The 243,793-nt window shown below is 52.8% G+C and overlaps 10 protein-coding genes across 19 annotated transcripts in view; 4 read left to right on the top strand and 6 right to left on the bottom strand.

Annotated features, from left to right (window-relative positions):
• Positions 1 to 3,253: 3,253 nt before the first annotated feature.
• On the top strand, positions 3,254 to 31,168 carry LOC122378573 (probable chitinase 2). Its single transcript, XM_043359798.1, has 7 exons — positions 3,254 to 3,535; positions 24,491 to 24,700; positions 26,408 to 26,567; positions 27,799 to 27,895; positions 28,201 to 28,404; positions 29,301 to 29,615; positions 30,443 to 31,168. Exons 1-7 carry the CDS (start codon positions 3,475 to 3,477, stop codon positions 30,722 to 30,724), a joined length of 1,329 nt encoding a protein of 442 aa, XP_043215733.1. The 5' UTR covers positions 3,254 to 3,474; the 3' UTR covers positions 30,725 to 31,168.
• Positions 31,169 to 31,209: 41 nt separating this feature from the next.
• LOC122378575 (thioredoxin domain-containing protein 17-like) lies at positions 31,210 to 62,831 on the bottom strand. The gene is made up of 4 exons (XM_043359808.1): positions 62,809 to 62,831; positions 52,332 to 52,522; positions 32,101 to 32,182; positions 31,210 to 31,785 (listed from the first exon to the last, which is right to left on the bottom strand). Exons 2-4 carry the CDS (start codon positions 52,477 to 52,479, stop codon positions 31,638 to 31,640), a joined length of 378 nt encoding a protein of 125 aa, XP_043215743.1. The 5' UTR covers positions 52,480 to 52,522; positions 62,809 to 62,831; the 3' UTR covers positions 31,210 to 31,637.
• LOC122378571 (heterogeneous nuclear ribonucleoprotein L-like) lies at positions 56,016 to 62,116 on the bottom strand. Its single transcript, XM_043359797.1, has 2 exons — positions 61,957 to 62,116; positions 56,016 to 58,613 (listed from the first exon to the last, which is right to left on the bottom strand). The coding sequence occupies exon 2, from the start codon at positions 58,597 to 58,599 to the stop codon at positions 57,001 to 57,003; it is 1,599 nt and encodes a 532-aa protein (XP_043215732.1). The 5' UTR covers positions 58,600 to 58,613; positions 61,957 to 62,116; the 3' UTR covers positions 56,016 to 57,000.
• On the top strand, positions 62,070 to 71,307 carry LOC122378574 (beta-ureidopropionase-like). Of its 7 annotated transcripts, none has more exons than XM_043359800.1 (7): positions 62,070 to 62,115; positions 66,719 to 66,836; positions 67,134 to 67,238; positions 67,589 to 67,743; positions 68,119 to 68,213; positions 68,742 to 68,948; positions 69,342 to 71,307. In XM_043359800.1, exons 2-7 carry the CDS (start codon positions 66,736 to 66,738, stop codon positions 69,837 to 69,839), a joined length of 1,161 nt encoding a protein of 386 aa, XP_043215735.1. In that variant the 5' UTR covers positions 62,070 to 62,115; positions 66,719 to 66,735; the 3' UTR covers positions 69,840 to 71,307. The 7 variants fall into 7 exon arrangements, with proteins under 7 accessions (XP_043215735.1, XP_043215742.1, XP_043215736.1 ...); XM_043359807.1 differs by lacking the exon at positions 62,070 to 62,115 and adding an exon at positions 65,767 to 65,804; XM_043359801.1 differs by lacking the exon at positions 62,070 to 62,115 and adding an exon at positions 65,805 to 65,931.
• A 7,725-nt stretch (positions 71,308 to 79,032) lies between these two features.
• On the top strand, positions 79,033 to 137,572 carry LOC122378570 (lysine-specific demethylase 3B-like). 2 transcript variants are annotated; one of them, XM_043359795.1, is made up of 8 exons: positions 79,033 to 79,168; positions 96,645 to 97,138; positions 119,678 to 119,846; positions 128,781 to 129,141; positions 129,593 to 131,757; positions 132,318 to 132,440; positions 132,947 to 133,882; positions 136,539 to 137,572. In XM_043359795.1, exons 2-8 carry the CDS (start codon positions 96,738 to 96,740, stop codon positions 136,980 to 136,982), a joined length of 4,599 nt encoding a protein of 1,532 aa, XP_043215730.1. In that variant the 5' UTR covers positions 79,033 to 79,168; positions 96,645 to 96,737; the 3' UTR covers positions 136,983 to 137,572. The 2 variants fall into 2 exon arrangements, with proteins under 2 accessions (XP_043215730.1, XP_043215731.1); XM_043359796.1 differs by lacking the exon at positions 79,033 to 79,168 and adding an exon at positions 91,551 to 91,683.
• A 16,088-nt stretch (positions 137,573 to 153,660) lies between these two features.
• LOC122378543 lies at positions 153,661 to 173,791 on the bottom strand. Its single transcript, XM_043359734.1, has 4 exons — positions 173,691 to 173,791; positions 158,893 to 159,000; positions 156,309 to 156,439; positions 153,661 to 154,430 (listed from the first exon to the last, which is right to left on the bottom strand). Exons 2-4 carry the CDS (start codon positions 158,993 to 158,995, stop codon positions 154,356 to 154,358), a joined length of 309 nt encoding a protein of 102 aa, XP_043215669.1. The 5' UTR covers positions 158,996 to 159,000; positions 173,691 to 173,791; the 3' UTR covers positions 153,661 to 154,355.
• A 2,645-nt stretch (positions 173,792 to 176,436) lies between these two features.
• On the bottom strand, positions 176,437 to 213,813 carry LOC122378525. Its single transcript, XM_043359671.1, has 10 exons — positions 213,720 to 213,813; positions 208,836 to 209,021; positions 188,248 to 188,461; positions 187,289 to 187,478; positions 185,262 to 186,653; positions 184,913 to 184,999; positions 184,413 to 184,577; positions 184,084 to 184,189; positions 179,206 to 180,291; positions 176,437 to 177,495 (listed from the first exon to the last, which is right to left on the bottom strand). Exons 2-10 carry the CDS (start codon positions 209,015 to 209,017, stop codon positions 177,330 to 177,332), a joined length of 3,588 nt encoding a protein of 1,195 aa, XP_043215606.1. The 5' UTR covers positions 209,018 to 209,021; positions 213,720 to 213,813; the 3' UTR covers positions 176,437 to 177,329.
• Positions 213,814 to 219,049: 5,236 nt separating this feature from the next.
• Positions 219,050 to 232,721, top strand: LOC122378518 (flocculation protein FLO11-like). Of its 2 annotated transcripts, none has more exons than XM_043359644.1 (8): positions 219,050 to 219,202; positions 220,122 to 220,188; positions 222,423 to 222,630; positions 225,367 to 225,494; positions 226,462 to 226,570; positions 226,911 to 226,986; positions 229,063 to 229,899; positions 231,604 to 232,721. In XM_043359644.1, exons 1-8 carry the CDS (start codon positions 219,193 to 219,195, stop codon positions 232,443 to 232,445), a joined length of 2,277 nt encoding a protein of 758 aa, XP_043215579.1. In that variant the 5' UTR covers positions 219,050 to 219,192; the 3' UTR covers positions 232,446 to 232,721. The 2 variants fall into 2 exon arrangements, with proteins under 2 accessions (XP_043215579.1, XP_043215578.1); XM_043359643.1 differs by lacking the exon at positions 219,050 to 219,202 and adding an exon at positions 219,383 to 219,499.
• Positions 232,722 to 232,804: 83 nt separating this feature from the next.
• Positions 232,805 to 235,639, bottom strand: LOC122378519 (dynein light chain 2, cytoplasmic). Of its 2 annotated transcripts, none has more exons than XM_043359646.1 (3): positions 235,400 to 235,639; positions 234,015 to 234,132; positions 232,805 to 233,219 (listed from the first exon to the last, which is right to left on the bottom strand). In XM_043359646.1, exons 2-3 carry the CDS (start codon positions 234,120 to 234,122, stop codon positions 233,058 to 233,060), a joined length of 270 nt encoding a protein of 89 aa, XP_043215581.1. In that variant the 5' UTR covers positions 234,123 to 234,132; positions 235,400 to 235,639; the 3' UTR covers positions 232,805 to 233,057. The 2 variants fall into 2 exon arrangements, with proteins under 2 accessions (XP_043215581.1, XP_043215580.1); XM_043359645.1 differs by having other exon boundaries at positions 234,015 to 234,135; positions 235,400 to 235,594.
• Positions 235,640 to 237,102: 1,463 nt separating this feature from the next.
• LOC122378549 (mucin-19-like) overlaps positions 237,103 to 243,793 on the bottom strand; it is a 19,401-nt gene continuing 12,710 nt past the window's right edge. Inside the window, exons 7-9 of the mRNA XM_043359749.1 lie at positions 241,961 to 242,041; positions 239,641 to 241,186; positions 237,103 to 238,118 (exon numbers count right to left, since the gene is read on the bottom strand). Of these exons, the coding sequence (XP_043215684.1) occupies positions 238,051 to 238,118; positions 239,641 to 241,186; positions 241,961 to 242,041 (1,695 nt within the window). The 3' untranslated portion in view covers positions 237,103 to 238,050. The remainder of the gene's footprint in view (positions 238,119 to 239,640; positions 241,187 to 241,960; positions 242,042 to 243,793) is intronic.

The following is a 243,793-nucleotide window of genomic DNA, read 5'->3' as shown; positions in this document are numbered from 1 at the left end:
GGTCCACCTCCACATTTTGTTTCTTGCAAGGATTTTAGAACGACTTGTCTACGAAACAGGTGCAATGGTGTTTCCTCTCACTGAATTACCTTACCTTTTTGGGAGGCGATAAACTAGCCTGACTCAAGGTCACCGGTATCTAAACGCACGTAGGGCGTCCGAAGTATACACGCACGAAGTATGGACGTCCTACGTCCGAACACTCCGGAATAAACACGTTTCAAGCATCTTGTCACCATCAATCAATTATCAAAAGTGGTTACTGAAGCAACCGCGTTCATTCGATGTAGCTGGCGAAAAGCAATGCTCGTCGTGCGCACCGTTCGCGTTGCCACGTATAGTGTTAGCCTTCTGTGACAGAATGCAGTCTCTTTTCTTCCAGTGCTACTCTCTAATGTGAAGTTGCAGTCACTTTATTAGCTGGACAGAAACAGTCTACAATCTACATAGTTCTCTCGGATAGTATAGCAATTAGCACACAGATATCATGTCAGCATTTTGTGATGTGCATAGGGCTGCTTCAACAAAAGCATAGCGTACCTACCAGCATTTATTTCATGTTATTATAGTTATATTGCAGAATGCATCCATGATCCTTGCGTGGGCCTAGGTTGCAACAGCCTATGTTCCGCACAGTGCACATACGAGTGTCGTTCCAAGTCATTTGAATTGGCTTCGCTTTGATTATAACCCGCGCCCTGGTAGGGTCTGATTATAACGCGATCCGGTGGGAGGGGGCCATTTTTCTGCCCCTCCCCCTCGTATCTTCGGAACTATGTACTGGACGGATTTGCAAAACTAAAACGGCGTTCCTGTGAAAAATATCCAAGGAAAGTAATGTCATTGACCTCGGGGTCATCGATGACGTCACAGGTGACAGGTCAGGTCAAAGCTCGCATTTTTCACCGTTTAGGCGGGCCTTCTAGGGAACGCGTTATAACATCGAGCAAAAGGCATGTTATCAAAAATCATCGATAGAGCGTCGGTTGCCTAATACATATGTTGCTTAAAGAGGTCACTGATAACAAGTTAGGTCACAGAGGTCAGCCGTCAGGTCACTGAGGGTCAAAATATTAACCCAACTATACTAGGGCCGTGTAATACATGTCTTACGGCCAATGTTACATTTGCAGTTCAATGGTGTTGATTAGACGACCATTGGGGCCAGTTTACATTACGTTCTGTTGGAGTTCAGGCCAAGGTCAGGTAAAAAAGGTCAAATTTCACAGTATATATTTTGCATAAAAAGGGTGTCTTTTCATTGTAGCTTATCACGGGTAATCCAATGGTGGTTTTAGTTTTACTCTACGTGGTCTATAACGGCTAAAAATTGAGTTTGAAAATTTGACGTCATCAATTTTGAGCAGTTTCTTCGCCATAACTTCGCCAAAAATGGAGCTATTGAGCTCAAATTTCGCATGTCGATAGCAGGCGAATAGTTCTGTGTAACATATCTTCCGTTTTTCAAAATTTCGAAGAAAACATGGCTTTTCGGGGTATTGTATCTCTGGTATTGTAAATTTCACTTTTCTGAAATTGGGGGTCAAAATAAGATTAAAATAAAAATCCGAGATAGAAGTTCCTGTTCATTTGACATTTCATACTTTTATTTTAAAAATGTTTTCTCTAATTTCAAAACTGCAGGCGTGACAGCTCTTCTCGCAAACCCTTTTTGTCGAAAGTAGCAGAGCATGACGTCACTCTGACTTCATCTATGACCAACCTATCACGGGCTTTGGAAAAACTTTTGGTCACAAGGCGTCAAATTCATGTACCTACAAAAGGGTAGGGGAGAGTGGGGAAAGATGCCCAGGGTTTGACTATGTCATATATTATTTGAAAATGACGATCGGAAAGCCAAAACTTGGAGTTTCAACGGAAGCCGACATCATTTTTCTCCAAAAATATCACACTTTCGTGCCTGAAATATGATAACTTTTTTTGCTATTAAGCATTTTCCTGAAGAAGTGAAAGGGGGCATCTTACCCCACAGGGTGGAAAAGACGCCCCCTGGCGTTGGGTAAGATGCCCCCTGCACTATAATTGACATAAATAGGCACGTGAATCGCCTGAACGAATCAGCAGTCCCGTCGAGCCTGCAGTAGACACCAAACGTCATCGTAAGGGCCCTCAAAAGTAGTCGTAAGGGGCTTCAGAGGTCATCATTAGGGCCATCATAGTCCAGCGTGGCCAAACAAGCCTCCGTGGTGGCGTTCGGAGACCACTGTGGGGCCCTTATAGGTCTTCATGATGCTTGAGGGCCCTCGAGCCCATCGTGGGGACCACAGATGCCAGCGCGGCCCGTGGAGCCAACGTGGGAGCCCTCAAAGGATGTCGTGAGGGGCCCTGGAACCAATAATGGGGCCCACAGAGGCCGTCGTGAGGGCTCTCAGAGTCAGATGCCGCCCAAAAAGTCGCTGTGTGGGCCGAGAGACCGGCATGGGGAGCACCCGACCGTACCGGACTCAATAGTCCCAGATAGGCTTTTGTCTCTCATCACAAGTATGTAATAAATGATTTGACGAGCTGCTTGAAGGACAGCCTGCGGATTTAGGGGGGCGTCTTTCCCCATCAGGACAGGGGGCATCTTACCCCAAGGTACCGAAGTAACATTAAATCAGCACAATTTGTTAGCCATAAAACTACACCCTGAAACAAACTGTTTGGGACACAGTACACGCATGTTAATGTATCACGACTATAGCAAGGGACGCAAAAATTATCTACCTTCTTTGATATTTACAATGTTTTGACGCCAAAATATTTTTTGAAAGCAGCAAATAAAAAACATGCAATCACCAGCCAGCCGTTGCCCAACTAAGCTTCGCAAATTTTTGTGCAGTTAACAAAGCAGGCTTCCGCTTTACGCTAAGAACATTAATTTCCAGGTTTGATTCTTTGTTTCCCCGCTAGAGGGGGTGGGGCGTCTTTCCCACCCTGGGCATCTTACCCCACTCTCCCCTACTAAAAGTTTCGCGACGATCGGCGCATTAGTTTTAGACATAGGTTTACGATCAATTAGGTCTGTCTTATCAATTCCCTTTTAGTGTATTTTGACAAAGCCTTGCATTTAGCACATGCATCTGGATGCATCTTGGTTGTACTTCATCGATGTTTCTCGGGTGTCACCCCCTGGACAGTGTGTCTGTGTCTGTGTGTCACTGAGAAGCAGCGGCGGCAGCGGGCCGGCCGGGCCGCCCCAGTCGTCATCGCCGAGCCGGCAGCGGGCCGCCGTGCGGCGCGGCGCGCGACTGGCACGGCCGCCGCCGCTGCGGGCCGTCCGGCCGGCCCCAGGCGCCGGCCTCCGCGGGCCGAGCGCTGACGCAGCCGGCCGCCGCGGCAGTCCCGGCGCCGCCGCCGTCGCAGCAGCAGCAGCCGCAGCAGTGTGCTGATCGCAGACGGTCGCCGAGGAACAGCAGCGAGTCGGGCCGGGCGCGGAGGGCGCTGTCGCCAGTGACGGTGCAGCCGGTGGAGATGACGCCTCTGGGCGTGCTGCTCGGGCTGCTGCTGACGCTCGCCGCCAGACACACGACAGGTGAGTACCTACATATCACTGCTATCTCACAGCAGTGAGTGAGACGGCCGCGGACGGAACATGGCGCCGCCCAGTCGCCCCGCGCCGCGCTCCCCGGACGCCGCGCCGGTGCCCGCGGGCTGCAGCTCGCATTCCGGCGGGACGCCGAGATATAGCGACTCTGTGTCCAGTCCGGTGGAGATGGTGACTCGGTGCCGGACCGGACAGCGCTGGCGATTCTAATATCCACCCGTCCGCGGGTCAAAGCCATGAATCATCGGCATCACTGGTCTCTAAGACTCTGAGTAGTCACCGATCCCCCACTCTTCGGGATCCGCCGCACCGCGCTGGCGGCGCTCTGCTGCCGGCGGCGCCCCGTGCCAGCGTGCGACGTCCGTTGCGCAAGTGGCGCAGTGGTTTCTCGCCTGCAGGCCGGCGAGCGGTGATTCACACCGGCAGCGCCTTTGTTTCTGGAGCTGCGCCGCCGGCTACGACGGCTCGGATCGGGCGAGCCCCGCTCTCCCTCGCGGTCAGCCTTGCGTCGACCGCTGACCCCCGACCAGGTCACCGACCTCGGACCGCCCCGCCCCGCCCCGCCCCCAACCGGCCATTACAGCACTTACGTGCTGCGCTGTTGTAATCTTCCGAAGCTCGTGAGATCACATTCGCTGTAGAGTGAACAGCAATGTTGTGGGCTACACCAAGAAGTTGGTAAACAGTGCCGTATCACCATGACTGTGGACGCGCGCTGACCTCTCAGCCGCTCACCGGGGCGGGTCACCGGGCGCGTTTCACCTGTCGATCTCTCCGCGCAAGGGCACGGCATGACACCCAACCCTGACCTGACGGCCTCCCACGCCCAAAGCTGTGGGCCAGGAGGCCTGCCTCGCGTACCTCCGGTGCCTCTCACACCCTCCCTATCGGTGTATCGCGACCGCCCGCGGCAGGCGGTGGCATCTCCGCCACTGAGGACGCCGAGACGCTCCGTCCCGCAGCCGCCGGAGATAGTCCGCGCGTTTCCCGAGCCGCCGGCGCGCAGAGCTTTCACCCGCGGCGGCCCGGCCGCACCGGCGCGGCGGCGCCGCGAGCCCGGTGCCAGCGCAGCACGAGGGAGGGACGGGACGGGACGGAAGTGGGTACGCAATGCCTGCAGAAAGAGCAGTGCGTGACCTCTCGACTGACATTGTTTGCAAAGCAGGGTAGCGTGCGTCAGTTGCAGACGCAACAGAGGAATATGGGAATTGCGAATATTTCTGCTTCGCAAACCACGCCAGCGATTTCATTTCACGTGCTATTCAATAGCTACTCTCAGTAAATGTTGATAAGAAAAGGGCTGGGTTCCTTTGCCTTTGCAATATCTATATAACCGCGGGATATCTGACCTCTTGCGGCGGTCTATTGCGTCCGATCAACGTGACACTGACCTCCACCCATTGTGTGCACATGGGAAAGGGTGAGAGGCGGGCACGGGCGATTGTGCCGGTGATAGTTTCACTGCGCGCCGATCGGCACCGCTGGCCACGCGCCGGGTGGGGCCGCCTGGGCGTGGCGAGGGCCGGCCCTGGCCACGCTGTCACGCGGGGAGGCGGGCCGCCGTTCGAGGACGGAGACGACAGGGACGGAGACGGAGACGGAGACATGAGGAGACTGAGGTTAAAAAAGGCGTTGGATACGGAGATAAATGAGGGAAAAGAGATGAGAGACGGATGAACTGAGACGATGGAACGGAAGCAAAGATACAGAAAAGAGATAAGAGAGACGGAAATGGGAGACAGCGCAACAGGAAAGGTGGAATGGAGACGCAGGAGACGTTGGTAGCCGCTTGACAGACTATTATAGAGGAGGCTGTCGTGCGGACACGGTGGTAGCCGAGAAAATCAGATAGGAAGAATATCGAAATGGAGAGAGATGATGTATCGAAACGGAGATGAAAGCGAAGTGAAAACAAAGGTATGACACAGATGCGTGTAAACAGAGAGAGAAAGGACGAAAATGAGACTTGGGCGTTGACAAGTTGAAAAATGGGTGAAGAATAAAGAGCTAAAGGGGTTAGGAAATGCTTATACATCCACTTTCATGCCCAACGTTGACTGAAAACCAGTATTTGTATTTGTATTTGTATTTGTATATTTAAAATCGCCAACAGACAATAAGTCCACTTAAAAGGCGAAGTCAAAGAGACAGTAAAACAGCACACACCCACACACACAACACACACACACCTACATACACACACACACACACTGAAGATAAAAACACGTAGGGTTATAAACACAGGAGATGTAAATAAATAAATAATAGCCTAAAAAGCCTAGTAAACAAGAAACACTAAAAGCACAGCGGATGCGATCACGCTGCTTCCAGCCCTTTCACATAGTTTAAAACGTGTCCTCTAAAAGTGTAGAAACTATCGCTAAAGACATCAGCGGGACTTCTAGTTAAAAACACGTTCATGGCCCTCGGTAGTGAACGTGTGAACGGGCGAATATCGAAAATGGAGGGTTATAAACGACTAGTTTCACCAGTGAGTTATAAGCGAATTATGCATACCTACGTTAAGTATTGACATTGAGGCGACATCACCCCTTGCCACTGCGTTAAACATGTCTTTAATGAGCCACGACTTCGTCCAGTTCTATCTATAGAGGAGCTGTGAGAGAGAGACAGAGTTGGAGCGAATCTAGCTCGTCATGTGGACAAACCATCTTGTCATCTGACGCCGCCGGCTAGTGCTTAGACATGACGTCCGGAAAGGGGTATTCACCCGTGCCCGTCGAGGAAAAGCGACGCCATCTGGCCCTGCCTGTTATGCAGAACACTCCCGACTAGTGACGGTCCGATGCAAAGCAAAACGGTCTGCATATTAGGCGTTGAAGCGTGAATTGTTCCAATTTAGTTACATAGCTTATATGTATAGCGAAGCATGTTTGATTGGGCTTAGGCCAAAAAAACGGCCGTATGCATCGTTTGAAGGGTCGTTTGTGCAAAAAAGAACATCTGCACAAATTCACAGGGCCTCCCAAAACCACGTGCTAACGTTGCTTATTTTGCCTCATGTGAATGCCTTGATGCCCCAAGCTGTGGTGAGTTCCAAGTTCCCCGCCAGTCGCCAACTTTCAAGTAATTTGGCGGAGAACAACAAGCCACATAGTAACAAGCCGTTGCGAGTATCCACACCAAAGGTGATGGAAGTCGATTTGTTTTGCGGCGTCAGATAGGCATAGTCAACGGGTAATGACGCTAACTTTGTATGCAAAGTTCCAATTTATTCATCTTTGTGGCGCAGATTGCCTGCCATGGCGGTGATTCCATAAGGTAGGTACTGCGAATCCGCTGTGTGGAAAACTTAGACGCATGCTGCGCCGCAATACACCTGCGTATTCCGGCACAGTAGTAACAGCTCTATCAACTCAGGAGCCTTGCTTACAAAATAAGTTGAATTAAGGTGTCGTTGGAGACATATCAAACCTGCTTCTGTTACGCGGCGTTTCCGATTGATATTTTTATTGATATTTCGATGTGATGTCGATGCTGATTTTTGTCGTGGTACCGTGATTTTCTTTCTGTTTTCTTTGTTCGACATCATCGCCGCCGCGTAACGCCTCTCACGCTCGCCCGTCAGTTTGTCGGCAGATCATTAAGCAGTTTAGATTCCCAAAGCCCAAAATGCATAAAAGCAACAAGCTGTCGTGACTGACTAATTTTGTTAAAGTCTGAATTGTGCCAATTTCCACTCTCATATCTCGGTAAACGTTCAGTGCCTACGCATCATAGGTAAATTAAACCAAACAAAGTGCCAATAATGCCAGGAAAACTCAATAGCCTCATGTACTGTTCCGCTACAAGCACGTTACGGAACTATGAAGACAGAGGGAGGGAGAGGAAGAGTGAAAGAGAAAGAATAAGAGTGAGTGAGTGAGTGAGTGAGAGAGAGAGAGAGAGAGAGAGAGAGAGAGAGAGAGAGAGAGAGAGAGAGAGAGAGAGAGAGAGAGAGAGAGAGAGAGAGTGGGAGAGAGGGAGAGAGAGAGAGGGAGAGAGAGAGAGGAGGCTGTTTAGTTTCGACAACTATCGATTCGGCGTTCATGCCATAAAACGGCTAGCGGACACGCCGAATGATCCCGGCCGCACCTGCTCAGTACTACTGTCTTACTTGTAAAACTTGTCGGCCCGGGTGACCTGACGAGACTTTGTTAGACGCGCGGAGAGAACAGGCTAAAAGCAAGTTACTAATTCGTTTCGTTACGAGCCAAAGTTGTATCAGTCAAGTACGTGGTGGTGACACTTGTCAATTCTGTACTGGGTGGAACGAGACAATAGTCACAATAAAATGACGCCTCGCCGGTCCTGCCGGCGCGCGCGGCTCGGCGCGGTTGTAAAACGATTACCGATTTGGATTGTTACCAAGCGATGAGTGCAGTGGCACCTGCGCATTGTCGGTCGGCCGTACTGAGAGCCGTGCTATTCTCTCTGGGGTTGAGTATCGATTTCACTGTTCAGCGTCATAAACGAGCAGCTGGTGATGCTGTGCGACTGGTGGACACGCCCGGGCAATACAGGCCCACTCAGAGCGGTCACAAACAATATCGATCAAGAGTAGTTCATCTGACTTTTTGGCAAGTGTTAAATGGTCGGGGTGGGCAGCTAGCATCATTATCTCTGGGCTTCCGCAACTGACATTATTACATGCATTCACCTCTCGTTCATTATCCAGGTCATCCTGGAAGCAACCTATAGCCGAAATTGACCACAGAGTCGGCCTACTCTGAGGGCAATTAGGAGCTTCCGGAACGAGCTAGTAATAATCACATTCGCACGACAACCATACTTCGGAAGTGGATCCCAGAAATTAGTAGCCCCCTCCAAGCGGCTAATCATGGCACCACCATGTAGCCCCGTTACATGAGATACCCTTTTGTCGTGATTCCTTAGACTCACGGAACTCTAACCACCTCGGGGTACGTCCGGAAAACCACAGCGGACTACTCCCGGAATCCGTAACGGGGTACGTCTGGAATACCACAGCAGACTACACCCGGAAAACCACATCGGGACTGTCCGGAATACCACAGCGGACTTAACCCAGCAACATAACGGGGAACGTCTGGAATACCACAGCAGACTACACCCAGAAAACCACATCGGGACTGTCCGGAATACCACAGCGGACTTGACCCGGCAACATAACGGGGTACGTCTGGAATACCACAGCAGACTACACCCGGAAAACCACATCGGGACTGTCCGGAATACCACAGCGGACTTAACCCGGCAACATAACGGGGTACGTCTGGAATACCACAGCAGACTACACCCGGAAAACCACATCGGGACTGTCCGGAATACCACAGCGGACTTAACCCGGCAACATAACGGGGTACGTCTGGAATACCACAGCAGACTACTCCCGGAAAACCACATCGGGACTGTCCGGAATACCACAGCGGACTTAACCCGGCAACATAACGGGGTACGTCTGGAATACCACAGCAGACTACACCCGGAAAACAACATCGGGACCGTCCGGAATACCACAGCGGACTTCACCCGGATATCTATCAACGGCGTCAGCGTGATGCATCACCCTACATCCGGGTTAGCTAATCAGGCACGCACCCTGCACCGCCGCTTCTCACCAGCGGCAGCACAGGCAATCGAACAACGACGCCTGCCCGTTTCACTGCCGGCTCACGACAGTACGGGCCCCCAAACTGGATCTGACCTTCAGCCAGCCAATGGCACGTCTCCAACCATTCGAAAATGTGTGGAGGCATGCAGGTGGTATCTCCATGCAACGACCAACACTGCCTTAAGTACAATCGCACTACCTTGACCGGGACAGGGAGGACAGCACTTATTTCTCATTCCCCGACAATTGAAAAAGTGTAATCCAGTCGATTGTGTATACTGTACCAACACGCTTCAGCTCGCTTCCATGGAGAGGTAATTACGGCCACGCATGGCCAGCCGTCGCTGTCTCATTTATGGGGGCAGTAAACCCAGCGCTCACAGAGCAGTCGGGAGATCTGGGCTGGTGCTGTAGAAACTTTACAGTAAATAGGCGTCATACACTATTGCATGTGTCCTAGAAGTGGACTCGTCGCAGCTCTCACTGGTGCGGGGCATGATGCCAATAATGACAATTAGTAGTAATAATCTACCCCATTCGATATAATGGTAACGACTGGACTATTTTCCTGGTAAGGGCGGCTGGTGTAACGCCAGGCCGTATATGTATCTCTTAACCACTACAATTGTTGTCCCGTAAATTAGTCGCTGAATAGAGGAATGGAGCCAACTGACAATGATTGTTTATCTTATTGACTTGGTCCCAAAATCGTTCGGTTATCTGCTGCACTAACAATTTACATAAATGATAACGATGCGGCGTCCCCTACTAAATGGCTGACGCTAAATAGGCGAACCGGCGCGCCTGGAATTCAGTTGAGTTTGGCGGAGTGATATTGACGTAGTTTACCAAATATGCCAGACGCACTGAATGTCAATTAGGTGAGTGGTCCTTCAGCAAGTATAGGACATTACTAAATGATAATGATACGGCGTCCCCGAAACTAAGCGGCTGCCACTAATAGGGTGAACGGCGCGTCTGGAATTTTCTGAATTAGGCAAAGTTATATTGACGTAATTAACCAAATCTACCAGTCACACTGAATGACGATTATAAGAGCGTTCTTCAACAAAGACAACAGAACAGGTTGACAATAGAATAAATTGACTTCTACGTAATGCCCCTTTGGCATCAATTTCACTGCTGAGAGCCACTGTACCGAAATGTAGCATTCATCACAAAATTAAAGCGGGCGTCGCTTTACGTTTTAAGGGGAAGTTAACTAGTAATAAAACTAGACACTATATCTGTTCCTGATCATGCGTTTTCCATGCCTGGGTTTCATCTAGAAAACGTGCCTTTACCGAGAATTATAGTAAGGTTGGAACCCAACGTACTCCGCACTTAACCATGCCGCATTATATGAAATAGAATGCAAAACGTTCAGCCGCAAAACATTGAATGCGTGAAAGGTGTTTCATTTTGGACCTCCTTGAGCTGTAATTGATGAATAAGCGAACTGAGACCTACTAGCAAGTAACAACTATCCGGATAATTGCGACTGCATACAGGAGAACTACCGTCAAATGGCATGCTGAGCACTGAAGATTTTTTTTTTTAAACAAGATATTGATTACTGAAATTATCTGGTATTGTCAGTTGACGTCATCCAAGCGTTAATATGAGCTAATGACGGCAGGTTAATAGCAAAGTAATAAAAGGACAACCCCCAGATCCTCAACGCTCAAATCGACCCACTCCCCTTGATATTTGACCGAGATATATCATTTGTTAGCCTTGCTACCCAATTATAGACCACAATTTCCGAACCCCGTTCTACTCTATCATCTACCCGACCTCGTCAACCCATTGCTTCGATCATCTCCCTTTCGTTATAGCCCCTCATTCGCCATCATAGTCTAGTTTCGTCAGTGGGTTATATTGTATGTTACGTGCTAATTTCAGGAGGAGGGAGTAGGGAGGGCAGTGGGAGCACGACATATTTGACATGCACAATCCGCATCATACACACGTGAATGCACACAGACATAAACTAACTTCAGAGCAAGCGAAGGCGTTATAGTGGGTACGAGATTTGCACAACTCTTTATGACGACGTTAACAGTACGCACACAAAAATGATGCAGAAGTCTGAACTCCACGAGTAAGTGACCATTTACCGAGATATTTGAATCAATTGACAGACTCAGATTTTATGTTAGTGGGCCAAAAATAAAGCATTCGATAGGCTGGAGAATCTAATGCCGCCGAATGACCGGCGACGCGCTGCCGGACTTACATGATAGTTGTCGGTCGCAGGGGGGGTCAAGAAGCCGACCAGTCAGCCCGGTATCGACGGCGATTCTCACACCGAACGATCACACACCGCGAATGACTGACAGTCCTCCAGCGTGAGTGAACGAATGCGTAGTGTCTTGACGTCCGGGACGAATGTCCCGGACCGAATGGTCCGGCGACCCACGCGGTGTACCGCCACCAGTAGAGTCCAGTGACGAGTGTCCGACTGAGAGACAGAGTGTGTGCGCGCTCGTGTCGCCGCTGCTTTTATAGGGAGCAGCGGAGCGTATCGATCGGCATCGATCGGCAATCGGCCAACACGGCTCGGAGATAGGACAGTGTGTTACATGAAATTCGGTTCGAAAGAAAGTACGGCGTGTCACATCAGAAACAATCTTGGAAAAATTCCGTCCTCGGAATTTCGAAAAAAAAGGTGGTAACATCGATATCGGAAGAAAGTACGGCGTGTCACATCAGAAACAACCTTGGAAAAATTCCGTCCTCGGAATTTCGAAAAAAAGGTGGTAACATCGACATCGAAAGAAAGTACGGCGTGTCACATCAGAGACAACCTTGGAAAAATTCCGTCCTCGGAATTTTGGAGAAAGGTGATACCATCGATTCTGAGCGTCACATACAAATACCTCCTGACCTAAATCCCGCCCCCTGGATTTCGACATTGCGGTACAACAGGCGTATAGTACATCGAGGTGAACATGGTTCGCTGAAGTACATTGGAAATCAGGCGTATTTGACATCATTGATCCAAATATCTCGGTATTCCTATAAGCTAGCGCGACGTCAGCGACCTTGCTGCTGCAGGAACGCTTGCTACATCTAAATACTATGGTCCTAGCGACGGTGACCCACACACCACTGGTGCAGGTGCACTACAGTATGCACACACTGCTACATTTCTACTGTATGCCTATGTGCTAGTCCTTGTCTCCATCTTCCTCCGGTCATCACTCGTCTTCTCCCTTTTCACTTCTCCCTCCTTCCTTGGCGTATTCCTTGTCCTTCTATGCCTCCTTTTTCTCCTCTTCCTCCTCGCTTTCCGCCCTCGTCCTGCTCCTTATCCTCCTACTCCTCTTCTGTCTTTTTCTTGTCCCACTTGCTTCTCTTCTTTCTTCTCTTCCTTCGTTATGAACTGGCAGTAGTCTGGTTCGATGTGTCGAGGTCAGGAAGAATTAACTGTTTCCGTCGGTAGACTGTTGGGCGGGTGGTGAACTTCCAGTTCAGATGTAACCGGTACTGGGCTTCCGGCTGATTTGGTGGCTGACTTCCGGCTCCAGTTGGAAGCGGCTGAGAAGTGACAGCCGTTCGGCCGAGAGGTGACGGCCGGACCAGACACGGTTAGCGGTCATGACTGGACAGACCACCGGACGGCGTGCGAGTGTAGCCGTCCCCTCAGCTGTCCGCTCCCGTTGCCGCCAGTCCGGGTATGGCGCCACCGACCGACAGAATCTGTGAAAATATTTGCTGGCAGTATCATGTTGCAAAATAATAAGGAATGGGTAGGACATGCCACGGTTAAGGAAAGCGGGTCAAGGACTTGGTCAAGGTTACGTTTATGTTTGGTTTGCCTCCATATAGCTGATAATTTTTTTCATTCTGTTTAATTCCCTCCAAAGCTTTAATAGTTCCGTGTCTCCAGCATCGACGCGTTGTTGGAGTGAAACTATGCCTTTCTGTTCCGGACCGCCTCTCGTGGTGTTGTTGACGGTCACGACGCTGGGGACTGGATCCTGTGCCACTTCAAACTTCTTGATCCACTTCTAGTTTCGGCCAGGGCTGTCGGTCGGCTGACCAATACAGTATCGAAACTGATGTCGTTGTTTCCCGTGCTGAAACCTCATACGGCCAGCATTCTGTACTCCGCATACTCGTTACGCTTCAAACTGGTGGCATGATGGTGCACATATTCTCCGTACGCGCCTGGGTCGGCAGTGCTTATTGGTTGTCTCGTTGTCCCAGTTATGATATTGACGATGCTGGTTGACAAAATGCCTATGATGATCTCGTAGATGGCGTTGCTGCTGATGAATTGGTGGATATTTGTCTCCAGTCGTCACCCACTGCTATTCAACATCTCTGATCAATTTCTGACAGAATCAACGTCAGAATTCGGTCAACTTAGATCTGGCGTTGGTTTCATTGTCGTGCAGCTACTCGTTCAATCCAGGGTTGGCGCTGCCGATGGGTTAATAAAGCGGCTCTATGTTTTGTTCTCTGTGAGCCTGGATGTACGGTCGCCTAACCCAGCAGGCGGTGGCGAGAACACGAGTAGAAGTGGCGGGGGTTATCCGAGCATAAGTGAAGGTTTGTAGTTTAAAGCACTCTGGTTCCACAATAACTGACTCCGGCTGGCTGTAGCACTGTTTCATGGCTGAACTGTAGCCTGGCAGGCTGATCACCGTCAATTGTAACCGCATGCTGACACGTTCCTGAAGACCTTGACTGCTAGCCTTTGAAGAGTTCATTTTGACATCAAAAGGATCGTCGATTGTTCGTGACTTCCATATCTGATCGTGTCCGGGGAGGCAGAGTCGTCTATACTGCAACCACAACAGTTCAAAGAAGTAGCCATAAAGTATTTGTCTGGCACCTAGGGGACAGCTGAGCTTTCCGAAATCGTAGTGTCGAAGTGACCTGCATGGCATTGTAGACGCATTTAAATTCACCTCGTAGCGAGTCTCAGGTAACCGCTTGCACCTCGATCTGATACGTCTTCTTCTCTTCATCATCATTCATCATCTTCTTCATATTGGTCCTCCTCTCATCACCAACAATCGTCTTCTTCATCTTGATCCTCTGCATCATCATCTTTCATCTTCACATTGGTCCTAATCATCGTTCATCTCCTTCAAATTGTCCTCTTCATCGTCATTCATCTTCTTCATATCGGTGCTCTTCATCACCATTCGCTTTCTTCCAAATGGGGTTCGGCACGACGCTTGGAGCGGCGGTGGGAATCTTCAACTTGCTGGATCATGCCGCTCTTCTTTTCTTCAACCCCCCATACTGGCCACCATTATGTTACGCGGCGTTTCCGATTGATATTTTTATTGATATTTCGATGTGATGTCGATGCTGATTTTTGTCGTGGTACCGTGATTTTCTTTCTGTTTTCTTTGTTCGACATCATCGCCGCCGCGTAACGCCTCTCACGCTCGCCCGTCAGTTTGTCGGCAGATCATTAAGCAGTTTAGATTCCCAAAGCCCAAAATGCATAAAAGCAACAAGCTGTCGTGACTGACTAATTTTGTTAAAGTCTGAATTGTGCCAATTTCCACTCTCATATCTCGGTAAACGTTCAGTGCCTACGCATCATAGGTAAATTAAACCAAACAAAGTGCCAATAATGCCAGGAAAACTCAATAGCCTCATGTACTGTTCCGCTACAAGCACGTTACGGAACTATGAAGACAGAGGGAGGGAGAGGAAGAGTGAAAGAGAAAGAATAAGAGTGAGTGAGTGAGTGAGTGAGAGAGAGAGAGAGAGAGAGAGAGAGAGAGAGAGAGAGAGAGAGAGAGAGAGAGAGAGAGAGAGAGAGAGAGAGAGAGAGTGGGAGAGAGGGAGAGAGAGAGAGGGAGAGAGAGAGAGGAGGCTGTTTAGTTTCGACAACTATCGATTCGGCGTTCATGCCATAAAACGGCTAGCGGACACGCCGAATGATCCCGGCCGCACCTGCTCAGTACTACTGTCTTACTTGTAAAACTTGTCGGCCCGGGTGACCTGACGAGACTTTGTTAGACGCGCGGAGAGAACAGGCTAAAAGCAAGTTACTAATTCGTTTCGTTACGAGCCAAAGTTGTATCAGTCAAGTACGTGGTGGTGACACTTGTCAATTCTGTACTGGGTGGAACGAGACAATAGTCACAATAAAATGACGCCTCGCCGGTCCTGCCGGCGCGCGCGGCTCGGCGCGGTTGTAAAACGATTACCGATTTGGATTGTTACCAAGCGATGAGTGCAGTGGCACCTGCGCATTGTCGGTCGGCCGTACTGAGAGCCGTGCTATTCTCTCTGGGGTTGAGTATCGATTTCACTGTTCAGCGTCATAAACGAGCAGCTGGTGATGCTGTGCGACTGGTGGACACGCCCGGGCAATACAGGCCCACTCAGAGCGGTCACAAACAATATCGATCAAGAGTAGTTCATCTGACTTTTTGGCAAGTGTTAAATGGTCGGGGTGGGCAGCTAGCATCATTATCTCTGGGCTTCCGCAACTGACATTATTACATGCATTCACCTCTCGTTCATTATCCAGGTCATCCTGGAAGCAACCTATAGCCGAAATTGACCACAGAGTCGGCCTACTCTGAGGGCAATTAGGAGCTTCCGGAACGAGCTAGTAATAATCACATTCGCACGACAACCATACTTCGGAAGTGGATCCCAGAAATTAGTAGCCCCCTCCAAGCGGCTAATCATGGCACCACCATGTAGCCCCGTTACATGAGATACCCTTTTGTCGTGATTCCTTAGACTCACGGAACTCTAACCACCTCGGGGTACGTCCGGAAAACCACAGCGGACTACTCCCGGAATCCGTAACGGGGTACGTCTGGAATACCACAGCAGACTACACCCGGAAAACCACATCGGGACTGTCCGGAATACCACAGCGGACTTAACCCAGCAACATAACGGGGAACGTCTGGAATACCACAGCAGACTACACCCAGAAAACCACATCGGGACTGTCCGGAATACCACAGCGGACTTGACCCGGCAACATAACGGGGTACGTCTGGAATACCACAGCAGACTACACCCGGAAAACCACATCGGGACTGTCCGGAATACCACAGCGGACTTAACCCGGCAACATAACGGGGTACGTCTGGAATACCACAGCAGACTACACCCGGAAAACCACATCGGGACTGTCCGGAATACCACAGCGGACTTAACCCGGCAACATAACGGGGTACGTCTGGAATACCACAGCAGACTACTCCCGGAAAACCACATCGGGACTGTCCGGAATACCACAGCGGACTTAACCCGGCAACATAACGGGGTACGTCTGGAATACCACAGCAGACTACACCCGGAAAACAACATCGGGACCGTCCGGAATACCACAGCGGACTTCACCCGGATATCTATCAACGGCGTCAGCGTGATGCATCACCCTACATCCGGGTTAGCTAATCAGGCACGCACCCTGCACCGCCGCTTCTCACCAGCGGCAGCACAGGCAATCGAACAACGACGCCTGCCCGTTTCACTGCCGGCTCACGACAGTACGGGCCCCCAAACTGGATCTGACCTTCAGCCAGCCAATGGCACGTCTCCAACCATTCGAAAATGTGTGGAGGCATGCAGGTGGTATCTCCATGCAACGACCAACACTGCCTTAAGTACAATCGCACTACCTTGACCGGGACAGGGAGGACAGCACTTATTTCTCATTCCCCGACAATTGAAAAAGTGTAATCCAGTCGATTGTGTATACTGTACCAACACGCTTCAGCTCGCTTCCATGGAGAGGTAATTACGGCCACGCATGGCCAGCCGTCGCTGTCTCATTTATGGGGGCAGTAAACCCAGCGCTCACAGAGCAGTCGGGAGATCTGGGCTGGTGCTGTAGAAACTTTACAGTAAATAGGCGTCATACACTATTGCATGTGTCCTAGAAGTGGACTCGTCGCAGCTCTCACTGGTGCGGGGCATGATGCCAATAATGACAATTAGTAGTAATAATCTACCCCATTCGATATAATGGTAACGACTGGACTATTTTCCTGGTAAGGGCGGCTGGTGTAACGCCAGGCCGTATATGTATCTCTTAACCACTACAATTGTTGTCCCGTAAATTAGTCGCTGAATAGAGGAATGGAGCCAACTGACAATGATTGTTTATCTTATTGACTTGGTCCCAAAATCGTTCGGTTATCTGCTGCACTAACAATTTACATAAATGATAACGATGCGGCGTCCCCTACTAAATGGCTGACGCTAAATAGGCGAACCGGCGCGCCTGGAATTCAGTTGAGTTTGGCGGAGTGATATTGACGTAGTTTACCAAATATGCCAGACGCACTGAATGTCAATTAGGTGAGTGGTCCTTCAGCAAGTATAGGACATTACTAAATGATAATGATACGGCGTCCCCGAAACTAAGCGGCTGCCACTAATAGGGTGAACGGCGCGTCTGGAATTTTCTGAATTAGGCAAAGTTATATTGACGTAATTAACCAAATCTACCAGTCACACTGAATGACGATTATAAGAGCGTTCTTCAACAAAGACAACAGAACAGGTTGACAATAGAATAAATTGACTTCTACGTAATGCCCCTTTGGCATCAATTTCACTGCTGAGAGCCACTGTACCGAAATGTAGCATTCATCACAAAATTAAAGCGGGCGTCGCTTTACGTTTTAAGGGGAAGTTAACTAGTAATAAAACTAGACACTATATCTGTTCCTGATCATGCGTTTTCCATGCCTGGGTTTCATCTAGAAAACGTGCCTTTACCGAGAATTATAGTAAGGTTGGAACCCAACGTACTCCGCACTTAACCATGCCGCATTATATGAAATAGAATGCAAAACGTTCAGCCGCAAAACATTGAATGCGTGAAAGGTGTTTCATTTTGGACCTCCTTGAGCTGTAATTGATGAATAAGCGAACTGAGACCTACTAGCAAGTAACAACTATCCGGATAATTGCGACTGCATACAGGAGAACTACCGTCAAATGGCATGCTGAGCACTGAAGATTTTTTTTTTTTAAACAAGATATTGATTACTGAAATTATCTGGTATTGTCAGTTGACGTCATCCAAGCGTTAATATGAGCTAATGACGGCAGGTTAATAGCAAAGTAATAAAAGGACAACCCCCAGATCCTCAACGCTCAAATCGACCCACTCCCCTTGATATTTGACCGAGATATATCATTTGTTAGCCTTGCTACCCAATTATAGACCACAATTTCCGAACCCCGTTCTACTCTATCATCTACCCGACCTCGTCAACCCATTGCTTCGATCATCTCCCTTTCGTTATAGCCCCTCATTCGCCATCATAGTCTAGTTTCGTCAGTGGGTTATATTGTATGTTACGTGCTAATTTCAGGAGGAGGGAGTAGGGAGGGCAGTGGGAGCACGACATATTTGACATGCACAATCCGCATCATACACACGTGAATGCACACAGACATAAACTAACTTCAGAGCAAGCGAAGGCGTTATAGTGGGTACGAGATTTGCACAACTCTTTATGACGACGTTAACAGTACGCACACAAAAATGATGCAGAAGTCTGAACTCCACGAGTAAGTGACCATTTACCGAGATATTTGAATCAATTGACAGACTCAGATTTTATGTTAGTGGGCCAAAAATAAAGCATTCGATAGGCTGGAGAATCTAATGCCGCCGAATGACCGGCGACGCGCTGCCGGACTTACATGATAGTTGTCGGTCGCAGGGGGGGTCAAGAAGCCGACCAGTCAGCCCGGTATCGACGGCGATTCTCACACCGAACGATCACACACCGCGAATGACTGACAGTCCTCCAGCGTGAGTGAACGAATGCGTAGTGTCTTGACGTCCGGGACGAATGTCCCGGACCGAATGGTCCGGCGACCCACGCGGTGTACCGCCACCAGTAGAGTCCAGTGACGAGTGTCCGACTGAGAGACAGAGTGTGTGCGCGCTCGTGTCGCCGCTGCTTTTATAGGGAGCAGCGGAGCGTATCGATCGGCATCGATCGGCAATCGGCCAACACGGCTCGGAGATAGGACAGTGTGTTACATGAAATTCGGTTCGAAAGAAAGTACGGCGTGTCACATCAGAAACAATCTTGGAAAAATTCCGTCCTCGGAATTTCGAAAAAAAGGTGGTAACATCGATATCGGAAGAAAGTACGGCGTGTCACACTTCCAAGTTAAAAAATTATACGCGACTGATAGCGAATGAGAAAGCCAGGGACAAGCCACCAGGGACCGGACCACCCATCCAGCCAGATTGACTCGGTGACTTGTCCCGTACCGTCCGGTTCGCTGTCGGGACTGCAGAGTCGTGTGTCGACGCGCCTCGCCGACACGGCCACGGGGTGGCCGGTTTTCCGTGACGGTTCACCGAGCTGACACCGTTAAGACACTGCGCCAGACGCCACTCGGTGAGAATCGACACCACTAAATTATTACTCCGTTTTGAGGATGGCGTTTTGATATTGTTTATGGGTTTTATTTATTTGGTACGTTTATGGCGTGTGAGTCTCTTTCCCGTCAACATATGAGTGTGTCGTTGGACAAGTCTACAATGAGCTTTCGCTCTACGATGTTTTGATAGATTTGGCACGGTAAGTACCTAACTATGTAACAACCATGACCAAGCAAATGGAGTTATAGGTAATGAACGTATCTTATAAGTACCTTCCTATAGCTATTTGCCTACGTAATTTTCCATCCATCAATTGTTTCTGTGGAAAATGATTCTACCATTGTTAGTGATAAGTTACCCTGTGCTAAAGAACATCATAACAAGTCCGTAATTAATTACTGAATAATAATCGGTGTTTTCTACTGGTTCATTAGGTCATAAATTTAAAAGACGTGACTCAGATGCAGTTCAATTGGACATTTGAAAGCATTTAATCCGTTTCACAGAATAACAAGCAAGTCAGGCGGGATTTTATCTGTAATTCCACGTAGGGGAAAGTGGGGTAAGACGGTCAAGGTAGGTAAGACGGGCACCCCCTCTGCAGACCAAACCAATAGCGCTACGAGCGAGAAAAATTAGGACCAGAATAGCCTTTCCCACTACACACCGCCATTGAAGTCTGGTGAATTTGTGTTCGGTCAATAATCTTTTATTTTGATTTCTTTAAAACACTCATTTCATTGAAAACATTCATAATGTATTGTGCAAGCTTTTGTGTGCAGCACTATAGAGTTAAAAACTGGCAATCACTTGTGGCACACTCATATGCCTCCAGTGTTCATTCACCGCGGATTTGCTTTGTCTGCATCAAATTGTCCACAGAGAAAAATCGTGCTGAACTTCTGACATTGAGTTTGGGGTAAGACGGGCAACTATGAATCCGATGGGTCTGTAATGGTAAAAATATTTTTGTTGCTGTAGGAAAAAAGAAGCATTTCTGATAAGAATATGTTCGATTCCGATACTCACAGACATGTTAGCAATATTCCTTCGGCACAGTTTATTCTCGAATAATGAATGTGAAAAACGGCTCTACATGGCTTCTGAACTAGGGCCTATATACGAGTATACGCCTTCTGCACGAATCTCGTATACTGCCATTTCCGAAGCACTTGAGACCAACGAGCGACTGTATCAATGCGGCTAATCTCGGGCATTTGCTGCGAGCTGTGCTGGTCGGTGAAAGAAGCTGGCCGTCTTGCCCTACCCATGTGACCGTCTTACCCCATGGAGTGGGGTAAGATGGGTTTTTGCAAGGTTTTGCAAAAATAGCTGCAGTTTATTTGTTGAGTCAGGTCTAAGTCTCATCTTCTGGCAAATGGAAGTAAAATGTCTGTAAAAGGTTTTCACTCAGTTTCCCGTTTCTATGATGTTTCTAACCGGCCGAAAAATGGCTCCAAAGTTAAGGTGCCCGTCTTACCCCACTTTCCCCTACTGCAACACGCTCCTGCAACGGAACTAAGGAAACGTTATCACCAAGTGATTTCACAGCGTCATTTCCGCTGAGCCGGCGTGTCCTTTTCCAACTACGCTCGCATCAGCGCCGTTCCTCCGAAGTGTCGGCCGTTCCCGGCGGCGGCGGCTGCAGGGCGTCCCTCCGCCTCCGTCCGCCGGCCGGTATGTGCCGCCCCGCAGCCAAGGTCACAGACTGGGCCACTTTCATGTGCGGCGCGGCTCGGCCGGCCGGCCGGCACCTGACGGCAGCGGCAGCACAGTGGCTGGCCTTCGTCCGCCCCGCCGGTCCCGCCACAGCCGACTGTGACGTCATCACAGACACGGTGTGACGTCACTGGTACCGTGCTGCAGACAGGGAATGACGTCAGGGAATAGAGATAGCGTCACTGGTCTCTCTGGCGTCCAGCCGACGCATTCAGTTGCTGGCCTGCCTCTCGCAAATCCCCATCTTCTAGTTTCTACTTCGACCTCCTCGATCTCAAGCAATTCCCTCGCGACCAACAAAGATCTCAGTCCGAACTTAGTCTGGGCCCCAGTGCCAGTCAACTCAGTCCGATCAGTCTGTCTGACCCCAGTGACAGTCCCAGCTCCTCCGTCCAAGTGACGTTCCCAGCCGGGATTCCACCGATCGCCGCTCTCAGGGTGAGGCTCTGACTCACTGCAGTCAACAGTCGGCGGATAACCAGACAGATCAGCTGATTCATCTGTACTTGGACTGGTCTTCCCTCAGCACTCACTGCAGTCAACAGTCAGCGGATAACCAGACAGATCAGCTGATTCATCTGTACTTGGACTGGTCTTCCCTCAGCACTCACTGCAGTCAACAGTCAGCGGATAACCAGACAGATCAGCTGATTCATCTGTACTTGGACTGGTCTTCCCTCAGCTAGCCGTACAGAGGAGGTTGAGCGAACTCCAGCAATATGTGGTGACTGGTGGATGACAGAGGGCAAGATCTAAAGCTACCCAGCAGCTACTCTACGCTAGCGGAGCAATGAGTGAGAGATACAGGCAGCAGCTAGAGCAACCATCAGACAGCCGCCTATTTCATCTTCGCTCAAAAACCCAGACCTCTTCACCTCTTCATACCACACACCACACATGCACACCATCCGCCATCCGGACCGGACATCGCTATGGACCACGATCCGGACCGTGTAGGGACCGGACGGGACCGTGTAGGGACCGGACCGTGTTCGGACCGGACCGGACCGCGGACCACCACACCGGTCAGCTCGCGTCGGACCGTACCAGGCGGCGGACGGCACCGCGCGCCGTGCCACTAATTTGGACCGGCCGCCGGGGCGGTGGACGGCACCGCGCCGGTCAGCCGAAACGGTCGGCGGTGCGGCAGCTGGCGCAGCCGTGGGACCGTGTTGAACGGACCGGACCAAACCGGACCGATTGGACCAGACCGGTGTCACCAGCGCCGAGCCAGAAATAATGGCACAGATTTCACACGGATGACGATTGAACGGTAACGTAACGTGTCATGTGTATAACTTGATTAACGATAACGAGTGAGGCGGCCGCACAGAAGGTGCCCGTGGTCTCAATCGGCAGGAAATGGCGATCAAATGTGATCAGTGACGCAGTGTTGACATTATTTGACACTCTGTGCAAATGGAAACATACATATAGCTATGTGACAGCATCCATCAGCTAGGGCATGTCGACAGCATATTATCAGTGATACTATAAAGGCTTTCCCAAATGAAATGTTCATTGAAAATTCGGAGAACAATAAATGGAAATACTGACAACGCCGCTTTGTACAATAAAATCCATTTAGTTCCGGGACGACCTTCCGGGCAGAGATTCACACCATCCATGTGCGTCTCAAGGTTTCGGTGAGTTACAAAAAAGAATCAAAATCGCACAAAAACGTTCATTTCCTTTATCTTCTCCGCACTAGACATCACAAAAACAACCTCGAATCCCCGACCATTCCGTCGTCATAATTAGACGTAATATCGAAATGATTCGACATAACACCGAACCCTAAGTAAAGTCACTGAGTCGACCGTGCCCAGACTGAGGCGGGGATGCGCATAAACCAGGAAAACTGCCGGTCCCGCCGACCTTGGCTAGAATGAGGAAATAAGCGGGGTCGACTCGGACGACCGGCGGTGACTGCGATTGGGCACAGAACAGCAGCACCGGAGGTGAATCAGGGCCGCGCTCAGTCGCCGATATAACGAACTGATACAGCGTCGTGACAAATTGAGTTTTCCTTGTTCAGCAGACAGGTGCATATATGTGTGCGGTGTGCGCCATCCCTCCTCCCCCATACACACACGTGGAGCGGTGCGTGCCGCTGACATGATCACAGACACATGGTAGGGTTTACTGAGCGGCTGAAAATGCGTTCGGGGTTCACTGGGCGGTTGAAAATATGCCCGACACTTATCTCCTGACAGATCGTAAGGCCTACGACATCGTCAGACCGCCTCATTTTGTTAAATTAAATAAAAGGTCGTCATTTTAGCTTGTCAATGCAATTAAATTTGCATTTTAACTGCTCGTGAAATGTAAAGCACTGATAGCGATTAAAAGTGCGGACAACATTTTCGTGATGAGCTTATTTACATGCCATTAGCCAGCATTCGGTGTCCTAATTGTCCAAGGCTCAAAACCACAGCTCCTTGCAGCGCCGACTGGCTGTGGCGAGGCTAGCATGTGGTGGCACCAGGAATCGTCCTTGAGCAAAAACATCGATACATGAAGCCCTTCAGTTTTGTGCGGCCTCGACTTTGGCCTCAAATCACGCACGAGCTGCAGCAGGCCACGGATGATCGGCCGACCGCCACCAGAGGCCTGCCCAGGACGAGCGGTGCGACAGAGTCAAACTGCGCTGACGGTGTCACGGTGCCAGCCTCACGCTGTCCCACACATCGGCCGCCGAGCCAAACCTAGTCGGGCCTGATGACACCGGGAAAAGATAGCCACCCGATTCGGCGGCGGCGCATGCAAAGGCGCGGGCTTTTCCCCATGTCGATCGGCGACGATGGGCCACGTCGGTGCAAGGGGGAAGGGGGCGGGGTGTGCCCAGCACGAGGACAACCACCTAACGGTGTGGCCGGACCGGCTCTGAACGGCCGGCAGGCGCCGCCGTGCGGGCCGTTCGCACGGCTCTCGACGGACGAGGACAGGTCTCCGGAGCCCGTAGCGCCTATGAAAACATGTGTGTGCAAGTGTTGCATCGTAATGGCATTAGCACATTGAGCACACGTCGCTAGTTTGGTGTCTCCAGTGACTAACGCTGATAAAAGCTCATTTTTATATACGGCTCGTACAAAATTGGCGGTTTGTAATGAATGTGGCCAGTGGTGAATTGGTGATGCCACTATGCTGGTACTGATGTAGCACGTAAACAACCCAGGATCAGCCTGTGAAAGTCGCACCTCGCCAGTGATACCTAACTACCCACACTTCACCTCAGCTCTGACCCGTCCCTGTCGCCGTGTTTCAGGCCAGGATGTGACGACCCACGACCGGGTGGTGGTGTGCTACTTCGGCTCGTGGGCCTTCTACCGGCCCGAGGAGGGTAAATTCACCGTGGACAACATCGACCCGCAGCTGTGCACACACGTCGTGTACGCGTTCGCCGGTCTGGACGAGACCAGCCACAAGATCCGATCGCTCGACCCCAACCTCGACTTGGACGCCGGAGGAGGCCACGGTCAGTCAAAGCTGCAACATGATACCGGTGCTTATCTCTGACTTGAACGGAAGGGGGTGGGGTAAGGACTAAGGAGCGACCGTTCTGTATTATTTCCAAAATGTATCATCAGCAGGGACAGGTCAACAGTGTCGAACTTAGACATGGACTGTAAACATAGAAGTCCACAGTTTATTGCCAAACACCAGGCTGTAGGGTATCTTGTTTAATAGTTAGTTTGGCAGTGCACCAGAGCCAGGCGCATGGGTTGTACAAACATTTGTTCCTAACGGGGTATTATGAGCTGATTCACGAACTCAACAGGAATATACGTTCAGGCTAGCGATGTAGTAGGTACCTAAATTATCCGTCAGTTTTAATAACTGCACGAAAACGCGTGAAATGGGTCGAAAGGTATGCAGTTATGCCAAACTAAATCAGAAAAAATAGAAAGCAGTCCCCTAAGAAATGGATACGTCTAAGGGTGGCCTATAACTATTGCCAAAAAATATAGGATATAACTAATCAGCCAGCCTCCTACCGCCGCCCAGGTCATCATGTGACCGTTATAATACAGCCGGAATAAGTGCGTTTTCACGGCCCCACTGTCCCGCTATTCAGACGGCTATTGAGACGGCTGCGGCGGCGGTACGTAGCGGCGGAAGTAACAGTCGAGCGGCGGCGGGCGGCCTTCACCGCGGCCCGCTCCGCCGGCCGACTCAGTCAAGTGGGGGGGGGAGGGGGACGGTACCAACCGGCACAGGCGGCCGACTGGCAGGGACGGTGTGAAACACGGACACCAGAGCTGGTAACAGGAACCAGACATTGCAAATTGTCAGGTAACTCTAGGTGAGGGGACAATCTTGCTAAGAACAAACTCAAGGTGGAGTCTGGAGATAAATAACATAAGCACTGAGAACAGCGAAAATGTAGCTAACAGGAGGACACCTACATAGATATCACCAATAAAGGTGAAGCCAGAATGGGATAAAGTGCACCGAAATTCGCCCTATAAAAATGCTATCAAAAAATTAACTCGCTGTTAGTGGGAAATATAAATGTCCATGATGCAAAGTGCAAACGAATGAATTCAAACCACATTAGCTGAAATTGTATTCATTTTCTAAAGCTATGAAGCTATTTCGCTAAATATCACGAACCAAACATTTTTCATATTTTTTTATAGGCGAACAGTTAGACGGTTTTCTCCCGAGTGTCGTATAGCGCAATAAACCAAATACCTACGTGTGCTAATGCATGTGCATTTGCAAGTCAATATATCACATAGGCACAACACGTGACAATTTGGGCTAGCCTGTTATTACGTCACTCACATAGCTAGCACGCTTGGCATGCTGGTAGTTCCGATAAGTAGTTACATGGATTATCCCAAATTGGAGCGCCCAATTTGGCAGCACAAGCCCATTTTTACGCTTGGTTCGCGTTTATGACAGACTTTTTGTACGGTTTATTCCTTGCCAGCAGCATTTTTGCAACAAAATCATTGCGCTACTTCAACTGCCTACTTTTGATTGTTACTCAAGGACATCTGATACCGAAAGTTCACCATTGCATGAAGACTGGTGGATGGCGTGATGTGTGTAACTATCATTGTATATGCAGGCAATGCCGGTGTTTGATTTGGTTAGTGTCGTAATGTCGTCTCCCAGTGTTCCACCATCAGCCAGTGTTTATTCTATTCACCCCTCTCCCCGTCCTCATTCGCAGGTTACTACCGTAAGTTTGTCGAGCTGAAGCGTCTCAACCCGCGACTCAAGGTCACCATTGCTGTCGGCGGCTGGAACGAAGGCTCCAAGAAGTACTCAGACATGGCCAAGGACCCCGTCAAGCGGGCAAAGTTCATCAACAGCACCATCGACTTCCTCACGTAAGCAGCCGCTGCACCCGTGATTGCTTTGTAGTTTGTACGACCTATTGTGTTTGCAGCTGCCGGGAGTAAATACCGCGGAATAGGGAGGTGCGAATTACGCCTCAGCAGTGTAGCGCCGCCACTGTATTGGACATCTGCTTGAGAAAGGTTTGGCCTCAAACTCCATACTCATTATCATAGGACGAGGTCGCTAAGTTTGGCGTGGAAAATACCCAGCAGCCAGTCATTGCTTACGGTGTCCGTTTCGGGTCATACGCTCGGACCTGACTCATCCTGCCGTCGTTCCCGCGGCTGCAGCCGACCTGGGACGGTGTACCGGCACTCAGTAGCGGCCGCGGCCACCTGCAGTCGCTGTCCTCCGCTCGGCGGCACGTGTGGACACTCCCCGGCCGGCCGGCGGTCAGTGCTCCCGGCGCAATCCTGTCCGTCCGCACACCCAGACGGCGCCAACCGGTTCCGATTTCCGCGCCAACAGGTCAGCCGTCTCGGCGCTGACCTAAAGAAGCACCGGCGCGTGCGAGATGTCAGAGGCTCGTTGTGCAACTGTGGCAGAAACAAGGCCGCAATAGATGAGCTATCTATCGGACGGCGAGCAAACTGCTGAGGCTGCAAGGGTGGCCCGCTCAGAACGGCTACCGGAGCGCCCACTGGAGTGACGTCATTCCACGCCACTTTTGACGTCATTGCACGCCACTTATGACGTCATTTCACGCGGTGCGCCGCATCCGTTATCACCATCGCGTGCTGCGCTCAACCGGACTAAATCGCGTCACCGTTTTCCGTTCTGGTTACTATTACCGGATCTTCACGTCCGTCAAAACTCAAACGACTTTTATGAGCTCCGCCATCCGCATCCACATCCGTATGGTGGCGTCTTTTAGCATGCCTCTCGTCGGTCTCCGTACTTTCCGTATTCCCAGCTGACTGCCCGCCCCGGATTCGGTGCTCAAACTCTTCACAATGCCGAATGCGGTGTGGTTCTAACTGGCTGGCTGGTTGGCTGTTGATCACCTTTAACTGTTCACCGTCCGCCTCTCGCGCCATCCCGGCCGACCTTCCTGTTCACCCGACCAGTCCTCTGTCCTGTCTTGCATCCTGTTCATCGACATCCTTCGAACAGCCAGTGAACGGACTAGCGCTATCCGTCGGTTATCGAACCAAACCTAGCCCGACTAATCAAACATTGCATAGTGACTAAAGGTCTTGAAAGGTGACTTTTCCGCCGCAGGACGCACGGCTTCGACGGCCTGGATCTGGACTGGGAGTACCCGGCCCGGCGGATGGGCATCCCCGAGGACAAGCAGAACTTCGTCAAACTCGTCGAGGTAGGTTACTGGCAGTGAACGGGCAACGTTGACCAGCGTCCGATATAGAAGGACCAGGAACAAGCAGGCTCAGAACAGATCACCCGGACGCCCGGAAATGTGAGGTCATTTTGCTCGCTTCTAACTTAAAATAAGGTCAGAATAGCTTTGGGAGGCTGGATCTCCCATTCTACAATTAGCGCATGCAAGTCATACGATCCGTCTTTCCTCGCTGTAAGGGGCCTCTAAGTTATCTCATAGCAACTTAGTCTGACTTCTGTCGAATCTCTGTCCGATCCCGTCTGACCTTTGACTTCTGACCTCAGGAGCTGCGTGAGGCGTACGAGCCGCGCGGCTGGCTTCTGACGGCTGCCGTGGCAGCGCCTCAGTCCATCATCAGCGTGTCATACGACGTGCCGAAGCTGTCCAAGCTGCTCAACTACATCCACATCATGTCGTACGACTACCACGGCAAGTGGGACCAGGAGACCGGCCACAACGCGCCGCTGACCGGCGAGGAACTCAGCGTGGTGAGTGGCAGCGAGACGGCCGGATAGTATGGGTGTTACCGTGTGTCCGCGAAATCCTTGAGTTCGCGGAGTCATTGGTTACGAAGTCACGGGTGCTGGGACTGCTGCAGGGAGGAGGGTGGAGGGTAGCTGTGGACAGCGAATAGCTTGCTGACGGCGGGATGGAGATGGGCTTTAGAGGAGCGTGGAGTGGTGGGATCGAATGGCAGAGGTATGGCGTAGAATAGAGTCAGGCCGCCCCACACTGGACCTCGCATGCGGGTTGCGAGTTTGCGGGTTTTGAGTTTGCGGGCATAATACTAATTCATAGAGTAATTAGACCGTATCCTAATGTTAACTTCATGAATGCAGTGAAGCCGGTACACCTTCAGAAAATTACATATAGTCGCAGTACCACCGCAACGAACCAAAATTCGACTCCAACGAAAAACCCGCAAGCCTCGCAGAACTCGGAGACCTCGCAGCGAGGAAAATCGAAGGTTGGCTCAAAATCAACTTTTGGAATGCGATGTAAGGTGGCTCGCAAGCCAAAAACATGCAGACTTGCTTGTTAGATGGTAGTGTGGGTCACTCAGCTTGTATTATTTGATTGTGAAGAAACTCGAAAACCCAAAAACTCGCAACCCGCATGCGAGGTCGCCTTAGCTGCAGCAGTGTAGAGCGTCACTGGTGTTTCAGTGGAATGCATCACCTTTGAGTGGAAGAGACAAGATTGGGTGGTATTGCGAGCTTAGAGCGAATGGTCCGAGACCAACCAATTACCAAGCTGTCCGTTGCTTACCACGAACGATATGTGGATCGTGACAGAGAGCATAGCAACGTTGGCAGATCGGGCCCAGCTTCACAAAGGACGAGCCATCTTCGCCATCTGTCTGACATCTCACATGTCTTCCCAGAACGCCACGCTGAACACCTACCTGGAGCTTGGCGCCGACCCTGCCAAGCTGGTCCTTGGCGTACCTCTTTACGGGCGCACCTTCAAACTGGTCGACGTCGACCGGCACGAAGTGGGCGACCCGACCGCCGAGAAGGCCTTCAAGGGCCCCTACACGCGCGAGGACGGCTTCCTCGGCTATAACGAGATGTGTGAGATGCGCGCGGCGGAGCCGATCGCCTGGACCACGCGATGGGATGACGAGGCCAAGGTGCCCTACGTGTTCCACAAGAACATGTGGGTCAGCCTCGACGACGAACAGTCCATCACAAACAAGGTGAGGGAGATGAGGGGACGGATTGGAGGGGAGACAGTGCAGGGGAGAGGGGGGGGGGGCGGTCGCGGGATACGAACTATTTACTGGCGTGGACAGTGTGATGAGAAAGCGTACGAACGACGAGTATGACGCGGAGGAGAGCAGGATTTCAGATGTTCTGAGGTTCTGAGTGCTCTCGCTAATCAGAGAAGGAAAATGCTAAGCAGAGACTGTACTTTCATCGGTTGCCGTACGTTAATAGCTATATCTCTCGGGATATCGAGCATGTCCAACAAACCAACACAATCATGGGGGAAATTGGACTGCCCTCTGGTTTGATACCCGTGTTTGATCACCTAGCATGCCATGTGAAGCCCTTGAAATTTACATGTACGGTGCATGCCAGACGCACTATCACTGAAAACATCCTGAAAAGTATTCCGTCACTGCTGATGGCACGGCAAAGTGTTAAATATTTACCAACTGCCCATCACCGGCTCAGGCTCCGTCATAAACAGATCCTGCTGAGAGACTGTTGCCAACCGAGGCCCCATTCCCGACCCAATCACAGTCGCCCCACCTATCGGTGACAGTGGCTCATTGACATCCTAAACAACATCGTCATCCCATCCATCGAAGACAGAGCTCAACCTCTAACCAAATTCGACCAGCCCGTCCCCCGACTATTTAGTTTTCATGGTTTTCTGAAGTCGGGTTTGACTTCAGAAAAAGCGTGTGCAGTCGATGTTCTTCTCTACCTACAGTCCCCACAGTAAGTACTTTGGCCTTCCCGTCCCCCAGTCCGTGCCCTGCGGCCACATTCCACTGACGCCCGCTATGACCACCAGGTGGAGCTGGCGATGCGGTACGAGCTGGCAGGAGCCATGGTGTGGACACTCGACACTGACGACTTCCGTGGCAACTGCGGCACCAAGTACAAGCTGATGCGCGCCATCAACCACGCACTGAGCACGGCACAGCGCGGCACAGAGCCACCGCCCACCGAGCCGCCCACCACGCCCGAGCCGGAGCCGGAGCCGGAGGAGCCCAAGAGCACAGCCGCCGCCGCCGCCTGCCATCTACCGGCGCTGCTGGCACTCACAGTTCTCAGCCTGGCCGCCAGGGGGTGAGCAGCAGATCGGGAGACGAACTGAGGAGAACTGAGAGGTGCCCGTCCGCGGAGACTGAGAGGAGAGCAGAGGAGCGGCAGGTCACACAGCGGGCTCCGGGACGATAGCGACCCGCGCCGCCAGAGCGGCTGTGGCTGAGCAGCGAGGGTGGCGGCTGAGCGCCGGCGCGGCGGTCGTGCCGGGGCCGCCGGCGGGGCGGCGCGTCCGCCCCTGCTGTGATATCGTGATGGTGTGACATGACGTAGTGCCTGCGGAGTGCCGGTGCCGAGCGGTCCCGGCGAGCCCACTCGACTGCCACGGGCTGACAGGGACAGTCACAGTGTAACGCTAGAGGTTAACTCGCCTGCCGAGGCTCGTTCGATCGACGGTGTGACAGTCGAATGACCGAGTGGAGCATGTCGTGTGCGTGTGTCGGAGTTGAAAATATACTTATCTTTCGCTTCATTTTCCACCAGTGTCATATTCATAGAAGTGAAAAAACGAAATATGATTTCAGTGGCATGTATTTGGAATATAACTATCACATATTGTTGTAACAGTTCAATAGCGAAGCATATCCACGCCTATTCGTCTTAAAATTCACTTGAAGTGCACACTTACAGCACTCAATTGTTGATCTTTGTCAGAGCCAATATGGCATGATGGGTTCCAGCATAGCTGGGGATCAAGTGTCCAACTTTGGAACAAATCACCATCGCGTATCGTAGCGATCTTTGGGACGAGCAGGGTGACGATTGGAAGGGAACCAGGCGAGGCCGATCAGCTTATTAGGCAGCAGCCACCTAGCTGAACACAGCACGCACACAGCTCCGACCCTGCGAGCTGTCCCGTCCTCGCTCTGGCCTTGGGTCACCATCCACCTGTCCCTGAGGACACTGACCGTACAGTCGGCCCCAGATCTTCCCCAGCCCGCTCACTCAGAGAGCAGCATCTCAACGAGATCAGCCTTCATCAGCTGGTCCTCTGCCAGCCGTTCCGCGGTACCCAGCTTCATCAGCGTCGGCACCGACTTGAGCCGGGTGCGCTCGTCGGTACGGAAAACGCAGTTGGGGTCCTTCCAGCTGGACGACGGAGGGGAGGAGGGAACTCGTCAGAGGGGGTGGAGTGGGCTGTGGGCGACTTGAATGATTGGCACTAGTGAAATGCAAGTGTTTTGTCAGTGAGCCGGCGTAATTTAAATATCGGTGAACCATAAAGGGCATGAAACTTTACAGCTCGTTCTTCGCTCATATACCGAAATGCCGATCTCGAGCGCGATGGAACTCGATTTCCAATACAAGACGTAATGATTAGCAGCTGTCCCGTATTTACAACCCATCATGTCTCCATCAAACAACACACTTCAACAAGGCCGCCCTTCCCTCCCCGCTACTCACAAGTCTCGCGGCCCGACGGACACATGCACGAAGACGGCATCTTCCGGCGCAGAGGCGAGTGCCTTCTCAATCACCGGCTCGGCTACAAAGGGAAATCAGAAAGGACGTGTCAGAACTCAGGTTCTTGAAACACCGATCAGTGGACAAAACCTAATAGGGAGTAGTCACTAACATTACAGTTGGATAGAGCATAACAGGAAGACATCATATCTGTAGAGTTTCCGCTCCTAACTACATGGACGCTGCTGCATAACTGCTGTCCCCTGACACTGCAAAACGACGAAGACAGTGCGGACACCATGGCTCACTGGCAAAACGTACATCGAGCTACACATATGTTTGCTGTAAAGACATAAGACATAGACGTGTTATGGGCTGATCATTGTTCGCCATTGCAGTGGGCAACAGCGTCACCACTCACCGTCGTCCGTCACCACTAACGCAGTCGGCATGCACAGGCTTATTGCTGAACTGTGACGAAGTAAATCATATGTTTAACATTAAAATGACCTTCCTTTGTACCCAGTCATTAATAAGAAGCATTGCGCTGGAAACTGAGGAAAACACAATTAAAGAAGTATCTTATCCGATCATGCCTTACCAAATCGCTATTTTAGGTACAGAAACTATCATTTCACGTCTTGCTTACACCGAATTTATCAATGCTTTGAACAAAAGATCATCCGATAATTCAGGTGAGACTCCAATAGAACGTAAATGGCGAAGGGATGTAGGTTGCATGGATAAGGGTACCTTATGGGATATTCGTAGTTCGACCTTAAACACATAGGGGAGAGTGGGGTAATTTGGCCGGTGGTGTAAATTGGCCGCCCCCACCTGTACGAAAGCTGATAAAAGTGAATGAAATAACTTTAGTCTCTATTCATTTGTCATCGTCAGAACATACTCCAGAACAAATGTCAAAACTTTCCCCCTCTTAGTTTTATTCAAATTTAATAAAACGTGAATTTCGTCAAAAAATGATAACTTTTACTTCCGTTTAAAAATTTGTATAACATGTAGTATTTGGGCTGTAAACGAATTCCAACATTATAGCGCCATTCTTGAGGGTGTTCAGCGGTTCCCAGAGCAATTTCATCTAGTTCTGTACAGCCATGACGACTTTATAGACAAAAATTTTCAGAATGGCAATGTGGGGTTATTTGGCCGGGACTAGCGGGGCAACTTGGTCGGTGCGCTCAGAGTCACTATGCTGGGACGGCCAAGTTGTCATGGTCAATTATACCATAAAGGACATAATTCATAACCAACTTTGACTACCTTGATGCCATATTTCCTACTGGACAGCTGTAAGGGCATGTGACGTCATCAAAGGTTACCTAACGCTTTTTTTGCTAATAAATACTTACAGAAAAAATACAGCCGCGCAAATGGTCTCATTGTGTTCAGCTCGTCAAGGCGCATCGAATGATATACATGATGACCTTGAACTCACGTAACCTTCAGGTCAAGCGACCTGAGGTAACGTGACCTGAAGCCAACCTTTGACCTTGACCTCTCGAGGTCAACACATACATGTTTCGATGCGGAATAACGAGAGAATTACGATGGTACTTTTAGTTTTGGCCTTGCTTGATTACTTCAAAAGCTATTCGTAAAAAAACTGTCATCGCATCTAAAGCCGCTATTTTGACTATTTTCGATCCCTGTGACCGCTGAGTCAGCCTCCAAAATGCTTCAAATGCGTCGTAGGACATGCGTCATTGCTGAATGTGAAGCTGACTCGCCTATAACAAAAATCATGGCCTGAAACTAACACCGGCCAAATTGCCCCACACCCCCGGCCAAATAACCCTGCTAGTGGGGCAATTTGGCCGCTTTGCAGACCTTTGTAATACGTCACAATTTCAATATAAGTAGTTACTCTATCATTTCAAGTTTACTGTCCAGGAAAGTAAAATGTATGCCACACCTGGCAGCGTTGAGAAAATGCAGAAATGTGTTGTCGATTTTTAGTTACATCGTTTTCTAAAAAAGCGGCCAGATTACCCCACTCTCCCCTGCATACATACAAGCCTTCCATTATCGCATAGTTACTCGTACAATAGCAACCAATACATTTTTGTTTCGAATAGGAAGATCAGAAACTCCTTCATGTACGGCTCTCCAGTAAAAGTCTTGTTGGTTTTGCTTTTTCGGACATATCTGGTCCTATATAATGTTCAAATGCATAAGTATCAACCCGAATTATGTGTATGCACATTTACCACGAGAATGTGAAATTGCATCGTTGTATGCCAAATACTTTCCGAGATATTCACCAAAAACCTCATTTTCTGCCGTTTGGGGTATTCTGGCCGCAATCTTCCTGGGATCGCCTATGACATCAGTAGAGCCATCTAACGAGAGGAACGCAGAAACACAGAATCATGAATGAATCGAGCGCGTAGTAAACGGTGTATGAAAGGGAGACTCGGCAGAGGCTATCCAGGTGGCCGGCGCGCGGCGCGCCCTTAGGCATCGGCCGACCCTTCGGACCGCGTGGGGTCAGAGGTCGCGCTCGGGAAGTCTCGGCTCTGGGTTTAAGCGCTGTGCAGTCAGGAAGGGAGGATAGGATAGCGCTAGCCCGACTGACTAGTGTCTCGGCTGATTCGTGTGGGGTGAAGGGAGCACAGAACGGGATGGTGGCTAGTGATGGATGATGGGATGGTGGTTAGGCTAGTGCGTACTGCGTAGAACGTAGCTGAACAATTGAACATGCATTGTTTTTTCATGGCAAACAACATGCAGCATAATGTGCGGGATTATGCCAGAACTCATACAAAAGGGTAATAATATTTCGGCCGAGGGAGTGGATCAGTGCCATGACAAAGCATGACGATGCTGCCAAAATCGGGATGCTTTTTTTGCCCCCATTTTTTACCCCTAACATGCAGCGCTTGATCCGAACTTAGAGGTCCCCGACTGACCTTAGACCTTAAAATCGCACCCGTCCGGTGCGCCACCTTTTCTTCAGGGGCGCTCTTCTTGGTTGTATCTGTTCTTACCAATAACTAAAGCAAATCGAATGTATAATAAAAAAGGCATACCTCGAACACAGTTTTATTCACACCCGCTCGTGTGCATACTTGTTTTGACCTATACCTTCTCGCATCATAATATCACTTCAGTGCTTAACCCTCAACGGAATTTTGGGTTTTCTGCATATACCCCGGCCGAGGGGGGGGGGGGCGATTACGACCCCTCTCAGTCTTTTTGCCCCTAATTGAGCTAGCGCCTTGCGGATAAAACTGAGCGCGTGCGTCATATGAAATGCAGCAACTGGTACCCGAGTTGAATGTCTCGGGTCAACCGATAAACTCTGAGGTCAGCTCAAAGTCGCGGGATCGGTTTTTGGTAAACAACTTCACCACTTAAGTGCAGTTACAGAGCCAACATTATGGCACCATCGAGTTTTGCATGCTCAACTTCAAGCGCGTCGAATAGTATACGCTTTGTTTTCGTTGAGGTCAATTTAAGGCATGTTCACATCAGGTCATGGTCAGGGCAGAGCCACTCAGGCCACGAAGCTGGCCCAAGGAAGTCATATATGTAGCTTCTTCGATTCGGTAGGTCCTCACAAGTCCACTGGTGGCTTCCCGACTCGCTAGCTCAATTTGATCGGGACTTTTTGGTGAAAACTCCTGTGACCTTAGTGACGTTATAATGATAAATGAAGTCGCCTAACTTTAAGAATGGAAAAGTGAATGCTGGGGCTTGCAAAGATTGTATAAAATCGCGAATTAATGCGCTTGAGACAGCTTTAGATGGCTCCTGGCGCCAAAATAACAGCTTTCATATTTCCCAACTGATTGATAATCGTGAGGTTGCGTGTCCGACCTGACTTCAGGTCACTCTTAAGAAAAATACGAGATAGCTACATACAAGTTGTGAGGCCTCTGTGAGATAGTACTAGATCATATACTCGTAAGCTTCATTCCCCGTTGAAAAGTCCCCTGGCACGAAGGGCGCTGCGACGTCGCGACATTTTGGGACCTTACAGAGGTTCACTTTTGACGTCATTGGTCAACGGCCTGACCTTAACCTTCGCACCTGTAGGAGGGTGTCGAACAGCCCTCCTACCCTCAGTTTTTCGCAAATAACTCGCGCAAAAAGCGGCTGATTGCGACGACACTTTCAGTATCCTCGAGTTAATCAATATTACGCCTACCCTGGCTGTAATTTATATGACCCTGACTCAAAAGACCTTTGACTTGTGATTTGTTTTCCGAAACCATGTTTGGCCGGAATCGCGTTTTGGCGTATTTCGCGTAGAGCGCGTTTTATTGTCTTTTTGTGGCTTTAAGCGATCAAACATGTGAAAGGATGTTGATCCCATGGATTCTAGTGGGTATATCAAGGTCACGTGAAGGTCAGTCAGGTCACTGATCTTTGATGACCTTTGTTCACTCTTTCGAGTTCTACATGTTTCTCGGGGTAGATTTTGGAGTTGATTTCGCATTTAGAAACCGTTTGAACATTTAAGAAGTAGTTTTGGTTCCCTCGTAACATGTGACCTGATGCACGAAAACATCATCTGTGATCAAAACTAACTTGAAATTCGTGATCAGCACCCCGCAAAACCCTATAACAGCTTCACTTTACGAAGCTCTAACAGGTCCCGATTCCCCGACTTTTGAGTTATATTGACCTGTCAACCAATGACCTAGGACCTTGAAAGTGGGTATCATCGGCCTCCTCTCGTCACGGGCAACACGCTCTTTTTCCGCGAAGCGTTAGCTCGATCAAGGGCTGAACGGCAAAGGGGTCCAATGGATCCTCCTCCCCCCCCCCCCCTTACGATAGACGCTGGCAAAACACCAATATGGGCGAGGGTGAAAATACAGCTGCTGTCATAAAAATTCAGCTTGAATCAAAGGTCAGGCTTGCCAAATTTCAGCTTTCGCAGCTATCAACAAAAATAAACATGTGGAGGCGGCACCCGCCTCCCCGCCCCCCCCCCCCCCCCCCCCTCCTCTCGGCCACTGCCAGCGAGGTTTTAAGCGTATCATACACGTTACAAGGCATCATATATCAAGATGACACACCCCAGCAGCCATATGCACTGAACAAAAACTTATTACCCACGCTAGTCTATCGGCACCATAGCACATGGTCGAGACTGTCGTCAGCCACGGACGCGCACTCGACCAACCCTCTGAGCCCGTTGACTGCGGGTGACCTTGACATGTCAAGCCTGATCGGCGGCCGGCCGCTGTCGTGCGTCGTTACACGCGGAGGGGAGGGAGACACAAAGCTCTGCGTTATAGTTGACCTCTGACCTTTCCCTGCGCCCTGGTCACTGACCCCGCTCCATGTCGCTGGGCGGTGGAAACCGGTTCTAGCCTCTACACATGCCACCATTCTAACCCTCCCCTCCCCACGCTACTACGCGGCGTGGAGTACGCTCGTGCGTAACTGGGCGGAGCAAGGGGTCACGCGATACAGGGGCGGAACTGGTTGCCCTCCCGCTCGCCGAGCGACCTACGACTAATACCCTGGAGAACCGTACAGCCCTCTGCTCACTGCGTGGTAGGTATACGTTACACACAGCAATATCGACCTACGTTCTTACTTAAAGCGACGGAGATGCATAATGATACTCTGGAAATGTCCACAACAACTTTTTGCACCCGTCCTAAAAGTGGCACGTTTGAAAGCTCCGCATATTTCCAGATATCAGGGAAAATGTTAATTTTCAGCTATTTGCTCTGCCCCGAATCAGATTGAGCCTGACTGCGCCACTTCCAATGGGAAAGTCCAAATTGAGCCTGGCGAGGGGAGGTCGGAGTTTTACGCACGCTGCCCAGATACGCACGTTTGTTGTGATAGCTCGCACTGCCTGGGTAGAGGCTATTCACTACGGCTGATAGGGGAGGGGAGCCCTCGGGTATCCAGCGGTAGGTCAAAGTTCACAGAAACTGGCCGCCGGGGCACAATGATGGTCACCTGGGCTGCGGACCACAGCTAGACTTCGGACCTCTCCCCATCCCCTACCCCAGTCGACCCGAGACGGGTCACGGCGTGCCCTCGGGGTCGACAGGGTGTGTGTGGGGCGCCAGCGGTACGGCCAGCGGTTGGTGTTTTTGAGGTGGTGTCTGCGGATTATGAGCTAACGGGCGAAGCAAAGTATTTTCACTAAAACGGAAAAAAATCTTAGTATGAGGGGCCCGACCTGTAACGATTTTGAGAGGTTTATATAAAAGTGGCTGATTGACCTGCGGTCTGTTTTTTTTCTTTTTTTGCTGGGCAGCCTAATATCCCTTCTAGGCCGTAATTAACTTCTATTGACAGGGCTGCGGAGTCGATGAATTTTTTAGGACTGACTCTGACTCTGGCTCCGCAGACCTGGCAGGGCCGAGGAGGCGGCAGATTTTCGGTGACTCCGACTCCGCGGTCTCGGTTTCCAAAATCGACTCCGACTCCGACTGCGACTCCGGTCACAGCTGTCGACTCCAACCGATTCCGACTTCGGTTTCGACTCCCACTCCGACTCCGCAGCCCTGTATATTTATAAATCTAAAGGCGTCTGTCGTGGCACGTGCCATGTGAAAAGTTAAGGGTGCTCAAATTCTTTTCCTTAAGTATAGCGCTTTCGAAAGACCTATAGTAAAGGTCTTTCAAAAGGATATAGATTATAAGATATCTTACCAGCGCTGGGGAAAGGGGGTTGGGGGGTTGGACGTATCCTGCGTTTTTCGCAGATATTAAGTAAAAAAAAAACGGCAGCGCAGAGCAAAACTGTTTTCGGCACACCTCTTAATGCAGGTTTCCCGCACATGCTGTGAAAGTTTCAAGCCCATGCCTCTCAAGGTCAGGTCACCAGGTAGGTCACGTTAAGTGACCTCGCCTCAGAAAAAAATTAAAATGCTCGTCATAGCCACATTGACTGAACGATCGCCTTGAAACTATGAGCGATTGATAAGAGCGATGTGCATTAAATGTTAATTTCGTAATTTTGATACCGCTGAGCTAAGTTCAGGACAATCTGCGACCTCTCTATTTTTGGTCAGTTGGAGAAAATTGAAATACGTATTACAAGACAAACGGTATTCTAAACACTCTCAAATATCATGACACCAGTAAACTTGACACACTGAATAAGTCAATAGCACATGGGAACCTTACTTATGTCCCCGAGGTCATCGCACGTCATGAAAAGTCCCCGGCGGTTTTTGCCTTTGATTAGAGCGATGAAAACATCTTCGATGTGCTTAGGTCGACGATGCGCATTGCCTGATGCGCAACATGACCTTTCCGGACAGGTCATGACCTTGAACTTGTTCGTTCTTTGCTTGAGTCAAAAGTGTTTAAAGGTAGTGTGCCACCTTTGAAAGATTTCCCGTTTTATTTTTCCTAGGATAAGAAGCTTCTGTTTTTACCTAATATCGCAAAAAAATCAAAAATGGGCCTGGAATAGTGCCTTTTTCGCCTAAAAGTTTATCGGTTTTTAGATATGTATAACAACTGTAGTGGGCTCACCTGCAAACAGGCGTCGGGCAACAATCGCGAATGCGGCGCACTTGTGACAATAAGCAAAGGTCATTATAGTTTTACGACCATACGACGTACGGGAATGAGTTATCAGCTGTCTAATCGTAGACAACACAATGTCGAGCCTTAAACTGTAAGCCTGTATTGGTATTGTTTCTTAAATTTGGCTGTCGAACATTAATTTGTGGTTTGAAATATGATTTTATGTAAAATAATTGATATGAAACAGCCGTCTCTTAAGTTATGACCCCATTACACCACACGCAAGTGGCAGAAATGACAATGATCAGCTGACGCATTTTTCTTGGCCGAAGTCAGAGCGCGCGGCCCGACGCACCACGCGTATTTGGAAATTCCGACCTCGACGAGCATCAGAAGCCACCTAACAGGCGTGTTCGAAACCGCAGGAGATGATGATGAACGGGTTTATCGAAACTTGATTGGATGAGCCTATCGGTAATAGCGATTTTAGTGTGTGCATTTATTGTTCATAGTGGTGTGAAATGTGGTTGGGGTACGACCGACAACCCGTCGGGGCGAATTTCGCACTGGGGTACTCAAAATTTGAAGAATTTAAGACGTTTCCATAAGTTTTGAAGGTATGGATAAGTTCTAAAAATACGGTTCTCCTTATCCGGGTCATTAACTCCATATGGTCCAAGAAAGCTGGCACACTACCTTTAAAGGTCTATCGAACGCGCTTTTCTACGGCACTGCATCAATATTGGTTCATTTGAGTTATGCGCCGGTGTTTCAGAAAATGTTTAAATATGCACCACTTCACCTTTGTTGACATCTGGTGACCTAACCGTTAACCTGACCTATAAACTGATCGAATTATTTTCGTCTTGATTTTGAACGTTGTTTCAAATGTCGCTTACCGTGTGTTGCTACGTGGCCCATAGACTGAGTTAACCCTCGCCCGTATTGTTGTTTAGCCAGCCACGAACGTATAGGGGAGGAGGGGGGGGGGGGTTCGTTGGATACCCCTTGCCGTTTGGCCTCTGATGGACTTAGAGCTTCGCGGACAAAACGAGCGTGTTGTTGGTGACGAGAGGAAACAAAAAATGTCTATTTTTAAGGTCCTAGATCATAAGTTGACCTTCCAGGTCAGGTCAATGACCCAAAAATCGGAACAATGGAAACTGTTAGAACGTCGTAAAGTGTGGCTGCTAGGTTTTTTTCGGGGTGCTAATCACAAATATCATTTAAGGTTTGATCAAACATGATGTCTTCACGCATTTAGGCCAGGTCGGGTCAGGTCAGGTCAGGTCAACCAGTAGGTTCTTGCCGGGTATCTATAGTTGGTGTCAACTGCCACTCACAGCTCCGCAACATGTTACAAAGGCACCAAAACTGCTTCTTAAATGTTCAAATGGATGCTAAATTCTAAATGAGCTCCAAAAACTGTCCTAGACACGTGTAAAACTCGAAAAGTGAATCAAGGTCACCGAAGTTCAATGACCTAACCTGAGTTTCACGTGACCTTGACACCAACCTTGACACCAACCTGTAATGGCCCTTTCACACGTAGCAACTTTTCAGTCGCCGGCGACAGCAGCAGTCGCCGGCGACCGCCAGCGACCGCCAGCCAACGATCGTGTGTGACGTAGGTATGACGTAAGCAAGTCGGTGGCGATCGCCGGGCCACGGCCGGGCAATCGCCAGCAACTGGTGACGTCAGATCCGCGTCACAGGCCAGTCGCCGGCGACTCTTCTCGAGCAGCGGACGCCGCCATGACAGTTTTGTCCTTGGTGAGTGGTTTAGGTGATTTGTGATGCATTTTTGGTTGGTGTGGCTACCTTAAATTTGTTGCACAGTAGCATAGGGATTATTATCTTGTAGTTTGCCTGTCGTGAAGCTGTTGTGACTTGAATTTAAGCTTGATTCGACAATATTGGAGGGTTTATGTCATTTGTGGCGCACTTGCCCATGATCACCCATGATTTTTATTTGTGATAAATATGTATTTTTTCATCAAAATTGAATATTTTAATGACATTGAAATTGACACTAGTTTCATAAGGTAATGAAAACTTGCTTGTTGTGTCACAAGAACATGGTTTACATTCAGTATCAGTGCCCGGCTTGAGGACAAAGTGCCTACCCATCAGTCAGCTATTTGCCTACGTATTCGTGCGCCACAAGGAAATATTTGATAGCAACAAAATATTATATTGCTGCTCATTAATTAGCATGATCAAAATCAAACAGGTAGCTTTGCAATTTTGTTATTGTTTCTGCTGGGGTTTTCCTTGGTACCATGGATAAACAACCCAGGCCAAACTTAATCCGCATTGGGTTCACATGTGTGTGCGTGCTCTGATAATCCATGGCCATATTAGTTATTAGTACATAAATAATTGCATTATGCAACAGTAGGTGGTAGGTATGTCATGTATTTTGGCAAGGTATTAGGTGGTATGTATTTTGGCCCTGGAGCTGTTTCCTATTCATTGCAGCAATGCTGCCGTCATGGCTTATGTGTACCATGCGCACACAAGCTCCACCAATGTAAAAATGCCGTTTTCACACAAAACTCAGAATTGGAGGAAGGTAGAGCAGACCAAGAATAAGCGGGCATTTGCTGCAGTGTGGAAAAAGTCACTAGAGGCTTGATACTTTTTTACATGCAGCAGCCTGGAGATGTCCACAGAGGCATGCCTGAGGATGTCCACAGAGGTGGATCCAGGCAATAGTTTTTACAATCTTCTCCCCTTGTGCCCGCTGTGTGTTGTGCTGACTGCTTGTCCCCCTTCTGGTGGTGCCTAGACTTGCCTCTGCATATCTCCCCAGGCTGCTGCATAATGTCTAAAAAAAACCCTCAAGCCTCTAGTGACTTAAATCACTCCAGTCTCTACAGCATATGCCCACTCATGCTACAGCTGCCTTAATAATACCAAAATTAGTAACAATGGTCTCATAACCATATTCAGTAGGAAATGAATTACCTAGAAAATTATATTAAAAAATACACTTGCTTTCAAAAAGAATGAGCACTGCTAAAATGCTATTATTTCAAATAATGCTAGGTTTCTGAACCACAAATTCCAATTCTGTGTCACTGAATACTGATTGCCAATTGTACAAGACAAAAAGCATCAAAAATGCTACATCAAGGATAATGATGCTAAGATAGTTCTCATTTTAGCCTGAAGTGTAAAAACCAAACCTAACCTGATTTGGGTATTTGGGTAGTTTTTATGATGCTAAGCAATAGCCTATCCCAGGCTTCCTAATTTGCAGAGCTTTTGGTTAAAAAAATGATTTTTAAAAATGTATTTGAAGTATGTTCTGACATGTCCGCCCTCTGTGCCTGGCAGACAAGTCACAGCGTTACCTGATGAGTCAAGAGGTTCTGTACCTGATGTACCTGATCAAGAGTACCTGATGATTCTGCAACACCACCTGATGGCCAACTCGACGGCATTGCTGACCCGAAAAGGAGTCTAGCAGCTGAATGTTCAACTTCTGCCACTGCACTGTTGACTCTGCCTAGAGACAGCATCTGCACCACGGCCCACAGACGATCTTCCGTGGGACGGTGTGCTGCGCACCAGTCACCACACTGACGGCGTTCACCTGTGTGCTGCACAACTTTCTGTGAGGTCAGGAGATCGACACTGACGGCCCCGGACGGTGTGCTCTGATTGCGCCGAGTGTGCTCCCTCGTGTCCGGGCCTTGATGCCAATACCGCACGCGAGGCGGCGCGCGTCCGCCAAGCCCTCACATACTGCGTCCAAGGTGCAGGTGGTGTTCGGTGACAGTGTGCAGCTTCTGCCGGCCCCGTGGACGGCACCGCATGTGACCATGGCATGTGCATTCGATTTTCTGACATAAGTGCAGTGAATTCATTTGTCACTTTGCTTCTGAATGCTGTCGCCGCTCGGTAGGGTCGATTCTGCCAGAGTAAAGAGGTCGCCACGATCGGCGGCGGTGGGCGGTGCGGCAAGCCGGAGCAAGGCACTCAGCAATCAGCTGCCGGGAGGTGGCGGCGGCGGCGGCGGCTGACGACTCGGGCCTCGAAAATCCTGTCGTGTGCGTTGCTGGCTATTATGCGTTGTTGGTGTGCGCTGTTTTGCAAGGCCTTTGGAGCGGCATGTCGAGTTTTGGACGAAGGAGCCTTGGTGTTTTGTTGGTCTATTTTCGATAAAAACGGTCATGAAGAGTGAGCTGTGTCCAGGCTGATTTTAAGATTTCTGTCACAGTATTGTCACCTTTGACCTAGGCTTGTGTCTTCTTGGGTATCGGCATATTGTGCCACCGTCCTTGCCCCGTGTCCGCGCGTGCTGCATTTTTATGTATGGTGTCATATACTGTCACCTCGCCATGTTTAGTGATATCCACTGTGTGGAAAAATGCATTTTGTTATAAGGGGGGGGGGTACACTTGTGTTCCCCAATCCAGCGCTTTAGATAATACAGCATCTGTTTTTGACATAACGAAAGCCTGTGTTTTACCTATGTGGGTGGTAGGCTTCGCCGTTCCTCAGGTCCGTTTCTGGCATTTGAATTTCTGCTACATTTCTAGAATGCCTTTTTTTCTGTTTTTCACATACAAAGCACGGTTCAAATGTGTGACCACAAATCACTGTGATTGTCCCATGCTTACCACCAACCATTCCTTCAATGCTAATGTCGTTACAGCGAAGTTATTCATTTATTGAGAACAGGGTTGTAGTTGAATAAACAAGACAGGTGAGCAAAATCTGCAGCACTCGTAGTCTTGGCTGATGCGTTAGGAAAAATGGAGGAACTGCAAGTACAGGGTTGGGCAGATAAATTGGGACAAAATACATATTTGCATTTAGAACGCCGTAGCTTAGAAATTTGTAAACATAAGCATTTCAAATTTGGATCACATATTGTCACACCAATTTTACACATTTTCACCAAATATGGTCACCGTGGTCCACCTGCATCAGTCCTTATCGGTGCCTGGAATGGCCGCACGCGCGGCGAGATCTCCCGTCTGAAATGGCTCGTAATTGTAGCCAACTGGCACTTCTGAGGCTCACCACAGTCATATGGGGACGTTCGTTAGGCTCACCCGCAAAAACGCCCCAGCAACCAGAACTTGTGTGGGCTGAGGTTTAATGAGGAAGGGGGCATTTTCCCTTGGGTACAGTTTGCGGGATCCTCCGTTTCAGGAGATTTTGTATTTAATTTACTGTATGCCGGGGAGCTGACTCCTCGAAGAGCATCACTCCATGCAGGGTGTTGCTTTCTTTCATCTTGTTGATTCGAACTGCCGGAATAATGGTTAGGTACCCTGTAATGGCGAACCCCCTCCCGGTTCCGTAAAATAAGGGGGCCCCACGTGACCGTTATGGAAGTCACCGAGTGGAATACCATCACCGATGTCTGCTGCATTCTTTTTGGAACTAAGATCACGTCTTCTGGGCTGGTTGCGATGTTACATGGTGTTTGCGGTTGTTCATATGTTCGGTTATGGGGATACCGTCGTCGAAAAAGACCTGCACGTGCTTGCTCGCTTCTCCAAGCCCTTCAAGAGGAAACAATTTTTTTTTTAACGTCACTGCTGCTTCAACATCTATGTTGACAGGTTGATATGCATCAATGCATAAGAGTACATGTTTGAGGTTCTGGTATATCGCTTTCTCATGGTGCGGCTACCTTCGTTGTAAGCTCGCGCCACTGTTTTCGCGAGGATCCTCTGATTTAACTGAATTTTGCCTTTTAGCCCCCCTGGAGAACCGGGGGAGCGGCCGGTGTCAATGCAATTGGTATGTAAGGATGAGTCAATATCATCTCTTCCTCCAACGTTTACGTCTGTTCGATACACACTACTTTTAGCCATTTGATGGAGCATAATTAGAGTATTGGCACGCATGTGCGCGCGGACTAAGTTGATAGTGGCTTGCTTAAGCCCACGTTCTGTGACCAGCCGACTCAAAATTGCAACGCAACCTGCATAACATGGAAACGTATTCATTAGCCTATATTTATGTTCAAAAATTATCTTTATCACTCAAAAAATAGTCGTTTTAGAGGAAGTTAAAATTTGTCCCAATTTATATGCCCAACCCTGTACACATCACTTTTCAGTTTTATGCTTGAGTGCATTGAATTCCAATGTAGAAGAATCGCAGTTTGATTGTATTTTCATTGATATTATGTATTGTTTCAATAATACTCGTAGATCTAATAAATATTATTCCAATATTACCTAGACGGTAGTTATCATCCTGCAAAACATGTCCAAATATTTAGTACCTTGAATAATGCAGTAAAATAAGCTGCGCCGCTGCATGTATCAGCAGCGCAATATCTGGTGCCAACTCAAGGTCAAGCGGGTCACGTGACAGCTGAGCGGCGGCTGGCTAGAACAGTCGCCGGCGACTTCAAAATGTTGGAAAAATTGAACTTTCTCGGCAACGCCGACAACTCTTCAATGATTGGCTGACACGACTGCTACGTCACACCCCGGCGACTGGTCAGCTGATATCGACAACTGCGGAGTTGCCGGCGACTGACCCCGGTCGCTGGCGATCGCCGGCGACTGACCCCGGTCGCTGGCGATCGCCGGCGACAGTTGCCGTCGCCGGCGACCGGAAAAGTTGCTACGTGTGAAAGGGCCATAACAATCCTGAAAATGGCTTAATTCATTCCCAGTCCCTGTGCTTTAGAACGGCCTGGCCGGGTCGCGCCAGACTGTCTGGGTCGGCTTCTGGCCGAGACATAGCTTCGGGCTATTGACCCGAGTGACCCCGGCCCGCGTCCACCTCCCTGCCCCACCGTGCCGGCCGACTGGCCCGCCGACCGGTTTATGGCCCTTTCACACGTAGCAACTTTTCCGGTCGCCGGCGACGGCAACTGTCGCCGGCGATCGCCAGCGACCGGGGTCAGTCGCCGGCGATCGCCAGCGACCGGGGTCAGTCGCCGGCAACTCCGCAGTTGTCGATATCAGCTGACCAGTCGCCGGGGTGTGACGTAGCAGTCGTGTCAGCCAATCATTGAAGAGTTGTCGGCGTTGCCGAGAAAGTTCAATTTTTCCAACATTTTGAAGTCGCCGGCGACTGTTCTAGCCAGCCGCCGCTCAACTGTCACGTGACCCGCTTGACCTTGAGTTGGCATCAGATATTGCGCTGCTGATACATGCAGCGGCGCAGCTTATTTTACTGCATTATTCAAGGTACTAAATATTTGGACATGTTTTGCAGGATGATAACTACCGTCTAGGTAATATTGGAATAATATTTATTAGATCTATTATTGAAACAATACATAATATCAATGAAAATACAATCAAACTGCAATTCTTCTACATTGGAATTCAATGCACTCAAGCATAAAACTGAAAAGTGATGTGTACTTGCAGTTCCTCCATTTTTCCTAACGCATCAGCCAAGACTACGAGTGCTGCTGATTTTGCTCACCTGTCTTGTTTATTCAACTACAACCCTGTTCTCAATAAATGAATAACTTCGCTGTAACGACATTAGCATTGAAGGAATGGTTGGTGGTAAGCATGGGACAATCACAGTGATTTGTGGTCACACATTTGAACCGTCAACCGTGCTTTGTATGTGAAAAACAAAAAAGGCATTCTAGAAATGTAGCAGAAATTCAAATGCCAGAGACGGACCTGAGGAACGGCGAAGTCTACCACCCACATAAAACACAGGCTTTCATTATGTCAAAAACAGATGCTGTATTATCTAAAGCGCTGGATTGGGGAACACAAGTGTACCCCCCCCCCCCCCCTTATAACAAAATGCATTTTTCCACACAGTGGATATCACTAAACATGGCGAGGTGACAGTATATGACACCATACTACGCGCGACCACATAAAAATGCAGCACGCGCGGACACGGGGCAAGGACGGCGGCACAATATGCCGATACCCAAGAAGACACAAGCCTAGGTCAAAGGTGACAATACTGTGACAGAAATCTTAACATCAGCCTGGACGCAGCTCACTCTTCATGACCGTTTTTATCGAAAATAGACCAACAAAACACCAAGGCTCCTTCGTCCAAAACTCAAAACTCGACATGCCGCTCCAAAGGCATTGCAAAACAGCGCATACCAACAACGCATAATAGCCAGCAACGCACACGACAGGATTTTCGAGGCCCGAGTCGTCAGCCGCCGCCGCCACCTCCCGGCAGCTGATTGCCGATCGTGGCGACCTCTTTACTCTGGCAGAATCGACCCTACCGAGCGGCGACAGCATTTAGAAGCAAAGTGACAAATGAATTCACTGCACTTATGTCAGAAAATCGAATGCACATGCCATGGTCACACGCGGTGCCGTCCACGGGGCCGGCAGAAGCTGCACACTGTCACCGAACACCACCTGCACCTTGGACGCAGTATGTGAGGGCTTGGCGGACGCGCGCCGCCTCGCGTGCGGTATTGGCATCAAGGCCCGGACACGAGGGAGCACACTCGGCGCAATCAGAGCACACCGTCCGGGGCCGTCAGTGTCGATCTCCTGACCTCACAGAAAGTTGTGCAGCACACAGGTGAACGCCGTCAGTGTGGTGACTGGTGCGCAGCACACCGTCCCACGGAAGATCGTCTGTGGGCCGTGGTGCAGATGCTGTCTCTAGGCAGAGTCAACAGTGCAGTGGCAGAAGTTGAACATTCAGCTGCTAGACTCCTTTTCGGGTCAGCAATGCCGTCAAGTTGGCCATCAGGTGGTGTTGATCAGGTACATCAGGTACAGAACCTCTTGACTCATCAGGTAACGCTGTGACTTGTCTGCCAGGCACAGAGGGTGGACATGTCAGAACATACTTCAAATACATTTTTAAAAATCATTTTTTAACCAAAAACTCTGCAAATTAGGAAGCCTGGAATAGGCTATTGCTTAGCATCATAAAAAATACCCAAATACCCAAATCAGGTTAGGCTTGGTTTACCCAAATACCCAAATCAGGTTAGGTTTGGTTTTTTGAACTTCAGGCTAAAATGAGAACTATCTTAGCATCATTATCCTTGATGTAGCATTGTTGACGCTTTTTGTCTTGTACAATTGGCAATCAGTATTCAGTGACACAGAATTGGAATTTGTGGTTCAGAAACCTAGCATTATTTGAAATAATAGCATTTTAGCAGTGCTCATTCTTTTTGAAAGCAAGTGTATTTTTTAATATAATTTTCTAGGTAATTCATTTCCTACTGAATATGGTTATGAGACCATTGTTACTAATTTTGGTATTATTAAGGCAGCTGTAGCATGAGTGGGCATATGCTGTAGAGACTGGAGTGATTAAAGTCACTAGAGACTTGAGGTTTTTTTTTAGACATTATGCAGCAGCCTGGGGAGATATGCAGAGGCAAGTCTAGGCACCACCAGAAGGGGGACAAGCAGTCAGCACAACACACAGCGGGCACAAGGGGAGAAGATTGTAAAAACTATTGCCTGGATCCACCTCTGTGGACATCCTCAGGCATGCCTCTGTGGACATCTCCAGGCTGCTGCATGTAAAAAAGTATCAAGCCTCTAGTGACTTTTTCCACACTGCAGCAAATGCCCGCTTATTCTTGGTCTGCTCTACCTTCCTCCAATTATGAGTTTTGTGTGAAAATGACATTTTTACATTGGTGGAGCTTGTGTGCGCATGGTACACATAAGCCATGCCGGCAGCATTGCTGCAATGAATAGGAAACAGCTTCAGGGCCAAAATACATACCACCTTGCCTACATACCTTGCCAAAATACATGACATACCTACCACCTACTGTGCATAATGCAATTATTTATGTACTAATAAGCCATGGATTATCATTTGCCATGTGAGCACGCACACACATGCGAACCCAATGCGGATCAAGTTTGGCCTGGGTTGTTTATCCATGGTACCAAGGAAAACCAGCAGAAACAATAACAAAATTGCAAAGCTACCTGTTTGATTTTGATCATGCTAATTAATGAGCAGCAATATAATATTTTGTTGCTATCAAATATTTCCTTGTGTCGCACGAATAGGTAGGCAAATAGCTGACTGATGGGTAGGCACTTTGTCCTCAAGGGCACTGATACTGAATGTAAACAATGTTCTTGTGACACAACAAGCAAGTTTTCATTACCTTATGAAACTAGTGTCAATTTCAATGTTATTAAAATATTCAATTTTGATGAAAAAATACATATTTATCACAAATAAAAATCATGGGTGATCATGGGCAAGTGCGCCGCATATGACATAAACCCTCCAATATTGTCGAATCAAGCTTAAATTCAAGTCACAACAGCTTCACGACAGGCAAACTACAAGATAATAATCCCTATGCTACTGTGCAACAAATTTAAGGTAGCCACACCAACCAATTTAAGAAAAAAATGCATCACAAATCACCTAAACCACTCACCAAGGACAAAACTGTCATGGCGCTCGAGAAGAGTCGCCGGCGACTGGCCTGTGACGCGGATCTGACGTCACCAGTTGCTGGCGATTGCCCGGCCGTGGCCCGGCGATCGCCACCGACTTGCTTACGTCATACCTACGTCACACACGATCGTTGGCTGGCGGTCGCTGGCGGTCGCCGGCGACTGCTGCTGTCGCCGGCGACTGAAAAGTTGCTACGTGTGAAAGGGCCATTAGCCTCTGCGCTGGTCACCGACTCATGCCTGTTTACGCACCCTACCCGCGCTACAATTCCGTAGTAAGCGGCTGTCAGCTGAGCTCATTGAAGGCATGGCAGGGACGGTTCTAGGAGGGGGGCAAAAAAACTTAGTCTCAGGACGGAAAATACAGACTTCTGTGTATTGTAGCCACACGGAGAGGTGGGTCTAGTCAACAAGGGGTTTAAACAAAGTCGTGTGATATTGCGCGTCCCTCCGTTAGGACTTCCGCGCACTCGGTAGCAGAGCCTTTGAGATATTGGCCGGTTTCGCTGAAGCAAGTATAACCTACCACGCAGTGAGCAGAGGGCTGTACTTTCTGCAAGTTATCCAATGAAACCTTACTTCATATTTTGTGGGAATGCAATATAGTACAAACCTTTATAAGGCAAGTAATGACATATTTCAAGGATTCATATAATACAACAATTCATTTTAAAGGTAGTGTGCCAGCTTTCTTGGACCGTATGGAGTTAATGGCCCAGATAAGGAGAACCGGATTTTTAGAACTTATCCATACCTTCAAAACTCATGGAAACGTCTTAAATTCTTCAAATTTTGAGTACCCCAGTGCGAAATTCGCCCCGACGGGTTGTCGGTCGTACCCCAACCACATTTCACACCACTATGAACAATAAATGCACACACTGAAATCGCTATTACCGATATGCTCATCCAATCAAGTATCGATAAACACGTTCATCATCATCTCCTGCGGTTTCGAACACGCCTGTTAGGTGGCTTCTGATGCTCGTCGAGGTCGGAATTTCCAAATACGCGTGGTGCGTCGGGCCGCGCGCTCTGACTTCGGCCAAGAAAAATGCGTCAGCTCAGCTGATCATTGTCATTTCTGCCACTTGCGTGTGGTGAAATGGGGTCATAACTTATAAGACGGCTTTTTCATATCAATTATTTTACATAAAATCATATTTCAAACCATAAATAATGTTCGACAGCCAAATAAAAGAAACAATACCAATACGGGCTTACAGTTTAAGGCTCGACATTGTGTTGTCTACGATTAGACAGCTGATAACTCATTCCCGTACGTCGTATGGTCGTAACACTATAATGACCTTTGCTTATTGTCACAAGTGCGCCGCATTCGCGATTGTTGCCCGACGCCTGTTTGCAGGTGAGCCCACTACAGTTGTTATACATATCTAAAAACCGAAAAACTTTTAGGCGAAAAAGGCACTATTCCAGGCCCATTTTTGATTTTTTTTTGCGATATTATGTAAAAACAGAAGCTTCTTATCCTAGGAAAAATAAAATGGGAAATCTTTCAAAGGTGGCACACTACCTTTAACATTAGGAGTTGGGTTTTTCCCCGTATGTACAGCAGATTTAAGTGATATCAACATATTAGTGATAACCTTCATGAAACTAGTAATTTTCAAGTCCAAATATAAGGGTAGAAGACCTTGCTTGCGATATTTTCACTCCCTACTGAAAATAGAAGCCGAAAAAGAAGAGAGAAGCGCAGCGAGAAAAAAATGTTAGTAACATCTTTTCACAAAAATGGAAAAACATTTCAAAAATATTAATGAGCAGCACCAATTTGGCCTTTTCGTGACACATGGTAACGATGCCCGGGTCATCACATCTCATTCCTTCACCATCTGCTACCTGTCCTATTATCCCACGCTTGCCGGGTGTTCGCTGTCGGTGGGGATTTCTGGTTGGGCCCCGGCGGCGGCCCGGCGCCGCGCCGCCGCTGGTGTTTCCGTCGGCTCGACCTCTCCCGCTGCGGTGCGCCCGTGCGCGCCGCTGCCCTCACGTCTCCGCCGCTCTGTCCCGCCCGCGGCTGCTTAGGCCCGGGCCGGGATGTGTCGGCGGAACTACCGGATTGCTAACTAGCCGATACCTTGGGATTGTGGGAGGATGGTATAGGCATTGATGGAAGTACGCGATGTGCAATTTTCGCTACCAATGTGTCACCTACCGTCCACGATCGTTTCGTGTCCGGTGAGATAAAATGTAGTGTCAAGTGTCACCATGATTATGCCATGTTATAATATGCTGATGAATAAAGTTATGTAAAAAAAAACACTAACGCAGTCGGGGCCAGTATCACCACTGATACCACTGTCACCACTACACTGATGGACAGAGCACCAGATTGTCACCACTCACCACTGACGCAGTCGGGGCACCAGCTGTGCCCGGTGGCCGGGTCCACGGAGCCGCTGAACAGTATGAACACATCCTTATCGGAGCCGTTCAGCTCGGCGTACACCTGCTCGAATGCGGCGAACCCCTCGACCTGACGCCGCTGCACCATCGCTGCCGCTGCTGGAGACCACGCTGGAGACTATGACACTCGCCTGGAACATTGGCAGGTGTCACACAGGGGACCGGGCCGAGAGGTGGCACACGGGGAGCCGCCAGGTGAAATGAGGTCGATTAGCCATAAAGATTCGCAAAGATAGAGGGGTCTATGGCTTGGCCGGACATGTGTGTTGCCGTGTGCGATTAATGACGAGCTGATATTTCGGATATTTCAACTGGAAAGGTTCCATCACAAAATATGTCGTATTGTGCACGGGCCTCTTAAGTTTAAACCCCATAGGCACTTTTCTTTATCTTTGGTTTCAAACAAAGAGCATACAGATAACAGGCGTTCAGTTCGGGGAGGTTGGAAGAAACACTAGTGACTTTCAGTCACTAAACGCACAACAGCACACACATGTCTCGACCTTCAACACAACCATTAATCGCAAAAGCGAACAACTTTTGCCGATGATCAGATGGAAAAGGAATGATGAGGAATACAGATAAACATTAATCACTTCCGTGGCCAGCAAGAAATGGCGGCCAGAAGGCTGAGAACAATCGGTGCTTTGAAGTAATTTTGTGTGGTGATTGGATAACGGCGAGCACTGAGCACCGAAATGCAAGTAGATAAGATGGAAGTGTGAAGCGCCACTGTCCCTGGTCATCTGCTCATTGTGACTGAGTGAAAAATGGTTGCGGTAGTGAACGTAGGCCTGGATGATTGAAGACAGGACAGCACCGGACATCAGCATTATACAGAAATGAGAGGACGTGACAACATTGCCTTTGCCTACCCCTGACTGTACCCATCGAGCTTCGGCGAGCTTTCTAGCCCATCGCCGAGGGAAGCTGAAGCATGCATTTGAGGATAAGTGTTCCAGTAATCGCATATAGCCCGCAAGTTAAGAATTTATCTGCGAATTGCGATGTCTCAAAGATGCATTAGTCATAGCTTGTCGCGCTGGGGTCTGCCAATGCATGTCAGAAGCTGGAGCGGCACCCTAGCTTACTGTACTAAGACGCTGCGGTGGCAGGGAGGTGCGTGCTCCGCTGCAGGGTCAGTTCGCGGGCGGCACTGGCCGGCGACACCGTACCTGGATGGTTGTGCTCGTGGCCGTGGCTGTGGCGCCGCAGACTGTGACTCTAGTGCTGGTACACCCTGTAGCTGTCACGACGGACCCCGTGTGCCGGGGTGTGGAAGATCGGCTGGTGAGGCTTCGTGCGCCCTCGTGGCAGGTGCAGACTGATACTGGGTGCAGGTAAGGAGCTGGGTACATAGTGAATTGGATGGAAACCAGGGCAGGGTTTACATGATACGCATTGGACTGAGTACAGACGGAGACTGGACAAAGACTGAGACTGGACTGGGACTGGGCATAGACTGGGCCTGAATCAAGACTAAAAATGGGCATAGATCGGTACTGGGCATTGGCATTAGGTGAACGGGTAAAGGATGAAAATGGCCATACACTGGAATTAGACAAAACTGGGGAATAGGTACAGTTTAATTACTGCGTTGAATAGGAGTTTGACACTTTACAGTGGACAAGGCACCACACGCTGAGACTAGGTGCAGACTAGACTGGGTGAAAACACGATTTAGTACGGTTTGTGACTGGGTAACTGGGTACGGATGCAGACTGGAAGTGACTGGGTGCAGACTGAACTGGGGGCAGACTGAGGACTGGCGCAGACTGAACTGGAGGCAGTTTGAGCAGCCGGTGTCCTGGCAATAGGGGTGTGGTTGACACGGGTGCAGGTCTTCATCAGTGTTCACTGTTCACTGCACGGCCGCCCACTGTTTATGAGCCGGTCGAGGCGACTGGAGCCGGGTCTCTCGCTTGGCCCGCTGTTCTGTGAGCCTGTCCACAGTGGAGTGCCGCACTCTGGTGACTGTCGGGACCCAGTGCCTCGCGCCCTGAGTTCCCTGGGCGTCTGGTGTTGCCGGCTGATGAGTGCTCCTGTGATCTGGATCTGTCAAAGCTCGTCTGGTGGCAGACGCGCATGTGACCTGGCAACTGGGAATCAGCATGGTAATGTTATGCATGGTGAGATGATAATGCAGCACAGTTCAATGCACACGATGTAAATGTCAGATGCGGTGAGAATTATCAGTAATGAGACATGCTGTAACAATGCGTTGATAATGCGATGACAGCGTAACATGTTGCAATAGAAGCATCAGCTAATGCAATGACAATGTATCAGAATGTCCAATAGTATGATTGTGAAGCGTAATATAGGTATCTACGGTACGAGTAGAATATGTTACCGTGTACTGTAGTGCGGCTGGTGCTGCGGCGAACGGTGCTGGAACTGGCACTGGACTGGTCTAGCTGACGAACTGGAGTGGTCACTGGTCAGTCAGCTGCTGCTGCTGCTGTTCTGTGTGCCAGCCGGGAGCTGGTGGGACTGTAGTGGCCGACTCAGGTGCCGACTGACAGCTCAGTGGTCTGCAGTGAGTGGTCACAGAGCTGCTGCTGCTGTCCTGAACTGGTCGCCCCATAGCCATACCCTTGCGTCTTCACTATGCATGGCGTAGTAACCCTGAACTAAAACTCAATAACCTAAATCGCTGTAACGCTGCTAATTTAGCGTAGATCCCGCCTTTGCATTTTCGAGCTAAAGGCCTGTCGCTGAACGCACGATAAGACACGCCTACCCACTACACTCAGGTCGCGTACTTATCATGTAGTAAGTAGTTACAAAAACACAAATCTCAGTACCGAAGATAAGCGATTGTGATCATCGACCGCAGGCCGGGTCTCAGACAACGTCCGTATCAGTCAAGACTCAAGACGCTCCACTGAAACTATCGCGCTTACAAGCCACCTATTCGAATAACTGTTTTCCCAGGAAGTATCCGTTTGGATAGGGCCCAAAGAAGCGTGCCGAAACTGTTCTGCAGCGGTGAGAAGTCTCTATGCAAAGGTCCTTATGTGGTTTACCATTATCTACAAAATGCAGCAAAAGGAATAAATACAGCGTAATAAGATGGGTTGAAATGGATAATATCTTAGTGAGAAAATTGAAAGTAAGAAGGTGCGCGTCACCAATATATGTAAGACGATGACTAAACTATGTAATTTATTGAATATTGAATGGTTGTCGCCTGAAATTCATCACTGTCCTATCCGCCAATTACAGTGAATCAGCCTCACGCACTTTCGACGAACACTTCATATCACGCATCTGCGTCTCTGCCTCGGCCCATCAAACGTTTGAATTTATCCCCTCCCCCTCTCTTCCAAGTCTTCGGGCCACGCCCACCTGTATACGTCATAGCACGTCTGAACCAGACAGAGCTACACTACCCACTAAACATGGCGGTATCCGTGATACCTCCCCCCCCCCCCCCCCACGTCCAAATCTTTGACTTTGCTCCGCATACTAGGCATGCCTAAATACATGCAACTGCTCCGCCCAATAAACGAGCCGGAATCCGTGTCACTGTCCCACCTAGAAACATGTCAGTCGTGATCCTGCCCCACAACTAGACATAGCGTCAGAATCCGTGCCCCTGTCCCACCCAGAAAACATGTGTAAGCCGGCAGAGAGTGTAATGATCTGGCGCCACATGACAGTGTTACAAATTGACATGACAGGGAGGTGTTCTATGCATCGTCAGCTCGTAAGTGATTCTGTATCCTGACGGCGCACCAGTCAGTGTGAACAAAACCGCCAACGCGGATCGTCCGCCAGTGTGGTCTGTGAAACCGGTACGGGACGTTCGCCACAGGTGGGAGCACATGCGCGGCTGGATGGTCAGAATGGCGCGTCTCACGCAGTACGATACAGTGGATGGTTTGTCCGAGTCAGGTGACAGTATGGGGCTGCAGCGTGTAACTACTTGCGCTCGTTCTCGCGTACATTGTCAAGCTGTCCGTGACCAGAGCAGTGTTTTATGAATGCAACTTCTGTCCTGAACGGGAGAGTGTAGGATGTTGAATAGATATGCTGAACCCTATACAAAAAGCAATTAATAGGAAGTTAACGATTAAAAGCGGCAAGAACAGGAAAGCTAATCAGGGGTGAATTTTTATCACTATACAACGAAATGGATGGTTGAAATGGATGACTTCAAATGGAAGGGTATCCGAATTCCGAACACGGGAGACATACAACACAAATGACGAACATCTATGGAGACCGCTCCTCTCCGCACACTATCCTAGGTTCCGCCGAGACCTCCCGCAGACAGCTGGAGCCTCTGCGGGGGCTCCGGCAGGTGGCCGACCCGCCCCAAAATGAGTCCAATGTCGGCGAGTAAAACTACCCAATACGCACTTTCGACGAACCGTTCGGACGTCCCCGGTCGGTGGTTCGCAAATGACCATCCCAAATGATACTGTGGCACCTAGTTTTTCGTGCGCGACCCAGAGATGAATGATGACCCGCGATTGGGATAAGCTGGAGCCGGCGCGGCTCGGCAGGACAGAACTTTGTCCGCCGAGCGACTACATCTACCCCGCCCGAGTGGGGCGCCCCGAGCGGGCGCTCTAGGGCGCAGCGCGACCACACCTGGCGTCTAGTAGTACTGGTCGCCGTCGTCGCCGCCGCGGCCGCGGTCATCCCGGTCGTCGCCGCGGCCGCCGCGGCCCTCGCGCGGTCCGCCGCCGCCGCCACGCGTGCTCGAGAAGCACAGCTTCAGCGTGTAGGGGAACTTGCTGTTGGAGTGCGGCACCGGCAGGTGGTTGATGACGGCTAGTCCTTCGACGGCCTCGGCCACTGAGGAGAACTCCATCAGGCCGCTGCAGCTACGCTCCGAGCGCGCCGGGAACATTTTGATGCTCTCGGGCGGCGCTAGCTCGTGGCTGGTGAACAGCTCGTTAATCTCGTCGTTGGACATGCCCGGCGGCATGTTGTAGAAGTGCAGGATGCGCGACGGCCCCTGGATGCGGTTCTTGCTGGCCTTAGCAGGGTCCAGGAAGCGGTTATTGCGGTTGCGCGAGTAGTCGCCGTAGCTGGAGGTGCCGTCGGGCAGAGTGTGCGGCTGCTGTACCTCGTTCAGGTACGGCTGCTTGCTGTAGCTCAGCTGCATCCGGCAGCCGAAGAACTCGACGCTGTTCAGGTTAGCCAGCGCGCGCTCCACAGCGATGGCGTCCTCCAGCTGGATCATAGCGCAGCCCTCCTTCGTCTTGAGGAACTTGATGCGCACCACGTTGCCGTACTGGCAGAAGATGTTGAACAACCGATCGGGGTTCATGCGGTCCTTATCCATATCGTACACCATGAGGACGGCGCCCTGCTGCGGCCCGCCGCCGCCGCCGCCGCCACCCATTCCCATGCCGCCGGCCACACGGTCGTCTCGGCCCCCGCGCCGGTCTCCCATGCGGCCGCCGTAGTCCTGGACGGGTCCACCGTACCCGCCGCCGCCGCCACGGCCGCCGTAGTCTGAGCCGCCGCCACGGCCGCCGTAGTCTGAGCCGCCGCCGCGGCCGCCGTAGTCGGATCCGCCGCCGCCGCCGCCGCCCATGTAGCGGTCCGAGACGCCGCCGTAGCCGCGGTCGGCGCCGCCGCCGTATCCGCCGCGATCCGAGAGCGGCGCGGCCATCCGGGAGCCGCGCATCGGCTCGGCTGGCGGCAGGCCGCGCGGCTCGGGCACGTACCCTCCGCCGCCGCCGCCACCACCGAACGCCGCCGGCGGCTCGGGCAGCAGCGGCGCCTTCTTGACGGGCGGCACGTCCATCTCCTGGCCGGGCCCGGGCACTGTGTAGTCCCAGCTGCGCTGGTCGTTACGGCTCACGTTCAGCCGCTCCGGCTTGGCGAACTCGATTTTGAGCGTGCAGCAGCCCGAGTAGATGTCGGCGCCGTTGAGCGCCTCGCGGACGGCGCACGCCGCCTCCACCGACTCGAACTCGATCATCGCCTGGACGCCGTTCTTCTGGAAGATGACGATGCGGATGACGCGCGCGTGCGGCGAGCAGATGGTGTGCAGAATGTCCACCGTGATCGGGTACACCGGGTTCATCACGGTGAACAGCAGGATGTGGTTAGGCGGCATCGGTTCGAAGTCCTTGCGCTTGCGCGGCGGGCCGTGTCCGCCGTGCATGCTGTCGCCGTGGCTTCCCATCTCGTCGGAGCGATGCCTCTTGCCGCCGTAGCCTTCCATCTGCATGCCGTTCATGCCAGGCCGGAGATCTGCAAGGACGGACGGCCGGTCGACACACGCTCGCTCTCGGGACGGCTCGGGTCGGCGCGCAGTCCGGCCAGAGTCGGGCGGGTCACCTTTCCCGCACCGGCGGCAGATGTTGCTGCTCCCGTCCGAGAGTCCACACAAACACACACAATAACATAGAGAGCAACCATTGCAAAACTGTTACCAACTCACTACAAGCCAATTTTATTCTACCCCTTAAATATTTGAATGATGTTTGATCCCTTCCCAGCCAGCAATTCGCTTGGGCTAAACTATGGCAAACGTCGGGCAGCTTGGGCTTAGCTTGGGTTTTCCCACTTAGATAAAAACCAATGCATTTTTTACTTGGGCTGAGCTTGGGCATGCCGCAGCTATGCCCCAGTGTGGCCAGCTGCAGCTCAGCCCGTCATCCGCCCGCGCATCCAAAGCAGGCTCAACTTGGGCGGAGCGCGGGCTGATCAAGCTGGCTGTCTCCTTTGGCTAACTGCAGTAAAGCCAGAGTTTAGCCATGCTTGATCGGCTGTTCACGCATGCGCATTTCTACGCCAGTCACGTTTTGGTCGGGCTTACATCGGGCTACCGCCAATCGTCGCTCAACTAGGGTTTAACTACGGTTGTCCGGAGCTCGCAGAGCGGGCATACCTCCGGCAGAGCATGGGCTTTAGTCGGCGTTTTTGTGTCATACGCCGACTTTAGCCCAAGCCCTAGCCGACTTTAGACCGACTAAAATCTCGGGCAAGCCGCACTTTAGCCTGCTTGGGCCCGGAGTGAAATTGCTGGCTGGGTTGACATCGCTATGATCCTAATTGTCCTATGACATCATAAATAGTATTGTAAGTTAATCCTATGTTTATCCTATAAAAATCTGGCCCAATTTTATTCTTTCAGGCATATGATAAGTACCTGAGAACATTCTATGATGCAATGTAAGTAATGAGAACATTCTTTGGAATTGGCGCGTCTCTGAACGACTTGGGTTTCCCTCCTTCTCACTCCTCTCCTAAGAGCAAGGCTGAGGAAACCCAACAGGTGAGTTAAACAGGTGAGTTAAACCTATGGTGGAAAACAAGCCTCATAATGATGGGCATAATTTTTGCACCCTAGGTTACTTGTGGTCAGGTGAAGCTTATCTATGTTTTGTATAAAAAGTATTATAAGTATCAATGTGTGATCTCACTTGTTAAGCTTAGGATGTGTGCTTCCTACCATGTTCTAATTTTGCCAACTTGTCCAGTTTAAGAGGGTGAAAAAAGGGAAAATGACCTTCAAATTCAGTAGGCGGAACTATGGTCAAGCGTACCCATTTTCGGGAACGCATTTTCGTTCCCATGTTTGGGAACGATAAACCCAAATATGGGAACGCCATGTAGGCATTATTTAAAACAAGAAAAAGAACCGTTAAATGACGTCCAAAAAATATAAAACGATCGTGAACCGCCTGATATTTGCCTCAATATTGTTGGGAAAGAGTTTGATATTGTAAGGCCCATCGTAGTTTCAAATCGTTCCCCTATTTCTAAAGCAGTCCATCATCCGGGCCGCGAGCCCAAATTTGGGAACGCTCTCGTACACTGGCGCTGCAAGCGTTCCTTATTATGGGAACGGCGTACCCAAAATTGGGAACGATTTCACCGACGCCTTTCAGGGGCTCTTTTCATTAACAAGCATCACGTCCAACGCCGCAAATTATTGTTAACGCAACAATCATCAGATGACCTTTCCGGCAAGACCGTCGCATGTTTCGCCCGGTCTTCTGCGCTTTTATTCCCGTCGATCTCGCAGCGGACACGCCCCCCTCTGCAGGATTACGTAATTCACAACGCTCAGCGATGTTCAACAAGGTCTTCCATACCTATATCCACCGTCCGCGCTGAGGGTGGAGACATGTCAAGCACCTGTCTGTTTATCACCGATAGTTGACGAGTACAAGGAAGTATCCAAAAATGGGAACGCTGAATATGTTACACCCTCAAAACACCTAGTCCCAATGAAAATCTAGTTTTTTCCTTTCTTGATGAGTGTAAGTGGCAAAAGGCCTGGTAGGATGGGCACGAGGAATTATCGAAATCAGCATAAAAATTATAAATAAGCCACACAGAGCCAGCTATATAAGAGAAATTCCCCCAAAACGATCACGCTTAGAAACACGGAAGACAAAAACCACGCTCATGACGCTCCTTATAAAACAACTCTAAACAGCTAGCATCCAAATAAAATATGTCTTTCCGGGATGATAAAATACAGCTGGATAATTTTCAACCGCTTAAACTGAGTTTACAACAGTAGCTCGGTAAATTCACTCACGTTCCACGCGGTCGTCCGCCCCGACACAAAAGTCAACAATATTACCTCGGGACCGTCCGCGTCTTCGCTTGCATTTGTCAGCATCTGGTGTCGATAGTATGAAAGTTCATAACCAGGCGAAAATTATTATACTTTACCTCAAACTAAAAAATGCTTCATTTTCTTTAAAATTGCATGCTAAATGTCGTATAACCCATATTTCCACCATTCTGTCATTTTCAAAAAATCATTAAAAATATCATTCCACGGTCAATTTCCTTGTTCCACGGTCAGATTAAAGATAACTTTATGGAGATTTAGTAGATACTTTAATCAGCGTGCACTTTTTTGAGACGTGATGCACTTTTGAGTTTTAGTGGGAGAACGGCCGAAAAATTGCCTTCCGTTCTCATAAATGGGAACGCCCGTTCCTATATTTGGGAACTCCGTTCCCAAAAATGGGAACGTTCCTATATTTGGGTACTCATGACCATAGTTCCGCCTACTGAATTGATTCATGGACTTGTTTGAACTTCTTTCAGGACTTGTTTGAATTTGTTTCATAGAGTAAATAACAAATCAGTCAGTGTGTCTAGATGTGATCAACTGATATGAGAATGATAATTGCATATTTCAACAGTGGCAAGTAGCTTTCCTGTCATGCATTCTCGCATTGCTGCACCCTGTTAATTACATAAATTTAATTATTTACTAAGATTTTTAACAAGATTCCCATTAGCATCCATGTATCAACTACACAGAACGCCAAATTAAGATCACTTTCCGCACAGTCTGAGCATTCAGTGTTAACAATAACTGACAGTCCATTAATTTAACCAATTGTGCAAAATCAATCTTTAAATACATTTGAATGCTTAATGTTTTGAAATCATTAGAACCAAACCTACAAAAAAAAAATGGAGAGGGCAGACAAGCTCGAGAAACACAGGACCGCTCGCTTGAGCGGCTTGAGCCTTGGGAACCGCTGCAGCTGAGGCCGTGGGTCCGTGGGTCCCAAAGTTCAAGCTTTCAAAAATAACATCAACATTGATTGATACATACCGATGCGTTTAGGTCGTTTGCTTGTTTTGTGCCTTCGAAGATAATAATTTCCTTTAAAAAACGTACAAATCCGGCTATAATGACACCCAATCACACCACAACCGAAACGTCAACAAGAAAAGACTGTCGGGACGCCGGACACATTTTCAGTAACTTCCGGTAAGGGATGGTCGACAACCTAAAGTCACATGACCTATTGGAAATATATAAGATATTCTTTTTCTAAAGTTTGATAACATTTCTAAAAAACGATTTATTTGCTGTTATCTTAAATATGGAAAACGGTATACGATCTTAATTGAAACAAATAATGATAAATTACTCTAGAAAATATCTCATTTTTTAAACCCACGTGATCAACCACCAGGGATAGATATAAAAATGTTGTCTATACGAATGTAGCGCATTGGAACTATTGTAATATAAATAAAGGTGTTTTGGCCTATATCACCAATAATTCCACTTTTTTGAAAAATTACATTTGCGTGGGTTTCCCTATTCTGCCTTAAAAAGTGGCCACCGATCTCGCTTCACGAGCCGGAAAGCCTCCTCGCGAGGCCGAGGATATTGATATATAAGGCCACTAAAAAAAGGCCCTATATCAGTCCCACGCACAAGGGGGAAAAGCTCAAATTATTGAGCGCTCAAAATATTGAGCGTGTGACGTCAGAGGCTCCCATAGGCGTAATGCTGGGGGCTCAAAAAATTGAGCCGTTTCAGGAACACGTTTTGCAAAAGCAACTCGCAACACCTAGGGAGAAATGGCAACACCCTAGGAGAATCACTAATGATGCAAAACAGATTAGGCTTTCATATTTTTCACTGCTCAAGCTTCAATGATTGGGGGAACACCAATTTCTAGGTCGAAATCTTACGGCATACCAGGATGCCTTAAAAACAGGCCAATATTTATGTCGAAATAAAAGTTATTTTTTGTCCATTCACGTTTTTTACTAGGGTTCTGTTGGAAAGAGCATTTTTCATACTACCCAAAATGATTGCGACTCAATTTCACATTACCCATATCGGAGAATATTTTTCATTTGGCGGCGCCGTTTGTTTATTTCGTCGCGACGTCTCCGGTCGCGTGGTTGTCGTCGTCCTTGTGTTGAAGGTAAGTTTTTATCGTTTTAGTTATACTTAGATGTTAAAAGGTACACTGAAAAGTTTAAATATGCTGTGATTTTAAATTTGGAAACACGTAAACGTCAATCAATTCACGTTTTCCTCGATTTGCGTGCAGATAAGTAACTGTCGACGAAAGTGGCGCCATCCGATATGATGTTTTGAGGGAAAGAGACACAACATATTTACGTGAAAATTTATGTTTTTTAGTGGTCTAAGTGCTTCAAATAGGCTGTGAATGTTTTCTTTACACAATTTTTCATTAGGTATGATGAGGTAAAAGGTAGTTTCAGTCTTAACTTTCATATAATTGACCTTAAAACATATGATAGTCCACTGCTATCAGTGATTGAGTACCTTGATATTTGGCATTTCTTATTAATTTGAATGTATTCTCTATCCATATGTCCTGATAGTAAGTGACAATACTCTGCCAATATGTTTCCATAGTTTTCACATTCATTTTCCAGTCCTTTACATAACATCACAATTTATAATCAACAAAACTCAACTCCTTCGTTACTTCACAACACTGACAGCATGACAGACTGACAGTCACCTATTGTGTGTGTGAATGCTGAAACAGGATAGCCACTTTGCTGACTGGCTCATTTGAAATAAGATAAAAATGATCCTTTATATCATTTCCATCTGGAGGATCGGAGTCAATGGAAAAGGAAGGCCACTTTCAAGCCTCAAGGTCTAGGCTGCCAGACACCAGTCAGCAGTCACCACCAAATTTATAATAGATTAATTCATTATTATACTTTGAGACCCTTAGGTCACTGGATCGGCATCACATTTTCAGTTTCAATATAGTAAAGGTTTTTATTTGTATGATGTGAAATATTTTCCTGAATCAGAATTTAATTATCCCTAGGTACCTGGTAGAGGTTTCGGATTTAATACTCATTGTTGGTGTGCAGCCAGGATTTTTTGACAGGTCCAGATAGGGAATCCTGAGCAATTTTATAGTAAAGTGGTCTCCTTATAATCACCACACATTTTATCAAAAGCATTTGCAGAATTCATTCAAGGAAAGGAAGAATTTTATCAATGTTGCACCCATTTCTTAGACGACCTGGCTGCATCTTTTTTAGCTCCTGTTGTATGACATATTTTCCATTTTGTTCCACTGCATAAAGAAAAAAAATCGTTTGAGATCACCAAACAGCTTTTCTTTTTCTGGCAGGTCTGCACAACCAAGCGGTCGCTGGCGAGGACGTCGGCCGTCCCTGTGGGTAAGGTCATCTGCTCAGCCTTTGTGGAGATCAGCAAGACGTCACCAAGATGAAGACTTCGCTGGAGCAGAAGCCGCTGACCCGTGTCCGATCGGGCAGGTCATGCTCGATGGCACGAGCCACAACTTGAACGACTCGGTGACATCAACAAGATGGTGGAGCAGGTGAATGAGTTTGGCGACGTGTTGTGCGACTGCAAGAAGGGTTGTCTGCGTGTTCTGGCCGGCGGAGCGGCGACGCTGCGCAGTCTGTGCTGGTGGTGAGCAGCTGGCCGTGGTGACCGCGGGCGCCCACATGCGCCGACAACCTGTGCGGCTTCGACGGCCCCGGGACAGCCCGATGCCGCCCACTATGCGACGCCGACCGCGCACTGTCCGCACGGCCACATGGAGGTGTGCCCGCGCCTTTTGCCCGCACGCCGCTACCTCGCAGCTGGTCTGCAACCACGCCGTCGCCGCCTGTAGCCCGATAACAAAACGGCTGTCTGATAATGCCGCGTGTTCTTTGTGATGTTGCTACTGTGATGGTTGCTACTGCTGGTCTGAGACTCGATGTTTCCATTCGTCTTTTACATTTAAGGATTTGATAATGATAAGCTTAGTCCGAGCTTAGGTCGTTTATATCATTTGTTATATGGCATATTTTGGATCAAAGCAGTACGACACTGCCTCCTGCTCTTGTGATGTATGCTGGCAAGACGCAGGTTCCGGTCGCAGGTCACCCGGTTCCAATGTGGTCGGGCTGGCATGCGATAATGTGATGTTGTTTTGCTCGTCTCTGTGTTCCACACTTGATGATGTTTGTGAATCTAACCCACATTGTATAGTATTTTTGTTTGTTTGCGGCCGATGGCCTTGTAAGTTGTAACCGTGGCAATACAGTTTTTCCTGTATAATTCTCCAATATTCAAGCGTGGATGGATATCTTTCTGTAATCACGTATTCCCTTCTCCCAGTACAGTCAGAAAATATCAATGCAGTATTCATACGGATTATTCAAGCCCTGTATAATTATTTGAGGTGTGCCGAATCCGAAAGGCGACCGATAAAACTACTAGCGGAAAATGTGACATGATGCCATGGGTTTGTGAAAAGTTTAGGTACCACGTAGCATTCAACTTCCTGCATTTCTGTTTCAACTCAGTTTAACGTATTTCAACGAACATAACATCAAAAATGGCAGCCAGTACCGGCTTCACCCGTCACGGAGAAGGCTCAATAAATTGAGTGTAGATGCTGGCCGGCACTCAATTTTTTGAGCGCCAGCTGACTGTCGTCTGTCGTGGCGCTCAATTTATTGAGTAACGCGGTCCCGAACGACAAGTGGCGCTCAAAAAGTTGAGCGTCTTTAGGGCATTTTCTTTCCAAAAACACCGATATAAATTATCACGGCGAGTGTTCGAGAAGAAACCTTGTTGCTCTCTCTTGCCATTGATACCTTATTTGGATACGATATTTGCCGTAGTGTGACGCTAGAGGCGTTGTAAAATACCATCGTTTCGCCTATTCCTTCATAATGGGGCCCGCTCAATTTTTTGAGCGCTCAATAATTTGAGCTTTTCCCCCTTGTGCGTGGGACTGATATCATATATCAAGGCTATATAAACTCTGTATTGATATACCGTGCACTTGCATTATAAAAGAAATACTTCGTGACTTGTGGAGGCTCGTAAGCAGCAAAAAACGAATAAACCATCTGAGAAAGTGTCAGTGCGGTTTTATTTTGTTCCACGGGCATTTCAATTTTGATGGAAACAGTCAACGCGTGAACGTTAAATTTTATATTTTTTCCTATCATGCATCTGTTTTAAAGACCCTTCAAAGATTGTCTCTCTGAAATTTGCAATGCAAATAGAAATCAAAGCATTTTATAATTTATTTTGTTTGGTTGCCACAAATGATGATCACTTGCCTTTATTTTTTCTATGAGAAATAATTGAATAATAAACCTATGGAACCACTGGCATGTTTTCCACTTTATTGTTTAATAAGTGCAGATTGTATTTTGCATGGTTGGTTAAGTTGATATGCACAGCATGAAAAGTAGGTAGGTACCTACCTGCTGAAGGCATATCAATATTAAATGGAGAAACAATCACAAATCTTTTGTAGGCCAGACCCAGTCCATGGCATAATAGTGTTCTTACTCTTTTTCAAATTTTGATCTGCATGGTAAATGTAGCATTACCTATCAGTTGAGTTTTGGCTGACCATTCCAACTTTCATCTTGATTCTGGAAAGCTGTTTGTTGTGTGCTCTTTTTTCAGTTTCCAGACTGGGAAAAATCCAGGTTTTTGTTGGCATGTCCTGATATACTGAATATATCCACCATTATTTTGTTCAATGTTTTGTTTTGTTTTTTTGCAGAAATGTATGCATAATGCTCACATTTTTCAGATCATACATTTGTCAACATGGGTGATGTCATCAAGAGTGTTGAAGATGTTTTGAACAACAGATTGGAGGGAAATGAGCTCTCAGAGGTGAAAAGGATCTTGTATGGAAAAGACCTTGAGTGAGTAAATACATACTAGTTAGTATCATTCACATTTGCCATTTTCCAATCCATGACAGTTGACTAGGATATGTTTAAAAAAAATCTCACAATTTCATTCAAATTTGTTTGTCATATATGGCTGTTAAAATTGGAATGTGTGATTCAATTAGATGGTCCAACAGTAATGTAGGCTGACAATGGTGTGTTCACAGTTGCTCATTGATGATTGATATCATAACAGTGATATGCACATGTGACATGATATGATATGCACCACATTTTCATCTGCACAAATGGCGCCATTTCTCCTGACAGGAAGCTGGATCTGCCAACTGAAGCCAGGGCGGAGGCGGAGAAGGGCTCGTTCGAGCTGGCCGGCTACCGGTTCACCGCCCTGACGGAGTCGACCCGGCCGCCCCGGTAAGTTCACGCTCATGTCACGGATGTATGAACGACCGCTGCATGTCAAACCCCTGTGATAAATGGCAACTAACGGTCTAACGGAGGTCGAGGCAGGCGCAAGATGCTCAGGCGAAATCGATCGCGTTTATCGTGACACAGCTCTGCATGTACATGTTGTGTACGCACATTCCTTTTTACAATCAGCTGTTCCAGCATCCACCATTGGTGTTCACTCCTTGGCTTAGGGATCGACGTCTCGATTAGCTGCCGCTGCATTATCGTACGTACGTCTTCCTCACCCTAGTCTTATATACGTCCTAGGGAAGTGTGTCTCTTCTCTCTCACCCATCCCCTCTGCGCCCGTCCAGCGTGGTGCGAGCTGCCGTGATCCAGAATCAGATCGTGCTGCCGACCACGGCGCCGGTGGCCGACCAGCGGCAGGCCATCTGGAACCGGGTGGCCGAGATGATAGCCACGGCTGCCCGCTGCCGGGTCAACGTCATCTGTCTACAGGAGGCCTGGAGTGAGTGGACTGCGGGCGGCCAGTGGCAGGGATGAAAGTGTCAACTTAAAGGGTGGGCAGAGGAGCCTGAGTGGGAGTGGAGTCCTCGCTTTTGTGGTCGTGACTGAGGGAGTTTTTCTCTGAAATAGGGTTAAATTAGTCTGACTTGGTTTGATTTTGTAGGCTGCTTTGTCAGTTTGTAACTAGTCATAATCGCCTTACGGGACACTGGTGGTCTTTGGACACATATGTGGTCATCGTTGTTGCGTCGATCACGCATTGTGTCACCACGCTGTCAAACATGTTGTCTGGGTGCCGTTAAAGCTGCCCTGCTCAGTCCGGAAGCGTCCACTTGACGCTGTTTGCGATGTGACCTGGCCTCGTCCCGTCCCGCAGCCATGCCGTTCGCGTTCTGCACCCGCGAGAAGCAGCCTTGGTGCGAGTTCGCCGAGAGTGCCGAAGATGGACCGACCACGCACTTTTTGCAAGATGTGAGCACGCTTTTGTTCATAAGGGGAGCTATTTATACGATTAAAATAAAATGCACTGCACAGATAACTTGCAGTATTAAATTTGAAAGTTCAGGACTCTATGAGTCGAAGAGTCTAGATTAAGCATCCAGCACAATATTCCTCCTATTGTTTTAGCTTATATAAAACCTGGCTCGTCGATTTTCAGGGGTCATAGATTGCAATTTGTAAGCGCCTTCGCATTGATAAGCTATCGTTGTTGCTACCCGTGCGCCCGACAATCATAGCGTTTTTTTCGGTACTTGCGTGTATAGCGAGCTGCTTAGACATGGGTAACTTGTTACATTAATGTTTTTTTACCTGGTACCTAGCTAGCTCTGTAATAGATGTGTAGAGGTCATGTGTGGCTTATGCATGCTAGTGTGTAGAATCCTGTTGTTGATCATTTATAATTATCGGTAGCCATCCGTAGCGTTCTCTGCTTCGCTTTAAACCCCGTTCAGAACCATCTGTCCCAACTGACGCCGTCCGTCCCTCTCCCGTCCGCAGCTGGCCTCCAAGCACAACATGGTGATCATCTCGCCGATCCTTGAACGTGACGAAGCGCACGGCGACGTTCTGTGGAATACGGCCGTCATCATCTCCAACCACGGCCACGTCATCGGCAAGTCGCGCAAGAACCACATCCCGCGCGTGGGCGACTTCAACGAGTCTACCTACTACATGGAGAGCAACCTGGGACACCCCGTGTTTCAGGTGGGTGAGGAGACGCCGGCTGGCAGGACACACATTTGGGAGCCATAGGGCGTGTTCGCTGTCTCCCGGGCGACGGAGATTCTACGTCGTTCGGCCATTCCCGTTCGATAGCCGCAGCCCAGCCCCGCCGACCTTGAACGCCATTGGCCGGACGACGTAGAATCTTCATGGTCCGGGAGACATCGGGTCCGGCCATAACCTTCGCAGTGCTCACCACCAAATCGCACCCCTGTCGGCGTACTATGTAGTTACTTCACGACTCGCCAGGTTTTATTGTAGGCGGCGCTTTTCGCCAAGCGGTGAGCCAGTGTCGTGCCTTCGGTAACCATCGTCCGCAGTCGCTGTGTTCGATCAATCTGTCCCAGAACTAGCGAACACTCTGTCTTCCCTCAGACGGAGTTTGGTAAGATCGGCGTCAACATCTGCTATGGCCGTCACATGCCGCAAAACTGGATGGCCTACGGTCTGAACGGCGCCGAGCTGGTGTTTAACCCTTCCGCCACCGTCGGAACGCTCAGCGAGCCCATGTGGGGCATCGAGGCGCGCAACGCCGCCATCGCAAACTCCTACTTCACCTTCGCCATCAACCGGGTCGGCACCGAGACATTCCCCAACGAGTTCACCTCGGCCGACGGACGGCCGGCGCACCGCGACTTTGGCCACTTTTACGGCTCGAGCTACGTGGCGGCTCCGGACGCGAGCCGTACGCCGGGTCTGTCGCGCCTCTCGGACGGTCTGCTGGTGGCCGAGCTCGACCTGAACCTGTGCCGCCAGGTGCGCGACAGGTGGGGTCTGCGCATGAACCAGCGGCTGGAGCTGTACGCTGACACGCTGGCTCGCGCCGCCAACCCCGACTTCCAGCCTCAGGTGGTGTATGACTACTCCGGTTAGGTGGGGCTGTCCACTCCACCGACCCGACCGACTGACGAGGGACTCCGGACCAGCACTTCGAACTCGGACTCTGAACTGGATACGCGGATAGGTGTATGACGCCACGGCGCACGGCTGTTTGCTGCCTCTGAGACTGCCATTCAACTCGCAGAGATTGCTTCCAGGCCTGCCACTCATGTCACAGCTAGACCGGTGCGCGTTCAGTGGGCTCATAGACGGCAGTTATTTTACGCTCATTCAGCCTAGATTCAAGATGGGTATGTATGGGGAAGATATGAGGTAAGGGGTTGGATAAGGAAACAGAGGCCCTACAAAAATACCCCAGCTTTGTGGCCGGCCATGCGACGCGTGCAGTGTAGTGAAAACGAAAGATCTGATGTTATTTCCAGTTGTCAAGGAGCGGAATGTATGCATTTTATGACAGTGTCAACTTTTGACTTTCCAGCATGGCATTAGCATAACAATACGCCATTGTTAAAATGTTATGAGGAGATTCTCCATCTAGATGAGTCTCTAGCAGTTTAGCTCAATAACCACTCGAGGGATATTTGTCCTTAGCTTGTATTTTGTACACTGAATGAGCCCATTCCGAGGGTCAAGGGCATTCAGAACAACTATCTCGCTCGAGAGCGTCAGCGAACTGATAACGAGGACGTACGATATTGGGACCAAAACTGTAAATGGCCATGACAGTGGTTTTCTCAGTTGACTAGATGTGATGTGCCATGAAATATGACCCGCTATCTGATGTGAGATGTTACCTGGATCATATCCCGTAACTGCGAGGCAGGATAGGGCTTACAGCTCGTTCGTTTTGTCGGTTTAGTGTGGGTAGATCAGGTGGGAGCTTCCTGGTATAACCAATAACCATGCATGCGGTGTACTTTTCTATACTGTGCATGCCTCGGGGATTGCTGCGACTAATAATGGGACCTGTTTGAATTGAAATGTGATGCGAAATTGGGTAGTCTACAAGCTCAAGTTGAAGCGTCCTTGCTGGAATTACGTGCCATCTTTGCTAAAGAGATCTTGATGCGTGAAATCAAATGTCAACTTAGGACAAATCGTGCTAGCCACGCTTACCGAGATATTCCGATGTGATATTTCGAGGCTCAACGATCTGAAGTTTTCCTACATTCATGTTGATTGGTCGTGGGTAGGACATGAGGTGATAGGTCGCGATCTTTCAGCAACTTTTGTATCAACTGTAGTGCTGAATTATCCAGAAAGGTCCTGGATGCTCTATGCAAGTGGGTATATATTCGTATATTAAAGGCATTTATTATACTTTATTATATTTGCTATTATCCGAGAATGTTTACTGATGCAGCGGTATTATAACGTGCAATGATGTGCGCAATGATGCATGTGTGCAAGCGATTCATGAGTTTCATAATAGTGTACCATATGGCTGTTACACTTCATTCTGCTCATGAACTTGTAGAAATAAATAGAACAATGCAAGCAATACGCTCTGTTTTCCTGTTTCCACATTTTACAGTAATCAGCAGGCCGAAGTCTGAAAGAGTAGGTACCGCGGGGAGGGATGATCAGGCAGGGCACTCGAACATGCTGTTCGAGTGCCCACCTAAAAGCTACATTAGCATCTTTGTTACGGGCATAATAGTTGTTGATTCAGGATGTGGCATTCGGATTGAAGTAGGTATTCAGGATGTGTCAAAGCATAGTCAGATAACAATTCATATATGGTATCTATGGTCATAGCAATCGCAAATTGATGGAGCGGGTGATCATACACGATTGTTTTGAGCCATTTCGGTCCCGCTCTTTATGACTGTCGTCTCCAGGAAGAATTTCGGAATGCATGCCCGTCCGTCTTTCGCTGAATGAATGCGTTATGGTGTAAGAAGTTAAGTGTAGTTTATTCGCTAATACTCGTATGCCTACCTACTTTTTCCGACTCGCTTACATATTATCGCTTATTTCGTGAATTGTATTACATCAGAGGTCTCAGCGGAAGCCGCCTCCTCAATCGATATCTGGCTGGGCACCTTTCATTTGAGTCTTGGAGAGGCCACTGAACGGAGCACAAACTGCAGCAGACAGGTTTTACAGGGGTGGCTCGGGACCTCATCACGCCATACCATCCACGTGTGGCTATGCATTCAATATGATCTCAAACGGTTGTCCCCTTCTCAGGTCCTTGCAACTTATGTCGAGGTAGGATTGTATGTAGAAATGGACAGCGAGCAGCAGGATAAAGAATCGGGATATATATCCCGATTCTTTAAAATGACGTTTACGATCTAAAATTTCAATCGAATATTAAAATTTGACTTCAAATGTGTAATGATATATTGCCTAAGCGACAACCAGAGCTACGTTGACCCCACATATGTCGGCTGTCGCTGCTGCTCTAAAAAAAGGTAAACTTTGATTTTTAAAAACTCGTTGCCTCAAATAAACGTGTCGATCCGAATTCCGAATGTTACCAGCTGCTCCTAACCATTTCGCCAGCAAGACCGTGCCACCTTTTCCAGATTGGGCACTGGGCAATGAATGTTTCAGGACGATCATTTCTTATTTCCAGTTAACTTACATCTGAAGACGGAATTCGCTTCGGGGCACCGCTTCATCTGACTTGTTATTCGAATCGCATAATCAAAGAACGCCTATGTCGTTTTCAGCGCATCCCGAGGCTGTCTAAGACTCCGCTATTCCTGATGCTGTGACGATTCATAAGCGCATTGGAGTCATATAACGCCCCACTAATCTAATATTTCCGTTTCCGGGCCCGCCTGCTCCAGACCCGCCCAGTATCCCATGTCCCCGCCGCTGACTGACGCATGTAAGTCGGCACACTCGCCGGCCCGGGAGACGGACGGACGGACCCCGGACGGTCGGTCACGACTCGCTCCGTTTTGGCCTTATGATGCAATCACGGCCGCCGACCGTCCGTCGACAAAGGAAGAGAAGCAGGCCAGTCTCCGATGGCTTATCACGGCCGTCATCGCGCTCCGGGCCGGACCTGCCGAATGCCTCCCCGGACCGGTTATGGCGGCCGCGGGCCGGTCTCGCTCGCCCGGCGCCGCTTATGGTGAACAGCCAGCGAAACGCTCCTGCAACGATTTCCAAGTGCTTGTTTTTCACACAGAACGAATGTTTTTACACGAGTCGCATGCTTTACGAAATCAATACCTACTTATGAAAGTTTACAAGACTGGAAAGTTGACTGCGCCAATAGGCATTAGGTATGTGTCATGCTTTTACATTGAACTCGATAGCAAGTCCATAGTTTTAGAGTAATATCGCTTTATAAAGTCTTGCCCTGAGTTCAGGTGCGATGCTAGAGGACAGGACCGAATCCCCTTTGTGGTTCACCTGTGACCTGACAGCACCACTCGGCCCAGATTCTCGTTCGGGCTGGTCGCCAGTCCAAGGCTGTTTCACATAACTCGTCCGGCCAAATGGCGTCGGTCTATCGGGTATTCCGTCGGCGCGCCGCCGGCTCGGTAATGCATTCCAATGGCGGCCTCTAGGGCCGACCGGGCCGACCTCGGAGTCAGGGCTCCTCCGCTTCCGGAGCCTCCGACACCGACTCCAACATTCGGTGCATCAGAGTCGCATATGAACCCGCGTATACCATCAGGGCCTTCAGCAAATCTGGCGCAAAATGACCGAACGTTTTATGCGCTGAGGCATTTGTAATCTGCTTTTCACATAAAGGACGACCTACGGACAGTCCGTTAAAGTATGTACATTGTACGTTGTTACTTTATTATACAATACATGGTCTTATTAGGCCACTTGAAATATTGACGGGCATTAGGTGATTTAGGCATTTATGCCCAGGTTTGACAGAGCTAAATACTTGTCTAAATAGGCAGCACTCGTTTAAGGTTTTGGCAATGTGGTGTGTTTGCATTTTGCAATGCAACTACGTCTGTCGAACGTTTAAACGCTGATACGAACGTTACGAACTTTAACGTAAACGTTTAACGTTTAACGATACGAACGTTTGAAGTTCACTCGGATCTAATACGTACGACTAACTTCAGGATCAGGCTTAGCGATCAATATGCGGTTACTGACGAAAAATGCAGTTGCGTGTATAAAACAAACTTCTAAAAATAGTAATTTTGCGAGTTCTTGTGAAAACCTTGAAACACATATTGGTAATGTTTGCGTGACTTCTTAGATCGGTTGCTTGCAACCATGTTATTTGTAAAGCGGATGATTCCAAATAGCAGTTGTCAGTTATCAGTCCAGCCCTCAACGGTGTGAATACCTATGACTCACTTTTGGGCCGCCATAGACCCAAATTCCTTCAAACACGTAAACGAACCGTCTTCTGTGTAAAACCATTTGATAGGAATTAGGTAAAGGCGCCTCAATATTATCAGTTTACTGCTAAGGACGCCTAACAAGGCCACCCAACAAAGGCTGGACCCATTTTATGGACCTGTCCCTTCGGCGAGTGAATGTGGAGAAACTGGGTCATGATATCCATATCATGTCGCGCCTGTCGAAGACACCGCAGCCGGCGCCGGATCGATTCCAGCCGGCGGCGAAACTTTCACTTCCCGTCTCTGCTCCACGTGGGGCGGCCCCGGAGCCAGTGGTTAGACACAGGCTCTCGACGATATGTCGTCAGACACGGACGGTGCTAATACGGCTCGCGCCAGCCGCCGGTTCGCCGGCGAGGGATTTTATGCATTATCCACCGCCCAGCGGCCCACCCAAGCCGTTTGTTGTCCATGTAAATAATTTATGCTATTGCGTTGCGACTCACTGCCATCGGACGACGGACATCGAAGCTACGGAGCGAGTGCGAGTAAAATGACTAGGCGCAAGATGACTAATAAAAAGTCATCCCGCTTTTTATGATCCCTCGGTTGTCATTCCAAGAGAGCTCGGCCAATCGATTACATTGACGTACCCGTTTGGGAGCTCAGCATGGGACGCATTTGACCGCGGGAGTGCGCCAGGCCTGAGGGGTGTTCACGGGCACCGCACACTGCTGCGTGCGGTGTGTGCGGTGCGTCCAGCAGGCGTGGGGGTAGGGGATGGGTAGGCGGCTCTGACGTCACGGCTGCGTGCGGTGGACGGTCCGCTGTGGCCAGTCCCGACCGGCCACAGCGGTCGCTGTGTGCGGTGACGGAATGCTGACGTAGGGACGCAGTGGGCGGAGCTTGGAGGCTGTGTGCGGTCCAACCACACACAGGGCCCGTGAACAGCCCTCAGGTAGATAGGCCCGGAATCTGCGGATGGTAACACCCGGTCATTACCATCGGGTCATAAACACAGTCGGTCCCGTCCCCCACAGATCACCGCCGGACCGGCCGGGACCAGCCGGCCGTCCGCCGACCGCCTGCTACAAATAAGGCACTGATCGCCACGGTACCTAATACTTTACCTATAGAGCCTTGGACCGATCGTGCTGGGGAAGGAGAGACAGGTGAGAGGTACCTGTAATGTTCTGGATTTCGGTAACGTGCAGGAAAGCTATACGGTCTCGTGTCTTTGAAATGAATCAATCAAGCTATCTTGGATTTATAAGCAATCTCATAAATTTTTTTGCATTCCTTTATGTTATGAGGGTCCCTAGGCCAGAAGCTCGGCTTTGTATGTGTGCTTAGACAAATGAAAAAAGGAGCACACTCTAGTCTCCCGAGCCAAATTTATTCCATCACGTCAAAATATCATGCTTTGATTCCTTTTTTTGTAGAATAGGCTTTCGCACCGGACCGGAAGCCGAGCTTACCTGCATAAATAGGTACATACCTGCCCTGCCTACTATGTATACATTCCATTCGAACTGGAATCGTAAATAGGCACTCGCGACTCACGACATTTGTTCAGAAATCACATCTGCCTATCCAGTTACGTGCGAATCAGTAACTTGCAAGTATCTTTCATTGCAAGTTATCAATCCCTTTATAATTTAAACGTTTCGAACGTTTCTCTGCCGTTAGTCGAATTATTAATTTAAACGGTATGTTAGTCGGTACCCGAGCATATTCGGCGGTATGCTGTGCGCATGTGTAATGTGAGCCTTTCGACTGGTTTGTGTGAATGTGATATAGCGGCGCACCATACACGCTCAAATCCAAACCATGTTCCTCAATCACAGGGAAGTCTCACATTAGCCGTGAGATTCTCCCGCGCTCATCCGTTGGGCCCGCCCGGGCGGTCTCACGGCAGTTGGCAACCATCCGGCCGATCACTGAGTCACCGGATCTCACGGCCGCTCGCGCAGCCGGTCGGTTCGTGAGCGATTATACCGGTGAGATCCTGACGCGATGGTCTCGGCTCACCACTCGGTCACGGCGTTTGGGCATTGCAGAGGATGTTTGGAATCGTGAGCCGCACGTATGCCGCTCTGCAGATCAACGCCAAACAATCTCCGCCGCGGTGTGCGATGCAGGTTGCCTGGAACATTATTTAGCGGGCTGTTTTCTATTCTTTTGCGTCACATGTCGTGCGAATTTGGATGTGGAGGAATACACTTTTCATTGGATAACAAAATATTGTGTTGATTAGGAGCGAGTCCCATTTAAGCATACAAAAGATCTCAACTTTGTCTGCGCTAAAATAAGAGACAGTTAAGTTTGTCGCACACCGTGCCAGTTGCATATTTACGTCTGGACAACGAGTTGCGGGGAAAAGTGCTGATTCTGTTGCAGTTTTAGGAGCCGGTGATTAGGCTGGACTTTGGGGTTACTTTTTCGTTCCGATTCACGTATTTCATAGTGTTTGGCTTTTGAATATTTTAGTTCTTTCAGATAAATATTAATCACCTTACAACTTTTGTAAAAACGTTTCATTTTTTATAAGCCGACATTCAGAGTCCTAAAAATACATCAGCACTACAATCATTGTAAACAAACAAATGGAGCACCACTTGGCTCTGTTCCAAGGCGCTTTTTAAGTTTATCTGGTTGTTTCCGTACTCTTGTACGTCGTTTTGTTGGATGTTTTGAATCCTTTAAGATTGACTTACATCATATTTAAGAAGCATGTGACTGAAAACAATCCGAAGTATCCAGGAAGCTGACAGAGGTCCTGACTCCTGAACAATATCAATATCAAGTTGAACTTGAAGTTATGAAATTTTGGTTGATAAACACAAGTTGATCGGGCTCATATGTCAGCAAGAAAAAGTAAAATTAAAAGAGCTTATTGGCCAAAAACAAGCTATAATATTGCAGACCTTGGAGCAATACTGAAGAGCACGCTGAGCAGGATCATGCCAGAAAATGTTGACTGATGAGCGCATATTGATGTATTGGTATGAATATTGAATAATAACTTACAACAGCAAGATAAATTAGTGCAAACTATCAAGTTAAAAATCTACAGTGAATGGACTTGGGCAGTTTTACTATGCTTAGATGCTATGCAGATTGTAATGTGCATCAGGTACCTACTCAGTGTCTGGCAAATGAAACATGCGATCATTCCATTGCTACTGGAGGAGAAAGCTTGGATCACTAAATCCACTTTATGTTGATTTTGATGTTAATCATCACTGTATTTCTTGAAAAAAGGATTGTAGTAAAATTGTCAATGTGACAATCCATGCAACGATATGATCATATAATGTGTTCATAGTCATTCGTGATAGTGATTATTGGTCCAATATACAATGGCAAAGCTCTCAGTCTCAGTGTTTCTTCCTGTGGATGGCCAGCAGTGACTCAGAGCTTAGAGGTATTAGTTTTCTTCACAGGGCTGGGATAAAAAGTACTGAGGGTAATCTTCCACCAAGGAACTCTACTTTGACATGGTATGAGATGTAGGCACAAGTAGGTAGGTGCTTAGTTCCCATAGTCAGTAGTTGTGTATGCTTAGTCGGGTTAGCTTAGATTAGATTGTTAGTTTTTTAATTCGCCAAGTGTCCATAAAAATGTGACCTGAGCAATGAGCATACCTGACTAACCTGACAGCTGACCTAACCTCAATCATCACACATATTTGCAGCCTACCCAAGACCTGCATAGCAGTAGCACCCAGTTATAGGTAGGTACTCACCCTAACTCAATCTTACCTGCTAACCTTCAACTTGCCAAAAGTTAGCTCACATTGCCAAGCTGCATCCAGGGAAACAGTCAACTGAGGAACTGGCTCATTGGGTGGCTGGTGTTAGTCTGTGCATTTAAAGTGTTTCTTCTCTGAAGCTGCTCTGCACTGCTGTATGTCATGTTACTGCTCAGAAAATGTGGGAAATGATTACTAAGCTACTTTGGCGCTTTGTTAATGCTCGAGACAAGTACAGATCCTGCAGGGTACAGCTATGAGTTAGATGCTAGGTGAGTATGTTATGTGCATGTGCTGTTCCCTGTTTGACCATAGTAAGTATAAAAACAAGCACAGGGTCACAGTTATATTCATTTGCAGGCACAAAAATGTTTTGATTAACAGGACAGGTATACAATATATCCTCTGTCCTTGGGGGATCTTGCTGCCAAGTTGAGGTACAATGACTGGACTTCAGGATTGATCAACCTTTTCTTAGCCACTGCTTATACACAAGAAAGACCAAATGCTTGTTTGTTTTGATTTACAGGACATGTATCAGTATAGGTACAATACATCCTCTGTCCTTGGGGATCTTGCTGCCAGGTTGAGGTACGATGACTGAACTTCAGGATTGATCAACCTTTTCTTAGCCACTGCTTATGTATATACGAGAAAGACCAAATTGAAATGCTTGTTTGTAAACTGCGTTGAAAATTTAATGATCCACCTTCAATTCTGACATGAAGGCACAAATGAAATAGTTCCGTCACCTTTTGGAATACACAAAGCAAAATATTTAATAAATTTTAGTGGATGGACAAGAGCAATTAGCATAGCCCCCCCCCCCTCAAGTTAACTTCTGGCACTGATGAACTGAACTGATGAATAATTACACTGACGCTTATTCGCTTAATATTTTGTAACAAACGCGCTAAAACTGCAATATAACAGCACTATATGCTTCTTGATAAAATGCATTAGTAGTAAAAATTTAGTCCTGATGGCATTCATTCTTGGTGGAAACGTAATTAAAAAATATTTTGTAGTAACTATTAAATTCCGGCCGAAAACAGTGCACGGTTTAAAAAAGAATCATTCCAATGACGGTCCATTTTTGCGGTCCTGAAATCGCCACTATTTCCGGCCTCTCCAACGCAACTCGTTGTCCAGACGTAAATATGCGTACCAGTTTTGGTCAGACGGATTTCGTCGTTCGCTCGCGCTCGCCAGGGTCGCTGCCCCGCTTCGCCTGTGAATGTGTTGAGCCGACAGCTGCTGCATTTCTCCCAGATTCCGTTAATTTGGGCCTGTTTGCAAGATTTCTGCCGCTGATATCTACAGTTCCTGTAAGTACCCTATTGGTGATCCTGAAGGTTTCGTTGCGCTGAGCCTGAGCTCAAAGCCCAGGCTGGGTCAGGGATTCTGATCCAAGCAAGGGCGCCAACTGCCTATCAGGCCGATTTTAGTTTCCCCTTGCTGTTATGAGTATATTTGTCATTTCATGAATGGTATGATAGAATGTACATTATAAAGACTCTAGCGTTGTGGTGGCACTGCAGTTAATGGTGCTGTCAGGGCTGAGTGTTTCTCTGGTCATACCGTTTACCTACCTAAAGGCTAAATGCTTGCTTTCCTACACTTTTCTGTAACTAAATCATGATGAAGCTGGCCTGGGATTGAATGCATTTGTCTGAGCCGTGTTCTATAGCCAACTTTTTTGACAAAGGGGGAAATTTCATTGGAAAGTCAAACGGCCTTTGGTTTTTGGCTTTCGCCAATCGGTTCCGCTGAGGTCCCTCCCGACGTGACCCCTGCCCCGGGCCGAAACCCAAGCCATACATCGGTTTCCATGGCAACACCTTGGTGTAAGTGGCTGTAGCAATATTTGTGTGATTTCGTGATGATTGACGGATCCATTTCACTGGTGCGACTATCCAGTGCGTTACATGGGGACTAGGCGACCGATGTCGTTTGAGACTGTTGTCCTCTGAAAGTAGGTTGCCTGCGGATCGCACGACCAATAACGAGCATATCGGATGGACGATCGAAACCTCTATCGTCCGATCTGTTGTCAATTAAGATTCGTATTTTTTTGTTAACAAGGAACACTAACCGAATGATTCACATAATTCAAGGCATACCTGCAACCCATTTCTTTTCGGTAATTGTCAGAGCAAGGCTGTCGATCAGCGATCGTTGCATACCAAACATGTTACATGTATTGATATGACATATAAGTGCATGTATGGCCTAAACTTAGGTATATGTCTCCGGCTCCGAAGGCCCTTTGACTTATATGTCACATCTGCTATTTGATAATCCTCAACATGTATTGATATGTTTAGCGTGGTGTCTGGTGAGTCCTTGACAGTTCACTTACCTGAATTATCCGTATACTTAATCGTTTGACATACCGCAGAGTGCAGTGTTAGCGAAACGTTGAGACTCGTGATGATTCGCGAACGGGCGAAACGGGTGAACACGAACGGTCTTGCTGACCTCAGCACCCGTCTATTTGTTGGCATGTTTCAGCGGCGGTTCTTCGTATTTCTCCCCTATCACCGGCCGTGTCCGGCATCTCCAAATGTTTGACTCCCCGTTCGACCCCGCGGTGCCGTTGGTGGAGGCGCCGGTGATGCCTCCTTTCAGCCGCTGTTTGGATGGCGCCTGGGCCTGGCTCGTTTGTTAGTGTTGGACGGCCGGGGCCATGCCGAACCGCACGTGCTGGCAGCCGCCGGTGCCGGCCGGCCGCTCAGCCCGGCCGCTGTGCGATCTGCATTGATCCCGTGACTCAGAGGCCCGCCAGAACGGCCGCCGACTGGTTTCATGCCCTAATCGCGGCCATATTTTCAGCGGCGTCGTCGTGTAGGGAAAACCGTGCCGTGTCCAGGCTGCATGCCCGCTCCACAACACGTTTTGACCAATTTTCCCCGTGAGCGCCTAACACCGCGCCAAGGCCGCGTCAGGCTAAAGAGGATGTGTCTGTCTTTTGTAGAGCCGGCCAAGCTAGCGACCATCTTTAGTGAGGATGAGTTTTGCTTATGCAGATTTATGTAAAATGGTTAAAAGTATGTTGCTGAGCCCTAGACTCGTGTTTATCCGTATTCACTATTTTACTTTTGAGTTGGAAATCTACCTCTTCACTTTCTTGGCGGATATCTTTTGCTATGTGCCTTTCACACTAAATCATAAGAATCCATTACGCAATCTGTGCGTGTTTTGGACTCGTGGATGGCATCAGCTTCTAACGATAGCAATCAGGACAGGCCTACACTCGAGCCTCGAGCTCTCAATCATGATTCCTCTCTCCCGCCGTGGACATAAGATAGCGCCCCACTCTCTCTGATATCCAGTAGGTATCGTGACGGCGCGCGATTACGTCGACTTGCGCTGAGATGACCGGCACTCCATCTCTCCATCTCGAGTAGCTCGGAGTATCTGCCGTGACCTGACGGCACGCCCGCGGCGACCACGGCCGGCGGGCCGGCGGCCTCCCGCTCCCGGGCCGTGTTTGTTGACCTACCGGGGTCTGGCCGACCTGTCGGCGTCGCATCGTTGCCGTGACGTCAGTCCCTGGCCACAGCCTCTCCATAAACACTGGCACTGCGCGAGGCTGGCGCCGGGAGGGCGGGGGAGGGGGACAAATCGGATAAATCCTACTGTCGAGTGTCGACCTGCGACCACTTGTCAGCGTGTTTGTCTCAGATGAAGATAAGCGATATGTTTCTTTATCCCGTTGGTAAAGGATTCCCATTTGCTAGGCGAACCTCGTTTTTGGTCACCTGAAGATTCACTTGCCAGGACAACTGTCGGAGTTGGCCCCTGGTCTGGATGAGCGGAAACCATCCACTATGTCTTTGGCTGCCACCCTCGAGGCAGGACGTACCTCGTCACTTCATGACGTCATTATCACGTCACGGTGGCGATCGAGGCCCGATATGCGTCTGTGAACATCGCGTGGCGCTTCAGCAATCTAGATGAGGGTCAGGAGGATGTCATCGGGTCATTGCATAGTCTAAAGTGACGCACCAATCGCGAAGCCAAGACGAGTGCGCTGGTGTGGTGCTGGTGCAGAGAGTCGCTGCGTGATGCCGGTGACCTTCGTGCCTGCGTGCTCCCCTCCCAGCCTGAGGCGGGGGCACGCGCTGTGCAGTGGTTGTCGAGCCTGAGAGGAGCTCGCTGGGGCTGTCGGGCCGGCCGGACTGGCTCCGAGAGGCCTGGTGGCGGTGTGACCTTGGTCGGTGGCCGGCTGGGATGGCCGTGGAGCTGGCTGCGGCGCTGGCTGCTACCCGACGGTGCCCCTCCGCCCGCGCCGTGCAGCGCAGCCACAGCACAACTCCAGCACCCTGTCTCCAGGTGGACGGCCGCGATGGCGATATTGATTCTGGAACGATGGTCCTGATCGATGAATGTATGTCATGCGGCTGTCAGTCCTCTTCTTCCCTGTTTGGATCTGTTTTACTCTCTTGTATCATGTATGAATCTGGTCTGGGCCTGGTCTGGTATGATCGTCTGGTCTGAATTTTGAACGTCATGAACTGACATGGCCTACTTTAGGCTACGTGTGATCTGAGCTGATCTCAGCAGCTTTGATGTGGCCTGGTGCTTTGTGATGTGGCCTGTGCGCCTGTGCCTTTGAAGGACAACGGAGGACTGTTGAACTTCAGACGTGCCAAACTTGTGTGTTGAGCTTGGGGCGTGTGCACTTTGCAGTTTGACAAGCCCTCCGATTATCGTGTGAGATCATCAGTCCACCCATCAGCTCGACTGCTGCTACTGTACCCGTCGGCTCGAACTGTGGAGCGCGCCTGCACTGAGGACAGCCCGTAGCCACTGCACCGCCGCTCGCGTGCGCGCTAATCTCACGGACCCCACAGGTCCGCCACTGCTCCGGCCGTGGTCCGACCACGGCAGCCCGGCTCACTCCGGCCGCTCGCTCGGGCGCCGCTCAATTTAGCGGGAATGTGCGCCGGCCAGCCCGGTTCGCTGGAAGCCTGTGATTAGGTGCGTCGTCCCGCCGGCGGCCGGCTGCTACACGGCCGGTTAGTTGTTCGCGGGCGGGCGCTGCATTGCCTGAGGCGACTGGGGTCCGCCTGCACACCCGACCGACCGACCGACCGGCCGGCCGGCGTCAGTCCGCCCCCTCAGACCAGGTGCAGTGCCGCTAACTGCCCCGCTGCTACCCCTGCTGCTGCTCGATGCACGATTTTCGATACTCGATGCTGCTCGATTCTCGATGCTCGATGCTCGATGCTGCTTGATTCTCGAATCTCGATGCTCGATGCTCCATCCTGTCCAGTGTCCACCCAGCCGAGCATGTTTCGTCCTCAGCGGCTGGTCTGATGTGTGCAGATAATCCCTGCTTATGCATTCAAATGCAAATGGATGAACTTTGCCTGATTGAAGTTCACTGTCTCGAAGTTTGTTTTCATTGTTTCATTTCGGGAACTGAGTCAGCCGGTGGACTGGAACGGCTGGTCGATGGCACCTGGTGGGCAGGACCGGCGCGGCGTCGGCGCGACCGGTACGACCCGTTGACCTTTCGTGGGAGCAGGCTGCGAGGAATGGCAGCGCTCGCGGAGCGCCGTCATCTGAATCCCGCCACCGGCTCTGAGGGCGACTGGGCGGGAACGGTGGATTTTAGATGGAGAGAATTGTCAGTTGGTGGGTTAGTAACATACTCGCACGCATGACGGGGTGTCGTAGCTAGAGTCGTATTAGTGCAACTGAAACCAATTACAGCTACATCACCACGGTCCGTCGGCCGTGACAAATTGAATTCCAAGTGCGGTGGAAATCTTGGAATGGCTGCAGCAATATCGTACTGATTGACTCACGCCCTACCGGGAACTGTGGACTGCACTACGATTGGCCTGTTCGAACTTGGCCACACGGCCTCAACAGTTGGCCGTGGCTGCGTCCTTCAGACTGTTGGCTGGTCTTTCAGTCGGGTGCCAATCACAGATCCAATCTGGACCGTTCGATTGACCTTCCTGGACGAGTTATGGCATCGATGCGTCACGGGGCTCAGTTCGACCCTGGATTCCAAGCATCGCCAGCATGGCGTCACTGCGGGAAGCTATGAATAGGACGCGGAAATTACTGCCATCCGAAGCGGCCCGGAGTTGGGCGACGGCGCGTCATCGTCGCGCCCGAGTCGCTGCTGTCTGGATGAGTCCGCTGAGCCGATGTAAGCCAGCGCCTCGGGCGGCCGCGCGATTCCGGTCAGGCGTCGCCGGCTGGCCGGCAACATTACGTCAGCCCCAGGCGCCGGCTGATTCGGCCCGGCCGATCGGCACCACTCACGCGCGACCCCGCTGACCCCCGTGACCCCGGCGGCGCCGAAGGTCACGCCACCGACCCGCTCCCACGGCCGGGTCACGACCCGGCACCGAGCCGGAGCATCGCGCCAACTTCGGTCATCTCAGGCAGCAGGGACGCAGCGCTCGCGGTGTCAGCGGCAGGCCGGGGACGCGGAGGGGAGGGGGAGGCCGCGGTGCCTGATTTGGATTCGGAGGCTGCAGCGCCGCCGGCCGACCGGTCCGGACAGATGGACAGATTGCGGCCGCCCCACGACAGATGACAGATGGCAGATGCCAGATGACAGGCGGCGGAGAGCCAGCCGACCGAAGCGCCGCCGGCGGAGCTCGGCACAGAGATGCCTACTGACCCGGCGGCCGGCCGGCCCTGGGATCCACTCTTGTCCTAACCCGAGTGGCCCTAGTTTCTGTGCTAGTCCTGTCGACCATAGTTTCTGTCCAGGTCTGGGCGCGGCCTTGGTTTTCACGCCGGTTTGAACCCACCCAGCCTGGTCTTTGTGATTGTCCCGGCGAGGACGGCCGCTGGACGCCGAGGTGACCTTGGTGTCAGCTGAACTGGTTTAGATATCGCCCAGCTGGTCAGCTGCTAGAGTCGTGAGCGGCAAGGGGAAGTCGTGAGTCGTGAGTCTTGAGCCGTGATCCAGGAGTGGCGTGGTTTATGTCTTGAGCTGACTTCCTGACGCCGGAGCGTGCGGACAAACATAACGCTCGATCATATCATTGGTTGGCTGCTGCTCGCCGGTGGCGCCTCGCCGGTCGCTATGGCCGCCGGATCGGTCCACTTTCTGCCCTCGATCTGCGCTGAATGATGCGGCCCTCCGGCTGACATCCGCTGGATTCCGATCGACACGAACTGCTGCTGTCTCGTGGCTCAGTAGACCATCGATCGGCTACTGTTGGCAGACGGAGAAACTGCCCCCAGATGACGCGGCGCCGAGCTTCCTACACGGCCAACATGTGAGTCTGCCACGGCTGGAAACTACTGTAGTTCCGTGGTGATACGTTTACCGGGATCGGACAGCTTTTAAATGAAAATGATTAATCGTTACGTGGCTTCAAACATGTGTCACACGTTTTTGAAGACATGGAAATCCGTGTTGTGAAAGCATGACTGGTATTCATGACATTGTGGCTTATCGATTTTTGTGCTGGTAGAATGGCAACGTCCGTTTATGGTGCCAGGACACTACCGACTCTCGGAAGCTTTTAGTGTGATTCCCGCTTTTATTGGAAGAACCAGTATGCAGTTTCCTTATAGGACTATTGGAGCGTTTTCCTCACCTGAGCGGCATCGTTAAGTTACCACACGATACTCGGTGCTATAGCACACGAGAGCCGCGGTGCGTTTGACAAGATAGATACTGTGAGCATCGTGGAATGCAGGTGCCTTTGAGGCTGCTGTAACCGGTTTAAAATCCCTGCAGCAGCATACGCATTACCCTTGTGCTTGTCCAATGTCCAATGCCCTTGTTATCTTCCGTGGCCTCCGCGACAAGGCATATTCACCTACGGTACGGCATCATGAAATCTCCCTTGCCCATCCATGTCCATTGTCTATTGTCCACTGTGTCTGTAATCGTTTCTTCAAATGGTATCTCAGCGTCCTAGACAGTGGATGTCCTCTACACGGCATCATGTAACTGTGGGGCGTGGAACCCACGTCAGCGGCCGTCAGTGGGCGGGGCGATGTGAATGTGACGCTGACTGACGCTGACTGACGCTCCCATTCACCGCTGGTGGACGCCGTCACACTCCATCTGATGTGCCGAGGCCGACCGGCCGGCCGCAGGCACCGCCGCGCCCACAGACTGACTGACTGACTGGGGCCGGCTGTCTGGAGGGCTGGGCACTGTCTGTCTGTCTGGGAGCCTGGCGGGCAGGCCGGCTGTCTGGAGGGCTGGACAGCTGTCTGTCTGTCTGGGAGCCCGGCGGGCCGGCCGGCTGTCCGTCTGGCTTTTCCGTAACGTCGGTCTGGCCCATCTGCGAGGCTCATTCCGGCTCGTTAGGCTGTCCAACTCTGCTCCACGGGACGCGACTGACCCTTGCTGCTGTGTGTTGCCCTTTACTCGGTCTGCAATCTCTCTCTCCTCTCTCTCTCTCCCTCTCTCTCTCTCTCGCTCTCTCTCTCTCTCTCTCTCTCCTCTCTCTCTCTCCTCTCTCTCTCTCTCTCTCTCTCTCTCTCTCTCTCTCTCTCTCTCTCTCTCTCTCGCTCGCTCTTTCAATACCGCAAGTTTTGTGCTCGCTCTCTTACTCCGCTCAGCCCACACATTCTTCCTCTCCCTCTTCCCTGTCGACCCGTTCTCTCCCGTTCCCTCAGCGCTGCTCACCACCTGCCTTAACCTGTCTAGCGTCTCCCACTGCGTCCCTTCATGCCCGCTTCCCTGGCGGAGCCTGGCGACAGCCGGCCTGCCCCACCGGTCCAGCCTGTCCGGTCCCCGCAGGGTCTGTCTGTCTGTGTCTGTCTGTCCGGTCGGTCGCTGCCCGCTGTCTCAGACAGTCTGGCCGGCGGAGGTGCTGGATTGGAGCAGAGCCGCGGGGCTGGACCCGCTAACGGGACCAGCCGACTGGCTGGCCCAGCGCGGCGCCGTCTGTGGGACGCGCCGTCAGCTGGGGCTGTTCACTGCGGGACTGGGTCAGCTGGTTTACAGGGCTGGGCGGTCAGGTCAGCTGGGGCTGCTGCCCGGACTGGGTCAGCTGGGCTTAAAGGGCTGGGCAGTCAGGTTAGCTGAAGCTGTTCACTGCGGGACTGGGTCAGCTGGTTTACAGGGTAGGGCTTAGTGGTTCATAGAGACCGCGCAGCCTGGTGTAGGCTAACTGACTATGGATGGCGGGGTCAACTTATATCAACTGCGGCTGCACAGGACCTGGCAGGGTTGCGCGGTCCAAATCACCATGAGATGGATGGGATCCGTGCTGGCACTATTCCACTACCAACGGGGCGCGGCCGAGGGATGGGACCATTTGGCATCACAACAGGAGGCCGGCTGGCCGGGGGAGAGGGCTGCTCCCGGGCTGGTGCGACTGGCGACGGGCCAGGCGGCCGGGTCGACCCCACGCGACTCGCTATCACAACGCAACGGTGCCGTGGCGCCGGGCCAGGACGCGAGCAGTGTGTGAAGGCTGCTGACTGGACGGAACTCTGCACGGAAGGGATTTGTGGCGTCTGGAGGAAATGACAAACTGATATGAGAGTGGGAGTGACGGTCGACGGATTGGGACGGATTTCCTCGAAATCTACTCAGGATATTTGCCCACTCGCTGCAGCGCATCCATGATCGCAGCGCATCGATATCGCAGGTAGTGCATCGGTTTAGCCGCACACATGTGCAATTCCATGAAACAAAGCTGCGGCAATATTCATCACATGGATGTAAAACTGTGTGCATGTGCAGCTTCTGACGCTCGGGCGGCAGTTTTCGACAATGGACGCTGCTGATCGTAGCGTGAGGCGTAAGCCCGGGATTAGGAGACACGACATAAGACGCTTTACACGTGCCAGTCTCCCTCACGACAGTGGTGTGATCCCGCCGAGCCGTGTCTGCTCTCTGCGGTCGGACTGCAGGATTTGATGTGTGCTTTGGTAACGCTCTGCAGCGACTAACAACACTAGTTGCATCGCAACTATTTTGCGCAACTATGGGCGCAAAATGACCTCTGCAGTCGACGCGCCCTAAAGCCCCAATAAACAACAAGTTGCATCGCAGCGATGTGTGATAACTGATGTCGCTTATTCTATGCTATCTGGATGGAGGAGGTGGAGTCGGCTACCTCTAGTCTCTACCTCGTATAGCGAGTTACATATAGCGACCCAGTGTGACGTGGAAATGCACCGGAGTTCCACCATTGCGTGGGAGCTACTCAATTATTACAGCATGAGTCTGGTCTCTGGAAGATTTCTCACTACCCTTTTCGGTCGCGCTGAAGTGCTCCTCGCGGTGCCCATCCCGCGATCTACAACGTGCACTGTGCAGTGTGCAGAATGCACTTTGCAGCGCTGCATGCCCGTCTCCGGCCGCCCAGCCCAGCCGGCCGGCCGTTTTTAGCTGGGGTCCGACAGTGCTGTCTGCTGCAGGCGAGCTCTGGCGTTGTGCTGGAGTAAATACGTGCTACATCACCCGGCTCTGTGACATCTCGTGTGTCGTCCGCACTGTCCCCAGTCCCCGGCAGTTTATCTCTGTGGTTGTACCGTTCCTAGCACTGCTCACACCGTAACACCAAGGTCGGTAGTTACCGTCACAGTCTGCTGTTTGTTCTTCCACAGTGCAGTCTTATAATTACGGCTACGTTCCCATTTGAGCCTGAACGTTTCCATCTCAACCCTACTGTCCGTTTCCAGCATTGCTCCGCCAGCCCCAGCTCAGCCTACCGCTCCCGTCCGTGAGTTGAGCTTTGTTGCGCCTGTCCTAAGTCTGTGGCTCCCGACCGGTTCCCGCCGCTATGCTGGTCGATGACGTGACGTGAGGGCTAACCAGGGCAAAGCTTGTTTGTTTGTGTTTTACCTCTGTTCAATGCCAGACATGTTTCTGGTACTCTTGCTATGTTGGCTTAGCTCCGCCTGTAGTTCGCGGAAGATTAATCGGTCTGCAGCGTGCCTTCGGGTCGGTCGGGTCTAATCTCTGTGAGTGCCACTGGGAAGTTTCTTCATTTAGGTATGCTCTGTGAGGCCAGGTGGTTACAGTGGAGCGGAATTGCCAGCATGTGGTTCACCTTTACTGTATTGAATATCATCTGAAATTATCTGCCTCGCTGCCAAGTGGCAGCATCCTTTGAGACCAGATAGCTGTCCCAAGCCATTTCGTTCTGCGAGTCCCTGAAACAGCTACTCGAGAATCCTCAGAGCTGGTGTGCTCGAGATTCATAACAATTCAGTCTCACGTTGTGTGTGTATCATAACCTTACCAAACAGACTTCTGTATATTGTTCTGGAGGAATTTCCACTGAAGTTTCTCACCCAGAATGGCAACACTGTTTTTCTGCAACTGCTCCTAGTTTCCAAGTTTACTAAGTTATGAGGTGGGGCTGCGGCCCATAGTTGTATTTTCCCCGGGTGCGTGCTCTGCCGACTGGCCTGTTGTCCTGTTGACTCGCAGCTGCCGCCACCGCCGGCGGACATCGCCCTAGGCCGGAAACGTTAGGCCGTCGCCGCGCGAGGTGTCTCGCTCGGGGAAAGCCGCGCGCCATTGTCATGACGCGTTTTTCCCGCGCTCTCCGCGGCGCCGCGTTTTTGGCGCGCCGTTTTCCTGCGGCGGTCGTCCAGCGCGGCTCGCTCTGTAGGGACGGGGAGGGGAGGGGAGGTGCACGCCGCACAATGTGGCCGCTGCTGCGGCGCCCGGCGAGCTGCGGCCCGGCCCGACCGGCCCGACCGGTACTGCCGGTTTGACGACCGCTCGGCGGCGCGGGCGGGGCGGAACCGGTCGGCCCGGCTCGTCCGCCGCGGCCGACCAGCCAGCCGCCCAGATGGCCGCGCTGCCGCCAGCTCCGCGGCCGGCTTTCGCCCCCTGTGGTCGGACCGGTCGCCGCGCCAGGCGGCGGCTCATGCTGCGCCTACTTTCCACGACGGTGGCGTCGCGTGGAACTGAGGAGCTCGTCTGTTTCCGAGCGGCCGTCGCCGCCAGGATTGATGAGCGTCGGCAGATGGTGGCTCCTCCGACTCCGAGTCGGTCCGGAGCTCTGACTCGCCGTCGCACCACCGCGTCATGCGGGCACGATGACTGGTGCCGGCGCCGCGTGACGTGACGCCGGGTTTCCTGAGCACGTCATCAGGTGCCATCACGACGAGCCGACCGTCCTGAGCCGTCAGCCGAGTCAGCGCGGTGCTAAATATCCGACACGGGCGGGGGTGGCTGTCACCCGCGGCATACCCCAGCCACCAGGTGCTGCCCATCCCGCTCCGACCCCTTCCTCAGTGCTCTGTCCCCCCGCCCCCGCCCGCGGCGCCTCCCCAGCCATTAGCTCTCTGCGGCAGACCCGGACGCCACGTTCCTGGAGTCCCGACGGACGCTCCGAGCCGGTAAACACGGGCCGACCGGCGGTATTTGGCGGCCGGCGCTGCCTGCCGACTGCTCCCGGGAACAGCCGCCTCCAGACAGACAGAGAGAGGAGGGGGGGGGGGGCTGCAGCCCGGAGACGCCCTGGGAGGTCGCTCCGGCCGCCGCTGCGGGAGACGGCAGGTCGCACCGGCGTGGGTGGGGCTCGGGCGCCCGCCACGGGCTGCCGTCGGCTCCGACAGGCAATCCACTCAGTGTGACGCAGTGCGCTGACACTCCGATGCCTAGTGGTACTCCGCCGCTGATATATCCGCTCCCAGCGGCCCGCGCGAACGGTCTCTCAGTAGGCCGAGATCGTTCGGCAGGCAGCCGCCAATACCATCCGCCGCGGCCGCACGGTAACTGGGGCAGATGATAGCGCATTTTGCCAAATATATCCTAGTGCAGTTAACTTTGTAAGATTATCGCGCAACTCGTCACGCTTCGACTGCGGGCTGGAACGAACCCAAACGGCCAGCTCAGAACTTCCGGGTGAGTCATTATGTTGACACTGTCAGTAAATTGAGCGAAACTCTAACGCCGACGGTCGGTATGTTGAGTGAATTTGAGCGGCCGAAACTCGAGACGGTTGTGCGGCAGTGAGGGAAAACGGATCGTGGTGTCTTCTTTGTGTGAATCTCGGCTTTGTGAAGCCTCGAGTGCAGCTGATTTTCGTCGTTCGCTGTGGATTTATAAATCCAAGAGGCCGGCATATTTTCCTGATCTCTGCGTATTTGATACGTGCGCGACCGTGTTCAATATAGACAGATGCTGAGGTTTCCTGTGAGCGAACTTGTGGGTCATGTAAAATGTAAATCCGTAGAGGCAGCGATTAACCTATCCCGGCCCAGGGACGTGCCACGGACCTTATTTGGCCCTGATCTCTACCTGTGTCCCCAGGACACCTAGCGTTCCGCCGCCGCCCTCCCCGGCTCGGTGGTGAACAGCGGGAAGCCGGCGGTTCTGGGACGACCACCGGGCGCCATCCCATCCCGCCGCCGCCGCCGCCAGTGCCCTGTTTACGGCGCTCAGTTCCCGCGAACCGTTGTCCGACGCCGTCCGTCCCGCTGACGTCAGCCACCGGCCAGCAGAGCGGCCGGATTTGCGCCCGCACGCCCGACGGACGCGCCGCTCGACTCTGTCGATCGCGCTTTTCCACGGTGTTCTTTGAACGCTTGGCACTGGTACTTTTATGAGACATCACTAAAATGAGTATTGAATATAATGGGAGTAGTTTTTGCTAAAATCGCTCTTATTTCCACTTGTCGGTTTGGCTCGTCGGGTCTGGTGTTCGTCGGCGGGCAATACCGCCGGTCTGGGGCGCCGGCGGCCGCCGCCGACTGCGCTCCCGGCCGGCGCGGCGCGGCGCGGCGCCAGTGGTGCTGACGCGGTGTTGGGGAGACCACGACACCCGTCAACGCTCGGCTGAGACCGAACTGGTGCCGCTGAGACGCGCGCTCTGTGCTGTCGACTCCTGTGACGTCTACTCTCAGTCCTCTGAGCTTGCTCTCTCGGGTGAGTATGGTGCGCTGATGGCCTTTGGTAGAGGAGTGAGGTTGAGGGTACAGAGGGAGTGGGGGGAGGGTGGGAGGGGTAGCCCACCTCCTTCAGTGGTGGGCTATGGATGACGGGATGTAGATTGTCTTCCATGGTCAGATGACAGTGTTCGCTAGTGTTACTTTCGGTCTTATTCCGCGCGGCGGGTTGGTAGGTCTGTGTATCGATAGGGGGATGTCGCGTCTCAGCGGTCTAGGGACGCCGGGCGGTGGGCGCCCAGCCGATAAGGCCTGCCGCGCCGCCGTGACGTGACGGACGAATCAATCTCGACCCGTCACACCTGCCGCGCCCGTCAGTCGTCACAGCCGTGACGCGTCACGCCGCGGGACGCTGTCGGCAGTGACGGCACCGGTTCTCGGTAGGCGACCTCGGTCTCTGTGCCGCTATCGCGCTCTCTTCCACGGACCCGGGGGAGCGGCGGGAGAGGGAAGGGGAGGGAGGTAGCCTCTCCACTTGACAGACTCCTCGTTATATATCGCATAACCATAGGTATATCGTTCGACCAGCTTTCATTATTCCCACCGATCGCGATCGGGACTACCGCCGTCCGGAGCGCCGTGTGATGACCAATGACCATCCATGCGGCTGCCGTTCAGTTTTCCCTGTTGGCGTCTTGCACGCGGCGGCGTGCACCGGGCTGACACGGTTGACAGAGTTCGCTAACCGCAGCCCACCAGGCAGCACCGACCGACCACAACTGCGCAGCGGAGCTCGACCTTGGTGCAACGACAGCCGGCAGCCTGTCCGTGTGCCAGCCCAGCGCCTCGGCTGAGCTTATTTGATATACAAGCCGAACAAAGCTGGCGGTTCCTCTGGCTTCAACTATCCGAGCTGCGTCGCGATGACGGGCGGATGATAGCTGCGTTTTGAGCCACCGCTGTCATAAGGTATGGCTTTAAAACGACTGGAAAGATCAGACAGCAGACTCGTCGGCAGACTCACTATTCGGCAACGGCGGCCATTTTGACCATTGTCTGCTGGGCTAGTTGACGTCGAACCCACCGAGTGGGACGGACTGGCACCGGGACCTCACCAGTGGCCATTCTTATAAAGAAAAGAACGGAGGGACGCTCAGTCATTTCTGAGATTAGACGGAATTTGGTTATCATAAAAGGACGAAGACGAAAGACGGAACCTGTTAAAAGAACGAAGCCAGATTGACGCTACCCCCACCCAAAAGGACGCGTTTCCGTATCATAAAGAGACAAAGACGCCTCTGGTGACGTAAGACTTTGCGTTATTCGTGAAAAATAACGCATCAGAAATAGCGCTGCTCTTCAGCAGCGCTTTTTTACGGCATTGATACGATATTTAGCTGGTTGCGAGAGCAACTTGTGCGAAATGTGTTTCAGGCTGCATGCTAATCGATATGTGAACTGTATGACATTGGTCGGGAGTTATTTCGCACGAAAATTAGTCAATTTGACATGCAGACCAAATACCTATAGACCGCCACCTTATCGTTCTGCAGCTATCGTTGTTTATGCGGGCATACACATTAACAGGCAGGATTGGACACCTTGAGATGCAATATCCAGTAAGTGGTAGGTGTTTACTGTTTGCAACTGCCTCCCAGTAGCTCCACCCTCACCTGGCCTGTGTCCTGTGTCCTCTGGCGCCTCGACTGGTATCACGGTTGGAGGTCCGAGTCACGTGGCACTACAACTTCTCGTTAGCACTTAAAGTTCTTGTTTGCACGCAGATAAATTCGTATACACTCCGCCAGGCTCAAGCGCTCTCGCTGGACTGTCCTCGCTGTCCCCACACAGAGAAGATCCACAGGCCATTTCTTCCCCCGCTCCCCCTCCCCCCTCTTTAGCGTCAGTTCGTCAAAACAACACCTGCGCCCCCCGTCTCTCTCTCTCTCTCTCTACCTACTCCTTCCCTCTCTCTCTCCCTTTCATCCCGAACCGCCGCGCGCGTTCGCCGCGCGCCGCGTCGTCCCCTAGAGCGATAAGATGCCTTATCAGTATCCCCTCTTCTTTTATCTCTACCGCCTGTCCCGAGCCGCCACGCTAACTCAGGGTGTCTGCGTTGTTCCCTTACCGCTTATTAGACACCTATCACTGAGTAAGACATAGGCATTACCACATTTATACGCAAAAACAATCTTTGGTGGGTTTCAGCCTAGCAGGAAAGACTACAACATATTACATACTTCGCCTATCTATATTATCCTTGATCGTAGCCAAGGCTATGTATCGTAGCAGACAACAGCCCCCGGTCCCATAAAAATTCAAATATGATCCCAAATAATTGCAGGTTCTCATTTTATTATACCTATATAGCAATCACACAGTATTTTCTTAGTCTTATTGCATTCTTTGTGACGAAATTTATAAGAAAATATTGCAGGAAATAATTCCTGTTTCATTTACTAAAGCTCTTGATCATTTAGACGAAAAACGCATCCTAGCAAAACAACGAAGGGGGAGGGGTAGAGGGACGGAACCTTTATGATAACCAATAAGGACGGAATCGTTTAATTCATTGAGTTCTTTTTTTCCTTCCGTCCCTCCGTCCTTTTTCTTTATAAGAATGGCCTCAGGCCTCTCGTCCGCTGTCAGCGTCTTATGTCGCTTGGTGGAGGGTCTCTAGTGTCGGCGTCGGCATCTGGACCGCTGTACTGTAACCCTTCAGAGCCGGGGCAGCTGGCCAGCCGCCGCTGCCTCACGCGGCTCCGACATGTGACACGGCCCGCGGCGTAGCGTCCGACGGACTTCCCATGCCGACGGCTGAGCGCACAGCTGGATTATTCAGCTTACGACGAACCACCGGCCACTTCAGGGCCCGCTCTGAGACCTGAGTCACGTCATGGCCGCCATCACGATCTCGGGCAGGATTAACGGGGAATCTATTATCACTCCGACTATTTTTGTACATCAGCGAAAGTATCGTGCAGGTTCGGTTCTCTTGAGATTCCCACTTCATCCGTAACTGGTGACGCCGCTCGATTTCTGTCCGCATGCATTTTCAATGATTGTGCACAGTGGACAATGTACTGTAGTTTTCCTGATTCCGGTGTGTGAGCAGAGAATGTCGCCACACTTTCCGCCGGATCCGCCGCAGTGAGTCAGTCCAGTCGGTAGTCGGTGTCGTCATAGTGTGTGTATGAGACCTAAACCAGTGCCCCGGCTCCCCAGCAGGGCTCGGTACCGGCAGGAGGGGAGAGGGGGCCCGTCACGGTCGGCCGGGCGGCGCGGTCCCTATCGGCGGAGACCATCACCGGTCTGGTCCGGTCCGGTGACTGGTCCCTGCCGGCGGGCGGTCCGAGACGGTCCCCACACCTGCCCGGGCGGCATACCGGCGCTCCCCGTCCGCTCGCCCTCTCCCCCTCCCCGCCGACCGTTCTTGTAAACTGACAAAACACGAGGGAGAAAAGAACACGGCTTCTATAAACATCCTGAAACGGTGGCATGTGCGATACATAAAACACTCCCAAGAAGCCTGTGGGCATCTTTCTGTTCCTAAGCTGGAAAGGAAAAAAACCTGAATAAACAAAGGCATGTGGTCAGTATCGCCGCCGCGGCGGCAGCCGAGTTCCATCCGTTTCGGTGAGCTGGCTGGCGGTTTTTGTGGCCGCGGCTCGAGGCCGTGTACCGGCCTGTGGCGGCCGATAGACCGGGGCAGAGTCCGAGGGACCCGCCGGCTGGTAGGATCCCGCTGGGTCGGAGAGAGTCCCGGTCTATCAATCGATGACCGGTCGTGCTGATTGCCTGGAGAGTGGGTCCGGTATCTCGCCGGAACACGGTCCTGGTGACGTCACCCCACTGCAGACCAGTGACGTCATCACAAAGGTCAGCGGCGGTGACGGGTGGCAGGAGGCCAACAGGATTATTCCGTCCCATTCCCAGAGGCGGAAGTCCAATCCGTCTTCTGGGACGAATCACTGCAGAATTTACCGACCGTGAACTCTAGAAGTCTCAGTCTTGATTATTTCCAAAGTTCAATATTTGCCAGTTAATTACGTCGCGCTCAGCGCTATCGAATGAGGCGGTGTTGGCTCGGCTCGGAGTGGGCCCATCCGTTGTCGGTCCGGTCGTCATTGGTCCCACGCCGGAGCGTCTCGGCCGCCTGTCGCGCGGCGGACCAACGCTGATGGACTCGGGTCGTTAGGTCGCCGTGTAAAATACGGCACCGTTTTTACGGCCGCTCACGGGCCGCTATCGCCGGCGCCGTGTGGCGGCCGCGCGCTGACGTCGACCCGCTATCGGCACCGGCGGCAGGTGCGGTGTCCCTCGGCCGGAGACCGGTCCGCCCGCCCGCCCGCCGCTCCTGTCGCCGGGGCGCCGTCGAGTGGCTGGGTTCGCCACGGCGGTCGTGACCGCGCGGAGTTTGTGGACTGGGTGAGTGTTTACGACTGGACCAGGTGTCTGCGGCCGGTCTCATAAACCACTGGCCGTGGCCGGGCCTCTCCTGGGAAAGTCAGCCGCTGCGCTCCCGGCGTTCAGGCGGTGAGATAGCGTCTGGCTGCCCCACTTCTCAGTCACGCCATATGGGTCAGCGGCTGCCGGTTACGGAGCGGTGGTCCTGAACGGCCCCTCCTCCCAAGGCGGAGAGCCCGCCCCGCGGCACGGCCGCCGCCCGTTCAGCGTTTATGTGTGTGTTTGTGCCCGCGGTGTGTCGTGTTGTCGGTCCGTCTGGCGCTGTTATTTCGTGTCGTGTTCGTGCCTTTGTTCGAGCCGGCTGCTGGCTGAACCGGTTGGAGCGGCCACCGCCGACTCACCGGCGCGCAGCCACGTGCAACTGGTGCGCCGCGCGGCCTCAGAGAGCCTCGATCAATATTGGCCGCATGGCGCGCAGTGGGGCGCGGCGGCTGTGGCTCGGCGCCGCCGGAGCCGGAGCCAGAGCCGGGGACGGGCGGGTCGGTGGAGACTGGAGAGACGGGAGTGTGACCCGCGCTGTTTGTCTGTTTGCAGGACGCCGGAGCTGCAGCCACCCGCGTGGCGCGGCTGTGACAGTGGACGTGCGCCGGCGTATGGCGCTCGGCCGCCGCGCCTCAGTGCAGTGACATGGCCGAGGACTTTTCCAAGTCGCGCGCGGCGCCGCCGGCCGGGCCGCGCGCCTATGAGCCGCCGCCGGCCGGCTGGCGGCCCGGCAAGCCCAACTCGCCGCTGACTGGCGAGCGGCCGGACAGCCGCGGCCAGGCGCCGCCGCCGCCGCGGCCGTACCCGGCGGGCGCCGGCGGCCTGCCGTTGCCGCACCCGTTCCCCGGGTTGCCGCTGACGCACCTGATGCAGCACTGGGTGCCGACTCCGGTGTCGCGCGCCGGACTCTACCAGCTGCCCGGAGCGCCCGGCGGGATTCCAGTGGCCGAGGAGCTGCTGCAGCAGCAGCTGGAGCGGGATCAGCGTCTGCTGGCGCAGCACCGGCAGCAGCAGGCGCAGCAGCAGCAGCCGCCGCCCATCTCCAGGTAAGTCCCACTCGCTGTCGGAGAGAGTTGTCGGGTGTCCCAGCTGCAGTATATCGGACACAGTCGCGGGCTGTGTCTCCGCCGCGGTCTGCTGGTCGGACGGGCCTCGCGGTCGGCTTGCCGAGCGGCCTGGTGTATAAATAAACACAGCAGCGTCCGTCGGTCCGTCCGTCAGCCAGTCTGTCGTGTCTGCCAGGGCGGGTCCGGGAGTGGCTGGCCGCATCGCCACAATCCGTCCCTGGCCGGGAGCACGGGCCAAATACCCGCCCCTCACCCACCCCGCCCGCTGGCGAGCTGAGGTCAGCCGTGGCGGCGGGCCGCGCTCCGGCGAGCAAAGCCTACCGGCTCTGCGGCGACCTGCAGCGCCATGAGTCTGGCGTCACGGCCTGGCAGCTGGCCGTAAACTGTGGCCCTGTCGGGTGCTGAGTGGCCGGGGTCGGCGGCCGACTAACGACGGCCGCTCGTCACTCCACCGGCGGACAAAGTTCGCCGTCGCGTCGTGTCAGGGGACAACTGGTGTCCTCGTTGCGACGGGGTATCGGCCGCGGCCGGAGAGAGACGGGGCGGATACACCGTCCCCGTCTGGCGAGCGTCACCCCGGCCGCCAAACCGGTCTCACAGAGGCCCTACTGAGTCACGGCGATGGGAGAGAGAGGGCAGTCGGCTGAGGAGAGAGGGCGGCCTGCTGGAGAGCAGCGGCCGCGGGTGAGGCGCTGCTCCAGTGCAGCAGGCGACTCCGGTGCACCGCCGCGGCTGCTTTCATGGCCCGAGGGCGTGCCGCTGGGGATGACCTCTGACCGGCTGTCGAACCGCCCAATGAGTGGGTCTGTGCCGACGGCCGACCGTTACTTCCATCGCCGGCCCGGCCGCACCGGTCAGCCCATCAGGCGGCGTTTGCGGCGGCCGCAGTGGCGGAGCGGGGCCCACCAAACGGCCGGCACCTGCTGAAGACCGGCCTGGAATTAGTCGCCGCCACGGAACTTTTTCGCTTCACGTTTGAAGTTTGCCTGTCGTTTGCTCTGATAGCTGGAGCGCAGAACTTTGCCAAAAGTTAGGTGATAACAGTTCATAACTCATGTGTCCCTTGTGAAATGCCGAAATTAGTTTCCCTGCTATGCTGTAGTGGAAATTTATTTCTGAAAATATCGTGTTGAGGCGTATTTCAGGTTAAACTCATCGTGGCTTGCATCATAGGATAGTTGCCAAGGAAGCGGCAAAAGCCCTTGAAAGAAGTGCTCCAGTAAGCGGATTTGGAGCAGCATCAAAACCAGCAATAGAAAGCTCTTTAAAGCCGTTTGAATGCATCAACCCACTCCAGCATGCAATGCGTTGTATCGAAGCTATTATCGTCTGCATTAGATTCAAGTTCCACCGTTTTCCCAATTTATGGCCTCTGGCACCAGAACTGAGAGGTCTACGCATCAGTCCAATGGAGCTCCGTCGTAGTCTGTGTGCTGTATGTCGAGTGGTGCTACATCGGTTTCGTGTCACTCCGATGCTGTATATTTACATCAGCGCTGGGCTGGAATCCGGCGGGCCCCTGGCAGCCGGCGGCCGAGCGGGCCCGCTGACACTGACCGGCCGCCGCTCGATAGCCGCCGGCCGGCCGGCCGGTCATGCCGTGCTTCTCGCTCCGTCTGAATAATGCATGCGGCCGTCCCACCTGGCCGAGCCGTGTTTGACGCCACGCTGTGCCCGAGCACGCCCCGCGGCGGGCCGAGGCCGTGCTCGGTAACTCGTGGGAATCACTCAGTTGGTCGGCCGCGCCGTATCGCCGCCCCGCCCGCCCTCGCGCGGCGAGGAGCGTGCCGTGGCCGGCGGACCGCGGCCGGCGTGCCGGGCGTGCCGCCGATAGCCCGGACGTGTTATCGGCGGCGCGGCTATCGCTCCGCGGCGCGGCCTCGCCCGTCGACTGTGTCGCCGTATCAAGACACTGACCTGCCTGTCCGACCCCCTCTGAGGGGGGACCGGTCGTGGCCGCTCGATGACAGCACATTGATTGCTGGCCTGGCCGGCTTGGCCAAGTAATGCACAGCACGTGGCCGCCGGCGTGATACCAGGAAAGCGGATCGGATCAGGGGGGACGTCGCGATAGATGCTGCAATATGAACGGCGCATGTCCGCGAACGTGGCCCTTATTATGTGTCTCCGTTATTGGGCAGAGAGTAATCGCGTCAGATATGATGGGATCTAGGCCGGCGTTTCGTCCGATCAGTTGTTATATCTCATATCAGTTGTATGTCTACTAGCACGCCGCTCAAAGATCGTCTTACAAATCGGAGCAGCGTGGACAACGCCAGCATTCTTCTGAACTCACTTATTGTGAAATCCGATTGCTGCAAGAAATGATAAACAATGCAGAGCATTTCTCGATGCGCCCGCCTTTTCTATTAGGCGTCCCATTTCTGTCGCGATATTGCTCGCTTCTCCCTATCGCTGCGCGATTGGGCTGTCTCGGCTCGCTGGTTACATTAGACGACTCTGCGTGTCGCCGCTCTCTGTGTAGATGTGCGCCGATGGACGCGGCACCGCCTTTGTGCGGGGGCCGAGCGATGTACGCCGCGGCGCAGTCTCATCTCCCGGCGGTACGCCGAGTGGCGTATCGACCCGACCCGCCTGCCGGCCGGCCGTCCATCTATTTCTGTCGACAGCTGTGCAGGTGCGTGACGGCCCCAGCGCCTGCCTGGCCGCCTGCCTGCCCGCCTGCATCTCTTGCCTTTCCATCGTGGCGTGCCCTACCAGCACGCTGAGAGCGATGGCTGTCCGACTCTCCCCAGTTGTCACCAGCTGGAGACGGCCTGGTCCGTCGCCTTGGGCTTCACCTTAGTGGAGAGCGACGCGACCAGAGATACCACAGAGATGCGTGAGGCAGGCAGACAGCATTCCTCTTAACGTCGGGAAATTCCTTGTGGTCATTCTACCGCAGGCTCTGAAATTCTCGGGAGAGTTGACGTAGCGAGACAGTAGTGTGGACTTCATGGAAAACTCTGAGCATTTGACGCTGATTTTCTCTCGTCCTGACTGCTGGTCTGGGAAGCTGACCATATGGTCCTGTCCCAGACCGGCTGGGCGTCCACAAACCGGGCTGTCTGGAGTGGAGGCACGCTGCACCTGGCTGCGGGTGCTGAGTCGGCTCTGCGGCGCGTGACGCAGCTACGACCGGCCTCCCTCCAACTGGTCCGTGTCCGAAACTGTCCCTCGGTCGCCAGCTTCTTTGTGCGAGTTTCTCGGCGAGTTTTCGTAATCGTGATGTTGGCTTTCGTCACTTGTTCGCCATAATATCTCCTCGGGCAGGAAAGTCGCCCGAGCGGTTCCATCAAGGAAAAGAGCGTCGGTAAATGGACGTAGGATTACCTCTGGAGACCGCTTGTCATTCTGTGCCGTGTCCCAGACTGAGCTCCGGGGAAGTCGCCGCCTGATTGGCATTCGCCGCAGCCGCTCGGCAGCCGGCGGCGAAAGGCCGAACACTCCTCTGAAAACAAGCCGCGTCGTCTCGGACGGCCGACGTGGCGACGAGCGGCGAATCGATAGACCCACCGACCACCGCACCGCGTGGTGCCGTGACGAGCTGTGTTGTGCTGTGCTGTGCTGTGCGATGTTTTGTTGCTGTGTCGAACGGTGCCTTGTTTTACCGTGCCGAGTGCGCCGTGTCGTGCTGCGTCATCCGTCTGTTCGTCACTCGTCACGCCCGACTGCCGCGGCCGCAGGCGTTGACTGTAAGTGTACAGGTGGTGACACGGCGGTGGATCGAGGGACGGGAGGGGAGGGGAGGGTTACGACAGGCCCGTCCCGGGCCAGCCACACGTCTCTCCGCACCAAGGTCGGCTGCATGACATCAGCGACCATCTGTGCAGACGCGCGGTGCGGTAAACAGAGGGGCGACACCTGCCGCCGACGGCGCCGGGTGCCGCAGACGGCAGGGGGGGGGGGGGGGGAGGCTGCTGGGTGAGGAGACCGAGTGGTGTTGTGTGGCGGAGACGGGGCTAGTTGCTGGGCGAACAAAGACAGCGATGTTTGGGCGTATTTGAGGCTTCCACAATCCACACATCTATAGTGGCTTCCGAAGCGTTCGTCATTACCGCTGAAGCCTGATGAAAACATTACATGAATTAATACTGGCCGGCCAAAAGCCCCTACTCAGAGTTGGCCGGTCAGCAGCCGCCGCAGTGAGCCGGTACGATCAGCCCGTTGCTGAACGATAGGGGACGATATATATCTGTAGAGTTGGGGACGAGGGGGAGCGGTCGGCGGGCGTTTGGTCGAGATGTATGGGCGCAGCGGTCGGTGACTGACCGGGCGCGGCCCGTGTTTACGGCCGGCAGACGTCAGCCGCACCCACCCCGTTCGTGGCCGGCGCAGCACGCCCCGGCGGCCGTAAACGCTTCCGGCTGCCTGGGCGACGGGCTCAGCGTCACGGGCACGGCGTCACGGGCTCAGCCCATTGTTGGCGCGGCTGTGTGACGCACCGGGAGCCATGACGGACCGGTGTCAGCGAGCCGGGACCGTGGCGGAGATACCGTGCTCTGGAACTGGGGCGTGCCGAGACCGCCGAGCGCGGCCGCCCCGTCACGGCCGGCGCTCTGTCTCCAAACAGAGGTCGCGGGCCGCCGGCAGAGCAAACGGTACCGCTGGGTGTTTGTGACAGGCTGTCAGAGGGAAACATGGGTCACGCCGCTTCGGTGTTACTTCATTATTTCTTTACTGGGTTGATTTAAGATCGAAGTTAGATAAACTAATGATTCAACAGCAGGCTCATAAAATATTTCACCATGGTTGAGACTGTGTATTATGTGCAACAAATAATTCAATCGCATTGCGTCATTGCTGTAGTACTGATACATCCTTCCAACGAATCTCCCCACATACCACATCCTGTCATCCATTCCTTGTCGTCCACCGTGGTCATCCCTCCCCATCCCCTCCCCTCCCGCCTCTATCCTGTGCGCCCGTCTCCAACTGTCTCCTGTCTCCGTTATCGGTCTCTGTGAGGAGCTCGGCGAACCGAAGAGACGACCGAGCGGCGGACGGCGCGGGCCGGGCAGGCGCTCTGCCGCAGCATACATTATGTGGGCTGGCTGGCGCCGGCAGCTGAGGTCGACGACCGTGGACTGCACGGTGCCGGGGCCGAAACTGTGCCGGAGATGAGTCGAGAGCTGGGCCGAGAGAGGGGTGAAGACATGGTCTCAGACAAGAGAGTGGGACCGAGGTTAGGCTGAGCGGTCCCATAGTCGGGCTGATAACTAGACCGGGAGGAAGTCGATGCTGGCCGAGGGAAAGAGAGGGGGAAGGAAGAGATAGAGAGGAAAGAGAGAGAGCAGTGGAGTGAGAGAGTGGCGAAATGTGCAGACCAGAAGCGATTGTTGTATATTACCCGTCCAAGGCCGCCTTTCAGCTGGCACAGAGCTTTGGCACAGCTTTCAGAGTGCATAATGCAGATCGGGCATGGTGGCATTCAGCAGTTGACACAAGTGTATTCGTAAAACTCCACATATGTGTACGGACTGGGACGGGCAGCTGCTACTCGTGTCTGGTTATATTCAGTCTCCAACAAACATGCGGAAGCTGTGAACAAACCTCACCACCAAGGGCCGTGCATTTCTTTCCAACCTTATTAGCCCTGCTGCCTCGACCCGGGCCCAGGCGGCCGCCCTGGTACACCAACCGATATCGGTCCAACTACTTGGACTAATTGGTCTAACCACCGAGATCTTGGTCTAGCCCATCAGTTCATATTCAACCGCTCCGTACCCCGGTCATACCACTGGCGGTTGGTTGATCAAACGCCAACAGTTCTCAGTCCTGTCCTGCACTGCTGTCCGGCTGCCATCCGATATGTTTAGTTGAACTGGTCGACTCCAGCCTGCCGTCGGTGATATCTCTTCATGTTACGGGCGGCTGTGGCCGCCCGTTGTGGCATGCCTGGCGCCGCCCGTGGCGCCTCCCCGGCTGGCCGCGCCCGGCGCCGCCCCTGCCGCGTGGCCCTCGGGCGGGGTCGAGGGCTGGCGCTGGCTGGGCGGTCGGCGGCCCGAGAGAGGCAGGGAGACCGTGGTTACGAGCGGTTGGCTCTGTGGTTCTTGTTTGGGCCTCTGCCGATAATACAGTAAAGCATCGAGTCTGAGTGTGTTCAGCTCCCGCAACATTTGGCGCGGTCGGTAGGACCGGCGACGGCAACGGTGAGTCTGTTGTGTTATTATCGTTTGGCATGATTGTGTTTAGACTGTAGCCGATTAACTAATGGCCGGAGCCGAGCGGTCTGCTCGGATCAGTGGTGGATGAGGGGACGGTAGGGTTACCGCAGGCATTTTTCGGGGCGGTTAGCCTTGATTATTTATTATTATTATTTAGAGACTGAGTAGTATCGCAGGCGGTTAGCCTGTGAGACAGCGTCGTGCTTTTTTGATAGGGTAAACGGCTATTGCCTCTGTTGGATGGTGTCGCACTCGACTATGCGCGGCCCCTGTATGAGACAGGTAAAAGTTATTGAAACATAAAGGAGGAAACACTGATACGGAACGAACATCGAGTGGGTCGGTAGCATTAGCCTAGCGTGACGCCGAAACTGAGCGCGCGATGCTCCAGGACACAGTAAGTCAGCTTCAACAGGAGGTTGGGCAGCTGCAGTCGTCCTTGGAGGCACTCACTGTTGCTCGTTTCAGCCCTGATACGTCCAAAACTAGCGGGTGTTACGGGTGTGGTGCTCCTGACCATTTTCGGCGGGACTGCCCAGTGGGGCGTCTTGGTCAGCTGAGGTCCGGGACACCGGGGTCACAAAGTTGAGGTGTCCCTCGTGAGGAGGGGAGGCCGCAGTCGAGGTGGGTGCCCGTTAGTCGCTTCCAGCGCTGACCCACCTCGACCGATGTGTCTTCTCGATCCGGTTTTGCGGCAGAACAGGAGCGTGACCGGTCTATTATGTGACTAGGTCAGGATGTGTGTCAAAGGTTTCAGGCGGGAAATCAAATTTGGTCCCTCCTGATCGAAACCGAAAGTAGTGGAAGACCCTGTTACATCAAGTAGGGTGGGTGGGCAGATATTGACTTGTGCTGCTAAGAAGTGCTCGTGAACCAAAAGGTGATTGTATTTTTAAGTTTCAGATGGACCCTGCGCGGCTGGAGCTAGACAGCCTCTGGACGGCTGTTGCCGAGGAAAGGGCCGAGCGCGAGCGACTGGAGGAACAGCTTCAGGGTCTCCTCAGAGGGCTCTCGGGAGGTGGTATGCCTTCCGCGGACGCCGGGCTGCCGCTGATCGTGCAGCAGGACGCGGAGCTGACTGAGGTGGTGACGGAGATGCCGTCCTCCGCACTGTGGTCGTCGCCGGCGCCGTCGGACTCGGACCTGGTGGAGGTGGTGGTGGAGGTCCCACCCGCGGATGGTGGTGCCGCGGGTGAAGCCATGTGGGGGACGCAGCCAGATGGAGAATCGTTCCCGTCTCCTGACAGGAGACGCCCGGGAGACGGCGAGGAGGGCGGCGGACGACCACCCGTATCTCCGACCGCCGCCATCCTGGCGGAGGTTTCAGTCGCGGTCGACGGTGCCGACATATTGGGCGAAATTCTGGGCGAGCCGGTATCTCCGGCCGCCGCCATCCTGGCGGGGGCTTCAGTCGGGGTCGACGGTGCCGACATATTGGGCGAGATTCTGGGCGACCCGATCGACACGGACTTTGGCTTGGGGGACATCGCTGAGGGGTCCGGCGGTTCGCCGGAGGCTGGTCCGCCGGGGTCCGCCGTGCTCTTAATAGGAGATTCTATGCTGAGCAGGGCGGACTTCCGGTGTGACCCCCCTCGGCGCCTGTCCGTGTGCGCGGTCCCCGGGCTGACTCTGAGCCGCTGGCTGCGGTCAAGCGCGACCGAAGTAAGGGCGTGGGTCTGTGGGAAAGGGGAGCTGACGGACCTCCAAGTCATCTTATGGCTGGGCGGTAATGACGTTTACCCAAGGGGGGCCGCCTTCGACCCGGTCACGGTGGTGGCGACGCTGGGGCGGCTGAAGGAGACCATCATCGACACCCGTAGCCTTGGTTGCGCCGTGACCATCCTCGGCGTGACGCCGCGGCCGGCCCGCGACGGTGGCAGAGTGTGGGAGTCCACCCCGGCCTTCTGGCTCGAACGGGCGCTGTGCGAACTGTGCCGCGAGACCGACTCCACTTTCGTCGCGCTCGGCCGACGCCTCTGCCGGCGGGAGGGGAGGAAACGGCGCTTTAAGATGGACGGCAGGTTCTTCTCGGCTGACGGGGTCCACCTCAGCGCCGCCGGCTACCGGCGACTGATGGACTACCTGCCGGGGTGGCTCAGGCGCGGCCGACGCTAGGCGGCATGTGTGAGGGCGCTCGGGACGGTGTGTATGAATGTATGATTCGAAGTTGTCGTTTTTGTTGTTGTTGTGTTTTGTTGAGGCTGTTTTTGGTGTGGTTGTCATGCGGGGGGTCACTCGTGCTCGTGGGATGACTCGTGCTCATGTGGGGGAGGGGTGTTACGGGCGGCTGTGGCCGCCCGTTGTGGCATGCCTGGCGCCGCCCGTGGCGCCTCCCCGGCTGGCCGCGCCCGGCGCCGCCCCTGCCGCGTGGCCCTCGGGCGGGGTCGAGGGCTGGCGCTGGCTGGGCGGTCGGCGGCCCGAGAGAGGCAGGGAGACCGTGGTTACGAGCGGTTGGCTCTGTGGTTCTTGTTTGGGCCTCTGCCGATAATACAGTAAAGCATCGAGTCTGAGTGTGTTCAGCTCCCGCAACATTCATAAAGACCGTGTCGCTGGGTCCGCGAAGCCCACGTGTCTCCCGGACGCCGGTCTTTGGTCGCCGTCGATGATCTATGGTGAGGGTATGTTGCAGCTGAGTCGGTAGCCGCCCGTGCCGCCTCACTGAACCCCGCCGCCGGCCACCACGCCACCCAGAAATGGTGAGAGTCTGCGGCGCTCGGTTTTTGCGGTACGTTCGCTTTCAGCGGGAGTTCGGCCGCCTTCAAAACAGGCGGCGTCTATCTAGTCGGCACGATTCGCGAGCCAGCCCCGCAGTCTAGTGGCTCAGTATTTCACGGATGTCATGTTCCGGTTGTAACGGTGTTCGCAAATCGTGTCTAATTTGCAAGTGTGGGAAAGCCGTTGTCGTTAGCGTTTCCTGGTCGGAGGCGCTCGATGCGGTGGTTTCACACGTGGCGGCGTTGTTGCGTCACTGCATGGGCGGCCGGTGTGGAACTAAGGCCCCAAATTACGGGCCGCCACAGACGCGGCGGCTCGCTCAGCTTTTGTTGGAGGTAATAGCCGGCATGGTTATCCTATCCTTGGCTACGGTAGGCTTGGCTGATCGAGAAAATTGCTCCACGAGGACTGACAGCACCGCCCGAGCCGGCTGTCTTCGCGACGCTGATCTAATACTCCGTCAGCAGACATCGGACGCTTCAATTCGACTGTTTATTTCTGGGCAGCAGTCCTTCTGGGAAGCCAGTGTTGTTGATTCGGTCGACATCTTGTGAGTGATAGCGTATGTGTTTGCCGGCCCCGACTCCCGCGGGACTGGTGCGCTGTGGCGGGCATACGGGTAGCTGCCCATCCCCTCTCCGTGCTTTCCGAGGTAATTCCCTCCCACTCGCCACAATGCACGCTCACCAGAGCCAGGGATAAGTTACATAACTCAGCACTGCAATGGACTGGACATCTGGCGATTGGGAGGCTGTTTGCCCGGATTTTAATAGCTGCCGGCGGGCGGGTCGGTTTGAATGGTGGGACCGTTGTGATTGTGTAGCGGCGGCTGGGCGGGCCGCGGTGGAGGGAGCCACAGGTGCTGGGCTCGGCGGCAGTGGCGCGCACCGCCGCCCGCGGCCGCTTTATGGCCCAGCGGCAGCTGGCGGCACCATTTCCCCGTCCGGCTGCGCCGTTTCCGCCGCGCGCTCCAGCCGGGGACGGACGGACCGCGGGCACGCGACTGGCCGCCAGCTGCCCCTCCCCTGCCCCGGACCGAGTGCCGGCCGCAGCCGCCGCGAGCTGCCCTTCCCCTGGACCGGGTGCCGGCCGCAGCCGCCGCGCCCATCTCCCCGGCGATCGATCGGCGCCGCCCACATCGCTCCTCGGCAGAGCCGGGCCGCCCACGCGGCGGCCCGCCGCGCCTCCGCTGAATGACATTTCGTGTCAAGGACGGCCCATTCGGCGCCAGCGAATGAAGTATGTCGGCGCGGGCTGGAGAAAGGCGGCGAGCGTTATCCGCGATGGAAAAGGACGGGCTCAGAGCTAGCTGAAACGTAGCAACTACGTTGCTTGTTGAGCCAGACCATGCATTATGCAAGTGCTGGCTAACGCGGCGTGCTGTTCACGGCCGTTTGGTGTATTTACTGTGATGACAAGCCAATCGTCACTGATTAGCGCTAGCATTGAAAGTTCCTGGTAGGTGGCTGTGATGATCTGTTCAGTGTCTCTCAGGGCAGATAATTCTGGCTCTGACGTTATTGTGGTCTTCTTAAGCCACATCGCTGCGCAGAGGCGCGGTGGGGCGGAATGTGCAGCTTGCGCGTGCAGTATGCATTATGTAATGTGCATTGTGCACCACTGTGCACCGTCGTTTAACTCATTCCTCGTGCGATGTCTGGAGCGCACCTGGCGGCACGGTACCCGGTGCCAAGCCGGTCCGGTCACGTACCCAACCCCAAACAAGGCGCGCCGGATCTCTAAGGGCCTCCGAGCAGCAGGTCCGGCCTCTCGGTCAGGCTGGGAGGCCTGACGCGATCCCCTCCATTGCTGAGGCTGCGGCCGACACTCTGTTATATGTTGGCAGCGCTCTCTGCCCCGGACGTGTCTCCCCTCCCCCTCGGGAGAGATCTGTGGCCATTCTTATAAAGAAAAGAACGGAGGGACGCTCCGTCATTTCTGAGATTAGACGGAATTTGGTTATCATAAAAGGACGAAGACGAAAGACGGAACCCGTTAAAAGAACGAAGCCAGATTGACGCTACCCCCACCCAAAAGGACGCGTTTCCGTATCATAAAGAGACAAAGACGCCTCTGGTGACGCAAGACTTTGCGTTGTTCGTGAAAAATAACGCATCAGAAATAGCGCTGCTCTTCAGCAGCGCTTTTTTACGGCATTGATACGATATTTAGCTGGTTACGAGAGCAGCTTGTGCGAAATGTGTTTCAGGCTGCATGCTAATCGATATGTGAACTGTATGACATTGGTCGGGAGTTATTTCACACGAAAATTAGTCAATTTGACATGCAGACCAAGTACCTATAGACCGCCACCTTATCGTTCTGCAGCTATCGTTGTTTATCGGGCATACACATTAACAGGCACGATTGGACACCTTGAGATGCAATATCCAGTAAGTGGTAGGTGTTTACTATTTGCAACTGCCTCCCAGTAGCTCCACCCTCACCTGGCCTGTGTCCTGTGTCCTCTGGCGCCTCGACTGGTATCACGGTTGGAGGTCTGAATCACGTGGCACTACAACTTCTCGTTAGCACTTAACCCGCGCGGGGCTGGGGGGGGGGTAAATTTTACCCCCCCTCGCGAATTTTTGCGATATCTCAAAAACGGCGGCGCGCAGCGCCGCCAAACTTTCAGTACCTTTTCTTACATCAATTTGACACGTTCCCTGAAAATTTGAGCGAAATCCGTCGGAAAATTTTTGAGAAATTGACGTTTTAGTGACGTCATGTTCGTCATTTTCGCCTAAAAAACGGCAAAAGTTCAAACGCCGCTAACATCTTCATTTTTTAAGGAATCAAGACGTAACAAAAAAGGTTATACGTAATTTTACTTTGTCTATCAAATGGCTATCTCGGTTTTTTGAAAATTTTGGATTTTGGCCTAAATTTTTTCAAAAAACTGACTTTTTTGGGAAAATCATTATAAAATCCAAAATTTTGAGTCTATCGAAAAAACCGGAATATATGTCAGAGAAGTGGGCTATGTGCACCTACATACCAAATTTTAGAAGAATCGGTTCAAAAATGTGGGAGTTATTCAAAATTTTATGACGTCACGACACACAAATTTTTTGAAAAATGACTTTTTTGGACGTTCTAGACCTCGTACGGAAACAAAAATAGCACAATTCGATTCGCCGTGAGAAACTGCATCAGATAGACACCTTTTTAGGCCTTAACAACCAACTTCAAAATTTGACCTCACTTGACCTGACCTTGACCTGACCTCGACCTGAAATTCATCCAGAGGTGGTCCATATCACTTATTGAGTGTGTCTATTGAATTCTATGAGTAAAATGACCCATAAAACATGTGTCGCACATGCCCTTTTCTATATTTTGTTTTTTGGTGACCTGACCTGACCTGACCTGACCTTGACCTTGACCTCTGAATGATATTGTATGCAACGAATATTGTCTTGGTAGCCTAAGAACACGTTTTGGGCGATCAGTCTCAGTCCATGACTCCATTCTTCGGCAACTACGGTGCAAGGCCGATACTGTAGAAACTTGCAATTTGTACCCTTGACCTGACCTTGACCTTGACCTCAAACCTTAAATTAAGTACATGTTTTTAGTAGTTCGTGATGAGAGCTTTCGATTGGCGTTTGAATTTTCCAAATCGGACCGTTAGTTCGGGAGATAACAGGGGGGGTAAAATTTACCCCCCCCAGCCCCGCGCGTTCGGCTGGAGACCCCAGCCCCGCGCGGGTTAAAGTTCTTGTTTGCACGCAGAGAAATTCGTATACACTCCGCCAGGCTCAAGCGCTCTCGCTGGACTGTCATCGCTGTCCCGACTCACAGAGAAGATCCACAGGCCATTTCTTCCCCCGCTCCCCCTCCCCCCTCTTTAGCGTCAGTCGAAACCGTCAAAACAACACCTGCGCCCCCCGTCTCTCTCTCTACCTACTCCTTCCCTCTCTCCCTCCCTTTCATCCCGAGCCGCCGCGCGCGTTCGCCGCGCGCCGCGTCGTCCCCTAGAGCGATAAGATGCCTTATCAGTATCCCCTCCTCTTTTATCTCTACCGCCTGTCCCGAGCCGCCACGCTAACTCAGGGTATCTGCGTTGTTCCCTTACCGCTTATTAGACACCCTACCACTGAGTAAGACATAGGCATTACCACATTTATACGCAAAAACAATCTTTGGTGGGGCTCAGCCTAGCAGGAAAGACTACAACATATTACATACTTCGCCTATCTATATTACCTATCCTTGATCGTAGCCAAGGCCTCTGGCCAAGGCTATGTATCGTAGCAGACAACAGTCCCCGGTCCCATAAAAATTCAAATATGATCCCAAATAATTGCAGGTTCTCATTTTATTATACCCATATAGCGATCACACAGTATTTTCTTAGTCTTATTGCATTCTTTGTGACAAAATTTATAAGAAAATATTGCAGGAAATAATTCCTGTTTAATTTACTAAAGCTCTTGATCATTTAGACGAAAAACGCATCCTAGCAAAACAACGAAGGGGGAGGGGTAGAGGGACGGAACCTTTATGATAACCAAAAAGGACGGAATCGTTTAATTCATTGAGTTCTTTTTTTCCTTCCGTCCCTCCGTCCTTTTTCTTTATAAGAATGGCCTCTGGCGCCGTGACAGCGCCCTCCCCTCCCTCGCCGAGCTGATTCACAGGTGACAGCGACAGCCAAGGTCAGAGAGACTGCCGCCGGTCACGGGCCGCGCTGCCGGTCACGTACCAAGGCCGTGTGCGTGAACAGCCCAGCCAATGGGATTCCTCCGCCGTCGGAGGTCAGCTCGCTCGGAAATGCCGTCTGTGTGGGACGATTAGTGAGAGCCTACGTGGTCGTGCTGCGCAATGGATGGGGAGATTTATTTGAGCAGATGTGGGCTTGATTGATGTTACTCGGACTTGCTCAATGATTTCAGCGGTGTTGCTGGCTAAGCTTTTTGGACGGATGGGCCTTGCTGTGACCCTCAGTGGGTGTTCCTTTCTGAAATCCCGGCGGGTGTTTCTCGTTGTGACCCTGCTGGGTGCCCGTCGCTGTGAGCAGCTCAACCATCGCCTGGTGCTCCTCGTTGTTGTGCTGGTAGACCGCGGTGGTTAACGCTCCGTTTGGTTTGCCGTCGCTCTGTGTTTCACTGTTTGGGTTAGCAGAGCTCGACAGGCAGTGGAACCGTAACATTTCCGCTGCGTCACGCAGCCGGTGTGACGCGACGCGACGATGCGTGACGCTCCGCGGTCACGTGACTCTGCACTGTCACGTGCTTTGGGAGTGGCGGCTCACAGCGTTTACCGGGCCTGGCCACGTGATCACGACTACCGAAGTTGCAGCTGTCCCGACCCTGGCAGTTCGCCAGAAGCTAATAGTGAGACATTCATCGACTCAAAGTTGGACCACTGACACTAACGTCTCCAGGATTTATGGACAATATCAACCGAATTGTGCCGAGTGGATAAGAATTTGTGTTGGCAAAGTTCCTGAACTTGAGCGCTGTAGTTGGACGCTTACGACCGGTAGGAAAATGTACGAGTTATGTTTGGACATGGTATTGTTGCACGACCGTACGATACGCCACGCGGTTTGAATTGCTACGGTGGCTTGGTGATTGTTTTATGCTCATGAACTCAAAAGGCATGTGCTCGGTTCTCCACGTTCCGTCGTTGCGACTGACGGGATTTACCGGCTCAGCTTCACCCAAAGCCGCCGTCTGAACGCGGCGTGAGTACCATCTTTTGTCGGTGACGTGAAGGCGGACAGGATTTACGACTCTCAACCACCGGCCACATGACAGAGGAACGGCACGCTTCCGCGAACGGTCGGCTGGCAGCGCGCCGGCTCTCAGAAGGCCGCTATCAGTTACACGGCCGAGCGTGCTCCGCCGCTCCACGGACTGAGCCGAGCTCCTCTGTGGCCGAGCGGGTGTTGAGCGCCGGGACGGACCGGCTGTTTGGCGGCTGTTCCGTGTGGACGGCACCGCGTCCCGAGCACCGCCCGCTGGGTAATCCGGCCTCGGGTACAGGGATCAGCCCAGCGCTCTCTGACCAGTTTGTTTGTGTGATTCTCGTGACCCTGGACTGGACCAGCCCGGCGGACGGACCGGCTCGTTGGCCGGCCGCCTACGCCGCCAGTTTCGGCTCTGTTGATTGCCTTCGTGCTGCAGCAGCAGCCGCGGCCGGCGGGGGCGTCACCCCACGACCCGTCCCCTGCTGACCCGGGACCATTCAGAGGGCTGGACGGGCGGCCCGGGCGGACGCACCGTCAGCTGTCCGGCCGCGGCCGCTCTCACGCCCCCTCCCCTCCTCCCCATGCCGTGGGAGCGGCCGCCGCCGCGCTCTCACGCAACAAGGCCGGCGCGGCGCGAGTCCGCCGGGCGGCAGATCGCGCCGCGTGAGCCTGTGTGCCGTCACAGACCGGTTCGGTGGGTTACTCAGACGCGGACGTGCCGTGTCATTTCGAGAGGAGTGGAGATGGGATCTGAGTGAGCCTGCTTATCGGGAAGGCAAGGCTCGCCTGTGTGTTTGGCAGCTATATGTAGCAGCACGCGGGGAGGGACGAGGACGCTTTAGATCGTGCTGCTGTGTGGCGTGTGCGTGGTTATGAAGTGGATGAGAAACGTGCGCCGTGCACTCCTGATCCCATAATGCTCACAAGTGAGCCGCGCTCAGTCGTGGGTACTTTCCGTCGCACCCTCGTTCAGACTTGGATCTGGAGACATCGATCGACTGCTGACTAAACACTCACGATCCCGCTTTAGTAACGTTTACCTCCGTCCGCAGTCGTGGGTCTGGTTCAGCATAGATGACACAATAAAATAAACACATCGAATTTAGATAATCATACAGGACAGCACGCCGGTACAGTTGTCGGCAACCAGCCCTCGACGTAGCGATGAGTCGCGTTTTTTTCGAGTGCCTCTACGTGTGGGTGCACTAGTGCAGTGCAGTGCCACGTACCGTACTTTACCGTACAGTCTGGAACTCTACTGAAGGGAGTGCCTACCAAGTGGAGTGCGAGGGCGTACCCTGACGCTGTGGCGCTGTGGCGTCATCCATGCGTCACCGTTGACCTCCGACCTGCCATCCGGCGTGTCGGGCCCATCTGTCTCTCCCTCCCCCTCCCTCCTCCAGTGGGGTGGGTAGCGTGCAGTGGCGGAATGCACCTCCGCTGGCGGCGCTCCTCCGGCCTCCGCCCAGTCACGCTGCTGTAGACAGGTTTGCAGGGCAGAGCGGCTGAGGTGAGGAGAGAACAAGACATAAGACTCCACCCGGGTTAATGAGTCATGCGTTGTCGCAAATGTAACGCAAACACTGACTACCGCGGTGCGGTGCTTGGAACAACACCGCTGCCCCTGTAGCAACACTGCGCGGCGTACCTACCCGGCGGCTGGCAGCCGGCGCGGCGGCCACCGCGCTCCGTTGCGCCACCGGGCCTGTCGGCTGGCGGAGGAGCGGTTGTTTACCTGCCCTGCTCGGCTGGCAGTGGGGCGGAGGGAGGGGCTGAGCCCATTCCGCGGACTCGGTCGGCCCGTGAACAGCGCCGGGTGGTTGGCGGAGGCTGTAGGCGATGCAGAGTCTGAGGCTGTAGCGCTGCACTGAGTATTTACTGCGGAGGTTAGCTGCGGGCTGGGGCCAACTGTGGTTATCTGCTGAGCAGAGCAGCTGTGTCTGTGGGGCTTCAGTAGCGCTGCTGAGTGTGCTGCTGACGGCGCTGACGGCGCGGCTGGCTGTGCTGACGGTGGAGCTGCGTCAGCGATCTCAGAGAGACCGTCCGAACCCAGCCCAGACAGCCCCGGTGTCCGACCGTCTGAGACGGTCGTCTGAGACGGGTGGTCTGTCGGGAGGCCGGCGATCCCGTCTCGAGGGGCTTCTTGAGTATGAATACGCTAGCTGATATGTGATGAAATTTGGTACCGCGTGGTGCCGTACATACGATGCCGTGTGGTGTCGTGCGGTGCCGCCTGTTGCCGTCTGATAAAACTGTCCGGCTTCTCTTGGTGCCATGTGATGCCGTCTGGTGCCCCTTCCAAGTCCAATCACCTCACGATGCAGCCAGGTGCGGCCGGGTAGTCCCGCCGCGGCCGGCCGTCACCATAACTCGGCGTGATGGAGAGCGGGGTGTGCACTTCCAGTGTCGCCGTGTCCCGCCAGCCCGGCTGAGTGGCCAGCTAATGAAGGGGAAGTCTGAGCTGACGGCGACGACGTCATCTCAGAGCCGACTGGGACGGGCTGGGGTGACATCACGGATGGCAGCAGCCAGAGCCGTAGGTGTGGGAATGGTTCAAGAGAAACTGATCAATGGCGGGGGCGCTGCAGCCTCCGGGTTGCAATAGAGCATGTGGTACGTCACATCCTTCAATGTTGTTGCTTCTGTGTTTTGATTGGCGTCTAAACTCACAACCAGTTGCGTCACCTGCCGCTCGCAAGACCAGTTCCTGTTTGTTATAAATCATATGACGTGGTTGGCTTTGTTTTGAGCTCAGTGACGCAGTAATCTCTCAAATCCTGCAGCGGCCGTATGTATCGGTCGGCCGCTGCGGCCTCGGACACGGCCTATCCGCTATCACCGGCGCCGATCGATCATGGCAGCGGATGCTCCGGAAGCTGCCGCGCCCCGCCGCCGGCCCGATTGGCCCGCCCGGCCGGCCGGCGATTGGGAGCCGAGCCAATGTCTCGGCACCGCTCGTCGACGCTGATTAATCGGCCGAGTTGGACGGTCCGCCGGCGGTCACGGACGCTCTCTGGGGCCGCGGGTGGCGCCGGCCGACCCAGCCGACTCCAATCCCAAGTTCGGAACGCCACTGCGAGCATGCCGCTGGGGATGTATTCTGTTCGGGGCGGCGCGACGAAATGCCATCTGGAAACGTGCCATCTGTCTGGCTTAGGGAACGGCGGTGGCTCTGAGCTCATTGTCCTTGGAACTGTGATACACAGCCGACGGGTCCGGTCGAGGTTGATTTGGGCCAGTAGGTATGTAATCACCGACCATGCTGGGGGAGCGCCGTGCTTCGACGGCCCCGGCCGACTTTCGTGACTAGGGTAACATGCATACTGGAGTCGCATGCCGACAGGGCGGTATTACGATCGAACTTTGCAGCGCCTGCTCCGAGTTGCTGGCAGTAGCGCCACTGGCGTAGGAAACTGGCGGCGGTTCTCTGCTGTATCGACATTTCCCGTGCGCTGAACGGGAAACGGTGTGGCGGTTGGGTCGTGAGAACCGTCCGCCACACGATAACGGGAACTGCTCGACGATTCACCAATGGCAGGCGGTGCCCCACCTCAGTGGTCATAATCGAGCTGTTATCGAGCCTCGAAACGGTCACCGATAAGCGGCAGAATAGCTCACTGTGTGTTTTGCGATCTCGAGTTCTACGACTGTCTCAGAATGAGGTCGATAGCATTACCACAGATGAAGAAACCTTACAGGATGCCGGGGGTAAAATGTTCCGTGTAGCGCTATCAAATGTTTCGTCATAAGACGGCCGTAGAACTCCAAATAGCATAAACACGGTGAGCTATTATGGTTCGTTGTGATATACGGGGCTGAAAAAGTGGAGCATGTTCCACGTCGGATTATGTCAGCTTGTTGACAGGATAGAGGGTTTTGCCTCCGGTTCTGTCAGCGGTCGGTACATCAGCCCCGTGACGGGTGCATTAGTTGCCGACGTCGGCTGTCTTCCTAGCTGGACATGCTCCAACACTGTTCGGCCTACGATCAATGCCGAATGGCTTTAGTCCGTGTGCGTGGTAGCCAATTATAGCCGGCGGCATAGCTGTCGTGTGACAGGCTGTACGGTGGACCATATTGGCACGATTGTTTTGTTGTGCCCGTGCACATAGTGTGCATACACACGGTGTGTGACACGGGACCATTTGTCAGCGGAATCGCGTCCGACCGCAACGGCGTCTTGGCAACGGCACACAGCGGCCGCCAACACCTGACCCCCCCCCCCCCCCGCTCACCTGACACGCTGGCGCCGCGCCGGGCCCCTCTGGTCCAAGGTCGCTAGCTGAGTCACGGCCGACCGCCGCCGCTGTGACTTGTGACAACGCACTGCGGGCCGCTGCGCGCCGCCTGTCGCGCCCCCGGGTAAATTGTGGCCCATTTCGCAGAAGGCTGGCGCGTCTGATTGCGCACCTGGCTCATCCTCTGGCTCTCCGGGGTCGGTGACGCCCGATGCCGATGTTGCCGCTGCTGGCTGGCGCTGGCACAAGCGCTGGTTCAAGGCCAGGGGGCCTTCCCGGGGTGCGGCGGGGGCGGTGTGGCCCTCGCTCAAGGCCCTATATACCCCCTCGCTGACGACAAAGGCGCGTGTGAGTCGGCCAGCCGGTGTGCCAGCTCTCCCGAGGGCCGCGTTCGACTCAGTCAGTCCCCCGCGGTGATCGGCTGAGGTCGGACTCGAGCAGACTCTCAGCGTCGCAGACTAAGACTTCGCTCAACGAACGCTTATGCGGTGAGAACGACTATATGGAACTCCAGTTTGGTAACGTATTCAAACCTTCGTGGTCGGATTAGTCAGAAGTTTGAATGGGAGCAGTCGTGTCCCAGTGAAAGGTGTGGGCTCCTCCGTGCATGACGCCTTTTGAGTGGCGTTTTTCAGTGCTGAGGTTCACTGGCCCGTCTTTCATCTACGGCGTGACTGGGTCCGGCGCCACGTCATTTCCATTTCTTTGCGGTCGGTCGTGGCGATGCTAATCGGGACGAGTGGATGGCGTGCCGTATCGCGGCTCTCACGCCACGCTCCGGTTTCGTTGTCTGCAGGTGGCCTTCACTGTTAGCTCACATTCTCCCGTTATTGAGCTGAAACTTATCATTCCGTGGATGACTTGTTTGTGAGCCGTGTGAGAGTTTTTGAGTGATAGAGTGGGTGAGGCTCCGAGTGTCATCGCTGCGGCGCTGTGTGTTGCGGCTGTGGATAAAGTCGCTACACACTACGCATACCGTGCTGTTCTTTATGTATGCCGGTAGCGCAGGGTTCTGTGCTCGGTGTCTGCTCGCCTCAGCCGGCTCAGGACTTAGCTAGTCAGTCGGGACAGGCCGGGCGCCGCTGCACGCTGTCCACGTGTGCCGTGCACGCTGGCCAGTTACAACCCGCAGCACAGAGCCGTCCGGTTGTCCTTGAGCGTGCGATCGAGTGCCCCCCCCCCCCCCTCCCGGCCAGCCGGCGCTCGACAGTCACGGTCAGGGCAGTGCAGTGCCGATTGCAGCGGCTCACTCCCTGTGCATTTGGCGTGACCGACGGCAGGGGCGGGCTGACATTGCTGACAGTCATATCACGCACGGGCACCGACCACCGAGTGGCCAGCAGATCAGACCACCTGATGAGCGTGGAATGTTGCTGCTGGGTGGCCGAGCTATCTCACATGTCATCCGCGTGGAGCGTCCAGCAGCGGCCGGGCTCTGGGATGTGTGAGGGAGGGAGCGCCATGACCCGGTGCGCCGCCATCCCGGGGCGCCTCGCTTCCACGTGGCCGGCCGTCCAGGTGTGCTGACGTCGCTCTGCTGTGTCATGACGTCACGCTGCTGTGTCACGGTCGCGCAAAAGGGCCAGTCACGGCTGCCTCTCTCCACGGGCATCTTCGGACGGAGCTGAGGTCTCAGAACACATTCTACCACACTCCACAGTCTGCGTGCCGAGCGGCGAGCGTGTCGGCAGACGCGGCTTAGAGCAGGGCTCCTGCTTGATCTGTTGTGTCTGCTACGGCGTGTAGACGGGCTCGCGTGAGTGCCGTCTGAGCTCTAAGCCGCTCTTCGAGTCGACCTCGCTCACGTCTTTTTGCCAGCCGACAAAACAACATATTTTTTTACACCAGTGGCTCTGACAGTCTGTGTTTCTATGCCGGTGTGGGGACACAGGTGCTTTGTTCCACTCTGACTAATTGAGCTCTTTTCTTGTTTATGAATTGTTTTATGGTCCGTAACCCGCCCGAACGTGTCGTGCAGTGATGACTGCGGGCTGTGGCGTTTCCTACTCAACCCTTACCCGACGACCCGTTGAACCAGGGCGCAGGTGGCACCCGGCCGCTGCCAGAGGTCGGGGGAGGTTCCCTGTCACAGTGTTGATGGATGTCCCCGAGCTGCGGCACAGGTCGTGCGCTCAGTCACTGTCGAGCGACGACCTCAGCTCGGTAATACATCCGTCAGCGGCGAGCGCGGTCTGCACGCCGCGCGGACGACAGACCCGGCTACCTGCAGCGTAGACAATATCCCCCTCTCTCGGATTCTGTAACCCTGACCACACCGCGGCAGACATGCCCACTGCGTTCGTAATAATTCATGACGGATGTTCGCGGTGAACCCCCGAGTTCCACTCTCGCCGGGCGCTGTGGGTGACATCGGCGTGACATCCGCCCGCTCGTTCCGGGCGTCTCTCTGCAGTTTGGCGGACGGGATGGGGGCGATACGTCTCCGGCTGCAGCCGGAGAGACAGGCGCCAGCCGGGACGGTCCGAGGACCACCAGCGGAGGCCGGCCTCCCGTCCGTGTGAGCTCAGCCGTCCGTGCCCGGCGGCGGTGTCGGCGTGTGCAGCCGGCGCCGTGTGATACAGCACGGCCCCGCGGGCCACGGTCGGCTCCACACTGCAGCGAGCGGGTGGTTACCGAGCACTGAGCGGGATGTCAGGCGGCGCCGACCGGTGCAGAGAGCTCTCACGGCGTGGAGCCGCGGCGCCCACCAGCTGTTCGCTGCACCGACCGGCGGATGGAGAGCGGGCGGCGGCCTCCGCGCTCGTCACTCTCTGTCGGCGGGAGGCTGTTTTTGCGGCAGGTGTCCGCCGCTCCGCGCCGCCTGCCGATGGCACTGCGATGGAGAGCGTGATTGTCGGGCCAGATTGCTGGGTTAGATTGTCGGGTCTGAGTCGTAGAGATTGCTGTGTCAGTGACACGCAGTCAAGCCGCGTGGCCCAGATCGGCCCCATGACTTTGCATAGGCTTTAACGAACCATAATCGAAGTCTGCTCAGACTGAGGTAGCACTGGAGCATCCTTGACTCGCCATTTTGCCTACCCCATCTCACTGCTGCCGTCTCGTGCAGCTCCACGACACACACCAGTCCTGCTAACACCGGCGTGCCGCGGCGCTGGTTCGATGCCTCTGAGTATTTTCTGAGCGCGGCCGCCGTCCGTGCCTCCGCGTGTGCCGTAGCCGAGACGGCGCACCCATTGTCCGCGCCAAGGTCGCTCGGGTGGCGATAGCGCGCTATCCTGCACTGCCGACGGCCCGGCCGTGGCGACAGTGCCGGTGCACGGGGTTCGGAGCCCGGCCCGCGATGGCCGCCGATACCGCGGTGATGTCGGGTCACGCCTCCGATAACGGGTGATGGTATTACAAACCTGTGGGCGTGGCGTGTCAGCTGCAGGCGTGAAGACTGCCGAGTGGCTCTCGATGGCGTGCTGCGTGACATGACGCCCGCTGGAGGTGGGTTCTGCTCCCACGGTGATTCCGGGACCGTGTGGAAATCGTGACGTCATAGGGGCGCTGTCGGCTCCGCTGGATAATCGCATTATACTGTCATGCATGTTAATCCCATGTCATGCTAATGTCTCTGTTTGGCTTTGTTTATATCCAGCTTTAACGGCCACTTCCATGTTGATTGCATGGCCAGTGTGATTTCAAAGTTCGCCAGTCGGTTTCACCCTCCTGACCCTGACGTTTCTCTCGTTCACAGTCGGGAAGCGGCCGAGAAGCAGCAGCGAGAGGCGGAGAAGCAGCAGCGCGAAGCGGAGAAGCAGCAGCGCGAAGCGGCCGAGCGGCTGCGTCAGGAGGAGGAGCGCAAGAAGCAACAGCAGGCTGTCTCACAGCACTTCGCTGAGAGCATGCGGCTCATGCAGCAGAAGGTAGGTGACCTTTTGAGAGCTGGAGCGCCGAGCGGCGCCTTTTTCAGCCGGCAGACACGGGCAGGGGAGGAGGGGTCCGCCCGCAGCGCTCCCAGCCCGCCGTCCGTCCGTCGGAGCCCGTGTATGGTCTGCGGCCGGCCGGCGAGGCCGCGGCGGCTGCGGTCAGCCCTGTTGACATGACCGCAGAGTGGACCGATTTGGACCGACCGCCGGCTCTGTGTATGTCGTTCCGAGCCAGACAGCTGCACCGAGTGTGTTTGTGACTGTCGTATACCGAACCCGTCCGAGGAGAGACGGTCCAGACCCAGAGTGGGTCGGTCGGCCGGCGCTAGCCGCGGTTTGGAAACGACCCACCATGCGCCAGACTTCTACTTTGATACTTTGATTATGCTGATGCAGACTGATATCCTTGAGGCTCTGTTGGTCCGGTTTTGCAATTTTGCTGGCGAGCAGCTGGTGCTGGTGGCGTGTTAAAACGTGGAGTCATTCGTGCGGACGACTAGGGTGGACTCAGTTGGATCACAGGACACAGTAGTCACTGTGCTGCGTCATAACTGTGCTGTCGTTACAGCTATGCTGCCACAGCGCAGTGCTGTCGTTACCGCTGTGCTGCTGCGGCCTTTGTCCCATCTGCAACGTACCCTGTGACACCGAGCGACCCGGCCAGCGAGCTGGCCTGTCCCCCGGGAACGAATGGCTCCACTCCAACTGGCCCCGAGCGGGCGCGCCCATCAATCGGTGCCGAGACACGTGGCGGCCGAGGGGCGACCATGGGGAGAGCTGACGACCATGGACTGGTCGTGGGTGGCATGTGTCAGCCTTGAGAACCGCAGACGTCTTTCCGTTTAGAGATCAATTTGTGATTTCTAAATCGGGCTTTGTATATGACATCTGTGAATGTGTTGCGCAGTTCGCCAGGCTGCGTTGGTGGAGACAGACCACAGTCGTGGGAGGCGCGTCGTCTCACGTCACCCATCGCGTCACGCGCGGCTGCCACGGCCACCGGCGCCGAGCTGCCACTTTCTCGGACCAGCTGGCGCACCGCCAGCGCTCCACGAGCCCGTGCGGAACGGACCGCTCGCGAGCGCCCGCTCGACGCCCGGCGGCGGCCGGCTTCCGCTCGTCATCGGCCGATTGCCGGCGCGGTGGGACGCGTTGGCCAGCGCAGCTGGGACGCTCTAAGTGGCCGCCGCCGCGGTAGTTACGCCCAGCTGCCCGACGGACCGCCGACAAGTTTGGCGACTCTGGGAACTAACTCTGTCCGGCTGCGGGAAGTTGGACCAAATGCCACCGGACTCGGCAATCTGCGAGTGTGGTGCTGAGGAGGGGTTTGTAGACTGGGAGAGTCCTTGTCAGACAGTCCGATGGCCAAAAGTCTGTTGAGTACGCGCGATGAGAGCGTCTGTTCGTCCGTCCGCTCTGATTCGTTCTCCGTGCCCCGGAGGCCTATGCTCACTGCGGCGCACAGCATCCCCGCCCACAGCGTGTCGGTCGTTACCATGACAACGGAGAGCAGCGAGAGACGCCGCCGGGGAAAGGTCATCGGCTGCGAGCTCCATCGCAATGGCCTGGGTCGGTCGGCCGCACCGGCACTCAGCGCGAGCGGTCCGGTGCGTCGCAGATCCTGTCTGCAGCGGGAGCGGATTCATCGGAGAGATGGGTCGCCCCACGCGCCGGACTCCCCCGTCATATTGATCTGGCGATAGGCTCCGGCGGTGAGATTGACTGAGATGAGATTGAGAAACCTGAGAAATCTCCTTCTATGGTGATCGCCTATGATGCCGCTGAGCTGGCGGCCTTCCGTTCGGCCCGCTGTGAGCTTTTATCGGAGCACAGCTGTGTGCTAGCGGTAGGCGGATGCGAACCAGGCCCCCATGTAGGACACGATACGCCGGACCCACCGGATGTTCAGCTCGCGGCTGAATCCCGGAACGGAAGGCGACGTTCGGACGGACCGGCGGCCCCGCGGGCAGGTGCACGTAGCGACGTGTGTCGATAAAGGCCGGCGGGCCGTGGATGGGTGACGGTCCCACCGGCCCGGGCCCACCTGTTGCCGAACCGTGCTGCGGTGAGCTCGTCATCACTGGTGATCCCCGGCTTTTATCGTGATGCGGAATTAGAGGTCGACTCGGGCACTCGGTCATTGTTTGGTCAGGAAGTCCGGTCGCGTCATCGCAGCTCACTACCGTGCGTGCGGCGGTTCGTGACGCGTCGTGCTACTCCGCTCGTGACTCTGTCACGCCGTTCGGTGATATTTGGGCGGCGAGCCGCGCTCGGCGTGGTCATGACATGCCGTGCCGCCGTGCCGCGGCACGTCGCGTCGTTTCGTGTCGGGCGGGGTCGCACCGGGATGGTCGACCCGGCGGCACGGTAGCGCGGCAGCGGTGGCCGGCCGCCGGTCAATACGGCTCTGTGAGTCAGGCCGGCCCGGAAGTCGGCCCGTGGCTCGCCGGTCGACGCGCCGTGCTTCCGGGACCGTGAGTCACGCTGTTGGACAGCGTGGGGTGGCGTCAGCCAGTGGACGCCACCGCTTGGGCGGACATGGGGTGAATATGATCGCCATATGATCGGCAGTTATCCTCGGCAGGTGGAGCTCAGCTGCCTGTCACTTCAACAATCTTGGAACTCTGCTTTGCAAAATCAATATCCAGTGGAAGCTATTTACGACTGTGAGAGATATGTTGCTTACAATGCTTGTGTATCGTGCCCGTGCGGCTCGCCGCCTGTTCTGTACTAATCCGCCGCGCACCTGGCCCACGCGACCTACGACTGTCGAATTAGTCGACTGATTTTATCCCGAGACCGGCCTGGGCAGAACGGGTTTGGCCGCCGATTGTGGGCTGATATACCCGAGCGCAGACCCTGTATTTGTCCGGCTCGGTGCAGCTGAAGCTGGTGGATTTCCAGTCGCTCCCCTCCCCGTTCCCAGTCTCTCGCAGGCTGTGTTCCATCTGCGTGGAAGGGTGCGAGCAGCAGCGTGCGTCTCCTGGCGCCCAGCTGTGCTCGGCTGGGGTTACGGATCGGTATGAGGAGGGGCTGTTGACCGCGGCCGGCCGACATACCGGCGCACTCCGCCCCTCAGCCTCTACCCTCTCTCCCCGCGCGGCTGTGGTGATGTTCGAACCTCCCGTCCCTTTCTCTCCGGCTCGCTCGGTCCGGTGGCGGGGATGAGGCTCCACCGAGCACCACTGATGACTCCACTGCCGGGGGCGTGTCGCAGTGACTCAGCGCGGTGCGGGCCGACTCCGATCGCCGCTGACCGCGCCACTGCTGCCCCGGACAGGGCGCGGCGCCGACAGCCGGCGGCCGGCCGCTGCATACGAATGGCGTGTCCGGTCGCCGCCGGGCTCGAACAAAGGAGCGCGCCGCGCCGGAGGAGGACCGGCCGCCGCGTCCTGTCCCGATCTGCAGACCGCCGCTGCACGTGGCCGCTCCGCTGGGAGCGGGCGAACCGCTCGGCGCAGCGCGGGCCCGTGTTGTGTTGTCGGTCGAACCGCTCTCCTTTTGTGGCCGGCCCAGCGACCGACTCCCCCGCACCGCACAGCGCCGCGCCGCGCCAGCCGGCAACAAAGACGGTCGGCCGGGGCCAAAAGTCAACGGCCTACTCCCGTGGGAGCCAGCGCCGGCGGCGCTGGAGGCGGACCGAACGAGACTGGGGCGGGACGACGGCCGGCAACTGATGAGCTGGTGAGCTGGTGAGCCGGTACTCAGCGCGCTCAGTGAGTCGTGTCAGTGGCGAGTGCCAACGCGGCGCGAGCGGCTGTGGTCGCCCAAATCACACCATGCTGGACGATATCAGACCGTCATGGTCATGACAGCAGTCCGCCGCGCCGCCTCGCCGAATCGCTGTCGGCGCGGCCCATATTGAGCGGCTGACTCGCGCGGCGCGCTGGCCCCTCAGCAGCGACGACCTCGGGCGGCGCGCGGGACCGAATCGATGCGGGACGCGCCCGCGCCGCACGCCAATGGCATCGATTGTCGCACCTCGCAGTCGGGCCGTGCCGCCGACAACCCCTCCGCGCGATCCGTGGTGGAGAGGAGGGGAGCGGGAGAGGGAGGGAGGCGCTCAGAAGAGATGGGGAGATCGGGAGAGGCGGGCACTTTCGCTGCCGACTCGGCGCGGGTCGTGTGCCGTTTCTCCGGCCGCCGGCAGTGCTGACAGAGCAGTTCGAACGACGGACGCTGACGTGGCTGGCGGCGCCCCGCCGGAGCCTGAGAGGTGCACGGCCCAGAGCACATCACAGTGCAGCGCAGTATTGGGGCCGCTCGGCCGTGGACGCATTGAGGTCAATTCCGATAATTTGAAATAAACTGAAACTGTCCGAGCGAAAAGGTCTGTAATTGGTTTCCAGCCAGAGACCGAGATGGATGACCGATGTCTGCCTATGTGGCAGATTAATGTCCGATGCTCGGGTCGGACCGCAGCAGGGCACCTCCTGCAGTGAAGCCACTGCACGGCGCTGCACTGGCGGCGGTTACCAAAGTTGAGCAGGAACCCAGTGGGCGGTGCCGGGAGGTGGACCACCTCTCAGCGCCCCCGGCGCTCCTGGCAACTTGCCAACGCCGCACCACGGCCGCGCGCCGTTCCGCCGCGCGCGGCCGTCTCTGGTGACCTGTGGCCCCAGCGCGACCTGCGGCCCTAACATTACCTGTGTGACTGCCCTCACCTGTGGCCGGTCCGCAGGGATTGACTCTGCCATGAACGGGTGGCCGTGTTGGCGCGGTGAGAATTTTCCACCGCGTCACGCGGCCAGCTGCGCCGTTCGGAGAAGGCGCTGTTCCGCTGACTAACGCCTCCGCTGGCTGCTGCAGTGGGTATCGGTCAGCCGTTCCGTGCACCCTGCAGAACCCGCCCCTGCCAGCGGACCCCTGCCGAGCCCGACCGGTCGGCTGACTCAGGAGGCGCTCCTCGCCGCGCGCGGTGACGGCCGCGGTGACGGTGGTTGTGTCTTAGGTCACCGATCGATGGGGAATCCCTTCCGCATGTGGCGCAGGCTGGTGTCTGTGCGCCACCTGTGCTCGCTGCGGTATGGGTGTTCATAATGCACCGCCCCGGCCCGTTTGTTCAGGTGCCGTGTGACATTTAACGCCATAGGTCGCGGTCAAGTGACGGCGCCATTGATTCGGTAACCTTTGTTTTACGATGACGTGGGATGCCTCCATATGGCCATGGCTATGAGCTCTTCTGATGGCGCTGGTGTGCGCTGTGATTTGGAGCCGATCGATGGCCCCGTTTGGCAGCGACTCTCGCCGCCGGCACGCTGCCTTATCAGCGCCGCGAGGAAGCCCGCTCCCGCCGCCTGGCTGGGACACTTGAGTGTGGGTTTGAAATGTCAGCGATGTGCCACACTGGGTTCAATTTGCAGGCGTTGACGTGAGGTCGGCACGCCCGCACGACGGAGGCGGTGGCTCGTCGAGGGGTCTCACGCCGTGGCACGAGCGGACCACGGACGGCGTGCGGCCGTGCATAATGGCACCTGGCAGGAAGGGCAGCGCGCCGCCCCCTGTTGCCGGCCCCATTCACCCCACTCGGCTATCGATAAAGCACCACTCAGGCGTGAGTGGGACGGGGTCGGAGGGCGATATGCACCAGACACGGTATACGTAGACGGGCGTCTGAGGACGCGGCGGCTGAGCGACGGGAATGGGGACGCGTCACTTTGTGGCGGCTGTCAGTCCAGCAGTAAAGATCGGCCTCCGTCCCGTCCCCCCCCCCTCCGCCCTCCCGGGCGCGGCTGATACCACATTCAGACGCCATGACGTCGGTAAACATCGGCCCCAGTGAAGACCGGCCAGAATGCATTCCTCGTTTATACACAATGAGGCCGTCGCGAGCGGCGCTCGCTGGAACGAAGAGCGACCGCGGCGCGACGCCGACTCGCCATTATTCATAATGAAATGGCACGTGCGACGCCTTCGAATACAAAGCGGGCCGAGTGCGTTCGATGGAGCCAAATGTGGACTGGTTCCAAATGGATGTCGCGCATACATAATGCATGTCGGTCCTAGGAAGTGTCGCGGGACTACGCCACGATGGGTTGGTGGAACGCGGTGTAAGAAATTAGAGCACCCAAGCACCTGTCATTGGCAGACATTATGCGAGCTGCTACCTGCTGACAGGCGTGCTTCTATCGTTAAAAATCGCGTGCAAGATAGCAATCTTCGCTCCGTATTCGTGCGACGACGGTCTGCGTGCGTGACCAAATATGGTCGCAGGCATCCAACAGCCGGCGGGTCCCAATTTCACTCGGCAAACGACACAGAGAACGCCGGGCTCTCACCGTCTGACGAGCTCTCGGCGGGCCGCCGGCGGCCACCGAGCGCGCGGTTTGTCCTTGAGCCGCTATCGGCGCCCCATGGCCGCTGTCGGTTTCGGGACGCCCGTCCATTGCCGGCGTGTGTTGCGACATGGCGCTACCGGCAGTGGTGAGGAGTCACTGCCTGTGGGGTAGAATGAGGAATCTGACAGGTCGCCTGGGAACGATGCGGTATCTGGTGTGCCGGGCACAGTAGCCGTGGTTGGGGGACTGTGAAGAACATGATTACAGAATCCGGAATCGTGCTGCTGTGTTTGATTATATTTCGTGTTTATAAAACGGGCGATTGGCGTGCCAGTAGAACAGCAATCTCAGCGAATTACTGCGGTTTACATATTGGTGGACATGGTGGTGTCTCCGTCAGCCGCGTAACGTTATTTCAGTCCTCTGAAGGACAAAGGTGGCTCATTGATAGCCTTCAAACGATCATCGGGCGGTATCAAGACCTCCAGCTACCTGAGCTGTCCCGGTCGGCTCCGACTGCCGTCCAAGGGGCGATGGGCAGGGCCGCGCGGCAGGGCTTGGTTCCAATCTCAACGCCCGGGTGGGGTCCACTGCGGGCACTCACGAGCACCAGGCGGCACGGACCCAGCGCGACTGTATGTTTACTCTGGAGTGTACCAGAGCCTGTCAGCCAGTCACTCGCCCAACTCTCTCCAGGCGATCCGACGGACTTTCGAGCTGACAGACGGACGGAATGTTTGATTGCCTTGGTTAGCTTTCAAGTCGATAGATCGACTGGCGGCGGCGAATCTTCATGCGCAGACTGTTGTGTTGAGTTACGAGCGCCATATAACTTTATCGCTGCGGCAGCCCTGACACACAAATCATCAGGTTGCAGCGAGTTTCGTTTGGGGTCGTCCAGGAACTGATAATGATGCTCGGGTTTAAAAGTCTACTATGGGACATTTCCTCGATATCAACACGGTCTGCTCCGTAGTGTGACCATTGACTGCAGTTTGACGGAACCGATGCTATAACACTGATCGGTCGGCATGCAACAAGTGCCCTGGAACGTCGTTGTTTTGCAGGCGGCGCCGCCACAAAAGAGAGGCCTGTTTTTCCGCGGCCGACCGATTTCCTCGCTGGTGTTTTCCTATGACGATAACCTAGCAACTGGCCGACCGAAACTTCGCCGGCTAAACTGACTGTCTTCACAAGGAACTGACTGTGAAAGCAGAGCTGCAGCGGTGAAGCCACATGCTGGCCTGCTGAATATGAATGTGACACGCTTATTTAGCGCGCAATAGCATCGCATTTTATGCTGTATTCGAGGGATGAATGCTGCGTAGTGTGTAGCCACCTTGTTCGCCCGATTCTTGGTGCAAGGCTACTCGCACTGTCCTTTGTTTCACTACCACGTGCCAGAGAGGGCGGGGTGCAGGTCTGCGCACTGCCGTGTATCTGGGATGGCGCTGACTCCTGCAGCCCGTCCGTCCCGACCCGTCCGACCGACCACTGCACGACCTTGGCTGCGATCGTCCGGTGTTTGTTTACCTGGTGCTCGTCGTATGGTGTCGGCGGCGCTGCCAGGCCAGTAAAAGCAGGACGAGGCGCTTTGCCCCCCCCCCCCTCGCCGCTGCTAAGGGCTCTTGACGACTGTTGTGGCGCCGACCAGCAGTGACTGCCAAGGTCGCGCTGTATGCGTGAGGCGCACCAGGGGCACACGTCTGGCCGGCGTGCTGTCCGTCTCTGCCCGACTTTGTGACCCTGCCCTGGCTCTGTTGTCGGGTCCGCGGCGCCGGCGGGCCCAGCTGGCCTCGCTCTAAGTGCCCTGTTTACAAACGGGCTCGACCCCACGACCGAGTGAGCGCGATGCGGGCTCTCGGTGAAGGGCGTCTGCTCCGGTAAACCCTGGACGCTCGGAGATGATGTCAAGATACGGACAGGATCGGTGGATTGGGGACTGCGGACGGCGGGCGAGGTAGACTGGTGGAAGCGTGGTAATGAGTAGACGATGCCTGGTTGTTAGTGGTTTTGCGCTTCTGAATTTGTCGATAGAGGGTCAACGGGTGCGGTTGAATTTGGCCCATCAAAGTGTAGCAGAACTGACAGGTTCGGGGTCGCGTGAAATGTTGAGGAAATATCGGCATGCTTGGTTGCACCGAATAAGGCAATTGCATGTCTGAAACAATGCATTCAGCATCAGAAATTTACCTGCCGATGTAATGAGTTACTGTTGCGTCAGTTACGAGACAGTGAGAAGGAAGATCGCCGAGCTATGTTGATTGGTGGCGGCTTTTGACAGACGGGCGCTGGGCATGGAGTAATATCCCTGTGTAGGTCAGTGGTCGGCCAGCCAGCCCCTGAGGACGGAATGAGCTCTCGGGTGTTCGTGCGTGCGTGCTTCTGTGTGAGTTGGCCTGTATTCAGCGGGCTCGATCTGACCTCTATGCACCTCTAGAGCAGGGTGGGTCGCGCGGACCGCGGAACCAGGCTGCCACAGCCGGGGGCGCGTCTGTGTGTTTACGTTGTGTTGTTTGTATTGATCACCTCTGTTTGGACTGCGAGTTGTGGGAACCGGGCCAGCTGAGTCATGTGATCGCTGACTGGTGATGATATTAGTGTGCAGTTGTGTGGTGTTCTTCACTGACCTGTCTGCCCGTCTGTTCCTCAGGGTCGACTGGGCTCGGCTCCCCCGGGTTCGTCCGCCGGCGGCCTGCCGGGCCTGCCTCCCGCTCCCCCCAGCGGCCGGTACAGCGACCTCCGGCCGGGCGACGTCTCCTCCGAGCCGGAACGGATGATCCACGACCGCATCCACCGGCTCTACCAGAGCACCGAGCCGGCCGGGCAGCACAAGCCGGAGCCGGCCGGGCCGGCGGCGGCCGCTGTCCGCCCCGGCTACCCGGGGCCCGACTACCTGGCCTCCTACTACGATCAACTCAAGGGTGTGCAGATGCACGCCGCCAAGCCGCCGCCGCCGCAGCCGCAGCCGGTGGCCGATCGTCACAGCCCGTACCTGCCAGCAGCCCCTCCCGGTACGTGCCAGGGCGCGCTCAGAGGCTGGGGACCTGCCGTGTGGTGAGAGGGAGCGGTGCCAGGTGGCGCCCTGGGTCGGGCGCCGCTGGGAAGGCATTGTGCAGGTGGCGTGCTCGTCTCGGGATTTGCCAGGGTTGGATAGCGAGGCAGATGGTGTCGTAACACGGATGTCGCATAGCATACCAAAAGGTTTATGCTTTGTTTAGTTTCTTTTGCCGTTGGTATGCATTGGAAGTCTGTATATGGCTCAGAGCGCTCATGTTTATCGATCATGTGACTAAGGGATACGAATACCGTTGATCTGATTCATTGATATCATATCTGCAGGAAGTGTCATCAGAATGCAGATAGTAGATCGGCTTTGCGTATGACGTGTAACTCGTGACGCGTGGTTTGACGTGGTTATCTATGCTGTATTTCTGATTGTCGCCCCTCCCCCTCCATCTGCAGGTCAGCCGAGCTACAAGCCGCCGATGTCGCACCCTCCGCACGGCCGCTCGCCGGCGCCACCGGAGGCCCGTCTGCCGCCGCCGCCGCGGCCCGTGCCGGCGCACGGCGGCGAGCGCAGCTGCTCGCCGTACCTGCCGCCGGCGCCGGCGGTACCGCCGCCCCCGCACCGCTCCGTGTACTCACCGCCGGCGGGTCTGACGGGCGCCGGCAGCCGGCCGCCGCCCCCGGCTCACGGCGGCCGCCGGCCGGCCACGCCGCCCACTCAGCACCAGACGCTCGACCTGAGCGTGGGCTCGCGCGCCGCCGCCGCCGGCCGCGAGTCGCCCAAGAGGCCGGCCTCCACCCCGGTGCTGAACCTGGGCGTGTCGCCCGCCAAACGGCCGCGTCCCGAGGAGCAGCAGTCACAGCAGCAGCAGCAGCCGCCGGCGAGCCGGCCCGACGAGCCTCTGGCTCTGGTGGCCAACCCAGTCCGCTCCTCGGCCAGCCCGGCGCCTGTGGTTCGCGAGCGCGACTCATGGTCGGCGCCGCCCGCTCCGCCGGCACCGGCGGTCATCTCATCGGCCTCCGCGCCGCCGTCAGGCACCTCTTCGCCGGCGCCGGCCGACGTGGCTGTCAAGGTGGAACCGGTCGATACTCGGCCATCCACCTACACACACAAACTGAAGAAGAAATGGCTGCAGCGACACGCCGGCGGCGACACCGAGTCGACACCGTCCAGTGTGAACGGCTCGTCAAACCCACCGGCCGAACTGCCCAACGGTAGCGCTGAGGGCGTCAAACCAGTCATCAAGGTGTCGCCACCGAGCAGTGTAAAGTCGGAGCCGGCCGAGTCGGAGGCTGCCGCGTCTCCGGCGCCTACTCCGACCGTCAGGTCGACCCCGCCGTCACCGCCGTCGGCGCCCGAGCCGAAACCGGCGGCGGCAGTGAACGGTGACGGTGACTCGGATAGTTCTGACAGCACACCGCCGGCCAAGCGGAAACCGGCGCCGCGCCGCAAGCCGCCCAAAAAGGCCGCCCTGGAGATCGCTGCCGCTGTGACCCCGCCGCGTGAGGCCAAGCGCCAGAAGGTGTCGGACGCCAGCGACTCAGATAGTGATAAGGGTAGTGAGGAGGACGACACGCCCACCCGTGATGTCAGGAGACAGGACACCAAGTCGGCCAAGAAGCGCGGCCGACGCACCAAAGAGAAGCCGGCCAAGACACCAAAGCGTCCCGCGAAGCCAGAAAAGAAGGAACCGTCGCCACCCAAGAAGGTAGAATCCTTCAAGAGGCCGTCTATATCCAAGCTGAAGAAGTCAGGCGCGAGTTTTGTGCAGAACCAGTCATGCTGCGACCTCTCGTCGAAATTACCCAAGTGTCGCGAGTGTCGTATCACCCAGGGTCAGCGAAATAAGAAGCTGAGCAACTGCTGTCGGTTCACGTCGTTCCGCCGGCTGCGGTACACCAAGTCTGGCGTTCTGACGGTGGCAGGCTTCTGCGACCCGGAAAAGGATGCCGAGGAGGAGGACAAGCGTCTGTGGCTGCCAGCCGAGCGCGGCCAGTCGCCGCCGGCTCCGCAGATGCAGACTGAGGTGGCACGCCTCCTGCTGAACCACGCCAGCAACCAGTTCTGCGAGCTGGTCGGCGTCGAGCAGGAGGCGGCGCGGAGGCACATGAACACCGACAAAACAGTCGCCTGGAAACGGGTCGTGCACGGCTACGGCGAGATGTGTGACGTGTGCGAGACGAGTCTGTTCAACGTGCACTGGGTGTGCTCCAAGTGCGGGTTCGCCGTGTGCATGGACTGCTACCGCACCCGGCAGGAGGGCACGGTGCGGGCGGGCGTCGAGCCGGGCCGCGACCGCGACCGGTTCCAGTGGATGCTCTGCAGCAGCCGGCAGCCGCACGACCAGCAGCGGCTGATGCTGACTCAGATTGTCACCGGTGACGCGCTCTCGTACCTGGGCAGCCGGGTGCACGACGCCCGCCGCCGGGCCGGCATGGCGCTGGTGTGCCAGTGTGAGTCGGCCCGTCGCCCGGAGCCCTCCGAGACGGCCGAACTGTCGAACGGAGCGCGCCACAAGCTGGACGAGTACGACGGCGGCGACCAGGACGACGACAAAAAGGGATCGCCGCTCACCCTGCTCGCCAACGTGGCGCTCTACGACTCCAAGAAAAACTCGGACGTGAGTGGTTTTACATATCATTTTTTGTCAATTTAACTTCACTGTTGCCTTTTTTTCTTTTTCCTCTTCTGGAGTTCATCTTCCTGTGTCGTTTTTTTTTGCTCATGCCTATAATTCGCTTGCCACCGTGTTTTGACATTTTCCGGTTCAAGTAATGTCTAAACTCTGTTTGGTCTTTGGCTTTCGTATCAGTTCAGGTCTATCACGTTTTTCCAAACTAGTTAATAACTTATCAAGCTGCGGCCATAGGAAGCACCCGCTGTGGCCAAAGTGGGCCAATTTCTGGGCTTAGCCGATGACAGGGCGGCGCCGATGTTGGCGAAATTGGATGCTTTATGGGTGTTGACGTGGCCCTCTGTCGGGTGGCGCTACTCATTTGTTTGGCGGCGCCGGCGGCGCCCGTGACACGGTACCATAACAGGTCTGTCGGCCGCTGATGGTCCGCGCCGGGCCGGGCACCGCGCGGCCGCCGCGCTGACAAATAGCGCCCGCCCGGCTGTGTGAGTGCCTGTCTCTGTGTCTATCTGTCTGTGTCTGACTGTCCGCACCACGCCCGACAGGTCTCCAACAGTGAGAGCGAGACGGAGGGAGGAGACAAGGAGGTGGATCTGTCCACGCTGCGAAACCTGCTGCTGCGAACCACAGAGGGAGGCCAGCTACAGGAGAAACCCAACTCCAAAAATGTGAGAGAGCGTCCGGCTGTCGAAGGAGGGTGTGTGTGCGAACACGGTAGCTTTTCAATGACTTGTTTGAGTGGCTAGAAACCTGATAGGTTAACGTTATCTTTGCCTGACTAGGTCAGCAAATTTCATGTGTATCACTCGCCCCTTCAATGTAGGTGCATGAGTAATGGTAGCGGCGATTTACTCCGGGTCTGAATAGCTCAGGCCTCGGCTATAGGTGTCGCCTTTACCCGCCGTGTGCCGGTTTGCGGTATTGCGTTCATTTGTCGCCGGCCTGGCACGCCCTAGCTGAGTCGTAACCGGGCCGAGGGTCGCTCGGGAGTCATTACTGCGTGCGGGCTAAGCCCCTCTAGGCCGCCCTAACTTTGCCACCGATGCCCCGGCCTCCTAACCGCCCACGGGGCTGCTCGCGTCACTAACTTTGCGGGCGGTGGGGTGATTTACAGCGTGTTTACTGTTCCTTGTTGTGCTGACCGTGCCCTGACCAACACCTTTGCCTCTCGCAGGATCGCGCCAAGACACCGGGCGACGCCGCGCTCGCAGCGCTGGAGGAAACCTTCGATAAGTCTCCGAGCGGCCAGCCGGGCTCGCCGGAGCAGCTCGAACTCAAGTACTTTGTGCGTCGGGAGGCGCCGCGGCCGCGCGCGGCCCGCCTGCCGCCGCGTGTGATGACGCCCAGTGAGTCTCAGCGCCAGTACCCGGACGTGCGTCACGGCTGGCTCTGTGACGGCCGGCTGCTGCGGCTCACCGAACCGGACGCGGCCGGCGCGCTGCGCCTGTTCCGCGACCAGTGGCGGCGCGGCCAGCCAGTCCTCTGCTCGGGCGTCAGCAGTCGGCTGGACGCCACCATCTGGACGCCCGACTCGTTCTCCCGCGAGTTCGGCGAGGAGCAGTCGGAAACGGTGGACTGCACGAGCGGCGCGCCTCAGGCAGCCCAGCCGCAGCGCCGCTTCTGGGACGGCTTCACGGACCGGTCGCAGCGTCCGCGCGACGACGCCGGCCAGCCGCGCCTGCTGCGGCTCCGCGACTGGCCGGCCGGCGAGGAGTTTGCCGATGTGATGCCGGCGCGCTACAATGACCTGATGACCGCGCTGCCGGTCACCGAGTACACGCGGCGGGACGGCCGCCACAATCTGGTCGGCTGTGTGCCCGAGTGTTTCGTGCGGCCTGACTTGGGTCCGCGGCTGCACGCGGCGTACGGCAGCGCGGCCTCGGCGGCGGCCACCTGCCTGCGTCAGGACGTGTCCGACTCGGTCAATGTGCTGGCGTACGTGGTCGGTGCTGAGGCGAGCGGGGAGGACGAGGCAGAGGTTCAGCGCGCTGTCGAGGAGGCCGGCTGTGACCCGCTCACCAAGCGCCGTGTCAAGGAGGAGCGCGCCGGCGTCATCTGGCACATCTACCACGCGGCCGACGCTGACAAAATACGGGACCTGCTTAACAAGGTGAGGAACGCTGAACGATGCACTGGTCTTTGTAGTGACGTTCGCGATAGTTGAGAGCGGGCCAGACTAGGAATGGCGAGATTTATTGTCACGGCTGGGTTAGTCTTTGCAGTTCCTCAAAAGTGTGATGGCTGTGAACAGGGTTGTATTATTATGTAAGGCAGTCTCGCTTGCTTTAGAATTCGCTCGAATATTCTAACATCTTTTTGCGGTTTCGGTGGGTCAATTCCGTAAGGCGAGGAACCTTAAAATGGTGCATTGTGTCCGAGCGAAACGTGCAGTAAGCCGGACGTTATCCGAAGACGTGATGGGCGTTGTCCCATATGGTTATCACCTTAGCCGGAAATCTTTTCATTGATTTTGCAGTGAATAGCTGCAAATTGGCTGCTCACTTATTCATAGCTATGGGCGATGAGTGCCATGTTTTCCACAAACGCGACGCCATTGCGTGCAACCAATTTCCATATTGTGTGGTAACCTTCACGAAAAAATGCGCATACCCGTTAAACCGACGCCGCGAAACAGCAAACTCCCCTGGCTCTCCCCTGAGCCGGCGGCGCGGGTCTATTTCAGTTTACATGCCTATCCTCGCCGCCGTGTCCCTGCGAGCATGTAACGGCATATAGATTGGACATTGAGCCGCGGCAGCGGCCGATCTCAGCGGCCCATTTCGGCAAACAGCCCACTTGGCCGCCGCGCCGGCCTGGGGCGGTCCCCGACGGCGCTCCCCGGCGAACGGGGTCCCGGCAAGGCAGACAGATAATTTCCATGTAGTTGCGAATTCAGACCGGTGGGGTCCGCGGGCAGCGGCGCACCTGTAGACTCCGGTGGTCGCGGGGCAACGGCCGACCGCGGCCCCCGGTTCCGGAGAGTGTCACTGGCGGCCAGCGGTTCCGCGTGTGGCCGCCGGCCGTTCGTCTTGTGAGGACGTGCGCCGTCCGACTGAGCCAGCTGCTCCCGGCTGCTACTGAACTCGACACGCACCGGCCGCCCCCGCCGCATGCCAAGTCACATGGACATGCCAAGTCACACGGTGGGCGACGGTACATTTCTGGCGGCTGGTGAACACGGGTATTGAGTGGGTATTTTCATTGCGCTCTGCTGCAGAACGCAGAGGATCAGGCATATATAATGAGCATTGTTTGCATATTTTATTGTCCTCAAATTTCAAAAGACTCATCAAAAATGTTTAGGACGATATTTCTTACGTGGGCGAATTCCGGCGAAATTGGTAATAATAGCCGGATCTCCTTTTTAGAAGCCAAAATCAGCTGAACTATTGCGTACGCCCGAAACAAAGCCCGACATTTTGGGTTTGCTGACTCGGGCTCAGTGTTCTGAATGTGGCCGTCCGTTCCGTCCGTCCCGTCTCTAGGCTGATGAGCCGGCGCCGGCGGTGGGCGTTTGGCAGCTGCAGCGGTGATAGACCGGCCATCTCCTTCTGTCCGCGAGAGTCGGAGTGACTATAATGGGGGCCGGATCACCGGCAAGACGGCCCCGACGTCAGCGAAAACCGCCGGCTCCAAATGAACGGGCCCTGTATGGGCTGTCCGGTGCGGGCGGATCGTAGAATTTGTGTGCCTCGCGCAGGACGGTGCTGTTGAACTTCACGCTGACCGAAAGCGACGCACCGGTCAGCGGCCGCTGCTTTCGGCCATCCAACCGTCCGCTGAAACTCGCGGTGACTCCGGTCCGGCGACATTCTCATGCAGGTCGCGGTCTCCGCGATACCTCCAAGTCGGTCAGACGGTGACGCCGCGCGCGCTGTCACTGAATTATAGGTGCGCGGTCGCGGCGGCCGGTGGCTGCATTATGTAGCCGTGTTAGCACCAGTTGTCCCCGGCGGGGCGCGGCGGGGTGGCCCGCTCAGGTGACCTCCGACCTGTGACGAGCGGTGACCGCTGGGACGGCGGCGCGTTCCCCAGTGACGGGGAAGTGGAGAGAGAAGCTGGGCTGAATGCCAAGTGGGAAGGTGTCATGGGCTGCTTTATGAGGCGTTTGCTGGGCACTTTAAACGTGACATATACTTGCCTCCTATGCTTGCCCCGAGGTGGGGAGAAGGTCTAGCCGTATGCCCTTGGTGAATCACGAGTTTCGAGCCGAGCTACTAAAGCATTCATCGTAGATATATCACCAGAGGGAAGCATTTACCTTGGGCTAATGGCCTGAGGATGCTTTATAAGCTTCTCTTTCATTGCTTTGGCGACTTGCCCACAGGCGACACGCTGCTTATACGCAAGATGGTAATCTTTGTGTAAACATCGTAAGCCTTGAACGCTGAATGCCATTACTGTAGAACGCTGCTTGCGCTTCTGTCATATTGCCGTATGCATTTAACGTATGACTGGTGAAGCCCCGTGACAACGAGCGTCCTTGGGACGTGCTGTGGTAGTTCCCTGTAGCTCATTGACGCTGCCGCTCGTTGCGAACCCGTGTCAACTGCCTCGTCGTTCTCAGCAGTCATCACGAATGCCGTGAACTTCGCTAAATGGACTCATTTGATGGACTGCTGAGTGTGCCTGGCTTTAGGTCGATCGAGCGCGGTCGTCAAGCTCAAGACTTCAAGAGTGGTTCCGTGATCCGGTCGACGGGTTGTCTGGCCGCCGCCGTGGGTAAATACCGTCGACTGACCTCCCCTCCCCTCTCCTCCCGTCAGGTGTCTGTGGAGCGCGGCGAGGAGGCCGACCGGGAGCACGACCCGCTGCTGGAGCCCACCTGGTACCTGGACGGACCGCTGCGGCGCCGGCTGCACGCAGAGTACGGCGTCTCCGGGTACGCGGTACTCCAGTGCCAGGGCGACGCGGTGTTCGTGCCGGCCGGCGCGCCGTACCAGCTGCGGCACCTGCGCTCCTGCATCAGCGCCTCGGTCGAGTTTGTCTCACCGGAGAATGTTGGCGTGAGCTTCGAGCTGACGCAGCAGCTGCGCGCGGCGGCTGTGGCCGCGGCCGCTGCCGAAGGAGCCGGCGCGCAAACCGCCGGCCACGATGACAAGCGGCAGATCAAGAACATCATCTACCACGCCATGAAGGAGGCGGTGTCCTGCCTGCTGCGGGGCGGGGGCGGAGGCGGGGGCGGCTCGCCGCCGGCCGGCGCCAGCTAGGGGTGATCTCTGGGCAGTGGAGGCCGCCGGCCGGCGCCCGGTCCGCCCCATCGGTGATCTCTCGCGCGCGGCCCGCGCACTGGCCGCACCGCGCGGCGGCGTACAAAACGGGGCCGGGCCGGGCGCGCGGCCGGCGGCCACAGGCAGTCTTTCAGCGCCCGCTGGCCGCGCTGGCGGTTGGACCGGCAGATTCCGTGTGTCCGTCGGCGCTACCATTGTACCATGCTGTGTGTATGTGTATGTGTGGGTGTGTGCGAGTGTTCTGTGTGTTCGCGCGCGTCGCTGTGGGTTGTTTTCGCCCGGCCGCCGCCGGGGCCGGGCCGGGGAGTTGTTTCGATGTTGGGCCGCTGTCGTTTCCAGAGCCGGCGCTCGGCCGGCGGGCATTGTCGTTACGTTCTGCAGCAGATGTACTGCTGACGCGTGCTGTCGTCACGCCGGCCTGTACAATGTACAATGTACAGAACTCCGTGTATGTACCGGGCAGGGCCGCGTGCGCCGCGACGCGCCGGTCACCGCCACCGTTCTGTCGTCTGTGTTCACTGTATAGTGTGGCTCGTGTAGTTTTCCAAAATATATGCTGTTCAATTGGACGTGCGCCTGTGGTGAATGGGCGTCGTTGGATGGAGGAAACGAGGCGGCCTAGCCTCATGACGCATTTCAGCGGAGTCGCTATTGAGGCTTGGCTTTTTTTCATTGGTATTGGTTCGTTTCTATGATCATTCGCAGCCATATTTCGGCCTATTACAGTCTCAATTCGCTTCGATACGTTTGGGGAGCCAGTGACCACAGTTACTGTATGGCGTAATAACCATTCGATCTTCACACTTGAATGTAAACAGCGGCACAAATGCATACACTGTCAGCCATGTGATGCATTAGACGACGAAGTTTGGTGTTCTTCTTTTGCTGACACATTTTTACATTGCTCTGGCCCGGCCTTTGCATATATGAATGAAGAAATGAACGATGGAATGAAGGTGACGCGACCTCTTTCAAGTAAGCACGTCCTTGCTAGACAAGGTGCTACGAAAACGGGCCTGCGATGTTTCCTTAGAATTGTTACCGTTTGTGGTTGCAAGTGCAACAGCATCAACTCATGCTGCTTGTCACCGGAACATAAACATTGAACATAGCGCAAGAAGTGTTTTATTTCACTCACTACCAACATTCTCGACTAACTTCCATGGCATATGAGCTAACTGTGGTATGTCCTGAAGCAGCAACAGGTCTTGCTGGTATGATGGCCACTCCCCATCACCCGCTGACCTGATATAGACCGAACGATCGCTCACATATGCCAACCTTTACCCGCTGCATCCATTACCAATATGCCTACTCGCTGCACGGGACTGAATATTATCATCGTTTTCCTTCATCCTACCGGCACGTTCAGCGAGAGAAGATGATGCATGATGCCATGACGGTGTACCGTCCGATCGGCCGGCAGACTCCCAGACCAGAACCAACCACTTTGTTTGTTGGCTCTGTGTCTGATGTTTGTGTCTGTGTGTATAGTTGACGTTTGTCTGTGCGCGTCGTTCCCCAATCCCTCTGCCGGTCGACGGGCCGGGACAGTGTAACAAACTGCGGTGGCGACATCCTCGCGCCCGGTCACGTATTGCACAAACAACTCGGGACTCGGGAGGGCGTGACTAGGACGTGCGCTCAATTCGGCCGACAGCTCACTTGCGCACAGGCAAATTGATGTCACGTCGGAAAGGATGGAAGTAATCAAGCTGAAAAAATCGCCGTCCAAAAAAAAATTATATTCACTATTTTTGTCGAGTACCTAGTCCTGAATGCTTGTTACCGTAGACTGTAGAGCGATACGCAGTATAGGTGGGATTGTCACCGCACGCTGTAATGCCTCATGAATCTATGCTGCTCGCACATCCAAATAGCGAGGCTGCACTCATATTATTATCGAGTTAGTGAGTGAATCGTAACGTAAGTAGTAAGTACTTATTCTATCAAAAACGCTGCAGCTGTTTAGCAGGCAGTCTGGGTGAGGGGAGGGGAGGGGTTGAGGAAGGGGAGGGGAGAGGCGGAGGTGGGGGAAGGGGAGGGGAAGGGAGGGGCACCGAGCGGTCCCTTGCGCATGCGTAGTAAGCGCAAGTGTGTAGTTACGGGTGAAAATTGCGTGTCACAGCGCGCTACGACTCGAGTGAGTTTGTGTTGTGCGTCTGCTGCCAGTGTCACCCGATTTTCATCTGTTTTGCGACGTGTTATTTGAGTCAATCGTTTTCGAATGACTCGCATCTGATCCCGGACAAATGGTGAGTGTGAGCTGTGCCCTGTTAGAAGCTGTAAGCAAGGCTGCGCTGCAGCCGACCTGAACCCGATGAGACGCCAAGTCGGAGACTCGAATGGACTTCCGGATGGATGGACTTCCAAAGGTAAGTGAGTCAGCCTTCTGCACTGATATGAAACTGAAACAACTTGATTGAACTTGAATTGTTAGATTTTTTCGTTCCTTCAGACTTGTTTAGACACATGTATGCCGTATCATTATGCCAGTACCTACCTAATCCGGCCCTGTATTGCTCGCAAACGAAAATGCTATAACAATAGACGCTTCGATAAGAAAGTATAATACGAGTAAATGAAGAGGTCAGGTCAAAAAGGGAGAGGTACGGGGCTGGAACGCATACCGGACCCGAATTGTCTAGCTGCGGCCTCTCCCGGCCCGCCTGGCTCCATTCCGGTTGACCAGCCCATCGCTCGGCCCGCCTGACCCATCGCTCGGCCCGGCTGACCCATCGCCCCTCTCTCAGCGCTCTTACAGCGTCTACACTGTGTGCAATCTGCGCTAAGGGCGGATGGCCGTGATCGAGGCGCGCCGTTTGGGAGATTATGACGCGATTCGGTGAGAGCATGGCCACATGGTGCGCGAAGGACCCGATCAGCCCATACGAGGGAAGAAACTGACGGTAAAACGATATAATCCCGACCCGGTGTGCTCCATTAACCAAACTGCGACAATATTTGGAGCGAAACGGGCCGTATAGCTGACTGACCCAAGATGCTGTTATGCAGAAATGATGTAGGACGGCATGTCAGCCTCAGGCAATGGCTCAGGCTAATCCGCCCATCCGTCTTTTTATTCTGAGGACCAAACAGGGGCGGATCCAGGAAAACTCCAAGGGGAGGGTCATGAATCGAAGTGGTGCCCCTACCTATACCCAAAATTAAAAACTCAACGGATTTCGTCCACTTCATTTTGGTGGTGCCCCCATTTTCAGTTTTTATTTTTATTTTTTATTTTTAGTCAGTATCTTAACTCTTAGCCACAACCACATTTACCAATTGTAAGCAAGTATATATGAATGTGCTATGTGTATATGTTGCAGGCACTTTAGAAAATCAGTCATTTTGTAAAATGCCTAGGCATTTTACAAAAAAGACGGCTGTTTGAAAAATGACTGAACGCAACCAGGCTTTTTTCAAAATGGCTAGCCATTTTACAAAATGACTAGGCATTTTGCAAAATGCCTGACCAGCATGGAACGTAGATCCCACTACAGATACTATGGCCAACAGTTTTTGGACGTCTTTCTATATCCTATACCTATAGGTACGTGTTCAGCCTGTAGCTGATCGATTTGAAGCTCTGTGATAACGACAATGCTGAGTAACGACCAGGTTGAGTTGCAGACTCGGCGTTGGCCTGAAACGGCCCGGCACCCGGTCTGTCGGCCGCTGTGGCCCTGTGTCGGCGCTGTCGGCCTGAAACGGCCCGGCACCCGGTCTGTCGGCCGCTGTGGCCCTGTGTCGGCGCTGTCGGCCTGAAACGGCCCGGCACCCGGTCTGTCGGCCGCCCTGGCCCTGTGTCGGCGCTGTCGGCCTGAAACGGCCCGGCACCCGGTCTGTCGTCCGCGGTGGCCCTGTGTCGGCGCTGTCGGCCTGCACGGCCCGGCGCCCGGTCTGTCGGCCGCCATGGCCCTGTGTCGGCGCTGTCGGCCTGCACGGCCCGGCGCCCGGCGTCGGCCGTTACCGGCCCAATCTCGACGTCGTCGGCCTGAAACAGGCCCGGCACCCGGTCTGCCGGCCACTGTGGCCCAGTGTCGGCGCTGTCGGCCTGAAACGGCCCGGCACCCGGTCTGTCGGCCGCCATGGCCCTGTGTCGGCGCTGTCGGCCTGAAAACGGCCCGGCACCCGGTCGGTCGGCCGCAATGGGCCCTGTGTCGGCGCTGTCGGCCTGAAACGGCCCGGCACCCGGTCTGTCGGCCGCCATGGCCCTGTGTCGGCGCTGTCGGCCTGAAACGGCCCGGCACCCGGTCTGTCGGCCGCCATGGCCCTGTGTCGGCGCTGTCGGCCTGAAACGGCCCGGCACCCGGTCTGTCGGCCGCCTTGGCCCTGTGTCGGCGCTGTCGGCCTGAAACGGCCCGGCACCCTGTCTGTCGGCCGCCATGGCCCTGTGTCGGCGCTGTCGGCCTGAAACGGCCCGGCACCCGGTCTGTCGGCCGCCATGGCCCTGTGTCGGCGCTGTCGGCCTGCACGCCCCTCGCCCGGCGTCGGCCGTGTACCGGGCCCAATCTCGACGTTGTCAGCCTGGAACGGCCCGGCACCCTCCGCTGCCGGTGTAACAAACACACGCACAACACGACTCATAACAGGTACCCGGTAACTCGTCAACACAGCCAGCCATATCACACATGACCCATGTGGAGGACGCTGGTGCCGGCGTACCGGACCCACCTGCCATGCCGTGACTGTCGCGGTCGTAGTGATAAGCGGTGTCCATGCCCCGTTTCTCTATGAGTCGTCCTCGATGATGCTCACTAGGCGCCGTACCCACACTTCTCACGAGCCCGACTCACAGGACGTAAAGCACACGCTCTATCACACAAGGACGCGCTGTCCGCGGTCCATCTCCGCTCCCCGCCGGCCTCTGCCGCAGACTGACGGCTGTCCCCTCCGTCCCGTTTCCCCCTCCCTCCCCGTCCTCGCCCCCTCCCCACAGAGTGTTCTCCCGACCCTGCCTCGGACCAGGCGGCTCGCGGAGTCTTCAATTCGCGCCTCGTCGAGCCACTAAACTTCATTAGGGGGCCCTAATGTCGATTAGTTAACGCTGTAAAAACTCCCAAGTACATCAACGCCGTTCATGTTCTGCCTGAAACTAGACCTAACAAAACCAGCCGGAGACCGGCCCTAGTCAATAGGCAGGCCCGGTTGATGTGCAATTACATGTAAACGAATGAGTGTAGTCTTTGTTTGATTGTGCCATTACGGACAAAACTGCATTATGTATTTGGACATTAAAAACACGTTCGAATTTAATTATAATTTCCCTCATCCTCACATTTTAACACGCGCAGTGGAAGGGGGGGGGGCGGATTCCGCCCACCCCTCCTGTTTTTCGCCAATAACTCGCGCCGCAAGGTTTTCTTTAGGTTTTCTTCCTAACTTTTCTTTGGAATAAAAAAGCTCTCTGATCACAATGAATATTAAAGCAATAATTAACAAAACACGATTAATTTTGCTCTGTGGCAACAGCTTTGAGTACCTACTTGCATGGTCCCAGTTAAAATATCAAGCTCCACATCGGGAGAACCATCAGGTCGCTTGGCGTAGGACGAGAGCGTTGGTTTCAGAAGACACTAACGCCTAAGTGTGTGGGATCGAATCCTCGCGACCTCTAATAGTTTTACAGATACAGGCCGGCATAGGGCCAGTCGTTTGTTGACGCTCCAGATCGATCATTTTAAATCCAGCAGCGTCGCTGACGTGGGGGCTGGAAATGTCGCGGGCCGGCACTTCTCAAAATAGAGGTAGGTATGGACTTCCCACTGCTGGACTCCTCTGGTCATAATGCTGGACTCCTCGGTCCACCTACACGCTACCAAAACGTATATAATTAAGTATACTCGTATCTACAACACACTGCTCAGTCATTTTGTAAAATGGCTAGGTATTTTGTAAAATGCCTAGGCATTTTGCAAAATGACTGGAGAGTCAGTCATTTTGTAAAATGCCTAGGCTTTTTGCAAAAAGCCTGGAAAATCAGGCATTTTGCAAAATGCCTAGGCATTTTACAAAATGACTGATTTTCTAAAGTGCCTGCAACATATATATGTTGTGGACGCTGAGTAGTGAGTACTTAACAGGAACGTTATCAGGTAAGCAAATCGTTGTCAGTCCGACGAACTTGACCCTGGCGTCTAAAGGGTCTGTCCTTGACACTTCAGGCTTGTCAGGGGCACCAAAGTCCTTCCAGGGACACCACAAACCTGTCAGGGGCACCTACGGCCTTGTAGGGGCGCCACAGGCCCGCCAGGAAGCAGGGGCACCACAGGTCTATCAAGTATACACGACAGGCCTGTCAGGGGCACAACGGGCCTGTTGGGCCCATGAGCACCCCTAGGGGCAGGGGCACCACAGTCCTTCCAGGGGCACCGCAGGCCTGTGAGGGGCACCAGTCAACACAGGCCTGCCAGGGGCACCACAGACCTGTCAGGGGCACCAGAGGCCTGCCAGGAGCACCACCGACCTCGCAGTGGTAACTTGGGCCTGTCAGGGCCCAGGGGCACCACGGGCCTGTCGAGAGGCACTTCAGGCTTTTCAGGGGCACCATAGACCTCTCCGGGCGCAGGGGTAGCAGGGGCACCAGAGGCCTGCCAGGGGCACTACAGGCCTAGCAAGGGCACCACTGGTCTATCAGGGGCACCACGAGCCTGTCATAGCCAGGCATCTCAGGCTTGTCAAGGCCCAGGGGCACCACAGGTCTGTGAGGAGCACCAGCGACCTAGCAGGGGCACCAGTCAACACAGGTCTGCCAGGGGCGCCACAGACCTGCCAGGGGCACCACAGACCTGCCAGGGGCACCAGAGGTCTGCCAGGGGCACCACCGGCCTCGCAGGGGCACCTTGGGCCTGTCAGGGGCACCACGGGCCTGCCGAAGGGCACTTCAGACTTTTCAGGGGCACCAGTCCTCTCCGGGCGCAGGGGTACCAGCGGCCTAGCAAGGGCACCAGAGGCCTGCCAGGGGCACCAGCGGCCTAACAAGGGCACCACGGGCCTGTCAGGGGCACCTCAGGCTTGTCAGGGCCCAGGGACACCACAGTCCTTCCAAGGGCACCGCAAGCCTGTCGGGGGCACCAGAGGCCTGCCAGGGGCACCACAGGCCTAGCAAGGGCACCACTGGCCTGTCAGGGGCACCTCAGGCTTTTCAGGGCCCAGGGGCACCACAGTCCTTCCAGGGGCATTACAAGCCTGTCAGGGGCACCAGAGGCCTAGCAAGGGCACCACAGGCCTGCCATGGACACCACAGGCCTGCCAGGGGCACCACCGGCCTTGCAGGGGCGCCTCAGGCCTGTCAGGGGCACCACGTGCCTGCCGGGGACACTTCAGGCTTGTCAGGGGCGTTACAGTCCTGTCAGGGCCCAGGGGCACCAGGCCCGTGGTGTCCCTGCTAGGCCTGTGGTGCCCCTGGCGGTCCTGTAGTGCCCCTGTCAGGACTGTGATACCCCTGATAGGCCGGTGGTGCCCCTGGCAGGTCTTTGGGCCCCCGGGCCTCAAGGGGGGGGGCATGACCCATGTGACCCCCCCCCCTTGGATCCGCCACTGGGACCAAACCATCTTCCCTCATACTTGATCGATGATAAATCATCTTTGCCTGTTCCGGACGCGGGCCGACGGTCACCCCACCCTATTTACCAGCGTAACCGTTGGGCCTGCAGTTATGTGCGTCAACTGCAGTACAGCTGACTGAAGCTCACATATTTTCACTGGCAATATGTTCAGCTGTGAGACGTGTCGGGAGCGTTCATAAAGACCGCACCTTCACATTCATAGGTCAGCGCTCTTCATAACTGCGCTGGCCGGCGAAAGGGCGGCATGGCCGGGGCGCGTGGCCCGGACGGACCGGGCGCTCCCGGTGAGGCCTCGCCCTCTCCCGGTAAGGGCTCGCCCTCTCCCCACCCTGCCCGGTGCTCGGCCGCCGCTCACACGGCCGGTAAATGTCAGAAACCATGGCGCCGGGGTGAGAGGCGATCAGCGAGAAGGTCCCAATATCGGCGACCGTAATCAGTCCAAATGGGATCCGCGAGGACGCTTAGATTTCATTTGCATTTTCCCGGGGCTCATCTCGGTTGGCGGCAGAAAGGTCAGCCATGCAGCAATGTGTGATCACATGGGCGAGGAGTGATCGTCATCTGTATAGATTTACTCCTTTCCTTATTGCTGAAACGTCTCTATGTAGGGTGAAGTCGTATAAGAGTACGCACTTAGTGGATTTCTTGCTCTCATTTGTTTAATATTTGAAGGAAAGAAATCGCAAATAGGGAATATTAAAGTTCATTGAATTAGCCATCAACCCATGGGGCAACGATCCTTCAGCGTAAAAGGAAGTGGTCTAAAACTGACATTTTCTGAACCGTTGCACTTGCGTACTCTTACCATATGGGGTGTGTAAGAGTACGCACGCCAGGCGGGTGGAGTACGCAAGCATATGAACACACACCTATGCAGCTTGCACTGTCCAAATCCTTAACTTCAAAGTTCAAACTCAGAAGGCATTTAAGTTAATTCTAGTATCCAAAAAGAAAAACATAAAATAAATCTTTGAAGTCTATAAATCAGGAAATAATCATGTGTGTTTCTTAAAAAAATGCACAATCAAAAAGGAGAATAACTCGTATTTGGAAGAATTTCGGGTACGCATCTGCATCACAGTGCTCCATTGTTGATATACCTACAAAACAAACGTCATTGAGCGATAGATTAATAATTCTATATTTCTGTATATTCGATTTAATGTATAATTCTGCGTACTCTTACCCTCCTGAACAGTGCGTCCTCTTACCGTACATGCAATTCGCGCACAAAACAACCCCGAAACGCATGCAAAACTTCGCAAACAGAATATTGCACTGTACAGTATTTCCCCAGATTACCTCACAAGTTTCCCACAACAATCACGGAAATGTACCTTATCTCAATTGCCAAGTATCAAAATTATCGTAACATGTCATAATAATATCATAACGCTCGAAAATAATATTCATCGCCTTAAACTCAACAGCGTCGCCGCTCAACACCCACGTTCCGTTGGTGACATTCACGCACTGGCGGCTTCATGTCACTTTATGAACTCGACAAACCCGCGTTGCTAAGCAACCGAAACAGCTGATGCGTACTCTTATCGCCCGCGTACTCTTACCCGCCCTTACCCTATGTACAAATGCTCACGACAATCGGCTTGCCGTTTCCTTATCTGTATTCGTTTCATTATCTCGGGCGCCCCGGCTGTTGACCGATCTGCTCGGCGTCTAGCGCCTCTGCATTGGCCGAGAGCAAGGGGAGGAAGGCACCAGGCACTAAGGAGATATCGGGAGACCTTATAACAGTAAGGGAACTGGGAAGCGCTGTAGCCCGTGGCAGTTTCGGCTTGAGAGGGAGAGACAGCGCCGTATAGATATCGTTCGTACAAGCTATGTGTAGTATCTCGTTCGGTATAAACGGGCGGTGTGTTGAAAGTTCACCTACGAATTGAGTAGTTACATAGGTACCTACATGATACCTGCAGCCTTACAACGCGTATTTTGAGCTAAATGTTTTTAGAAACTTTGGTGTACCTACAAGGTGCGAGAAGTGAGGTATTAGTATAGAAACTCAGCATTGAGTTTTAGGGTAAATTCCATGCTGGTAGCTATTTGTTTTTATATTTGAGTGTCCCTTCTTAGACGTTTGTGTACTTTGTCGTGACTCAAAGCTCCATAATTGGTTGGTGTTATATAGGTGAGACTGGTATTATATTAGATATTATATAGATTAGGAATGGTGTCAACATAGGCGTAGGAACAGGGGGGGGGGCCAGGTGGGCAAGTGCCCACCCACTTTTCGAGGTGGGGGGGCCAACCATGTGTTTTGGCCCACCCACTTTTTACTCGAGGCCCCTCGTCTCGATTTGAGAGGACGTAGTCACCTTCCAGAATAAACAAACTCGGTAAAAATAAGTTCCACGAATCCCCACGCACGGACTCCAAGGGGCCGTGATGGATCCAAGGAGGCCCTCTGTTCATACTTCTCAGCCGAAGCCCCTGAGACTGATGGCCTGAGAGGCCCTACTGGATCTGAGGAGGCCCAAATATCCACACTGGTCTGGGGACGCCCCTGACACTGGCGGTCTGGGAGGCCCCTCTATCCACACTAGTCAGAGGTCTGAGACTGGTGGTCTGGGAAGCCCCTCCGTCCACACTAGTCAGAATAGGCCCCTGACACTGGCGGTCTAGCCGAGGCCCCCTACCCTCACTAGTCAGAGGAGGCCCCTCTATCCTCAATAGTCAGAAGAGGCCCCTGAGACTGATGGTCTGAGAGGCCTATCCATCTACACTGTAGTCAGAGGAGGCCCCTGAGACTGATGACCTGAGAGGCCCCTATAATCACACCAGGCAGAAGAGGCCCATGAGACTGATGGACTGAGAGGCCCTTCTATTCATACTGGCTACAGGAGACCCCCAAAACTTTCGGTCTGGGAGGTCCCTCAATCCGGCACCAGTCAGAAGAGTCCCCTGAGACTGATGGCCTGGGAAGCCCTTATATTCACACTAGGCAGAGGAGGCCCCTGAGACTGATGGTATGAGAAGCCCTCATATTCATACCAGTCAGAAGAGGCCCCCGAGGCTGATGGCTGTGAGGCCCTTCTGTTCATATAACTAGCCACTGGAGGCCCCTGAAACCGGTGGTCTGGGATGGCCCTCTATCCACACTAGTCAGAAGAGGCCCCTGAGACCGATAGTCTGAGAGGCTCTTATATTCATACTGGCCACAAGAGGCCCCTGAGACTGATAGTCAGAGAGGTCCACTCCTAATGAATCTGAGGGGGCCCTCTATCCACATTTACACTTTTCTAGAGAGGCCCCCGAGACTGATGGTCTGAGAGGCCCTTTTATTTATACTGTCCACAGGAGCCCCCTGAGATTAATGGTCTGAGAGGCTCTTCTATTTATACTAACCAGAGGAGGCCCCTAGGATTGATGGTCTAACAGGCCCTTCTATTTATACTAGCCAGAGGAGGCCCATGAGACTGATGGTCTGAGAGGCCCTTCTATTCAAACTAGGCAGATGAGGCCCCTGAAAATGATAGTCCGAAGAGCCATGCGGCGGCAACTGGCCGTGGCCATATTTCGGCTCGGTAGGGCCCCACAGAGCTCATGAGAGCACCTCAAGGGCTCCTAAGCAGGCACGCTTATCCCCCTAAGGGTGCCACGCCGGCTTCTGAAGGCTCCTTGTAGGCATCAAGGGCCCTTTCCGGCCTCTAACGGCTCCACCCGCCTGTGATGGCTCCACACCAGTGTTTATGAGCGCCACACAGCGGTGCCTTTGAGGGTCATACTAGTGTCTCTTAGGGCCCTATATCGGTGGCTCTGGGGGCCCCACACCGGCGCCTCTGTGGGCCACCACACCTGTGCATCTCAAGGCTCTATAGGTACATCTGAAGGACCCACACCGACACCTCTGAGGGCCCCAGACCAGTATCTCGGAGCTCGGAAGGCCCCACACCGGTGACTCTGAGGACTCACCGGCTCCTGAGAGCACCATGTTGATGTTTAACGGCTCCACAAGACCAATGAAGGCACCACACAAGCTCTCACTGAGCTCTTATGTCCATGTACCGGCCTCTGAGGGATTTAAGCCAGCGCATTCATAGCTCCACACCAGCAATTGTAAGGGCTTCACACTGAAGTCTGATGGTTCCACACTGGTGTCTCTAAGGGCCACATACCGGCATCTCTGAGGGCCCCATACCGGCGTCTCCGAGGGTCCACATCTGGCGGGCACCCATCAGCGACTGAAGGTCCCACACTGTCGACTCCGAGAGCCCCACCTGCGTCTGGGAGCACCATGCCGTCTCTAAGAACCACAGCGGCTCCTCCGTATGAAAGATGGGCGTCTGCATGCCAAAGGGGAGCGGTTCTGAGACAGTAGGGCACCTACGTGCAATAGAGGGGCGCCTATGAAGCCCATAGGGGCGCCTCAATGCGAAAGAGGGGCGCCTCTGAGGCCTACATATATGGGCGTCCACATGCAATAGAGGTCTGCACTGCAATTGGTCAATGCCATGGGGGTGCATTCATAAGAAACAGGGGCGCCGGCATGGCAAAGAGAGGCGCCTTCAAGTGTCAATAAAAGAGAGACGCCTATGATGAGCGCACGTTGTATGCAGCAAGACTGTGGGACATATAGGGATGTCTCTGATGACTATACATTTATATGCCAAATTATGCCAACTAATGGCGCTTATATGCCAAAGAGGGCGTTATGAAGCTAATGGTGGCACCTGGGAAACGAGGAAGACGTTTGTGTAAGGGTTTTCAGGGGCCATGCGCCGTTTGCGGCAAATATATTCTAAAAAAATCGGAGGGGTGATAAGTTTTAAAAATGGTGCGGACTTTCCGCACTGTTCGCTTAAGCGGTTACGCCCCTGGGTAAATCTGCCCGATCTCAGAAGCTAGATTTTGAGGTCATACTTGAAAGCATGGCCAGCAGGACGAGGCAAAAGTTGGAGGCCCCTGAAAATAGGAGGCCCCCTGGAAAAGGAGGCCCCTTGACAGGGTGGCCCACCCACTTTTCATGACGTTCCTACGCCCGTGGGTGTCAAAATGGCAATGGCATCTGTAAAATCAGCGTTGAACATCAGATCTTATCAATCTGTAGTTTTCCCTCGGTTCACAGTTCAGCAATCAAATGATATGATAATGGATAGGGTATATTCAATAGCTCCTTTCAATATCAAACTATGTCAAACTTCTCTAACATCCCACACGCTTTAGCTTCACCAGAATACCTAGAAGGCGACAAAGTGGTTGAACCGTGGATGCTCAAGTTCTTAATTACTTGAGAGGTCGCCAAAGTGGATCACAGTTTCAGCACATTTAATCCCCCTACGCCGTTGGTTAATGGTTATCAGTATTAATGTGATGAATTTCAAGTGTGTTTCAGAGATTATGTCGCTATAAACTGACGCTAATATTGTTTGTGCCACGCCGTCAATGATCTAGTTACTCGCTTGCTGTCGGCGCGCGCTCAAACTCGAAACTGTCGGTGGCGTCCCAGTGCCAAAATCGACGTAATATTTAGTTTATCCCCTGACGATGTTTGCGTGGCGAAATGCGCGTTTTTCTCGAGACACATTGCAAGCAAAGGGCTAAATCAAGGCCGTATATATGTAGGGCTAAATCATGTGCTTGCTCGGTGATTGTAGCAAAACGTGCATCTATATAATAATCGAATTCCCGGTTTCGAAAGCCGATGCTGCGTCGATGCGAGAAGAAACAGTGAAAGATGATGGTAAGCTATCCTGCATCCTTCAAGCTCCGGGGGGAGGGGGAGGGGGAGCAAAATCTGTCCTATTCGGCGATTCTGCAATATTTTCGCCGAAACGCCCCCCCCCCCGTCCTTTTCCGTCATCTCCTAAACGACTGCAGATATCGTCACCAAACTTTCAGGACCCCTCAATCAACGCATAAATTGTACACATTGTGATCAAAAAATTTACCAGAGGCTATGATAGGTTGAGTGCAAATGACGTCAGAATGACGTCATGTTCTGCCATTTTTGACCCAAGAAAGGTTACACGGGAAGAGCTGTCAGGCTTACAACTTTGAAGATACGGAAAATTGTTTAAGACATTAACCCTCGCCGGCACAGGGGGGGGGGGGTTGATGCAACCCCCCCTAAGGTTTTTCGCGAATAACTCGCGTAAAAAGCGGCCGATCGCGACGAAACTTTCAGTACCCTCGCATTGATCAATTTTACACCTACCCTGAAAATTTCATGACCCTGACCCCAATGACCTTTGACCTGTGACCTCTTTTCTGTGACCAAATATGTGATTTGATGTTGCTCCCATGCATTAGGGTGGGTGTCAAGGTCACCTGAAGGTCAGGTCAGGTCATTGACCTTTGGTGACCTCGGCTGAAAAATCCCAGTTTTTCGAATTTCGAAAAAACGGAATGTAGGTATATGATAGTCCCTCCCACCTTCTATCCACATAGCGAATTTGAGATTGATACCTTTTTTGGCCAACTTATAGCGAAAACACTGTTCAAAATTGGTGACGTCAAATTTTCAAACTTTTTTTAAGCAAGTCTAGAGCACGTAGCGCAAAACCACCATTAGATTCCCCGTGACGAGCTGCATCGAATCGATACCCATTTTATGCAAAGATATCAACTTTGAAATTTGACCTAATTTGACCTGACCTGACCTGATCTTCACCAGAAAATAACCTAACCTGGCCCCAAAGGCTGCCTGATCCATATTATCTGATTTGTCATGTAAAATGAACCATAAAACATGCATCACACGACACTTTCGTATTGTGACCCTCAGTGACCTGACTTCTGTGACCTGACCGGGTACCTATTAGTGATGTCAATTACAGAAAATCGGAATACCGATACCAAACCAAACACCAATCAAAATCGTGAGGAAATACTGAAACCGAGCCAACTTGGGAACATGAGGGAAATTCCAACTTTTTTTTACCAATTTCTCAGCATCTTATACATTAGCGAGAGTTCATAATAGTTACCAACAAAATACCAAACACATTAGGATTAAAATACCAAATACCAAGTTATTATCGGTTTGGTATCGGTATACCAAAAAGTTGGTATTCGTTTGACAACTCTACCGCCCCGGGTATCAATGACCTAAAGTAGCAAAATATGTGTTTTAACCCTCGCATGACTGGGGTATTTTCCATAACGCGAGCGACTGAGGGGGAAGGGGCTCTCCAGAGCCCCCCCCCCCCTCCTATCTCCAAAACTACTGGGCCGATCGTCAAAATTCAAACGGTGTATGATAGCCCTAGAAAAACTGTCGAGCGAAACCTATTTTCATTGACCTCGAGGTCACCGATGACGCCACAGGTCAGGTCAGAGTAAAAATTATCGGCATTTTTGCTTGTTTACAATTTAGGCTCCGGCCGCCGGCTGACAAGTCCGATCAGGCTCCTTCGGCCTGCCCTTGAACCGGCCTTTAACCAATGTGGCAAAAAGTGTGCTCTTGCAGTTCGGTTGGCTAAGAACTTTCAACTACCTTTTCACCTTTCTACGACCATCCGTTCGGAAGAAGGACGGTTGGGTGCGGTGGGATGGGAGCAGAATATGCCCCGTACCCGGCCGGCGCGGCGGGGCGTGTTCGGCCGAATATCCCAGCGGGGATCGAGTTATTGTGTACTGTTTAATGAATAATGATATGCACATTGCACGCATATCACTTTTTGCGCCATGTTTATTGTTGGTAACTGATAATGTGTCTACCGTAGACTGAATATCTTATACATTTGTCAACATGTCGGCTAAGCCAAGGGCAATGACATTAATGACACCAAACTATTCAGCGACGAGATTCTAGACGGATTCGTCGGGTACCCTCTGTAGCATGTCAGGTATCGTCAATAGCTAAAGCTGAACTCTCGGCGCAGGTACTTACATAATCTCGAGGAAGTCCTATATCTTTGTGCGCTCCTGGTCGAGTTAGGAATTAAGTACCTACTGTTGGTAACGATTCATTGCGCTAATTTTATCACTCCTTCAGGCACATCTTTTCAACGGTAGGTACTCCACCTCCTATGTGATATGATTCCTTTGCTCTCTTGTTTGATTGCTGTTGATTGACGATACCTTCACCTGTTTTCCACGATAATGACCTCATTCCACTGGTGTGCAACCCTTACTGAGCCCGCTTCATTCATCCGCTCGAAATTCATTAATAACGTAAAGAACGAAGGTGAATTATGATAATTTGCTTTAGTTGGAACTTTGCTTTGTCCTTTTAAGTGTGCACGATGCATTTGGCTGGCATCAGTAATCAAATTTATATCATAGTGTCCCGCAGCTCTGCTTAGTTGGTACAGCGTCGGATGTCTGGTGGTGAGCTAAGTTCGAGTCGCCCGACTCACGTTCTGTGGAAACTCCTGACGGGACTGGTCTGCGGTTGGGAGGGAACAGTCGCAGGTAATTTCAGTCGGTGGGTGGAACAGACCGGCTATGTGGGTGTTTGACACGTTGAACTTTGGCTTCTAAATGCTCCTGACCACCCGGAATTCGTGACGGCGCGGTGGAGCCTGGAGGTCAGGCCCGCGCTACCAGCCCTGCTTAGCGAGGGCCCGCGCTTCGCCAGACTATTCATAATATTTCATATGAATAAAGCTGTTGATAATGTGTTTTACTCGTTCTCTCAATGTTTTATGAAAAGGTAAGTAAGCAGTAGCACATACGTTGTTGTCATATCGTTTCGATGTTATTTGAGAAGGTATCTCATTGCATTTTGAAAATAAGCCATTATTGCTTTTTAACTGTGATGCAGCCAATATTATGGGCTATTTTGGAAGATGCTATGCCACCGTGCATCGTTATGTGATGTGTATCATCAGTGAGTGGCCAACAAGTAGGCATAGGCATGTCTTTGCAATGAAGGCATTTTTTGATAGCTGAGCCACGGTTTTATGTGATTCTGTCACATCCGGTGATGTGATTGTGCCTCATCAGTCATCTTCCGATGGCTAGGGCGCCATTATCTATTCCATCTCACGTCATCTCGTCTCATTTCATCTTATCTCTTCTCATCTAATCTCATCTCGTCTCATCTCATCTCACGTGCGATACCTACCTATTTCAAACTCTTTTGTCGATCAGACCGATCAGACCTATACGACAACACAACAGCGCGGAATCATAACCAGTTCGTATATTTGCTCTCTGAATGTCATACACGGCCAAGTACGGAACATACGCGACGAAATCTGTGTGTCGGCGTCGCGGGACTGCCTTCAGGATTCACCGATCAGCAGGGCCCGCCGCGTGTGACGTCATGAGGGGGTCGCTGACCAGCAGAGCCCATTAGTTATGTACTGCCAACCACCGGACGCAGCCGGCTGTGACGTCACCAGGGGGTCACCAGTCAGCAATCCCAGAGCCACCAACTACCGGCCGGAGCTGCAATGACGTCATAATAGTATGACGCCATACTGTCTTTGGTCGGAAATTCGGCCAGCAGCGCGACACTTTCGGCGGCATGCGCCCAAAATACGCCGAATCGTCACGCTGACGGAAACATATTAACCGCGCTCGGTTTAAATCAGTACTTTATCGGACTTTCTGGGGCGCAGTAGCAATAACAGCAGTAGCGACAGCAGCAGCAGCAACAGCAGCGGCAATAGCGGCAGCGGCAGCTACAGCAGCAGCAACAGCAGAGGTAGCAGCAGCGGCGGCCTCACGAGCGCTGCGGCGCGCGTTTGCACGAATTTCTGGTCGGCCGAACGGTTCGGATGACTATGGGCTCTGTGGCGGCGGGCATAGTCCGCCGCGGGGACATGTTTTTGGGATGGGACGCGGAGGGTTTTCTACAGGGCGGGTGGGGTGTTCACACCGACTTGGAGAGGTCGTCGGGGCCGTATAGGTCTGCAGAGGCGCGCCGCTCAGCCAGCAGCTCGGCGATCTGCGAACACAAGGGTGCAAAAGTGACTTTTAAGGCCGTGTGCCGTGTTACACTGCCGAATTTTGGCCACGACCCTATCGCCGAATCACGTCGTGTAGGAAATCGGCGAACAGTTCACCGACAGAGGCGGACAGTTCGCCGACAGAGCCCGATTTGCAGATAACGGGTGGGGGCCCCCCCTAATCGTGCGCGGGTCGAAGCTGATCCATGATTCGGCGAACATCGCGAATGAATGGCGAATCTGTTGCGAATAGTCGGCGATACCTTGGCAACAAGTCGGCGCACGTAGCGACATGTCGACGGCGACTCGGCGACTGTTTGGCGATCATGTTCGTTTATTTTAAGTTCGGCGAACGGCCACGAAATTTTCATTTTTCATGAAATATTCGTGGCGGTTGTGACGAACCGTAAAAGTCGCGCTGTGGACACCGACTGGTCTGTGAAATGCCAAGACCGTGGAAGAAAGATCCCGAATCGGTCCGCGACATAGGGTGACTTGCATATTCGTGCGCATTCGTGTCCCAAAATTCGGCAGTGTAACAAAGGCTTTAAAGGCCGTGTTACACTGCCGAATTTTGGCCACGACCCTGTCGCCGAATCACGTCGTGTAGGAAATCGGCGAACAGTTCACCGACAGAGGCGAACAGTTCGCCGACAGAGCCCGATTTGCAGACAACGGGTGGGGGGCCCCCCTAACCGTGCGCGGGTCGAAGCTGATCCATGATTCGGCGAACATCGCGAATGAATGGCGAATCTGTTGCGAATAGTCGGCGATACCTTGGCAACAAGTCGGCGCACGTAGCGACATGTCGGCGGTGACTCGGCGAGTGTTTGGCGATCATGTTCGTTTATTATAAGTTCGGCGAACGGCCACGAAATTTTCATTTTTCATGAAATATTCGTGGCGGTTGTGACGAACCGTAAAAGTCGCGCTGTGGACACCGACTGGTCTGTGAAATGCCAAGACCGTGGAAGAAAGATCCCGAATCGGTCCGCGACATAGGGTGACTTGCATATTCGTGCGCATTCGTGTCCCAAAATTCGGCAGTGTAACAAAGGCTTAAAGCCCTTGTTACACTGCCGAATTTTGGTACACGAATGTGTACCGAGTCACCGCCGACATGTCGCTACGTGCGCCGACTTGTTGCCAAGGTATCGCCGACTATTCGCAACAGATTCGCCATTCATTCGCGATGTTCGCCGAATCATGGATCAGCTTCGACCCGCGCACGGTTAGGGGGGCCCCCCACCCGTTGTCTGCAAATCGGGCTCTGTCGGCGAACTGTTCGCCTCTGTCGGTGAACTGTTCGCCGATTTCCTACACGACGTGATTCGGCGACAGGGTCGTGGCCAAAATTCGGCAGTGTAACACGGCCTTTAGTTACATGCTTTTAAGTTATACGATCTGGTTAAGGCATACGAGTATGCCAGAAGTGGGGCATGGATGAACTGGGGTGATCGCCTGATCGCTATAATAATATAATATGTCGCCAGATAATGTTCTTCTTTTGCTACTTTCGAAGTCCTACTATCGGAATGCAATAAATCAGTATTATGTTACACCACGTATTCGAAAAGCCTTGCCAAATGGTTAGATAGAAAAAGCGTCACTGACCGCAGGAGCCATTGAATATCAGTCGTCTTTTCCCTGCCGAGGTTCGTCATTACGGTGGCAAGCTTGAAACTATTGCAATCCTACAGCAGAAGGAACGATCGGACCACAGAGGGGCATCCTCTGCTCGCAGCCCAATGGATGTTTAATATGCTGCAAACAGTAACCACCACAGTCCACAAAGAAGAGCTCTAATCCACGTTAGCTCCGTTCGCATGCCCTGTCGCTTCCTAACCCTCCCCGGCAGACTCCCTGCGGCTCCTTACCCGGTCTCCGAGGGTCCGCTTGCCAAACCGGAGCCGAAGGGGGCCGGCAGAGCTCTTCCTGATCAGCTGGTGATCGTAGGGCGCCCGCGCCAGCTTCTGCATCTGCCACATGTCGTACAGGCTCTCCAGACCTGAGGACAGATAGTGGATGTTCAATACAGGCGGTCCAGACCTGCAGAGGACACACGGTGGGTGTTTACTGTTCAGTGGTTGGTACGGGCTCTCCAGATCTGATGGAAGGCCACTGGCATTTGGCAAGCGTTCAATACAGTCTCTGATGAAGATTCTCTGGATAATATGACTCGGGTATGGATCTCTGAGAGAGACCTGATGAAGGGCGAGTGCTTAGAGTCTCTATGTATTGGACTGTGGAAGGGCGGCAGCCGGCAGGTATTCAGAACCAGCGTTTTATAAATGAGGATAGTGCTGGCTCTTCGGACCTGTGGAGAGCGGTGGGGGCCCGGAACAAACATTCCAGACCTGATGGAGGGGCTGACAGTGATCAGTACCGACTCCATTACTGAGGGGATCAGGTGTTCAGCACAGACCATCAATCCGATGACGCCAGGTGCTCACTGTTTACTGCTGATCCGAACGGGACTGTCATCGAGGTTCGGTACAGTCACTAGCCTCACTACAGCTGGAGTTGAAGATCACTCCGGTGGCTGGTTTAGCCCCAACGCACGCCATGATTAATTACCCTGATGTGGCTGGCCGATACAGCGGCAGATGTGGTGCCACAATATAAGGTGTGACACCGGTCATACACGCATGTCCTTCTACCTTTTTCGTTGACACGCTGTCCAGCTTTCCAACTGATTCCACCAGTCAGCACATAAAATTTAATACAATCTTTGGAGCTAATGTGCCTATATTCGAGCGAGTGACAACAATTATACAATCTTAAAATACCATGACAGGCTGTTGTCACTCGCTCGAATATGCAATCATGTCTGATAATTCACTTTGGAGCTTACCTGGAATATGGAAATACGCGGATAAATTATCGAACTAAGTAGTTAGCTGATCGTCCTCGAAATAAGCAATAAGCATGCATCTACAAACATTGCTCTGCTGTTTGTAAGGATCATAGAGTTCTTATATACAATATAATGTATATATGATCTTATATATGTATATATGATCTTATATATGTATATAAGATCTCTATGATAAGGATGCCGTTGCTAATGATACCTGAGAAGTCAATGTTCCGTGTTAATACTTGTTCTTTCTCAAAGAAAAATGTTTTTTCTTTCTCTGCGTCGTTTCATGTATGCTTGACATCATTCGTAGTTAGTTCGTTGGAGTTTGTAAATTAGTACCAACCATGCTCCCTCCAAGCTGTTCATTTCCAAGCTTCCCGACTCCCAACTTAACATTATACCTACAAGGACATGGGGCAGTGTGCATCGCTGCCAGTTGTCACAGTTCGCCCAAGCCGAACTTTGATTAAAGGTCTTCCTAAGAATTCAGGCACATAATTGCATAAATCTTATGCTGCACATTCCAATAAAGTTTGCATTTGGAGAACGGTCTATTTCGTCGAACCGTCTTCGGGCTGGGATTTTCTCTCCGCTTGTCCACCCAAGTATTGACGACGCTAGGCAGTCCAGTCTCACTACCTTATTACCAGTATAGCGCCTTTTGGGGCGACTAACGAAGCGATCCCCCATTACAGATTATGCACTGCCAGTCAATAGTGGCACGCAGAAATGCTGAACATCATTTCAGTCTGTTGATTTGGGCCAACCAAGGCAATCTTGTTCTATTGATGAATGTATACGACGCCCCACTAACAACTAGTTTGTCCTGTCGTTCCATTAAAATCTAACGGATATTTATTTCGTTGTGGCTTCCTTTCATATCTGATCTTTGACATTCCATTTCGAATGTCGGTCTGTGCTGATTCGAGCAGCCAGAAGTTTGGCGACATTGAATAGGTGATTAGCGCATTGTGCGCCTGGGCCGAATGCTGGTTCTCTCACAGGTACAAAGTTGTGATGGCCACAGAATGGGCAGCACAAGTGGCCTGATGGGCCAATCACGTGCTCTCGCCTCCGTCAGCCACTTGGTCGCCAATCGGGTCTCCCGAGGACTGATGCAGGAGGCCGAGCGACCGAACATTGCGAACAGTCTCTTTGTTTGCTTATTTATTGGTTTCGGCAACTTTTTTAGGTTGTTCGAGCTCAACCGACGACCTTTGTAAGCTGTGAATGGCTTGAATTTATAGCACAAACATCTATTGTGTCAGAGTCTCGCGCCGCCGCTGAGTACTTGATGGCTTGATTTTTGGTGCAGTTGTGGGAAGTTACGGGCTTGATTTCTGGTGGTTGTGACCGCTTCTCGATAGTGAAGCTCATCACGCTTTACCCATTCTCTACTCTGTCATAAGTGTTCGATAACAATAAAACAAGCACATGACAAATTCGAATGGTATGGTGAGCTGCGTATATCGTATCTGGAAAATATCTGTTCTTCATAAATATGTCAGATGGAGTTGTCTGTTAAAGTGGACTGTCCCGTGCGCACTGCACACCCTTTGCACATAACCATGTCATGAACTCGCACTGCCCGCACTCACTTTGGCTCTGGTCCTGCGCCTTGTGGTCGAAGCCGCACACGCTGGCGGCTTGACAGCTGATGACCAGTCCGACCAAAAGGCAGCTGACCAGCATCGTGTTCATGACGTCTGCCGGAACACAAACGCACGTCGGTCAGTTTCAGGCATTTTACAGAATTAAGGCGAGACTGCCAAATTGTCCATGTAAGTTTTCTCATTACTCGGAATACTGAAGTTTGATTGTCGTAGGTTTTGGGTGAATGAGATTACGGTAAGATGTGCGCACGATTTTCCCGTTCTAGTCACTCATTCTCGCTTCAAAATTATTCCAGTTTTCTGCGGAACCATTGAGGGTTATGGGGACCATTGTGAAGTCTTTCTATGTTTACTGTTAAACTTACAACAAAACAGGCAGTATATGTGTTACGGGCCAAGTGCGAAGGCTAGTCCGTTTGCGAACGGACTAGTCCATTCGCGAATGGACTAGGCCGTTTGCGAATGGCGGTCCGTTTGCAAACGGACTAGTCCGTTTGCGAATGGCCGGCCATTCGCGAATGGCATAGGCCGTTTGCGAACGGACGGGTTTGTGGCGTTGCACTTAGCCGCCGGAAGCATGGATCCTCGGATTGGGGTACGATTCCGAATGAATGGGGGACCGCTGCACACTGGGCCGATCGCCAGGTCTAGCACGACATGGGTAAAAAATCGAACTTTGTGGATGTGCAATGAAACCTATACCAATTTGTTCAAAAATGATCATACTACATTGCTGTGGTCTTTGTTTTCCAACACAATTGCTATTTCATGGCGAAAACTCATCTTAAACACGAACTTCGGAATCGTTTGGACCGAACTCGTCCCCCGCACTCTTCCGACAACGTATCTTTGATCCACGAAAACAATCACAATTTGAGGAGGAATTCCACATTTATATGCATCAAACGATAGCTCCGGGTCTGCAGAACACACATAACCACATGAAAATGGCGAACTCTTACTTGGTTATGATGTATTGGCACCGCAAAGATTTAAAGACGAAAATATAATTTCACATAATTGATGTCACACACAAATAGACTTTTAAAAAAAGTACCGCAGAGTACCGCTTCGAAAATCTCGCTACATGTCAATGATTCATTGCACTACAAGATCCAACAGTCATTTTTTGCGACTTTTTGCGACTTTGGATGTAGCAGCCAAACATCAACCCGCGCCGGACCGGTGCTCGGCGTCAAACGCGCCGGGCCGGGAGGTGTTGATTGAACACTCCCCTTCTAACTCGGCTCTTGGGCCACATAGCGACACGTAGTAAGTGGCATTTGAAAGAGCGCCCGAAATTCCAGATGGAGTAATTAGTCATTTCTAGGTCAGGTCAAAGGTCACTTCACCAGAGGTCATCAAAGGTAAAATGTTGCATATATCAACATTTCTCGAAAACCGGCCCTTACCTCGGGGACCAATAGAGCTACATCGTCGCGGAAAAGTGCATTCGATTGCTCTTTTAGCGGTCTTTCTGAAATAAGCCCTCAGATTTCGCTTAACCCTCGCCCCTAGTGGTGTTTTTCCAGCTGCGAACGTATAGAAGGGGTCCGTTGGACCCCCCCCCCCCGCCGCTTCGCCCCTGATCGAGCTAGAGCTTCGCGGAAAAGACGAGCGTGTTGCCCGTGACAAGAGGAAGCTGATGATACCCAATTGTAAGGTCCTAGGTCATCGGTTTACCTTCCAGGTCAGGTCAATGACCCAAAAGTCGGGAAAATCGGGACCTGTTAGAACGTCGTAAAGGGTGGCTGCTATGGTTTCTTTGGGTGCTGATCACGAATATAAGGTTCTTTACGATCATAGATGATGTCTTCATACATTTAGGCCAGGTCGGGTCAGGTCAGGTCAGGTCAACCAGTAAGGGTTTGCCGGGTATTTGCAGTAGGTGGCAACCGCCTCTGACAGCTTTGTAACATGTTACGAAGGCACCAAAGCTACATAGTAAATGTTCAAATGGTTGCTAGATTCGAATTCAGCTCCAAAAACTAGCCTAGAAACATGTAAAACTCGAAAAAGTGAACCAAGGTCATCAAAGGTCTATGACCTTACCTGACCTTCTGGTGACCTTGACACCCACCCTAATGCATGGTAGCAACATAATATCCCATGTTTGAGCGCTTTAAACCAAGAAAAGACTGCAAACCCGCGGCTAATGCGAGCCGACATACGCTGAATCGCGATTCCGGCCAAACATGGTCTCGAAAGAAGGTCACAGGTCAAAGATCATTAAGGTCAGGGCCATGAAATTTTCAGGATAGCTGTAAAAGTAGTTATCGCGAGGGTACTGAAAGTTTCGTTGCGATCGGCCGCTTTTTACGCGAATTACTCGCGAAAAACCAAGGGTTCCGTACGAAGATTCAGGCCCTGTCGCGCTAGAATGGCATATCGGCCCACTGTGCGCTGGTCGATGCAGGGGCGTCGCCGACGGGGGGGGGGGGGGGGGTCGGAGGGGTCCGGACCCCCCCACACACACACACACATTCTTGAAAATATGCCGGTCCGACGCCCCCCCTCCCTCCCCCCCCCCACACACTTTTGGCCACGAAAATCGACCAAGAATAAAATAAAATATTTTAAAAACGATTTTGGTGCATTTTCAAAATAAAATTGTCTAAATCCGAGGAGTTTTCAGTATTTGGTGGGAATTACTTTGACTGACCGTCCGACCAGATCCCCTAGTCGAAAATCCGTGGCGACGCCACTGCGTCTATATGTTTAGTTTGTTCTCCGGAGCAGATCTGCGAGCTGGCGCAACTCTGGGTTAAGGTCTCCACACACCTGGTCCATTCGAGATGCGACTTTCCGCTGAACCCTGCACAACGCGGAAGTTATAGCAACGTGTTGCCGCTGGCCAGGCTTCGGCCACCGATCTGGATCTGGGGGAGGTCAAATATCCCCGTGACCTTCGAACAGCGGAGAGTCGCGTGGTGTGCGGAGACCATTAGTACCGTGCTCCGGGCTCCCCGCTGATGACCCGACCTGACCTTGGTCGAGTTTGTGGCGCTCGATTCATTCTGCTCTGGTGTGGTGTACCGGGACGGTGCGGCTTGTGTGTGGTGAGTGCGGTGCGGTGAGTGTTCGAAAAACTGTTGTGTTGCATTGCATTTAACAATACGCGCACTGCAGGGGGGGTTGCTTTCAACCCCCCTGTGGTTTTTCACAGATCACGAGAAAACGGCGGCGCGCAGCAAAGCCAAATTTTGTATACCTTTTCTCCCATATTCTGCGCACATTGTGTGAAAATGCTGACTCCAGATGACCTCTTGCTGGATATTTCGCACTTGGCCTGACTTCGCACTTGGACTGGGAGCATAAACGCCCGTCCATTCGCAAACGGCCTAGGCCAACTGCAATAACGCACATGGACTAGTCCATTCGCAAACGGCCTAGTCCAAGTGCGTTATCGCACTTGGACTAGGCCATTCGCGAATGGACTAGCCTTCGCACTTGGCCCGCAACATATGTACTTCTGCCAAGTTGTGATACATTTTCTGTTATAACAATCTTCTACAACAACTTAGGTATCTAAAAAGTCTTGCTGATTTTTCAATCGGTTAATGCTTTGGACGTTGAATTTACATTTGGCAATGTGTAGGTTTTGTCTAGGTACTCTTTCATACTTCCAGTTATGTACAACTATAGATCCAGGTGGTTTCATGCTACTCGTTTTGTCTGAATTATGAACAATCACAGCTTTCTTCGAAGTTCGGCATTTCTTGTTAAAAACCAGACAGGAACGCGATTATGTTTCAGAGGTGACGGCTGTAATTCTGTTCGGGTGAAATGTGTCTGACAAACGAGTTAGCTCTGTGAAACAGTAGAACGTGGCCGCGGAGTGAATGGCAAACAGGCGCACAAACGTTGAAAAAATATCGCCGGCACAATGTATTATGGCAAGCTCTTGTACAATTACTATTACAAATCTCTTGTACTTATTTTCCTGCAAGGACAGTTGCAACGTTAGCTAGATGCTGCTTGATGATTACTAAAATGAATAATAAGTATCCTCGTTAGCGTTACTGTATATTTGAATACGCGAACTGATTCACTGCGTTCAAAATTTCCATAATATTCCATTTCAAAGAACAGAGTCGCCTGACTGATTTTCATTAATCGTAATGTGCAGTTAGCAGTAAACGTCACACGACACCTTAATGGAAAATTTATCTTCCACGAAGCACGGAGGCGAAGAGAAACTTCGTAACGCTCTCATTCATGTGAGATTATGAGCTGCCCGATGGTTGATCCATTGGTTTCGCGTCAGCGCCTAATGATCAGTTTGGAATGTTTAATCACCATGCAACTTTGACGGACCACCGCGAACCCGGAATCAGACTTCAGAGCGGACCGTGACCGACGTAATGAATAGTTCCCCGGTCAGTGCCACCTATTCTGTTCCTTGCGACAGAGTTCCACACATCCTACAGAGAGCAGTATTTTTATTCATTATTATCAATCAAAAATCTGCAGGAGCACGATTTCGGAGTGCAAATAATCAGTGAAAACCGAAAGCCGACTTAATCACGATTCTATTAATATATCTATCTAAATAGCATGTAACATGTGTGGATTAGATTCCTAAGCACCTGTGTGAGCCTTCTTCCGTCAGGAGATAATAGCCGTTTTCACGACGGGCTATCCGGCGAGTGCACCTAATTTGACCAAATCTGCACCTAATCTCTTTTAAAGCAAATATCTTTATTTTATGAATTTATTTGTGTTTTAATTGATGATACTCTCTGATAATATGACAAAACAGGCATATAAGCAATTAGTGCAACCCTAGCTGATAGCTACTAAGAGACACACTGAACCTAATTTGAGCAAATCTGCACCTAATCTGCACCAGATGTGCACCAAATGTGTACCAGATGGCCGTCGTGAAAACGGCGATTATTACCGATTTACCTGGCCACAGGCTCAAGAATTACGTGAGCTGTAACTGCATTCTTCTATCCAAAGAACCTTAATACCTGCAGGTGACATTTCAGTAGATTATTACAAAGTGAGACTTGATGTTCACTTTAGATTGCTGACCTTTCCACAAACAGCGTCATTCTCCTCACCTATTTACTTTTATTAAGAAAGCAGGTTGGGTCTATTTTTCTTAATGTGTATGAATTGGGAGGCAAACATTATCCTGATCCATGCTGCGTGTCAGTTCTTCAGCCGGGGTTCGGATGTTCTCTAATGTGCCGGGCTCGAGGATGACCTTTCCAAAATGTTCATGCCAGACCAGTCAGTTGGGTAGCAAAAGGAGTGTGTCTGCGTAACACATGCAGAATGACATGCTGTAAAGACGTTCTCCGTGGTAGGAAAACGCCAGCGGTGAATATAATAGACGCCATATTGTCTGCATAAGGCATGAGCGACATCTTCGGCGCACCTGGCACACACACACGTGTGGACTTTCGAGGATTACTTTGGTGTTACAAATGGAGGCTTTCGTGTCATGATCATGGGCCATCCATTTAACTAGCCTTGCCTGGCCCGGAGGAAGGAGTGTAGAGCACTAATGATAGTGAACTTTATTTTCGTTCCGGCAGGCCTGAATGTTGATAAATAATATCAGTTCACATATGATTTCTGGGTAACATCGTATGACATAGTAAAGAGTAACGTTAGCTTTTGAGCTTGTGAAGCACTTGCGCTCTTGAGCTCTTGAAGCACTCACGATGCAGCACACTGCACAGTCTCTCATATTGAATATTTTGCAATGTGCTGCTAATTTATAAGATACCTTTAGCACGTTACGCCACATTATACCATCGTGATATGACGTATGTCCTATAACGTTAGGTGAACCACGGCATCGACGTTGTTTGGAAAGTAAGTTTATCTATAATTTTTAAATACCTAATGCCTAGTAACTGAAGGACGGCATTTTAGATATATAAAGATGGCATATCTAACTTACTATTCAAACAGAATCCGTCTGTGAGTCTGTGAGTCTGTGTGTCCGCACATCGTGTAGTGGGTTCAATTTGTTACGGCTACAGGGCAGACGGTTTGTTGTAGGAGGTTGAAATTTGCACACCTTCTAGGTGATAGAGCGGGTCAGCGCCTTTTCTAGGTTTCCACTCGCTGGGGTGCACGGTTCGCGCGTGGCGCGCGCTGGAAGAACGCCAATGGAATTTTGATCGGTTCGTAGATCTTCATTGAGAGCCGGGGTCGACAAACTTTGTGGACTAAATGCATGCCGATCGGTGGCGGGTGCCTCGCATTGGCGGATGGGCAAGTTTTTAATTTGAATGAAAAGTGGCGAGGGAATGTGTTGATTGTCGCTAAATGGGTACTGTTTGTGATAGGAATCAACAAATGCACCGCATTTGCCGCAAGGCGTCACATTGGTCACAAGGCGTCATTTTTGCCGCACATCGCACAGTTTTGTCAAATATGGTCCGATAAAGGTACAATTTGTTGCCAGGATGCATGCTCAACCAACAGGTAAGATGCGCCGCGTTTGCCGGAATGCGCAACAATTATCTCAGGGCTTCATTTTTGCCGCAAATCGCACAGTTTTGTCAAATATGGTCCGATATGGGTGCAATTTGGTGCAAAGATGCATGCTCAATCACCGGGTGAAAATGCACCGCGTTTGCCGTAACACGCCACATTTGTCACAAAGCGCCACTTCCGACAAAATCGATTAAGGGTAATGGAATGGCACGAATAGGAGCGGGGCTAGAAGATCTTTTAAATTCTGATTTTTAAAAACATTTATTGGATCCAATTAATATGTGACCTGACATGACCCAGTGGTAGGTAATGGTAGTGGTAGGGGTAGGGGTAGTGGTAGTGGTAGGAGGTAGGGGTAGGGATAGGGGTAGGGGTAGGGGTAGGGGTAGTGGCAGGGGTAGGGGTAGGGGTAGTGGTAGGAGTAGTAGTAGGGGTAGGGGTAGGGATAGTGGTAGGAGTAGTAGTAGGGGTAGTAGTAGGGGTAGTGGTAGGGGCAGTGGTAGGGGTAGGAGTATGGATAGTAGTAGTGGTATGGGTAGGGGTAGTGGTAGTGGTAGATGCGGTGGTAGGGGTAGGGGTAGGGGTAGTGGTAGGGGTAGTGGTAGGGGTAGTGGTAGGGGAAGGGGTAGTGGTGGAGGCAAAAGTTGAACAGTGGCCCGGGCTGATCCCATCGGACGAGAGGTGACCTTTGTGACCTGGCCTCACCCAAAGTGACCGGGGCTGACCCCTTTGACCTGTCTTGACCCCGTATCAGCCAAATTTCATCCAACAAAGGCCTCAGAACAGTTCTTTTTTAAATTCTCTTCACATATCCGTCCATATCTATGTTTCTAAACGACACATCAATTTGAATCGAATACCATTCGAAAGCAAATTGGCTGGTGCCACAATTTTTCCTACCACGCAGCAAAGCAAGTGGCGCAGCCGCTTGTCTATAATCTATATTACTATTTGAGGTGACGTAGTTTCTGTCTGTAACCGAGGTCGCGACATGGTGCTACGTAGCGCGGGTTACAGATCACACCGTTGCACCTACCGCGCTGAAATTTGCGCAAGTTATAGAACAAGGATGGACAACGTGCCTTTGAGCGGTCTCGGCTCGATCGGATCGATAGCGAGCGCGTGGCGCGGGCCCAAAAAGTGCAAATTCGCGTCATAGACTTTACATGTATTAATCGGCTGGCAAAAGCGGGCGAAAATGGCTAAATTTGCCCGACACGGGTCCGGTTCCCGTGCAATATCTCGGTAGCCGTGCGCCCGATCGGCACGGGGAAAACAGCATCGTGTGGAGAATCGAACGGGCAATCGAATAGTGTGCGGTGCAGGGGGTGACACGCGCCACGTGCAAGTGTGAGGGCAATTTCATTTCAAAATGTGCCGTTTTAAACGGATTTTGGATTTTATTTTCTTTTCACGTGACCGTCAGACTGAAAGAGTTGAAACAACGCCTACTGATAAGAGAAATGTACCGTCTCTCATGGAAAAATTGTAAAAAGCTAATTGATCGAAAACAAGGTGGAACAGATCGCTGAAGAAAATGGTATTTGTCCATAATGTGCCACTAAATAATTACACGGGGTTTGCTGCTTAACCTGATACGTTTGACAATTGAAAATGCTATCATTAGAAAGAGCATTCAATTCTCTCCAAGATCCAACCATCACGTTTGCATGACAAGCAACAGTATTCTTAAAAATATAAATGTTTTAAACCTCTGCAAAACAATTTTTAGCGAACATTATCTACGCCTTCCATTTGTCTTAAAACTACGCACCTCAATTATAAAGCACATTTGACAGATTCTGAAGTGGAAAGCATGCTTATCAGACACGGGCACCTCGATGCGGTGGATATTTTTTCCACAAACCAAAACGTTTAGCCGTCAAAAAGCAATCGACCGAAATGGATAGATAACCCAACCGACACAAGAACAACCGAACACCCGCCGATCGGAAATATCCCTTTTCGCGTTGCGGAGCACGCGGGTCACCCTAGTCTAACTTACTATTCCAACAGAATCCGTCTGTCTGTGAGTGTGTGAGTGTGTGTGTCCGCACATCGTGTAGTGGGTTTAATTTGTTACGGCTACAGTGCAGACGGTACGGCGTAGGAGGTTGAAATTTGCACACCTTCTAGGTGACGTAACGGGTCAACGCCTTTTCTAGGTTTCCACTCGCTGGGGTGCACGGTTGGCGCGTGGCGCGCGCCGGAAGAACGCCAATGAAATTTTGATCGGTTCGTAGATCTTCATTGAAAGCCGGGGTCGACAAACTTTGTGAATTAAATGCTTGCCGATCGGTGGCGGGTGCCTCGCATTGGCGGATGGGCAAGTTTTTAATTTGAATAAAAATTGGCGAGAGAATGTGTAGATTTTTCGTTCAATGGTAACAGTTTGTGATACGAGTATACAAATGCACCGCGCTTGCCGCAATGCGTCAAATTTGTCACAACGCGCCATTTTTGCCGCAAATTGCACAACTTTGTCAAATATGGTCCGATATGGGTGCAATTTGGTGCCAAGATGCATGCTCAATCGCCAGGAGAAAATGCGCCGCGTTTGTCGCAATGCGCCACATATACCACAAAGCGCCATTTCCGACAAATACGATTAAGGGTATTGGAATGGCACGAATAGGGGCAGGGCTGGGAACACTTATAAAGTCTGATATTTTAGTACTGATTGGATCCAATTATTCTGTGAACTGACATGACCCAGCGGTGTTGGTAGGGGTAGGGGTAGGGGTAGGGGTAGGGGTAGTGATAGTGGTAGGGGTAGTGGTAGGGGTAGGGTAGTGTTAGGGGTAGGGGTAGGGGTAGGGGTAGGGGTAGTGGTAGGAGTAGTAGTAGGGGTAGGAGACTGGTAGGGATAGTAGTAGTGGTAGGGGTAGTAGTAGGGGTAGTAGTAGGGGTAGTAGTAGGGGTAGTGGTAGGGGTAGGAGTTTGGGTAGTAGTAGTGGTAGGGGTAGGGGTAGATGTAGTGGTAGGGGTAGGGGTAGAGGTAGTGGTAGTGGTAGTGGTAGGGGTAGTGGTAGGGGCAGTGGTAGGGGTAGTGGTAGGGGTAGTGGTAGGGGTAGGGGTAGTTGTAGGGGTAGGGGTAGTGGTAGGGGTAGGGGTAGTGGTGGAGGCAAAAGCAGAACATTGGCTCGGGCTGATCCCAGCGGACGAGAGGTGACCTATGTGACTTGGCCTGACCCAAAGTGACCGGGGTTGACCCCTTTGACCCGTCTTGACCCCGTATCACCCAAATTTCATCCAAAAACGCCCTCTGAACAGTTTTTTTTAAATTCTCTTCACATTTCCGTCCATATCTATGCTTCTAGACGACACATCGACATGTATCAAACACCATTCGAAAGCAAATTGGCTGGTGCCGCAATTTTTTTTCTACCACGCAGCAAAGCAAGTGGCGCAGCCGCTTGTCTATATTACTATTTGAGGAGGGTGCGTCTGTCCGTTACTGTATGCCTGGCCTATTCAAATACATTAGCCAGAGGGGTGTGGTAATAACTGGTGTAAGCAAATTGACCACGGTCAAAAATGTATTACCAGAATGCACTTAAGCCAACATTTTGGGATGGTCTCGTTCCTAAGTCGGCTAAGAGCTTCAGTCCAGAAAATAAATTTTTCGTTGGCATACAGTAAAATACATACCAAACTCGGCCGGTGATAAATTTTCAAGACCTCAGTCCTTACTGATTTTTGAACTCGGCCTTCGGCCTCGTTCAAAAATCCAGTAAGGACCTCGGTCTTGAAAATTTATTTACACCGGCCTCGTTCAGTATTATATATTACCGAGGTCCCGACTTGGTGGTGCTTTGCGTGGACTACAGGCCAGACCGTTGCACCTAGCCCGGTGAAATTTGCACAACTTATAGATCAAGGATGCGCGACGTGCCTTTGGGGGGTCTCAGCTCGATCGGGTCGATAGGGAGCGCGTGGCGCGTGCTCAAAAAGTGCAAATTCGCGTCATAGACTTTACATGTATAAATCGGCTTGCAAAATCGGGCGAAAACGGCTAATATTGGCCGACACGGGTCCAGTTCCCGTGCAATATCTTGGTGACCAGGGGTCCGACCGGCACGGGGAAAACAGCATCGTGTACAGAATTGAACGGGCTATTGAATGGTGTGCAATGCAGAGGATAGCACGCGCCACGTGCACCGGAGAGGGCACTTTTATTTGAAAAATTCAGGTTTTTGAGGGATTTTGGAATTAATTTTATTTTTAGGTGACCGTTAAATGGAGCGAGTTGAATCAACGCTTATTTGCAAGAGAAAGGTACCGCCTCTCATATAAAAATTGTGAAAAGCTGATTGATCCAAATCAAGGTGGTGCAAATCACAGGAGAAAATGGTGTTTGTCAATTTTGTGCCACTTTATTAATCACACGGGGTTTGCTGCATAACCTGATACCTTTGGCAATTGAATATGGTACCATTGGATAGAGCATTCAATTCTGTCCAATATTCACTCTTCATTTTTGCATGATTAGCAACAGTATCCTTAAAAATGTAAATGTTCCAAACCATTACATTGTCATTTTTAGCGAAATTCATCGATGGCCCTCAAAAGACTTCACGTCAGTTTTCGAATCATTCTAAAGTAGAACGCATGATAATACGACACGGGCACCTCGATGCGATGTATCTTTTTGTTTCTTACAAAATGCTTGGCCGTCAAAAAGCAATCGAACGAAATGGATATCTACCAACCAAATCGACACAGACCAACCCAATACCCACGGGTCAAAAAATCCCCCTTCGCGTTGCGGAGCACGCGGGTAACCCTAGTAGGTACTATATGACATATTCCTCCAGTTTCGCGAGGCCACCCGATGGGAGATATTTGCGACGTTTCGCCGTCTGCGTAACAGTTATGGTGTGACATTTATGGTGCGAATGTTGCCGCGTGGGTGGCATCCAGAAGCTGGCGTTTGTAGGCCGGGACGTGGGAGCAGTGGACGAATGGTATCGGTCGTTAGACGTGTACGCACAGAGAGTGATATGTTATGTGAGGAGACATGACACTCACACTACTGTCTGTTTAAAGTACGTGCATTTTCGAAATGATCAGAAATACATAAAGTTCCAGATGAAAGGTATAAGTGCGTAATTGCTATGGTCGCTTGATTTCATTGTCTAACGTCCAGCAGTTGTAACCGCATTGTGCTTTGTTTTATCGTGGCAAGTAACTACAGAAAATAAATTCAAGTATCATCTTATTTATTCCCGAGTTGTGCCGTACGCAAGGCAAGGCATGCGCCTAAAAATTCCGGAGAAAAAAGATGGCGGACCAATTGTGAGTAATGAGCAAAGCTATCCGAGTTCAATGCAGAGTGCCATTTCTATCGGGTGTCGAGCCAGTGTGAGCTGTGCCTGGAAGGTAGGTATCGCGCAGTGCCGGCGAGCAGCTGCAGCGCGGGGGCGGCACTGCACCCGACCCTCGGTCCGCCGCCGTATGGTCGATCCCGCTCTGCAGCAGCCGGGTCCCACATCTCCCATAGCTCTATCAATAGGCGACGGTACTGGAGGCACAATGGCAGACATGTTAGCTGACGTATCGTGATATTTAGCCTCGTAAGGAACTTTTGTTCGGGAATGATGTATAAATAGCGCTTGGGAACGTCCCCAGAAACCTCTCGATATTGTCCTGAAAGAATAAAATACATTACCCACACATATTTTCATTTTTTAACGAAATAAGTGTTGAAAAATATTCGCTGCCTAACCAATGAAATGTACTACTTTATACAATTCCAGGTTCAATTCTAGGTTTCCACTCACGTGCTCACATTGAGCACCTATACCTGATATACCAGCTTTTCAGGCTCCCATCATTTGTGATCACACACATGTATATATTTGTATTTGTCGCTGTAAAAGCGGTGCATAATAAAGAATGATGATGATGATGATGACAATCGTCTCATTTGCTTTTTAGCGAGCTGGGATATTTGGACGCGATCTGCTTACCAACAACGTAAAGATGGAGTTCTCAGTTCGCTGTGTCCCACTGTGTTCGTCAGCGCATAAAATCGAAAGTGTGACGGATTTCAACGTTGAGAAACAAAAGATTATTATGGATTTCCAAAAGATCCGAAAAAATATGCATTTATATTCGTCCATTAAACCTTCGTTTACAGTAACTGTCGATTAGGTACCGACTACCGAGATTGCTGCATAGCGTGCACTGCTCGCCCAAACAATTACGAATTAATTAGCTCATAGATATCGAAGAATCTAGATGGATTAATCACGAATCGCAATGAATTGCCTTTGATTTATCCACTGTCCATCTTCATCCGATATATAAACGGCAAAAGCCCCCACTTGGTATTCATGAAAGATCTGTGGCGTTTATTGGCTGGCGTTCCTTCTCGTCGTGTGTTGTCCTAAGGAATCAGCCATTAGGAAGATAGAGACTGAGAGCTGAGAGGAGCTCTGGGAGCTGATCTGACGGCATTGGAGTAGTAGGGAGATCAATGGGGGTCGTCCATCGCGATGGAGACGGGCCCGGGGTGGGCCGGGCTGACCCATTCTCCCTGTGTGTATGCGAGTGCTTGCAGTATCGTAGGGGACCAGTGCGGGGTGGCTCAGACTGATCAAGGTATACGAGCACACTGCACAGTCACTATTGAAAGTCACTCAGCCCTGCCTCGGTCGGGCTTGATGGATCCAACGCACCAATGCGTGGTACTTTCAAGAGTGACCGTACTTTATGAGAGGGGCCCGGTCCGGGGTGGTCCTGCGGACTGCGACTCCCTGTGCCACCGGAGAGACCGGCCCGTGCGGCGGGACCATGGCCGAGTGAAATCCTGTGACTTACGGGTGTAGGACTGCTCGAACTGACCAGTTTTTCCCTCCGTCAAATGGAGCCGCTATTGACCCTAGATGACACCGGTTTTGCTTTGGCATGACTTGTCTCCCGGTGTCGAAGTGTTCAATGCTGCTGCACAGATCATTTAGCCCATGGTAGATGAGCTCGGAAAGAACGTTTATTGGTCTGTAGATTAATCTTCTCGCGAACAAGTGATGGTCAACCCATTAACGCCCAAAGCACACGAGCCAGCTTTGTTATTTATGGGCAACCGTAATCTTCGCAAAAAAAAAAAATATCAAAGAGGCAATTAGAAGGAATGATGCAGAAATGGATAGAAAGCACAGTAATCCATCTTTCTCGGCATGCTAGCTGGCTATTATATGTCAGCGATTAGGAAAGATTAGGAAGCGCGCGCAAATAACGGCATACCAATTCATTACTGTTGGCCTTAAATACCGCGAAATAATGTATGTGAGGGTATAGATAACATGTGAGGGCATAGATAGCATGATTCAGGTTATCTATGGTGAGGGCAATCTGCGTGTGAGCTCAGAAATATCACGATATGTAAGTACAAAGTCAGTCTCATGACAGGCACGCATTTTGACAGACTGTGCAAATGTGCAGCCAAGTATGGGCCCCATTGGCTCTTTGTTGTACTGCAAATTTATGTCTTTATGTCTTTAGTAAGTCACCAATCGTTGACGAATTTTGTCCTCTTAAAGCATACTTTCTTTTGTTTTTATCTTCTGTTCATCACTTTTTTGCCTTGAATTTTTAAGTTATCCCCGGCCTCTGCTGAAGCTCTTTTAACTTTTCGTTTCCTATCTATTTGCTCACAAAAGCTGCTTTTTACGTAAATCTTCCCGTGTCACAAATTTGTTTTGTTTTACTCACCTTGCGTTCTGAGATTCGAAGTCTTATGAGTTCGTCTTAAAGTTCGTTGTTCCTCGTATTGTTGTAGGTACAATACTAAAATTATACGGAAGTTGAAAATGCCCTCGACTCAAACATTTTGGCTATGTCATCGCTTAAGATAAGGGGGCATTTCACTTTCCGAAAAATTTCACATTATAAATTTTGCCTACAAATGTGGTCGATATATGCATACCCAAATTAAAGGAAGTTTAATTTTGCTTCGTTTTGATGTAGCTGTGCCATTCCTGTTTAGTAATTATCCTTAAGCTTAAACCTTTTGCTGGAATCGACACGAACCACCGTTGGCAGAATCACTTATGGCTGAAATGTGGAAACTGATTGAATCGAGGCATGAATCGTAATTTTTTATTGGCGTGTTTTTGGGCAAATATCACCTACTCCCATATTCTTTTCCTTCAATCTGCTTGTGTCAATTCCATTTGAATTATTAATTTGGAAGTTAAATGTACTTTGAAAGCTAGCTTTGATTTTATTTGGTGTGCTAAATCGTCGAACGCCAACACACATAATGTCCAACACGAGGCACCTCCTGCCTGGCTGGCGCCCGCGGGCGGTCGCCTCACCTGAGATATGGGAGGGTGCCGGTATCGGGTGGAGGGCCGCTCAAACAGAGGTGGTGCCGCTGTGGAGCCGGGACACGGACAGTCTGAAACGGGCCGACTGCGCTGCTGGCGGCCGGCGCGCCTTATATTGGCGGCGGGGGCGCGCAGCCGGCGGCGGCCGCGGCTCGGGCGGCGCCGCCCCCGCCCCCGCCCACGGGCGCCGCACATACACGGCCGGCGGCACGGCGCGGGTCGGGGCCGGCAATGGTCAGTCTGCAAACCAGCATAGGACAGGGACACGAATAAGGTCATTGGCGAGCTAAAGATCTAGAAAACTTATCCTCCCCCCCCCCAAAAAAAAGAAGAGAACCCAAAGGTTTTTTGAGGGTTCATCATACATGGGATTGAAAACGTGTTTTAGGCACCGAGACACGAGCATGAAAACCGCTTATACCTAATCACTTAAAACACGCATTGCAGATATTATTTACAAATCAAGCGACTACTAGGCATGACAATGAAGCAACTGTTAGACACTAATGCCCGTAATTCTGGTAGTTTTATTAGCGAACGCGTTCTTTGCTTTTGGGCAAAATAAAAATATCCCGGGGAATTGCATCAATTGTAGGTGCTGCGTGTTTGCGCGCCGCTTTGAAAATTATACAGTAATATTCCGCTCTTCAAAGCTGAAATGTGTGGAGCGTCTGCTCTTCGTTGGGTATACGCGTGGTACTGTATTATTTTCGGTTGTCCATTTGCGAGTAGAGTATAGTGTTTTAGAACTGCAAATGGATGCCGTTTCGAATGATCCGAAGCTTATATGACAAATAACTTTTTTTGTCAATCTCAAGGCCTTGCCTGAGCCATGTCGACGGTTGCTATTTTGCCCCGTCTGTGATTACCTGCTGCCTGCCTTTAACTCCGTTCCTTCAGGCGTGGATAACAATTTATTCGAAGCAACGATTAGTTGACGTTTCATAGAAATTACCCGCCCACTCATTGAACACAATTTGTTTATGCTTATATTCATTTTTGGGGCTGGTTCAGTGGCGTTTGTTCATTGTTGTGATACCTACATACCTGTCGGTGGAATTACGAATAACATTTATTTATTTGCAGCATATAGCGTGTATTTGATTCTAACGAAGGAAATGCTTACTGCCCAGCCACTGCCTAATGTTAGGAGCGGTTGGAATCCATTTTACTGAATGTAAAGTTCCGGTGATAGAATGTTTTTGGGCTATATCAGGCGCAACAACTTTTATGCACCGATGTCTCTGAACTTAGCAATATATCCTCGACAAAGCTTCTTTTTGCGTCACTGCCCCTACTCAGCATAGGGCTGCTTTAATTTTGTTATTTGCTCTAGCCTCGAAGCAGCAGTGTGGATGCATCTCGCTACCCAACTCTATTCCAACTCTCCCAACATATCCATACATATAACACATATGCGTTATGCTTACAACTTACCACGCAAACAAAGTTAAACTATGCTACTTATATGCTTTTTCTTACTTAAACGCACCAACCACACTCATTTCATTCATTTCCGTAGTTTTTGCCACTTCCGAAATGAATGTATCCTTTTACACATTTATCTGGCTTTCTTTGACATGAAAATCGCCGCGATGACGTTACAGAAATCTACCGTCGACGGGCAGCTGCTAGAAGCACCACTCGGTGTGATGTTTACCGGAATCTGGAGCGACGTGAGGTCAGGACACCCGTCGGCAGCGTCTATCCGCGATTAGTGGCCTTCTGGCTAGCCGTCGACCACTTAGAGTCGTCCACCTTTTTGCCTGAGTCACGTAGATTTTCAGTCGAGTCAAACCGCATATTAAATCGACATTTGTCGAGAAAGCCCATGCAGCTGCTGTAATAAAGCGGTTCGCATGGAAGGGGTGGTTTATGCATTGCTAGTGCTCAGCATATGCCGCATGGATCTTGAGAAGTTCAAGCATTACATGCTCTGAACAGCCGCAGACAAAAGCAGCTTCAAAGAATGTTACTTTTTTGTTGATGGCAAGATTAACAAGAAGTCATGAATTACAATGCATCGAATGTCAAACTTGTTTTATTAGACGACGGTTTGGAATTGGTCTAGACGAGAATGTTCCAGTTCTCTCCGTCGAAATTAAACTTCTTCTTAGTTCTTTGTAAAATTACAGTGTGAAGCCGTATTATTTACATCGGCCCATATAGCTTTGCAACTTCCATTTTTTTCGGAATTGCTGGCGACTGATTGAAGGCATATGTTCGATAGCTACTTAATTTGTTGGAATTGTTTTTAAATAAAAAACCTGAGATCGATATAAGGTGAATCCAAAGCTAGCTACCTTGGATCAGTGCCTATTTCTTCATACCCGAGATAGCCAAGTTCACGCTCTGTGATGTCCTTCCATTGGATAAGCATTGACTTGCCTAGCCTGTAACGTTTACTAGCCAGCAGATATTCGGGTTTTTATTTGATTGGGACCTTAGTGTGAGTGTTTGGCCAGAAAGTCAGACGTTTAGGGGAACTGGCGCAACTTATGTAGGAAAAAATGTGAAAAAATGTTGGTTGGCTTCCTTTTTCTCTGCCAGATGACTGACTAAATTCGAGCTGCTTGAACAACAATAGGAAATTATTTTTGGTAAAAGTTGGATGAATTTAGTCGATATTTGGTCTGTTACCTTGGCATATGTTACGTCACGTATATTTCGTCACTTCTACACATCGCCGTTTTAAGCTCACTTTCGTAACTGCCGTCCATTGCAAACACCACCATTAGGTTATGCTTTGAAATGTATATGTATTTTCTATCGATTGCACTTGGAACGGCATAAAATAAGTGGAGCGCAGTCGTGAAGATATGCGGAGATCGGGTGACTACCTGGCGGCTCGTTATACAGTGAGACCGGGGAGGTGTTACAGAGAAACAGACCATAACGGGGACGGGGACAGTCGAGATCCAATGAGATCCGAGATCCACTGAGATCCGAGTCGGTGAGTACGTAATGCAGGAGATCACTGCGACGCCAGGTAAGTGACGCCGCGCTACAAAACACAAACTGCGAGACTAGCCGAGCCGGTGGATTGCACAGTGGGCCCCGGTACCGCCGCTGCTGCGGTCCGTGTGTGGGAAAAGTCTCCCGTCCTCCCCCGCGCTTGATCGCACGATGAAGAGAGACGACCGCCAGCTGGGCACCTAGCTACGCTCTACGATGCACCGGAGCTCGTATATCTCTCCGACCGTGAGGGAACGAAACGCGCGACCACCGACCGAGCCATCCGTCGCCGCGACTCAGTCCGCCTCTCACCGACGTCGGTGGGCGTACCGGTGACATCACCACACGTCATACCCAGCCCGGCCGCGTCGGAGCCGCCCCCGGTCACTGAGGCCAGAAGCAGACACGCACACTCGACACGGAGACGGCAGCGCAGCGCGCACGCCGCCCTCGACACAGCGCACACGGAGAGAAGCTTTGGCCACGAGGTTTGAACCTGGCCGCCGTCGCCCTGTCGGACCCGTCCTGGCGGCTCGGCGCCGGCGGCGGAGAGCGGCCGGAGTGTCCGCTGGGCGCGGCCGGCGGCACACCGCAGGGGCTCGTCCCGGCCACTCCGCGGCACTCAGCGCCCACAGGAGTGACCGGGAGCGCCCGGCGAGTCGCGCGCGCCGCCTACAGCACGTCCAGCACGTTCTTGCGGGCGACGAGGCCGACGCGCTCGTTGCGCGCGCAGAGCAGCCAGTCTTTGTCGACGACGCCGACCACGCTCATGGCGTCGTGCCGGTTGTAGGATAGGTAGCTGCGGTCCGAGGCGTGGTAGTGTGCCAGAGAGCGCACCCTGTCGGAACAGAGGTCAACGGGGGTCAGCAGAAGAAAATAGAGGTCAAAATGTACTTAAGAAAAACGCTTGTCAAAAGACGGTTAACAACTTCAACAGGGGGCAATAGAGGTCAACAAAAGCCAGCAGAGGTCAGCAGACTTGGCGAAGGTCAATGAGGTGTGCAGAGTTAAGGTAACTTAGTGAAGCCTGGGGTGAGAAAGGTCGTCGAACTGGTTCTGGTCGCAGGGTTCAGCCGACACTGCCAGGGGTCACACGGTCCCCTGGACTCGACTTTACTGCATGGCTCTGTGGCAATGAACGGTGCTGACCTACGAGCTCAAATATCTGCTCCGTGCTGATATCCTTGCTGGTAACTAGTATATTACCGCACTATCGCCAAACAACCACGGGGAACTTGCTTTAAAACGAAGTATCGATTTATTACTGCCTGTTTCAATCCTTAGCACGCTCCATCAGATAATGACAAAGACGTGTTGTTTACGTTTAGTGGAATCCTCTCCAGATGAGCTCACCAATCTCACTTCATGAACAGTTTTCGATAATGATGAACCCAATGACTCGTATGATGAACGTTTAAAAGAAGTTCCTTAAACTACGTGCTACATAGTCCACCATAGCCTGTCGAGTGAGGACGGATCCATTACGCCATTGACAGTGGACAATGGGGTATGGTCTATCAGAAAAAAAGTTACCGATATTCGCTTGATTAAAGTAAATAAAACAGCAAGCAAATGACTCGACTTGCATTGTCAAGTAATCCTTTCGTTAGTAAGATATTCAGATATTTCATGTCATGAATGGTTGCTTCTGCTTTGACTTAATACAAGGACAAAACAGTCTGGCTGCTGGCAGTCAAGGCTTTTAGCCAGACCGGCCATATTTTGACAGTGGTTTCAATACGATTACGTGCCTCTGTAAAGTTGTTGAAGCTACCTCTAAAACTACAATCCTGGACGTCGGTAGTCAGACGTACTAGAGTGCGAAGCAAAATGCAAATACCGGATTTCATCTAATCTGGTAGGATTAAACCGTCCAGCTCCCCGAACTAGTTTAACTTTAGACGGGAAAACTAACTTCCTCATGTCCCATCGGCTGATATTGGTATTACGTTTGTTATTTTTTGCGCTTCTCAACCCATGGATCAGGATTGTGATTGAATTCAAAAATATAATACGAGGCACCGCAGGCAAAGATAATATTTAGGGATCGAAAAGCGCATATCTGGCAACTGGCATCCCTCACCCTGTTCGGATGTGGAGGACGTGAAATGATTTTTGCTGTAGTGTTTTATAAATCATCAAAGCATTTTGATTTGGATAGAGACAACAAGCAATATTTTCTCATGCATAATATTATAAATCGCATGCATACGAAATACGCAGCATTATTTAGAAATGTCATATGATAAGTATGTCCACCCGTACGCTTGTGTCCTCTGCAGATTTCACAATTTACATTGACATCATGTCACTGCTGAGAAAACTGATGTGCCTAGCGGTCACTTGCTAGCTCATTTAATTACCAAGTTAACTAATTGAGTTTATAGATTGTCATTAGACTTGAAGACTGTATAGAATTTAATGCGCCTTCTATTTTAGGTGTTTGGCATAGTGGTATAATTGGCAGTTCTCCCGAAAACACGCGAGACGTTCGTCGTAAACAAGGCACAGTGTTCGACTGGTTGACCCGCTGCGTCGGCTGACTGACCTTTTCGTTGGTTGTTTTCCGTCGGCGGGCGGCGAGTCGTGTTCGACGGCTGCCCGCTGTCGCTGCCGCTGCCGGGCGCCGGCCGACGAGGCGCGGCCCGAGCCCTTGGCGCGGTTCTCCTCGTCCTTCTCCTGCTTGGGGCTGAGCAGGCGCGCCGAGGCGGGCCCGCCGGCGCCGGCCGAGGGCTCACACCGACCCAGGCGCCGCCTCAGCGTCCCGCTGGCGTCTCCACCGGCCGCCGCCGACGGTTTGGGGATCTGGGACGGCCTCCTGGGGACGGGGCCGTCAGCGGCCGCGGTCCGCCCGGCGGACACCGGCCGAGGGATCCGCGACTCGCGCTTTGACGACGGCGTCTGGCCCTTGGCCATCTTCTCCCACTGCTGCTGCAGCTTGTGGAACTTGTCCTTGTTGGTGCGCGGCGTGGGCAGCCCGGACTTTGGCGCGGGGGCGGCCTCGGCGCTGGCCCGCAGTCGGCTGGCCGCCGCCGGCTTCCGTTTTGGCTCGCTACTCGGCGGGGGTGTCTTTGCGGCGGGTGGCGGCGGCGTCCGCGGCTTCGGCTTCTCTATCTCCATCTCCACGTCTTCGTCATCTTCCTCCTCCTCGTCCACCTCGTTCAGCTCGTTGTCGTCGTCGTAGTCGTCTCGTTCGTTATCGTTGTCGTTGGCCACGCTCTCCGACAGAATCGCGTCCAGCGCCTGCAGCAGCTTGGAGCTCAGATCCAGCCCGCTCCACCGTTTTTTGTCTGTCCGCGTCTCCTGACCGCCATCCACAGCGTCCACCGTGCTGCGCGGTCGTCCGAGCCGCGGCCTGCGGCGCGCTCCGCCCTCCGCGCGGCTCCAGCTGCCGGCCAGCCCCTCCAGCCGGCGGCCCAGCCGGCCCAGGCTCTGGTACAGCATGCGGCTCTCGAACAGCAGGTCGATGCGGAAGGAGAGCTGCGCCAGCCGCTGCAGCTGCAGCAGCAGCGTGTCGTACTCGGCGCGCGCCGCGCAGTTGGCGTGGTACAGCAGCGCCTCGGGCGAGTAGTGTTTGCGTACCACCGACTCGCGGGTGCGCAGATAGGAGAACCACGAGTCCAGCGACTGGGTGCTGTCGGGGAACAGACGGGATCGTCAGACACCGACTCCCGGGTGCGCAGATAGGAGAACCACGAGTCCAGCGACTGGGTGCTGTCGGGGAACAGGCGGGACCGTCAGACACTGGCTCCTGGGAGCCGGCGAGGGTGGGATGGGTGGTTAGTTTGTGCTACAAGACCTTATCTCCGGTTGTAGTTAGGTCCTGGTTACTATGCTTTTAAAAGTCGCTTACTGGGCGCTGTTTTGTCTCATGGTCCTATTTAATAAGTAGTTAGACTAACAAGCTGACATAAAATTAGTTTTCAAGCGGAACAGTGTTTAAACAATGGTCATTTTAGTGTCGTTCAGACGTCGTGAGTTTTCCAGCATACCGGCACACGTGCTGTCAGACAGCACCCCGGCTTGGGGCTAATTTTGCTGGGAGTCGAGGGCGGCTCTCATTGCGTGACGATAATAAAACTATATGGTGATTGGTGATACGATGTCACCGAAACCAGCCGAAGCATATCGTTAACCGATGCTAACTGAAAGCCAGGCTCGAAAAAGCATCGCTAGTGTACGGCGAACGGCATAGTGCGTTTGTCGGACACACTAGTGTTATGATGCTAGCCGTGTATGTTTGGACGGTGCGATAATAATATTGTCATTGAAAAAAGTCACCTCTGCATAACTCGGCTTCATAGACAGACAGTGGCTTTAGGGCTACAGGCTCTCGAGCTATAATGTAATATTAAAATGTTATAATTAACAGCAGTGTCTGGGAATACCACAGTCAATCTGTCCCTGCCCTTTACTGATTCAGACCGACCTAGTTTTGACCTTAGCCGTTTCGAGTAGTTTGAGCTCCTGTTATAGCTCTCTACCGCGATTTTAATCGTCTTTCTGTCACACAATATTTAAATTTCAACTCGTACTGAAAATTAACTTCCGGAAGATTAATTTCCTCGGAACAAAGAACTGCACCAAAATAATCCTTACGCAGGAACTGTAATAATCGGAAGCGTTCTTTGTTGTGGCATGAACAGAAAGTTTTGTGATTGCCAATTAGCCCACACATGCGAGTAGACCTCTGTATATCATATACATACAGCATTCAGAGGTCTATGGCCCAGACGAATTTGGAATTCATTTTATGCGTTTGTGGCCTCAAACGAGTAGAAGCAAAACCAGCATGCAAATATTCACCGATGTTTTAAGAGTATGGACCAAACGATACCTACCCAATTTTATCCAGTTTGAGTGAGTTTGAAACAATGTATCGATATAAATGTGATCCATTCGGCAGCCAGGGGGGCGACACGGCTATTCGCGCAATGTATTCATTTATGGGCCGCGCGGGGCCTCGCGATGACGCGGCTGGAGGCAACTGCTCAGCGCGCTAGGATACTTCTGGCGGGGCCGGGCGCTGAACGGTGTGCAATGAATGGGTTATGGTCGGGCAGACAGAGATGAGGCATTGAATTTGAATTGACATCAGCAATCGGGTGGGGAAGGAGAACGTTTCTAATCGAGCTTGGGATGGGGAAAGCCGAAAATATCACGATCGGCTCATAGCTCCGACAGGGCCGGGTGCTGTACCATGTGTAGTATATTTAGGCGGGCAGACAGAGATGAGTTATTTGATTTAAATTCACCTTACCATCGGTTTCTGGTGAGGTTTGAAGACGTCTTCAGTCAAGCTCGGAGTGGGGCAACGGCCACTGGCGGATCCAGGGGAAGGCATTTGGGGCAAATGTCTTCCCCAACAACCAGGGCAGCGCCCGAAATCGATTTTCGAGAATAAATGAAAACTTCACAACTTTTCTGAGGAAATGTTGGTTAATCACACCGCGCAGCAGTGCGCAAGCAATCGAAATCCGAGTTTTTTAAATTAATTCCGAGAAACCTTTTTGGGGTAAGCCCCCGCAGTGTTCAATACCGCTTCCTGGATCCGCCAGTTGTGAATAAGTCACGGTCGATACCGAGCTTCGGCGGGACCACGCGCTGTACACGTTGTTCTTTGAATGAAGAGGTGGACAGACACCTAGCCCCACATCCTACTGCTATGCCCGTGCTTCTGTGGGTGAAGCACTAGCCACTAATGACTAAAGTATCACGGAATCCCAGAGGACCTGCGAGTCGACGAGGTGGCCGCTTTGGCCGCCGGATACTGCAGCTCCCTGGAGTTGCCTGGGACCGATGGCAAAACAACAGCTCCGGCGGTGCCCCTATGGGCCGTAGTAATTAGTGAATTCCCGTAATGTAGAGATCATATCCTCAATAATCTCCATTACCATTTTATATTCCTAAACAATATGACAGACCAATTATGCTTGCCTACGTTCAGGCATTACCTCTGATGGTCATACGCCCAGTACAACATGTGTTGTTTGTCAAACAACAATCGACGACGGGATCCCTTCTCATCATCTCTTAAGCCATCGGTTGTCAATTCACCCACCCCGTTTCCCTAAAAATAGACGGTCAGATTCGGCCTGGGTCCTTACGACCCCTCTAAATTCGCCAGAGACGGGATCGGATCGCCGTTATTGCACCCATCTTAGTGTCTTAAATACTATGACAGCTTCGACCACCGTCGGACGGGGTGATCGTTCCACGAATGTACGCACCATCTAGGCCTAGGATGCATCGAGGTTTAAAAGGATGCAGTCTGCAGATCAATCAACAAACAATGGTGGTATGCAACCACTTTAAAATATCTCCCTGGCTCCCGCAACGTTCCAACGCCCCTCCGTTATGCATTCGCCCTGTGTGTCCGCCGAGCCGGCTTGCCTCCAATGACGTCATCGGCCGGCCGGCGGCGTTCAAGGTCAAACGGCTGGTGTCCTTACCTGGAGTTCTATAGCCTTGTCGGCAGCCTACATTATAATTTCAAAAATTGATCCGCTTCAAACGCTTTGATTGACGATTACATACTCAAACTTCTCTTACTCTGCCACCTGTAGCATAACATTTTGAAGACGCGTCCGTCCAGTGAGGCCTGCTTCTTTTTCGATTTTAAGCACCGCACTGCTTTAATGGCTCTAATATTTGTCTTTTGTACCGTCTGACCGTAAAGTTCAATACCTTTATACCTCTGGGAAGGTTTGATAAATGATACACAACGAGCAATTGTTTGGAAAACGTTGGACTACACCAGAAACAACGCGGAAACGTGAACTGTAATTTAAGCGGAGATATTCGACTAAGCGTGGATTATCTATTCGGCGCCTGCTCAGCTCCGTGTGTTTCTAGTGTCGAAAATAAACAGGAATGGAACCTAAGGGACCGCCCTGACGTGAAAGTGAACGTATTCCGTGTTCACATCGCCTCTCGATTACCTTCGGCTGGTGCACGAACCGCTCTGTCTACCCGGTTAAGTATCGGCGTCGCTTTGCAACTGAGCTCGCTGGTAATCAGGAGATAGGAGAGCCGTTACCGCCGGCTGTTCGGACAGCTATGACAGCACTGACACGTGGGGTCGACCGTATTGCAGCGGCCCCGCTCGGTCCCGCGCGCCATGATTGAATGGCACACGCGGCAGAGGATCCCAGGGGTACGAGAGAGGCACTGGAGCGCGCTGACCCGGCGAGGACAGTTGCACAGCGTGGCACCGACTGCAGTGATGACATGCCACTATCGAAGAAGGTTGCTAGCTGATGGGCTTTGTTATTGTTCCTGGCATCCATAGGTTAATGGAGTGTTGCATCGAGAAGCATGCCATTGACATTATGTTCACTGGATCAGTAAATAGTCCGCAACGGCCGATAAATATTTTCGGAAAAAAATAACGGCGCGGGGCGAGTTCAGGGCACAGGTAACTTACTTCAGCAGACCGAATATGAATGCATTGAATTTGAGAACTCCTTCGGAGAGCCCCTCCTCGTTGTTTAACTTCATCACCAGATCTTGCAGAGCCTGCGGGCACGTTCCTGGAAACCAATGCCAAGTTAGTGTTACAACATCGGGCGATGGTCGAGGCGGAATATTATTCGCAAGAACGTCTAAACAAATCTACCACGGATAAAGACTTGTTGGTTTCTTCCTTGAAATTTATGAGAAAAAAATAAATTTCGTAAATACGTTATCCACTGTTATCTAGATAAAGTAGTCTTACGCATTTCATTACTGTGTTAGTTTGCTATTGGCACTCACCGAGGGAAGTGACGGACTCGACGAGTCGCCAGCCGCTGTTGGGCACCTCTCCGAAGGCCGTGTCCAGCGAGGTGACCAGGCCGTGGCTGAGGATCGAGTAGAGCGCTGGGCAGAGCCGGTCCAGCACCAGGTACCCGCTGGCCGGCCGCACGCTGCTGTCTCCAACTGCGGCACGGGCGGAGGGAGGGGATAGGGACCGGTGCCTTCACATCATCACACTTCACAGACGACTTATCATCTGTATGAAACTTTGATACGGCTTCCAGTGATCCCATTTCAGTTCACGCACGTCATTACATACGCTAATGTAGCACATGTTGTAGCTGATACATCGAGCTGGTTTTTCACTAATACATCGGCATTCGGCAATGTTATATATTCTTACAAAATTTACTAATATCTGTGTTAAGCGGGTCGAAAAAGGCTGCCCACTGCTCTAACTAACCCAACGTAGGTATTGTGCTCTCGAATCGACCGCTGTCTCTTTTCTCGGTTCTTACCGGAGTCATCCTGTTTGTTTGAGGAAGAGTCGGACTGGAAGTACGCCACGATCTCGTTCACAGCCTCGATAAGAGGCTTCAGGAGACCTGGCGAGACACATTCATCCCGTTGACGACCTTATGATGGTATGGCGGTGTGTATGTACACCGACTACAAAGCAATTGCCTTTCGCGTGAAGACATTAAAACCGTAGTTAAATGGAACGAAGAGATGCAATTCTTTGTAAAACATGTATATCGTATAACAATCGAACCTTTCCTAGGTGAATCTATGATTGATGTCATGGCTGCCTTTCTTTATTTTCTTGGTATAAATCGAAAGTTGATTCAAAACAGACATGTATCGTACCTTTAAAGCTCTCTTTTTCGACGATGATGACCCGTTTGGGATGCGAGGGCGATGGCGTGCGTGCCTTGACCACACACTCTGACCGTTCTCCGAAGACGAGCCGCATCTTGGCGTCCTGCCCGTCACCTGTTGAAGGCTCCTGCTCGATCTCCTGGTGGCTATCGGAGAAGCTGACCCGCTTCGAGCGGCTGGCCTCTCCCGAGTCGCTGAGCCGCGCCGACGCGCCGGCGGCGGACATCTTCTCCAGCTCTCTGGCGCTGCTGGCGGCGAACGTGGCCGCTCCGTGCAGCCACTGCTGCAGCGGCTCCTGCAGCGAGAGCCGCTTATCGGCCGCGCAGGCACCGCAGCGTGTCGAGCCACCCCGCCGCAGGATCCCGCGCCGCTGTGAGTCGGTGAGGGGCGCTGCCGCGTCCGTGTGCGCACAGACGGTGTGCCGGCGCGCCGCCGCCTCTGAGGCGGACGCGCATTGCCCGCCGTGTAGCCGACCGGCCGAGCTGGCCGTGCCGGTCTCCGCCGAGCCGTAGCCGAGCTCGTCGACCACCTGCTGGAACTGACGCGGCAGCAGCAGCCGCAGCGAGCCCCAGTCGCGGATGTGAGACAGGTTGGCTCGCCGCAGAGTCTCGGCGTCGCTGCAAGAGTACGGCCGGCGCGTCTTGCGGCGCACGGCCGCGTCGGTGCGGGTGGTCGCGGAGGGAGGAGGCGTGGGACAGAGGTGCACGGAAGCCTGGATCGGACACTGTTCCAGGAACTGCAGGTTCGGCATCGAGTAGTGTGGGTAGCAGACGTAGAGTGAGGTGCGTCCTCCGCTGGACGGGGACGTCCTCTCGGCAGCGCCGGCCAGTGAGACGGACGTCTGGATCGAGTGGTCCACCCGCTGAGGAACCAGCCGCACGCCGTCTCGTCGACTCGCCCTGATCCTCCCTGACGAATCGCTGGACGATGAGTCTATCTTGCTGGCGGCGGGAGCGGGCCGGGGCGGGCGGTACGGCGCCGTGGGCACCGGGTCGAGCAGCGAGAGTCGGGCCGGCGGCCTCTCGCCGCCCGCTTCCGACTCCGACTCGCTCTTCATGGGGCAGTCGGAGCAGCTGTCGCTGTGGCCGGTCAGCAGCTCGCTGGAGGACTGGCCGCCGCTGGAGCCGCACTCCGGCCTCTGGCGCAGGAACAGCCGCACCAGCGACGAGCTGGCCTCGCGCTGGTTGACGTCGTACACGAGCACCGAGCCGGACATGGGTGCGTTCATCAGCGCGTCCGGCATGCTCTTGGACTGGACGTCGGCGGCGGCTGCGGGCCGCGCGCGCTGCTCCGACCAGGTGGTCAGCGGACCCTCCGAGTGGTGACACATCCGACAGCGGCCCGAGGCCGGCACATTGTCCACGGCAGACGGCTCACGACCTGGCGTCAAACATCAACGGCGCCGTAATTGGTCGTGCTTTGATTCTGTATCATTGAACAACAGACACATTCTTTTTACATCCTTCATTGATTGATTGCTATTGAGCTATGTAAGTATCAGTCGAGTGCTAAATACCTACGTGTATTCTCATCAACTGTGGGTAAACCGGCCGTGATAGCTGTGCTAGCCATGGAAGCTTATGAGGCAAGAGAGAATGTGCAAAATAAATTTTAAAACATGGAGCATATCACTTCCAGCAAAAGTGTTCATATCCTTGATGCTTGCAAAGTGAATGAGTTTTCTAGGCGGATGCGTTATAAGCCAGCTCTGATAAATCTGTCTATTACGGGGGCAATGACATCATTACGTTAGCATGTCACAGGATAATAACGTGCCGTCGATGAGGTCATATCGTTACCACCAGCATGGCATCTTTTCCTGCTCCCAGATTATCTCCCCGTCCCCATAGAGCTCATCATTCGGCCAACCTATTCCAAATGACTCACGAATCCCCATCACCACACATGTTAACTAGCGAATATCTGAATGGTGACTATTGATATCCTATGGTCTTCGTTCGCGGAAATTGAACGGCCCACTCTACCCCTTTCCCCGGCGAGAACCGAACACTCACGGTGGTCCATGCCGCTGCCCGTCATGCTGGCCTCGAACGCGATCGTGTAGTTGTTCATGTTGGTGCGACAGGAGCGCGCGATTGTCTCTGGCTCGTACGACGAGCAGTCGAGGGAGTCCATCGAGATGGTGTTGAACACGGGCTGCTCACGAGTCGAGGAGAACAACGGCGACGAGTGCTCCTTCTCGTCCTGAAAAGATACCGTCAAAATAGATAAGCGGTCTTGTGCTGTGTTGTGGGTAGAGCAAGCTTAATTTTATGGAAATTTGTCTGCTATGTGAAAGTAGATTAACTCCTGTGTTCGACACAAAATATTCGGCTGAATATTCTGACTGATATAATTGAAGCATGTAAATGAAACATCCAAGAACACTTATCAAGGTTTGTCAGCTTCCAGCAAGCTTTATTAATTGTTTTATAACACTCTGCCGGCACGTTGGATTGCCATTCCTGTGGGACCGCGCCGCTGACTCGCCGCGGCGCTGTGGGTAATCTGCCGCCTGACAGATTCGGGGTAGGCTGTTCCGCACGACATTTGAGCCAGACGGCGCAGTGGATATTCCAGGGATTTGCCGAGGATTTTCGATGCGGAAGATTTACCCTCCATATTGCGATCGCAAAGCCCTTGCAATCTTATTGCAAGAGCCCAAAATCATTATTCGCCAAGATATTGAATAAACATTATCATGTCTTATTCGACGAAGTGCCGAGGCTGGTGAGCTACACCAGTACCAATCTTGGATTGGTTCCTATCCACATACCCGCACTAGGGAATTTAGTTTCACCAATACCGATATATCTGCCATTTGATTTTATCCTCTCTTGGTCCGCTATTCGATTTCATGTGATTTATAGTAAGTCGACTTTTCCAACCGTACAATTTTCATCTCATTCATATCAGAATATTGCGATCTCCGCAGGATGAATAGGCCGAAAAGCGGCGGCGCCGCCGGTCGCACCTCCTCGTAGAGTTCCTCCTGGTCTCCGTATCCGGATATTTCCAGTATGCGGTTGATGTCGCCGCGGTAGTATTCCTCCATGTCTACCTCGGCCAGCGTGGCGTCCACATGGTAGGAGAGCTCGCTGTAGAGCGGGTCGGCCAGTGGCTCGCAGGCCGGCTCGCCCCCTTTGGCGCCGAACGGCGCAGACGCCCGAGCCGGCCCGCGGCCGTAGCTGAAATAGAGGAGGGAGCACGGGGTCACAACTGCGGCGGACACATTAGAGAGGAACACGGGGTCACATGCACACAGTCACATCGGTGGATACAACAGTGAGGAGCAAAATGGGTCAGCATTGTGGACTGTGGAGAGCACACGGGTTCACAATAGCGGCAGGCACACGAAGTCAGAATAGTCGAGGGTGTTCTTACAACAGCGGGGACCATATGGTTACAACAGCGGGGAAGACAACTATGCCGAGCACGCAGTATTAACTCTAACTGTCAGTCGCTTACTGCAGTGCACTGTCCAGTGCAAAGAGATGCTGGCCGCGTTGCTACACCACGGCGCTGCATCTCCGTCCAATTCCCATCTCCCACCTACCGCTGCTGCCTGGTGTTGGGGTCACCGTACACGGAGGTAGTAAGAACAGCACCGACCGCGTGATTACCTCCCGATCGGGAAATCCCGAGAGCCACTAATGGCCACGGACCCCAGACGAGCCGCCTGGCTAATCGGGAACCAATCGGACCCACCGCGATTGCCGCCTGGAAAATAATCACTAATTGACAGTAACCATAATTGGTATACGTCGGGATGATTATACCTAGGGCTCTGTGGTTCCCTGAAAAAGCTGATAAAAGTTCATTTCTCTCCATAGAACAGTGTTTTGCTTGTTGGCTGGTTGCATTAGAGTGACGGGTCAGAAGAAAGGTGTGTCCGAGGTGAATAAGGTGGCGGTGGTCAAATTTTCCACCGTTGCACGGTCTGATACTTCAATGCTACTGATACCGACCAATTCCATTCCAAAGCACGAGTTTTTATTTGCGAATAAATTTCATCCTAAGCTGTTGATGTTTAAAGATCTGCGCATTTCCAATAAACTAAACCATTATCTATCCAATCAACTACTGACACATATAAACGCAATGTTCTGCTTACATGTAAAGGGCAAGGCGCCATATGTAAAGGGCGCCGACCTTTGGCAGATGGCTGCCTGCCGCCGTGACGTCACGCCCAACCCGGCTGACGTCACAGCCGGTCAGCCGGGGACCCGGATACAAAGTCTATCGGTTACGCCGTGCCGAATATTGAACAATATTCAGTCGGGGTCAAACGGCTCCCGGCGAGGATCAGGCGCTAATCCGCCGCCGCCGGCACAAGATATATGAGGGCATGATTCTCACGTGGCTTAGTGGACCACGTGCATGGAATGGATTAATTCCGGGCCATCCCTGAGGCACGCCGCGACTAATGTGGCGCTTAGACCGACCTGTCACTCAGCAGTGCTGAATAACGCGCAGAATGGATTTGCCATGAAGTTGATGCACCATTATTCTCTGCATATTTGGTGTCATAGTTTGTGATTTTTCTCGCATTTTGCGATAAGATTACCGATGCTTCGAAAACATGGCTTATGTGACCCTCGTTTGACAACGCAAGAATGAAACAAAATAGAAGCCGGAGAGAAAGTGTGGAGAGACAAAGAGAGAAAGGAAAGGAAGGAAGGAGAATAGGAGGGGAGGGAGAGGCAAAGACGTTATACAATGTTTATAATAATGAAGGTTCTCACCTCTCACACTGACTGTTAATGGCCAGTAAAATATAACTAAGTTGTCATGCCCATATTCTCTTGAGGCAGCAAATGAAGACGATATAGCAACGGTTTTCGACAGTGATGAATGAACTCGTACTTTTGTTAAACATTTAAACGCTAATGAAACTAATGGGACTTTCGTTTCCAATGCCCCACGATAGAAAGTAATTAAAAAAGTTAATTGTCAGTCTTGCTCATTTAACGATTACTATGCTTCAGCATTATTACATTTTCCCGTCAAAAGCATCGTCAATCATGTGACGATACTTATAAGTGAGTTAACCGGGTGTGGGTTAGACAGCCCATGGGTTAGACCAGCAGGCAAAGATGAGCGGCCGCCGGCCTATCCTCCATTGAGCAAATGCATGGGCGTCGCCACCACTACGGACACTACGGACAGTGTCCGTACAAGTTTTGGAAGGTCCCAAAACTTGTACGGAATGTCCGTACAAGTTTCGACAACCGAAAGTGAGCTTTTTGCATCATATTCAAATTACAAATGCCGTAAAAACATTATCAATATTGCTATTTTTCTTGAAAGTATTCAGGATGTTAGTTTTGACAAGGAAGGAAGCAGTTTTCATCACATTTTTTCGATGCACATCTACCAGCTCAATGACTTGTTCTCTTTCAAATGTATTTTGTAGATTAGGTGCCGATCGATTCCAGATGATCGCACAAGCTTGAAAGAATTCGCCCTTACACTGCGGAGCAGTTGGCATGGGACTTCCCTCCTAGCCCTGACTCTCTCCCTGTTGAGCAGTAAAGGTACGGAAGGGCAAAGTCAGCGGACTCAAACTGACTAGACCGGGTCGAACCGAACTGAACAGAGTAGGGTGAGGGTAAAGGGCAGGGATGTAATAATCGAAGACAGGCCGGGGTTGCTAGGGAGAAAGGAGAATGAAGGGCATATAAGGGTGGTTTTGAAGATCATGGACCGCTCACTTGTCAAGAAAAGAAGGACACGACATGCAAGGGCATTGAGATTGACGAATGGGAAGGGACTACCTAGCTGGGGCATCAGACAGAGAAGGCGCTGGGTCGGGCGGGGCACGGGAATCGACAGGGCGAAGGACAGGACAAAGATCAGGTAGGGATGGAAGAGTAGGGTAGGAGATATGCAGGGGATATAGGACATGGCATATGCAGGACAGGAAGCAGACAAAACCAGGCACAGGCAAGATAATGCACAGGATAGAGCAGACGCAGAAATGTCAAACACTGGGCACAGGGAATGACGGTAGGTATAAAGTACGAGACAGAGCACGCCTTTGCCATGGACAACAGGACAGCGGACAGCGCGGGGCACATGGAACAGAGCACAGGAAGGACACCTACACAGGGAAGGACAGAGCTCAGATAGGCAGGGACTCAGTAATCAAGGGCCTGTGACAAAGAAGACTGTAGATGGCGCCAGCCAGATTTGGTGCATTGTGGTACTTGTCCGTGTTGCATTATCCTTTTCCGGCCTGTCTGATTTACCTATGCCTTTGGTTTACATGTTGTTCTGTGTTGTCATCACTCCCCGCCCTCTAGCCGGGTTTGTTGCGTCAGAATTCTGGCAGCTTTAGAGATGCGCGTCGAGCGAGGCGGATAAAATGTATAGAAGGCGTGTGTTTTCTGCCGAGATATTGAAGATTTAACCATGAGAAATATTATTGTATTCGTCGTGTGGATTTGGAATGCCAAACATGCTTAATTTGATATTTGTGCGAGTGATGGTGAAATCTCGGTACGTGTCAGTGTGCGACACTATTTCGCTCTTTTCGGCGGGTGCGTCTGGCCCGAGAGGTTGTGTCGGCTGCGGTGCTGGTTTTGGACAGAAGGTGGGTGGATATTGATCGATGATTGTCGTAAATTTGTTGCTAAAGGAATGTTGATTGCTTTGTCAGGCGTTAGATTTATTTTGCATACGTATTTCGGTAGTTATAATATGCTCATAGGACGGCATGGGATTTCGCCTCAGGTGCGTCATTTTGCAGTGTGCTCTGTTTGTATAGGTGCCCGGGGAGGAGCTCGGCCTGTGCGAGCCCGGTTTTCCCCGTGGCTGAGTGCGCCGTGTGACGAGGCCGCGGTACGAGGTCGGCCGCGGTACGAGGTCGGCCGCGGTACGAGGTCGGCTGCGGCACGAGGTCGGCTGCGGCACGAGGTCGGCCGCGGCACGAGGTCGGCCGGCGCGAGCCTGCTGCGGTGCGAGGTCGGCCGCTGAGAAAAGGGCGTGGAGACCCTTACAGCCGGTAGGATATGTTTATTTGTTTATTAACTTCGAGGTGATATTTGTAGGGGAATTGTGTTAGCTAGAGAGTGGGAAGTGTAAAACGGAAATTGCTGTTAAATGTATTATTGTTTTCATTTAATCTAAACCAACATATTTTGTATGTACTGCGCAGTGCGAGTGTCGATGTGAGCGCTGGTGGATTCGTGTCCTAGTATGCTCGCTGACGCCCTGCTGTGCTCCACAGTAACGAATCAGTTTAAATACAACTGTTCAGTCAACGGCGTGGTCTCGACGTGCGTGAGCAGCTGAGCTTGGAGTCGTAGACGCCCGGCGGCGGTCGCCTGTGGCGACTGCTGCACCACAGCGTCGGCTGTGGAAACTACAGTTACGGCTAGGCCTCCGTCTACACTCTGGCTGTGCAGCAACGGCTGGGTCAGCTGCAGCCGGCTGCTGCTGCAACTCCGGGTAACCTGCTGCTTCAGCTGCATCTAGCTGCGCTTGATACCGGTGAGATGTGACTGACCTGTGCTGTTGCATAGGAGTTTGGCGTTCTGCCAGGAGTGAGTCTGGCATTCTGCCAAGAGCGAGTCAGACGTTTTTGCCAGAGTGAGTCTGGTGCCTTGCCAGACAGAGATTGACATTTCTGCGACCTGATCTGGCACTCTGCCAGAACAGGGTCTGTGTTTGGTGTTCTGCCAGGACTGAGGTTTGGTCCTTGGCTTTCTGCCAGGACTTGAGAGCAGTGACGGGGAGCTAGCTGGTGGGGGTGCACAGTTGTGGTTCCCGTGTGCGTGGGTGCTGACGCTATTAGTGTTAGAGACGTTGACGTTAGGTCAGTGATGAGCGCGTTTTTGATTAACTAATGTGTGTTGTGTATTCTAAGCTTTGTAGTTTGTAGGGTGTGTAGTTTTAAGTACTGGCTGGGCGTTCCTACCAAATCCTGAACCATTCCTGAACTATGAGTATCACCGCACTGACTAAGGAGGAGTTGGGGAGACTTAAGGTCTCAGACTTGAGGAAGGAGCTAGAGGAGTTAAACTTAGATGTAACCGGGACTAAAGTAGAACTTGTAGAGAGGCTGTGGGGTGCTATCGAGGGACGCGCGTCAGGTGAAACAGAGATTAAGAGTGTTAGGACTGAGGCGCAGGACGTGGGTAGCGCAGAAACCCAGGCCCAAGTGAGTGTTGCCCCCCTGCGTGGTGCTGGTGCGACCTCATCTGAGGGGCCGCCCGGTACCTCAGCTAGCATGCTGAGGCTGAAACTTAAACTTATAAAGTCTAAACAGGAGGTAGAATCGGACGTGATCAGGGTTCGAGCTCAAGCTCAGCAGGAGGAGCTAAGGCTCAGGGCTCGGTCCGAGCAGTTGGACCTGGAGCTACAGCTAGCGGAGATGGGGGAGGTAGATGAGTCTGCGTGGGAGCCCCTGAGGGTGGCGGCTGGGGCTATGGTCGAGACCCCTTCTGTGGAGAGTGAGCTGTCTCCCCTGGTGAGAAGGTCGCTCCTCCCTCCTGCCGAGCTGCGTCCTTTCACTGGTGCTGTGGAGGAATTCAACCTTTTCATGAAAGCTTTTGACTCGCGTATCGCCAAGAAAACAAATGACAAGGGGGAGCTTCTTTTTTATCTGGAGCAGTATACTAGAGGTAAGGCCAATCAGCTGGTAAAGGGATGCCTCCACCTGGGAGATGAGGGGTATGAGGAGGCCAGGCGGCTGTTGGAGAACCGGTACGGGAATCCGATCAGACTAATTGACTCTTACGTCGGGAGGGTGGATAGCTGGCCACGCATCCAGGCTGGGGATGTGGAGGGGCTGGATAAATATTCACTCTTCTTGACTGAGGTCATGAATGCTATGACCGGGGTGACGATGGGGGAGTTTGAGCACCCGTCCACCCTCCGGCTGGTCGTATCCAAGGTCCCCGTCTACCTTCAGGATAGGTGGATGAGGGAGGCGGACCGGCTGTGCGAGAGGGGCGATCCTGTACGCTTCTCAGACCTGGTGTCTTTCATCAGCGCCGAGGTGAGAGTGCGGAGGAGCCCGCTCTTCGGTCCCAGGCCGCCCGCTCCGTCCCGTTCCGATGCTGGTGCGCCTCATCCTGGCAAGTTCAGGGTGAACACGGCCAAGGTGGGTGAGCCTGGTGGCCGGCGCTGCGAGTACTGTGGGTCGGCGCATGACATTGGTAGTTGTCAGGCCCTGAGAGAGAGACCCTGGGGAGAGAGGAGACGGGCACTCATGCGATTCCAGTTGTGCTTTGGGTGCCTGCGGAGAGGGCACCGTGTGCAGGCATGTCGGAGGCCGCTGCAGTGTGATGTCTGCCGGGGTGCGCATCCGTCTGTGCTGCACCGGGAGAGTTGTCCGGGACCGCTCGGAGGACCTCCGGTGACGCCGCGCGGGGCGGGTGTGGTGATGCCGTCCAGCGGCGGGTCCGGTGCGAACGTGGTGAGCGCTAGTCTCGGCCTGAGGGGAGTCAGCCGGACGGCGCTGCCTATTGTGGCGGTGCGACTCAGGGCCACGACTGGCAAGGTTCTGGTAACGAACGCTCTGCTGGACCAGGGGTCCTCTGGCAGCTTCTTGACAGAGAGGTTGGCGGCGCGTTTAGGCGTGCGGATTGAGCGGACGACAGTATCTATCGAGACAGTGGGAACTGACCGGAAGACTATCCCGACAGCCATGGCCTCTGGGTTAGAGGTGAGCGGCGCGGACGGCGGCACGTTTCATTCGCTGCCTAATCTGTGGACTGTCGACTCTCTGCCCGTGACATTAGATGACAGGTGTAGTTCCGACGAGCTGAGTGGTGCCGCGCACCTTCAGGGTGTCAGGCTGTGCGAGGCCGACTCCCCAGTCGAGCTGCTCTTGGGCTCAGACTGTGCCGCACTGATTGTGGCCAGGGAGGTGCGGGCCCCTCCGATGGGGGAGGAGGGGCTCTGTGCTGTGCGGACCAATGTAGGATGGTATATCATCGGCTGTGCCCAGGGGGCAGATGTGTCGGGAGGGCGACTGAGTGTGAACTTCCTGAGGGTCATGGACGCGTGTGTGACCGAGCCGGACGCCGGCGGCGGCGAGTGTCTTTACCGAAAGCTGTACGAGCATGAGTTCGGTGACTTGTCGGATGATAGGGAGGGCCTGTCGGTTGAGGACCGTGAATGGATTGACTTTGTCAGATCTAACATGGTAAGGGATGACGGGGGACAGTTTGTTATTCCCCTCCCCAAGGATGACTTTGGCGAGCTGCCAGATAGTCTCCAGACGGCCTCCCGACGACTGGAAGCGCTGAGGAGGCGTTTCCGATCTGACAGAGAGTACTTTGAGATGTACCGCAGCGTGATCTCCTCACTCGAGGAGGACGGCTACGCTGTCCCGGTGTCCGACGGACTGACTGACGGTGACCACCCTGTATGGTATATGCCACACCACGGGGTGATGGAACCCGAGAAAGGTAAATTGAGAGTTGTCTTCGATTGTGCCGCAAGGAGTCACGGTGTGTGCCTGAACGATCTACTGAAGGGGGGACCGAATTTGACTAATTCGCTGCTCGGTGTGCTGTGCCGCTTCCGGGAGGGCCCGGTAGCATTCACCTGTGATATCGCTTCAATGTATCATAGAGTGAGGGTCCCGGAGCCTGACACCAACCTGCTGCGGTTCCTGTGGTTTCACGGCTCTGACCCGGAGGGCGAGGTTCGGGTGTGGAAGATGACGTGTCACGTGTTCGGTGCCGTTTCGAGCGGCAGCGTGGCGAGCTTTGCGCTCAGACAGTGTGCGGAGGAGGGGCGGTCGCAGTTCCCCGAGGCTGCTGACGCACTGACCCGCAAATCCTATGTAGACGATGTCCTCTGTGCTACGTCCTCCGTGGAGGGAGCAGTTAAACTGGCGAGTGATCTGAAAGAGCTGTGTAGCACGGGAGCGTTTAATTTGACAAAGTACAAGAGTAACAGTTCAGATGTCCTTCGTCAGATTCCAGTACAGGATAGAGGGAAGAGCGTCAAGGAGCTGGACCTGGGCAAAGATGGTCTCGGTTCTGATCGTGTCCTGGGTCTCAGGTGGTCGATGGAGGATGACTGTTTCTGTTTTCAGTTCCGTGATAAACAGAAGCCGGTGACGAGGCGCGGCATCCTCTCCACCGTGAGCTCGGTGTTTGATCCGCTGGGTGTGATCGCGCCGGTGACTTTGCTTGGCCGTGCATTGCTCCAACGACTGTGTGCCCTGTCGTACCGATGGGACGAGCCTCTCCCTGATGTGTTGCAGAGGGAATGGCGGGAGTGGGTAGAGCTGGCGGGTGAGCTCGATCGAGTCAGGCTCAGCAGGTGCATCTCTGATCTGCCAGGAGAGGTGCTTGCCACCGAGCTCCACGTGTGTGCGGACGCCAGTGAGACGGCGTATTCCGCGGTCGCGTACCTGGTGAGAGAGGTGAGGACTGCGGGTGGGGGAACTGAGCGGTCTGTCCACTTTCTGATGGGCAAGTCGCTGGTGAACCCGGTCCGTTTCGTCTCCATCCCGCGACTGGAGTTGGCTGCCGCTGTTCTGGCGGTCAAGATTAGGCGCGTGCTGGTCAGGGAGTTGGACACTCTGTTCGATTCGTTCAACATGTGGTCAGACAGCATGGTGGTGCTGGGCTACGTGCGGAACAGATCGACGCGATTTAAAACGTATGTGGCGAACCGAGTCGCATACATTCACGATGGGTCTGACGTGTGCGAATGGAGGTATATTCCGTCGGAGATGAACCCGGCTGACGTGGGATCCCGCGGCTGTCGTTCCGCGGGACTGGATCCCTGGCTGGGTGGGCCGGAGTTTCTCCGTGAGGGGACGAGTGGGTGGCCGACTGAGCCGACAGTGACTGTGGTAATCCCTGAGTGTGAGGTGAAGGCGACACCGGTCGCTGCGGTCCGTGTGGAGCCCGAGTGTAGCGAGGGCAGTTCGTCTGATATCCTGATAAGGCACTTCTCCTCTTTCAGCCGGCTTCAGCGAGCGGTGGCCTGGCTGAGGAGATTCATTGATGTGATCCGTGACGGTTCCTTCCGTAGGTGGTGTATGAGGAGGAGAGGTCTGAGGCGGCGAGAGAGTAGTGCAGCTCGAGAGCTGAGTGTGTCCGATCTGAGGGCGGCGGAGCGTGCAGTTCTGCGATACGTTCAGCAGAGCTCTCTGCCCGAGTTTCCGCAGGGCGGTGACGACGGTCCAGTCCGCGTGAGAAAGGCTAGTGGGCTGAGTCGTCTGAATCCGCACATGGTCGGCGGACTTCTGGTCGTTGGGGGGAGGTTGTCCCGAGCTGGCTGTCTGTCTGACGAGGTGAAACATCCCGTGATCCTCCCTCGGCGCCACCATGTGACCCAGATGATTATCCGTGAGACTCATCGGAGGGTGGGACACCAGGGTCGTGACCATACCTTTTGGGAGCTGAGGCGGAGGTATTGGGTCATAGGAGCGGGCCCGGAGGTTAGACGAGCGATCCGCTCGTGTGTCACGTGCCGTAAGGTGAACGCCAGGCCCCAGCAGCAGCTGATGGCGGAGCTGCCGCAGGAGCGAGTCGTGGGAAAGAGACATGCCTTTTCCTCTGTGATGTTGGATGTGTTCGGTCCCATCATGGTAAAGGCCGGACGCGTTGAACGCAAACGGTACGGCCTGATGTGCGTATGTACTGTGACGCGCGCTGTCCATGTCGAGTTGCTAGACTCGTTACGTACCGACTCGCTGATTAACGCCGTGAGGAGGATCAGTGCTCGTCGTGGGCCGATCCAGTATATCAGGAGTGACATGGGAACAAACATGACAGGGGCAGACAGAGAACTGAGGGAATCTCTGAGGGAAGTAGACAGGAGTGGGCTGTCGCGCGCAGCGCTGAGGTACGGGATTGAATGGGTATTCAACCCGCCTACTGCGTCGCATTTTTCGGGTAGTGTGGAGCGACAAATACGAACTTTCCGAAAGATCTGGCGGTCGATGCCGCTGCAGCAGCGTGTGGACGAGGAGTCCCTTCACACGTTGTTCTGTGAGATTGAGATGATAATGAACGGCCGTCCGTTGACTTTTGTTTCTACCAGCTCGGGCGAGGTTGAGCCGCTAACCCCGAGCCATTTGCTTTTTCTGAGAGGCAGCGCGGGCCCGATCCCCGGGTTGTATGATGAGGCTGACTTGCTGTCCAGGCGGCGCTGGCGGCAGATTCAGTATCTAGCCCAACAGTTTTGGGTCCGCTGGAGACAGGAGTATTTGCTGTCACTTCAGTCCAGACAGAAGTGGACGCGGGAGGTGAGAAATATGCGGCCGGGGGACGTCGTTCTGCTCGTGGACCGTGACGTTCCGAGGGGGCTGTGGCAGATGGGGCGGATTGTGGAGGCAATCCCAAGTCAGGATGGGCTGGTCAGGAAGGCGGTAGTTAGGATAGGCGCGTCAACATACCTGCGTCCCATTCATAAAATGGTACTGATCTGCTCAGAGTCTGAGCTAGACTGAGTGAGTTAGGCACGCGAGTGTGCAGACGGACTTCTGAGGTCAGTTGTGTCATGTGTCGGGTGTTCTGAGGTCAGTGCTTCTCATCGCGTCAAAATTCCTGTTGGAGTATCGCGCTGGCGCCGGTTTTTCTAGATTCGATCCATCTGATCGAATGGGGGAGTGTAGATGGCGCCAGCCAGATTTGGTGCATTGTGGTACTTGTCCGTGTTGCATTATCCTTTTCCGGCCTGTCTGATTTACCTATGCCTTTGGTTTACATGTTGTTCTGTGTTGTCATCACTCCCCGCCCTCTAGCCGGGTTTGTTGCGTCAGAATTCTGGCAGCTTTAGAGATGCGCGTCGAGCGAGGCGGATAAAATGTATAGAAGGCGTGTGTTTTCTGCCGAGATATTGAAGATTTAACCATGAGAAATATTATTGTATTCGTCGTGTGGATTTGGAATGCCAAACATGCTTAATTTGATATTTGTGCGAGTGATGGTGAAATCTCGGTACGTGTCAGTGTGCGACACTATTTCGCTCTTTTCGGCGGGTGCGTCTGGCCCGAGAGGTTGTGTCGGCTGCGGTGCTGGTTTTGGACAGAAGGTGGGTGGATATTGATCGATGATTGTCGTAAATTTGTTGCTAAAGGAATGTTGATTGCTTTGTCAGGCGTTAGATTTATTTTGCATACGTATTTCGGTAGTTATAATATGCTCATAGGACGGCATGGGATTTCGCCTCAGGTGCGTCATTTTGCAGTGTGCTCTGTTTGTATAGGTGCCCGGGGAGGAGCTCGGCCTGTGCGAGCCCGGTTTTCCCCGTGGCTGAGTGCGCCGTGTGACGAGGCCGCGGTACGAGGTCGGCCGCGGTACGAGGTCGGCCGCGGTACGAGGTCGGCTGCGGCACGAGGTCGGCTGCGGCACGAGGTCGGCCGCGGCACGAGGTCGGCCGGCGCGAGCCTGCTGCGGTGCGAGGTCGGCCGCTGAGAAAAGGGCGTGGAGACCCTTACAGCCGGTAGGATATGTTTATTTGTTTATTAACTTCGAGGTGATATTTGTAGGGGAATTGTGTTAGCTAGAGAGTGGGAAGTGTAAAACGGAAATTGCTGTTAAATGTATTATTGTTTTCATTTAATCTAAACCAACATATTTTGTATGTACTGCGCAGTGCGAGTGTCGATGTGAGCGCTGGTGGATTCGTGTCCTAGTATGCTCGCTGACGCCCTGCTGTGCTACACAGTAACGAATCAGTTTAAATACAACTGTTCAGTCAACGGCGTGGTCTCGACGTGCGTGAGCAGCTGAGCTTGGAGTCGTAGACGCCCGGCGGCGGTCGCCTGTGGCGACTGCTGCACCACAGCGTCGGCTGTGGAAACTACAAAGACTATGTCCTTCAATATGGCCATGTGAAGAGATCAAACATCGCTCTAATGTGGGTCCAACAAATGTCACATTCATGCTAATCAGAAACAAGTATAGGTATCATTATTTGGAGAACACAAGTGTTTCCCATCTAGCGGGCCCAAGCGACGTGGGGCGATATTCTAATACGGGGAAACCGTAATTGGAAAGAACGAAGAAAAAACCGAAAGTGCTACTAACGTTAGTGAAAATGTTCGTGTTGTTGTTCATGATGAGCACAAAGTTTGAAACTTCGAGTTAGAACTGTCAACTGACTGGGCTCAGCGATCGCTGGCCCGACATTCTCCAAGGCATGTCCTGGAGCCCTCAGAGGTCGATGCAGGCTCTCAGAGTCAGGTGGGGCCCTCAAAATTCTGCTAGGGACCCTTAGAGGCCGGACTGAGGCCCTCAGAGGCACATGCAAGGCTAGGCACTCATAAGCAATGGATCCTTTCGAGGCAGGTTTGGGCTCCCGTGAGCTGGAATGGGGCATCAAGAACTGCATGGGAGTTAGAGAGCTCGGCTGCGTTGGACCCCTAAAAGTCGACGTGGGCTCCTAAAGGTCGCCTGGAAGCTCGAGGTATCTGTGTAGCGGTCTTTAAAGGTTTATATAGGCCCGCCCCTCGGTAGCCAGGGAGGGCCCTCAGAGGCCAACAAAGACCCTCAGGAGCTAACGCTGAATGTAAGGGCCTGAAGTCATTTTAACCCTCGCCCGTATTGGTGTTTTTCCAGCCGCGAACGTATAAGGGGGGGGGGGGGGTCCGTTGGATCCCCCCTTGCCGTTTCGCCCCTGATCGAGCTAGAGCTTCGCGGAAAAAACGAGCGTGTTGCCCGTGACGAGAGGAAGCCGATGATACCCAATTTTAAGGTCCTAGGTCATTGGTTGACCTTGCAGGTCAGGTCAATGACCCAAAAGTCGGGAAAATCGGGACCTGTTAGAACGTCGTAAAATGTGGCTGCTATGGGGTTTTTCGGGGTGCTGATCACGAATATCATGTTAGTTTTGATCACAGATGATGTCTTCATGCATTTAGGCCAGGTCGGGTCAGGTCAGGTCAGGTCAACCAGTAAGGGTATTCGTAGTAGGTGGCAACCGCCTCTGACAGCTTCGTAACATGTTACGAAGGCACCAAAACTACTTCGTAAATGTTCATATGGTTGCTAAATTCGAATTCAGCTCAAAAAACTGGCCTAGAAACATGTAAAACTCGAAAAAATTGAACCGAGGTCATCAAAGGTCAATGACCTGACCTGACCTTCAGGTGACCTTGACACCCACCCTAATGCATGGAGGCAACATCATATCACATGTTTGAACGCTTGAAACCACGAAAAGACTGCAAACGCGCGGCTAATGCGAGCCGACATACGCCGAATCGCGATTCTGGCCAAACATGGTCTCGAAAAGTAGGTCACAGGTCAAAGGTCATTTGGGTCAGGGTCATGAAATTTTCAGAGTAGGTGTAAAATTGATAAACGCGAGGGTACTGAAAGTTTCGTCACGATCGGCCGCTTTTTACGCGAGTTATTCGCGAAAAACATGGGGGGTCCGTTCGACCCCCCCCCCCCCCTATACGGGCGAGGGTTAAAACACTCAGTCATCAGGAAATAGACGTTTTTCTTTTTCTTTTTGATGGGTCCATGGTTCAAGGAGCGCTTGCATATTTGTTTGCGATATGAGGATGGGACGCCATTTAATTGCGTCCCAGAAAAGCTATTTCTGGCACCTAAAAGCTGACTCACCCCAAAATTGGTCCTCAGCACCTATTTGGTGGATACCAGCACCAATCATGGAAAATGACCTTAATTAGCTGTTTCTGGCACCTATTCATCGGTACGCCTTACTCTTTTTTCTGAATCTGGCACCTAAATGCTGAGCGTAGCACCAATCTAGTAGAAAAATGAACTACTGGCTGGTAGAATCATGTTGTTCTGGTATAATGACCCCTGGAGTCTAGCCTAAAGGTTGCCAGTGCAGCTACACTCTAAGACAGCCCCGTAGTGATCTCAGCATTGTATATGACGTTTAATTAAGTAAGCAAATAATATTGATTTGTTTGAAAAAACAATGTCATTAAAATATTTTAAATTATTTATATGCAATGCTTAAAGGGAAACATTTTTGTGAGTAATTGTCTCGATTTTGACCATTACAACGGGTATTGTATTTTTTGACGTCATCAAATAGCTGCAAAAAAGAAATGTAATGTTTTCATTCCGTTCAAGGCCGCTGAAGAAACGCGGGATCTTGCGTGGGACATTGTCCGTTGTTTGCCGCGCAGAGTTGTGCCGTGGTTGTGCCTTTTTCATCCGTTTCTTACTTATGTGTGCATGAAGCTTTGATTTTGTTTTTGGTTATTGTGTGGCCGGTCAGTCAAACGCCCCTGTAGAAACCGGATGCTGCGTTTGATCGAGATGGAGTCAGACGATGATTGCAGAAAGCTAATAATATTGAAAAGAGGGCCGGTTGCGTGGCATGTCTGTTCACTTCAGAGTTGACATTTTGCTTTACTCCAGTTTATGACCTGAGAGCCTGGCTGGAAATGACGGATCCAAACTTTTCACGTTAAAATGGCTGAGGGTTCAATAATCCCTACATAGCGGGCTGGTATAGGAGCGTCTTGCTATGCTGCACCATAGCTGGCTAGTGATTCTCTTTTGGCTAGAAATGGCATTAATCATTATCTCCACTGGCGAAAATGGCACTTGACATCACCGAATGCAACGTTCATGTTTGTTAGGATACATAAAATCAGGAAGATTACGCGAATTAGGTAGGCAAACGTGGAATAAAATAGGTGCTGGATGTTTTGGTTTTGGTGCTGAATCAGCAAACAGCAAATACGGAGTTCAACTAGACGATCTGGCAACTTTAGGCTGTGTGGAAGCAATTAGGTGCCAGATTCAGATATTAGGGTCGAATAAGCATTTTGGGGCTGATCAGCAATTAGGTGCCAGAAACAGCTTTTTAGGGACCAGAAACAAATATTCCCCATGAGGATGTAGGATGTTAGGTAGACGTAGGATGTGTCTGCAAAAAGATATGTTTGATTCTCAGGTATTCTGGATTGGGATGCTAGAACACATCCTGTACCCTATTATACGAGATATAGTGCTTATCTACCTGCTCAAGCATTTCCTCATTCTCAAACTGTATTTCGATTTTCGATAATAGACAATTTACTCGTTACGGTAAAGTGTCCCATTCATGATTCAAATTTGATTTAGGCTGTTCAAATTCAAATTTGATCTCTCGTTGAATACACCATGCAAAACGCATAACGTTTGGTACACTGTAGTGAGATAACAGTATTGTTCATGGGGTTAACACCTCTGACGAATGAGACGACCGACATAATGTGTCCGTACAGGGGAGCCGTGGCGACGCCCCTGAGCAAATGAGCAGGAAAGCCGTGCGATCTCGGAAGAATGACACAATAAATCTTTTCGCGTTTGTCCAGTGTGACGTTTAATACCTACGCTACATAAAATGTAATTGTATAACTCAGTATGGTTAGTAAACGTATATCAATAGCAGTTATCAGTAGCACGATCAGTAAATAACGCGTAAATTTAGTACCCACATTTTCCATCGACTAAATATGAGGGTGTTTGACTTAAGCACCGTGTCTTTTTGGCAGACGACTTACATCGCATGGTTTACTGTTCTGACGAATCAGTTATCGCTAGGTAATGATAATGAACTGGCCCATGCCGCCTTATGAGATGGGCAGGCAGCTACTGCTCTGCTCTAGCCAGTGTAAGATTGCGTGCTGGGTATGGTATACCAATCGGATATTTGACGTCACATGTTGAGCAAAAGTTTAAGGCTAGTAAGAAAGCGAGAGCTTCGAAGACTTTGTCCCGCCCGATACTTTGATAATATGCCTTACCTGAAGCCTTGCAAATATGGCTGTTGTATAATATACTCGTAAACTAAATTGTCTGTGAATTCCGGTGAGGACATCGCGTAATACCATTTCATATATGCGCATTATTGGAGTATACGAGTACGTAACACGAAATTGAGGGCTGAACAGTGAATACCCCATTTCAGCGACCTTGCTTACATGAATATGCAACTTAAACGATTAATGCGACCGAAGAAGCTATTGTGAGTCATTCTGCAATGAATTATAAATTCTTATCCTTGCGCTATGGCGAAAAACTGTTACGATTAATCGGAACACTTAAATATACGTGTAAAGTAGGCATCATCCATCAAACATCTTTTTAGCTAAGGATACGTGTGTTTGTTTTCATAAATATTTTTTTGGATGGTTGTTATAACTTATAAGCATAGGTATCTGAACGAATGCATGCATGCTTGTCTGCCTGTTTCTAGGTACTTATGTATGTTGTATGTTTATATGTACAGGTCTCGCGAGATTAAGCGGTAGGTTTTGCACTTTTACATTTCCGGTTATATCTCAGAAACTAATCGATCTACGATGAAGCCATTTTACACGATCATGGCCGGCTTGTTACCCAACAAGTCGATCGCATCTTCAACACTTAAAAGCTTAAGACGACGAAGATATAGCCTGAAGTGCACTAAATTTTCTAGGTGCAAAACCTACCGCTAAAACCCGCGAGACCTGTACCACAGCTAACAGTAGTTCTACTATTATCTGTGTATGTACCTATGTATGCATTCGTGCAACCATGTATGAATATAATTTTGTAGGGGAGAGCGGGGCCAGTTGAAACACGGGGTCAGATGAAACATGGCTTTATTTTCAACAGTATGCAACATATGGCGTTGCCGACACCACTGCGCATCCGCGCTCGACCACTTCCTTTGTCAACGGCGTTTGGGCGGCAAACGGACGGTAATTTTGATTTGACACTTGTTTTTGTGTTTTTGAGGGGCGTTTGGGAGAAATCGTTTTTATGAATATTTTGTGATATCTCATATACCTTTGTTTGCTGAAAGAAGAACTCCTGGCTCCGGAATAACACCTTATTTGGCCCTTCATTCAGCATGATGTCGTCCCTCCAGCTCGTTTGACATGTGCTTTACGGCGCGTGCGAGATGGCGGGAGCGGATGGGGTCAATTGAAACGCTTCTCTGAGGGTCAGTTGAAACAGGGCCACAGGCCGTTTCAATGGACCCCGGTGACCTTTGCAATGGTTATTGTTCAGGGGCTGTAAACATTAAAGGAAATAGTCCACCTTTGAAATGAGCTTTTCAACTGAAATAGTAGATTAATAGAGCTCATTTTTTGACCTCTTTTTCTCCAGCCTTTTGCTTGAAAGCACACTATAGCCTGATATATTTCTCATTATCCTCATCCGCCCATTTTACCATAGTCTATGTACTTTATGTCACCTATTATGAGGAACTTTGCACTTTTAGCTTTCCAACGACCTATTGAATGTAGCATTTGGAAAAGTAAACCAGACAAAATATCTCCTTAACCCGCGCACCGACGGGGGTCTGCGCCAACTTAGTACCGACGGGGGGGGGCGGATGACCGCCCCCCCCTGAGATCTCGAGAACGAAGCAAGATAGCGACAAGCGGTAAACGGCATCGGATACGCACGGACAAGGTCTACAATTTTTACTGAGGTCATTTTCAGGTCAGGTCAAAGATGACGTCACAGGGGTCGAAAAAGTCAAAATGGCGGCGCTAGATATGGAGAGGGTTTTTCTCGAATAACTTTCGAAGTAGTCAAGCTAGGAACAAACTAAGGGCATCATCGTGATCCTCTCGTCAATCCGCATCGAATGATATATATGTTGACCTCGAAAGGTCAAGGTCAAAGGTTGACCTCAGGTCACGTGACCTCGAGGTCATCATGTATATCATTCGATGCGTCTTGACGAGCTGAACACAATGAGACCATCCGCGCGGCTGTATCTTGTTCCTGTAAGGAGTTATTGGCAAAAAACCTTTGGTGACCTTTGATGACGTCACATGACCTTACAGCTGCCCAACAGCAAAACAGACATCAAGGTAGTGAAGGTTGATCGTATGTGAAGTCATGTATGGTATATGGGGCCATTCCGACCCGTTTTAGTGGTAAAAACAGGGAGTTGATTTTTCCCCCATTGACTTATAATGGGGAGGTCGCGAAATTGACCTGACCTTAGGTCACCGACATCAAAATTCCGAGATATACAAATTGTAGCTACTAATGACCTAATAACATCCTGCGACTTTCAAAGGCCTCCGACATCTACTGTAGCTCTGGCACGGTGACAAAGTTGCAAAAAAGTGACTTGAGGTTGGGTCATTCAAAGTGACCTGGTGACCTGACCTTAAAAGTTAGGAGGTTCAAACTTGCACACCATGTGTAAAATTGATGAGAGAATAGTCATACCAAATTTCGCGGCGCTACGCGCCGCGGTTTTCCCGCTATCTGCGAAAAACCTCAGGGGGGGGCGGATATCCGCCCCCCCCGTCGGTGCGCGGGTTAAGAAAGTGGCCTTAAAGAGGAAAACATCCCATTGTTAAGGATAGGTGCAATTGACCCCATGGGCTGGTTCAATTGACCCTCGCATCGGGGTCATTTGAAACGGGCGTAGTGCTGTTTTATAAGTATGCGTTTGGCACCAAAATATGTTTGAAACATAATTTTACATATCTTAAAATGAAGCCGAAAGAGCATATTTTTTCATGGCATTGTGCATTTTTCGATATGACAACTAGATCTCGCTGTGCATGTCAATATATAAAAAGTGGTTCAACTGGCCCCGCTCTCCCCTATGTAGAAAACCATGTGCTCCCGCACAACAACAGCAAAACACAAACGCCTGCTCATATTGCAGCCTTTGCTTGCCCTTGCAGCATTGTTTAGTTACTGGTATGAGACTTTTATGGCGTGGCACTTCGCCTGTTTTCTCAGCACACAAAGTTTGTCTCCGCCTGTTCATGTCATTGTAATCGAGAACGAATTCCAAACAAAAAAACTTCAGTGAGTTTGGACTAAAAGTGTTGATTGGCTAGTTGTCTAGCTGATCATCTGCTCCCTGTTAGAGACTTAGGTAAAATGCGGAATGCGGATGGTCGTCTGTTGATAACAGAGATGTATCCTTAAAGGGACCCTCCCACCTTAACATTAGTTTTGAGTTGAGATAGCCAAATTGGTGGCCATGGCCTGAAAATACCGGTTTGGGCATTCACAACATCGAAAAATGCTTTAATTCGGAGATATGGAATTTCAAACTTGCAGTTTTCGGATTCTAAGGGGCCAATGCATTGGTATGCCCCCTTAGAATTTGTGACGTCAGCGGAGATCTAACGATTTTTAAATCTTTTACTAAAACGTTTGGCAGCACGCGGTGGTATATGCTGCTTTGCGCGCAACAAATGCCGCACTTTCAAATAAAGTCGCTAGGAACAGCGGAGATCCCAAAAAGTAAACAAAAGTAAAAGTCTAATATCTTGAAAACCGGTGAATATTTTTCGATGAAATTTGGTAGATATTCATTTTTGCTCTTTCTGAACCGAGCGACATCACTTTCATGCCAATTCATTAACTTTTTTGAAGGTGGGAGGGTCCCTTTAAGCAAAGTGAGGCTGCTTTGCTTCGATTTAGAGATGATACAGCTCTCTTTCTGATCAGCTTCAAGCTGACATAGGGGGCCACATTTTACCTCAATAGCACTGAGCAGCTCATGACCTCACGGGCTCGGTGATTAGCCCTGAAAACTCGTTATCACCGAACAGCCTGACGCTACCGATGCGTAAAAGCGACTGAGATCGACTTGTAGCAAAGACTCAATGCGATTACGGTAGGACAGACCATCCAGCGGTGTAGTCACCGGTATAGGGGCACGCTTCTACTGGAACTATCCTTATCGATTGCCTTGGTATATTGGCTCGTAGTCAGGAGCATAATGTTTGTTCCAACCATAGACCTCTGTATACAGAGGTCTACCTATGTTCCAACATCTGGCTATCATCATCGAAACCCTTTTTTCCTATGTTCGATGCTGACCTACTTGTCTACCCCTCCGAAAAAATGTCAACCACGCTTCCCAGTAACCTTCACCGGCCATGGCTATTCGCTATTTCTTTGTGTCACCCCATTTCAGCCATGAACAGACAGTTGCAGCATTAAAGTAAACCTGCTGACCTGAGTGACCAGTACGTCCGCAGGTCACAGCAGATCACACCTCCTGCACCAATAGCGCCAGAGACGGTCCAGAGTGCACACCAGTGCCACCTTGAGTCGATGGGAGGAGGTCTGATGCCAGCTTCGACCACCAGGGGTACCAGAGGAAGCGAACCGTTTCATGATCAGAAGTCAGAACCGATCGAACTATTTAGGTGTGTCTTCGTCTGTGACTGCTTAACAAATTTTAATGCCAATCATCATAAGAGTCTCTTTTTAAGAATACATCATTAGTTCCTCCGGTTTCTCTTCTCCTTCATCCGATTCTCCTCAGTGTTGGACCTTGACCCGACGCCCAGCTGGACGGTCAACGGTAACCAAAAGCTCAAGAAGGAGAAAGGACAAAACATTTTAGAGTAAACCCCCGCCTCGGCGGCTGTTATCTTGACTCGATGGTTGCATGGGTCATGAGACAGTCAGCCGAGGAGTGCAACAAATGGTCTGCTAATGACATTGGCCAATGACCATACCACCGTCCCAACCCAACAGTCATCTCAACGCTACCCATTATCTGTCATCCCGTGACCCAGCTAAGCATGCCCAGCAGAGACCAACCCAACAAAACAAAGCAAAGCAAGTCTCTCTATCTCCCTTCCACCACAGCGGTCCGACGTGCGGCCTGACTCACCCGCAGAGCCACTCGTAGTCTACATCTCCGAGGAAGTCTGTCTCGTTGATGGAGCGGTCGCTGTAGCCCGAGACGTCCGGCTGGCACCAGCTGTCCTGACTGCGCTGGCCCGAGGACGGCGCGACGGCGACCTTCTGAAGTGGAGGCTGGCTGGCGTTGTTGTTGTATACCGCCTCGGTCATTACACTGAGGATGATAGGGAGATTCGTTGAGAAGTTGTGCGGGGTACAGCATGTCGCGACTCGCAAGGCCGGGTCTGGTTCTCTTGGTATGGCGCTGAAACAGTGTGATATTGTCAACTAACAACCCTTGTATTAGGAGAAAGCAAAAAGGACGGTTGTGAAAGTTCGTCCAGGCTGGTGGCGGTGGGTTTGTCCCCGCCCGCCTTATCAGTGTGCCCCAGCTCGGTGGCCGCCGCCCGAGTGCACTATGGGTCCGATGCACGATTTAGCACGCCAAAAATGATTTAGGTGACTTTCTCAAAATGGCTTGAAATGTGACGCGAACAACGTAAAAATGTCCATATTTTGCGAACACAGCAGTAATTTTTGCCAAAAATGTCACATGTACCCAATATTTCATCGCAAACTGACAAATATCATGGGGCGTCATTGCCTTGTCCACGTCGGAGAGAAAAGGGACGTTGGAATTATCCGAGTATAGGCGGTTCTAAATAATAGTTAAACGGAAATATTTGGTCAAAACTAATAATTTGAAGCTTGGGCAATGCGATGAATGCAAAAAAGTCAGCTGTGTCATTGCTTGTTTACTGTCACAGCTAATTTAAATGTCCATGTCACAGATGTGTGTGCAATGCTTCAAGAGACTTACAAATACAGAGCAATACTAAATGCTCCCCAAAGCCCCCCGGTATTTTTGGTATTACCTTGCTCCCCAATACTTGCCTGACCAGAAACAAGGTCATTTAGCTGCGTCCACCTGCGACGAAGCAAGTTATGAAGCTTTTTTCCGATGATGTCACTGCGCTTAGCTGCGGCTGTGACATACCGGCGAACGCTGCGGCAGGGTCACAAAGGAAAAAGACCAGGGTATTGGTGGATTATACGACTAATGTTTTATAGACATATATGACAGAAACACATAACTGATGGCTTTGCAAAAAAGGCAGTTCTTTCGGGTTAGCGGTCCGGAATTCCGGACATTCCGGCACTAGTCTGGCGACCTGGCCCTCAGGCGGTTTGACCGCGTGCCCGGCCCACTGTACCCACGTGGCCGGGGCAGTTTGAGCTTGACGATTGTAGCGAGCGCACGTATATTCTTGTCGTTCCATTACAAGCAAAACAGGTAGATAAGCAATGTGTATTGCTTACAAAGCCATTCCTGTCATCGTCTTGGCCAGTCCAGATGGTGTAGGGCCGGTTCAAGTAGAGGATTTTTTTAGCTAGCATTGCTCGTATTTTGAATGCTCAATTGACGACTGATGACATTCGAGCACTGGGAAAGCTGCTTAACAAGTTAAAGGAAAAATGGATAGCCGCTCATCGCAATGAAGATCGCTTTCTGTCAAGAAACCAAAATTGGACTCAGCTGACATTTTGTCTGTCAGAGCCTGCACCCTGAAAACGGTTGACATAAAAACGTCCAGCACTACTATATAGGTACACACGTCACATACCACATGTCACACGGTACCTAAATGTTTAGAAATCACGCAAAATCCAGTTCGGATGTTCTGGCTTTCATCTCTGGTGTAAAAGCAGCCATTAAAGGGCAGTTATTATTTTTGGCGTGCTAATTCCTGCATCGGACCCATAGTGGAGTGTAGCGCGCTCATAGATGGCGCTGGTAGTCGATACCTGAGTGGGTAGACTGCACCGCACAGCCCGGAAACGTTAACGAGTGGACACGAGGGGAACAGGGCATTAGGGCAAACCGCCTTCGCGGTCTAACCTAACGATAAAAGAAACTGGGGGGGGGGGGGAACAAATTGCAAACCAGGACCGACGCTGAAAAGGGTGTGTGGAGGATGTAACGAAACATATGAAAGACCTTGTTTTTTGTTTTTTTATGATTCATTGTAAAAAACGCCACACGGACAACTTTGTAAAGGTGTTTGCTGATTGCCCGTACCAGTGTCTACGCGATGGTCGGGGTAAAACATTCTTAATGTTTCGTCGTGCATAACAAAGTTCTGGAAATTTATATCTTAGCATTCATGCATTCCAATATAATGAAAAAAACTGATAACACATGATTTAAGCACAAAGCCGACAAATCTCGTTGTTTTGGCCAATATCACAGGCTGTGTGACCAACTGTAAGATCTTGTGAGATCAAATCATGGCTAAGAGTAGATCGATTTTAACTAACGATCGCCATCAGTTGTGAGCTAAGCAGTCACGCTCATAAAAGTTACTTACTGCTCAGTGCCCGTAGCAACGACAATTAACCCTCGCCGGCCGAGGGGGGCGGGTGCCGCCCCCCATAGGGTTTTTTCGCGATAGCTCCGAACACGCTGGCAATAGAGAGCTGAAACTTGGCATACCTGACCTTTGATTCAAGCCGGATCTTTTGACACCAACCGCATTTTTGGGTCAGGTCAGGTCACTGACCTATGACGTCATAAGTGAACCTCTGCACGGTCTTCAGATGTCGCAACTTCGCAACGCCCTCATTGCCAGAGGAGATGTCACAGGGAAATGAAACTTGCAGGATCTAGTATCCATTATGAGTCTCACAACTTGTATATCTCGGATTTTTCCTAAAGGTCATATGAGGTCAGGCCATTTTCGTGACCTCACCATTATAAGTCAATGGGGAAAAATTCAAACTGCTATTCTGGCGCCGGGAACGATCTCCAACTATCTCAAGCACACATAATCGTAATTTGATGCACTCTTTGCAAGGTTACATGCGTCACTTTTGCAATGTTGACCTTGCGTGACGTCATTTATCACGTCATCAAGGTCATATTAGTTTTTCGTCAATAACTCCTGATCAAATTGAGCTAGCCAGTCGGGGAAGCCACCAATGGACTCAGGAAGACCTGCCGAATCGAATGATATGCGACATGACCTCTTTCGACCAACTTCGTGACCTTAGGGTGCTGACCTGACCTTGACCTGAGGTCAACACCCCAAGTTGACCTGACCCGAACAAAAAGTATATCATTCGACGCGCCCGAGCAAGGTGAACACAATGCTGCCAAAATCGCGGCTCTGCGGCCGTTTTTTGCGAAGTTATTCACCAAAAACTGAACCGTACCTTGGGGCACTTGACCTGACCTCAGAGGTCACCGGTTGACCTAGGACCTTGAAATTGGGTACCAATCTCTGCGTCTCGTAACGGCGCACACGCTCGTTTTTCTGCGACGCGCTAGCTCCACCAGGGGCGAAACGGCGAGGGGGGGGGTCGTACCCGCCCCCCCCTCGGCTGGCGCGTATGTAGAAAACCAATAGGTCCGGCGAGGGTTAAAGTGACGGGCGACGAGTCTTCAGAGTTCTAAAGTCGGATGCATTGACATCGTCGGCACTCACTGATACGAGTTAACCCAGACTAAATTACACAGAGTGGCAATGACGTATTCGCTAATTTTAGCTCGTATGACAATCAGCTTCCTGGTTCCGAGGCGCTCCGGTCAATGGTGAATGGCGGAGTTGGCCATCCTCTATTAACCGCCAGCCATCGCATCATTGAAATTCCAGTTAGGTAATGGCCGCACTCGTATTAGAGCAGTCATGCGCCATTAACTGTAGCACAAAGACGCCTCAACTCAATAAAGGGATAAGGTAGATGAATGGTGTAGGCAAACAAATAGCTCAGGCAAACATTTTTGCGGCATAATGATGGATGGATGAAAGAGTGTCATCACAGATTAGCCAAAGCAGTGAAAATAACTTTGTTTTGAATGCGCTTTGCATCCGCTCAATACCAGTCCTTTTGTCAACTAGATAATCTAGATTGTCTAGATAGAGCTTCACTGAAAAACAATTATCTAAATAAGCCGCATAACGAACACAGTGACTGCCCTCTAGTCCGTGCCTTCCAGCATATGTATTTGCTTGATTACTCAGAAACTTGGCACTGGGCGTGCCATTGCAGACATCACGGCCTTGACGTCACCTCATTCTGAAGGCCAAACATTGCTGCACCCTGCCGCCAACAGCTCTGCATTGCTCCAAGCCACGAGAGGAGCAATCGATAATCCGCCTTTGACTTGTGTATTTATACATATTTACAGAATCTATGCAGAGTTGACTTAATTTCTTCTGTGCTTAGTCACAAACATATCGAGCTTTTTGTCATATTAAACGTAGCATATGTATAAGCTATGCGCTATGGTGACAATTATCCCGAGGAACGGTTGACAAACATAATACCGTTTACCGCTGGAGGCACCCGCCATTCTGCATCGTCTCATGGGCCGAAGATCAATGAATGACCGCAAGCCACAGTGGTAATGGATCCGATAACGTAATCGATCACGTGTATGCTATAAACCAGTGTTAACCACCTTCTGCTGCCAAGACACACACTGGTAATGAATTTAGCGCCCCACAATGTATCGTCATAATATATTTAGACCGGACCCGCCTATAGAACCCGCCCTTCCTAGTCAATGAACTGAGGAACGGTGACGTCACAACGCATGTGCGTGCGTAGGCGACAAAGACGACATTTTCTTAAAAGAATGCTGTTGAAACGTTATAGAAACGCACGGGATGTGGCAAAGACTGCACTGTGCCGCCAACTTGCATGTTTTACCACCAAAGCTACCAGCACTAACGTCTTCAGCCTTTGCATACACCCAAACAAAACACAGACCCTTACTGGAGCGTCTTCTGCACACATAAGACTTCTCGGGGGGATGAAATTACTACCAGATGTGGGATACACCATTGCTGTGTTTCTGCGGGCCACTCACCGTTCTGCAGAGCTGCGCTGGTGCGCCGGGGCGCGTGTCGGCTGGTCGGGCGGGTCGGGTCACAGAGCGGTCTCGGCCGCCATGCCGCCGGTGGTGCGCGCAGTTACCGTCGTCGATCGATGGGCAGGGCGCGGCGGCGCGCAGAGGGCGCTGCGGCGGCCGCCGGCGTCGTGACGCCACCACAGACAGCTGGTCGGAGGCGGGTCACTGGCGGCCGAGCGGCACCGGCTGGCACGGACGCCGTGTGCTGACATTGGGTGACACGGGGGACGGACACGAGCACAGGTACAGATGGTACTAAAGGGAAGGGATAAACGCTGCCCTGAGTTCAGGCGACACCGGGTGGTTACCAAATCCAAGTGACAGCGGTAGGTATCAGATGGCATCGATATAGCCTCAATGGGCACTGCCTGTTGGCGATGTTGTGAAATAAACAATAAATAAACAAACAATATCGGTGGGGCCGCAGATAGGACCGGCTGCTGCAAGGTCATGGGATGATACTGAATGAGCACTGTGTATGCCGACTCGTGTATCGCTAGGAGTTGCATCATTAGTGTTGAGCTGCGACAGGCATTTGCGAGACAAAGCTCTGCTGCGCTGTATGTGAGGGAAACTTTCATTGCAAAGGATCAGTCTCAGTTGAAAGTTTCCAAGTCCTCCGCTCATCGATTGAGAATGACTCAAGAAGCGCCAAGTTTTTCAATTCGTTCGTGTCAGCCTGTGTGGACAAATGGAACCTCTGTGTAAATTGTCACGGCTGGGCGTCTCCGGTCTCGGGCTGTGATGGACGAGACCGCTAATGGGACAGCCGCGGAGAGCAGGCCTCGGTCTGACTCGGAACAGTGCACCGGCCGTTCTGAACCAATTCACATCGCTGCACGCTTTACTTTGAAATAAATCTGACTAATATACGATTCCAGATCCTTTCTGAATCGAATGCAACCGATCAACGATGCAGCGAACCGAATCGGGCCGTTGCACCAAACTCACTCTGAACCAACTCAGACGGATTTTCCATCCGCTCTGAACCAACTCATAGCAATGTTTCCGTTTCTCTTAATCTTTTGCTGCACCGTCACACGCGGTCGACCCTCAGTTGTCTCAGTTTGTGGCCTCTGGCTGGCTTCCTGTCACTGACCCCGACAACGACCTCTGGTCTCGACGGCAGCCAGTGACATTCAGCGCGGAACTGTTCGCGTCACCCCCCGGAACAGTCAGTTATGGCCTTGGATATAGCACCTTCTTCCCATTATGGCCACTGACAGGAGTTCAGACAGCCTCTTACATCTTCCACGCCATCTCTGTCGTTCTTCGTGGGCTGACACATACTCCCTTCGTCATATTCTTACATTCTCGTAACGTCCGTGCCCCCGTCCTCAGTTTTGTATTTTCCGTCAGCTCATATTTTACAGTCATATTCTCTGGTAATGCCCTTTTTGCTCGGTTCTTCTCCTGCCGTTCCTACTCTCTCCCCTTCCATGGCAGATTCTGTCCATGGCTTGGTACGGGCGTCCATGGCTGAGCCCCGCTCGATCCGTGCTGCCTTTGTGGACCTGCCTTAAATAGCGGGGTGGCATGCAAATGCAGCGTTTGTCTAGTTAGTCACGGCTCCGTAAATACTGACCGTATACGGGCAGCACCGGGCGCACTGGCAACTCTGTGGTGGAAGCGACCTTAGCATGGGTTGACCTGGGTTTAATGTTTTACGGCTATTCTAATGAAATGTAGGTATGGTTGATGTTTACGGTGCTCGTGTCATGGGAGATATTGTTATCGAGCAGCCAGACTATCATAAATAAAAGTAAATTTTCAGACTTAATTTATCAAGATGGCTGGCCTGAGATGTATAGGTATATACCTATATTACATTACCTACTGCTCTATAAAGCAAATCAGATTTATCACTATCTACTGAGAACCTACTGATTGTTTTGTTTTATTATGTCGTGGAGCTAGATATAATTTATTTTCCTATTATAATTTATGAGATACAGACGAATAAATATTTACCAATTTAGTCTTAGATATCACATAAATGACTGTCGCTGCCATCAGGATGTGTTTGCTGTTTTTGCCACAATTCACTTCCAAGCTGTGTTTTCCTTGAGTAACTATCGCTAGCAAGAGCACGGGCGAAACCCAGCTGTGTTCATCTCCATGGCTCAGGAAATGTCAGGAACAAAATCGCCTGGTCACTGTAGGTTTTCTCAAGAGTGGGGAATTTCTCAATAGTATGGTTTCGGAGGCTCGGAGGCCGGACGTCGGAACACTTCAGTGTTAAACAAAATGTACCTATCCTTTCTATTGCATTGCTTTTCTCCGCTATCGCTCATTATTTCGTGATATTCAATTCGTCAGATGAATCACAATGTCACTAGTGAGTTCTTTAAACGGTTGATTTATAAGAAAATTGATTATTCAAGCAGGGTCCTCGTTATGTTATGATCGACCCGCTGTCGTTCTATTTCGATGGAGGGCGGAGTTGTAGCTGCTGGCTGGTATACTGCACCGCGCGACACACGGGTACTGCGGTACAGCCTACCTTTCAGAGCCACAGCGGCGGTGGGTTCGGGGCCGAAGCCGATCTGTATCCCGCAGGTTTTGTGTTCATATAAGTTCGTCTCACGGAGCCGAGGATGAATTTAGGCTCGTCACCTGTGTTGTTGGTTCTGTGTTTAGGCTGGCGCTTCAGTGAGGATCAAAATGCGTGCTAATGAGACTCTTACTTACTGGTCGAAGCGAGAATCCCGATAGCGCTGCTATGCAACGTATTCTTATCATAACGCATAACATACCTGGTCATAATAATGTCGGTAATAATGATATTGACACGCCTTTGGCGTTTTTTTTTCAAGCCTTTTAACCCTCGCCCGTAAACGGCGATCTGCCACCTTCGCCCATGCAGGGGGGGGGGTTGGTGCGACCCCCCCCCCTTGGCGTTTGAAAACGGAGCGTCGTAGAGCTTAGCGGAAAAGACCAACGGATTGCTCTCGCCGAGTTCTCGCGATTGGTGGTATATTTTTTGGTCCTAGGTCAACATTTGACCTACTTTTGACCGGTCAAAGGTCAAATTTTCGGAAAAATAGACTTTTTTTTCAACTTTCCGCGGCGATTGCGGCAAAACGGTGGGAGATATCGACTTGAAACCTTCACTATCGTGTTTCTTGATCAATTCTCTATCGTTTGGTATGTATTTCGTTTCCCTAGCTCTAAAAATGGCGCGTTGGGAGCGCCGGAAGTCGGCAAGGTCACAGTCGGCGGCAGAAATTCGAAAAATCAAAATTTAAATTTTTGAAATCTGATTGTATTTTTGGATTTGGGAGGTCCATTTGCTCTCTATAGAAGCTAATATTGCTGCATATTCCCATTGAGGTGACAAGAATTAGCAAAATAGTGGTTCGGGCGCTTTTCAAAAATAGTACCGGACGCTGTTCCTCTTGTGACGTCATAGCTCCGTGACCTGACCTGACCCGGTCAAGTTTCTTATACCATATGATAGCCAATACTTGCCCCAACATGCATGGGAAGTTTCATCACGATCCATCAACCGATGTCCGTACCACCGGCAGGAAACCTCGGGCGTTGGCACTCAGTTTGTGAAAATCCGGCCGGAGGCTGTTCCCTTTGTGACGTCATAACTCCGTGACCTGACATGACCCGGTCAAATTTTTTTTTTTTATCAAAAGATGCGCAAGGTTTGCCCCATAAGGTACCCAAAATTTGGCGGCGCTGCGCGTCGCCGTTTTTGCACTATTTCCGAAAAGCCTCAGGGGGGGGGGGGGGTTGCACCAACCCCCCCTACATGGGCGAGGGTTAATTGTTTTTCTTCAATCAACTTACAGTGATTTGCTGAAATGCCTAGTTCAGTAGCATTTTAACGACTATTCTGTAATCATGCTTTCATCAGATCAGAATCTTTTCAAATTTTCTGAAGCGAGTTTCAATTGGATTTCAATAGACCGAACTTCTCTTAAAGGGACCCTCCCACCTTCAAAAAAGTTAATGAATTGGCATGAAAGTGATGTCGCTCGGTTCAGAAAGAGCAAAAATGAATATCTACCAAATTTCATCGAAAAATATTCACCGGTTTTCAAGATATTAGACTTTTACTTTTGTTTACTTTTTGGGATCTCCGCTGTTCCTAGCGACTTTATTTGAAAGTGCGGCATTTGTTGCGCGCAAAGCAGCATATACCACCGCGTGCTGCCAAACGTTTTAGTAAAAGATTTAAAAATCGTTAGATCTCCGCTGACGTCACAAATTCTAAGGGGGCATACCAATGCATTAGCCCCTTAGAATCCGAAAACTGCAAGTTTGAAATTCCATATCTCCGAATTAAAGCATTTTTCGATGTTGTGAATGCCCAAACCGGTATTTTCAGGCCATGGCCACCAATTTGGCTATCTCAACTCAAAACTAATGTTAAGGTGGGAGGGTCCCTTTAACTTCGCAATCGAGCCAAGGAATGCACGGCACAGAGTCTGAAGTTTCTTGACAGATGCAAAACAGTCGATGTGATCAACTATCTTTCTACAAGCTGGTGAGAGATGCTACTCAGTTTAGGGCTACACCGAGTAGAACTATACTTGAGGATTACAGGAACTCAGCAGTAGTATTTAATTTGTAAATTGCGACATTGGCTGGCAAGACAACGCTGATGCAGCAATTTAATTTTCGGGAGCTGAAGTACTGCTTGTCTGTCTTTTGACACAGGCAGACTGTAATAAGGCTGCGAGACCTTTAGGTACTATGGTTTCAGACTTCTCCTACAGTTTGACTTTCTTATCTTCCTATCCGCAGGAAGGGATGTCTGGCAAATGCTGGTGGCGTGTTCAGGTGACCTATTTTCTGTCTGTTCTTGTTGCAAGCATAATAGTTAAAAGTTAATTCCGTCGCTGGATCGATGGAACAAGCTATGCTTTTTGTAAGGAACTAACCACGAAGCTTGGTAACTGCTCCGAGATTATTATGGCTCAAGAGGATATTGCGATGAAACTTCGCAGCGTACGGCAATTACTCTGCTTCTTCCCTACGTCATATAAATGGAGGACTTTCTATTTATAGTCTTTGCGTGCTGGCGGCCAGTGACGCTAACCAAATGATGCATGCCGCCATCACGGATTCAGTGGGCCATCGCCGCCGGGCTCCGGGCCGACTGTTGCATCCCGGCGGTCTTCTCCCCCGGGGTATCGTAAAGGTCGCGTTTCTCGGGGCGGTGGCTCCGGTGACCTCTGTGCGGCCACTGCAGAGTGGTGGCGGCGGCGGCGGAGGCGCTCCCCGCTCCAGCCGGCGGCTCCAGGCGGCCCATATCGATCGCACCGACACGGCAGCGGTAGCGGCGCGCGCTGCACTGGGCCCACAGCCGGCGCGACGCAGCATCGACCAGCACGCGCCGCCGACCGGCACGCGGCCCGCGCCCCGGTGACTCTGTGCACGGGATGCGGCGGACAGACCGCCTCTGAGAACCACCATGTTACCAGGTGAGTGTGACCCCTGACCCGACCCTGACCCGGCCCGGCGTCCCCCCAATCCTGCGGCGGCGGCTGGAGCGGCGGCGGCGGCGGCGGCGGGGGCCGTTTCGATCGGTCAGTCGGGGCGGCCCCTGGCGGCGGCTGGCGCGGCGCCGGCCGGGGAGGGGCCGCCACTGGCGTGCCGCCGCCCCGCCCGTCCGCCGCTCGTCTTTGTGGCCCGCCGCCGGCCGGCCGAGCCGTCCGCCATGCTGCGCTGTTTCGACTGTAACGCCACGGCGGCGGACGCCGTCCAGCTGGTCCAGGACGGTGAGTCTGCTCTGCCGTCCCCCTCACTGCCGGTCAGTCCCCTCCGCTCCTCTCCCGATTGTCTGCCCGGAGAGGCCTGCCCCGCCCCGCCCCACCTGGTCAGTCTGGGCTTCTACAGTCCGTTTGTCACCCCCACTTGTCTCTGCTACCACCCACCCGACTGACAGTTATGACGCTGTGCCCGACTGTCCCCTGGTTATGTTGTCCCCTCTTCCGGGTACCCTAGCGTCGTAACGACCGCGCCCCGGCGCCGACCCCTCTCCGTCCCTCCCTGCTCGGCCACCGTATGTCGATATTTCGTGGCACGCTATGCTTTAATGATGTGTTGGTTTCATTCGGGGTAGAGTTGAAAGAATGATCAGCATTCTGGAATTGTTTACAAACGCATCTTCTTGCTGCTATCGCTGTATAAGCGATATAACTATTTTGTTATTGATTTTAACAGACCGATCAATGTGAAACCCATTACCGGTCGCTGTCTATCACAGGGTGTGGCAGTAGTCTGTTTTGGTGCAGCACTGATTCTGTGTTTGACCTTATACAACCATTGATTGTTTTGCACACCCTGCGTCGTTTGTGCTGTGCACTGACATGACCTGTTTTATGTGCTGTCTCATTTCAGGCTCGTGGATGGGGCCTACCCCGTCCAGGGCGGCCGACACACAGGAGCCAGTCACCACCCAGAAAAGGTGCGCGCCGTCCCCCTATCGATTTTGTATTACGGTCTGGAGCGGTGTCGGTGGTTCGACCGCCCGGTCGGTTGGCCGGTCGGACGTCAGTTAGTCAACTCACAGGTGATCAGTATGGTATGGACGGGTATGTCACTGACCTGAGTCACCCGGGGGCCATACGCACAGTGAGTCATGCCGGCCACAGCCGCCGGGTCGGGCTAGTAAGTACGTAATTGCAGCGGCAAGGACCCGCAGTGGAGACAAAAGTAACGATTAAACGGGGCTGTAGATCAAGGACGAGACCCGAGACCTGCATCGGGGCACATAGGCTCTAGATGAAACAGTTTCATTGCACTATTAAAGCTGGCGTGATGACGATTCATCTGAGGAATGCTAACTACTCGCAAGCAAATTTGTGCGGCCGCTGCATGTTTACTGCACTTCGGTGAAATGCCGTTCCCGGAATTACTGGTGTGTTTTAATCAGCGTCTCCCACGACGCCACTCACCAGGTTCAGTAAAAGCGTTATGCTTGTCTATAAATATTGTCTTTTATGGTAGAGATGATCAACGTTTCATTGCCGCAACGGCAATAACTGACGAGAACGTCAAAGGCAAGGCTTTTAACCAGTGACGAAGCCATGTGGGATTAAAGGGGCTATTTATAGCTCTACCTCAAGGTTGGGATCAGCAATAGTTTGCAATCGGTACAGACCCGATACGCACTTTTGTGTTTGGTGGAAAATACACAAGCTTTGGCCTCTATTGAGGATTTTCACCAAATCACCTTTTGGCGAGAGCGAAAATATATTTGAGGTCTGGCACAAAGTTTGACTTTTTGCATTGTACTCAACAATCAACATAGCTCGGTATGATACTTTTGCTTACCAATTTTGCTCTATGTATGTGGCTGCTAACTTGCAAGGTTTTATATCTTCTTTCAACAGACGATCTTTCAACCTCTGCCTGGTCGCGAGGGCGGTCTCATCAGTCTGATCGTAGCCCTGTTCTCAGTGAGAGCCGCCGGAAGCCGTTCCACTTGGTTTGACAATGTTTCCACAGAGAGCGAGTCGGCGCGATCAGTCTGCTGGTCGTTAGGGCACATTTGAGGCACCACGTCGGCACAATGGGCGGCCCTTTCTCAGCACGGGAACGCCGAGTGAAGTGGGAGCCGGCAGCGGCTCTTCAGAACTCCCAGAGGTGGTTCTGCTCTAATTACCCGACTGGATTCTGATCTAGCCCACTATGCCTCACCGGTGACAGGTTTATGGGGCCCTTGAAGCCGTTAGTGGAAGGTAGAATGTCCTTCCTTTTACAAGGTCATGAGTCGACTGCCAGAAGGGTCAACATAGGGCTTCTGTTCAGAAGAGGCACGTTTGGCTGTTGCAACATCGCCAGTGGAAACGGTAAAAAGGCGTTTTGTTTCAGATGTTGATTTCAATGTCACTGATGCCTACCAATTTTATCCATTTTTATCGGTTCATTGATTAGCCCTTTATCAGCCTTTTCGGGAACATCCGTAATTTCATTACCTTGCTAATGCGGAAATTGGGATTGAGCTCAGGGTTTCAGAGTAAATTGCATAGTGCTGACGGTACGACGTACCTACCTGCTTATGTAATGCGTACTTACATATTCGAAGCTCACCAGCAGCAGTGAAACAAGTAATTCATCAGTACATTGAATATTTCACCCAATCGTTTTAACTTTTAACCCTGATTGGTTCCATGAGACTGTTATTCCTTTGCGTTGTGAGGACTGAGGACCGCATCAGAGGGTTATTGCGTGTTGATTGTGCCCCTGTCTGAAGACGTCGCCCGCTGCCTATACTCTCCGCCAGTGCTGTGTCGAGCACGGGTCGCGTGCCGGCAGACACAACCAATCATTGTCCCCGGTATCGAACCTCGATAACGGAGAGAGCCCAGCCAACTAACACGGAGAACACGCAGGCACAGACACACAGGCAGAGACTCATACATGGAAGGCAGACAGACCGACAGACAGATCCCAGACACGAACATAAAACAGGCAAGAATACTCTGCACAGTGGCGGAAGAGCAGACACGGTGTGGCTCCAAACGCTTAGGTATTAAGGTGTACGGAGATAATTGTTTATAATGATAAAACCTGGCTTGTTAGCTGCTTAGCATCCACTCGCCCGTTTCGACGATGTATCAACCATGCTCTATCAAGTGATCCGCCCATTGCCTCTACCGAATCACTGATAGTGAACCTGTGTTCTCATACCACCAGGTCGGCGCTCAACACGGAATACAAGCTCAAGTTCCGGCCGTTCTCCGACTACACGTATGTCGACGGCCACTTCACGGGCGCGAGGGACGCCACGGATGGCGGCGGGGAGGCGGACCGCTCCTCCGCGGCCGCCGGGGCTGCCGGCGCGCCGCCCACCCCCTGGTACGAGGAGGTGGTCGAGCTGCGCAGAAAGGCCTCCAGCTATAAGGTGCGTCGGGCGGGGGGGGGGGGGGTGAATGAGCCTGTGTGTGGGGCAGAGGGAGGGAAGGGAAAGACCGTTTGACCACTTTGGTGAATCAGAGCGGCTGATCATGGCGGCGTTGGCTTACGTAGCATATTGTAATGTTATCATTCGTGGTAATTCTGGCAGAATGAGAGTAGCATGTTCATTGTCCACAAGTGCCTGCATATAATGGGCGTAGGCACAAAGCGGAGGGGAATTAGCAGAGGGATTGTGATCTCCTTGCCCCGGCAAAAGGTTACCTTTTCAACCTTTAAAGCCTCAATGATAAAACTAAAACTTTTACCTGCTCATGAAAGCCAGAGGAGCGTTAGCCGTTAAGCTAAATAAATCAGTTGAGTAAATCAATGACGAGGCTGCCGATGCTTCAAAGCAGCATGAAGGGCTAAAGGGGAAGAGACAAGTGTAAACAAAAGGTGATCAAGCAGCATAAGTGACATATCGGCTTCCTCCCTATCGTGACGCTCCTTCATCCGTGTAACGTATGTTCAGTTTTCTTGGGCTAAATTGTACTCATTTGTTGCACTGTTGTGGCCTTTAAGCTGACTTGCTTTATGATTCTGACAAAGAAGGATCTTTATGTTATGTATCGGGTCCATGTCATGATGGTGAATAATTGACATTAGGCATGCCACTCCTTCTGCCCCGTCGACGCTCTCCGGGCTGTCCAGTTTCATGAATTTTACTGTAACCTGCCCCGACATCTCAGCGTCCCACGTTCCTCCCAGGTGACCTATCTTAGACAACTCGCTAACTTTTCTGATGACCTGCCGGGTCTCAGATTTACCTGCTCCATCCGAGGTACGGGACAATCCCCGCCCCTCTAGACCCACGTGGGGCTCTCCCGTGGACAGCTCCTAACCATCCCAGACAGTGCCGCGGCGTCCGGCAGACCCCGCCCGGCAACCGCTGGTCACAGCCGGAGCGGCCGGCCGGTCGGACGGTCGATATTGCCGTCTGTGGCCGGCCGGCGGCCCGACCTGACCGGGACGAGACAGCACCGTCCAGTGGTTCACGGCGGTGTCGGTCCTGATGCGCGGTTCGGGCTGGACGAAATCGACGCCGCGCCGCGCGGAGGCGTCGTTTAGGGAGGGTCCTTTTGAGTGGATCGGGCGGGCGGCGCTCCGTGTGAAGGTCAAATAGCCCGGGAGGAGAGAGAGTTCTAAGAAAGGCTTGGCTTGATATGCCACTGCTGCAGTTACAGTTTGAAATGTCGGGTGTGATGGCTATTACCCGGTGGGGCTACAGCACTGGACATTAGGAGTGACCTTTGGTTGCATCGAAATAACTGCCTGTTTATATGAAACTCAAACTACCCAAAAGGCCCGTTTCTGGTAACTTCATGGTAGAAAAGATCAACGGAAAAGTAGAGGAAATTTAACTCGAGGCATAAAAGGAATCTGTGCATCTCTAAGATCAGTTGAGCTAGAATCCTGGACGAAAGACTGTAGTAAGTTTGGTTCATGCCCAGTTACCTGTAGAGTTGGCCTAAATGGTTGCTTGTGTTGAAAGCTTAGCCGACTCATGCACCCATCTGACGTTTTCTTTAGAGCCAGTATGTCAGAAGGGTGCATTACTCGTTTATCGAAGCATCAGTAAATCACATTCATGTCTAAATCATGCAATGTCATTATCCATTGCTCGCACGAGCAAGCAGTCAGCGCCTGATTTTATGCTGCGCCGCGTGGCTGTGTGCTTTCAATCTCTGACCATAGATGACGCTAGTAGTGAGCGCCTGAAGTTAGGCTGCGCCGCACGGCTGGGTGTTTTCAATATTTGTCCGTAGATGGCACTAGTGGTAGGCGCCTGAAGGTAGGCTGCGCCGCACGGCTAGGTATTTTCAATATTTGCCCATAGATGGCGCTAGTAGTGAGCGCCTGAAGTTAGGCTGCGCCGCATGACTGGGTGTTCTCAATCTGTGTCCATAGATGGCGCTAGTAGTAAGCGCCTGTAGTTAGGCTGCGCCGCACGGCTGGGTGTTTTCAATTTGTGTCCATAGATGGCGCAAGTAGTGAGCGCCTGAACTTAGGCTGCGCCCAAGGCTAGCTGCGCCTCATGGCTGGCCGCTGGGTGTTTTCAATCGATGTCCATAGATGGCGCTAGTAGTGAGCGCCTGAAGTGAGGCTGTGCCGCACGGCTGGGTGTTTTCAATGTTTATTGTTTGCCCATAGATGACACTAGTAGTGAGCGCCTGAAGTTAGGCTGCGCCGCAGGGCTGGGTTTTTTCAGTCTCCGTCCTCAGATGGCGCTAGTAGGGAGCGCCTGTAGGTCGAATATCCGGCAAAGCTGGGTCTTTTCAATATCTGTCCATAGATGGCACTGGTGGTAGGCGCCTGAAGGTAGACTGTGCCGCATACTCCCGAACATGACATCGCCGCCCCTAAATGACTATTCCGGTCGACGGGCGGAGCTCGTACTCGAGGATTTGGGATCCTGCAGCATGAATAAAAGATTCACGTCTTCACGATCTGCTGAGCAATATCGTTGGGATAAAGAAGCGTGGTTTCGCTATTTTTTCGAACAAACGGATAAAGCAGTGCACTGTCCACCGATGTTCGCCACAGCTACCGTTCACCGAGAACCTCAACCTCATCCTGCAACCGGCCCGTTTTGTTCTTTGTTCTTCTTGATATAACCGTCATGCTCGGGTGAATGAAGCCAGCCGGGCCAGCCCTAACTTCTGCGTGTTTCCGCTTTCGACAGGTCCGAGGATGGGGCAAGGAGATGGCGCAGCCTCACATGGCCCACCTGTACGACAAAGAAGAGGACTCTGGCCACTTGGCCGAACGAAAAATAATCTCAGCACTCTACCTGGAGACGCTCAAACCTGGGTCAGTGAGCGCGTGGTGCTGCTCGAAATTCGTACCGGCTTCGTTGCAAAAAAAGGAAGATGCTGCCCACTACGGCAGTGTTTGCTTTGAGTGCCCATCTAAAATTCAAGTGACACTCAAATCGTGCACGGCATGTTCACGGACTAATGTCAGCCCCATGAATCGTGAGGAAGCGGTTTTCCGTGTATACTGGCATGGCGAGCCATCTTTATCGTGAGGCTACTCATTTCGTTGCGTGATTGCAGCTGTTCGTGCTGTTTTTTCGTTTTGTCATGCTGAAGGTTGTTAATGCCTACGGGCCCGCCAGCATGATGAGGTCATGACCCACAATGGCCATTATAATGAGCCATGTGGCCCAATTTGACCGGACTGAGCCCCAGGTCTTACTGTTTCAGTTATGTATGTCCTGGTTTGTTATGGGGCCTGTATGCAGCTAGGAGGTATGCTCATTTGTCTGTATGTCTGTTTACCTGTCTGCAGGTCCCACGTTTGGCACTTATACCCCTCTGACCTGTCATTTCTGGTTGTCTATCTGAGCGGTGTTTGTCAAAGTCACCTGGCTGGCTATCTGGCTCGGCCAGCCAGTTTGCCTTCCTGTCTGACATACGAACATTTGTCTGTGTCGTGTGTGTGTGTTTTTTTGTCTGTGTGTCTACAGTATACCTATATCTGTCTGTCTGTCTGTCTGTCTGTCTGTCTGACCTGTCATCTAACATTTGACGGATACGTGTCTCAGCTTTGTCCGGGAGAAGCGGGGCGCCGCAGCTTGGTCACTAGCTGTCTCTGCCTCGTGTCTGTTTGTCTGTCTGCCTGTCAGCCTGTCTGATATGGCTGTGCTTGTCTTGCAGCTTTGTCCTGGAGGAGCGGGGCCGCAGCCCGGTCATCACCTGTCTCTGTTTGCCTGCCTGTCTGTCTGTTTGTGTGCATGTCTGTCAATCTGTCTAATATGATTCTCTGTCCGCCTTAGGTTTGTCCGGGAGGAGCGGGGTCGCAGTCCGGTCACTACCGGGGGCGCCTCTGTCCGACAACAGTCCCATCCGCCGCCCAGCAGCAGAAAGTCGCCAGGGGCAGCCAAGGTAAGTCATAGGCACCCTATGCACCACTCAGTATACCGACTGGATGTGTGGGATTTGAGTTTGTCGTGAAGCCCGTTTTAGCATTCCAAAGTGTTCTGAGACCAGACTGAGGCACACTAGGCGACTAAAGCTCACATGAATTCATTAATGTTTCATGAAGTTTAACATTCTTCACGGAAACAATGCACGCCTATTTACATAACCTTGCCCATGTTTCATCTCCCGGAGCCGATCGATTGTGCCTCAGTTGCCAGTGTGCCACCAGTCCCATTTTCTGCCAGCGCCAGGGAGACTGGTGGCGGCCGACCAGAATACTAACGCTTACTCCCTCTCCCGCTAGATGGCGTTAAAACTGCACGCGGCGGAGGGCAGCAAGCGACCCCACAGCGCACAGCCCTCCACCGATCGGCACACGGGTGAGTCTGCCGTCCTGTCACCGTGACTCTCAGAGGTGTCTGATTATTGACTCAGCGGCGGCTGCTGAGTCAACACATGGATGGGTCAGGGAGGGCGCGCCAGGACAGGGAGACCATGAGCTCAGAGCTGGTCCACAGAGACCCACAGACGGCTCTGAGCTGAGCCGCCCGACACTGTCGCCAACGGCCGTCCCGAGATAGCTGTCATCAAGGAATGAGATCAAAGTTGTCAGAAAGTTGACGCCTTGCATTCAAAGGAGCGGGATGAAAGCCGGCGGGGCTTTTGTTCCTGAGCTCCTGGAGTTTTCCCAATATTAGGGTGAGACTCGATTGACGATTCGGTCACAAATGACATGATTGAGTTTGGGCTGTCTAGGCGGCTCTTACAAAAATACACTTCCAGCATTGATTGATTTTCGAAGCTGTTACCCGACTAAGCAAACAGTAGAAAGCTTGATGGAAGCTGTTCGTACACAGATGGCGGGGAAGGTAGAACGATCATGTCCAGTCAATCCTCTTCCGATTGAGGTTTCCTAAAATGTCTCCATTTCTGGACTGAGTAAATATTCCCCAGCTAATTCAGCCACCAACATGCAACCTCTCTAAATGTACCCATTGGAATGTAACGAAATGTAAACCAGCATTCCTCAAACTCCGGCACTGGTTGAAGGATATAAACACTGAATGGTGGCGCCTGACACCCGGCGCTACATACGGTTGGTCTGGGTCGTAAAACATTTATGATGTTCGACCGTTCGGGCGCGCTTGCCATGGCGCAGAGGCGCCAGCTTGCCGGCTGTGTTGCTGATATACAAAACAGACGCCGTCGTGCCTCAGTGAGCCGACAACAGCCACTCGATGGCTCCCAAGGGCGATTCGGCTCCCCTTCACGCGACAGACCGGCCTTCGATTAGCGCTCCGCATTGATCGGGGGTGAATTGGATCGGCCCCAAGATATGACGACCGATGGAAATCTATGATCGACCTACGGGCCATGGAAAGCGCAGGAAACCGGAAATTGTTTGGAAGTTGGCGTCATGAATACCTATCGTTGAGATGTGAAGTAGTTAAGAAGCTGGTGTTAGGGTTCAGTGGGCTGTACTCCCGCTAACCTTTCTGAATACCTGAGTACGTTAAATTGATCCATCTCTGGCCGTTTGTAGCGCCCTGTGGCGTAACTTGACGGGACACTGACTGACGCGACATTAACGCGCTGCCAGAGCCTAATTAACAAACGTCGGTGCCGGGCCAAAACATGACGTAACAAATACCCGGCGTGATAACTTCCGGCGCTGCTCAGATATCTGACGTTACATTCCGCTCGGAGACGGGCGGGGGTGGTCGGCGCTGGGTCGGCCGGTGCCTCCGGGCAGGGGTCGGGCGGCTGACCGGTAGTGAGCGGGGGTCCAGGGCTGGTGGACAAACACGAGGTGACAGCGCCAGGGCACTCGGCCACGGTCCGGCCTGGAGCTGGGAGACAGCGCAGCTGACCCCTCCCCACGCCGGCGGCGCAGTGGCCGCTGACACGGCACTAGCACAGCGTCGCCGCCGATGGGGGCGGGTCGGCGGCCGCCGCTGCAGTGGGCTGGCGGCCGGCCAACCGGCGCCCCGCCCCTTCTGTCCGTCCTGTAATCTGTCGGTCGGCCTGTTTTGCCGTCCGTCTGCCGCCCATCAGTGGCGGGGCACGGCCCGACAGACCCCCGTCTGAAACTGCCCGCCCCCGACCCCGGCGGCTCCCACCGAGCCAGGCATCAATCAATGGTCGGAGAATCTGAGCGGGCGGAGTCGCGGGCCTGACCTGGAAATAGATGAGGGATTCCACTGTATCCATTCAGTTTTTTCGTCGGCTGGTTAATGGGTCAATCAAAAGGCATCATGATTTTTTTTTTCGCTAGTCTAGACATGGCTTGATTATTCATCGGACACGGTCTGGCTCATCCCATCTGCGCTCCAAATGACGTTATTTGTCCGCTGCTCGACCCCGTGTGGCAGCCGCCTCTCTCTCCCTCTCCCTCCCTCGACTAGAGCGCGCCTCCGTCCACTCTGGCCCGCTCTGACCGGACCCTCTGCCCCCAGGTGACGTGGTCGATCGCCCCAAGGGTCGCAGTCCGGCCACGCCGCGGACGCCCACCTCTCGACCGGACGGTGTGCCATCGGCGGCGGCCAAGCCGCGCAAACGGCCCACCGAGCGTCCGCCCAGCGTCGACAAGGCAGAGAAGGCGGCGGCGGCGGCGCGGCCCCCGGCGACCCGACCTCCCCCGGCGGCGGCGGCGGCGGCGCGGCCGGAGAAAAAGGTGGACCGGCCCAGCCGCCCGCCGCCGGAGAAGCCAGAGAAGAAGGCAGAGAAGCCGCCGCGGCCAGCCACGGCCAAGACGGAGCGGTCGAGCCGCCCGCCGCCGGCCGCCGCGGCCCCCTCCGGCACCCCGGACTCGGCCAGTGGGAAGGGTATCCGCGGCGGCACCCCACGCTCGCGCTCCGCCCACCGGCTGGCCGCCAAGGCCAAGAGCCCCACCAAGGCGGAGCGGCCGCTGTCGACGGCTATGACCGCCAGCGCGCCGGCCGGCTCGGCAGAGGAGGCCGTTAAACCAACACCCGAGCAGGACGGACGCGTCGATGAAGAGAAGAAGCCTGCTGTTGAGGCTGCAGAGACGGCCGCGGCGCCAGTTCCTCAGCCGCCGGCGGCGCCCGCCGCTGTAGAGAGCGCCGCCCCGCAGGTGGACATGGCCCCACCGACCGACGCCGCTCCCGAGGAGCAGAAGTCGGCCTCGGAGGAGGTGGTGCGCAGCGTGCCCGAGCCCACCCGCGTCAAATCGCCCGAGGGCATGGCGCCGATCAAGTCGCCCGAGCCGGTCAACTGGACAGTTCCGCTGGACACGGGCAAAACGTTCACCGTGACGCAAAACGTCATGGGAGGTGGGTATTGATCGACCTTGAGCACTCAGCGTGGCGCAGTGCGCCGAGCGGTCGGTATGCAACGTCAGCGCAATGTGCACTAACGGCCAGCGCGCAGTGCCAATTGAGGTAGGTGATTTTCCACCGGGCCGTTCAGCGGAAGGGCAGCCACAGTCACGATTGCCACCTACGCAGCATTCTTAGTTGCATGCACTGTATATTATCACATAAAGTATCTCTCAGGGAAAACGTGACATCATGAACAAAGGAAGGCACGCTAGCAAGAACTTTGCGAGTGTTCTTTATTGTCCACAGAACAATGCCTGCTATTGCTGTTGAAGGATATTTGCTGACGTGCCAATGGCAGTCGCACACTTCATATTCAGAAGCCAGTAGTTCAGCTCATTACGAACCAATCCCAGCTAGTCCGCGTACACATGGTCAATTGGTACACTGGGACTCATGTCATATCACACAGCGAACTAGCTCACCGTGCGCCAGGGCGGGCGTGGCCTCTAATCCCGGCTCAGGCGTGGGACGGGCGGCGCCCGGGAGCCGCGCGCAGTGGGCACGCACGCAACCACTCACGGGGGCGAACTGGCGAACAATGCACCCGTCCTCTGCTGTAATATGCACGCCAGTTGTACCGCTGTATTGGGGCATGTCGAGCTGACGTGGCCACATTTTTCAGCGGAGAATTCGCGGCGGAGCCACGTCGTTTGGCTGCGGCTGGCCGGGATTTGGGTCGTAGATTATCACACACTGGTGGGTGAGATATGACCCTAGAGAGCAACTCCATGGGCTATAAATGACCCGGGATGCCACGCCCGCGCGGTCGGCCCGGGATGGCGCAGCTATTATGGGCGGCGGCGCCATCCCGACCTTAATGAAAGCGCCCGGTAACCGCCGCCGGCCGGGCGGCTCTCGGGCGTTTGCCGCGGGCGGTGTGTCGCTGAGCCTCGGCCGTGCATTGTGAGCAGTACGGTACCAACACCGTTCCACCAGGCAGTAAACAGAGCTCGCCGGCCGGCCGGCCAGGGGCGGAGCTCCGGTATTGACCGGCGCCCCGGCGGCGGCAGCAGCCCGGCCAAGTTCACCCGCTCACCGCCGCGCGCCGGCCCACGGAGCTGGCTGCCGGTCGGTCGTCACCCGAGAGCAGACGGTGAGCTCCGTGAGGCTTCCAGACGGCCGGGGTCACGACCCCCTCCCCCGCGGGAGCGGCGGCCGACCGGCACGTCTGAACCGGCACGTGATGAAACTGGGGCCGCCGGCTGCAGCACTGCTGGCACAGAGCCACAGGCACAGTCGCCGGGCGACCGACCGCAGTTCCTCCGGCACCTGCTGCCGCAGTGCACGTGTTAAATCACCCGGTTGACCTCACCATGAGCCGGGCCGAAAATACCGAGCACTCTGGAAAAGTACCCGAGAAAAATCCCCAGTTAGTGCCTCTCACCGCCTCACTCCTCTCCTCACCGCCACGACCCGTCTGTCGCCGTCCCCGGCACATTGAATACGCGGTTGCTAGGCGACGGCCATAGCACACGTCCTGGCACGGCTGCCTGTGACGTGCAGCTGATATTCAAAATAGCGCCGCCCGGCCGCCTGCGGACCACAGGCCACTGGGCAGGCCGGGCGGCGGTCGAGACTACCAATACAGGCCTGACGCCGCGCCATACCAACTGCCCACGACTCCGGCACGCAGCTGACGCCCCCCCCCTCCCACAGGTCACGGCAGCCCGATGTCGTCACGGGCCGACAGCCTGCGCTCGCCCACGGAGGACGCGGTCCGCTCGCCGCTGGCCCGCGGCGTCACGGACGTCTCGCACCTCCGTAACGGCGAGCCGGCGCCTCCTCCGGTCGAGAGTCCGTTGACCAACGACCTGCCGGCCACCAACGGACGCGGGGAGACCAACCACGAGCCGGATGAGGAGCTCATGAGCGGATCGTTCCACGCCGATGTGGGGTACGGAGGGGAGGTCAGGAAGGCGCCGCAGGACCCCATGAGCGCCTCAATGGCCGGCGAGGATCTGAAGCGCTCGCTGATGGCCGAGGACCCGATGGCCACGTCCATGACCGGCGAGGATTTAGAGCGTTCGCTGCACGACCCCATGGCTATGTCCATGACGGCAGAGGACCTGAAGGGGCCGCAGCATGACCCAATGACCGCGTCCATGACCGGTGATGATCTGAAGCGGTCGCTGCATGACCCCATGACAAGTTCGATGACCGGGGACGAGCTGCAGCGCTCGTTCCATGCCGACGAGCCGGCCAGCGACGCGGCCGTGACTGGGTCGTTCCGGGCGCAGCCGCCGCCGCCGCCGGTGCCCGCGCCGCGGCCGACGCCCGCCCCCGCGCAGCGCGTGCTGGATGACCCGCTGATGGCGGCGGCGACGTTCAGCCGTCCGGCCGAGCCGCCGGCGTTCTCCGAGCGGCCGGCGGCCAGCAGTCTGTTCAGCTCCGGCTCGGCCGGACCGCCGCGCTTCTCTCACGAGCTGTTCGGCTCGTCCGGCCGGCCGGCCGAACAGAAGCCGGATACCACCGAGAAGCCGCTCTACCGCGTTATTTAACCGCCGCCCGGCCGCCACGTCGTGTGCTTTCATTTCCGTGTAGTCCACCGCGCAGCCGGCGAGCCAGGCCCGGCGGCGGCGCGGCCCCGCTAGTCCGTGCGCCGGCCGGCCGGGCGCGCCCGCCCCGCCCTGCTGGGGGCGGCGCGGCCGGCCGGCGCGCGCCGCAGGTCACTCCAGTCCCGGTACTCTGCTTCTACTGTCCGCTCCGTGAGAAAATACTCCGCTTCCCATAGTGGTGTTGCAGGGCTGCATACCGGCGAAACTGTACGATGTGTAAAATAAACATTTCCAGAAACGGTTTAGCCTATAATTGACTCCGCCCAACCAATCGTACCGTGTGACGAATGAAACACCGGATGTATATCACCGGTCTAAAGCTGTTTTATTAACGTTAATTGTTAATAATCCCGACTCATGAGTACCGCATTATTTACAACAAAACAATCACTAAAATAATCACGTACTTGAGAGAGGGAATGAAAGCGTTGTGATCCGGTGCTACCATGATCAGCACTCAACGTTTTGTCTGCAATAACTTAAACAGAACACCTCCTTGGCAGGACAGTTAGTACACAAGAATTTCAAAAACATAGCACATGACCTAGCACAAAATCAACCCGACTTGAACAGAAGGATAGCGACTTGTCCCAAGTAGAAGTAGATGAAGTGCTTGGTCTCGTGCGTCACGTAGCTGCCGAAATTCCGTCCCACGATGCAGTGCCACGTGGGGTTGTACTTCTTGTCGAACTCCTTCTTGATGAAGGCCGCGATATCCTGCGGAAACGCATTCACAGCACTCAGGCTCCATCCTGAACACGCCTCCAACCCCCAGCCGGGCTGCACAAGCGCAGCTGGGACCGCACATTCCTGGCGTTACAGACCCACCCATTCACCGGCCGGCATGGCAGAGCCATTCGCCGCCCGGCGGTCCGATAAACAGTGCACCGGACAAATATACACAGGTGGGGCTGAGCTCGACGCTGGGGCCCCTGCACTCCGCCCCCCCCCCCCCGGCGTACCAACCGGTGTATGACTCAGCGGTGTCCGCACCCTGCCTCCCCCCCCCACACCCACCCCAGCACAGAAGGGTCGCCCCCCGATCACAGGAGCCCACAGTGCATATGGGAAGCTAAAATGTTGAAAGGACGGGTCGGATTATAGCTTGCCAGGTACACTCGGGGGCAGATTGATGTTCCACCACTCCCAGCCCATCGGGCTCCCATGACTCAGCACTTGCTGCTGCCAGTGTTGCCTGCTTTCAGCACTGCTCAGCACTGCGGGCGGGCCAGTGCCAGTGCTGCCAGTGCTGCCACTGGCAGCAGCCGGTGCTGAGTCATGGGAGCCCGATGGGTAGGGAGTGGTGGAACATCAATCTGCCCCCGAGTGTACATGTGTAATCAGAGATGACGTAATCGATACTACGGATACCATAGAAGCCATCCTACCATTTCTGCAAAGCCAGTTTCAAGTCTTATGAAAGCGATAGTAACAATATCATACCACGACGCCAGTGTTAGTCACCCTACTTTAAACGAAGCGTCGTCATTTCGCAATCACCGACCATCTCACCTTCTCGATGTTGTACTTCTCGAGGGCCTGTGTGGCGCAGTCGACCGCGTCCTGCTGCATCTCCTCCGACATGTCGGCATTCTTGATCACGGCCTTCCGGTCGGTCATGGTGACGTCACTGCTGCCAACAGACGGGGGGTGGGGGGGGGGGGGTGATGGAGGACCGGCCGCCGGCAGCACTCGGGGACGGATCGGGGCCTCTACTGAATAATGCAGGACTGGAAATGTAATGGAAATCTGATGAACGTGAGCAGTCCTATAAAATCTGATGAACACAGGGTTTGGACATTGAAGCCAAAGCCAATATGATCCATGCAGCTTCAAATGAATACATAACAAGGTGTTCTATAATTTTGGTGACATGATATTGGTAAAACCATCTTAGCTTATGATCCACTTAATGTTAAAAATGTTTGATGACACCTGGTTTATCCCACTATGTGGACAAAACCATTCTTGTGTCCCAGAATACTGTATGTATCCTACCAGGTAGTTCACCTTACATTCAATCTAATGTCCAAAATTCAACATTTTTTTACTTCAGATCCTGTCAAGATCCTAACATGAAATTGCACTTGATCAAATGGTGTTGAAAATGGTGTTAGGCCCTCAAGGAAGTGGTCTAACACCAAGAGAACTCCTGAACAGTGATTAATGAAGCTTGGGTAAAATCAGGTCATGTGTAACATTTTGAATATACGTTACCATGGAAATGGGATGGTGAAAACAGGGCACCGGAGGACATTACAGTCACATGACTATTACAAACTACTCCGTATAATGCCTTCCACAACACGATTATCACGTGCTCATTTCGAGAGCCTTGCTCAAATCGCCCCAGGCACAGTTTACACTGTCCATCCCATGGAAGCAGAATGCCAATTTGCAGTAGCGTCAAGTGACAGATTTTGGTGAAAGCAGAGCACAGTCTACATCAACATTCTATGTAGTAGGTAGGTATTCGCCCTCAAGCCTCAAGGTAAAGTCTTACTTTGTTCATCATTTTCTTTGACTGAAGCACCTGTGTCTTGTGCCACAAGGTACAGTTACAAAATAATGGGCAAACCAACTTAATTTTGACATTCTATACATAAAAACAACCAAAATATTACTAATAACAACCAAACACCAATACATCAATCATGAAATGATAAAACCAGCGTAATGCAACTTGAAACAAGCCCAATGTGCAGTCCACACTCCGCTTAGGTTGTGGAGATAGCTCCTTGGGTAAAAAATCATGGCAAACTCATCCAAAAGATAGCAAACATCAAATAACTTTGTGGCAAATTCATGATGTTGCACAATATCTTCAACCTCGACAAAGCGCTTTTAGATCGAGATTCTTTCAGAAGCTGATGGCAGACAGAAGCGAAATGTCTTACCTTGCTTGGTGGATCGAAGAAACAAAACAAATCCAGGGAATTCAACCCCCCTATAGGTCCCAAACGCCTCAAATACGAACGCGATCAAACCGCCTCAAACACGTGAAGAACACCGCCTCCCAGCGGAAAGCGCAAGTCGGAGAGCGCACTTTGGAAGGATTGTGGAGCCCAAGTGGAGCCGGTAGTAACAGTCGACAAATAACTTAATGCTTAAGGTATAATGACAGTTCTGATGAATTTGTAGGTATTTTATCATCAGAAATTTGTTGAAAATTGAAGAAAAATAAGTTTAAGTGAAATTTCAAAAGAAACGTTGAAATTCCAAAATAAATGAAATAACTTATTTTACTTTCCATTCCTATCCTTTGAAACCATAGTGCATCGTCAAAACATGCCCAACGATCCTGCCTTCTGATTGGTCGAATCCAGGAAGGTTCTACGGAAGTTTCTGACCGATCAATCTGGCGCGAGCGAATGTCGCGGGGAGGGGAAGTGGGACTGGGAGTAGTTGGGGACTGGGGTCATGCCGTTTGCTTTGAGCAAGGCCGTATAAGAGGTCCAATGTTGATGAGGGGTGAGTGAGTCAAATTGACAAGGCATGAGAAAAAAATTATCGAGTGAGCTTGGACGGCGGCATGGTATTTAGCATTCCTGTTGGTGTTCTGTGTTCAGTGTTCAGTGTTCACGGTTCACTTCGTTTGGCTTTTTAAGCAAAATATTCTGGAACACTTGGCACATTTCGGGTACCATTATACAAAAATATGATTCGTCAATATGATTCGTCAATTGCCATTCGCGTCGGATAACCACTGCCATAGACAGCTGCCAAGTGCCACAGGATAACGGGGTAGCTTTCCAAGCCATCCGGTAGAGGGACATTTCTTCACCGCTAGGTGACGCACCTGTCAAGACAGCCCTCCCCCGCAGAGGTGAACCGATGGTGCTGCACTGGTGGTGATTAGAGGGCCAGAGGCCAATTGCTAAGATCGTACGAGCAGCACGGGTGTCAGGCTCGCTCATGTCTCCTCCTGGGCGAGCTTATCAGATGGAGATGGATCCAGTAATAAATGCAGGGAGACATCGCTTATCGCACCAAGCCCACGATCAGGCAAAGCATCCATATCCCACTGCCCAGTGCCCCTAACCCCACTTATCTGGCTCAATGATGCAAAATATGCATATCCGATAGAGCCGTGTCGGTGCCTGTTCTGGCTAGATAACCCGAACCGTAACACCACTCTGCTGGAGGTCCTCATGGACAATGCCATAACGACCTATCTCACAACTTTCAACATAAAAGTAGGTAACATATAACGCGAGGCTCATAATCCCGGCAATCAACAGAGTGTGTGGTGGACTGTGGTTGAACGACTGGCACCAGATCTGGCAATTTTTCGACTGCGGGCGATGGGGGAAAGGCAGGCACGGCTTTGAGCAGTGCCCTCTGGTGGTAATGTCACATTAGGTGAATCGCTTTGAGATCAAAGCGTGAGCTTTTATTGTCCCTCTGTAGCCAAGGCAATTATGAGCAAGTAGCTACAGAGATATTTACGTTTTTTAGCTGACACACAAGGCCAGCTTGAACCTACCAATCACTTTTCTCGACTGGAAGATGAACACCTCTCTATAATAATGCAGTTCTGTTCACACCGTCCCGGCACTCCTGGTATTGTTCATGAGCCGCTACGGACAATAGATACACGTTTCATTATGCAATCATGTATTGACGTTGGAGACAGTCCCGGAGACGCAGCTCCAGAGGCGCAACTCCAGAGGCGCAGCTCCAGAGGCGCAGCTCCAGAGACAGAGCTCAGGAGGCGCAGCTCCGTAGACACAGCTCAGGAGGCGCAGCTCCAGGCGCAGCTCAGGAGGCGCAGCTCCAGAGGCGCAGCTCCAGAGGCGCAGTTCCGTAGACACAGCTCAGGAGGCGCAGCTCCAGGCGCAGCGCAGTTCGATGGGGCTGAGTGGGGGGCCACGGTCCGGCGGCACCGGCCGTGGCCAGCGCAGGGCGACCTGCTGAGGCCGCCCAGAACTTCACAACCGGTGACTCGACAGCGCCCTGAGCAGGGGCGGGGGCGGGGGCGGGGGCGGGGGCGGGGGCGGGGGCGGCACAGCGAACAGCGGGCGGAGGCCGTCGGGGCCGACCGGCCGGGGGGCGGAGACAAGCTCTGCCCGGCGCCGACAGCGGCCAGCCACCGAACACGGCACAGCCGCGGCTCACGGACAACTCTCACACAACTCATCGAGCGCTCACCACTGACAGACCTCGTGCCACACTCCCACCCACGTAACTCACAACTCACTGAGCGCGCACCACTGACAGACGTCTCACTCGGCGGGGGCGGCCGGGCGCGCCGGCGGCTGTCCGAACTCACGCCGCTCACACTCAGTCTGAGGCGCGCCGCACGGCCGCGCAGAGTATCACAGAACGTCCGCAGTCGCAGTCAGTCACCGGGCCGCGCCTCCATCCTCTCAGTCCTCTCCACACCAACGATAACAACTCGGGCGGTCGGCTGACCACCATCCAACAACACACACCTCTCCGCCGGCCGGAGGGGCTCGGTCACACCCCGGCAGGGACCGGGCGCCGGCCACACAGTCTGGGATCACAGCGGTGGGCGCCGGCCGACCGGGGCGGCCCGGCGGCCACATCACAGTCGCTGGGCACGCTGCGGCTCCGAGGACGGCGCGCCGGTCACCCTCACAGCCTCGGCGTACACTGGAACACGATAGAGGGGGTGGTCAGATCACTGATCAAGGGACAGGTTTAGACACCCTCACAGCCTCGGCGTACACTGGAACATGGCAAAGAGAGGGGAGGGGTCAGATCACTGCTCTGGGGAAGGACGTTAGTCACCCTCAAAGCCTCCGCGTACACTGGAACATGGCAGAGACAAAGGGAGGAAGTCACTGCAGTCCGCAACACGACGTGGAAAGGTGATAGTCATACTAGTCTGAAGCACAACGGGGCTAGAGTACTGCAACACAACGAGGAGACAATGATCGTAATGACCGGAGAAACTAAACTCAGTACCCAGTAACACGACTTGACTGAGCAATAATGAGTGAGCATTCATCAGTGTAACGATGGGTGGTGACAGGCGTTAACAGTGACAGTTGGTGAGAGCAAGAACAAACCGCACAAGAAAGCATAACGCCACAGTGAAGTGTGGCAGGGCAGATACGCCGAACAGCCAAGCGGTAAGTTCAGCCCGGGAACCTATCACCTCATCGGTAAAACTCCTCTCCCGTAACACGCCGCAGCTCAAACAGCCACAAACGGCACAGTTAATAATAATTTAATGAGCGAGAGGCGACGCTCCAAAAACAGACGCAATGAAACCGTGACGCCCCGCACATCACCGTGACCCGATAATCACGACAGGGGAGACGACTCCGCGGTTCACTGCGCTATGGTGCATGTGAAAGGTAATTGTAAGTTGAAATGTAACTACGGTATGTAACAATTTACATTACTGTACGCCCAAATGACAAACCACTTGAACATCATCAATCTCAAGAGCGTTTTTATTGTTATTTTTAGGTTCGACGATTTCAGTGATATGTGAGGCCAGGTACAAACTGGATCCAAAAGACAGATTGATATGGATATAACAATATGCTGCCTAAAAGCTGTTAATTTTTCCATAAAATGAAAAAAACAACATTAAAACTGACCTGGTTTGTCGGATAACTTATGTCTGATATATCAAATAATTATACCGTTAACTATTTACGACGCTTAGCGGCGCAACTAGACTATTTGGCCAGTTCAAGTGCACAGGTATGGTGAAACTTTGGTAATGTTTGTTTGTTTGTTGGGGGTTAGGGGCGCGCCGTTGGTAATGTTTCACAGCGTCAGTGCTCTGATGATAACTGGCAGCGAACTTACGTGAACTACTAGACAAGTTACGGACAGCTCAATTCGTCATCACAATCTGCCCACACAAATATAATTGAGTTCACGAAACACAGGATTTACTACTAGCAATACCGATGAACAACGATAACCAAAAGCAGCGTGCAATACCGCTCGGAATGTTACGTGAATACCCCCGATACGCTCTGCAAGCGAAGCAAATATGCAGTTGCACCGGTTTCGGCTCCGATTACATAACAGCACACGAGCCCTACGTGCCCAAATCAAGCTGTCATTTGCGATCAAAAACATCACCCAAACACGTAACGGCCTGCAACCAAACCAGACACGTTTGATAGGGCACGTAGGTACAACCACTCACCTTTAGAGAGGAACACACTGACTTCCTTCCAGTTGAACTGAGAGACATCTACCGGCTGGGCGCGGAACCTTCGACAGAAGCCGTCCACACCAGGCGGCGCTGCCTTGGACTCGGGCTCCTGCTCGGTCTGAGACGGCACCGGGGCGGCGGCCGGCGCCTCGACCTCAGCTGGTGAGGAGGCGGCCTCAGGCTCGGCCTCGGCACAGGGAGTGTCAATGTAGCCGAACTGAATGTCGGCCACCTTCTGTATGCTCGCCGGCCCGGCGGCACCGTTCCCGGACAGCACCGCGGCGGGTATCTCCACCACCGGCGAGCGCTTGGTCCGTGTCACCGCCGCCGCTGCTGCCGCCGCCGCCGACGGGGTGACCCCGTTCACCCTGGCAGCCACTACCACAGTCTGTGCACTGGTTGGTTCGGACACCGCCGGCGCCGCGGGCGAGCTCGCCGTTGATACACGGGACTCAGACGGCGTGACAGTAGCGGCGGCCGGCGCCGGCGCGGGGGAGGACGCGGGGGCCACCACAGCTGCCGTAGGCGCGACCGGCGCCGCCGCAATGGCCGGAAACTCCTCTCGCCGCGCGCTACCGACCCGGGAGTCGAGCGGCTCCGCCCCGCCGCGCAGCAGGGCAGCATGCGCCGGCGGCCGGTCACCAAAAATGGCGCCCACACCGTCAATAAAGTCTGTCTGGGCGGCGGCATCGGCGGGCTTCGGTTTGGCCACGTCGGCCCAGGAGGCTGCCGCCGAGGAGGACGCCGAAAATCCCGGCGACGAGGACGAGATCGAGGAAGCAGACGACGCAGACGATGATGCCGAGTTTGAGGAGGCGGCCGACGCGACGCCGCTGTCGGAGGGCAGCGGCGCGCGGCCGGCCGGCGCGCTGGCGGCACCGTCACTGTCCGCGTCAGAGGTCTCCTCCGAGTTGGCCACACTGCGAGCTGAGTGCGTCTGTCTGCTGGCGGCGCCCGGCCGGCTCGGCCGCCAGCCGGGCGGTCCCGCCGGGGCGTGTTGCGTGTCCAGTGCGGGGCCGGAGCTGGGCCGAGCGGCCGGCCGGCGCCGCTGCCGGCGCGTCACCACGTGGAACTCGCTCTCCTCGGGCACACCGGTCTCGTCTGTCACACTGTAGAAGTCGCGCACGAACCCGTCCCCGGCTGGCGCCGGCGCGGCCGTCACATACGTCACCCCATCGCGGGCCCAGAGCGCCGCCGCGCCGGCCGCCGGGTCACCGCTGACGCGGCTCTGGTCTGCGCCTTCCTCCTCAGCCGGCTGTGACTCGACACTGGAGCTGCGCGAGGCGGCGGCGGGCGCGGCGGCGGCCGACTTGGCGGCCTGGCGGCGGGCGGCGCGCCGATCCTGCCGGCCGGGCCGCTCCTCGGCCGTCCGACGGCCCTTGACCTCCCGGCGGCCGGCGCGCTCCGCCTTGCGACCGTTCTTCTCTGGCGGCGCCGTCAGTTTGGAGCCACCCGACTCGATGAATTGGATGAGGTAGTCGACATTCTTGTCGCCCTGGTAGTTCTCCACAGAGTCGGTGGTAACCAGCGGCTCCACCTGGGGATGGAGGCGGGCGGGGGTCAGTCACCGGCACACATGAGCAGCGGCGGAGCGGTCACCGACACGCCGCTACAGACATCACCAGCGTGAGTGTCACAATTGGACCCAGACGACCGCCACACAGCACGAGACAGGGAACTATTCCCAGTCCACACACGAATATCACAGACACAGACCCGTAACATCGTCCCATATTCAGTCACACAGTCGACAGATATCGTGCACACGCCCTCCGACAGCATTCGCGCATTGATACCGGCCGTCTGGCCCCTATGGCGGTATGACGCGGCGTTAGTGCGGCCGGCCGGCCACCTCCTCAGCCCCTGAGCGCCGGTCCACGGTCGGGATCGATGGCGACCGGCGGGTCTCGACACGGACAGCACCATTACCGACGGAGACGGAGACACAATGGGGACGGCGAGTCAGAACGGAATGAAACGCGACACCGGGACTGGAGTCGGAACGGAGCACAAAAACACCGCAAAACACGCGAACGAACCGACTGTGAAACACCGTGGGAGAGAGGGCGCAGAGGCATGAAAAGAGGAACTACACACAGTTGCAGTCTTTGACCAAATATGGGAATGTTTACGACTCTAAGTGAATGAATGAGCCGGCAACCGCTTGTCAAATGATGGTGACTCATTATCTCTAATCTTATGATCACGGGACTGCACGATAAACAAGTGGTCTTCAGCTGATCGCGAGGCGAGAGTTGCCGTAACGGCGGGTGGGGAGGTCGGATGACCACCCGTCACCCACGTCCCTTACCTTTTTCTTGTTCTTTCGCCGGCCGTTCTCGTGTCGGCTGCTGGTGCTGGAGTTCGTGCTGGCCGCGCTTCCGTCCAGAGTCTGCAGCAGAGAGAGCACAGCTGAACGCTGCTCGGGGGAGAGCCGCGGCGAGGGGGCGGCGGTGACCGAGCCGGCACTGCTCGGCGCCGTCGACCCCACCGCCAGACACATGTCTGAGCCTAGTACAGGCGCTACAGGTCGGTACACGCGGCCCACAGACGGCGGAACACGTCCTCCAACGGCGGGCGCCCGGCGCCGACTGACTACTCAGCTGACTGGCCGCCGCCGCCCTGACTTGCGGTTTACAGCGCGCTCGCGGTCACCACGGGCGGCGGCAGGGAGGGCAGGTCGGGCGGCGTAGCACGCCACTGAGGGGGTAACTCGACTGCCTGAGTCTCACTATACACACTACATGGGGTTAAGTATCATGTCCATTATAATAAGTCCCCGAAAAGGTCAGCCCCAGCACCAGACTATCACACCTGCCCAGCTGTATCGACCGCGCGCCGAGCCTGTTGCATGTACCGACCCCGTCCCAGTCAGCACTTCTACACCGCCCGCGTCCATTGGCAAAACTCGTCAGCATGACCATCGCACCCTGGTGACCAGCAACCGAACACACTTCAGCAGAAAATGACGGCGAACTATCCAGAAAGTCGCCAGCCGCGTGTGGGTGGTGTGAGTCAGCGGGCGGGCCGCGGGCGGTCAGCGTGGCCGCCGACAGGGGGCGCGCCGCGCCGCCTCTGTCCAGGTGCGACTCAGACGCGACGACAACGACGCATCGACGGCGACGGGACAGGGTCGGCCGGGGTGGAGGGAGCCAGACGTAGTGAATCACGTGAAATGTGGAGGGGAGAAGAGCAGAACCAGCCAAGAGCAGACAGAGTCCGAGGGGCGAGGAGGGTCCGTGGCGCGGGGATCCTCTCGAAGCGGCCAGCGCCGGACAAGTCCGGACAGGCCGTATGACAAAGCTAGGGCCTAGGGGTGAGGTAGGGTGACACAAGGCAGGGCAAGAGCCAGACGGTGCTGTTTTCAGGAATTTGACATGACGCAGGCGAGGCAATGACCACACCGGCGGGGTCGTCCTTTGGTACAAACAGGGGAGTTTCGGCAAACACAACACCGGACATTCCCAGTAATGTCGGCGGGTGGATTACAAATTACTCCACTCGGCATCGCGTTGGCTGTTCGCAGGCCGAGACCCAGCCCTACAGGTCATTAGTCAGCATACGAGAAACCGCTGTCGCTGTATCGATATCGATTCCAACAATATTGATTCCGGCATCGGGTCTGTCGCATCCCCAGCTACCTATGGAGTATGGATTATATGCAGTAGGAAGCGATTCCAGTGTCGTGTCTGCCTGATTTGTAGGCAGTGGGCAGCGATTCCAGTGTTGCGTCTGCCAAACACGCCGACAATAGGCACCGATTCCAGTGCGCGCACAACGGACGTGAGTCACCCCGCCAAGGCCAGTCTAACCGCGTGTGACGTAACATTGCGTGCGCCGCAGTCAGCTGGCGCCGTCGAACACGCGGCGCTGAGGCCTTGTGCTGGCGGCGGTACGGTCACTGTTCAGTGTTCACAGTCAGCCACGTCAGCGAGTGGTCAATACAAGCCGCGGGCCGATATTGATTACGGAAACAAAGACAAGACGCGATTTACCAGCTGGCTACACTGGTGACTCGGGGGGGGGGGGGGGTATGTCGGTTTATTTTGTGCATAACAAATACAAATGGCGGAAATATGCATATCGTAAAGAGCTATGTTTGCCAGTAGTCTGGAGAAAGAGAGCATATCCAACCACAGACCCC

This window comes from Amphibalanus amphitrite, unplaced genomic scaffold, assembly GCF_019059575.1.
Source record: "Amphibalanus amphitrite isolate SeventyFive unplaced genomic scaffold, NRLGWU_Aamphi_draft 000061F_arrow, whole genome shotgun sequence".
NCBI lineage: Eukaryota > Metazoa > Arthropoda > Thecostraca > Balanomorpha > Balanidae > Amphibalanus > Amphibalanus amphitrite.
This window is presented reverse-complemented; position numbering and strand designations above follow the sequence as displayed.

What these genes read in the sequence shown, in the direction of transcription:
- LOC122378575 (XM_043359808.1), bottom strand. Translation starts at nt 52,479, where the DNA reads ATGGTGCAGCGGCGTCAGGTCGAGGGGTTCGCCGCATTCGAGCAGGTG. An exon ending in GTGCCCCGACTGCGTCAGTG is followed by an intron (nt 32,183 to 52,331) that starts GTGAGTGGTGAC and finishes TTCCCTTTGTAG; the next exon opens with CCGAGCCGGTGATTGAGAAG. An exon ending in TCCGTCGGGCCGCGAGACTT is followed by an intron (nt 31,786 to 32,100) that starts GTGAGTAGCGGG and finishes TCCGTCGTCCAG; the next exon opens with CTGGAAGGACCCCAACTGCG.
- LOC122378574 (XM_043359800.1), top strand. Translation starts at nt 66,736, where the DNA reads ATGGGTGATGTCATCAAGAGTGTTGAAGATGTTTTGAACAACAGATTG. An exon ending in CTGTCTACAGGAGGCCTGGA is followed by an intron (nt 67,744 to 68,118) that starts GTGAGTGGACTG and finishes CCCGTCCCGCAG; the next exon opens with CCATGCCGTTCGCGTTCTGC. An exon ending in CCACGCACTTTTTGCAAGAT is followed by an intron (nt 68,214 to 68,741) that starts GTGAGCACGCTT and finishes TCCCGTCCGCAG; the next exon opens with CTGGCCTCCAAGCACAACAT.
- LOC122378573 (XM_043359798.1), top strand. Translation starts at nt 3,475, where the DNA reads ATGACGCCTCTGGGCGTGCTGCTCGGGCTGCTGCTGACGCTCGCCGCC. An exon ending in CGCCGCCAGACACACGACAG is followed by an intron (nt 3,536 to 24,490) that starts GTGAGTACCTAC and finishes GCCGTGTTTCAG; the next exon opens with GCCAGGATGTGACGACCCAC. An exon ending in ACTTCGTCAAACTCGTCGAG is followed by an intron (nt 27,896 to 28,200) that starts GTAGGTTACTGG and finishes TTCTGACCTCAG; the next exon opens with GAGCTGCGTGAGGCGTACGA.
- LOC122378570 (XM_043359795.1), top strand. Translation starts at nt 96,738, where the DNA reads ATGGCCGAGGACTTTTCCAAGTCGCGCGCGGCGCCGCCGGCCGGGCCG. An exon ending in TGCGGCTCATGCAGCAGAAG is followed by an intron (nt 119,847 to 128,780) that starts GTAGGTGACCTT and finishes TCTGTTCCTCAG; the next exon opens with GGTCGACTGGGCTCGGCTCC. An exon ending in CCTGCCAGCAGCCCCTCCCG is followed by an intron (nt 129,142 to 129,592) that starts GTACGTGCCAGG and finishes CTCCATCTGCAG; the next exon opens with GTCAGCCGAGCTACAAGCCG.
- LOC122378518 (XM_043359643.1), top strand. Translation starts at nt 219,439, where the DNA reads ATGCTGCGCTGTTTCGACTGTAACGCCACGGCGGCGGACGCCGTCCAG. An exon ending in CTGGAGACGCTCAAACCTGG is followed by an intron (nt 225,495 to 226,461) that starts GTCAGTGAGCGC and finishes TGTCCGCCTTAG; the next exon opens with GTTTGTCCGGGAGGAGCGGG. An exon ending in AGTCGCCAGGGGCAGCCAAG is followed by an intron (nt 226,571 to 226,910) that starts GTAAGTCATAGG and finishes CTCTCCCGCTAG; the next exon opens with ATGGCGTTAAAACTGCACGC.
- LOC122378519 (XM_043359646.1), bottom strand. Translation starts at nt 234,122, where the DNA reads ATGACCGACCGGAAGGCCGTGATCAAGAATGCCGACATGTCGGAGGAG. An exon ending in AGAAGTACAACATCGAGAAG is followed by an intron (nt 233,220 to 234,014) that starts GTGAGATGGTCG and finishes GCGTTTCCGCAG; the next exon opens with GATATCGCGGCCTTCATCAA.
- LOC122378571 (XM_043359797.1), bottom strand. Translation starts at nt 58,599, where the DNA reads ATGAACGGCATGCAGATGGAAGGCTACGGCGGCAAGAGGCATCGCTCC.
- LOC122378543 (XM_043359734.1), bottom strand. Translation starts at nt 158,995, where the DNA reads ATGAACACGATGCTGGTCAGCTGCCTTTTGGTCGGACTGGTCATCAGC. An exon ending in GGCGCAGGACCAGAGCCAAA is followed by an intron (nt 156,440 to 158,892) that starts GTGAGTGCGGGC and finishes ATCTGTCCTCAG; the next exon opens with GTCTGGAGAGCCTGTACGAC. An exon ending in AGCGGACCCTCGGAGACCGG is followed by an intron (nt 154,431 to 156,308) that starts GTAAGGAGCCGC and finishes TTGTGTTCGCAG; the next exon opens with ATCGCCGAGCTGCTGGCTGA.
- LOC122378525 (XM_043359671.1), bottom strand. Translation starts at nt 209,017, where the DNA reads ATGACCGAGGCGGTATACAACAACAACGCCAGCCAGCCTCCACTTCAG. An exon ending in AGGAGGAACTCTACGAGGAG is followed by an intron (nt 187,479 to 188,247) that starts GTGCGACCGGCG and finishes GTATCTTTTCAG; the next exon opens with GACGAGAAGGAGCACTCGTC. An exon ending in GGAAAACAACCAACGAAAAG is followed by an intron (nt 177,496 to 179,205) that starts GTCAGTCAGCCG and finishes CTGTTCCGACAG; the next exon opens with GGTGCGCTCTCTGGCACACT.